We start from the raw sequence: 288,358 nt of genomic DNA on the forward strand, positions 1-288,358 counted from the left end.
ACTGAATAAAGTGATCATAGAGTAAAATACAACATAGAATCATCTAACAACACAGAACAAAATAGGACCTTAAAAATAATATAGTTTAGACTTCTGGCCAAGATGGAAGTCTAGACAGACATGCTGTGTCTCCCTGCACAACTAAGAAGGAATACAACTACCTCAAAATTAGAAACCACCAGAAGTTCCAGGAAATCAAGCTGCATGGAAGTCCAACACAGATATAAAAAAGTACTCATCCAGACAGGAGGGGTGGAGCCGGGGTGGAGAAGACACGGTGTGGTGGTGGCAGGCCGGCAGGCTGGCAGAAAGGGCAGTCACACCTTTCAAGAAGTTGAGAGGGACACCTGGTGAGCACTCCCAGCACCAGACCAGACCGCACAACTCATGGTCCCAGTGCCAGGGAAAATCAAGCCTCATTGCTTCTGACTGTGCAAACCAGCGGGGGTTGGGGCAGAGGAAGAAACTGCCAGTCTCTCAGCAGAGTCTGCTTATTTAAAGGGCCCCCACGGCCCTAGATCATCCACAGACCCACCCACTCTGGGAACAACAGCCAGGGCAACAGCTAGAGAGGCACCAGTCCCATACAGAAGTGGGAGAAGTGCCTGGAAAAGGGGCAAGTGCTGAGAAGACAGCATTGTTTCCTCTCAGACCCTCCCCGACACAAAGTACCAAAACGTGGTGAACCAGGTCGCCCTGTACTGACGAATACCTAAGGCTCTGCCCCTTACAACGTGACAGGTGCAACAGCTCTACCAAAGACACAGAGGCAAACAAACACAGGAGCCTGTCAAGATGAGAAGACAGAGAGATATGGCCCAAAAGGGGGAATGGGTCAAGGTTCCAGTGGGAGAACTAAGTGATGAGGAGATAGCCAACTTAATAGATTAGGAGATAGCCAACCTAACAGACTCAGAGTTCAAAACACTGGTGGTAAAGATGCTCACAGGCTTGACAGATATGCTTAAGTACGGCAAATGCATATGAAAAGAAGTGAAGCCTATGCTAAATTAATCGAAGGAAAATCCACACAAAACCAATGGTGAAGGGAAAGAAACCAGGGTTCAAATCAATGATTTGGAACATAAGGAAGAAAAAAACAGTCACCCAGTACAGAATGAGGAAACAAGAGTTGAAAAAATTGAGGAAAGGCTTAGAAACCTCTGGGATAACTTTAAATGTGCCAACATCCAAACCATAGGGATGCCAGAAGGAGAAGAGGAAGAGCAAAAAACTGAAAGCTTATGTGAGAAAATAATGAAGGAAAACTCCCCAAATTTTGCGAAGGAAATAGACATAGAAGTCCAGGAAGCACAGATCCCAAAAAGCTAAACCCAAGGAGGACGACACCAAGACACATCATAAAATTAAAATGCCAAAGGGAAAAAAGATAAAGAATCTTAAAAGCGGCAAGAGAAAAGCAGAGTTACCTACAAAGGGGTGCCTATAAGACTCTCAGCTGATTTCTCAAAAGAAACTTTGCAGGCAAGGGACTGGCAAGAAGTATTCAAGGTGATGAAAAGCAGGGACCCACAGCCAAGATTACTCTATCCAGCAAAGCTATCATTTAGAATGGAAGGGCAGATAAAGTGCTTCCCAGACTAGGTAAAGCTAAAGGAGTTCATCATCCCCAAGCTATTATTATATGAAATGTCAAAGGAATTTAAGAAAAAAGAAAAATTATGAACATTAAAATGACAACTAACTCAGAACTCTCAACAACTGAATCTAAAAAATAAAAACAAAATCCAATTAAGCAAACCAGAATAGGAACAGAATCATAGGTATGAGGATCACTTGGAGGGTTATCAGCTGGGAGGGGGAAAGGGGAGAAATGGGGAAATGGCGCAGGGATTAAGAAGCGTAATTGGTCGGTACAAAATTGACAGGGGGAACTTAAGAATAATACAAGAAAGGGTGAAGCCAAAGAACTCATATGCATGAACCATGGACATGAACTAAAGGGCATGGGGTTGCAGGAGGGAAGGGGGGGTACTGGGCAGAGGGGAACAAAGGGGAAAAATATTGAGACTATTTTAACAACATATCAATAAAATAATACTTCAAAAATAATAATCTAGTTCAGTCCTCACATTTTAGAGATGAGAAAACTAAGGCCTAGACTTGGCAAGGGACTTAACCCAGGTCAGTAGAGATAGGACAGTATTATACCATATGTTGACATATTTTTTCCATTTTAACATATGTGGGAGTTGGAAAAATAAGACACCTTTTACACATCTACAGAAATAAATCCTTTTATTTCATAACATTCCTTTTCTTTTTTAAGATGCATACAGTACTTGTAGCCCAAGAATTCTGAGAAAAGCTATAGAACACCTGGCACTATTTTTGAGAATTACACAACTGGGCAGCACAATAACACCTTTATAAATGTCAGGACATATAGAAATAAAATTAAGTGTTTGCACAAAAAATAGGGAAGTTACATTCAACACATTTTCTTAAATGTGCATTTAAAATATTTAAATATTTTCTAAAACTTTGGTCATCATGCTTTATTATAATTCGTTAAATTTCACAATTATGTAGATGATTAAACCTAAGTGGTTAGCAAATATATCACATTAACACAAAACAGCAAAAGCAAGCAAATACTGCACAATCATATTAGCAGACTGATCTGAGAAATACATACTTTTCACAAATAGCACACAAAACTTTGTGATAACATAGTTCAATGACTTTTCTTCCACTTCATAAAGTAAGGTTGAGTAATGAGACATAGAACATGATTACATAATAAAAAAGTATATTTTTAATTACATAGCTTATTGTACATTCAGGACAATAAATTGTGATTTCTATAGAAGAGTGCAAAAGAGCAAGATTTTTCTAAAAAATATTAAAATTGGATTCACTTCATGTGTCTCAGATTTCATGAGTATTAAGTTATATTAATTTAGGTTTTTGTGTGATGGGACAAGTGGTGGGGTTCATATAGAACAGATGTGTACTTGTAGGCTGCAAATAAAAATAGCCACTAACTTAACTTACTAAATGAGAAGTACAGGCACTGAAAATGTAACTTAAAAAGTTCCATTTGTCATCATGTAAACAGTTTTATCATATCATATTTCATGAAAGATTCATAATTCATTTCAAATTGTCATATTGAGTAATTCCTCTAAACTCTTTTTAATATGTGGTGGTTGAGATACAGCCTGATTTAACAGATTCTGGCCCATCTGTACAAAAAGTGCTTTTGATAATTTAGCTGTGGCTACCCGTATATTTCCTCCAGCTCCAGGCAGAGAGCCACTATTTGTCATGTTCCCTAAGAGATGCCATAAAACAACCAACACTTTCTGTTCTGTGGCATGGGGCTTTCTTTGATAGAGTTCCATAACAATATCTGAAAAACAAAAATAGGGCAAATTATGAGGTTTAAAAAAAACATAAATTCGGGTTTTGCTAATTTAAAAGCATGTAAAATATACACTAAACTTTTTTTCAAAGCCATTTTTCTAACATATTAGGCATCCTAAAAGAAGTAGGTCAGAAACATTCCTCCCAAAGTTTGGAATCTTTAAGTGTTACAATTCCATATATGATGATTAGTTTAGGCAAAAGTCGTACAATTCCAGATATGATGATTAGTTTAGGCAAAAGTCGTAAAGACGGTAACGAAACCCATAATTCATCTCAATATTTTCCAAATGTAATTAAAAATTTAAACTTTTTCGATCCATGGGCCTTTAATCAAACACATAATTTGAAATAGTTTTCTATGAACACCAATATTTGATTTTAATTATTTTTATGTATTCTGTTTATATCTTGTAATAGGAAGACTAAATAAACACTGGAAAAAATAGGATGAAATTATTTTAAAGAAAATTTTGAGAGTAAAAGTTTTAAAAGATCTTTTTGTGGATCATTATAAAATTTATTTCTACTTCACGGGTAATGACACTGAATTTGGTACCTATCCTAAAACTAAGACAAAATACCCATCAGGTATTTTTTTAACTAATAAAATATTTGCTTAAAAATAAAAATTTTAAAATATTTACCAGCAAGCTTTTCAGTCATATCCTGTTTTGCTTTTCCACTTAAAAACTGAGCTTTTGTGCAAAATGGCTGTAGAAGTAAGTAATTGTCTGAACAAAAAGAACATAGAGACATGTTTAAAGAGTTATGAGATTTCAGTCATTTTCAATTACACAGCATTGAAAGCAAAAGAATATATACAATTACCAATGTGTTAAAAAGATTTAAAACTCTGTTAATCACTATTTAAAATTCTCTATAAAACCTTAACAGAGTAATATTCTTAGAGCAAATGAGACATAAAAAATACATCACAAAATATTAAAGGAGCTATCATATGGGATACACACACACACAGTCTGTCAGGAAAAAGTTCAGCCATTGTTAATATAATGAGAATGGTTTGTGTGACAATGATGTAACTTGGTAGCCAAGGAGTGGACTGGAATGTGCATGTGTGAACAATGATGACTTCACTGTACTAGTCAGTGGAGGCAGTAGATGCCACTGAGTGAGCATGTGCACTGCGTGGCCTCGCATTCAAAATGAGTGAATCGTCGGCAGCCGTCCGTCTCGAGAGACGATGGTGTAGCTTCTCAAGAGTCTATCTGCACCGCCGAGAATGGCTGTGCAGTCCGACTCGGGAGTGACATCGTATCTGTCTCCTCCCGTGTTGAATCGACATCTTGCGATGACGCTGAAGCTACAGAGCCTGGGCAGGGTGATATGGAGGGTCTGCTGTTGCCCATGCAGCAGACCCCCCCTCTCTTCGCAGCTGAAGGGTCCAAGGGAAAGACGGAGTCAATACAGCTTGGCTTCAGGTGCGCCGCAGGAGTTGCCGGTGTTGACTACAACATCAAACCGCCTTAGGGACTCCGGCTCCGGATTTTCTGTCAGGGTTTACTCCCTTAGCCTTTCCCCTGAAGAGGTATGCCGCAAGGCAGCGGAGGTTTTTTGGAGTCAGAGTTTTCCTTCTCTCATATGCCCTGAGTGAATAGAGCAACAGATATGCATCAAATTTTGCCTTACACTTGAATATTCCTCTGTGGAAACTATTCAGATGATTCAGAAGGCAAGAGTTATCAGCAACTGGTGACTGGCAGCTTCATCACCATAATGTGCCTGCTCATGCATCATGTCTCATGCATTTTTTTTGGTGAAACATTAAATCACCCAGGTGACTCAGCCCCTCTACAGCCCAGATTTGGCACTCTGCGACTTCTGGCTTCACCCAAAATTAAACCACCTTTGAAAGGGAAGAGATTTCAGACGGTTGATGAGATTTAGGAAAATATGACGAGGCAGCTAATGGCAATTGAGAGAGCTATGTGAAGTACCAAAGTGACTACTGTGAAGGGGACTGAAGTGCCATTGTTCCATATACAATTTTTCTTGTATCTTCTTAAATAAATATCTCTATTTTTCATATTGCATGGCTGGACACCTCTGGACAGAACTCATACATAAAGAATTGTTTATCTCCTATGCATCTTATTCTAAATGATACTATACAGGTTTATAAAAAAACAAAAATGATTGCTATTGGGGGTTAGCTTTTATCTTTACTGATTTTTCCAAAGTTTTTATTTCAAAATAATTAGAGTCATAGGAAGTTGAAAAGAAGGTACAGAGAGGTCTTGGATGCTCTTCACTCAAAGGTAATATCTTACATAATTACATGAGTCCTCTGCTTTTTAAAAATTTAATCTTTATTGTACCATTTAGTCCTCTTATACTCCCTGCCCCCAGCATGGACATGTTGTCCTTGTCCATGAGTCCTTTTTACTTTTTCCTCAATCCCTCCACCCCTTCACTCCCCCCGCCCCCCAACAGCACTCATCTGGCTCTCTATAAGTCTGTTTCTATTTTGCTTGTTAGTTCAGTTTGTTCATTAGATTCCAAGATAAGTAAAATCACATGGTATTTGTCTTTCTCTCACTGGCTTATTTCATTTAGTATAATGTTCTCTAGGTCCATCCATGCTGTCACAAAGGGTAAAATTTTCTTCTTTATTACAGTTGAGTACTATTCCATTGTATAAATGTCCCATAGTTGATTTACCAACTCATCTACTGATGGACACTTGGGCTCCAAATCTTGGTGATTTTAAATAAACCTGCAATAAATATATAAATGTTTATGTTCTTTCGAATTAGTATTTTGGGTTCCTTTGGCTATAGTCTCAGAAGCGGGATCACTGGGTCAAAAGGCAGATCCATTTTGAATTTTTTTAGTATCTCGATACTGCTTTCCACAGTGGCTGCACAAGTCTGCATTCCCTCCAACAGTGTAAAAGGGTTCCCTTTCTCCACATCCTCTCCAGCACTTGTTTGTTGATTTATTGATAATAGCCATTCAGACAGATGTTGAGATGGTATCTCATTGTGATTTTAATTTGCTTCTCTGTGATGATTAGAAACACTGAGCATCTTTTCATATGTCTATTGGCTCTCTGTATGTCCTCATTAGAGAGGTGTCTATTCAGTTCCTTTTCCCATTTTTTAATTGGGTTCTTTGTTTTTTGTGTTGTTCTATAAATTCTTTATAAATTTTGGGTATTAACCCCTCATCAGATGTATTGGCGAATATATTCTCCCATTCTGTGGGTTGCCTTTTTATTTTGTTGATAATTTCCTTTGCTGTGCAAAAACTTTTTAGTTTGATGTAGTCCCATTTGTTTATTTTTTGTTTCCCTTCCTCGAACAGATACATGATAAAATATTGCTATGAGCAATAGCCAAAATTTTGCTGCCTATGCTTCCTACTAGGATTTTTATGATTTGGGGTCTAATATTTAAGTCTTTAATTCATTTTGAGTTTATTCTTGTGTTGGGTGTAAGAAGATGGTCTAGTTACATTTTTTCTGCACATATCTTTCCAATATTCAGTACACCATTTATTGAAAAAAATATCTTTAGCTCATTGTATGTGCTTGCTTCTTCTGTCTAATATTAATTAACTATAAAGGTATGGGTTTATTTCTGGGCTCTTTATTCTGTTCTGTTGATTGATGTGTCTGTTTTTATGCCAGTACCAGGCTGTTTTGATTACTATGGCCTTATGGTAGTTCCATATTAGGTAGTGTGATTCCTCCAACTTTGCTCTTTCTCAGGATCTCTGTTGCTATGTGGGGCCTTTTGTGGTTCCATATAAATCTTTGAAATATTTGTTTTAGTTCTGTGAAATACATCATTGGAATCTTGATAGAAATTACTCTGAATCTATAGATTGCTTTGGGTAGTATGAGTATTTCAATGATGTTAATTCTTCCTATCCATGAACACGGTATGTGCTTCCACTTATTTACATCTTCTTCAATTTCTTTCTTTAATGTCTTATAAATTTCTGAGTACAGGTATTTTACATTTTTGGTTAGGTTTAGCCCTAGGTCCTTTATTCTTTTTGTAGCAATTGTGAGTGGGATTATTTTCTTTTATTTTCCTTTCTGTTCATTATTAGCATATAAAAATGCAACTGATTCCTGGATATTAATTTTGTACTCTGCTTTGCTGAATTCATTGATCAGTTCTAGTAGTTTCTTGGTGGAATCTTTGGGGTTCTCTATGGACAGTAGCATGTCACCCGCAAAAAAAGACAGTTTTACTTCTTCCTTTCCATGTCCTTTGGATGTCCTTTATTTCTTCTTCTTCCCTTCTCTTGAATTTTATGAACTAGTTTGAGAAAGAGAGGTGTTAGTTACTCTGGGAATGTTTGGTAAAATTCACCTGTGAAGCCATCCAGTCCAGGGCTTTTGTTTGTTCGGAGTTTTTTGATTACTGATTCAATTTCATTAGGTGTAATCTTGTCTATTCAGATTTTCTGATTCTTCCTGATTTAGTTATGGAAGACAGTATATTTCTGGGAATTTATCCATTTCATCCAGATGTCTAGTTTGTTGGCATATAGTTGTTCTTATTTTCTTAAAATCCTTTATATTTCTTCGGTGTCAGTTGTTATTTCTCCTCTTTCATTTCTGATTTAATTTGGGTACTTGTTTTTTTTTTTCTTGATGTGTCTGGTTAAAGATTTGTCAATCTTGTTTATCTTTTCAAAGAACCAGCGCTTGGGTTCATTGACTGTATCTTTTTTTTTGACTCTTTCTTTTTTAAATTTATTTTTAGAGAGAGGGTAGTGAGAGAGGAGAGAAACACTGATGTACGAGAGAAACATGATTAATGGGCTGGCTCTTGCACGCCCCCTACCAGGAACCTCTACTGCAACCCAGGCATGTGCCCTGACAGGGAATTGAGCCAGCAAATTTACTGCCCACAGGCTGTGCTCAATCCACTGAGCTACATCTGCCAGGGCTAGACTCATTTCTTTTGTTTCTGCTTTGATCTTTATTATTTCCTTCCTTCTACTCCTGTTGGGCTTTGTTTGTTGTTCTTTTTCAAGTTCTTTTCAGTGTGAAGTTAGACTGTTCATTTGAGCTTTTTCTTATTTTTTGAGATAAGTCTGTAATGCTATGAATTTCCCTCTTGAGATTGCTTTCCCAGTGTCTCCCATATTTTGGATTGTTGTGTTCTCATTTTCATTTGTTTCAAGGTGTCCTTTGATTTCTTCCTTGATCTCATTGTTGACTCACTCATTATTTAATAACATTATTTACCTTCCATGTCTCTGTGTGTTTTTCAAGTTTTCTTGTGATTTATTCTAGTTTCATAGCATTGTGGTCAGAGAAGATGCCTGATAAGATTTCAAAATATATTGTGATTTGTTTTGTGTCCTAACATGTGGTGTATCCTAGAAAATGTTCCATTGGCACTTGAAAAGTATGTATATTCTGCTGCTTTTGGGTGATATGCTCTGAAGATATCAATTAAATCAATTTGATCTAGCATATCATTTAAGACCACTGTTTCCTTGTTGGTTTCCTCCCCCTCCTCTCTACTTCTTAAAGCATACCCTTTAACACTTGTATCAGTAATGGTTTGGTGTTAACAAACCGCTTTAGCTTTTTCTTGTCTGAGAAACTCCTTATTTCTCCTTTGATTTTAAAGGATAGCCTTGTGGGTAAAGTAGCCTTGGATGTAGGTCCTTTCTTCCCATCACCTTGAACATTTCACACCACTCCCTTCTAGCCTGAAATGTTTCTGTTAAGAAATTAGATGACAGTCTAACTGGTGCTCCCTTATAGGTTAATACCTGCTTTTCTCTTGTGTCTTTTGGGAATCTCATTTATCTCTAAGCCTTGTCATTTTAATTACGATGCACCTTCATGTAGGTCTTGAGTCCAACTTGTTTGGGGCTCTCTGAGCTTCCTGGAGTTGTGTGACTTTTTCCTTCACCAGATTAGGGAAGTTTTCACTCATTATTTTTTCAAACGTCCTTGATTCCTTGCTCGTTCTCTTCTCCTTCTGGTATTCCCATGATGCAGATGTTGTCATATTTCGTGTTGTTCAAAATGTTTCTTAAGCTCTCATTTTTTAAATTCTTTTTTCTTTTCGTTGCTCTGCCTGGGTGCTTTTTTTCTACCTTGTTTTCCAAATCACTGATCAACTGCTGCTTCATCTAACCTATTATTTATTCTTTCCAGTACATTATCTATTTCAGATACTGCATGCTTTATTTCTTTATTTCGTCCTTTTTTATGGTTTTTATGTCTTTTTTAATGTTGTTGAGTATCCTTATAATTATTACTCTAAACCTTCCAGCTAATAAATTGCTTGCCTCCCTTTCATCTAGTTCTTTGGGAGAATTCCCTTGTTCTTTCATTTGGGGTCTGTTTCTTTTTCTTCCCATTCTGGCTGCTTCTTTGTATTTTCCGCTTTAGTAGTTAAACTAATCAGTGTTATAGCCTTAAGCTGTAATCAGCAGCCCAGCTAAGTACCACAGGTTGGGGCAGAGTGCTCTGCCTGAGAACAATGGTTTCTGCAGTATGCAGAATGTCTCAGCACAGGGATCCTGGCAGTTGTTCCTTAAGTTCTCTGCCCAGAGACACCTACTCCAGACTCTCCTCAAGCTTGTCTAGTCCACTCTGCCATCCCTCTGCTGGAGTCCAGGGTAAGTGTCTGCAAATGAAATTTTGTGCTGGCCCTTTAAAAAGCTCCCTGAATCTCCAGCCATCTCTCCTTAGCACACAGAAACCCTGCTGCTTTTCACAGCTGGATGTTATATGGATTCCTTTCTGGTTCTGGCACTATAGGCTGGGGAGTCCAGCTTGGGGTTTAGACTCTACACTTCTCAGGGACAACCCCTCAGCCACTGAAATATCTCTCCGTAACTTCAGCTGTCACCCCTAGGAGCCCAGTCTGTCCTCTTGCGCCTTTTCTGCATTCCTTCCCAGTCTCATCGCAGTGAAGTGTTTTCTTCATTCTGACTGTGGTTATAAGGCTTCTCTCCAGCTTGTGTTCAGTTAGTTACTCAGGATGATTTCTTACAATTTAGTTTTGATTCCCAATTGGTCCTAGGAGGAGGTTAACATAGCTTCCACTTTCTTCTGCTATCTTGGATGTCCTGTTCCCCACTTTTTGTAAGTTTACTTTATGTCACCTTATTCTTATGAGACCTACATTAGCATCTGTTTTTGCTAACCAAAAGAAATTCCAAGGTAATTTCTGCTTTTACGAAAAAAGTGAAAATACAATTCAGCATCTGTATGCAGTGAGCCAACAGAGAGGCAATGTGCACCCCTTGCAGCACGGGTGGCACCACCAAGCTGCTTCCCCAGAAACTACAATCAGCACCTCAGCATCAAGCTGTGATAGCTTCGAAGTGTGTGAGCGTCTATGCTTTATCTTATTTTGTGAATCCATTACAAAAATGTCTCCTAAGGTAACTGCTTTTTCAATTTAGGCAATTTTGGATTTTGAAAGGTTACAGAGGAACAATTTACTTTTGGTTATTGGGGGATACCTGTATATCACAATATCAGAACAAGGACTCTGACAGTTATTGATACAATATGTGTATATAGTTCTACATCATTTTATCACATGTGTAGATTGGGGTAACCATCATTACAATTAAGATACAGAACTATTCGATCACTACAAAGATCTCCCTAATGCTACCTCTTTATAGTCCCATTCAGCCCCTCTTCTTTTTTTTTTTCTGGTGGGGATCAGTTGTCATGCCTATAGTTTCCATTGATCTAGAATTGTCACTAGTGACTTCTTTTTTAAGAGAGAGAGGAGAAGGAAGGGAGCAAGAGAGGGAGAGAAATAGCGATGTGGGAGAGCCATGCATCAGTCGGCTGCCTTTCTCACATCCCCAACTGGGGACCTGGTCCACAACCCAGGAATATGCCCTTTACTGGGAACTGAACAGGTGACCTTTTGGTTTGCGGGCTGGCACTCAATTCACTGAGTCACACCAGCCAGGAAAGTCCTCCTTCTTTAACTGTCCCTAAACCCTGACAACTTCGAATCCATTTCTATCTTTGTCATTTTGTTCTTTTTAGTAGGTTATACAAATGGAATCCTATACCATGTAGCCCTTTAGGACTAGATTTTTTCACTCAGCATAACGCCTTTGAGATCCATCCAAACTGTGCTGTGTTTAAACAGTCCATTCCTTTTTACCACTAAATAGTATTTTATGGTATGGATATATCACAGTTTGTATATGAATTACATATAGGTTGTTTCAGTTGGCTCTTACAGATAAAGCTGCGATGAACAATCATGTACAGGTTTTGGCATGGACTAAAGTTTTCATTTCTCTGAGATAAATGCCTAGTAATGTAATTGATGGGTTATATGATATGTGCATGTTTAGTTTTTTTAAGAAACAGCAAAACTATTTTCTAGAGTAGCCATAACATTTTTACATTCTTACAAGCAATATAAAAGACATTCAGTTTCCCTGCAACTTTGTAAGCATTTGGTGTTGCTACTATTTTTATTTCAGCTATTCTAATACTTGCTATAGATTAAATGTTTGTGCTCCACCACTCCAAATACATATTTTGAAATCCAATCCCCAGTGGGATGGTATTTAAACATAGGCCTTTGGGAGGTGATTGAAGTCATGAAAGTAGAACCCCCATAAACAGGATTAGTGTCCCTTTGCTTTGCCCCTCCCATCATGCCACGACATAGCCAGAGGATGATCATCTATGAAACCAGAAAGTGGGCTCTCACCACGCAGAGAATCTGCCAACACCTTGATCTTGGACTTCCCATCCTCCAGAACTGTGAGAAAGAAATGTTTGTTGTTCTGAAGCCACTGAATCTGTAATAGTTTGTTATAGCAGTTCTAGGACACTTGTATAGTGATCATTGTCTTAATTTGCATTCGCATTTCCCTAATGACTAGTGATGTTGAACATCTTTTCATGTATTTATTTACCATTCATATTATCTTCAGAAAAGTTTTTTCATGTCCATTGCCCATTTTCTAATTGGAATGCTTTTTATTTAAATGTTGAGTTTTGAGAAGTCTTCATATATTCTTGATATAAGTTCTTTGTCATATATGTAGTTTGCAAGTATTTTGTCTCAATTTATAGTTTGTTTTTATTCACTTAACAGGGTATTTTGCAGAGCAAATGTTTTTAATATTCATGAAGTCCAATTTATCAACTTTTATGGATCATGCTTTTAGTGTCATGCTACCGTTCTTCACAAAGCCCTAAGGTCCTGAGGATTTTCTCCTATATTATCTTCTGAAAGTTTTATAGCTAAGTGTTTAATTTAAATCTATGATCCATTTTGAGTTAATTTTGTATAAGATATGAGGCTGAAGTAGGAAAAAATATTGAGAAGTCAAAGGTAAGGGAAGAGAAAGTCAATTTAATGAAATAACATTTAATCATTAAAAGTAATTTAAAATATACTACATAAATGAAAAAACTTTATAGTAACATTAAATAATAAAAATTGGTTAGGATTTCAGCATCATAAAGGATATGTAGAATAAGAAAGTACAAAATTAAAGTCCAAATAACTGGAGTGCCAAAGTAAGATTTCTTACCTACATGCTGACTCAGTGCCTGAACGACACTTGTGGCAGCAGCATAGATGCCTGGATTTTTAGAATTCAGATTGTTATCTACTATTGCTGGGATTAGCATGTTGATTACAGGAGATAAGTTGTCTCTAAGCAAAGGAATCATTTTGTGCATTGTTTCCAGAGCCACCAAATTCACTTTGCTATTAGAATCATGAAGTCGAGATTTAAAAGCATCAAAAATCTGAAAGTAAAGTGGTAAATTATTTAAAGTGAAATAATGTTTATAGCTATATTTAAATTTCTTTTGGCATTTCATAGTATTTACCCTTTAGCATACTGTTTACACACATGCACACACATACCTTATTTAACTTAAATTTAGAAAATAGAAACTTAAAAAAAATATGAACGATAAATCTAAGTGTTGAATTTTCTTGTAGCAAAAAGAGAAAACCTCAAAAATCACCCCAAGACATCCTAATAAATTAAGGTTGAGAAATTTGACTCAGTAAGCAGATGACTCATTTACTATAGATGTGATAGAAATGATGTTTTCTGGAAGGTGAAGGTTAGTTTAGCTAACTCTAAGGGCTTAAGAGAAGTTTCTATTTTTATCTATTCATAGCAAGAGTAGACATGTAAGTTTTACTGTAGAGATTTCAGTTTATGTTTCCTATGAGAATTTTAGCTGCAATTTCAAAGTTAAATTTTATTATTACCTCTTAAACTCATTACTTTAACAATTATACCTTGTTCTTCAGAATTCTTAACTTTCATAAAGATATAATAAAGTGAATGCTAAGCAATTCTTAAGTCACATCAGGTGAGTGAAGAGCTCATCTGTGAGGCCGAGACTATTAATAATTCCTGATATATATAATAAATATATAAATTATATTTTTAATAATATGTAAAATTTTTCATGTTAAGAATAGTCTTCCTAAGAGATTTATTTTTACTCAATAGAACCCAAAAATGTAATTTTCTGGTGCCCAAGAAATAGTAATGTAGTACTTTTCTTCTAAAAATTAATGAGAAAACACCACTGGAATTAAAAGAGTAGTTATAGTATATTTATTAAGTTTAATGCACATAATAAAACTTAAAATGGAATTTAACTAATAAATTACTAGTAAAATTAACTGAACTCTAATTAAATATAAATAACTTATGCTTAAATACCACTAACATTTATTACTATCTCTCTATATTGTTTCTTGTTTTTCTACAGGTAGGTATATAAATTAGTATATTTAGATGTCTAGCTTTCATATGAAATTTTTGATATATACATTCTAAAGTAGTATCAAGTCTCTTAAATCCTCTCATTTTTAAAATAGTTATTGATTCACTCAACATGTATTTACTGAATGTAGGGATTCAAGAGCTTTCAAGGAGTTATCTAGTGGGAAGATTCACACAAATAAGCAGTTATTTTGTTACTTATTGGTCTCTATAGTTACTTTGACCTGTTCTAGAATGCTTTTAAAACAGCAAAACCTAAGTAACCTATTCTAAGTAACCTATTCTAGGTTATTTTAACATTTTAAAAAATATATAAAGTACTAAGATCTAGGGCAACGTTTTATACTAATAATCTTTCTTAGCCACAGATTGAAAATGAAAATTAATTTTGATGTGTTCTTACCTTCACAATGTTTCCAACAACAAGCTCTTGATTGTTTTCAGTATCTGATAAGAGCTGCCTAATCCCATTAATACGATCACGAAAGTCTTTTGCATTTAATAAACCTGTTATGACTTTGATATACTCAGCACGTTCTAAGGAATTGTGGGGAATTGATCTTCTGGAGACTTCACGAATTTCGGTTATCTCTCTAAAGAAAAAGAAAGGTAAACTTAATGTCATTATTAATTTCCTATAAGAAATACAAACATAATAAATAACTCTCATTATATATTTAGTTTCTTAAAATTCATAACATATTCTAACCGATAGGTCCTATATCTGTGTTGGGATCCCCAAGATCTCCCTTGGGTTTGGTGATTTGCTAGAAGGCATGGGGTTCACCAAGGAGTTATACTCAGAGCTAAGATTTATTACAGTAGAAGGATACAAAGCAAAATCAGCAAAGGGAGAAGGCACATGGGTCAGTATGGTGGAAGCCAGATGTAAGCTTGCTAGGGTCCTTTCCAAGTGGAGTCACACAGTACAGACTTAATTTCTCTAGCAACACATTGTGAAATGTCACCTACCTATGAAGCTTACTAGATGGTTAGTGTCCTGAGTTTCATTGGGAGTTGGTCATGGTTGGTCCTCTGTCTAGGACATACCAAAATTCCAACCTCCCAAAAGGAAATACGAACTTCAGTATAAACCATTTTGATTGCCCAAATAATTTAGGCCCCATATACTATGCTTATCTGTTAGGGAATGGTAAAAATTCTCTTGAAATCCTGGTTCATAGATGCCAGCCACAAGTTAACTTTGCAAGTAGGCCTTTTTAAGGAATGCAGTCTCAGGCCTTCTATGTTAACCTTTTACTATGAAATAGACATGTGAACATGCAAGGGAAATTTGAGGCCAGTAGGATTTACTATTTCAATGACTTAGTATTAGTTGCACAATGTTTTCCATTGCTATAAAGGGGTGACTCAATGTAGCAGGTGATAATACCTTCGAAACTATAGTCCTACAAATTGGTAGGTCTTAAACAAAATGGTAACAATGGCACGAGGGCCAAGATGGAGGTGTAGACAGACATGCTGCGTCTCCCCCCACAACTAAGAAGGAATACAACTACCTCAAAACTAGAAACAACCATAAGTTCAAGAAAATCAAACTGTATGGAAGTCCAACAAAGATATAAAGAAGAAATACTCATCCAGACAGGTAGGAGGCGGGGAGCCAGGGTGGAGAGGACGTGGGGTGGTGGTGGCAGCAGCGGCAGGCCAGCGGAAAGCACAGTTACATGTTTTAAAAAGTCAGGAGGGACACCTGGGGAGCATTCCCAGCACCAGGGAAAATCAAGCCTCATTCTTCTGACTGTGCAAACCAGTGGGGGTTGGGGTGCAGGCAGAAACTGCCAGTCTCTCAGCAGAGTCCACTGTTTTAAGGGACCCCATGGTCCTAGAACGTACGCAGACCCATCCACTCTGGGAATGATGGCCAGGGCAACAGCAAGAGAGGCACCAGTCCCATATAGAAGTGGAAGAAGTACCTGGAAAAGGGGCGAGTGCTTGGCAAGTGGCATTGTTCCCTCTCAGACTCCTCCCCCACATACGGCACCACAACGTGGTGAAACAAGTTGCCCTGTACTGATGAAACCTAAGGCTCCGCCCCTTACAACATAACAGGAGCAACAGTTCTACCTAAGACACAGAGGCAAACAAACACAGGAGACTGTTAAGATGAGGAGACAGAGAAGTATGACTCAAAAGAGAGAATGGATCAAGGTTCCAGTGGGAGAACTAAGCAACGAGGAGATAGCCAACCTAACAGATGAGGAGATAGACAAACTAACAGACACAGAATTCCAAACACTGGTGATAAAGATGCTCACAGGCTTGACAGATATGCTTAAGTATGGCAAATGCATAAGGGAAGAAGTGAAGGCTATGTTAAATGAATCAAAGGAAAATCCACAAAAAACCAATGGTGAAGGGAAGAAAACCGGGATTCAAATCAATGATTTGGAACATAAGGAAGAGAAAAACATTCAACCAGTACAGAATGAGGAAACAGGAATTGAAAAAAATGAGGACAGGCTTGGGAACCTCTGGGACAACTTTAAATGTGCCAACATCCGGATCATAGGGATGCCAGGAAAAGAGGAAGAGAAAGAAATTGAAAACTTACATGAAAAAATAATGAAGGAGAACTTCCCAAATTTTGCAAAGGAAATAGACAAACAAGTCCAGGAAGCACGCAGGGTCCTAGGTAAGCTGGGCCCAGAGAAGACTACACCAACACACATCATAATTAAAATGCCAAAGGTGAAAGATAAAGAGAGAATCCTAAAAGCAGTAAGAGAGAAGCAGAGAGTTAGTTGCCTACAAAGGGGTGCCTATAAGACTACCGGCTGATTTCTCAAAAGAAACTTTGCAGGCAAAAAGGAACTGGCAAGAAGTATTCAAGGGATGAAAAGCAAGGACCTACAAACCAAGATTACTCTATCCAGCAAAGCTATCATTTAGAATGGAAGAACAGATAAAGTGCTTTCCAGACAAGGTAAAGCTAAAAGAGTTAGTGATCACTAAGCCATTATTCTATGAAATGTCAAAGAGACTTACTTAAGAAAAAGAAGATAAAAACTATGAACACTAAAATGACAACAAACTTACAACTATCAACAACTGACTCTAAAAAGTAAAAACAAAATCCAACTAAGCAAACCAGAATAGGAACAGAATCACAGGTATGGGGATCATTTGGGGGGCTATCAGCTGGGAAGGGGGAGGATGAGAAATGGAGGAAGGGTGCAGGGATTAAGAAGTATAACTGGTTGATACAAAATAGACAGGGGGAAGTTAAGAATAATATAGGACAGGGTGAAGCCAAAGAACTTATATGCACGACACATGGACATTACCTAAATGGGGTGGGACTGCTGGAGGGAAGGTGGGTACTGGGCAGAGGGGAGCAAAGGGAAAAGAAATTGGGACTTGTAACAATGTAATCAATAAAATGTACTTAAAAAAAAAAGAGATAAGAAGTCCTAGTGAGGTATTTCCATTGGTTAGAGCATCATCCCAATATGCCAAGGTTGCAGGTTTGATCCCTGGGCAGGACACATACAACAATCCATAAATGAGTGAAAGAGTGGAATAACAAACCAGTACTTCTCTCGCTCTCTCCCTCTTCTCTATGTCTAAAATCAATAAATTTACAAAAATATTTTAAAAAATTAAAATAAAATAAAGACAAGAAATAACAAGTGTTGGCAAGAATGTGGTGAACCCTTCTGTACTCTTTGTAAGACTGTAATCTGATATAGTATGGAGGTTCCTTAAAAAGTTAAAAATAGCACTACCATATGATCCAGCAATTCCACTTCTGGTTTTATATCCAAAGGAAATAAAATCATTGTCTTGAAAGATATATGTAACACCAGGTTCACTGCAGCATTATGAACAATAGTCAAGGCACAGAAACAACCTGAGTGTTCATTCATGGATGAATGGATAAGGAAAATGGTATGTATACACACAATAAAATATTATTTAGCCATTAAAGGAAGAAAATCCTGCCATTTGGGACAACATGGCTAGACTTTGAGGGCATTATGTTAAGTGAAATAAGTCAGAGAGCTAAACATTGTATGATCACATTTCTATGTGGAATCTAAAAAAAAAAAAATCAACAACAAAAAACCAAACTCATTGATACAGAAACAGATTGGTAGTTGCTAGAAGTAGAGAGTGAGGGTAAAATGGGTGAGGGTTAGTTTCCAGTTATAAGTAAATTCTGGTGACTACAGTTAACAAAACAGGGCTGTATATTTGAAAGTTGCTAAGAGTGTAAACCTTAAAAGGTCTTATCATCAAAAAATTATGTAAGGTGATACATGTTAACTAAATTTACTGTGGTAATCATTTCACAAGATACAGATATATCAAATCATTATGTTGTATACCTTAAACTAACACAATGTTATATGTCAATTATAGCTCACTAAAATTGGGGAAAAGAATGAACGTCCCTAGCTGGTGTGGACTGAATGCCAGCCTGCGAACTAAAGGGTCGCCAGTTTGATTCCCAGTCAGGACACATGCCTGGGTTGCGGGCCAGGTCCCCAGTTGGGGGCATGCGAGAGGCAACCACACATTGCTGTTTCTCTCCTTCTCCTTCTCTCTCCCTTCCCCTCTCTCTAAAAGTAAATAAAATCTCAAAGAAAAAAAAAAAAGGAACGAATATAGTCATGGCACACTTATACAATACACTGACTACTCAAAGTAAATGTAACAATAATGTATTGTGGAGTATAATATATATAAAGTAAAATACATGACCAAAATAGAATAACAGATGAAAGGGATGCATGAAAATATACTATTGTGTAGTTCTTACATTATACCTAAATTTGTCTAATATTATTTGAAAGTACACTATTCAAAGATAAAGATACCTACTATAAAGTATGTATATTACAAAGCCTAGACCAACGACTTTATTTAAAAAAAGGATGAAGAGATAAATGGAATACAAAAAAAAACACATATTCACATATCAATCAAATCAAAAGAAGGCAGGAAAAGAGAAAAAAATAAAAAGTATAGTACTAATGAATAACAGTATCAAGATAATAGGCTTTCACCCAACTATACGAAAAATTAACATAAAATATAAATGGTCAAATACCCTAATTAAAAGAAAGAGACTGTTAAATCAAACAAAAAAGCAAGACAATCATATATTATCTACAAAAAAATCCACTTTAAAAATACATACTAGGACATGTAAAACCACAAGGCATGGTCAGACTTATTCTGACACTTGTAAAATGATAAAGAAAACTTTATTCAAGACTATTGCAACAGGACAGAAAAAGTGTGTTCAACTTTGAACACAGCAGAGACAAATGGGGATTTATAGCTAACATACATAGTGAAGGGGTCACTGAGTGGATACTAAGAGGAAACAACAAGGCAGGCCTGGTATTTATACATCAAAGGTGGAAGATGAGAACCTAGTCTGATAACAAGAAGGGAATGACTTAGCAGGATTCTTCACTAAGACTAGCTCAGGTAGGCCAAGAATAGTACCCATGGAGGAAGCCCAGTGCATAGATGGCTCAGAGAAACCTATCTCAAATTTGGTCAAAGACAGAGTCTGTCAAATGACATACCAGTTTATACCCACTTAGATAACAAGTGTTGATGCAGATGTGGACAAAATGGAACTCTCTCTCTTGTTGGTGGGATTGTAAAATGGTGCCATTTAGAAAACATACTGGCAGTTATTCAAAAGATTAAACACAGAGTAATCATGTGACCCACTAATTCCACTCCTGCATAACCAATAGAATTGGAAACATGTTCACAACAAAACCCAAAGATCCATCAACTGATGAATAAACAAATATCCATATGATAAAACATTATTTGGCTATAAAAAGGAATGGATGTACTGATACATGCTACAAACTTGGATGAAGTTTGAAAACATAATGCCAAGAAGTCATCATAGAAAACCTCTTATCACTTGGTTCCAAGTAAACAATTTCACAAATATGGTTGGAGATATCAGTACTCCTTTCTCAGCAATCAATAAAGAAAAGACAGAAAATCAGTAAGGATATAAAAGACCTTACCAACACAATCAATCAATTTAACCTGACATTTTATAAAACAGTACACCCAACAAGATTATAAATACACTTATTTCAAGTAGATATAAAAATATTCTCTAACTTCATGTTGGACCATAAAACAGTAATTTTAAAAGAACTGAAATCATATGGAGCATAATTAATGACACAACTATTCAAAATCATTAACAAAAAGGTATTTGAAAAATCTCCAAATATTTGGATATTAAATGTACCTCCAAAGAGCCCCCTATTAAAGAACAAGTCCCTCTATTAAAGAATAAACCATACAAGTAGTCTCCAGCATTATTCAATACCAGAAGAAACCACCATAACATTATCAGTAATAAGACAGAATAATAACATCCACCTCATGAACTGATGCACTAAGGGCACAACATAATTTTTGTGGTGTTCTTGTCAAAACTGCATGTCAACTAACTGTTAGAAAATATTAGATAAAACCCAAATTGAGAAACAGCTACAAAATAAGTAACTGACTAGTGAAGTGTAGAAAAAGCTTGGAACACAGTATACTCTTAATACGTGTTAAAAAAACAACAAAAAACAGCATGTTTTCTTGGGTATGAAAAAAGATTTTTGACCAAAATACCTAATCCAGGATCTTATGTAATTATATCTCAACGTGGAAAAATAGCAGATTCTGATTTAGTAGGCTTGTAGGGAGTAAAAGATTTTGCATTTCTAATTAAGTCCCTATGTGATGCCAATGCACAGGGTGCCTAATCTAGACTGTAGGGGGCTGAGTCACTTGGGTGATTTGATGTTTCACCAAAAAACTGCATGAGATGTGATGCATGTGTGGGCACATTGTCATGATGAAACTGCCAATCACCTGTTGCCCATAGCTGTGGTCTTCTGAATCCGAATAGTTTCCGCAGAGGAATGTTCAAACTTAATGAAAAATTTGATGTAGATTTGTTATTCTACTCAGTCCTTATGAATGTGATGGCCACATGGTACACACGCTCACTCAATGGTGCCTACCACCCCCACTGACTAGTACAGTGAAGTCATCATTGTTCACGCATGCACATTCCAGTCCTCTCCTTGGTTGCCAGGATACATCAATGTCATGCAAACCGTTCTTGCTATATAAACAATGTCTAGACGTTTGAGATCCATCACACAGTGTGTGTGTGTGTGTGATTTATCACATGGAATTGTCTTAAGAAATTGTAGGAGCTGGGCAAATAAATGCAAACTCTCTACAGCAGGATATCAGGAAGGGCAGTCTGGAACTCTCGGGCACCAGCTGAAAATGTAATCAACATCAGGAAAGTCCCCGTTCTACTCTTAGTGCCTTTCAACTGCTTGAATCAGATCCAATGGGATATTTAGAATAATCTCTTAGTCAACCGGTTATGATCATTAATCATTTGTACAAATGATTTCACACAACACCTAGGTTAGTGTTTAACTGAATAAGTAAGGACTGTGGTTTTCAAAGGTGACATATAAAACTACCCATCAACTTCCCTTTTCCAAAGTCTTATGATCCTCCCTGGAGTTTTGAACTTTTTGTATCACCTAAACTCTGGAAAAACACACCTTTACAGTGGAAGGTCCTTTTCACTTGATTCTCTTCACCCTATATTCTCAAATGGTCTTGCTCAGTAAAGGTGCAATCTCATGGTCCATTTTCTTTCAGCCCATTATTTCTTTTTTTCTAAAGCATATTTTATTAATTATGTTGTTATAATAGTCCTAGTTTCTTTTCCCTTTGCTCCTCTCTTCCCAGTACCCGCCTTCCCTCCAACAATCTTACCCCCCTTAGTTCATGTCCATTGGTCATGCATATTAGTTCTTTGGCTTCACTTTTTCCTACATTATTCTCAACTCCCCTCTGTCTATTCTGTACCAATGAATTACGCTTCTTAGTCCCTGTACCATTTTCCCATTTCGTCCCCTTACCGTTCGCAGATGATAACCCTTCAAATGATCCCCACACCTATGATTGTGTTCCTGTTCCGGTTGTTTGCTTAGTATGTTTTTGTTTTTATTTTTTAGATTCAGTTGTTGATAGTTGTGAGTTTGTTGTCATTTTAATGTTCATAGTGTTGATCTTCTTTTTCTTAAATAAGTCCCTTTAACATTTCATATAATAATGGCTTGGTGAAGATGAACTTTAGCTTTACTTTGTCTGGGAAACACTTTATCTGCCCTTCCATTCTAAATGATAGCTTTGCTGGATAGAGTAGTCTTGGTTGTAGGTCCTTGATTTTCATTACTTTGAATACTTGTTGGCAGTCCCTTCTTGCTCCTAAAGTTTCTTTTGAGAAATCAGCTGAGAGCCTTATAGGCACCCCTTTGTAGGCAACTCTCTGCTTTTCTCTTGCTGCTTTTAAAATTTTCTTTTTGTCTTTAACCTTTGGCATTTTAATTATGATGTGTTTTGGTGTGTTTAGCTTCTTTCGGACTCTCTGTGCTTCCTGGCCTTGTATGTCTATTTCATTTGCCAAATTTGGGGAGTTTTCCTTCATTATTTTCTCACATAAATTTTTGATTTCTTGGTCTTCCTCTTCTCCTTCTGGCACCTCTATGATTCAGATGTTGGCATGTTTAAAGTTGTCCCAAAGGTTCCTAAGCCTCTCCTCATCTTTTTCAATTCTTGTTTTCTCATTTTGTACTGGTTGACTGTTTTTTTCTTCCTTATATTCCAAATCATTGATTTGAACCCCAGTTTCCTTCTCTTCACCATTGATTTGTGTGGAATTTCCTTCATTTCATTTAGTATAGCCTTCACTTCTTCCCTTATACATTTGCCATACTTAAGCATATCTGTCAATTGTGAGCATCTTTATCACCAGTGTTTTGAACTCTTCATCTGTTAGGTTGGGTGTCTCCTCACCGCTTCGTTTTCCCACTGGAACCTTGATCCATTCCCTTTTTTGGGCCATACCTCTCTGTCTCCTCATCTTCACAGGCTCCTGTGTTTGTTTGCCTCTGTGTCTTAGGTTGAGCTGTCGCACCTGTTACATTGTAAGGGGGGGAGCCTTAGGTATTCATCTGTAAAGGGCCACCTGTTTCACCACGTCGCACTGTGTGAGGGAGGGGTCTGAGAGGGAATAATGCCGCTTGCTCAGTACTCACCCCTTTTCCAGGCACTTCTCCCACTTTTGTATGGGCCTGGAAACCCTCTAGCTGTTGCCCTAGCCGCCTCCGCTGTTCCCCGAGGGGATAGGTTCAGGACGTACTAGGGCTGTGGGTGCCCTTTAAACAAGTGGACTCTGCTGAAAAGCAGCAGTTTCTGTCTCTGCACCAACCCCCGCTGGTTTGCACAATGAGAAGCAATGAGTCTTTATTTAAGTCCCTGGTCCTGGATCTGTGAGCTGTGGGGTCTGTTCTGGTGCCGGGATTGCTCCCCATGTGTCCCTTTTTTTTTTAAAAATAAGAGTTCCTTCTTTTTTATGGCCCAGCAGTATCCCATTGTGTAAATGTACCACAGGCTTTTTTTTTCTTTTAAGAATACTATTTTTATTACTATTATTATTATTTTTCAGATTGCATTTATTTATTTTCAGAGCGAGGGAAAGGGAGAGAGAAAGAGGGGGAAACATCAATGTGTGGTTGCCTCTCATGTGCCCCCAACTGGAGACCTGGCATGCAACTCACATGTACCCTGACTGGGAATTGAACCAGTGACACTTGGTTCGCAGGCTGATGCTCAATCCACTGAGCCATAGCAACCAGGGCCCCTCCTGACTTTTTAAAATGTTTGACTGCGCTTCTGCTGGCCTGCTGCTGCCACCATTACTGCCACCACTGCTGCCATTACCACACTGTGTCTCCTCTGCCCTGGCTCCACCCTTCCTACCTGCCTGGATGAGTATTTCTTTTTTATATCTTTGTTTGTTGGACTTCCATGCTGCTCAATTTTCTGGAACTTCTGGTTGTCTCTAGTTTTGAGGTAGTTGTATTCCTTCTTAGTTGTGGGGGGAGATGCAGCGTGTCTGTCTAGGCCTCCATCTTGGCCGGAAGCCCTCCCGTAGTTTTCTGAGTACAGGTCTTTTACCGTTTTGGTTAAATTTATTGCTAAGTACTTTATTTTTCTTGTTGCTATAGTAAATGTGGTTTCCCCCCGCTAGCTTCTATTAGTGATATTTCATTGTTGATGTCCAAAAATGCCTTCGATTTCTGAATATTGATTTTGTATTACATTACTTTGCCAAATTCACTTATTAGGTTGAGTAGTGTTTGGTAGAGTCCATAGGGTTTTCTATGCACACTAATGTCATCTGCAAATAATGACAGTTTTACTTCCTCCTCCAGTTTGGTTATGTTTTATTTCTATTTCGTGTCTGATTGCTGTGGCTAGAACTTCCAATGGTTAAATGAAAGTGGTAAAATCGGAGACCCTTGTCTTGTTCCTGATCTTAGAAGGAAACCTTTTAGTTTTTGTCCACAGTATGATGTTGGCTGTAGGTTTGTCATATATGGCCTTTATTATGTTGAAGTATGCCCCTCTATTCCCACTTTGCTGAATGTTTTTATCATAAATGGGCACTGTACTTCATTAAATGCTTTTTCAGTTCCAATTGATATGCTCATGTCATTTATGTCTTTCATTTTGTTTACATGTTGTACTATGATTTATTATATTATGACTTCTTAATGTATTGCTGGATCCAGTTTGTCAATATTTTGTTAAGGATTTTAGCACCTATGTTCATCAGCGATACTGGCCTGTAGTTTTCTTTCTTTGTTGTGTCTTTATCTGGTTGTGAATTAGGATAATACTGGTATCGTAAAGTGAGTTTGGGAACCTTCCCTCCTCTTGAATTTTATGAAATAGTTTGAGATGGAGATTTGTCAGTTCTTCTTGGAATGTTTGATAAAATTTACCTGTGAAGCCATATAGTCCAGGGCATTTGTTTGTTGCAAGTTTTTTAAAATTACTATTTCAATTTCATTAGTTGTAATCTGTGTATTCAGTTTCTTTGACTTTTTGATTTTTTTTTTTTGAAAGACTGTGTATTTCTAGGAATTTATCCATTTTGTCCAGGCTGTCCTGTTTATTGGCATAATTGTCCATAATTATTTTCTTACAATTCTTTGTATTTCTTGGTATCAGTTGTTACTTCTCCTCTTTCATTTCTGATTTTGTTTATTTGGGTGCTTTCTTTCTTTTTCTTGATGAGTTGGTTAAAGGTTTGTCAATCTTGTTTATCTTTTCAGAGAACCAGCTTTTGGATTCACTGATCTTTTGTATCATTTTTTCAGACTCCATTTCTTTTCTTTCTGCTCTGATCTTTATTATTTCCTTCCTTCTACTCACTTGGGGCTTTGTTTGTTGTTCAAGTTCCATGTGCCCTTGAAAAGTATCTAAATTTTACTGCTTTGGGATGACTTGCTCTGAAGATATCAATTAAATCCATTTGATCTAGTGTGTCTTTTAGGGCCACTGTCTTCTTGTTGACTTTCTGCCTCGATGATCTGTCCATTGAAGTCAACAGGGTGTTAAAATCCCCAATTATGACTGTATTTCTGTCAATCTCTGCTTTTATGTCCATCAAGATTTGCTTTATATATTTAGGTACTCCTATGTTGGCTACATAAATGTTTACTATGGTTATATCGTCTTCCTGGATTGTTCCCTTTATCATTATATAGTGTCCTTCTTTGTCTCTTACTATAGCCTTGGTTTTAAAGTCTATTTTGTCAGATACAAGTACTGCTACCCCAGAATTTTTTTCTTTTCCATTTGCATGAAATATCTTTTCCATTCCTTTACTTTTAGTCTGCGTGTATCTTTTGATCTGAGATGGGTCTCTTGCAGGCAGCATATATATGGGTCTTGTTTTCTTATCCATTCAGCTACTTTATGTCTTTTGGTTGGAGCATTTAAGCCACTTACATTTAAGGTGTTTATTATTATATATGTATGTAGTGCCATTTTATTGTTAAGACTGTTTTCCTCTAATTTTTTTCTTCATCTTATTAAAGCAAACCCTTTAATATTTGCTGTAGTGCTGATTTGGTGTTAACAAACTCCTTTAGTTTTTTCTTGTTTGGGAAGCTCCTTATTTCTCTTTCAATTTTAAATTATAGCTTTGCTCCGTAAAGTAGCCTTGGTTGTAAGTCCTTTCTTTTCATCACCTTGGATATTTCACACCACTTCTTCTGGCCTGAAATGTTTCTGCTGAGTAATCAAATGCCAGTCTAATTGGTGCTCCTTTATAGGTAATTACCCGCTTTTATGTTGTAGCTTTTAGGGTTCTCTCTTTGTCTTTAAGCCTTGTCTTTTTAATTAAGATGTATCTTTGTTTAGGCCTCTTTGGGTCCAACTTGTTTGGGACTCTCTGAGCTTCCTGGACTTGGGTGATTTTTTCCTTCACCAGATTAGGGAAGTTTTTGCTCATTATTTTTTCAAATGGGTTCTTAATCCCTTGCTCACTCTCTTCACCTTCTGCTAGTTCCATGGTGCAGATGTTTCATTTCATGTTCTCTAAAATGTTTCTTTAGCTTTCCTCATTTTTTTTCTGTTCAAATTCCTTTTTTCTTTCTGCTGCTCTGCGTGTTTTTTTCTATCTTGTCTTCTAAAACACTGATTCTGTCCTCTTATTCATCTAACTGATTATTCATTCCTTCCAGTGTATTATTTACCTTAGATATTGCATTCTTTATTTCTGACGGTCCTTTCTTATTATTTCTATGTCTTTTTCCATCCTGGTTAGCATCCATATAATCATTACTCTAAACTCTCTAGGTGATAAATTGCTTGCCTCATTTCATCTAGTTCTTCTGGTGAATTCCCTTGTTCTTTCATTTGGGGTCTATATTTTTGTCTTCCCATTTTGGCTCTTCTCTGTATTTTTCACCTTAGGTGTTAAACCTATCAATCGCTAAACTGATCAACTGTTAATCTAATCAAGCTGTAATCAGCAGGAAGGCTTATGCACCACAAGGTCGGTTAAGTAATTCCACACTTTTCAGGGGGAAAACCCCAGCTGCTAAAATATCCCTCTGGAACTTCAGCTGTCACCCATTGGAGACCAGCCTGCCCACTTGCACCTCCTCCACACTGCCTAGCAGCCTTGTTGTGGTGAAGTGGTCTCTTCTGTCTATCCCTAGTTAAAAGGCTTCTATCCAGCTAGAGTTCAGTTGGTTATTCTGTATGATTTATCTACAATTTGTAATTCCAGATTGGTCCTGGGAGGAGGTTAGTGTAGCTTCCACTTACTTCTCTGCCATCTTGGACCTCCCACTTTATTACTGTTTCATATATGTAAAAGAAAGAAACTGTGAGTATATGTATAACTGCCTTATTAAATCTAATTACCTCACATCTTCTAAGTCCTTAAAAACTTTTTTAAAAGACTTTTTATTTATTTATTTTCAGAGAGGAAAAGCGAGGGAGAAAGAGAGGAAGAGAAACATTGATGTGTGAGAGAAGATCCATTAGTTACCTCTTGCACGCCCCCAACTGTGGACCTGGTCTACAACCCAGGCATGTGCCCTGACTGTGAATCAAACTGTCTGGCGACCTTTTGGTTCACAGGCCAGCACTCAATCCACTGTGCCACACCAGCAGGGTAATCCTTAACAACTTTTTTTTTTTTTTTTTTTGAGGGAGGTAAGGAAGGTATAATTATGCTCCCCCCCCGCCCCTGTTTTAAGTGAGAAACTTGAAGCTCTGAAATGAGGAACGATATTGAAGAAATTATTAATTCTAATAATGATTACAACAACAAAAATTCCCTCTTTCTATTGTGCAGTTACCAATGCCATAAGCTGTCTTGCTAATAGGGGACTCAAATGTTGGAAAAAGTTTAGTTTCAGGTAATAGCTAATAAGCTTAGTAATCAATGTATGTAAAAAGCTATTGTTTCAGGAACTGAAGGTATGACTCACCTTGACTCCAGGAGAGCATGAGCAGTTCCCCCTTTGTGCTTAGGAGGACTGCAAGCAATCAAGATGGTATCTGAACCATTATACTCCAGGGTGAGCGGACCACAGCCCAGGGTATAAATAAAGACCACCACCCAGGACACAGATGAAAAAATGCTGCAGCTTTTATCTGATTAACTTTTTGCCTGAAATTCAAATCCCTTACCTACACTTTTCTTCTCCTTACAATAAGGGTCCATTTATAATGGAAATTAAGACAGTCTGTTAGAGTATAACCCTGCTATCTTCTCAGACTGCCGACCATCCGAATGAAGTGCCCACAAAGATTCAGTCCCTGTCTCTGCTTATTCAGTCTGTTAGATGTTAGGTTTGTGCCCAGAAGAAGGGAGGAGTCAGGTGGACCAGTTCAAAGCCTTTATTGAAAGATGTCCAAGCAGGCGGGCTGAGTCCAAGCGGACAACAGCTATCCTTAACAACTTTTAAAGCTCCACTAAATTCGGCAAATACCTCTGGGACAGCTCATGGAAACCTGCAAATGAGACTATTATCACTAGGGAGTAATTTTTCTAATGATGTGGACTATAAATGATCCTACCTTTCGGCTGAATAGCAATCATCTCTAGAAACAGATGAAGCCCTTGTATTTCCAATAATGCCAGTATGAGATCGTCTTCCTTTTGCTGAAGGAGTATCTAGTGGTAAATCTCCCAAACCCTATAAATAAATACAAATAAGGGCAGTATAATGAGTCTTATAACTAGTAAATTGGAATAACTCTTAAAATGTAATTTTCACAGCCACCATTATTTTATCTTTTTTTATGTTTGAAACATTTTAATAATCTGGTATGCTTATGCTTTAGAAGTTATCAGATATATCAGATATATAAAATACATTGTAATTAGTAGTAAATTAACAAAATATGTAACCAATGAATAGGAAATGACTGTCTTGGCAAAGTGTTTAAAATTTTTAAAATTAACATGCTACATTTTATATGTAATCTTAATGCTAAAATCTATATAGAAAATATAACTACATTACATAAACAATGAATTCCTATGGAACATCTGTGTGAGAATAAACATTTTGATAAGAACTATTTAAAACGTCCCCCTCCCATGATACTTGTACTTGAAGTGATTCACAAATACAATATGCTTCATTTGAGTAAGATAAATTTTTTCATGGTTATTTTAATAAGTTCTATATGAATGAAACCAAAGTTTTTAACATCACTAGGCAGAAAATACATTCTAAAATGTATATTACCATATACCTTTAAAATATCCTTTCATAAATTAATCCTTTTCCCAAAGTTATCAGAGAAATAAAAATTACCATTGAAGAAATTTACAATATTAAACATAATTTTACAAAAAATAATTTGTAAATGTTATACTTTTCTACAAGACAGTTTCACATTTTATTCTACTCAGCCAATCATTTCACAGACATTTCTGAATCCCATTATCTACCAGGATAAATGGGGCCTCCCCTCAAGGAGCTCCCTATCAATACTCTGCAGTGTGGTAGGAGCTCTGATAGTGAAATGTACAAGGTAAATAAAACAGAAACCCAGCATGATAAGCATCACGATCCTCATTTTTTCAAAATAAAAATTCTGGGTAAAGAAATGAGATACTTGAAATTACATATAGTTGCTAATTCTCTGAGTTGATTCAAACCTGTCTTGTAAATTCAGTAAGTCACACTACATTCTACCAAGTATCAAGCTTCTGTTCAATAAATGTTTACTAACACTATGAATGTCTACTTAGCACTGCAATTGCTAAAATGTTACTGTAGATATATTCTAAATGACTGAACAGAGATAATTGAAGAAATAATTATTTTAACTTCCTTGGCAAATGACCTTTGCTTTGAAAGTTTTTTATGTAATAAACATTTTCCACATACCTTGTGTCGTAAGCTCTTAACAGATTCCTTAATATATGGCAAATCTTTAGATGGGACATACTTTTCCAGCATTTTATCAAAGTTAGGATGACACATCATGAGGAAAAGCATCTTTCGACCATAATACCTGTAGATATTTGAGAAATGTGTAAATAATTTTACATATCTTAACACACTCAATTTCTGTCCTTAGATATTTAGAGCCAACAGCTTTGATTCTATTTTTTCAGTCACTCTCCGGTCTATATCAAAGCTGGCCTTTGGCAGAACTATGAGTTAGGAGAAGTTTTATCTTTGTCCCTGGCTCCTTGACCAGTGACATTTTGTTGCTCATCTGCTTGTCATAAGTTTTGGCCTGAGTCAGCCTTCCCTGGGTTCTTTATTTCTGATTCTCTCTCTTTTTTCCTAGTCAGAGCTTACCTAGGTTCTAATATGTCAAAAACCTATTCTCTGCTACCTAAAACACACCCACTGTTAGTTGGTAAATTGTGGTTAGTATATTAATGAATGTGTAATGCTCTCCAAACTATGTTTTTTATGTTATATGAATTTTAAAATAATTCTCTTAGGATAGTACTTCAAGCGAAGATATCATTCTAATGGTAGAAAATCAAATACCATTGTTAGGGATAAAGAAGCCAGTGACTCTCAAACCAGTAGGAGATAATTAACAAATGAATCATGGGAAAGGGGTGAGGAAATGACACTCCACAGCTCCTCACACATATCTCTGGGATCAAAAGGAGGAAGACTGTCATCACCAAACACACTGAAATGGGAAGATGTAGCTAGATAACTTTGCAAATAAGCTGGAGATAGACCTATAACTAGAGTCGTCGTCGTCGGCAGCCATCCGTCTCGAGAGACGATGGCGTAGCTTCTTGAGAGTCTATCTGCACCGCCGAGAATGGCTGTGCAGTCCGACTCGGGAGTGACAATCCCTGCCGCACTTGTTACAGGTGAAGGCAGATGGCTGTTGTTGCTGCTGTTGACGCTGCTTCCGCCTCGATCTTTTCTGGACCGCCTCCTCGTTGCGCGCAGCCTCTGCATGTGACGTACCTTGCCTGACCGCGAGCCTCCAGGCTAGGCGGTCGTCTGCTTGAACTTCCCATGTGTTGAGATTGATGGAGCATTCTGTCATGTCCTTTTTGCAGATGTCTTTGAACCGCAGTTTTGGGCGCCCTGTCATCCTCTGGCCTTCTGCTAGCTCGCCGTAGAGGAGGTCTTTGGGAATACGGTTTGCATCCATTCTTTTGACATGGCCGAGCCACCTGAGGCGTCTCTCACTAAGAACTGCATGCAAACTGCTCATGTTGGCTCGCTTCAGCACCTCGGTGTTGGGGACCTTATCCTGCCAGGCGACATGCAGGACGCGTCGCAGGCACCTCATGTGGAAGCTGTTGAGTTTCCTTTCGTGCCTTGCGTAGGTGGTCCACGTCTCGCTGCCATAGAGGAGAGTGCTGAGTACGCAGGCTTGGTAGATGCGTGGTCTGGTTTTCTCAGTGAGGCTGGAATTGTTCCACGCTCGCCGGTTCAGTTTGGCCACAACTGTGGCTGCCCTGGCGATTCTCCGATTGACCTCCAAGTCGACTGACAGAGAGCTCGAGATGGTGGACCCGAGGTAAGTGAAGTCGCTGACAACCTCCAGGGTGTATCCGTCGATGGTGATGCATGGGGGAGTCCCCGTGCCTTGAGCCATAACGTTCGTCTTCGTCAGGCTGATGGCTAGTCCGAACTCCTTGCATGCGTGGGAAAGGCAAGTGACTAACTGCTGGAGTCCCTCTTCGGAGTGTGATGTCAAGGCTGCGTCGTTGGCGAAGAGCATCTCACGGATGAGCACCTCTTTGACTTTGGTCTTGGCTCGTAGACGGGCCAGGTTGTAGAGCTTGCCATCGGATCTGGTGTGAATGAAGACACCCTCGCTGCAGTCCTTAAAGGCGTATTGGAGGAGCATGGAGAAGAAGATTCCGAACAGCGTAGGCGCGAGGACGCAGCCCTGCTTTACTCCGCTGCTGACTGGGAAGGCCTCAGAGGTTGCGCCGTTGTAGGACACCGTGCTGTGCATGTTGTCGTGAAAGGACATGACCACAGCAAGCAGATGTGGTGGACAGCCAATCTTCTGTAGCAAGCTGAAGAGTCCGCTTCGACTGACCAGATCAAACGCCTTCGTGAGGTCGATAAAGGCGAGGTAGAGTGGTTTATGCTGCTCGTGACACTTCTCCTGCAGCTGGCGTAGGGAGAAGATCATGTCCACTGTTGATCGGCCAGCTCTGAAGCCACACTGGGACTCTGGGTAGACGCGGGAAGCAAGGGTCTGCAGGCGGGCAAGAGCGACCTGGGCGAATACTTTGCCGACGACGCTGAGGAGAGAGATGCCCCGGTAGTTGTTGCAGTCGCTGCGGTCTCCTTTGTTCTTGTACATGGTGATAATGTTGGCATCTCTCATATCCTGGGGGATGTAACCCTCCTTCCAGCAGAGACAGAGTAGATGGTGGAGCGGCTGTAGCAGGACTGGTTTCCCGCTCTTTAGGATTTCTGGAGGGATTCCGTCGCTTCCTGGTGCTTTCCCGCAAGCGAGGCGGTCGATGGCTTTGCCGAGCTCTGCCGCAGTAGGTGGGGTGTCTAGCTCCTCCATGACTGGTAGGTCTGGGATGGCGTTAAGAGCAGTGTCTGTTACGGTGTTCCTCGTTGCGTACAGCTCGAGGTAGTACTTGGTCCACCGCCGCATTTGCTGTTCCTGGTCAGTGATGACCTCACCTGTCTTGGACTTAAGGGGGGCGATCTTGGAGGGGATTGGGCCTGTTGGCTTCTTGATACCCTCATACATTCCTCGTGCGTTGCCTATATCGGCGGCTTCCTGGATGCTTCTGCACAGGTTTAGCCAATAGGTGTTGGCACAGTGGCGGGCGGTCTTCTGGACTTTGTTCCTGGCAGCCCGTAGAGCTTGAAGTGTACTGGGAGTGGGCGTGGCCTTGTAAGCCAGTAGGGCCTTCCTCTTAGCCTCGATCACGGGTTCCATTTCTTCCCAGTGAACCTCGTACCAGTCAGCGTTCTTCCGCTCTTTCTTCCCGTAAGCAATAATGGCAGAGTTGTATATGGCGTCGCGGAGACGTGACCAATTGGATTCAATAATGTCATCTGCTGCCATTCCCTCGCCGAGTGCATCTTCCATCCTGTTGATGAATTGCTGGGTCTTAACTGGGTTGCTGGCACAACTGGTGTTGATGCGTGGGCGACCCTTCATCTTGGAGTGGTGCAACCTCTTCGGCGTTATGCGCACCTTGCTTACCACGAGGGCATGGTCCGTGTCGCAGTCTGCACTGTGGTAGCTGCGGGTGAGGAGGGTGCTGCCAATATCCGTTCTTCTGGTGATGACGAGGTCAAGCTGGTGCCAGTGGCGGGAGCGGGGGTGCCTCCATGACACCTGGTGGATCTCTTTGCACTTGAAGAATGTGTTTGTCACGCACAGGTCATGGTGACACGAAAGCTCAAGCAGTCGCTGACCATTCTCATTGATCTTTCCTCTCCCAAAGTTTCCGAGGCAGGTGGGCCAGGCCATGTGGTCGGCTCCTACTCTTGCGTTGAAGTCTCCAAGGAGATAAAGAGCGTTACTTCTGGGGATCTTGGATAACGCTTCGTCCAGTGCATGGTAGAACTGTTCTTTCTCTTCGGTGGTGGCGCAGAGGGTTGGGGCATACGCGCTAAGAATGCTGACTGGGCCGAAAGTTGTTGACAATCGGAGGGTAAGTAATCTCTCTGTGCCTCCTGTGGGTGGCTCTATGGAGTTAACAAGCGTGTTCTTCACAGCGAACCCAACACCGTGCTGTCTTGGTTGGTCCGGAGACTTCCCTTGCCAGTGGAAGGTGTAGTTGGTTTCTCTGATAGTGCCGTTGTCGGCCAATCGGGTCTCCTGTAGAGCCGCAATGTCGATGTTTAGTCGTGCCAGTTCCCTGTGATGACGGCGGTTTTCCTGGCATCATTGATCCACGGAAAGTCTGCAGTAAGTCCGGGACACGTGGTCCTGATGTTCCAGCTAGCGAGGCGAAGAGCCGGAGGCTTCTTTCTTGTTTTTTGCTTGGAATTGCCTGGTGCGAGTGTTTTGTGGCCCACTTTTCGAGAGACACCTCTCTGATCCCCACGCACCCAGTGGGGCAGGCGAGCCATGGCGAGACGGCACCTAATTGGCTGGGGCCTGCCCAGCTTGAGGCGGGCGGTAGCTGTCCAGTGAGGTGCGATGACCTCTCCCACTGTCAGAGGAGACCCCTGGCGCTCGTTTCCTTCGCCAATCGGATGAGCTTATAACCGGTATCTGTCTCCTCCCGTGTTGAGTCGACATCTTGCGATGACGCTGGAGTGTCCTCTCCAGTGAAGCTACAAAGCCTGGGCAGGGTGATATGGAGGGCCAGCTGTTGCCCATGCAGCAGACCCCCCCTCTCTTCGCAGCTGAAGGATCCAAGGGGAAAGACAGAGTCAATACAGCTTGGCTTCAGGTGCGCCGCAGGAGTTGCCGGTGTTGACTATAACGTCAAACCGCCTTAGGGACTCCGGCTCCGGATTTTCTGTCGGGGTTTACTCCCTTAGCCTTTCCCCTGAAGAGGTATGCCGCAAGGCAGCGGAGGTTTTTTGGAATCAGAGTTTTCCTTCTCTGATGGATTTAACTGATATATATATATATATATCTATATATATATATATCTTTCCCTACCAAAGAAGCAAAATATATATTGTTTTCAAATGTACATGGGACATTATCAAAGACAGACCACAAGATAGGACACAAAACAAGCCTCAGCAAATTAAAGAAAATTAAAATCATATCAACCATCTTTTTAGACCACCATGACTTGAAACTAAAAATCAATATCAGAGAAAATAAATCAAAGATACCCAAACTCATGGAGGATTAATAACATGCTATTAAATAATGAATGGGTTAACAATGACATTACAGAAGGAATCAAGAAATTTCTAGAAACTAATGATAATGAACACACAACAGCCCAAAACCAATGGGACACAGCAAAAGCAGTCCTAAGAGGGAAGTTCATAGCAATACAGGCATATATGAAAAGGATAGAAGAATCTCAAATAAAAAATCTAACCCTACAGCTACAAGAACTAGAACAACAACAACAAACAAACCTAGGGCAAGTAGAAAAAAGGAAATCACCAAAATCAGAGCAGAATTAAATGACATAGAGACCAAGCAAATAATTCAAAATATCAATGAAAGTAGGAGCTGGTTCTTTGAAAAAATAAACAAAATTGAAAATCTGCTAGCCAGGCTCATCAAGAAAAAAAGAGAGGGAGATTCAAGATGGCGGAGGAGTAAGTGGAAGCTACACTAACCTCCTCCCAGGACCAGTCTGGATTTACAACTTAATTTTGGAGAAATCATCTGGAATAACCAACGGAACACTAGCTGGAAAGAAGTCTTATAACCACGGAGAGACAGAAAAGGCTGCTACATCACAACTTGACCGGTAGGGAGTGCGGAGACGCGGAAGGGCTGGCTGGGCTCACATGGGTGGCAGCTGAAGGGACTGAGAAACAGCTCAGCAGCCGGGGATTCCCCCTGAGAAGGGCAGGGTCTAAACCCCCAGCTGAACTTCCCAGCCTACAGCAACAGAGTGGAAAGTAAAATAGTATCAGCTGTGAAAAGTGAAAAGCCACAGGGTTCCTTGCTAGCCGGGGAGAAACAGCTGGAGAAAAAGAGCTCTTAAGTGGATCACATACGAAAATATTTTGGCCCCCACTTACCCTGGGCTCAAGCAGAGGGAAGGCAGAGAGGACTGGAGACACTTGGGGAGAGTTTGGCACGGTGGCTTTGAGGGGAGAACTGGAGGAGCAGCCGACTGGGTCCCAGTGCTGACTCATCCCCCTATAACTAGAGTACCCTTAGTTAATCACACCTTCAGTTAAGTAGTTAATTGTGTTAGATTATGAACCCGGATTAATCAGTAATGGAGAAATGGGGGAGAAGGAGAGAGGGGGAGCTAATTGCATTACAGAGGGGGAACTAACTGCATTAGTATAAAACCAGTTTACTTTGTTTACTTCGTGCGCATGCCCCCGGCAGGCTAGGCTGTGCGCCCGACTGTGCAGACTTGTGAATAAATGCCTCACTTTGCTGCTCAAGTTCTGTGTTCTAGTGTTTTATTGTAAGCGTTTCTCACAATTTGGGGGCTCATCTGGGATCCTCCGCCTGTGTGCGGGAAGAGGCTCTGAGCCGAGAGGGGGACACACGTCCTACCTGCTTTCCGGTGGTCTGCTCCACCCTTGCCCATTCGCCTCACAGGGTCTGGAAATAGCCCTGAGACTTCTTGTTGGGACAGCAGTAGACCAACACAGGGGGGAAACAAAAGCAAACACCGCGGTAACCAGGCAAACTTCCGCATGGCCCAAGGTAAAAAAATTGGGTTAATTACTGCCTCCAATATGGGGGGTTGAGCTCATGATGTCTCCGTATACAAGAAATCTCCAGTAAGGGGGATTGAGTTTATTGGATCTGTATACAAGAGTATGCAGGATGTGAGCAAGGAACTTCCAATATGGGGGGTTGAGCTCACAGGTTCGTGTGCAAGAAATCTCCAGTACGGGGGGTTTAGCACACAAGGTGTGGACAAGAAACCTCCAATGTGGGGGTTGAGCTCATGGCATTTCTGTATACAAGAAATCTTCAGTAAGGGGGGGGGGGTTGAGTATATGGGGTCTGTATACAAGAAACTTCCAGTATGGAGGGCTGAGCTCATCAGTTTGTGTTCAAGAAATCTCCAGTAAGGGGGGTTGAGGACACAACCAGATTCAGCCATAGCCACAGGAATCAACTGAGGATGGGAAATAAAAATTCTAAGCCTAAGGAAACTAAAGAATTAGGGAAAATGTTAGAGCATTGGAGAGAAGATCCCCGGACCCAGAATAAGGAAAAACAGAAAATGGTAAAATATTGCTATCTCCTTTGGCCAAAGGAACCCAATAAGAGACCATCTTTTCTGGCCCCAGTTTGGGTCTGATGAAACTTGGGTTTATCAAGCCCTGATCTTATATGTGAGTCATCAGGCATCAGCTTCTAAGGAAGAGAAGGAATATGCTCTCTGCTGGTCACAACCTACCGGCAGGTCTATAGGTCTCTTCCCTGTAAAACAAAAAGAAGATAAAGCCTGGGACCCTCTGTCTGTTTCCCGCTGCCTTACAGCCCTGGTCAGCTGGTGGCCAACTGGGCAGAGGCACCATGGACAGACAGCACAGAAGAGTCAGGCGAGGGACACCCAACAGGTGTCCAATCAGAAACTGTGCCCATGACACCCACAACACCAGCAGGAACTTACTCTAGATGAAGAAAAGAATTACAACAATGTAAACAAGACCTGAAGAACTTTCCCATTGCCTCAGAGAAGCTGATGTTTCCCCTTAGAGAGGTCCCCATGGGCCCAGAACAAATTGGGTATCTTAATGCTCCTTTAACAAGCACTGAAGTTAGAAACTTCAAGCATGAAATGAAGCGCTTGGTAGAGGACCCCTTTGGATTGGCAGAACAATTAGATCAGTTCATTGGACCCAGCATATACACATGGATGGAATTAATGTCTATACTTGACATCATCTTTAGTGGGGAAGAGATGGGAATGATCAGATGGGCTGCTATGAGGATATGGAAAAGGTAACATCCTCCCGTCATGGAATTGTCCTGGCAGAACGGAAGTTTCCCAATATCATCCTAGAATGGAATAACAGGCTGGAAGATAGGGCTCACATGAGAGACATTAGGAGCCTCATCATCAGGGAAAACAAGGAGTCTGTTCCTTAAGCACAGAATGTCTCCAAGGCATTCGAGATACAGCAAGAAAGAGATGAAAGTCCATCAGCATTCCTACAAAAGATCAGGGACCAAATGAAAAAGTATTCTGGTCTAAATCCAGAGAATGCTGTAGGGCAGGGACTGTTAAAATTTGTCAATGCTGTAACAGAAGCTGGCCAGATATCTGTAAGAAATTGCAGAAGGTAGATGAATGGGCCAGATAGAAAAATTGAAAAACTCCTCAGGAAAGCTCAGAAAGTGTACAGTAGAAGAGAGGAGAAGAAGCAGGAACTTCAAAAAGCTGCAGGATATCTCTGCAAATCTAGGAACTTTTAGCTGCCAGATACTGAGTTTGACTATAGTCCTTCACAGTGTGGAAAAGAACAAGGATTGGAAGCATGTTATGGTTAAATCTAAAGAAGTAAAGGGTATTTAGAAAGTTAGTAAATGTTTCAAAAGGTCTGTGGAAAGTGATAATGATAAAAAGGAAACAGTTATGGAAGTTTTAATCTGGGAAAAGGAAACCTCAGCTGCTTGTATTCTGATTTTATAAAAGCGTATTTTGGTCTGCTCTGTTGTGGAATTCTCTGTATCTGTTTTTGACCAATGAGACCTAGGAAAGGTCATCTGTAAACTGGTCGGCGAAAATTTCTTTCATCACCCAGGACCCAGGAAGGGTCATTCAAAGCTGATGAGTGCTCCAGCCTGGGCAAGTGAACATGTCTCTGCCAAGGGCACATCTCTCTAGAAGGCCAGTGGACATACTGGAGAGATAGGGCCTAGCTGTCTGTGTTTTGAATTATTGCTCAGTATATGCTCTGAAAGGAAAAACTGATGTTTCCCAGGGAAAGTTAAAACTTCACATGAAAGAAAGGGAACAAGGGAAAGTGTAAGGCATGAAAATGAAAAAGGTTTGTTAGAAGTTTATAAAGGTTTTAAAAAGAAATTGTATCATTTTAGTAATGGAAGGTACAATGCATGGAAATGCAATTCTGAAGAGCAAGGATTTTCTTTCATGCCTTTATATTTTCCCTCCTACCTGAACCCTTCAGTATTTGGCATTCTAAAGAAGTAAGAAATGACATAAGGTTCCTTTGCATAAAACTAATAAGACCAGTTGCTAACCCTCCCCTCTTCACTCCAACTCTATTAGGGATTTCTAGACCCAAGGGTAGGTAGGACAACAGCCATGTCCAGCTTGAAGCAGCTACAGGAGCACGAGATCTTTGCGCTTTGTTCTCTATAAGATTATAAAGGGTCTTAAGTCTGAGAGGGGGAATTGTTACAGAGTAAGGTCCCCCCAAAATTCCCCAGAGCCTGCAGTTGGAGCGTGGGGGAAGAGGACAGCTTTCAAAATGCCTTTGTATAGCTATGGCTGGTAGCTAGTATCTTAGTTATACAAATGGCTTTGGTTCTTCCAAGGTCCCAAGGAGATGGGAGGGACTTTGACTATAAAATGGTGATGAAAAAGAGGTCTACAGCCCCTGATGGATCATTTGATCCTCACATCTACATCGATGCCACTGGGGTCAAATGAGTTCCAGATGAGTTTAAGGCTAGTAATCAAATAGTGGTAGGGTTTGAGTCAATCCTCTTCTGGTGGTCAACAATTAATAAGAATGTTGATTGGATAAACTATATTTATTATAATCATCAGAGATTCATTAATTATACCAGGGATGTTATAGAAGAAATAGCTCAACAGACGCTACCAGTCGAATGACAGGGGAGAATAGGATAGCACTGGATATGATGCTAGCAGAAAAAGGAGGTGTATGTGTAATGCTCGGGGGACAGTGTTGCACTTTTATCCCCAATAATATAGCTCCTGATGGGACTATTACTAAGGCTCTACAAGGACTGGCCACCCTAGCAGCAAACTCAGGCATTGACAATCCTATAACAGGATGGTTAGAAAACTGGTTTGGCAATTGGAAAGGAATAATCATGTCAGCTCTTGTCTCCCCTCCCTCATTGTAGTAGCAGGCATCCTTACTGCTTTAGGCTGCTGTATTATTCCCTGCACCAGAGGTTTAGTTCAGAGATTAATTGAGACTGCACTAACTAAACAGATGCCAGTAACTTACCAACAGAATAAACTCTTCCTGGAGGCTGAAGAAAATCCTTGCTATGAGGCAGAGAATTGAGAAATCCTCATGAGGTTTAAAGAGACAAATTAGAGGTTTGAGTAGTCAATTTTCCAAAAGAGACAGGGGGAATTGTTAGGGATAAAGAAGCCAGTGACTCTCAAACCAGTAGGAGATAATTAACAGATGAATCATGGGAAATGGGCGAGGAAACGACATTCTGCAACTCCTCACACATATCTTTGGGATCAAAAGGAGGAAGACTGTCATCACCAAACACACTGAAATGGGAAGATGCAGCTAGATAACTGTGCAAATAAGTTGGAGATAGACTTATAACTAGATTACCCTTAGTTAATCACACCCTGAGTTAAGTAATCACATTAGATTGTGAACCCTGATTAACCAGTAATCGAGAAATGGGGGAGAAGGAGGAGGGGGAGCTAATTGCATTAGGGAGGGGGAGCCTAATCACATTATTATAAACCCCTTTACTTTGTCTACTTCGCATGCATGTCCCTGGCTGGCTGTGTACCTGACTGTGCAGACTTGTGAATAAACGCCTCGTTTTGCTGCTCAAGTCCTGTGTCCTGGTGTTTTATTGTTAGCGTTTCTCACACCACAAAAGTGATTTTAGAGATATTTTTGGATAGAGAGATCCTACAGTATCTCAAACAATATTATTATTATTTTTCTTCAAGGAGGCTTGGCCCTAAAACAAATCACAGCTATACTTTTGCTTATAACTTAGGATATGTATATGGCACTAGAAAAACCAGAGAAAGCAATGCTTTTGTGGGGAGAGGGGTATAGGATGATCTCAGTATCATATATATCAACAGATTCTCAAATATAATAAAATTACAGAAAACGTATAACAGAGAATAAAAATTACCATTTCCTCCCCACAACCAGAATAAAGTCTACCCCTTGATAGCAGCTCATAATCAATTATCTCAAAGACAATTCTAACTTCTAGCCCGCATTTTAAAAGAGTATAGGTCTACCAGAAGCCCTAATTTGGAAATGACTAAAACAAAAAAAAGTAGGCAAGCAATAGGGACACAAAATGTGAGCGATGTTAAAATTGGAAATTTGTAACCATTTTATAATTTTAATTTTTCAAATAAGAATGCAGTAAGTGACAAGTGGATAATAATTACTATGCCGCCCTGGCTGGTGTAGATCAGTGGATTGAGTGCTGGCCTGTGAACTAAAGGGTTGCCGGTTCTATTCCCATACCTGGGTTGCAGGCCAGGTCCCCAGTTGGGGCACAGACGAGAGGCAATCACACATTGATGATTATCCCCCTCTCTTTTCCCTTCCCTTCCCCTCTCTCTAAAATAAATAAAATCTTAAAGAAAAAATTACTATGCCATTAAGGAAAAGTGACTACACAACCATTATCTTTTATTCTTCCTAACTAGTCTCTTATGATCCAACCCTCCTAATTTGTTTTGAACATTACTGTGGCATGCAGAACTTCTGACAGGTTTTCTAAAATGCCCTGCTCTTGACTTCCGGCCAAGATGGAGGCTTAGACGGACACGCTAGGTCTCCCTCTACAACTAGAGAGGAATACAACTACTTCAAAACAAAGGATAACTAGAAATTCCAGAAAATAAAACTACACGGAAGCCCAACATATGAAGTTATAAAACAGCGGTGCCATTTGGGCAGGTAAGAGTTAAAGAGGGCAGTGCTGTTTGCGGTCGCACCAGGAGCGGTGGGCGGCGAGGAATCCCAGCTGCGGTCAAGCCCCTGGCAGTGCGCGACTCCGGCGCTGGGGAGAGCGGCCGCTGCATTGCCTTGAACAGTGAGGCCCAGGGGGGCGGGAGGACGGATCCCGGTCTCCTAGCTGAATAACTGTGTGAATCCATCTTGGACCCCCGCCCCCAAAGAAAGCACCACAGGGCTGCGAAATAGGTCGCAGACAGGCGCCGGTCGCTGATTTGTGACGCGTACGCAGGCACTGCCCCCTATAGCCAGCCCAAGAAAACAAAACGCATCTGTCAAAATGAGGCAGACAACTATAGAAATCCCGGTGACACAACTCACCAGGCAACAGATAGAGACCTGACAGATGAACAGATAAGAAACCTGTCAGAGGCTCAGTTCTGGGCCATTGTTATCAGGTGGCTTACAGAATTCACAAAAGAGCAGGAAAAAGATAAGAAAGAAGCGAAAAACATTCATAACGAAAGGAACAAAACCACATACGAGACAGATGGTGAGGAAAAAAAAATCCAGAGTTCATTTCAACAAACTGGAATATGGAGAAGGAACAAGCAGTCAACCAATGCAGCAAGAGGAAATGGGAAGCAACAATGAGAGGATCAGAAACCTCTGGGACAGCTATAAAAGGCCCAACATAAGAATCATTGGTTTGCCAGAGAGTGAGGAAGATGAACTAGAACTTGAAAAATTGAGTGAAAATATAATAAAGGAGAACTTCCCAGACTTGGGGAAGGGAATAGACTTGCAGGTCCAGGAAGCAAGGACAGTTCCCAAGAGACTGGACCCAGGGAGAACCACTCCAAGACACATTATAATCAAAATGTCAAAAATTAAAGATAAAGAGAGAATCTTAAAAGCAGCAAGAGAGAAGAAAAGAATTATGTACAAAGGGGTCCCAATTAGACTATCAGCTGACTTCTCAAGGGAGACCCTACAAGCAAGAAGGGACTGGCAAGAAATATTCAAAGTAATGAAAATCCAAAACCTACAACCACGAATACTCTATCCAGCGAAATTGTCATTCAGAATAGAAGGACAGAGAAAGTGTTTCCAGGACAAAATAAAACTGAAAGAGTTCATTAGATCCAAACCACTGTTATATGAAGATGTTAAAGGGACTGGTTTAAAAAACAGAAGCTAGGGAGATGAAACAAAGGCAAACTAAACAGGCAATGAGAGTGGAAAAGGAACTGTGGGTATGGGAAGCATATTGGGGGGAGGTCAACAGGGAGGGGGAGTGGGGAGAGGGAGGGAGATGATATAGGAATTGGGGATCATGGTAGGAGGGAATGGAATAGACGGAGAGAGGTTGGGAGGAACTGTATGCACAACTAATGGACATAATCTAAAAGGGGGGGACAACTGGAGGGAGGGGGGCCACCGGGTGGAGGGGAGCAGAGGGAAGGGAAATTGGCACAAATGTAATATTTTAATCAATAAAACACATTAAAAAAAATGCCCTGCTCTTTCAGAATTATGTTAACTAGTATAGTTAATTTTAAGATAGGGAGATTATCTAGATCTAACCACATGAGACTTAAAGTAGAGCACTTTCTGTGGCTCACAGCAGAAGTCAGAGATTCTAAGCATGAGGAGGATTCAGCATGCTGTTGGCTGCTTGAAGATATGGGAGGTTGCATGGAGCCTTAAGGAGCTGAGATAGTACCCTGACTGACAGCCAGCAAGGAAATGGGTAACTCAGTCCTATAACCACAAGGAACTAAATTTGGTAAAAAACCTGTAAGCAGGTTCTTCTATAGAGCCTCTAGGTAAGGGGTCCAGCATTGTGATCATCTTGATTTCCACCTTGTGAGACCCTAAATGGAAGCCAGTTGAGCCATGCTAGACTTCTAACTTAAAGAACAGTAAGCTAAAAAACTGTGTGGCCTTCCACCACTACATTTGTGGTAATTTGTTATGCAACAATAAAAAAATGAATATATTTACCTTCTATATTAGCTTTTGGTATAATGACTTCCATAAGATTAACTTCAATTACCTAAGGTAATGGGCATCTTTGTCTTAAAATGTTAAAAATGTGATATCCTTTTAACTTTAGTCTCGGAATTCAGGAGACTCCCTCTCCCCTTCTAATCTACATACATATATATCTGCCATAAATTTTTAGATTTTGTATGGGGCATTATCAATCACCCAGTCCAACCTTCCTAATTTTATAGACAAGGAAACAAAGGCTAACAAAGGATGAATAACTTGCTTAAGGGTAAAATGTGATTGGGGCTAAAAACTGACTAAGTCCAAAATTTCTATCACCATTACACCTATTGTACCATCCACACCTTAATTATTTTGTCATCTTTCTGTAACTGTTCTTAAGCTTCATAAAATGTTCTCACAGTACAGATAGAAATCAGAAATTTATGAAATTTTTCTGAGTGCAGATATCTCCTGTTTCAAGAGATGGTATGCTACCCATTTTTTCACATGCACATAATTTCCTTGATTTTATCTGACTGCTTAGAAAATATATCATTTTCCCTTAAATGTATTACCTTACATTTGGCCACAATGAAGTTGTTCTGCCATTACTCTGCCCATTCATACAGTCTTATGTCGTTTTCATGCAGTTCATCCCTGTGACATGGCATCTTACTACACAGAAGTATGCAGTACCATGTGTAAATTTGGAGAATTCACTGTGTACTCCCCCAAGATCATTTACAAATTGGTTAAATAAAACCATTCCCCCAGCACCAATCCCTGGGAATACCACCTGTCCATTTAGAAAAATGTTCATTCATGTTAAACTTCTGTTTCTTTACTTTAAGCCCTTATACTAAGAGATTCATTAAATATTAACAGCCATTCACCTGGTTTCTTGTGAGCTGTCCTGAGCAAACTTAGCAGCAGCTGGTAATATACGGTCAGCCATATCTTTTGTTCCAGATAAAATATGCTCTAGTTCCATAAATTCCAATGCATCTGACAGGTGCTGTGCCGTACATTTTCTTACTGCATTGTGTAAATGGCTACAAGGAAACATGATGAATTAAAACAAAGTTGATGTATGAACAATTTTCCAAAGATATACTTTTAAAGTTACATGATTAAGCTATTACTAACCTTCATCACCCTTGAAGGCAAAAATGACATATTATTTGTATTAGCTATCCCTCCCCAAAATGTTAAAAAACAAACAAAAAAAACCTAAATTGCTAACATTTAGTTCCACATCTACAAAGTAGATAACATTATTTAAAAAAAATTAATTAATTAATTAATTTTTAGAGAGAGGGGAAGGGAGGGAGAAAAAGAAGGAGAGAAACATCTGTTGCCTCATGTGCCCCTAACCGGGGACCTGGCCCACAACCCACGCATGTGCCCTCACTGGGAATCAAAGCGGCAACCCTCAGTTCACAGGCCAGCACTCAATCCACTGAGCCACACCAGCCAGGGCAGATAACATCATTAGAATGATATTATTATTCTCTGTATGTTCAGCACCAAATATAATGTTTATCACATACAAATTATTTAATAAATGTTTTTCAACTGAAATAATACTGAAATCTGCTTGTTTTCTTCTATACCTCCAATTACAAACAACTGCATTTTTAGTTTAAGGGCATATCAAGATTATTTTGAACATTACCTTTGTCCTCCATTGATAAGAGAAACAACTGCACGTGCAGGAGTTACATTACTGACCATAGCTTTCAATGCTTTGTCAACATCTTCTCTTATAAATGTATTTGATTCTCCTGCCTTATGCAATAAAACTTTCACTGTAGTGTCTAGTTCTTGATCCATACTCTTTTTCAGATAAGTGAAAAGATCACTTAAACAGACTACAGCAGCTCGAGAAACTCCAGACCGTAAATTTTTCACCTAAAAAAAATTTCCAAAATGTACATTTTGTTGATATTCTGAAAGAAAATCAGTAATAACGACTTTGAAACCAAATTTACTATTAAAGTAACGTATTTTAATATGTATTAATTTATGTCCTAAAAATCAACATTTAATACATTTTTTAAAATGTTGCAAAGTAAGGCATGAGTTACTTTAACTATATACAAACATATTCACATCATCTAGTACAGTTATTTTTAAAGATAAAATAAATGTGGCATATTTACTCTTTGTTATTCAAACAATCCTTAACTCAGCTGAAGATAAGTTTACCTCTTGAACTACTGCAAAATTTGTTTCATGCAACTTTGTGTTCAGTATTTCAGAGTGAAAAGCAGCTAAGCATCTAATAAAATTCAGTCCCTCAATTTTCTTCTCCCTATGGGAAAAAGAAACAAATGACAAAATCACTTATTAAAATAGGGCAGGATGTCTTCTTTTTTTTGTGTATGAAATAGTGCCAATGAGGATACCTTGCTTATTTTCCCTTATCATGTAGGAATCTCAAATACAAAATATGTAAAGTTGTGTTTGCTCTAATAGTTCTCTTTTATGATTCAAAAGATCTTCTAAGAGACAAAACCACTATTGACAAACTAAGCATGTGCTTTGTAAATAAAAGAAACTTTTTTTTTCCCTAGTGAAAGTGCCATATTCTTTCTAGAGAAGAGAAAGAAAAGAATGGCAAACAAAGGTGAAGGAAGCAGTAAAACAAAAATGGAAAAAGAAAAGTAACTACCCACCTGTTACCTCGTTGGTGAACATATAATTCAAGAACAGAAAACAATCAATAGGTGGTTCTGTAACTTCTATTTCTTTTGCATTATCTAACAACTTTCAACCTTTTCATTTTATGACACATATAAACTAATTGCTAAAATACTGCAGAACACCAAAAAATATATATTTTGCCTATCTGACAAAAAAAAAAAAAAGGATAGTTTTGATTCATTCACACCAGATGGCTATTGTTATTTTCTTATTTGACAATCTCAGGGAAAAGAGGTCAGTGCCCCTGAATAAATAGTCAGGTATTACATGTTTTAAAAATTCTTGTAGCTCACCAGTTGAAAATCTCTAATCTAAGATAATGAACCAGATAAAGGGTAGATGAATATTAACATCAACAGGGTAGATTCAACTGGAATTTAAATACAACATTTCAAATTTGATGGTTTTCATCTTGTTTGGTAAATGTGAGCTAAGGTGAGTTTCCTTAGTAATATTAATGATAGTTATTTTTTAAAGCATTTAAATTCTCTGATAAGTTATAGAAACACAGAAAAAACATCTAAAATTCAAAGGTGGTAACAGTAAACTTCTATAATAACTGCCTGGTTTGCCCTGGCCGGGGTGGCTCTTTTGGTTGGAGTATTGTCCCATGCACCAGAAAGTTGTGGGTTTGATCCCTGGCCAGGGCTCACACCTAGATTGTGTGTTTGATCCACATTTGGGGTACATATGGAAGGCAACTGATCAATGTTTCACACAGCAGAGATTCTATCACTTCCTCACTCTCTAAAATCAATAAACATATCTTTGGGTGAGGATTAAAAGAAATAATACCTGGTTCAAAATGTTCATTTATTGCATAAGCATTGAACAGTTTATAACTACAGTTCAGATGTAGGAACGACCCAAATTACATATAAAAGTAAATGGGAAGTGGAATCAAGAGAGGGAAGCAGGAAAAAAATTAAGAAATAGTGGCTAAAACTTCCAAATTTGATCAAAATTATAAATTCTCAAATCCAAGAACAAGCTCCAAACAGGATAGCCACAAAACACACAATATGGGATGAACATCATAATCAAAGTGCTAAAAAAAGACACACAGCATACAGAAGAAAAGATATTAATTGCAGAATACTTCAGATCAGAAATATGGAAGTAAGAAACTGAACAAATTTAAGTGCTGAAAACAAACAAACAGCAAAAAAATCAACCTAACAAATCTTCAATTATAGTTGGAGATTTCAAAAGCCCTTTCCTAGTAATTGACAAAACAAATAGAAAATCAGTAAGGATACAGAAAATTCAAACACTATCAACCAACTTGATCTACTTAACATTTCTAGAACACTACAACAAACAACAGAAGAACAAGATTCCTTCCCAGTTTATGTGAAACATTTATCCGAAAAAGATAAAACATCTCTGTACTCATGGATCTTAAGACGTGAAAAAATAAAATATAAGGTCAGGTAGCAATATGGGATATTAAAAGTAAAGCAGTGTAAGAGGATGGGGAAAAACACTATTTTAGTGAGGGTTATGAAAGAAGGCTTTTCTGAGGAGGTGATATTTGACAGGTATCTGAATGAAGTAAAAGAGAAAGCCACTGGAAAAGTGTTCAAAGAATGAAGTACAAAGGTAGAAATGAGTTTGGGTGTTCAGAAAACAGCCAGGTGGCTACAGTGATAAGTAATGCACAGCATGGTAGGAAATAAGGCTACAAGGGTCCAGAAATACATAATGAAGGACTCTGTAAGACAGAGTAAGCAGTTAAAAAATATATATATATTTAGTATTTTAGAGAGGCAATAGAGGGTTTTGCATGGGGAGTCCCATGGTCTGACTTATGTTTTAAAAGAATCACTTTGGCTGTTTTATGAGGTGAGCAAATAACAGATGAATGGAAACCAAGGATGATGCTACTAGAGCCTGGTGAGAGGTAGCTGTGGCTTAGAATAGAAGAATAGTAGAGCTCTGGCTGGTGTGGCTCAGTGGATTGAGCACCAGTCGGTAAACCAAAAGGTTGCCAGTTCGATTCCCTGTCAGGGCACATGCCTGGGTTGCAGGTCAGGTCCCCACTCGGGGTGTGCGAGAGGCAACGAATTGATGTTTCTCTCACACATTCATGTTTCTCTCCTCTTTTTCTCTCCTTTCCCCTTTCTCTGAAAATAAATAAAACCTAAAAAAAATTATTTTTAAAAAAAGAACAGTAGAGATTGCAGTAAGTGATTCGGTTTAGGATATGTTCTATAAATAAACTGACGAAATGTGAAGAAATGAGAAAAAGTTAACACAACATGAACAAATAAATGTCCATGGCAGGGACATTAACTAAGATGGTGAATAGTGAGGGAGAAGCAGATCTGGGAACAGAAAGGGAAATAAAAAATTCCCTTTTAAGGATATTTGTATCTATGTTCATGAGACATCTTGGGTATAATTTGGTGGTTTTCTTGTCTTTGTATGGTTTTGTTATCAGGGTAAAACTGGCCTCAAAGAATAAGATGAAAAGTACTTCAGCCTCTTCAATGTTCTAGAAATTTATGTCGAATTGATTTCATTCTTAAATGTTTGGAATAACTCATTTAGTGAAACCATCTGAGCCTGGAGTTTTCTTTGGGGAAAGTTTTGTTTTATTTTCTATTTAGAAAGAAAGGGGGAGAGAAAGGGAAAGAAAGCAACAACAGGAGAGAGAATCATTGACTGGTTGCTTCCTATATGTGCCCAGACCAGGGAGCACACGTGCCCCGTTCGTGCCCAGATTGGGGACCGAACCCGCAACTTAGGTATGTGTCCTGACTGGGAATCAAACCTGCAACCTTCCATTAAGGTATGATGCTCCAACCAATTGAGCCACACCAGCCAGAACCAGGTTATCTAATTTGTTTTTGAGTGAGTTTTGGTATTGGTGTATGTTAAGGAATTTGTCCATTTCATTAAATTGTCAAATTTATACGCATAAAGCTGTTTATCGCATTCCTTTATTATTTAATAGCTATATATATCAGTAGTGACATTCCTTCTTTTATTCCTGATGTGGTAATTTGTTTCTTATTTCTTTTCTCTTGATATGTCTGACTTGAGGTTTATCAATTTTATTGATCTTTTCCAAGAACACATTTTTTATTGATTTTGTTAAAATTATACCTTATTGATTATGCTATTACAGTTGTCTCAATTTTCCCCCTTTACCTTCTTCCATCCAGCACCCCCACTTCCTCAGGCAACAACCCCACCCTCCACTGTTCATCTCCATGGGTCATACGTATAAGTTCTTTGGCTACTCAGTTTCCTATACTGTATTTTATATTCCCATGGCTATTCTGTGACTACCTATTTATACTTAATGCTCTCCTCTCTTCACCCATTCCCATACACTACCTCCCATCTGGCAATCATCTGAACCCTCTCTATATCCATCATTCTGTCTGTGTTCTTCTTGTTTGCTTAGTTTGTTTTTTAGATTCAACTGTTGATAGGTATGTATTTATTGCCATTTTATTCATAGTTTTGATTTTCTTTCTTTTAAGTAAGTCCCTTTAACATTTCATATAATAATGCGTTGGTGGTGATGAACTCCTTTAGTTTTTTCTTGTCTGGGAAGTTCTTTAACTGTTCTTCAATTGTAAATGACAGCTTTGCTGGGTAGAGCAGTCTTGGCTCTAGGTGCCTGCTTTTCATGACTTTGAATATTTCTTGCCAGTCCCTTTTTACCTGCAAAGTTTCTTTTGAGAAATCAGTTGACAGTCCTATGGGAACTCCCCTATATGTAACCAACTGCTTTTCTCTTGCTGCTTTTATGATTCTCTCTTTATTTTTAACCTTTGGCTTTTTAATTATTATGTGTCTTAGAGTGAGCCTCTTTGCATCCATCTTTTTTGGGACTCTGTGTTGGTTGGACTTGCATGTCTACTTCCTTCACCAAATTAGGGAAATTTTCTTTCATTATTTTTTCAAATAGATTTCCAATTTCTTGCTCTCTCTCAGAAGTAGTTATGGCACCTCATGATGCAAATGTTGGACCTCTTGAAGTTGTCCAAGATGCTGCTTACACTATCTTCATTTTTTTCTGGATTCTTTTTTCTTCTTGTTCTGTGTGGTTGTTTTTTGTTTCCTTATTGATTTCTTGGTTTCCTCCACTCTACTGTTATTTCCCTGTAAATTGTTCATTTCAATTATTGTATCCTTTGTTTCTGACAGGATCTTTTTTATGCTGTTGAGGCTCTCACTAAGTTTCTTGATCATCCTTATAACCAGTGTTATAACTAGGAATCGAATTGGCGGACCCCCAGCTCGCAGGCCAGAGCCCAATCCACTGAGCCACACCAACCAAGGCAAAATATTTTTGAACTTTGTTTTGGATGTAGTTATGTGGAAAGTTTGCTCCTCTCAGGCCTTGCTTTTATGCTTTGTTAGGCCAGACCAATCTAGTCTGTAGCTTAGGGCTTATTCTTTCCATAGATGAGGCAAAACTCTTCTGAGTGTTCTACTCAAAGCCCTGTGAATTATGAAGTTTCCCACTTTGCTGGTGGGAACAGGACATATTCTTGGCCTAGTATATGCTCAAGGGAGTCTTCCTGATAACTTTGTTGAGTGGCTCTTGTTCTAGCTTCAGATAATTTACTCACGTGCATGCCCTGACCAGTACCCAGCTAAACATTTGAGAAGAATCCTGTGATGGTTTCTGGAGTTCTTTGTGGAGCTCTATCCTCTCTGACATACTGTCCTGCAAAATCTAGCTATCATGGCCTCCACAATCTCCCATCTCCATCTCCATATCTGCTGATATCTAGATGGCTTCTTCTTCCTTGAGCTGTGACCTGGGAACTCTCTGCAGGAAGTAAGCTAGGACATCAGTAGGGTTCACTTTGCTTATTTCCCATCGTTCAGGGATCACTATATTTCACTCACTGGTGAACAATATTTTGAAAACCATTGTTTCATATATTTTGCATGATTTCTTTAGTTCTTTCAGCTATGAAGGCAAATTAATGTCTGTTAATTCATCTTGGCAGGAAGTGGAAGTCTAAGAGTTCTATTCTGGACAAGTTAAATTTAAGATGTCTATTGGCATCTAAGTAGAAATGTCAAGGAGGCAGTTGAACTACAGGTTTACAGATCAAAAAATACCAGGGACCCAGAAAAAGAAAATACCAGAGACTCAGATACACATTTATGAGAAACCAGAGTATAGATGAATTTTAAAGCTATGAAATAGAGTGAAATCATTTAAGAAAAGGGTTGGCAAACTATGGTTCACGGACCAAATTTGGTTCCATAAGATTTTTTTTTAAATAAGTTTTTATAAGTACAGTATATTGGAACACAGCTGCGCCTATTTGTTTTTATAGTGTCTAAGGCTGCTTTTGCACTACAACAGCAAACCTGAGTAGTTGTGACAGAATCATCTGGCCTGCAGAGCTTAAAATATTTACTAGCTGGCTTTTTACAGAAAGATTGCCAGCTCTGATCTATGGAATGAATATAGACAGAGAAAAACAATGGACTGAAATCTGGAGCACCCCTCACTTCTGAAGTAAAACAAAGGTGAAAGAATCAGAAAGTACTGAAGCAGAAAATGAATCATGACTCTGATTTCCTAAGGCAAAATGAAAAAAAGTGTATTAAGAAGAAAGGAGTGACAACCATGTCAAGTGTAGTTTTAGTGAATTGTTAAGTCATACTGGGAAGACCTGAAAGCCAACTGAAGAAGATGAGAAGAGAACATGAGGTGAAAAACTAGAGACAATGAATGAGCCTTTTTAAGGGCTTTTGCTAAAAAAGGGGGAGGAAAGAAATGAGAAAAAGACGTGCAATGTAGGCAGATTTTTAAAAAATAAAAGCTATGATAATACATTCTATGTTATTGAATATGATCTAGTAAAGAAGCAAAACTGATGATAAGTTGTAGGATGGGGGTGGAAAGAGATGCTGAAGGAACAGAGGAGTAAATGGGACAAGGGCAGCTAATGGATGCCCCAGTTGAAGCGAGGGGGTTTATTTCCCTTGAGTTGGGCTGGGCTGGCTAGGTGGCTGCTGTAGCTGTATTAGGAGTGGATAAATATTTCCAGGATTGCTGGAGGGTATATTCAGAGAAATACTTGGAGAAATGGTGATATTGATATTACAATACCAAAATGTTTTTATAATCTATAATAAAGCTAAATGATGTCCTTATGGTATATACGTTATAAACTAGTTATAGTTGTACTGGTAGAACAAAGATCAGCTACATTAATGAGTTAAAAAAACATTCAAACTACCTAAAAATTAAAATAATTATTTCTAAGACTATTTTAATAGGAAATGTTTCAAGGCTTTTAATTAAAAATGTATAGAAAACTTTTGGAACTCAGCTTAGTTTTAAGTTAAGAATGGTAAGCTTACCAATCCTCATCAGCTAAAAGCTTTAGGGCTTCTATCAGTGCTATTTCTGGTTTGGAAAATGGTCGTAGTTCTGATGAATCCATTATTTCTGGACTATGAGTGACAGCAGGCATCCTTTCTTTATATTGTGGGATAGCTCCAGGAGATGCTTCACCTAAAAAAAACAAAACATTAAGTATCAGGGAACTGATACAAAGGGATACATATGGTATTCTGATTATACATCCTATAACTATTTCTTATAGGAACTAGTAGTATTAATTTAGTCTCCAACAAAAATGTAATATGAAAATACCAAAACTATTTAAAACTTTACTTTTTATATACAAAATTATTAAATGACATATAATATATGTTTTTTTCAGTTGAGTCATATAACAAAGCCTAGTTTTAAAAACTAAAAAGTATATGATCCCATTTTGTAAAAGTATGAATATATATTTGTTTACTATACAACTGATAACTCAGAATGAAGCTTCATTGCATCTGCCTATAAAATTCTAGTTGAATTCTAAAATATCAATTTTTGCTATTGGCATGGAACTAATAGTATATCATGAGTCCTAAGCCTACATGTAGTAATAAGTACAATGTTTTTCCCACAATTAACTATTTTCCAGACACAAGGCACAAAGCATTGCCTTAGACATTGGCGAAACGAATCATCATCCCTGAGTGCTCATGGTAATTAATGCCCTGAGGGTACTGCACAATGTAAGACGTGAAGTAGAGGTGGTGGAAAGGAAAAGATGAAAAAGTCCAAACAGAATGTGCAATGGCTTTTATAAAGGGGTAAAGATTTATTAGCTATTTTTCATATTTATATTACCCTTAAAAAGGTAATATTAGGCACTAGAAAATCACTATCAAAGAAGTATTTATCAATCATGCTATTTGTAAGAAAATGTTACATGAAGTACATGATACACAACTATAAGATATTTCACTTGATCTGTATGCTAACTATGTATTCAGAGGCATTTAAAATCCAAAGGCAACAAGGTATTCATGATATTTGTTTACTTTTACTAACTACTTGGTGCCAGATCTTATGATAACTGCTTTTACAAACTTTACTACATTCAATTTTCTCAGAACAGCTAAGGTAGATCCTCTCATTATCTCTATTTTGCAGCTGAGAAAATAACTGAGTTTTATAGAGGCTAAAAAATTCATTCAAGGTCTCATTGATAATGAGTGGCAAAGGCAGAATTTAGTTCTAGGTCCACTATTGCCTTTGATTTTTGTATAAAGAGGTCTAAGAAAAAATTCCTGCTTTCAAGCAATTTACCACATACCTGACAAAAGATATTCAAATAGATAAATATGGTATTTTGGATTACTATAGTGATAAATTAGTAACAGTTTTTGCTAGAGTAAATCATACATGAGGAAAATGATTTGACAAGGGATTTAATAAATAGACCTCATTTTATTTTTCTTTAAAAATTACTTTAATTTTTATTTATTTATTTTAGAGAGGGAGAAAAAGGGAGAGGAACATTGACTTTTGTTGTTTCACTTATTTATGCATTCATTGGTTGACCCTTGTATGTGCCCTGACCAGGGATCAAACCTGCAACCGTAGCATATAAGGAAGATGTTCTAACCAACTGAATTACCAGGCTAGGCAAAAAACAAACAAACAAACAAACAAAAAACCTTCAATTACAGTTTATACTCAATATTATTTTGTATAAAAATATGGAATGCTTCATGTATTTGTGTGTCATCCTTGCACAGGGGCCATGGTAACCTTCTCTGTGTTGTTCTAATTTTAGTATACATGCTGCTGAAGCACACACCCTCATCAGGCTTCATATATAAGACTGGTAGGTATAAAGAAAATCTTTCAGCTTTGGAAGTCCCAACCCAGAAAAAATAGCATACAAAATACCAGCCATTATTTATTAAGATTTGGCCTGGCATTGTGCTAAGTGCTTCACTTACATGATCTAACTTCATTCATTCAACAACCCTGATAGTTATATTATTCGTACATTATGAAGAAACTGATACTAAAGTTTTAAGGATTCCCTTTCTATATTACTCCACCTCAATTAGAGAATAAGTCATTATGGAGGAAATGTAGATAAACACCAAATTTTCAACCTTGCAGTTTTATCAGTATTCATTTTTCACCTGAAAAAAAATGAAACAAAGCTAAACAAAATTTTAGTCTGGCAAAGGAGGTGTACAGAATATCAATCTAAAGTAGTAATGATCAAGCTAAGTTTTTTTTTTTTTTTAACTTCCACCATAGACTGATATTTTTATAAAGTACAATAAAACTGTCATGGCAATGTCAAACTGTTAAAATAGTTTCTAAAAATCAGTTTTTGTACTTATCTTTTAGGATTATTCTTCTGTTCAAATAATACAAGGGTGACTTCAAGGAAGCACTCTCCCTATACTTCCTAGAAACAAAATCTTGTGAAGCTTCCATTACAGGCAAAAATCACAAAATTAGCTGATGTCTATAGCATAATGAATACCTAAAAATTTACGATTTGTTGCTATTTGAACTATTTGCTACTGCTAACTACTAGCTTAGGTAAGAAGTTTTGTGTGCTTTGCTCCCCATAGATTATGTGGCATTAATAAATAGTGAAATTATTTGAGAATGCTAATAGGCTTAAACTTCATGAACACCTACACTTAACTAGCTCTTAGAGCCATGTTTATCCATAACTTTATGGATAACATCTTTCATTAGGCATAATCTCAACAATGATTAGTTTTGAGGATACACACTTTTTTAAAACAAATTTTATCTTATATTTTTAATGGAGGTATAATTGACATAAAACATATTAAAGAGTACAACATAATGATTCAATATTTGCAGACACTGCAAAATAATCACCACAGTAAGTCTAGGGACCACTGTCACCATACGTACTTACAACTTTTTAAAAAAGATTTTATTTACTCTTGAAGGGAGGGAGGAGAGAGAGAGAAACATCAGTGTCGAAGAGATATATCAATTGGTTTCTTCTCGCATGCCCCCAACTGGGAACCTGGCCTGCAATCCAGTCATGTGCCCTGAGAGGGAATTGAACCGGTGACCTTTAGGTTCACAGGTTGGTGCTCAATCCAGTGAACCACACCAGCCAGGGCAAAATTTTTTTCTTATAATAAGTACTTTTAAGATTTACTCTCTTAGCAACTTTCAAATATACCATACGGTATTATTAACTATAGTCACCACTCTGCACATTACATCCCCATTAATTATTTAATTTACAACTGGAAATTTGTACCTTTTGACTCCTCTCACCTATTTCACCACCCCCACCACCCAGATCCTTTAGTAACTATTGATTTGTTCTTGAGGATATAGAATTTTTAAAAGTTTCCAAGACTTCTTCCATTGTAAAAGAAATACAAGCTAGGAAGAACCTCAGACATTTATCTAGTTCAAATCTCTTTTATATTTATCTTTGAGAAGGTTAAATATGTTGTACAAGGTTATATAGTCATACCCTAGTACGTATAGGTTTTAGAATTCAACTCTGTACTTATTGCATTTTTTAAATTTTTAATTTTTCTATTACAGTTGTCCCAATTTTCCCATGTTGCTCTCCCCTGCTCCCCAGCCCCCACTCCCACAGTCAATCCCCCCATGTTGTCCATGTCCATGTCCATGGGTCATTTATACCTGTTCCTCGACTAGACCCTTCCCCTTCTTTCCCCTTTTATCCCCCTCCCCCTCCCCTCTGGTTGGTCAGTCTGTTTCTTGTTTCCATGCCTCTGGTCTATTTTGCTCGTTTGTTTGTTTTGATGAGAAAAAAAATATTTCGGCACTTGGTGCTTGCTCGGGACTGGTTGCACTTGCTAGAACTTGTACAAGTCACAATGCCGCCCCACAAGAGAATAATATTCATTGTTTGGTGCTCATCACGAGTTCTGGAACAAATTAACAATGAGTACCAAGGTGCCACTGTATTTATATATATATTTTTTCCTATACTTCTTGGAGTTTTGGGTCGATACCTGACTTCAGACCCAATATAAATTTAAGAATATTTATTATAACTCACACAGTTTATTCCTCAGAAGCAATTAATAATAATAATAAACAAAAATAATAATCCTTAATGTTTGTTATAGTTCCCACAATTTTTCACTTCAGCCTTTAATTTACCTACTTGCTACTATACCTAAGACCTATTCAATATTTTATAAAACAATACAGGGAACATGGAGCATAATTTTGGCTTGTAAGTACTCAATGAGAGGCTGACTAAATGATAAAGACAATTTTTAAAAATCATGACCTAATATAAACCAGCTTCACAATTTCCATAACCTTACCTATAAAATGGGAGACCACTTCTCAATGAAACAGAAATATTTGTAGGGAATGTAGAAGAGATCTTTGAGATAATCTGAAGTTTGGAGATAATTTAAATATTTATAAGGGCAGAAAATGAGGCCTGTTTCCAGGTCACAAAGCTAATTAAAAGGCAGAACTGATATTTAAAAACAAGGTCTGTCTAATAACTCCTACTAGGTTAGTGCTCTCTCCATCACAAATTAACTGTACCAGATGTGGTCACTTCAGCTTAACAAGCATTTGTGACATTACGCTTTACATTTAAACAAGTGACTTACCTGAATCTGAAAGCACTGAAGATGGTGACCTTTTAAAACTGGCCCCTCCTTTCAATAGAGCGTTTAAAGTAATGTTTTCTAAAGAGGAACTCTCATTTTTTGATATTCCCACATCATCTCCAAAAATATTTAAGTCCAGAAAAGAGAAAAACAGTCAATCAACTGCCTCTTTATGAGAAATAATTAATATTTATTATAACAGAAGCTACTGGGTCTTGCAAATTTCAGCATTATAGTTCAACATATTCCACTAAAGCCATATATATCACTTTCAGCTAAATGACAGTACACAAGCTTTAAAGTGTTACTCGTTAAAAAAACACACCATGAGCTAAATTCCACTTACTTTCAGATACCATTTTCTCAGTTCCTGTATGTTTCATTTGTCCCCACGGATTCTGTTCTTTGTTTTCATAATCTTTAATGTCAAAAGCTTCTTTTTCCTCTCTTCTCTTCTGTTTCATCTTGTCAAAAGTAGATTTTGAAACAGAAATTTTGATCTGCGTGAAAAAGTTGAAATATCTGAAAGTATTCAGTGAGTTCAACACTTAAAATAACTACCTTCATCTCAGACAACTGTATATGGGGCATTAAATATCTATATACAAAATAAACTATACATTTCTTAGTTCTTATTTCAGGAATTCTAGAATGGAGTAGAATTATATAGTGCTAACATCCAACTAAATTTGTGCCTGAGGATATTAGTCTGCTACTCCTTGATTATATCCTAGAAAATTGTTATATCCATGCATGTACATATACAGTATAAAAAACACTAGATGCTTTATATCAGAACATAAATATATATGGTCGAAAGAAAAACAATTTATTATTTAAATGATTAAGCATAAGAATTTTCAATTATATTGTAATTTAAAAAAACTTTAATTGAACATTCTCACCAACTGGAATCTGATAGATACAAAATAATAATGTACTATAGGCTTAAAGTTACCACCCTAATAATTAAGCAAATAACCTTACATCTTTTTCATTCTCAACATCAAGATATGATGGAATACTTTGTTGGAAGGCTCTTCCATAAATCCCTGGTGGTGGTGCAATACTTTGTTTAACTGAAAATTTATCTCCATTTTCCACAGAAGATCTCACTGATTGGCTGCTGGTTGCTGCCACTGAATTTGGACTTCCAAATACACCTAAAATCAATGAACAATCAAATGGCCATTAAATATTTATGTGATGTCCCTCTGGATAACAAAGCTTAAGACAAGGCCCTTGCCACTCTGGCTAGTAGCCCAGTTGGTTACAGTGTCATCCCTGTATGTCAAGGTTGGGGATTCGATCCCCAGTCAGAGCACATACAAGGATCAACCAATGAATGCATTGGAACAACAAATCGATGTTTCTCTCTCTTTTCCTTCTTCTCACGCTCTCTAAAATTAATAAATAAAAAATTTGAAAAAAACACAAGGATCTTGCTTTCAAGAAATAAACAATATAGTTAATAAGAAAAAGACTAAATAATCATAACATATAAAAGCAAATACCTTAACAGAACAATAAGAGTATTATAAGACAATATCAAATGAGATAATGTAAGTGCTGAGTTCACAGGAAGAAAAGGTTGGTGTGCTGGGTGTTTAAGATGATTTCAAGGAACAAGGATTTGAGCTGGGATTAGAAAGCACAATGGATTTGGAGACAAGAAAGGAAGGAGGGAAGTACATCCTATGAAATAGGGATGCTTATAAGCAGACAGAGCTGAACAAGTATAAAGCACGTATGTGGAATGAAGAAATTAGTTTGGTTTGGCATAAGGTGAGTACAAAAACAACAGAAAGAAAGTTTGTAAGAGTAGGTTGGAAGCAATCTGAGGAGGGCCTTCAAATGACCTAATGAGACTCTATCAGGCAAAAAATTTAGGAAAGATTTCCATACATTTCATTCTATGTACCAAAAATAAGATATACACCCTCAATGCCTATCATCACATTCTAGTTCTTCAATTAAAAAAGAGACTATTTGGGATGTGGCAGGGGAATCCTTTCTCATTGTATATGGATGTCAAATTCTCATGCTTTACACTTCAAGTATCTTACAATTTTATTTGTCAATTAAACATCAATAAAGCTGAAAAACCCCACCTAATTTTAAAGGATATTTGCAAATATGTATTTCAAAGGTCCTCTAACCCCCCCTAAAATATATAACAGGTGTTAATTCTGATTTGGCTAGATACTATATAAGCAGTAATAAAATTATATTGTTATACTGAGTACTAAAAGCAGATAAATAAGAACTACCATTTCAATTTAAATATGGTAAAACTGCCTTAGCTATCCTAAGTGTCTTAGAAGTATCCAAATTGTAGTTATGTATATAAAACATCTCTTTGAAAACTACTGACATGAATTTACTGTAGATTCTCTAGAGAATAGAAATGCAAAGATAAGCATTCCCTTCTAATTCTTTCAATTTAATAACTTTTCAAAAAGGAAGTTCTATTCAGTACCAGAATCACACTTTTCTCTATTCTTTATTGATATATTTTGCTTATGTGTGAAGAACATAAAATACAATTAAAAAGCTAAGTAACTTTAAATACCTTTTCCAACAACTACTACTGAGTCTTCTGATAAGGTATTTGTGGATGTGAAGTCAGAACTGGAAATTTGTTGTAAATTTGATGATGATCCTGTAAATCCTAAAGAAAAAAAAACCCATATTTAAAAATACTTATATTACATAGTATTTTAGGATACCATAATATTTTAATTTTTATAATATGGTTTTTGAAAAGTGAAAATTTATTTCATACAAAGTATTTATTCACACATGTTCATTAATTCAATAAATATTTATCATTAGAATATCTAGTATAGACTAGGCACCAGAGTGAAAAGAAACCCTTCTTCCCGTAAGATGTTTTTATACACCAGAGTTAGCGGGAAAGATACACAAGAAACTAGGCAGAGCATGATGTCAAGTAACAAAAGGATAACCATGAAGCAAAGCCTCTGCCCCCTGGAAACAGATCAAGTCAATCTCACAGCAGTATGTACTTTCCAAGGTTAACTCCCATCTCAATTTGTGATTATTTATTTAATTATCCTCTCTCCTGCTAGATTTTAAGCTCTATGGAGAAAGAACCTATGTCTAGTTTTGATCATCATTCTTTTCCAGAGCCAATTATTACAGTGCTTGGCACATACCAAGTGTTCAATAAATCTATGTCAGATACATGTTACAAGGCAGAAAAAATGAAAAGCAAAATACAATAAATTTAGGGCCTGTGAAAGAAAATCAGTTAACCATGTTAAACTTAATTTAAAAACTGTTTTAAAAAATTAAGCAAATATCTGGTCAAGAGAGCAGCATAAACAGAGTATTTGAGTCCTTCCACAACCAAATCAAAATTACAACTAAAGTACAGAGCAATCATCATTCATAACCTCCAGAAATCTAGCGGAACTGAAGTCCTAAAACTAAGGATATAAAGAAGAAGTCACATCAAGACTGGGAGGAGTGGCAGAGACATGGAATGAGTTGATTGCACACTCACGTGTGGGAGATAAAAATTGAGAGGGATATCTCAACTTTGAAGGCAACTCCTGAGGAGGAGAGAGAGAACAAAATTTGAAAACCTACGGGAAAAAAATGACAGAAAACTTCCCTAACCTGGTGAAGGAAATAAGACATTCAAGTCCAGGAAGTGCAAAGAGTACCAAACAAGATGAACCCAAAGAGGCCACATGCAAGACACATCGTAATTAAAATGCCAAAAGTTAAAGATAGAGACAATCTTAAAAGTATCAAGAGAAAAGCAGTTAGTTACCTATAAGAAAGATCTCATAAGACTGTGAGCTGACTTCTTAACAGAAACTTTGCAGGTCAGAAGGTATTGGCACAAAATATTCAAAGTGATGAAAAACAAGGACTTACAACCAAGATTACTCTACCCAGCAAAGCTAGTATTTAGAATTGAAGAACATATAAAGAGCTTCCCAGTCTAGAAAATCTAAAGGAGTTCATTACCACCAAACCAGTATTATAAGAAATGTTAAACGGTCTTCTTTAACAAGAAAAAAAGATAAAAAATATGGATAATAAAATGACAATAAATATGTATATCTAGCAACAATTACATTAAATGCAAATGGATTAAATTCTATCAAAAGACATATATATGGAGGCTGAAGTGATAACAAGACCCTTACATACCCTGTCTATAAGAGACTCACTTCAGATAAAAAACACACATAAAGACTAAAAGTAAAGGCATGGAAAAAAGATATTTCATGAAAATGGAAACAAACAAACAAAAGCTGGGATCACAATACTTATATCAGACAAAACAGACTTTAAAACAAAGACTATATAACAAGAGACAAAGAAGAACCCAGCAATTCCAGTCCTGGGTATTTATCTGAAGAAACTCAAAACACTAAATCAAAAAAACATATACATTCATATGTTCATTGCAGCATTATTTACAATAGCCAAGATATGGAAGCAACCTAAGTGTCCATCAACAGATGAATGGGTAAAGAAGTGGTGGATATATACAATGGAATATGACCTAGCCATAAAAAAGAATGAAATATGCAACCTTATGGGTAGACCAAGGTATTGTGGTAAGTGCACTAAGTCCAACAAAGGAATACAATGTCATATGATTTCACTTACATATATAATCTAAAAAACAAAATAAATGAACAACCTGAACAGAAACAGACTTTAGATACAGATATTTTGACAGTTGCCAGATGGGAGGAGTTTTGGGAAGATGGTGAAAAAGGAGAAGGGATTTCGGAGTACAAGTTGGTAGTTACAGAAAAGTCATGGGGTTGTAAATACAGCACAGGGAATATAGTCAATGACACTGTATTAACTATATGTGGTGTCAGATGGGTACTAGAATTATTGGGGTGATCACTTAGTAAGTTATATAATGTCTAATTACTGGGCTGTACACCTGGAACTAACATAATAGTGTGTGTCAACTATAAGTAAAAAATAATAGATTATTTAAAGTGAAAAAAAAAGCAGAGTAGAACATGTACAGTATTTTTTCTTATTTGAAAACATTTTTATGTATACTCATATCTTTGTATGAACATGAAAAAAGGTAGGAATAATAATTATTTGCCAAACAGAAAAAAGTAATTAGGTAATAAGTAAAATTTGAGAGAAAAAATTAAGCAAATAAATTACTTTGCTAATTTGGTGAAGCTAATGACTTGTTTTGGTTATGTATGAACATGGCAGAGATTAAAGAAAGAAACCCATGTAGGTGATCATTTTTCATATTTTCCTTTTGATTATTTTGGAATAATCAAAATTAATGTTCATTGTTACAGCACATGACAAAAGAAACATCTAATAGCCCAAACAGGTTTTCAGTAACAAAGGGAAGAAAATTTCAATAAATGAAACAATTTACTCAACAATAGTCCACAACATACAATCTATATATAAACTACCAAGAGATGATTCAATAATTAGACAAACTGCATGAGAAAATGTATAAAAAACATGTTATCTTTATGTAATTTAACTTCATTCATCGAAGAGGCTGACATAACTAATAATTTTTAAAGTTACTTTTACTTTTTACACTATATTTTCTTCTCAACAAAGATGTATTAACAGAAATATTGCTCAAACTTCACTTCTAAAATATAAAGAAAAATATTTTACAAGATCCTTTACATATAAGCTATCTTTAAATAATTTGTTATTATTTCTGCCCAACTTATGCAAATAAAGGAGAAAATATTAACCCATGGAATCCAATTTGCTAACACTCTAAGCATCTATCATTAATCACTTTCTCAAGTCATTCGTTGGTTGTTATTATGTAGAAAATGGGCAGGTTCAAAGAGACAATCAGCAGAGAAGAATGGGAAAAGATGTGGTTCTGAGATCTAATCCTTCAGAAGTCTGAGTTTTCTTGCATATGAATTCACTCATATATGCAACACACTGCTATGTTTCTTTCAGGAGCTTTTTCATTCACTGTACCACTGCACTCATTATTTAAGCAGATTTGAGAATGCAATTTTTAAGTGATTGTGCCCAAAGTTGTACTATTAGTTTTGGTTGGCGGTTGCTCATCACCACTCCATTTCTTTAACAAGTAGCACAAAACACCTTTATATATAAAGCATAAGAGGGACATAAAGATAACAGTATTTTTATTTTTAAGTATCTTATCCTACTTCAGGCCAGGTAAGTGAAGAAAGCTTTCTAAAACAATGGCTTTTAACCCAGTATTCAAAAAGCACACATGATCTTGACACATTAAGATTGGGAAAAGGCATGGAGGTGGACTATATGTGGTAACTAAGAAAACTACTAGTATTAAAAATGCTAAAGCATAGGACATGAAAAGAGGTATAGTAGTAAGAAATAATCCCCCTCCTCAAAAAAAGTTAAGCAAAGGAAAGATTCTTAAGAAAAATTAAGGTATGGAGGAGGAAATTTATTCTGTTGGAACAAGGAACCACTAAAAATTTTGAATATGTAAGAGGATGTCTTTACTCAAGAAAGAGAATTCTGGAAGAGTGTGCAGGCTGCATTAAAAAGGATGAAAAATAAAAGGCATGTCTTATTAGAAAACTGTAATTATCAAGGAGTGCTAATGAAGGCACGAATTAAACTGAGACGCACTGGTAGGATGGGTGGCACTGAATAACCTTGCGGAGGGTAAGGAAAAGGCGACACTAAAGCTTTAAGTCTCCGTAACTGGGAAAATGCTGACGCTACTAACAGAAATGGACAACAAAGGAAGAGAAACAGGTCAGAAAGGAAGCTAAGTTTGGTTTTGAACGTTTATTCTTGTTGACTGGAGAGATCTTGTACATGTTTATTTTAGAATTGGAAGTGTGAGTATGAAGTAATTTTCTGGAGTTTGAAATAATTTTCTGGAGTAGAATTAACTGCTGGTCAAAAGATATACATATTTTTATGACTTTGCTCTCTAAGAAAAGGATACCACTAGGAGTGAATGAATATATTTAGCAATTACTTCAAAACAATTATCAATATAAAAAATTAAAAAATTTTATGTTAGGGTATGAGTTACCTTCAGAAGGAAAACTATATTTTTTATTTGATTTTCTTTACATAAGAAATAAAATATGTAGGTAAATATGAAAAAAACCTGTTATTCTTGTATAAAAACAATGAATAACTGATCTCTTCCACAAAGAACAGATATTGAATTACATTAGGATTAACTTTAAAGAAATTTATAAAAAAAATAACAAGGAAAGTTTCTAAACAAGTTCTCTCTTAACTCAATTTGAGTTATTTCCACAAAAAGTACACACATCCTAGAATGCCTGACTGCCTGCACACATACGACTTAAGATATCAAAAGTAACAAAAGTTGACCTTATTACAACCACCATTGTCATACAAAAACAAAAACCAAAAAGGACAGCTTCTTAACACTTACTAGATAATTACAATGCTTAAATATAGGTGATTTCTAAGTACTCTATTTAAATATTTATACCCTTCAAAATCACTTGCTCCTTACCCTAAGAAAAATTTCTAAAATGTAGCTGTAATACGATCTCTGAAAAAATGGATAGAGCAGTCACAGAAATGCTACTTGTTACTAAGTTAAAAAAAACAAAGAATGTAAATTATTAGGAATAACGAAGAACCCTCCTCAGGTTCTACTACAGAAAAATTATTATATATTCCTGTTTGCAGTTTTATTCTATGGTTACAACCTAAGTAGGCATTTAAGAGTCATTTACTCAGATGATTTCTCCACCTCATTTTAGTGGTAAAATGTCTTACGAAAAAAGTGTGTGTGTATGTATGTGTGTTCTCGGGACTGGGGACAGTGTCAGTAGGGATTCCCTAGTTTTAACCTGTTAGGCAGTTGTTTCCCTGCAATGGCTCCTCAGGCAAGCCCATAAGTCAATGGATGAACTGGTGTGTTCTCCTACTTAGAAAACTTATTTAAGCAACATATCAGCAGAAGGCTAAGAGAAAAAAAAAATCTCAAAATGGAGAAATTTAAGTTAATGTTTCCTTATTGGCATGCTCACGGAGGATTCTGACTTAGAAACATTCAATCTTAAAAATTAACTTGTGAAACTGGACTTCCGGCCAAGATGGAGGCTTAGACGGACACGCTAACTCTCCCCCTACAACTAGAGAGGAATACAACTACTTCAAAACAAAGGATAACTAGAAATTCCAGAAAATAAAACTACACGGAAGCCCAACATATGAAGTTATAAACCAGCGGTGCCATTCGGGCAGGTAAGAGTTAAAGAGGGCAAAGCTGTTTGCGGAGCGGCGGGGCGGCGAAAAATCCCAGCGGCAGTCAAGCCCCTGGCAGTGCGTGACCCCAGCGCTGGGGAGAGCGGCCACCGCATCGCCTTGAACAGTGAGGCCCAGGGGGGCGGGAGGACGGATCCCGGTCTCCTAGCTGAATAACTGTGTGAATCCATCTTGGACCCCCGCCCCCAAAGAAAGCACCACAGGGCTGCGAAATAGGTCGCAGACAGGCGCCGGTCGCTGACTTGTGACGCCAAACGGCGCCGGTCGCTGGGTCATTACGAGTACACAGGCACTGCCCCCGACAGCCGGCCCAAGAAAACAAAACGCATCTGTCGAAATGTGGCAGACAACTATAGAAATCCCGGTGACACAGCCCACCAGGCAGCAGATAGAGAACCTGACAGATGAACAGATAAGAAACCTGTCAGAGGCTCAGTTCTGGGCCATTGTTATCAGGTGGCTTACAGAATTCACAAAAGAGCAGGAAAAAGATAAGAAAGAAGCGAAAAACTTTCATAACGAAAGGAACAAAACCGCATACGAGACAGATGGTGAGGAAAAAAAATCCAGAGTTCATTTCAACAAACTGGAATATGGAGAAGGAACAAGCAGTCAACCAATGCAGCGAGAGGAAATGGGAAGCAACAATGAGAGGATCAGAAACCTCTGGGACAGCTATAAAAGGCCCAACATAAGAATCATTGGTTTGCCAGAGAGCGAGGAAGATGAACTAGAACTTGAAAAATTGAGTGAAAATATAATAAAGGAGAACTTCCCAGACTTGGGGAAGGGAATAGACTTGCAGGTCCAGGAAGCAAGGAGAGTTCCCAAGAGACTGGACCCAGGGAGAACCACTCCAAGACACATTATAATCAAAATGTCAAAAATTAAAGATAAAGAGAGAATCTTAAAAGCAGCAAGAGAGAAGAAAAGAATTATGTACAAAGGGGTCCCAATTAGACTATCAGCAGACTTCTCAAGGGAAACCCTACAGGCAAGAAGGGACTGGCAAGAAATATTCAAAGTAATGAAAATCCAAAACCTACAACCACGAATACTCTATCCAGCGAAATTGTCATTCAGAATAGAAGGACAGAGAAAGTGTTTCCAGGACAAAATAAAACTGAAAGAGTTCATTAGATCCAAACCACTGTTATATGAGATGTTAAAGGGACTGGTTTAAAAAACAGAAGCTAGGGAGATGAAACAAAGGCAAACTAAATAGGCAACGAGAGTGGAAAAGGAACTGTGGGTATGGGAAGCATATTGGGGGGAGGTCAACAGGGAGGGGGAATGGGGAAAGGGAGGGAGATGATATAGGAATTGGGGATCAAGGTAGGAGGGAACAGAATAGACGGAGAGAGGTTGGGAGGAACTGTATGCACAACTAATGGACATAATCTAAAAGGGGGGGACAACTGGAGGGAGGGGGGCCACCGGGTGGAGGGGAGCAGAGGGAAGGGAAATTGGCACAAATGTAATATTTTAATCAATAAAACACATTAAATCTGAAAAAAAAAAATTAACTTGTCATGAAATTTACTAACCTTTTGTATGCTTATGTCTTGGGTGTTCCTTATTTTGTATTTTTAAAACACTAGATGAAATGTCATGTGACCTATCATCTTCACAATCACCACATCCAAACCCATAGTGCATACGTTGACCAATTATGCTTACACTGGATGTTGTAATCCCTATAAAATAAAATACATAAAAATATTTATTTTAATGATTTACGTAGTATGACAGAGAGTTACATATGTCCCCCCTAACTCTATGTTGCCTTCTAGCTTTTTTAAAATGTCAGTAACACAGAGGTAGAAATTATAACATTACTGTAATTTTTAAAGTTTTATCTTCTTTTAAATTTTGTAATACTTTTTACTTACTACCAGATAAGAACATTTATTGTAAGCCATACTATAACATTTTATAAAACAGGCTTGAAAATACAATGAAATACAAAATTCAATGTTAAAGGGATAATCAAATATATATATTTTAAAATATGAAAAGCATTTAATGTTTAAATGACAGTTTAAACTTTACAGCAAAAAAGAAAAATAAATTATCTAGACCTGTTTAAACTGTGTCTTGAGAGATGCCTATATTCCTCATTTCTCTCTTTTTTACCACTCTTACGTATGGGTCTATAGATATACTGGTCTGGCTGGTGAGGCAGTACACTACATAATGACTAAGAGCTCAGAATCTAGAATCTTACTTCCTGGCTTTAAATCATAGCATTGCCATTTAAACCACTGACAGAACCTGGGCAACACACCTAACCCTATTTGTAAGATGGGGATAACAGCTGTACTTCTTCCAGAACTATTGTGAGGGTGAAATGAAGAAAACAGATGTAAAAGGCTTACCACAGTGTCTAGCATATTATAAAATGCCCAAATGTTACATTCCTAATTAAAAATATATCAAAACCATAACATAGGTCTCTTTTTAACAAATACCAAAAATTTAATCTATATGTTTGAATGTTTAAACTGACCACCCACCCTATACTAAGACTCTGTAGCAAGGAAAACCACAAAATCCTAGGCAATATATATTTCACTCACCATCCATTTTTTATATATAGCGCCTCTGTAAACCATAAGTAGTAATAATAAAATACAATGTATTTAGCCCGGGCTGGGTGGCTCAGTTGGTTGAAGCACTGTTCCATACACCAGAAGGTTGTGAGTCAGACTCCTGGTTGGGACACGTACAGGAGACAACCCAATCTATGTTTCTCTCTCACATCAATGTTTCTCTCTCTCTCTCTCTCTCTCTCTCTCTCTCTCTCTCTCTCTCTCTCTCTCAACAACAAGAACAAAACAATAAAAACATATCCTCGAGATTAACAACTAAAGGAGACAGACAAAGGCAGTAGATCCCTGGATGTCTCCAACAGGCTGCCTAGGCCCAGACTGGTACAGGATCTAACACCACCAGGGGCAGATCCAGAAAGTGCAGATCATTCTAAGAAGCACCAACAAACAACAGGAGTCACAAAAATGGGGAGACAGAGAAACAACCCCCCATCGAAAGGAAAGGTAGAATCCCCAGAAAGAGTGCTAAATGAAATAGAGGGGAGCAAACTATCAGATATGGAATTCAAAACATGGATTATGGAAAAGCTCAGTGAGCTCAGTGGAAACTACAAAGAACTCCAGGGAAACTACAAGGAACTCCAGAAGAACTACAAGGAACTTACTGAGAATTACACCAGCATGAAAAAGGACATAGAAGCTATCAATAAAAGCCAGGAGGAAATGAAGAATACAATCTCTGAACTGAAGAACACAGTAGAAGGAATTAAAAGCAGGCTAGAGGAAGTAGAAGATCGGATCAGCGAGCTGGAGGACAATGTAGAAAAAAACTCACAGACAGTGCAACAAAATGAAAAAAGACTGAACAAGAATGAACAGGTTCTAAGACAGCTGCAGGACAACATAAAACTTAATAATATCCGTACCATAGGAATTCCAGAAGAAGAAGAGCAAGGGATAGAAAACCTCTTTGAAAAACTAATGACAGAAAACTTCTTTAACATGAGGAGAGAAAGAGTCACGCAAGTCCAGGAAGCACAGAGGGTCAATGAAGATGAACCCCACACAGGCCCACTTCAAGGCACATCATAATTAAAATGGCAACATTGAAAGACAAAGAGAGAATCCTAAACGCAGCAAGAGAGAAACAACTACTAACATACAAGGGAGCTGTCATCAGATTTCTCAGTAGAAACACTACAAGCCAGAAGGGAATGGCAAAAAATATTCCAAGCAATAAAAAACAAAGGTCTACAACCAAGAATACTCTACCCAGCAAGGTTCTCATTCAAAATGGAAGGTGAAATAAGGAGTTTCCAAGACAAAAGAAGGCTAAAAGAATACATTTCCACCAAACCAGCATTGCAAGAGATGCTAAAGGGTCTGCTTTAAGAAGATGAAGAAACAGAGAGACAGAGAGGAACACGAGTACAAAGGGGGACAATGACAATGAATAAGTACTTATCGGTAAAAACCTTAAAATGTAAATAGATTAAATGCTCCAATCAAAAGACATAGGGTAGCTGAATGGATTAGAAAGAATGACCCACATATATGCTGTCTACAAGAGACCCACCTTAGAACAAAAGATCTACACAGACTGAAAGAGAAGGGATGGAAAAAAGTATTTCAAGCAAATGGACATGAAAAAAAAGCTGGGGTAGCAATACTTATATCAGACAAAACAGATTTCACAGCAAAGGCCATAAAAAGAGACAAAGAAGGACATTTCATAATACTTAAAGGAAAAATCCAACAAGAAGATATAACCCTTGTAAACATATATGCACCCAACTTAGGAGCATCCAAATATGTAAGGAAAATTTTGAAAGACTCCAGAAAAGATAAAGACAGCAATACACTCATAGTAGGGGACTTTAACGCCACATTGTCAACAATGGACAGCTTTTCGAAGCAAAGAAACACCAAAGATATTGAGGCAAAAAAACAACACTCTAGATCAAATGGACTTAGTCGATATATATAGAACTTTTCACCACAAAGAAGCAAAATATACATTCTTCTCAAGTGCACATGGAATATTTTCAAAGATAGACCACATGGTAGGACACAAAACAAGCCTCAACAAATTTAAGAAAATTGAAATTATATCAAGCATCTTCTCAGATCACAACAGCTTAAAACTGGAAATCAACCTCAAGGAAAAAACTCAAAAACATTCGAACTCTTTGAGAATGAATAACATAATATTAACTAATGAATGGGTTAACAATAATATCAAGGAAGATATCAAAAAGTTTCCGGAAACTAATGATAATGAACACACAACAACCTAAAACCTATGGGATACAGCGAAAGCAGTCCTGAGAGGAAAGTTCATAGCAATACAGGCCTACCTAAAAAAGCTAAAAGAATCTCTAATAAAAAATCTAACCCTACAGCTACAAGAACTAGAAGAAGAATAACAAGCAAAGCCCAGAGCAAATAGAAGGAAGGAAATCATCAAGATTAGAGCAGAATTAGTTCTTTTTCCCAGGCGGCCGCGAAGATGGAGGACATTCAGACGGAGCGGGCCTACCAAAAGCAGCCCACCATCTTTCAAAACAAGAAGAGGGTTCTGCTGGGAGAAACTGGTAAAGAGAAGTTGCCCCGATACTACAAGAACATTGGTCTGGGTTTCAAGACGCCCAAGGAGGCTATCGAGGGCACCTACATTGACAAGAAATGCCCCTTTACCGGTAATGTCTCCATCCAAGGGTACATCTTGTCTGGCGTGGTGACCAAGATGAAGATGCAGAGGACCATCGTTATCCGCCGAGACTACCTCCACTACATCCGAAAGTACAACCGCTTCGAGAAGCGTCACAAGAACATGTCAGTGCACCTGTCCCCTTGCTTCAGAGATGTCCAGATTGGCGACATTGTCACCGTGGGTGAGTGCCGGCCCCTGAGCAAGACGGTGCGCTTCAATGTACTCAAGGTCACCAAGGCTGCTGGCACCAAGAAGCAGTTCCAGAAGTTCTGAGACTGGATACCTGTTCACTCCCCCAAAGGAAATAAAGTTATTTTCTCAGTCAAAAAAAAAAAAAAGATTAGAACAGAATTAAATGACAGAGACTAAACTAACAATTCAAAGGATCAACAAAAGTGGGAGCTGATTCTTTGAAAAGATAAACAAAACTGACAAGCCTTTAACCAGGCTCATCAAGAAAAAAAGAGAGAGGACCCAAATAAGTAAAATCAGAAATGGAAGAGGAGAAATCACAACCGATACCACAGAAATACAAAGGATTGTAAGAAATTATTATGAACAACTGCATGGCAAGAAATTTGACAACCTAGAGGAAATGGACAAATTCCTGGAAACATATAATCGTCCAAAACTGAATCAAGAAGAAGCAGAAAGCCTGAATAGACCAATAACAACTAGTAAAATTAAAGCAGGAATCAAAACACTCCCTGCACACAAAAGTCCTGGACCGGATGGCTTCACAGGTGAATTCTACAAAACATTTAGGAAAGAACTAACTCCTATCCTCCTCAGAGTATTCCAAAAAATTCAAGAAGAGGGAAGACTCCCAAACTCGTTCTATGAAGCCAGTATTACCCTAATTCCAAAACCAGGTCAAGACACAACAAAGAAAAACTACAGGCCAATATCACTGATGAACATAGATGCTGGCAAATTGGATCCAGCCACACATTAGAAAGATCATACACCATGATCAAGTGGGATTCATCCTAGGGATGCAAGGATGGTTTAATATTTGCAAATCAATAAATGTAATACACCACATAAACAAAAAGAAAAAAAACCCTCGAGTGAGCGTTATATAAAAACAAAATACACAAAAATTAACCCAAATGGATTAGATGATAAGCTCCTTGACATAATAATCTCCTAGAGATAATTTTTTGGAATTGAAACCAGAAGTAAAGGCAACAAAAGCAAAAAATAAGTCAGTGGGATTACATCAAACCAAAAAGCTTCTGCTTAGTAAAGGAAACCATCAACAAAATGAAAAGGCAACTTACAGAGTAAAAGAAAATATTTGCAAATAATGTATTTGCTAAGGGGTCAATTTCCAAAATATATTTTAAAAACTCAGGCAACTCAATAGCAAAAAAAAAAAAACCATCCAATTTAAAAATGGGCAGAAGATCTGAATAGAAATTTTTCCAAAGAAGATATAAAGATGGCCAACAGGTACATGAAAAGATGCTCAGCATCACTAATCACTAAGTAAATGCAAATAAAAATCATGATATATCACCTCATACCTGTTAGAATGGCTATTATCTAAAAGACAAGAAATAACAAGTATTAGTAAAGATGTGGAGAAAAGGGAACACTTATGCACTGTTGGTGGGAATTAAATTAGTGCAGACAGTATGGAAAACAGTATGGAGTTCCCTCAAAAAATTAAATATAGAACTACCATGTGATCTAGTAACTTCAGTTTAGGGGATATATTCAAATAAAAAAAACCTCACTGTCTTGAAAAGATACCTGCACCTCCGTGTTCACTGCAGCATTTACAATAGCCAAGATATGAAAACAACTTAAGCCATCTATCTGTGGATGAACGGATTAAAAAATGTGATAGCCCTGGCTGGTATGGCTCAATGGATTGAGCGCTGGCCTGAGAACCAGAGAATAGCTGGTTCAATTCCCAGTTGGGGCACATGCCTGGGCTGCGGGCCAGGTCCCCAGTTGGGGGCAGGCGAGAGGCAACCATACACTGATGTTTCTCTCCCTTTCTCCTTCCCTTCCTCTCTCTCTAAAAATAAATAAATAAAATCCTAAGGATAAGTGAAGTAAGACAGACAAAGACAAATACCTTATGTTCTTCCTTATATGTGGAATCAAACAAAGGTTAAAGATACAGAAACCAGATTGGTAACTATAAAATTCTAACTCTGAAATGTATCCATTATCATTTTGACATCATTTATAATAAAAATCATACTTTCTATAAATCATATTTATAAAAGTCATACAATACCTATACTGGGGCTTTGTTCAGCTACCTGGAAGATTTTATTCTTTGCAGAAGAAAGCCTTGTTAGACAAGGTTTTGATCCAAATGTTGGAAATACATCTGACCTACAATTAAACAAAGTAATTTCAATAAACATTTAAGATCTTAAATCAAACATTTTTTTATTGGTATTCCTAGTTTACCTTTTGAACTTCCAACCTTTTAAACATATGGCCAATTCTTAATTATTCATGAGAAGACTGTCAAAGGAATTTAAAACTCTTCAACTTGTACCATAAAAAATCTTTTTTGGGGGGTCCAAAAAACAACTAATCCAAAGAAAGTTCATTCCAAACTAAACCAAATGATTCTAGTTGTCAAATAGACTACCTACCTTCATATATAATAATATAAAAATAGAGACTTAACTATATGGTAAATAAGAGATAAGCAACAAATGAGTTTAGTAAACACCACTTTCTTCTTGGACTACCATTTGCTGTATTGTTCTGACTTTATAAAGGCCTACAGGCCTTGTTTCACAAAGAAAGCAAACTGAAGAATGTTAAATCTTACTGTAGGGAAACTTTTAAATCAATTAAGTGTTGTAATGTCAACAGTCCAATGATAAGATATTATAAAGAAGAGTTGTTATGACAAAGTACAATTCTTCATAGTTGGACAGGCATATTTGTTAAATGGCCTAGTGAGAAATCAGTGTTAAACATTTTAGAAGAGTAATTTCTCTAGAACAGATTACTATAAATTTATATTTATACTCAGTATAATTCACTTGTATGAAAGAAAATATTTCAGTCCCTAGAAGGGTGGTTAGCAACAATTTTTTCTCCCCAAACCACTTAAGGATGAAAGCCCTGCACAAAGTAGTATAGTAGTGGCTTTTTTTGGCCATGATTCTAAAGGCAGAATGTGAACTCGTTAGGAATAATTGCTCTAAAGCTATTAAACTTAAATGTAGAAATACTAAATTCATTAAAGATAATTCAGTCTTTATATGAAGGTACACTGAACTCACTTCTCACAGAGTTCGATATCTGAAGAGAATAACTCTATGAGGCAACACAGGGAATACTGAATTCTCAATGTTATAGTATTAAATGAATTTCTCTTTACAACTGGGTACCAAATTACCTATAGGATCTTGCAACCCTAGTAGTATACAACATAAAATTTCATATTCTAGGAAGGTAAGGAGAGGACTTTAGGTCTAAAAGGTAAATATATATTTGAAATGTCTGGTAACAATAAAAAACTAATTACTATACCAGCTCACATATCCATTTCAAATATATTTTGTAAAAATATTGCATTAGTCTACCTAAGTAATTACAACAAAGGAATTTCCAGTAGGAAAAATATTCCAATTGCAAAATAAGCTGGTATTTGAATTAAAAATGAAAACGAAATCATAGAATGAGAAGAACTTACAACAGGAAACAAAATTTGGCTTAATTCTCTAAACTGCTGAAATAAAACACCCTTTTTCATTAAAGTTAACAGAACACCATCTCTACTTTGATTATGCAATTTCTATTTATTGTGGTTTTAGTTCACTTAAGTGAAAATAAATTTAATCTTAAATATTTTCTTCTAATAGCTGTATATAAACATGGTTCAGGATAAAATTAAAGGTAAATAAAATTAAAAAGGCTGACAAGAGCAAGTGTTAATAAGTATGTGAAACAATTAGAACTCTCACACATGGCTGCTGGGAATGTAAAATTGCACAAGCATTATAGAAAACTGTTTAACGCTTATTTTAAAGTTAAATGTACATCTACCCTATAACCAAGCAATTTCACTCTTAGGTTTTTGTCTAAAATAAAGAAGAAAAAGGATTCCCTAAAATCCTAAAACAGGGTCACAGATATCTCAGAAGCAAAGGTGGGATCACTGTTTAAGACTTAAGGAGTTCATTGAGCTAAAAAAAAAAAAATCTGTCAAATTGCTATGCTGAAAAACATTCTGTCAGGGTGGAGTCGCCAGCACTCTATTCCAACATTATTGCTTTAAGACGACTCCTAAGAGGGTTGCAAAAGCTATGGCATGAAGTCCCAAGTTTCTACAAAATAACAGAATGTAAGAAACAGCAGGGTAACAGCTAGGTAGGGTTTATCCATAAATTAGAGGAAACTGGTACATAGTTTTAAATGAAAGCAGTAACACCAGCTTTAGGTCAATTGCCAAAGAGTCAATGATCCAGAAAAGAGCTAAAAAAACAAGGAATACTGTGATCGACTTTAGATTGGCAAACAAGCAACTGAGGCATTGGGGAAGAGACTTCATACATACTCATTTAGGTGCTTTAGATTACAGTTGGGATTGTGTTCTCTCTCTCCACCCCCACCCCAAACCAAAGCCAAGTAAAGTAATATGTATAAACTTTTCCATTGACTTTTAAATGTATCTCAACATTTAAAAAATTAGAGAATTGTTATAAAGGTTTTTTTCAAATATGATATTAGAGTTTCAGACACAAATTACAGATTAGCCTTCATTTAACAAGTCAAAACATAAAATACATTATTCTCTTCCCCTGGGGAGTAGTAGACAGAGAAGAAGTCAATGATTCTTGGCTGTAAACTCCACTTTCACTGTAAGAGCTGATGTTTGGAGAGGAAGCCCGAGATGGAGAATCCACAGTCAAGTCGAGCTTAATTGCAGAATCAGGGCTTTCAAGATCAGAAGTACTGCCACTCAGTTTTGCTCTTTTCTTAGCTGCACTGTTACGAAGGGACCTAAGAGAACTCTGCATCTAAGAAAAAATAAAAATAATTAACTTTACAAAATAATTATATTAGTAAAAGTTATCCTTAGATTTTAAAATCCATTAACCAAATCTAGCTAGACATTTTTCTTCAATCCAGTACTAACCAAATGGATGTTGACATATCTGTACATAGCGTAAATAAAGATTTCATCACTTAGGTATTTATAAACAACCCACTAGGTTGTAAACCCCTGAAAAGGAAGGATCTCAGGCTATTACTCATCATGGTATTTTCAGCACTGGGCACAACTACTAATATATTGCAATAATTTAATTAATAAATGAATCATTGAATAGGATGGTAGATAGCAGAGTGAGTTAAAGTCACAGAGGTCCAGCTAAGCTTACGACACTTGTGTGCTCATCTGGCTATTTAGAGGTTCTATGAGATTAGCAAAAAGTAGTCCATTTTCAAAATTTTAAAGTTCACATCCACCTTGCCAGAGTTAAAGAGTTCAGAGAATAACAGATTATTTTATGTGACTCTGAAGCCAAGTAGTTCTAGAAATGCAGAGTAGAAATCATTATTTGAAACTAATACATTAAAGTTGGGAATAAAAATTTGAACAAATTAAGGAACACAAAAATATACATAAACTATGTTTTGTTTACATTTTGATTATAACAATTATAACAGTTGATTCAATAGTATGGCTAGTTCCCTAGTAAATCTTTGAAAGATTCAGTATCCAAAAAGAGTGGTATCCCCTTACATTTACTAATAATTATATTTTTAAAATTACCCTTTTGCCCTGGCTGGGTAGCACAGTTGGTTAGAGTGCCATTCCGATACGCCAAGGTTGCGGATTACATCCCCAGTCAGGGCACATAAAAGAATCAACCAATAAAACACTTTTTAAAACCTGACATCAGGCAAACTGAAATGATAAAAATGAAGCACCTATAAAAACAGTTCTCTGAATCCAAAGCAGTATAGCAGCCACATTATTTCTCTGGTATATTAATATGTACAGTTATCATACTTGCAATACATATAAACTACAAAAGTTTAAATGGAGTGACCTAGGATTCAAAGATGAGTATCCACTATCTTAATTTCATAAAGATAAATAAATCTGCACATATGTACAAGGGATAGGTTCAAGAATGGGGAGGGAGCTATGTTTCATTTATTTAAAAAATAGAAACAAATTGATACATTTTCATCTGGGAAGGGTTAGTGCAAGAATATATCACTATATCATTCTTACTTTTAAATAATTTTTATTATTGATTTTAGAGAGAGAGTGGAAGGGGAGGGGAGAAAAAGGGAGAGAGAGAGAGAGACATCAATTTGTTGCTCTATCCATCTATGAATTCATTGGTTACCTCTTGTCTGTTCCTTGACTGGAGATTGAACCTGCAACCTTGGCATATGTATTGGCATGGTGCTCGAACGAACTGAGCTACTTGGCCAAGGCACTTTTATATATATAAAGTATCTCATATATATGTATGAAATACTGGAAGAAAAATACATTAGAGTGTGTTAACAGTAAATTATTCTGGGAAGTGGGATTTGGTATGATGAATTTTCTTCCTAGTACTTCACTAAAGTTTCCATATTTTCTATAATAAATGTGAAACACTTTTATAAATAAGAAAACATGTACTGGGATTAAAAATTACTTGATTTTCCTTAAATAAAACTATTATATAACAGAAAATTACAAGCATTTGAAAATTATTAAAAAACAATATGTGGTTCCAACCTCTTCTTGATCCAAATCTTTATCCTTGATATTTAATTCTGAAAGATCAATTTTAAGACTGTCTTTTTCACTCTTCCAAATATCATCATGCTCTTTCTTTTTGGGTCCCATTGTGCTTAAACTGGCTTTATCAGGCAAAAGGCTGATTCCCCTTGGTATGGGAGGGACAGGCTTAGTCCCATTCAGGCCTCGACGGGAAGATGGTGATCTCACCAAGGCAGGTGTAAGCTGAACTGGAGGTTTTTCTTGAGAATTTTCTCCTGTATGAAAAATGTATATTTTACTTTTTTTCTTTTCTTTTTAATTTCAGAGAAGTGGAAGTTTTAATCACAAGTGTTTGGAATACACTGTTTTTAAATTAAAAAGCACATTATTTTTTATTAGAAGTATTTTACTACTTAAAATGAGATAAAAGTATCACTGTCCCCTAAACAAACATAACAAAACTGAGCCACAATTTATATAAATAAAAATATTAAATACCAAGTTAGATTTCTTTCTATATTCCTACACAACACCATGACTAATATTTGCATGGTAAAGTCCATAATAAGCTAGAAGAGCTGCTTTTCTTGCTTGATTTAATTATATAAGCAACATCTGAAGGACTACTATCTGCAAAGCAGTAACACTGGTCACTGGGGAGAACAAGTTGAATAATGTCTCATCTTTCAATACAGTATTTGATCTTGCAGGAAAGACAAATTCAGAAAGAAATTAATACAAGGGAATGAAGGTTCAGTGCTAACACAAAGTGATAAAACTGTATGATAAGTTAAAATGACCTTATGTGTATAAACTAGAACATTAGCACCATGGGGTAATTTAAAGGTGAAACACCTTACCTAAGACACCGAGGATAGAAAAACATGTGGAATATAGGGGCTGCCTTTAACAGATTTTTGAGACTGAATCTGTCTTGAATAAACTTATATGCTAATTTCGTGATTTTGGAGTGTGCTATGAAGAATATTTAGGTTAAAAACACTAGAAAACCTATCAAAATAATTTTAACATATACTAAATTTTCAATAAATGTTGAATGAATACTAGATATTATAGTAAATATATGAATGACATTTTATATTGGTAAAGCTAAATTCGTTAGTAGGTTCTCAGGCTGTTCATGTCCATGTCCATGTCCATGATAAAGCTTTATTATTTGCTTGGTTCTGAAAAATGATTCTGAAGTGGCAATCTAAGAAAAAGAATTGATGATTTCAACTGAATTTTATATTACACATTTGATCTAGTTAACATACTACTAAATATTTTCCCAAATACTTACTAATGCACAGAAATAAAATGCAATTTACAAGCTTTTAAAGATCTGGTAACCCTAACTTCAAAATAATAATTAAAACATAAAAATAAATTTGAAAAAAAGCATGAATTTTTACCATCATTTCTTCCCATGAGGCCAGATGATTTTTGGCTGACAACCTTTTTCTGAGGACTTAGCTTTGATAGTCCTTCAAAGCTTTTATGAGGCCAGGAATTTGAGAAATTAATAGAATTATCCTGAGACTTCTTTGGAGATACAGTACAAAATGTGTGTTTTGGGCTAGTTCGAGGTGATGAGAGAGGATACGATGGAAGGATGAAGGCTCCTGGACTTGGATTTGAACCAGAGTATGATGAAGTACGTTCTGTTTGACTACCAAATGTCTGTTGTGTTTTACTGCCAAAATTTAGGCTAGCATACACTGTATTAAAAAAAAGAGAGAGAGAGAATGTTATTCCCACTAAGCTGTACACCTGAAACCAATACAAAATAAAATTGAAAGAAAAATGAGAGAATGTTATCTATCTATATACAACTTCTAAGAGTTTTAATTTTTGCTTTTCACATTAAGGCTTTTATTCCAGCTGGCATTTATATTTTTATATGGTGTAAGGTAAAGATCTAATTTAACCTTTTTCTATATAGACAGTACAATTTTCCCAGGGCCACTTTTCTAGCCATCTATTCTTCTCCCTTCATCTATAAATCTCCTATTTATTATTTGGGTCTATTATTAGATGCTTCTTAGTGGTTCCATTATCTATTTATCTATGCCCGTTACAATGTTTTATTTATAATCACGCTGACAGGATAAGTTCCCTTCCATTTTGGTCTTCTTTAGAATTATCTAAGCCATTCTTGACCCTCCATTCTTTCATATGAATTTCAAGATCAACCTGTTAGGCTCCATGAAACACCCTGTTAAAATTTTGCTTGAAATGACATTGAATTTATGGATTAGTCTAGGAATAACTATCATTTTCCTGATATTGAGTTCCTATTTAAAAATATGGGATCTTTTATTTCTTTATTTATTTGATTTTTTATTACAGTTGTCCTGTTTCGCTCCCTATGTTCTCCCTTGCCTGTTCACCTCCCTGATCCTTTAATTTATTCAGATCTCTTTCCTGTCTCTCAAAAAAGTATTTTAGCTATCATAATAAAGGATATGCAAATCTTTGTTAGATTTCCAATATTTACAAATTTTGCTGATACTACAATTCCTTAAAAACTCCATCTTCTGAAAGTTGCTGATGCTCAGGAACTTTATTGAGCTTTGCATCCTAGTATTACACCAGGCAACCTTGCTGAATTATTTAATATTTTAATAATTTTCTGTATATCTATGTAGATAATCTAATCATGATAATAATAATAATAATGATGATGATGATGGTGGTGACTATGATAATCATAATTATGAGCTCTAATGTCTATTGAGCTCTTACTTTGTGCCAAGTGGTGTTCTAAGCACTTTATATGTATTAACTAATTTAATCCTTACAACAGTCTCGCAGGGGTAGCTATTATTTCTACTTTACAGATTTAAAAATAAAATACAAAGGAATACTAAGTAACTTACTAAAAGTCGCACATTAGGAAATTATAAAACTGAGCTATCAACCCAGGCATTTGGGATCCCAAGCATGTGCTCTTAACCACTACATCATACCATGTTTTATTTGTGAATAATGACAATTTTTGTTTCTTCCTCTTCAAATTTTATACTTTTAATTTTGAGCTAGGCACTCCTGAGATAGGCAATGCAATGACTCCTAAATTTTTACAACTGATTTTCCCTTAAAATCCAGACTCAACATCAAAATGCCACTTGAAATCTCTGCAGAGACAGATGTCCCAAGCATTACATATCAAAAACAAAACTCTTGATTTCCAAGGCAAATCTGTTCTTTTCCTCATCTTCCTCTTCTTGGTAAATGGCAGCTCTATTCTTCAAGTTGCTCTGGCTAACAGTGTTGGACTCATCCTTGACTCCTCTGTTCTCTCAAACTTCATATCTAATCTATTAACAAATCTTACTGGCTCTACATTAGCAATAAAAGGTGATCACTATATCTGGAAACTTAGATGAATACAGAATAAATGGCTTATTCATACTACATTATTACATATGTTAAATAAAGTCATTGACATTTCCAAACTTTACAGCCACGTTATATATTAGTATCCAAACACTTTTCAACACTTTCATTGCTTCCTCTCTAATACAAACCATTTACTCTCACCTTTATTATTGCTCTAACTTCCTAACTCGTCTCCTTTGCATCCACCCCTACTCCTGCAAGGCCTATTCTCCACATAGCAGCTCTGATCCTTTTAAAAGGCAGTCAGAACATGCTCTTTCTCTTCTCAAAAACCTCCAATGACTTCCCAACCCACTCAAAATAAAATCCCAAATTCTTACCATGCTCTACAAGGCCACCTGTCATCTTCTATAATTATTCTCCCCATCAATCATTTCACTGATTTCCCTTTTTTTTCTTCCAAAAAAAGCCAAATGTGGCCTTACTTCAGAGCATTTGTACTTTGTTGTTCTGTCTGGAATGTTCTTTTTCCACATACCCATGTGGTCCAATGCTTCACTTCACTCAGGTTTGTATAAATGTTCTCACTTCAGAGAAGTCTTCCTGTCACATTCTGTCCCCTCACACTGTCTTATTTTTCTTAAAATCACTGATTTCCATGCTTATTGCTCATTTATTATTTTCTATTCTATTAGATTTTGATCTTTAGATTCTTGAACAGTGCTGGTCTCAATAAATATTAGAGGAATTAATTGTAAATGCTCAACAGCAATGGTAACAGTGAACATTTGTTCCTTGTTCTTGACTTTAAAATGAATTCTGATATTTTACCACTAAATATATTTGCTATTGGTATTAACAGGTATCATTTAATAAGGTTAAGAAAGTTATTCTTACTTTGTTATAAATTTGTAATTATGCATGGGTGTTGAATTTTCATCAACTGCTTTTACTGTTATTAATACAATTATATGGTTTTTCTCCTGCTTTGATAAGGTTCAACTACAGGTTATCCTGGAAAACACCAACCTAGACATAATATGTAACATAAATATTTAAAAAACACATTGCTAGTCAATATGTAATTTGGTTTCCTAAAACTGTGTTTAGGACTTTGACTTTCATAAAAGTGAGATTGGACCACCATTTATATTTCTTTATTCACTGACCTTATCTCGTCATAATATTAAGATTATACTCATTTCATAAAATGGATTAGGGAGCCTTCTTTCTTTCTTGTTTTAGTTTGTACAAGATTTATCTCTGCCTTGAATGTTTGACAGAACACTAGGAAAACCATCTGGGCCTGGGATATTTTGTTTGCTTTTATGGGTAAAATTTTAAATCTAAAATTCCTTTAATGATTATAGGTCTGTTCAGTTTTTGTACTTCTAACTGAGATAACTTTGACAAGCTTACTGTGTTGTTCAAATATTCTGTATCATCTAATTCCAAGCTTCTTTATTTTAATGAGATTTTCCAGTAACATTTGTAATTCATTAATTTTATCCTTGTAATTTTGCCAAATTATACATATACACACATATATGTATACATATACACACACACTCAAATTTAAATCTTATCTTCCAGGTGAATTTTCTTTTTTTAATCATAATGATCCCTTTTAGCCCTAAAAGTGATTTTAGATTTAGTGTATTTTCCTTGATATCAATATTTTAATACCTGCTTTGAGTATTTATCTAGTATAGTACTTACCCCTTCTCATGGGGGACAGGTTCCAAGACCACTAATAAGATGGCTGAAACAACAGATCATATCAAATTCTATGTATACTATGTTTTCCCTACACATACATATCTGTGACAAAGTTTAACTTATAAATTAGGCATAATAAAAAGTTAATAATAACTAATAATAAAAAAGAGCATTAGGAGCGGTAATGTAGAACAATTATAACAATGTACTGTAATAAAAGTTATGTGAATTGAGCCCTGGCTGGGTAGCTCAGTTGGTTGGAGCTTCGACCCGTACATCAATAGGTTGCAAGTTTGATCCCCTGTGAGGGCACATACCTATGCTGCAGGTTCAACCCCTACTGGAGTCATATATGGGAGGTAAGTGACTGATGTTTCTCGCTCTCACTCTCTCCCCCTTCCTCTCTAAAATTAGTAAAGATCCTTGGGTGAGGATTAAGAAGAAAGTTCTTATTGTACCATACTCACCATTTAACTTAAAGGAAGTACTTGATGCCTTCTCTTTGGCATATCCATATGGCCAGCATCACTACTCCTGTGCTTTGGGACTACTACTAATATATGGGTTACTTGAACACAGCACTCCAATACCACAACAGTCAATCTGATAACCAAGACAACTATTAAGTGACTAATAGGTGGATGGTGTGTACAGAATGGATACATTGGACAAAGGAGTGATTCATGTCCTAAGAGGGACGAGTGAAGTAGCAATATTTCATCACGCTACTCAGAACAGCACGTATTTTAAAACTTATTGTTTAATTCTGGAATGTTTCCATTTAGTATTTCTGGACCTAGGTTAAGTGCAGAGTAACTGAAACCATACAAATCAAAACCGTGAATACAAGGGGACTACTGTATGTTTTCCCTGCTTTACATTCTCCTACTCAACTTTGATCTATTTCAGGTATGACTTAAATATGGCATTTAAAAATCTAATCTTCTCTATTATTTAAATGGTACAGTCTGTTCATTTAGTTACTTCTACAGGCTTATTTTGTGCATCCTATTTATTATTTTTTTAAGTATATTTTATTGATTATGTTACCGTTGTCCCAATTTTTTCCCTTTGCTCCCCTATGCCCAGTACCCTCCTTCATCCAGCAATCTCATCCTCCTTAGTTCATGTCCATGGGTTGTGCATATAAGTTCTTTGGCTTCAGCCTTTCCTATATTATTCTTAAAGTCCTCCTGTCTATTTTGTACCAAACAATTATGCTTCTTAATCCCTGCACCATTTCCCCATTTCTCCCCCTTCCCCCTCCCAGCTGATAACCCTCCACATGATCCCCATACCTCTGATTCTGTTCCTATTCTGGTTTGCTTAGTTGGATTTTGTTTTTTTTAGATTCAGTTGTTGATAGTTGTGAGTATATTGTAATTTTAGTGTTCATAGTTTTGATCTTCTTTTTCTTAAATAAGTCCCTTTAACATTTTAAATAATAATGGCTTGGTGATGATGAACTCCTTTAGCTTTAACTTGTCTGGGAAACACTTTATCTGTCCTTCCATTCTAAATGATAACTGTGCTGAATAGAATTAATCTTGGTTGTAGGTCCTTGCTTTTCATCACTTTGAATACTTCTTGCCAGTCCCTTCCGGCCTGCAAAGTTTCTTTTGAGAAATCAGCTGAGAGTCTTATAGGCACCCCTTTGTAGGTAATTCTCTTCTTTTCTCTTGCTGCTTTTAAGATTCTTTCTTTATCTTGAACCTTTGGCATTTTAATGATGATGTATCTTGGTGTGGTCCTCCTTGTGTCTAGCTTGTTTGGGACTCTCTGTGCTTCCTGGACTTGTATGTCTATTTCCTTTGCCAAATTTGGGAAGTTTTCCTTCATTATTTTTTCACATAAGCTTTCCATATCTTGCTCTTCCTCATCTCCTTCTGGCACCCCTATGATTCAGATGTTGGCACATTTAAAGTTGTCCCTGAGGTTCCCAAGCCTCCCCTCATTTTTTTCAATTCTTGTTTCCTCATTTTGTACTGGTTGACTATTTTTTTCTTCCTTATGTAACAAATCATTGATTTTAACCCCGGTTTCATTCCCTTCACCATTGGTTTTGTATAGAATTTCCTTCATTCATTTAGCATAGTATTCACTTCTCCCCTTATACGTTTGCCATACTTAAGCATATCTGTCAAGTTGTGAACATCTTTATCACCAGTGTTTTGAACTCTGCATCTGTTAGGTTGGGTGTCTCCTCATCACTTAGTTCTCCCACTAGAACCTTGATCCATTCCCTCTTTTGGGCCATACTTTTCTGTCTCCTCATCTTGACAGGCTCCTGTGTTTGTTTGCCTCTGTGCCTTAGGTAGAGCTGTCACACCTCTTACATTATAAGGGGCGGAGCCTTAGATATTCATCAATATGGGCGACCCATTTCACCACATTGTGGTGCTCTATGTGGGGGAGGGGTCAGAGAGGGAACAATGCTGCTTGTTCAGCACTTGTATCAGACTGGAGCCTCTCTAGCTGTTGCCTGGCTGTTGTTACCACAGTTGGGGGGGGGTAGTGTCTGCAGACATTCTAGGACCTTGGAGGCCCTTTAAACAAGTGGATTCTACTGAGAGACTGGCAGTTTCTTCTGCTGGTCCAACCCCTACTGGTTTGCACAGTCAGAAGCCATGAGGTTTTATTCTCCCCAACACTGGAACCATTAGCTGTGTGGGCTGATCTGTAGCTGAGAAAGCTCCCCAAGTGTCGCTCCCTACTTTTTAATATGCGTGACTGAGCTTTCCACCAGCCTGCCACTACTGCCGCTGCTGCTACCGCTCCACATCCTCTCTGCCCCGGCTCCACCCCTCCTACCTGTCTGGATGAGTAGTTCTTCTTTATATCTTTGTTTGTTGGACTTCCATGCAGCTTGGTTTTCTGGAACTTCTGGTTGTCTCTCCAGTTTTGAGGTAGTTATATTCCTTCTTAGTTGTTGAGGGAAATGCAGTGTGTCCATCTAGGCCTCTATCTTGGCCAGAAGTCCTGAGTTTTATGCTTTTTCTTTGATACTTTTTTCTTGCCTGTTATTGACCTTTTCTGTTTACTCGTCAGCTAATATAAAAGTCTACTTGTAACCCTGTAAGGGGGCTCCCTTAAATTTTCCTTCAATATTTTTTAAGACTTTCCATGACAAAAAACCTAGCTTATGTATACTAACAAAGTTCTTAAGAATATTTAAACAACTATATATATCATATATCATTTACTTTTAATTCATATCTGACATGGCTAGAACCTCTACTCATACCTAAATCTTAATTGGATGGAAAATGCGCTATATTGGTCACAAATTTAACTATCGAATGAAAACTTTTATTTCTTGATTTCAGCTATAGTGGTCTATTAAATTCTGATGCTTCAAGTGCCTCATCATATACTTCTTTTATTAAGAGATTTAAATATATTTCTTACCAACAAATCAAACATCAGATCTTTTTGTTCAAATAAATATAAACAATGATATGCAACAAAATGTTCCAACACTTCCCACATTTAGTGTGGCTCACTACATCATTTAAAATTGGGATAGGAAGGGCTTCCAGTCAAGATCAAGGCATAGGTAAATGCGACTCGTCTCCTTGCACAATCATGGCAAAATTACTATCAAACTATGGAACAACCATCACTCAGAACTGTCAGAAAATTGAGCTGTATGGAAGTCTGACAACTAAGGAATTAAAGAGACCACATTCACATCCAGAGGGGCAGAAGCGAAGATGGGAAACTGGCTGTTCCCAAACCCACAGGTGGTGGATATAGAATGGAGGAATATCTCGAGAAATATCCAGCCCTACACCAGACCACCCAGCCCAGGGTTCTAGTGCCAGAAAGGTAAGTCCCCATAACTTCTTGCTCTAAAAACCAGTGAGGCTTGGGTTGGCAGAAGAAACTGCAAGAATCACAGGCCTTTCCTCTTAAAGGGTCTCACACTGCACAGACTTACTCAGACTCCCTTGCTCTGGGCTCCAGCACTAGGGCAGCAGTCTGAAGAGCACTAGTGGCATAAGGGGACGAAATGATGTATCTGGCATCAGGGCATGAGCTGGGGGACAGCTTCCTCCCAGACAGAACTGAAGATAATGGCTATTATATCTTTTCTGAGCCCTCCCACACACTGAGCCACAGTGTGGTGGCACCATATCTGAATCTCCATCAACCTAGCTCAGGGTAAGCCCCACCCTGATGATTACCTCAGGGTCTGCCCCAACCAACTTACAGGCCCATCAAAGCTGGTAATAGTGGCTTTTCCATATAAAGGGATGGGCTAAGTACAGGCTTCAGGCTTTCCTAAATCTGCTCAAACAAGCAAGAGCTAAGTCCAGCTCCCCATACCTCTCACTGAGTGGGTCCAGGCCTGGCACTAGCAGCAGCCATCTGCATATTCCTTTATAGCTTACACCAAGGGGCCACAGATAAAACACAGGTAGAGGCTGACCTTGGCCTTCACCACCAGGGAAATCCCAGAGCCTGAGCACCCAGTGGACAGTTACAGACCACGTCAGACCACCCAACCACCTCCACAAGCCATGGAGGGAGGTGGTTGCTTGCCAGGGGTCACAGCCAGTCCTATCAGCTGTCTGTACTGCATAAATTCCTCCCATTGACCTGCTGAGTGAGTCCTTAGCCCACACGAGGGGTGCACCTCCCGTACACAGCTTGAGAGATAGGGGAGGTTATTCCACTATCTTTAAGGAAAAGAATATGAAAGCTATGAACATTATAATGGCAATGAATACATATCTATCAACAATTGAATCTAAAAAGCAAAATAAACAAACACACAGAATAGAAATGGAATCATAGATATGGAGAACACTGGGATGGTGGACAGTGGGAAGGGCAATCTGGGGGTATGGGAGAAAAGGTGAATGGATTAAGAAGTACAAATTTGTAGTTACACAATAGGCAGGGGGATGTTAAGAGCAAATATAGAAAACAGAGTTGCCACAGAACTTACATGCATTACCCATGGACATGAACAAAGGAAGGGGAATTGCTGGAGGGAGTGTGGAGTGTTGGGTAGAGGGGGGCAAAGAGGGAAAAACTGGGACAACTCAAATAGCATAATCAATAAGATAAAATAAAATTGGGACAGGAACTTCGAGATGATTTGGCATCTGGCATTCACACCTCAGGTCCTTCAGAAACACCATGAAGAATGTTAGCTGAGAAAGTGGTGATCCTGACAATTTTTGATGTATAACTTACTAGTAAGTTAAATCTTGACGTTAGAAGAACATAATATCTCTTTAGCAGCTACTCTAATAGTTATTCTGAGAGGTTATAGAAAATTAGGTGCATTATAAAGATCTGATAAACACCGAGAGTGAAGGTAGTCTTCAAAAGTATCATAACCATTCAGGGAAATCCTAAACAGGAACAGGCTAAACAGCATAGAGAATCCTCTTTGCTTCTACTAAGTATGAGTTCCAAAGTTATCTAGCCAAGATTTAGGAAATAACTCTATTAAGAGAGATGCACTATTTTATTGGGAACAGCACTACAGAGAAAAATTTTATGGAGTCCTGTGGCCTTTGGAGTGGGTGGAAGAAAAGGTAGCTAAATGTAAGTGCCATATTAACTAAGCCCTCTACTAATTTCAAATAAGCATTACTTTTTCAACAACAAATATAGACAGAAATACATCCCTATCATTAAAAAAAAAAATGTAATGAATATACAACAAAAATTAAAGTATCTCTAGAAATATTTGATTTGATCCTACCTCTAAATAATAATTAAGAAAGCTTTTAATTAGTATGGAAAACTTTATTTTTTCCTCCCTATGTGAGATGGTGGATTTTGAGCCTTCAGGGAGCAAGCTGGCCCCAGACTTTTCCGCATCCACATTTTTTTGCCTCCAGTTCTTACATGTCCAAGGACAGGGAACCACAGACACACCTTTATAGTAGGGTGGAAAACTAAAACCCCTTCAAGTCCAAAATCTGTATGACTAACAGCCTCAAACTTCCCTTTTGTTCTATAAGAGATCTGAAATGATAGCTAGTCAGGAAATTATGGTTCCTAACAGGGACATAGCAAATTCTAAATAGCCTTAAAATTTTAAACTGTGACTTCCAGCCAAGATGGAGGCCTAGACTGACACACTCCATCTCCCTCCATAACTAAGGACTACAACTACTGCAAAAACAGAAATAACCAGAAGTTCCAGAAAATAAAGCTACACGGAAGTCCAACCTATGAAGTTATAAACAAGTGGCGGTGCTCATCCGGATGGGTAGGAGGGGTGAAGCCAGGGAGGAGAGGTCAAGGTGTGCTGGTGGTGGCAGTTGCAGTGACGGGTGGCAGGACTGCAGTAAGCACAGACGCCCGTATTTAAGGGGAGGCGAGAAGCACCTGGGAGCACCCCTAGCTGCAGACCAAACTCGTCAGCTCGGGATTCTAGTACCAGGGAAGGCAGACCCCCACTGCCTTGGACTGTGAGGCCCAGAGGGCGTGGGGATGGAGGAGGAGGCTCCTGGTCTCTCAGCAGAGAGTGAATGGCAGGAATCCATCTTGGACCCCCACCCCCACACAAAGCGCCACAGTGTGGTGAGAAGGATCGCCCAGTAGTTATGAGTGCACGGGGCTCCACCCCTTATAGCACAGGAGGTGTGACAGCCCTGCCCAGGAAGCAAAAAAACTGCTAGGATGGCAGGGATAATAATAGAGATCCCAATCACGCAGCTGACCAGAAAGCAAATACATGAATTAACGGATGGACAGATAGATAACCTTTCTGAGGCTCAGTTCAGAGCTATAGTTATAAGACAGCTTACAGAAAGAAATAACAGTGGGACTTAATCAAGACAGGGAAGGAATGAAGGCTAGTCCTCCTGAAATGCACAAAAACACATATGAAACAAGTGGTGAGGGAAGGAAAACCAGGGATCAAATCAACAAATCGGAACATAGGGAAGGAACAAACAGTCAACCAGTGCAGAAAGAGGAAACAAAAAGTGAGGAAAATGAGGAGAAGCTCAGAAACCTCTGGGACAACTATAAGAGAACGAACATCTGAATTATAGGATTGCCAAAAGGTGAAGAAGAACTAAAAATTGAAAAATTATGCGAAAAAATAATGAAGCAGAACTTCCCTGGGTAATTAACTTGGAGAAGGAAATAGACTTACAGGTCCAGGAAGCACAGAGAGTTCCAAATAAACTGGACCCAGAAAGAACCACACCAAGACATATTATAATCAAAATGTCAAAAATTAAAGATAAAGAGAGAATCTTAAAAGCATCAAGAGAGAAGAAGAGAATTACGTAGAAAGGGGTCTCAATTAGACTATCAGCTGATTTCTCAAAGGAGACTCTGCAGACAAGAAGGGACTGGCAAGAAATATTCAAAGTAATGAAAATCAAGAACCTACAGCCACTATTACTCTACCCAGCGAAGCTCTCATTCAGGATAGAAGGGCAGAGAAAGTGCTTCCAGGACAAAGTAAAACTGAAGGAGGTCATTAGATCCAAAGCAGTGTTATGAGATGTTAAAGGGATTTGTATAGGAGGAGGATCAAAACTATGAATATTAAAATGAAAACTGTATCACAACAACTAGCAGCAGAAGCTAGGGAATTGAAACAAAGGCAAACTAAGTAGGCAACGAGAGTGGGAAAAGAATTATAGGCATGGGGAACATATAGAGGGGAGGTCAGTGGGGAGGGGGAAGGGGGGAAGGGAGGGAGATGATGCAGGAATTAAGAAGCATAGTAGGAGGGAGTGGAGTAGATAGGAAGATATTGAAAAGATCTATATGCACAACCAATGGGCATGGACTAAATGGGGGGTGGGGGGACAACTGAAGGGAGGGTGACTGGGTGGAGGGGAGCAGAGAGTAAAGAAATTGGGACAACTGTAACAGCATAATGAATAAAATATATTAAAATAAATAAAAATAAAAATTTTAAACTGTTATGGAACATAATTATCTTCTGCTAACACAATACTCCTCAATGGATAATATTACTTTCAATTACTTGGTATTAAAAATGCTCATCTTCACCATGAATAGAAATTCTGCAATTTTAATCAGCCATATCAAGATTATGAAATTATCATTTTAGGGTAATAGCTATAAAAAGTTATTAAAATTTTTACTAAAATATAACTTTTTTTGGATGAGTATATTTATACAAAATAATACAAGCAGATTTCGAAACCCCACTAATATTTATAAGTCATTTGTATATAAATAAATTCGGAGTGTACACCTTTATCTTGATGACTGTCAGTTGTACCCAGGTACTGTAAGTCAGAATCCACACTTCCAGTTTTACCACATATCTGTGAAAATCCAAGCTGTCCACATTTCCCAGAAAGATTTATCTGATGAGTCCCAGTGGTGCCTTTGGCAGGAGGAGAAAAACATAAAAATAAAAGTTAGCTTTATTTCACGAATACATCTAATTTCGTAAATGTTGGTAAGTCACTTGTGTGGGAATAAATTCAGAAGTATATGGACAGTGACCCAGGCAGGCAAGAAAAGGAAAAAGCTTTTGCTATTGGGAGATATGATTAGTGGCAGGGATTAAAGGACAGAAAATAGGTCAAAGTGCAGAGGAAAGCATAGTGAAAAAAGCAGAGAGAAAGGCAGTTTCTTCCTACACACTCCCTTCTCTTACCATGTAATATTCCTTCAGATCTGGCTTTCTTTCTTCCTAGTATTGCTAGTATATATTCTACCCAAAATTCTGCTGCAGAACTCTTCTACCTTCTTTCCTAACACAGCTTCCAGGCTTATCCAGGTGTATGAGATCTGTCCAGAAACTATCCAGCCATGAATATGAAAAAGAGACATTTATTGAGAAAGATATAAGAAACACTGTACATAGGACAATGACACCTCAGTCTCCTTCAAAGTAGGCACCTTGGGCACTCACACAGTTCTCCCAGTGTTTCTTCCACCGTTCAAAACACTCTGCAAAATCCTTTGTTGGAATCGCCATCTGTTGCCCCATCATATTTTCCTGAATCTCATTGAGGGTCTGAAATCTCTTCCCTTTCATAGGTGATTTTAGTTTTGGGAAAAGCCAGAAGTGGCAGGGTGCCAAATCTGGTTAATTGATAGGGGTCTGAATCAAGTCATTAGCAACTGTAGCACAATGTTCCTTCTGTTCTGGTAGTAGAAGCCTCAGAACAAATTTTGCCATAACATGTTTCATGCCAAGATCCTGTGTTAAAATTCTGGACACAGTAGTTTTTGGAATCTCCAGATCAGTTTCTAGTTCTCACACTGTCAGTCACTGATCTTTGTCGATTGCAGCCTGTACACATTTAACATTCTCGAGTGTTCTGCTTGTCGCTGGTCTTCCAGAACATGGATCACTTTTAACAGATTCTTGACCATCTTTGAAGTGTTTGTGCCATACTTTTATTTACACTGAACTCACTGCATCATTCACCAAAGCCTTCTGAATATCTGAATAGTTTTCGTGGAGGAATATTCAAACTTAATGCAAAATTTGATGCAGATTCATTGCTCTACTTGCTCAGTCATTTTGAATGCAACGGCCACACAGTGCACATGCTTGTTCAACAGCGTCTACCTTCCCCACTGACTAGTACAGTGAAGTTGTCATCGTTCATACATGGGCATCTCAGGACACTCTCTTTGGCTGCTAGGTTACATCGATGTCACACAAACTGTTCTCGTTATATTAATAATGGCTGGACTTTTTCCAGACAGACCTCATATTTCCCAGATTGCTTTCCCTCTCCTGTGACTAGTTGAGGTTAATCCTGGGCAGGGGAATAAGTCAGAATTAAAGAAGGTAATAATGATCTCTCTGGTATACTCATTTATTCATATATAAAATGAGCTGATCCCTTGCAGGTTTGAAACTATGATTTTTAAAATTCTCTTCTTATAATTTCAAGCCCCTTTATCCATTATGTACTGGACATAGTCTAAGTTAATTCTCACTTTCATGCTTTGGTTATTCTCCCTGACCTCACTGCCAATCACAAACCCTTCCCCTTTTTAAAGTCCAGCTCAAGTCCAGGCTCTTTCTTGGAGTTTTTGTAAATTACTTCAATACCTATGATCTTTTCCCTTCTTGAATCCTTATATAATTTGTATCATCCACTCAAGCATTAGGTTATATGTTGTCTTATCATCCAGTTATTTAAAATCTGTACTACTGGGTAAGAGCTTCTCAGTGGCTCAGAAACCATGAGCTTTATAAAAATCCAAAGTAACGACAGAAGCAGAACTGGGTATCTTCTTACATTTCTTTTTCTCTATGAAATTACACAATCATCACAACACTTCATTTTTATATGAAAATACTGTGGAATATTACTGCATAAAGACCTATAAGTTCTTCTGGAGTAAAAACGCTTTCTGAATATTCTATCCAAACCCACAGCTAACAGATTTTAGTAACTGATAACATTTGGATAATAAGTGAATGTTAACATCTATGACAAACTAATTTTTACCTTATAAACCACTTTCCCTTTCTAACTGGTTTGTTTTGTTAACACATGATCATTTTCCTAACCAGCTGGGTACTAAGTCTTGGTATCTTTTTCTAATCCCCTTCTCTATCTTCTATGTCCAGTCATCATATTTTCCTGATTACTCTTTTCTATTCCATTTGTAAACAACCTATCACTCTGGCTTTTTCCCTTAACAACATTAAAAAAAAAATGTCCATTAACTTCCTATAGCTTATAAGTATTTGCTAAAATCTTTGCCTAGCCACAGAGGTCCCCATATCCAAATTTATCTTTGACCATCTAAAATAAATCTTGCCTTTATACAGCTCCCAGAATATCCAAGCCCATTCCTAATTTAAGTCTTCGCTCTTTTCATACTTCCCACCTAACTACTTGTATCATATATATCCCAGAAAGATGTAATTCAAGCACTATCTCTTCTTCCATGCCTTCTCTATGACCCATGACAACGACAATGTCCTCTGAACTACCATACCATAACATTTACTTTCTGTAACACTTACTTGACAATTGAACATCTTTATAGTTGGTGTGGACAAAAAGCCTTATGGCACTCTTGACTTCCTCTCTCATACACCCATAGCTCCACACTCAATCCATCAACAAATCATATCAACTCTACCTTTGACATATAATCAGAATCTAATCACTTTCACTACATTCACTGCTATTCTGGTCAAAGCCTTCATCAACTCTAGCTTGGATTACTACAGCAGACTACCTGTTTTTGCCTTTGACCACCTGAAGTCTACTTCAAATGTAATGTCCAAAAAAAGCCTGCAAATCTAGGCAACTAATGTTACTTCTTTCCTCAAAATGTTCCTCACTCAGAGTAAAAGCCAAAGTTCATTGAATAGCCCACTAGGTCTTATAAATAAGAACCCCTAATATTTATTGAATTTCATTTTCTACTCGTCTTCCCTCTATTGATTTTATTCCAGACTCATCGTCCTCTTTAATCTTTCTTGAACATGTTCCATACTCTGCACTTATTCTTTCTTTCCCTGGAATTATTTGCTTTTCTCTCTCGTTATCTGTAGGGTTTGTTGCAAGTATTTCTTTCTGAATATGGCCTCTTCTTTCACCACAGTATTTAATATAGCCCGTTCCTCCATATTTCTCTTCTCTTATTTTTTTTTCATAGCATTTACCATCTAACTTAATATGTTTTGCATTTATTTAATGTTTGCTTCACCCCAAACAGAATGCAAGGTCTACTAGGCACAAAGTTTTCCCTCTTTGTTGACTGCTATATCCTCACTACTCAGAAAAGTACATGAAACATAGGAGATACTCAATAATACTGACTTACATTAATTAGGACGTCAAGAAGCCCCTCCAGGGTCTTATGAGACAATTTATGTCAGAGTGCCCATTCTTATCAGATCTTTAACAAATATTGATTCAATCTGAATTGTCTGCTAGACTGTAAGTTCTATGAGCCCTTGAATAAAGTACAGAATTTAGAAAAATCTTTCACTTAGTTCAACATGTCCATTACCTGCACCTATTACTTACCAGAAGCACATACAGGAAGTGAATCTGAGTTAAAATCCTGACTATTTTGAAATAAGTTTCTTGATACTCTTTTTCTGCTAAAACATAAATCATCATTGATTGGCATTCCTTGGGAAGACTTTAATTTTGAAGATGGGATGAAATCATATGCTGAAAACTATAGAAACATAGTAAGTTAGCAAATTTGTGTTAAGTCTGTAGTAAATGAGACAGAATAATTTAGACCCAATTACAAAATTCAGATTAAAAGAAAAAAATTAAATTTATCAAGTATACAATGACAAATATAAACATCCATATAGTATGGTACAATAACAGTATTTTTCATTCTATGATAGAAAACCACATTTTTTCCCCCTTTCTTATTACTTCTCCCCAAATCTTTTCTGTATCTTGCCCTCTTATAGTATACATCTGGCAGCTTAGAAAGAAAGAATAGTAATAACAAAAAGTGAAATGACAATTTGAATAGAGAAAATAATATTTTTGATTCAGCAGCATAGCCTGTCACACTATGCCACCTGTGTTTCAGCATTAGACAATAAATGACAAGTGGAGGTCACTCAACCAGCAACCATCCTACTCAACTATTATTACTGAGGCAAGTTTATTATTAATAATCTGCAGCCCAAATGTAAATGCACACATGATCACAGTTCCCTTAAAATAAAGGAGGGGGCAAAAGTAGGTTTACAGTTATAAGGATGTGAAACACAGAGTTTATTCCTTAAAACAAAATTATTTTATTGATTTTTATTTTAGAAGAGAAAGGAATGGGAAGGGAGGAGAGGAGAGATGGGGGTAAGAGATAGATATAGAGACAGAGATCGAGATAGATATCTCTCTCTCTCTCTCTATATATATATATAGAGAGAGAGAGAGAGAGAGATAGAGAGAGAAACATCAATATGTTGTTCCACTTACTTAGTATATTCATTGATTTTTATATATGCTCTGACCAGGGATCAAACCCGCAACTTTGGCATACTGGGACAGTGCTCTAACCAAGTGAGCTACCTGTCCAGGGCTACAGAGTTTTTATTCTTGTATCATTAATTAATTATTGTATTATTTTTGTACAAATGACTGTAAACCTACTTTTGCCCCACCATGTACTTTCTTATGATAGGTCTTTTAGTTAAAACAACATATATAACACTTTATGTATGTCTAATGCTTTATAGTTTCCAATTCTGATTTCACATACCTACTTTGATTCTTTTTAAAAAAAATAATTTGTTTGTTTATTTATTTATTTTTAGAGAGAGGGGAAAGGAGAAAGAGAGGGAGAGAAACATCACTGTGTGGTTGCCTCTCACTCATGTCCCCAACTGGGGACCTGACGTGCAATCTAGTCATGTGCCCTGACTGGGAATCTAACCAGCGACACTTGGCTCGCAGGCCGACGCTCAATCCACTGAGCCACAGCAGCCAGGGCTCCCACTTTGATTCTTAAGGTACAATAGTGCTAGGACACAATTTTGAAGTTCTACCTAATTATAGTTAAAGGACTAAATGAGAACATGAGTCAAGTGTTCAGAATTCTTCACCAATGAAAACTTTGATTGTTCTAGATGACTTCACATTCGACAAAGCTATAAAACATTTTAAAAACTGAATGAACAGACAAGAAATTATACTTACTACTGTCTAAGTATTTATTTGGAATTTACACACACAATCACAGCTAATCAAATCTAGACATGTGGTGAACTATAAGACTTCTCAGTGATGCCTCTTTGCAAACTTAGCCAATTATCAAATAGCATTAAAATATAATAAAGTTAAAGTGATGTCAATTTGAAAATTTTTTAGCTACTTGTCAATTAAGAGATTATAAACTACTAAATAAACCTTAGGGAACTTGTTACTCCTCATTTTGTGAAAAATTTTTTTGTGAAAAAGCTGTTAACTCCTTCAAAAATTAACCCAGAAAATACCAGTGAGAAAAAAAGAATACCTCAGATGAAAAGGCCTGACTTTACTTTCTCAAAATATAATATTATAATTTCTAAGACTGATTATATAGTAGTATTAAAAAGATACAATGGAATAAAAAGGAAACCAATTATAGTCAATTTCTGACTAGATACATTTAAAGACATGCCCAGTAAAAATAGTAATCCAGAAAAAATTCTCCATTATGGAATATATTTTACATCAGATTTTCTCAGTAATTATTTTCTGCTAGATAACAGAAAATATTTGTATGTATGCCAGATATACCAACTAGTAGTGGTGGTGGCAGCGATGGTGATAAAGGGGACAGTGGTAGGAGAGGAGAATGTGTGTGTAGGAGTGTGGAATTTTCAAGAACCTAGGAAAAGTCAGTCAGGGATTAAATTTTCCTATAGAAAATTCTGCAGCCCTGGCTGGTGTGGCTCAGTGGATTGAGAGCCGGTCTGTGAATCAAAAAGCTGACAGTTCGATTCCCAGTCAAAGCCAATGCCTGGGTTGCAGGCCAGGTCCCCAGGTGTGAGAGGATCGATATTTCACACGTTGAGATAGGCGTGAGAGGATCGATGTTTCTCTCACACACCAATGTCTCTCTCCCTCTTTCTCCTCTCTGTAAAAAGAAATAAATAAAATAAAATAAAATAAAAAAGAAAATTCTGCAAATATTTAAAAGCAGACTATAGAACATACCAATTATTCTTAACATGACACGCCCTTTTAGGTCTCTTAAAATTAGTCAAATGATTTTTCATCAGGATAAGCTTTGATGGAACTAAAGAATGAATAAAAGAGAATGAGAGTAAAAGAGAAAAGTACAGACACAGTTACAAGCTAAATTTATAAAATGTGAAGCAGTCTGTTTAGAGCACCTTAGGAACATGGCACTGAGTTTTTGGTCTTTGAAGTTAATATCTAAAATTTTAATTTGTTTAATTCCTTAGACTAATTGTAAATGAAAGCATTATAAAAGGCAAGTTTCACATTTAATATTAACAATGACTTGAATTCATAGTCTTATCTTTTTTTTTTTTTTTGCATTTGATTCCTTATATATTTTTCATAAAAAGATTCTTTGACCTACTACTGCATTTTATTTCAGTTTTGACAAAGGGTGTAAAAACACAAAAATAGTTTAATTCTCTTTTGGTATAGTAGCAAATTATTAGAAAAAGACCTTTTAATAGCTAATGCCCTCAGAAATTACCTATATTCCTGCATTTATTGAAGTTGTACTAAATGTAATCTTGATCTCCAGTTTTTGGAACCTTTCATCTTCTACCAGTTCTTTCTGGTTTTACCTTGACTCCAACCTTGCTCCTTAATGGTGGTCATTAAGTTTATTCCAATTATCCAAAGTCTCCTTCTGGAACATCTTTGTATGTTTTTCCAAATCACTTTCTATGTGCACTTTAAGAAAACATACTTGTGATACTATGTAGATAACATTTTATATGCCATTTTTGCACTTAACATTATAACAAAAGTATTTCCCATGTGGTCAAAATATCTCCTAAGTGCTATAAACTTCGATTACAAAAGTAGCAACTGCTTACCATTAAAAAAACAAAAACAATATAGAAGTGAGATATAAAATGAAATTCTTCTTTGGCACTCCTTCACTAGAATCATATAGATAAACTCTGTCAACTTGTCTCTTTCTATATGAAAACATTCTTCAATAAGCTATTTTAAAAATAAAAATAGATCACATAATACACTGGCACCTAGTAAGTCGTCGGCAGTCATCCGTCTCGAGAGACGATGGTGTAGCTTCTTAAGAGTCTATCTGCACCGCCGAGAATGGCTGTGCAGTCCGACTCGGGAGTGACACGGTATCTGTCTCCTCCCGTGTTGAATCGACATCTTGCGATGACGCTGGAGTGTCCTCTCCAGTGAAGCTGAAGCTACAGAGCCTGGGCAGGGTGATATGGAGGGTCTGCTGTTGCCCATGCAGCAGACCCCCCCTCTCTTCGCAGCTGAAGGGCCCAAGGGAAAGACGGAGTCAATACAGCTGGGCTTCAGGTGCGCCGCAGGAGTTGCCGGTGTTGACTACAACGTCAAACCGCCTTAGGGACTCCGGCTCCGGATTTTCTGTCGGGGTTTACTCCCCTAGCCTTTCCCCTGAAGAGGTATGCCGCAAGGCAGCGGAGGTTTTTTGGAGTCAAGAGTTTTCCTTCTCTGATGTGCCCTGACTGGAAGATCGAACCAGCGACACTTAGCTCGCAGGCTGACGCTCAATCCACTGAGCCAAACCAGCCAGGGTTTTACACCTAGTAAGTACTCCGCATATTATAGACACCCTTCCATGTTAATCCATACATATCTGCTTATTCTTTATGATGGCTGTCTAGTATTCTATACTATGGTTGGACTCATAGTTCTCTGCTGATGGACATTTTTTTGTCACAGCTTTTCACTATAACAATCCTGTAGTAAACATTGTTAGGCACATATCCTTGTGTATCATATTAGTATTTCTGTAGAACGAAATACTAAAAGTGAAATTGTTATGTCTAAATATATAAACTATTTCTAAAGGCCACATAATATTCTACTGATTAGATATGCCATTCTCCTATTATGGAACATTTATTTGGGTTACTTTTTTTTTTTTTTTTTATATTGATAAAAAAGAAATTTCAGTGAGGGAAATGGTACATACCTGGCTTTAGATAGTGCTGATAGAAGGAGACTGACAGACCTTAGAATGGTTGTCACATACATTACACAGCTAAAATATATTTTTAAAAAACTCAAATATTTTCTTTGCTATCCGTAGGTTTCCTACACAAGGGCAAAATACCCAGATTAAACTCTGTACCTGCCAGCTAACTAGTACCCATAAAGTTACAAATAAGACTTACTATGTCCAGTCTGCAATATATATTTTTTCTTCTCTAATTTCTGGTTTTTCCTTGATTTAGCCTATTCACTGGCTCTCTTACATGAAAGAAAACAAACTGCAAAATAACAAACCAAAAGTTTCACTAATACACTGTACTTCTGGGTCCTAACATGAGAACAAACACATGGCCTAAAAGTGTACCTTTTCTGAGACTTGGACCCTTTCCTGAACAATATGGCTCTTACGTAGTCAGTCTGATTCTGGGCAAAGCCTGCTCCTGGTTCTGATTTTGACTGAGTACATGGACAATAGTTTCCACTTAGATGGCAGCAGTGGTGGAAATGGGTTTTGATTTTATGGTCTACTTGGTGGACAGTACCCTGGTCAGGTGGCAGATAACAGGGAATCTGGAATCTTGTTTCCTTATTGGTGTGTCTTGTTTGTTTGTTTTTAAATGCACTGATATGAACTTCTTTATTCTAACAACCAGATAACTTCCTCCATTCAAAACTTAAGGTTTTTTTCATGTTTACTTATTATGGGCCCAATACCTGTCAATACCTACAAAAATCAAATTCCTATAACAAAGATAAAAAAAAAATCCTTAACATTCAAAGAAATCAATTACTACTTATTTGAAACAGCCTGACATCTACACTGATATTAGATATGCTTTCAGAATTGATCATGATTTTGACAAGCTTTAAAACTAAGGGTTTTTATTATTCAGAAACTTCAATGTTTTAAAAAGAAAATTAAAGACTAGTTATTGGAAAGAATCCAATATCCAAAGAAAAATCCCATTTTTTTAGGATTAAGTTCACACCAAATACATTAGTGCAACTTTATAATTTTAGTTTTTCTATTACTTAAAATTTGTCATACTGTATAATCTAAATCTTTCCCACATTCTTCATATATCCTGCCCTCTATTTTCCATTGTCAGCTTGTCTATTAGTTTACCAGAATATCGAAGCCAATATTAAGCCCTTCACTCAAAATGTGGTTCACAAGTCGGCAGCATCAGCAACACCTAGGAACTGATTAGATATGTAGTTTCAGACCTCTTTCCAGACAAACTGAATCAGAATTTGTATTTTAACAAGATTCTGAGACAAGTCATATGCACATTAAAGTTTAATAGGCACTGTTCTAGAACTCACATCTTTTTTTCTTTCAACTTAATACGCACACATACAGGCCCTTCTTGCGATCTCAAACATTTTCTGTATCTTAAGTCATCTTCTTGATGTTTTCCTTCAATTCCAGAGGACAAGACTTTCTCCTCTCTTTCAAAGCTATTAATTCTCTACATCTGTGTTCCTGACTCATTCAGTCTTTATTTAGGAACATTAATTCCTTGTCTTTTGCCTCAAATGTGATTTTCAAATACAGTCACGGGGAATAAACTGTACATATCTTGTATGTCTAACATCTACCACAGTGCAATATACAAAGCAGGCATGTTAAGTTTGTAAGTGTCTCCTTTCTTTGCCTCTTTCAAATCAGGTGTTTCCTATTTAAAGACAGTAAAAACCCATCCTGCTACATCCTGCTGTATCTTGCTTGTTCTTTCACTGCCAAACTCTTATTTTCTTTTAATAGATAACTTTTTGATATCAACTGTGGGGGCGGCACCACGGTTAGTAACGTTACAAAAACAAACAAAAACCCAGTCCCTACTACAACTTAACATCATTGAAGAGAAAAAAAGACATAGCTCACATGTACTAAATACCAAAGAGGGAAAAAATGCTGGGGAGTGCTTTAAAGAATGGTCCACAAGCTCATACTTGGCTTTGTACAGTGAATAATAACCAAAAAGATCTTGAATAAATACTTGCTGCCTGTATTTCCTTATCAACACACCTCCAAACTTTTAAATTTGATCTTTGTTTACAACATTCTTCTAAAACCACTCTTTTCCATGTTCCAACAGCCTTTCAATAACCAAATATTCTACCATGAAGCAAGTATGCTCCTTACTTTTCAGTCTAGGTTAATGATTACTATGATTCTTACTATGTTGTAGAGAAACCTGTTAGGAAAAATATAGCTCATTTGGTAGCCAGGTAGTTATTTCTGATGGCTTGACCTCCACTAAGCCATTAAAACACTCATAATAACATAGAGAGAAATGCAAAGTCAGAACATCACAGGAATTTGACTATCAGTCTATGATATGCCAGGACACAAAAGTAATAGAGTAAATGGTGGAAACAAAAAACAACATTAAGTCTAAATATTCAGAAGTAAGAAGAGTCAAACAGACCAAGCTATTGTACGATCTAATATTAAACAATCATTAAAGATTCTACTATAGTGACTTCTGGCCAAGACAGAGGCCCAGACAGACATGCTGTGTCTCCCTCCACACCTCAAAACTAGAGACAACCAGAAGTTCCAGAAAATCAAGCTGCACGGAAGTCCAACAAAGGAAGATATAAAAAAGAAATACTAATCCAGACAGGTAGGAGGGGCGGAGCTGGGGCAGAGAGGATGCAATGTGGTGGTGACAGCAGCAGTGGTGGCAAGAGGCAGGCAGGCAGAAAGCACGGTCACACATTTTATAAACTAGGTAGGAATACCTGGGGAGCACTACCAGCACCAGACCAGACTGCAGAGCTCATGGTTCCAGCACCAGGGAGAATAAAGCCTCATGGCTTCTGACTGTGCAAACAAGTAGGGGTTGGGGCAGAGGAAGGAACTGCCAGTCTCTTATCAGAGCCTGTTTGTTTAAAGGGCACCCATGGTCTAGAACACCCGCAGACCAACCCACTCTGGGAACAACGGCCAAGGCAACAGCTACAGAGGTGTCAGTCCCATACAGAAGTGGAAAAAGTGCCTGGAAAAGGGGCAAGCGCTGAGCAAGCAGCATTGTTCCCTCTTAGACCAGGACCTCCTCCACATGCACCGCCACAACATGGTGAAGCGGCTTGGCCTATAGATGAATACCTAAGGCTCTGTCCCTTACAACCTAAGAAATGTGATGGCTCTACCTAAGACACAGAGGCAAACAAACAAGGGAGCCTGTCAAGATAAGGAGAAAGAGAAGTATGGCCCCAAAGAGAAAACGGATCAAGGTTCCAGTGGGAGAACTAAGCGACGAGGAGATAGCCAACCTAACAGATGAAATAGCCAACCTAACAGACACAGAGTTTAAACCACTGGTGATAAAGATACTCACAGGCTTGACAGATATCTTTAAGTATGGCAAACTCATAATGGAAGAAGTGAAGGCTATGTTAAATGAAACGACAAGAAAATCCACACAAAACCAATGGTGAAGGGAAGAAAAACGGGGTTCAAATCAATGATCTGGAACATAAGGAAGAAAAAAAGTCAACCAGTACAGAATGAGGAAATAAGAATAGGAAAAAGTGAGAAGAGGCTTAGGAACCTCTGGGACAATTTTAAACGTGTCAACATCTGAATCATAGGGGTGCCAGAAGGAGAAGAGGAAGAGCAAGAAATTAAAAGCTTACGTGAAAAAATAATGAAGGAAAACTTCCCAAATTTGGCAAAAGAAATAGACATACAAGTCCAGGAAGCACAGAGAATCCCAAATAAGCGAGACTCAAAGAGGACCACACCAAGACACATCATCATTAAAATGCCAAAAGTTCAAGATAAAGAGAGAATCTTAAAAGCAGCAAGAGAAAAACAGAGTTACCTAAAAAGGGGTGCCTATAAGACTCTCAGCTGATTTCTCAAAAGAAACTTTGCAGGCAAGAAGGGACTGGCAAGAAGTATTCAAGTGATGAAAAGCAAGGATCTGTAACCAAGATTACTCTATCCAGCAAAGCTACCATTTAAAATGGAAGGGCAGATGAAGTGCTTCCCAGACAAGGTAAAGCTAAAGGTGTTCATCATCACCAAGCCATTACTATATGAAATGTTAAAGGGACTTATTTCAGAAAAAGAAGATCAACACTATGAATATTACAATGACAACAAACTCACAACTATCAACAACTGAATCTAAAAAATAAAAACAAAATCCAACTAAGCAAACCAGAATAGGAACAGAATCACAGGTATGGGGATCATATGGAGGGTTATCAGCTGGAAGGGGGAAGGGAAGAAATGGGGAAATGGTGCAGGGATTAAGAAGCATAATCGGTTGGTACAAAATAGATGGGGGGAAGTTAAGAATAATATAGGAAGGGGGGAAGTCAAAGAACTTATATGCTTGACCCATGACATGGACTAAGGGGGGTGGGATTGCTGGAGGGAAGGGGGATACTGGGCAGAGGGGATCAAAGGGAAAAAAATTAGGATTACTGTAACATCACAATCAATAAAATATCCTTAAAAAAAAGAAAGATAAAATAAAAAGATACTCGATGTTAAAGAAAAAAGTGTTCATTGTAAAGTAAATGCAAAAGGGAGAATTTTATGTATGAAAAATAGAATCTACACCTGTATACATAAATTAAAATGATACTTAAAAGTACAAGTTAGAAAACACTCACTGCAGAACTCTCTTACTAGTGGGATTGCTGAAAATTTAAATTTCTCCTTTGTTTTTATATTTTCCAAATTTTCTATAATAAACATGTAACTTTTTAAAAAGGTTTTATTAATTTATTTTTAGAGACAGGGAAGGGGCAGGAGAAAGAGAGGGAGAGAAATATCAATGTGTGGTTGCCTCTTGATCACCCCCAACCGGAGCCATGGCCCACAACCCAGGCATGTGCCCTGACTGGGAATCAAACCAGTGACCCTTTGGTTCACATGCCGCCCTCCACTCAACCCACTGAGCCACACCAGCCAGGGCAACATTTTTACAATCAGAAGATTAGAGGAAATTAAGAAAGATAAAATTAAAAGAAAAGTACCATAAAAATTATCTTAAAAGTGGCAGGCTGAATATATAAGCACAAAGTTATGATTTTCAGTTTTCATTCTCCCCAATCCCTCCTGCATTCAACAGTACCGATGTACTTTCTGAAACTGTACATTATTTCTAAAATCTTGTTCTTTCTTGGTTCTCTTCCAACTTTCAGGACATCTTTTTTCTTTGCCTTGTTTGGTTCTATATCATACTACTGTTCCTAACTGGGGTTGTATGCCAAGATTGAGTCTTAAGCACTCTGCTCTTGCCCATTCATTCTCAGTTCCAGCAATTACTTCTTAGTATGTGACTTCCAAGATTTACATCACTAATTCCTTATCTCTTGAATAGTAGTCTTTAATCTCAACTGGAATATTCTTCTTCCACCTAAAATTCATTTCTCCCCAAATTAACTTCCTATTTTTTGGACCTTCCTGTGTGTATTCCTGGATCTATTCTGCCTTTTATCACCTTATTCAAATTTTATATTTCCCCTCTTTCTTTCTCTCTCTCTTCAACACTTACTCATTGAATCCTTTAAAATATCTCTTACATCCATCACTTTCTTTCCAATTGTATTCCGATACCCTGCTAATCCTCATAAAAATCCACCCCTCACACCTAAGTAGTCCAATAAGTATAAGTCTAATTGATCTTCTACATCCCCAGTCTCTAGCGTCTCTGAAACACAAACACACACACAACTTTCATATTACTACTGTTGATTACTTTTCCTAAAACATTGCTTTAAAAACATCTAGATTAAAGGAAAAAACAAAAAACAAACAACTTAAACCATGCAGTCTTGAATCACTGTCAAATTAGAGGGTAAATTCTAATCTCCTATTTAGCCCCTGCCTCCCTCATGTAATCTTATTTCCTACCACTCACTACACTACAAAAATCATGCTTCCAAGCAAACTTGGCTATTTATCTTCAAAACGAGCTACAGAAGTGTGTATTAGGTTGGCCAAAATTGTTCATAGGGTTTTTTTTGTACGATAAAAGACACATTTTTCATTTTCATCAATAACTATTGATTTGGATATTTTAAGTATGTTGGCTATCTCCAGCGTGGTATAACATTGCTTACTCTCAATTATTGTCTCAATTTGATTGCTGTCAACTTCAACTGGTTTACCTGACCATGGAGCATCGTCCAACAAGAAATCTCTCGCATGAGACTTTGCAAACCACTTTTGACAAGTTCGATCAGTCACAGCACCTTCTCCATGTACTGTACAAATTTTTTCTTTGCGTTTCAGCTGCATTTTTACCTTTCTTGAAATAATAAAGCACAATATTCCAAAAATGTTGCTTATTTTCTTCCATCTTCAATATTAAAATAGCTACCCAACAATTCACCAATTTGGTAAGTTTTTTTTTTAATGCATGCTGATATGACAACTGTCACAATACAATCTAACAAGTGTTTTGAATGAAGTTAAAGACAACTAAGTGCTCCTAGAGCCTTCTTATGGAAAAAAACAAATGAACTTTTTGGCCAACCCAATAAATAAAACATTCTTGAGTTTTTCTGGAAGCTTTGCTATTCAATGTCACTAGCTAATGCTACATGTGGACAAGACAGGTTAACAGCAGACTGCAAATATTGAAGCAGAGCTGGGTAAGAGCCTATACAAATAAGACCAGGGGCCAAGATATTTTGGAAAAGGCAAACTATTGAGTAAAAAGATCAGTGGTTGTTAGGAGTTAAAAAGGGAATAAGGGAGGTGTAAATAGGCAGAACACAGAAGATTTGTATGGCAGTGAAACTAATCTCTATGATCCTACTGTACAATGGTAAATAATGAATATGGATATATTTATCTAAATCCCAAGAATGTTTACCACTGGAGTAAACCTAAAGTAAAGCAATGGACTTTGAGTAATAATGATGTGCAGGTTCATCAATTGTAACAAATGTACCACTGTGGTGTTAGATGTAGTGAGGAAGGTTGTACATGTGTGGGAGGCAGGGGTTATGGGAAATCTCTGTACTTCCTGTTTAACTTTACTGTGAACCTAAAACTGTTCTAAAATGTTTATTACACAAAACTGCACACATAAAAATAATTAAAAATGCAATCCCTGTCTTCTATTAATATAATTTCCAATGTAGTTCTTCTACCAACAATTTCTGGGCAAGAAAGTATAACTTAATTTCTTAGATAAGTTTTAATTTCACCAAAACCTTTCAAATGCAACATATGTCTACACTGGAATTTCAGAAAGGCAGTTATTTTTAGATTCTTGGTGCTTTGGCCAGGACCATAAATTTCTTAATACATTAACATTTCAGACTTGAAACATAACAAGCAGTGTTACAATCAATGCTTACAGAAAATAATTCACTCCCAGGTAATGTTTGCAATACACAAGAATAACGATATAACTAGATCATGTAAACTTGAAAACTATTTCAAAAAACTGAGAAATTCTGGAACTGGAAGGAATGAGAGAGAAAATTAGTTCACCTCAATTTCTTTAAGGTCAATCATAAAAAAGTACAAATTCCTTACCTGCAAAAATGATCTCCATACTCTGCCCCTGCTTATATTTCTAGTGTCTTCTGCTACTTCCCATCAAAATGCCTTATTTAGCTATGCAGGAAATCACCATTTCATAATCTGCCAAGTCCTGTCATAACTCGGTATCTGAACACATATTTCTTTGTTCTGAAACTCACCAGGACCCATGTACATTTAGAAACTCCTATTCATCTATCACACTTATGTGAATCATAATCACCCAGAAACAATTTAAGTTTGAACATAGAACTGTTAATGGTGGGATAATTCTAAGAAGAAAAAGAACTAAAAGAAATATTGAACTTTATTTAATAGGTAGTTAATTGTTGGGTTATGGGTGTAGTAATTATTTTTTGTGTATTGTAGGACACAGCACATGAGTAAGTATGACTGGGGTTGGGAACCAGAGTTTTATTGTGGACAATACAAATATGAACTAAAATTAAGTACTCACTGATCCTGCCAGGTGAACGGGCCTATCTACAATCGTAGGTAATAGCAATGAGTACATCTATACCAAGACTTTGGTTTTTAAATTCCATTCTTCACAAAAAAAGCAATTCTAGGGCTCTTGGAGGGAAAAAAATGATTGATTCTATGTCTGGAGCAAGAAAAGTACAAGGTAAGCTTGGGCATTATGTTATGTTTCAGTTAAGGAAGTGTTCAAAGAAAAGACAGGTCTAAAGACATAGGAGTCAGCCACTGGTCAAATCTTTGCGACAATTAGCATCAAAAGTAATATATATATGCAGATTTAAATAAGAACGCCAAGTAACAAATATAAGAGAAATATTATAATTTTTTTAAATTACCCTTTTTTTGTAGCCCCTAATGTAATAAATGATACAGGAAAGGATCATTAAAGAATGCTAAGAACAGTGAGTGAAAGGTTGTTAAGGTATTCATAGTGTCTCAAAATATCATCCTACAAATCATGTGTTAATTATAAAGAAAAAAATAAATCTCTACAATGGCCTGATCTGGCTATCACTATCTTAAGCAAGTGATAAAATTTAGTATCACCATTAGTGGGACAATTTAGTATTATATGTCGTTCGGTGTGATATAATGTTAAGTTCACAACAACTCTCCTATGCAGTATTTCTGCTAAAACTGTTCATGTTTAATGCAATCACAAGGAAACAATCATATAAATTACGAATTCAGGAAATTCTACAAAACACTACGCTAGGTTCTTTAAAAAAACTCAATGACATGAATAAACAAAGAAACAAACAGGTGGGCATGTTCTAGATAAGATATATAAACCACACGAAACTTGACTGGTTCCTGGTTAATAAAAGTAAAACGAATACTATAAAACACAGTTTGGGGACAACTATAAAAGTTTAAATACAGGTTTTATATTAGATATTAGTAAATACTATTGATATTATGAGGTGTGATAATGACATGACAGTTACAAAGGAGAATGTCATTCTTAGGAGATATATGCAGACATATTTAGGAATGAAATGTCAAGATATCTGCACTTACTTTCAAATGGTTTGACAAATATAGAGTACACATGGCAAGATGATAACTGGTGAATACAGATGAAGTATATGAATATTCATTGTAATATTAAGTTATCTGTAGATTCGAAAATTTCACAATTAAAACTTTGGGTGTCACATCTTGAATGGCTTTTTTTACTTTTCTAGTGGAATTATTTTCTCTGTTTTCAGTATTCCCACAAGACTTTTTATATTCCTATTTTAGCATTTAACTAATTTGTAACTGCCTGTTTACAGGTCTGACTCTGTGGAACCAGTCTCATTTTCATTCCCAGAACTTAGCTCTTTATCTGGTAACAACTCAGTAAGTAGTGTTTGTTGTATGAATGAGATAAGTGATATGCCAAAATGACAGGTCAAAACCGAAATCAGGTATTGTCTGTATACACTGTGCCTAGAACTTAATCAAATCCACCAAGCAGAAAACCTATTAAGCGTTTCTCTGTGATCTGTACCATTATAGATATCCACATCAGCAGTCCAAATGATTTAAAAACAAAGCATAACAATCCTAAAGCAGTCTCACCCTTAAATCATTACAAGCATATTTTCATTTTAAATTCTTTTAGTTTCAGCACAAGAAAATTAAGAGGCATACCTGTTCTATATCCTTGGAATTGGAGTTCTGGTTTTCTCCCATGACTCCCGGCTGCTCGTTTTCCCATGGTAATTTATTTTTCCCTTTTCCTGCACTTAAAACCCTTCGGGTACAGGCAGTTGGGCTGTAAGATCCATAAATGTGCATGCTATCCCTTGTGTGGTCACCACAGTGACAGTACGCACTCTGAGTTCTGTTACCAGCCAAAAGCCAGTCTGTATCTGCTCCATGTGCTAAATGGCTTGACCTACCCTGGGCAGATGATGGCATGAGTATAGCATACTCCACAAATCCCTGTTCTGTTAACCTTGGGAGGGTTTTCCTAGCCAATCTGGCCTGCACAGCATTCATCACTCCATCTCCATTATCCTGTAGTTCAACAGTATCCACAGCTTTGAAAAGGATACTGGTTTTACCTGAGCCCATTGATGATGCCAACACAGCAAAGGCTTCGAGAGCTGCTTGGCGAACCCTGCGTTTGCTATCTACAAGAGCTGGGGCAAGATCAAAAGACAGTTTGGGTAAGTCAAAATCCTCGCCGGGATAAGTCAAAAGGGAGCAAATGCAAATGTTCACCACCTCCTCCCTCACTCTGGAATGTTTATGTTTGAGATGTTCAAGGAGTAAACAAAGTACCTGTTGAGGACCTACTTCCTTCATTAGCTTGAGAAAGATTTTCATGTATTCTTGTTTGATCACCAACTTGTTGTCTGCCAGTACTTTGACAGAAGCTGCTATAACTGGTCCCAAGAAGTGCTGTATCTGCTCTCCAAGGCGAATAACCAGTAAATGCAGAACCTGAAGTGTGCCATGGACCACTCTGAAGTTAGAATCGTCTAACAAATTATACAGCAAGCTAATAAAACTGACAAGACTAGAATGAGGGGTAGAACCAGGGTTATATCGTCCCACCACCTGTTTTAGTTCCTCAACAGCCTGAGTCCGGTTCTTATAGTCTTCCTGATCTAACAATCTTGAATGCAGCTCCTGAGGAATAATCCCAAATTTAAGATTGCTGTTGGAAGTGGTCACTGCACAGGGAAGGGGATCTTCAGGAAATCCAGAGGCTTCAAGTTCCAAATAATAAGGAATCTGACTGCCAAAGTGGGACTCCAGGCGGCGATTGTAGTGTCTCCTCAGGGCAGACGGCAGGCGAGAGATATAGGATTGAAACTTCTCTTGGCCAAGTCGCTCCTCAATTTGTTGAAGTGCAGAGAAAGCTGTCTCAGATTCTTCTTCTATCTCCTGATCGCCAAGCTTTCGGGCCAAGGATATTATCACCTCGGTAAGATCTAGGCCGAGCAACAAGTCCTCAGTAGTAAGCAAGATAGGGAACAGCAGCGCCGTGGAAGCTCTAAGCCGGGCATCAGTACTTTCCAATCCTTGTTGTATAAGCGTTCTCAGCACCTGTCCAGCACTACGTTTCAGACATATGTGTAGGATCTGCAACGCATCTTTCCGCAGGGCTGGATTCTCTTCCCGTAAACAGACAACCAATTGAGGCAGAAGTGCTAAGCTAAAGGCCTCTTCCAGCTGGCCTGCTTCCCCTTGACCCCGAAGAATGTCCGATAGGAGTTGCAAGCAGAGTCGTTTCTCATCCCTACCTCCTTCCGCAAACACTCGACACAGGGCTCGATACAATGCTTCCTTCCGTCTGGGGAAGACAAGCCGACCACCCCGCCGTGGCAAAACAGCCTGCAAAGCCTGGAAGGCCTCAGAAGGATCCGGCGCGGTCCGGAGGAGCTGAAGGAGCCGACTTTCCTCTTCATCTCCCCCTGACAAACAACCTCCAGACCCAGTCCAACTACTTGAGATGGCTTCCGCAGGCATCAAGAGAGTCGAGGTCAGAGGCGAAGGTGTCGGGGGACAAGAACTGTGGTCTCCTGCAGCTCCCGGGTAGCAGTAATTTTTCTCGTCTCTCATGGTGCACCCCCCCTCGACTTACATCAGTCTCTGGGGCGGAAGGATGACTGCGGCTCTGGGGGCGATAGGAACATTGGGCTGGAAAAGGAAGCAGCAGGAGCAGTGCGGAGGGCGCAGCCGCCATGGAGGGTCCTTAGAAAGCGGAGGCTGGAGGAAACCATCGTCTTCGAAGCCCTTGATGCCTTCTCGTTCTGCTCCAAGCCCCAAGCTGCAGCGGAAAGAAACAGCTTCAGCCACCTACCAAACCACCCCCAACTACGGAAGCCTTAGGTAAAATGGCCCCCGCCTAAGGCCCAGACCCCACAGCTACCACCGGGCGTAACCAGGGGCGCCACGTGACCAAACCGATCGCTTCCATGGTGATGTATCCAGAGCGGACCTCTTGACCCGGAAATCAACCTGCCCTGGTGGCTGCTGGGTCATGTAGTTCACGTCAGGTGTTAAGCCTAAGCAGATGTGTTCTGGAAAAGGAAGTGAGAACATTGCGAACGTAGCAAATTTAGTTAAACTGTCTAAAGCGAGAAGGCGAGGAGGGTGTGAGTGTGGGAGGGGGCGGGAAAGAGGCATCAAGCGGAAGTGACGATTTCCTCGTTCAGGGCGGAAGTTCCCTGCCCCACCCGTAAGAATTGAGGTTTGACTAGAGGCAAACGAGGATCCGGCCTGGGTTCCAGTTGTCCACGGCTCCTCCTCCTCCTGTAGTTGCCGGCGCGATTCCTGGGACTCAGGTATTTTCCTTTTGCTGTCCACCTGCGGCGCAGGCATTGGCAGAATTTTGCCAGAGTGCCGCTGGTTCTGGAGAGAGGTAAAGAAATAAACGGGAGCAAACTGGGAGAGAGGAGACATCTTCTCGTGCAGGATTAGTTAGCGTTGTAAACGCATTGCTCTCTACAACCCCGAGGAAGTGCGATCCTTTCCTCCTACCGTCCGCTTCTGTCCGCTGGGACAGAGAAGATCCGCATCAAGGCCAAGCTCATAGCTTATGTACTTTTTTCAGATCCTGGTCTTTTGGGCCCTTACTCTCCCTGCCTGCCTCCCCCACCCCACTTTCCCTACTTTGCTTACCCTCGGCCGTGGAGGGTTCAAGGTTTTATGTCATGTTTCCTTATCACCACCACTTTAAGTTCTCTTTGAAAACATATTCTGGATATGTCTTATTTTTCCCCGCAAAGCTAACCACCTCTCCCTTATATGTTCTCAAAGTCTCCTGATGCAGTTCCTCTGTGGGACTCACCGCTCCACCCCTCCCGCTCCATCTGTCGCCCCAGCCTCCCTGCAGGATCCTCTGCGTCTCTGCAGCCTTTCAGTCTCCTGGAAACGGAGATTGCAACGAAAATTTCAGTTGGGGTAGAAGTTCTCGACATTACGGTCCTAGGACTTTTGCCCTGAAGATTTAAGGCTGATATTAGACATTCCTTTGTTTTAGGTAAAGTGTGAATTTGATGAGCATTTTCTCCTTGTAAGTGAAACACAATTAAGCGGTCACATTTGAAGAGATGGAGTGTCTGGTGTAAGGCTGAGTTCTTTGAAGCATGGAAGAGAATTTTTTGTGTTTGAAGGAACAGCACAATTACTTTTGAATCACCCAGTAAAAAAAGTCTGGGTTTTCATTCGAAGTCTCCCAATTTATGCATTTCAAATGCAAATGCTCCTACCCTGCTCTGTGCCACTTGGGATGTCTCTTAGATACATTTGAGTCGCATTTGCTAAACCACTTTATAAATAATGCCAAATAATTTAATTTTAGGAATAATATATGGATGTTGTCTTAAAGTAAAATCTGAATATCACAGATTTCTTTTTCCCTTCGGGACTAGAGTAAATATAAATAAAGTTTGTGTAAACCATGCATCCTAATTTTGGTTTTAAGTTCTAGGTTGTTCCTTTAAAATTATTCATTTTGGTGGTTAAATGAATCTGCCTAAATTTGGTTTAGCTATATTTCAGTACGACAAAGAAAAACAACCTTTTTTTTTTCTCTCTCATTTTTTTCTTGTAGGAGCAGGGTAAGGGCCTGGAGAGAAAACCAAGAGATGATTGTAGCAGTTGTCAGTGAGAAGGCATGTCTGGTTCTCCTATTTCCAATGTATAATTTCACTCATATATTCTCAGACTTCAGGAACCCAATCCAAACGAATCTAAATAAGAGAATGATTTACGCATTAGAACGTTCATATTAGAATGCCAGCTTATGTTGGAATAGAAGGTTACCCTTTCCAGTGATTAGAATTTTCAGTTGAAAATCCAGTACACTCTTTCCTATATCTGAGAACTTGGGAAAAGTGAGTAGCGGTTGTGTGGTAATCATGGAATCAAAGAAAAGGAACTTGGAAAGTCTTTAATGATAGACATCATCAAAGTTACGGTATAAGCTTAAGAATTAACCCTTATCCCTGTGGAGAATACTCCTCAAGGGGCTTGGGTACTTAAGCCAACCAGTTATCATGTCCTTTTCCTTGGAACAAAGCAAGATGAGTATTCATTTGACTTCTTTATTCAGGTCCTTGTAGATAGAGCACTGTGTTATATAATTAGATTGCAATTTATCTGTTACATTTAATTTCCTGGATGAAGACTTGGAAAATACATTAGCCTCCATGGTGGATATTTAGGAAATGACATCTTAACAGCATCACATATATTTATGTATATATTTTAAAGATTTTATTAATTTATTTTTAGAGAGAGGGGAAAGGAGGGAGGAGGAGGGAGAGAAACATCCGATGTGAGAGAGAAACAGTTATCAAGCCCCCCAACCCAGGGATGTGCCCTGATTCAAATCGAACTGACAGCCTTTCGCTTTACGGACCATGCTCAACAAACTGAGCCACAATGGACAGGGCAGCATCACATATCTTACTAATTATCTTTTAGGATTATTTTGTGGAAGATGAATCTCATCCATTTAATGTGTATTCTGTTTATTTCTATTATAAATATTTTTAAGTCTTATTTTTGAATTCTAGGAATTGTGTATTGACTAGGAAAGCCTTTTATATTGAACCATAGATAGAGATAAAATTAAAAAAATAAAGTCCAGAATAGGGGAATACACTGCTAGATGTATTAATAGTACACCCCTGAGAGTTGAAAGGAGTTAAGGATACATTGAAAATAGCAAATTCAGGTAAACAGGTTAAACGTCTATAATTTCAAAGAAGTTTAGTTGAAGAAATTACAGGAGTGTTTGTGATGAAGCTTAATTTTTTGAGCTGAATTTAAGCAAGGTGAACACAATAGCCCTAAAAACATCCTTTATTGCCTTCATCAGTGCTAAGATATTAGTTGGTTAGATGAACCACTATATGTAGTTTTTTCTGTATTCTTACTCAACTGTTGCAGGCTCCAGGAATATTGAAAATCAGTGCACATTCTATAAACTATTAAGAATTTTGTATAGGTTAAGAAGTTATTGTGAAGAAATACTATGCAAATGAGAGGTGCTGTTAATATTAACAGGTAATTATAATAATACTACCATTTATAAAGTATTTGCTATGTGCCATACACTGTCCTAGGTACTTAATGAATTTTTTTTTTAACTCCATGAGGCTTTTTAATGTTGACTTCTAATTTACAAAAGCACACTATCATACCAGAGGAATATACCACCAGATTTCAAATACCCACATGAAACAACTCTGTTACAAAGATTGTATTAAAGTATATAGCACTTTGAATGGCCACATATCCTTGAAGGCCATACCTGTGAACACAAATTAGTAAAAAAATAAATTCTCAAAGTGCTGCCAGGGTCTTCTCCCAAACTATTTCAAAGCACAAAATTCCTCCAGGTGGTTATTTACCATGAAAGTTGTGCTCAACATGACTGCATCCAAAGCCGTCCATGAAACTTCTTCCTTCACCAGGGCAGGGCAGAGAGGAGAATGAGAGTATTCAAATTACATAGTTCCCACACTGTAGTTTTCCCAACTTTACTATGAAAAATCTTCCAGCCGGTCATGTTGTGATGAAGTGGCCTTTTCTGTCTCTCTGTGGTTACAGGACTTCTCTCCAGCTGGTGTTCGGTTGGTTGTTCCAGATGATTTCTGGTACTTAATGAATTTTAATTCATTTAATTCTCACAAAAATTTTTGGGGTTACATTTTCTGCATTTGTACAATGGCACATTTTATGGATGTTTCAATCGGAAAGTAATTGAACACAGAAAGAAAAAATTTAAATTAGCTAATTTAGCTACATGCTTGGAGCTTTGGAAAAGTTTTGGTGGGGGAGTGTTGAAACTATAGGATAAAATTAGATTTTTCCATTATTGGTCATTCATATCTTTTATTATATTGATGTAATATTTGATTATATAGGTTTTAATCTTTTGGAGTTTCTGTTTTGAATCTTTCTTGTTTGCATCAAAACTTTAAGAAGGTTGAGAAATTATGAGCTTAAAAATCAAGAAATTACATATTAGCTTTTTTTTACACATGTGGGATTGAACAGGTGTTCTTGATATATATCAGTGATGTATTTTAAATAGGTTTATGTTCCAAAGCCATTGTACATTTTTGACTGAGTCAAAACTATAATTTTACACAATAATCCAATTTTTGTTATTTTTTTGAGCACTAATTTGTGTAAGTTAATGGGATTTTATATCCATTGCAACCAGTTTTTTAGTGGATGGATTAATTATGTAACTTAGTTTTCAGTAATGGCTTTGGGGACTTGCTTTCTTCTGTGTTATTCCTAAATATGTGATGTAATGATTTATGTTACAACAGACACTAATTTTACTTTTCTTTCCCCAGATATAGTGAAAGTCAATCTCAGTGAAAAGTAAAATACGTCAACTTGTATTATAGGCTCAGTGATAAAATTATATGCCATCATTAATTGAATTCTTCTGAGGGGAATTGAACTGTGTGAAATTTAAGAAAACAGCTGATATAAAATATTCTATTAAATTCATGAATTACACATTTTACAGAAAAGTACATGTATGCTTCAGTTTCTTTTTAAACAATCCTCATTTCCCTTCACCATTTATTTGCTCTCATTATAGCAGATAATTGCCTCCCAGCTGATTTCTGCACCACTGTTTTGTAGTTTAGGTGTCAGTTAAGTAGTTACTAAACACACAGCTTGACCTTTATTAGCTTTGTTTCAGAACTTAAAATTGTGAAGCTGCAGTAGACTCTGGAAAGCTTCATTTCATCTAACATTGTCTTTATGTTGTGAATATTTATGTAACAAGAATGTGATTAGAAGTGAATAACAATACTATTACCTTTTTAAAAACTTATCACACGAATGCCATTTATTCAATATTGACTAATCCAGTTACCTGGATTTAGAATTCACCTAAAATTTGTTTTATGGTACCAAAATTAAAAGCAAAATAAGGAAGGTAGAGATATGGAGGAAGAATTAGTCCTTCTATGATATAAATAACAAAAAGAAATGAATGTTTCTTCCATAAATCCCTCTTTATTTCATTTTGAATCCCTTATATATTTTGTATCTGATATACATAGTTTGTTTATATTTTATATATATATATACATATATATATGTGATTTGTTCTTTTTCAGTTTCTACTCTCTGTTTCTTTTTAGTTTCTTGTTTGAATTAAAATTTTAATAAGATTTAAAAATTGTGAGCTCGTAAGTGAGGCAGTATAATGTAGTATTTAAGACCATTCGAGACAGAGTACCAAGGTTTAAATCTTCCCTTGGGCTTAATTCGTGCCTGAGATTTCTTCATATGTAAAATGGTAATAATAACAATGCCTATTTCATGGTGTTACTCTGAGGATGAAAGCTTAGTACATATGACAATCAAAGGCAACATTTATAAATAGATTCAGTAAATATTTTAAGCAAGTTAGTGCTCAGCACTTAATTTTTAATGTATACAGAACATTGTTCTACAATTTAAAAAAATTACAGTCTCAGTAATGTCTCCTAATTGTGTGATCTTATTGACTCATTTGAACTCTCCGAACTTCAGATTCTTCATGTGTCCTTCTTATGCCAAATTTAGTGCCTTATAGGTAAAATTTCAAAAACATGCAAAGGGAGAATAAAATAATATGATGAACCCTAATGTGCCTGTCATCCAGCTTCAACAGTTGTCACCTCATGACATCATCTAGTTCCATCCACTCCTTCATTCTATCTTATTTGAAGCAAATTACTGAGATTATATTATTTTATCTGTAAATATTTCAGTATGGATTTGTGTGTATAAAAGATAAAAACTTAAAACTGTAACTCTAGCCCTGGCCAAATAGCTCAGTTGATTAGAGTGTTGTCCTGATATGCCAAGGTTGCAGTTCGATCCCCAATCAGGGCACATAAATATGAAAATCAACCAAATAATTTTTTAAAAATGTAACTATGAGATCACTGTTCAGCAACAAAATATAATAGTGATTACTTAAGATAATTAATAATCTAGCCAGTGTAAACATTTTTAGTTGTTCCCTGGTGTGTGTGTGTACATATGCATGTATGTCCATGTATTTGGCTAATACGTCTAAGTTTATTTTAATCTGTAGGTTTATTCTCTTCTTTTAGTTTATTATTGAAGCATCTAAATTATTCCATAAAATTTCTTAGGTTTTTTTTTTTGCTGAGTGCATCCTTCTGTTTTTTCTGTTCTTTGTATGTCATGTAAATTTCTAGTTGTATCTATATTGTTGATTACGTGTTTGATTTTGGTGTCCGGTAGAAAGGGGTGCAAGAATATTCATAGGTGGTATTATGGTCTTCCATCCGAAGGCCCCAATGTCTGGTTGTCTCTTTGTGATGTTAGCAGTACTTCATAATCAGTGCCTACCTCTACTAATTCATTGAGATTGCAAAATGGTAATATTCTATCATTTCTTCTTTATTTACTATCTGGAGTACTTTTATAAAGAGAAACCTCATTTATCTGGTAACCCAGTGGTATAGATAATATAGGAAACCCATGATAAATGCTTGGTTCTTTCCTTTTAGTTACTAGGTTTTTGATAATGAGATAATGAGTTGATTCATTAACATCCTTCAGCAGTGAATAAATACGACTTAAAAAAAAAACCTAATTTTATCATTATGAACTCATGGATTTAAGCATTATCTGATGTGTTTGTTCCATCTTTGCCTAGTGAGAGCTTGTTCACTTTGACTCTAAATTTTTTATGACCTTAGTCATTGATAGCTTTCTTGCTACCTAGTAAAGGTTCCAAATTTGTCTTGACATTTTTCTGCCCTAGATCTGAAATCAGCCATTCGTCCAAGGAGGTCTGTTCCCTTGGAGGGAAACTATATGTAGGGACCACATTTGGATGCTAGGAGTGCTCTTTGCTGCTGGGTTGGCGTAGTTTCTAGCCCTTTCAAGTAGATAGAGCTAGGTGATATAATTATTTTCCTTAAAATAATACTATGTACATTTTATACAGTTCTACATCTCTTACATGTATTTTATGTTGTATATGTAGATTATGTATTAGTATATATAATGTTGTTTCTATAATATTTAGTCTGCTAATTTTATTCAAAATCAGACTACAAAGTTTATATTTAATGTCTCAGTTTTGTATCTTTATCTCTTTTCTCCCATACTGAGAATCCCAGATCACAGTGACCCTGGGGGATGATAGAATTAGAGGTGTCTCATAATTATGGATTTGCATCAATGCACATGTAACAATTTCAGAACACAAATATCACTTTCACCAGTAATGTGATTACTGAAAATGGTGTAAGATTTGGGGGTTGGGGTGAATATCTTACTAGGAATGGTATATTAAGTTACTGTTTTAGAGTTATTTGAAATGGTATGATTAGGCCACTAACTAGATGAACATCGGGTTCCTTTGCTTCCTTTTATTTTCATATTTCTTGTGGATTGTGTTTTTAAGATTTAATGTTGCTTTATAATTATGCAAAATACTTTATTGTCTCCATGGTTAAATCTATAAAATGGGATATGTTCAAAGATGTCTAGCTTCTATATCCCCTTCATGCTGTTTCCTCCCTCCTATAGGTAACCTTTTAAAAATATATTATTTAACATTTCCTTTTTTTATAAAAGGATATGTATATTTGTAAACCACCCCTTCTTTCTTAGACCAATGATGACAGGCTATACACACATTTTTCTTCCTTGCTTGGATCGGGGCAGTTCCTCTAGAGTGGTATATATAGAGATATATCATTCCTTTTTATAGCCACATAGTACTTCTTTATTTGGATGTGCTTTTTTTTTTTTTTTCACCTGTTTTTTTGTTCGTGGACATTACAGTTGTTTTAAAATTCTTGGTCAGTTACCTCTTGGCGTCTTAATAGTATGAAATGAAAAAAGCATGAAGTATTATTCTCTTCCTCTTATAAACAGACCTGTAATTATTAGTTTTATGTAATTATTAGTTTTATATATTTGTCTTTATATATTTTTTGCCATTGTATTTTTGAGACAAATTCCTAGAAGTAGGATTTTGGGGTTAAAGGATAAATGCAAGTGTAATTTTGTTAGATTTGCCATTCCTACAGAAATGTGTGAGAGTGCTTTTTTGTCACAGCTTCACCAAGAGTAGTATATGGTCAAGAGGGAATTAACTCTGTAGCTTTAATTTACTTTATTTAAGTGAAGTTGAGCAATTTTCATATAGTTAAGAACCATTTGCATTTTTAAACCATTAGTTCATTTCTTCAGCTCATTTTTTTCTACAGGGGTAGAGTATTTTAGAAATTTTTATATTTCTGATACATGTTTACTGATACATGTTTTATGTTGCAAATGTTATTATCATTTATATTTTTCCTTTGTTTATGATATCTTCAGCTATTCAAAGTTTTTAAATGCAATCAGCTTGATCTGTCTTTCGCTTATTGCTTCTGGATTCTGTGTCATAGTTAGAAAACTTCCCTAATCTCAGATTATAGAGGAATTCACCCCCATTTTATTTTAATACTAGTATGATTTCATTTTTTACATTTATACCTATGATCCATTAGGAATTTACCCTGATGTGGAAGGGATCTAATTTTGTTTATTTTCATATGGCTATTCAGTTACCCCAACATGTTTATTTAAAAGTCCCTCTTTTCCTCCCTGATTTTAAGATGCTGCCTTGATCATAAACTAAATTGTATATGTTAAGTGATCTATTACTGTATTTTTTATTCTTCTCCATTGGTTTGTTTCTCCAAACCAAGCATTCTATTTAATCCACACAAATTTTGCAAATGAGAAAGTTCAAGTTTAGAATAAGTTATTTTCCCCAAAGTCATACAGCTATTAAGTAGTCAAATGTAGGCTTGAACTCAACAAATATAGGTGTAATTAATAATTTTAAAGAAGTTACTGTTATAGGTAACAATTTATAAACAGTTACATTTGTGCTGGAAATATTTTAACTGGTTCTCAAACATTAGCATGCATAAGAATTGCTTAGAGGTCATAAAACACAGATTGCTACCCTTTCCTCCCTACATATAGTTTCTCATTCCTTAGATAATGTGGTTGGGCTCAAGAATTTGGATTTCTGTCAGGTCCCAGGTGATGCTGAAGTTGCTGGTATAAGGGTTATATTTTGAGAGCTATTGTAAAAAGTTAAAAGTTCTGGCATTTCTCTTAAGTTGGATTTCTTTAGAGAGGAAAGGGGTCAAATTAAAAACCTTAAGAATGATGTTATAACAAACCTTCAGTGTAATTCATTTTAAGTTCCCGGTTTTTACCTGTCCTTTTAAAGTTTTTAGTTAGAATTGTTCTGGTTGTGTATTAAAAGTATAATCTCTTTACTTAAACTTTATTCTCAGTAGTTCTTGAAGGGAGTGAACATCATGTCATTCACATCCAGTACAATGATAGAAGTTATGTATGGCTGCTCTTTTACAAAGTCATTTTTACTGGTGCCCTTCTTTTGAGTGGTTTTTAAAACTAGGATCTTTTTTTGTTATTTTGGGGGTACGAGGAATAGGAACATGACATAAAAGAGAAATATTATAGAACATAGAAATGTAGGAAAACAGTGTCATCACTGCACACTGGTGACCTTGTGTATGTCCATATAGGCAAAAGCTTGGATGCGGGACCGTAGCCCATCTGTGTTTTGGAATACTTTTTGATTCTCTTGGAACTGGAGAGAGGATGGGAGGCCTATTAAAGTGCGGCTGCAAGGCTATCTCCCACTTGCCTCTTAGTCACCCCTGGGGGTCTGGCATGAGACAGTTTCTTTTCTCCTCCCAGATTGTGATGAGATCTGAGGCTTTTGTTTCCCACCCTGCAGAATATAAAACTGCTTAGCTGCAGTCTAGTTTGGGTTCTTTACAGTTAGCATTGCTGTCATCTAGCCCCTTTTGTTTGGCGTTGACCTGTTTGGTTTGTGGAAAAAGAATCCGGGGAGCTTAGTCTTTGGCTTACTCTTCTTTTCACTGTCTCTAAGTAATAAGCTGTCTAAATTTAAAAGTGGCTCATGGTGTCTTTAATTGGTCAAATTAGTCAGACTTGGCCTTGACCTGGTTATATTTGTTTGCTTGATAGTAATCTTGGTTCCTTTTTTTGTAAGCATGGAAGGTAATCACATGCGCTTAACTGACAAAAACATAGCCTTTTTAAGGATGACAGTGATAATCATAAATAGCATCTAACAGTTATTGAGTGTTTGTGTATACTGTTTTGTCTGTGTTTTACAGATGAGAAAACTGAGACTTTTAAGACCACTTTCCGAAGGTCACATAGCTATTAAATAGTCCAGACAGTATTGTAACCCTAGGAGTCTGATTCCAGAGCCCAGTTTCTTAAAATTAAAAAAACACATGTGTGTGTTTATGTGTTGTGTGTTCTTATATGTGTGTATGTATATTTAGAAATCAATATTTTATCATGCTCTCGTGTCACATGTTAGTGGCAATTTACCAGTCTCAAAATGGATACACAAAAATTAGTTTAATATAAGGATTTATCACAGTATGTTTCCTATTTATACTAAATATGAATCTAACCAATAACTCATTAACTTGATTTAAGAATCAACAATTCTGCAATACTTTGTGTGGCCTAGGATGTCAGTGGTACATACAGGGTGGATTTCTTTCCTAGTAGTGGGAGATGATACAACATAGAAAGCTAAATACCTTTTAAGCAGTCAACTTAAAAAATTTACTAGTGCCCTGGCCAGTGTGGCTTAGTTGTTTGGAGTGTTGTCCCATAACCCAAAGGTTGCAGGTTTGATTCCCCAGTCTGGGCACATGCAGCCCCTGGTCTGGAATGCAAACAGGGGGCAGCCAATCTGATGTTTCTCTTTTACATCGATGTTTCTCTCTCTAAAGGCAATGAAAAAAAAAAAAAAAGTCCTCCAATGGGGATTAAAAAGAAAGAAAGAAAAAGGGAAAAAATTTACTAGTAATAAGATAACATTGATAAATAAGATAATATTTATCAAGAGCTGACTAACTGATAGACATTATTCTAAGCACTTTATACAAGGTGGGGCAAAAGTAGGTTTACAGTTGTGAATAATTGTATTATTTTCCATACAAACAACTGTAAACCTACTTTTGCCCCATCCTGTATGCATAAATTTATCTAATCCTCAAAGCAACCCTATATTACTATATTATCATTAACTTTGTACCCCTTGATACCCTCAGTTTTCCTTTTTTTCAGACTCCGTGTCCTCAGTTTCATTATTTATAAGACATGATTTGAATTTCTTTTCTTCATCAGGTGTTATATTTGTGTAGCTCCCTGTTAAAGGATGATACCCCAAATCTGTACTCCAGATGTGGTCTGACATGTTCAGAGCAAGGTGAGAATGTCTCTTCTCTAGGTCTGCATATTATTGTTCAGTTAATACAGCTTAAACCTACATAAGCTTAGTGTTCTCAAGTAGTACCAAAATTAAAATCCCTAAGCTCCTTACACATATCCTATAGATGAGTGTTTTTTCTCTCTTATTTTCTACTTGGATAGCTGTTTTGGAATCCACTACAGAATCTTAGCATTTATTCCTCTTTAATTTCTTCTTGTTAGATGTCAGTTCTTTTGTATCCGTGTTTTGTTATCCAGTGTTTTTGCTGTCCTTTGCGGCTTTATGTCTTCTGCAAAATGAGGACAAATTTCTTTTTCCTTCTTTACAATTTCACGGATAGATTTGTTCTTACTATGGATCTTAGCAACCTCAGCATATGATTTTTTTTTTCCTTATTAAGTTGAGACTCTCACATTTTCACTTAAAGGAAGCACTTTAAGGCTTCTCTTTGGCATATCTGAATTGTCAGCATCACTACTCTTGCACTTTGGGGCCATTATTAAGTAAAATAAATGTTACTTGAACACAAGCACTGCAATACCATGACAACTTATTTTATCCTTGATACAGCTACTAAGTGATGAATGAGCAGTATTGTGATGTGGGTGTGCTGGACAAAGGGACGATTCACATCCCAGGTGGGCTGGAGAGGACTGGCGCAAGATTTTCTCACGCTACTCAGAACAGCAAGCAATTTAAAACTTACGAATTTTTTTTTTTCTGGAACTTTGTGCTTCATGTTTTCATACTATGTTAGACTGGGGGTAACTGAAACTATGAAAAGTGAAATTTCAGATAAAGGGTAACTATATACCCTGCCCCAACACATACATACTCTCCCTTATTATCATCATCCCTTAACAGATCAGTACATTTGTTATAAGTGATGAACCTACACTGTCACATCATTATCACCTAAAGTTCAGTATTTACCTTAGGGTAATATTTACTCTTGATATTGTATATTCTGTGCTTTGGTAAATGTATAATGACATGTTTCTACCATAGAAGTATCATAGAGTAATTTCACTGCCCTAAAAATCTTGTGTACTTTGACTGTTCATTTCTCCCTTCCCCAACCCCTAGCAACCATTGATCTTTTTACTGTCTCCATAGTTTTACCTTTTCCAGAATGTCATATAATTAGAATCATGCAGTATGTAGCCTTTCACATTGGCTTTTTTCACTTGGTAATGTGCATTTAAGTTTTCTGTATATCTTTTCATGGCTTGATACCTCATTTATTTTTAGTACTGAATAATATTTATTGTCTTTTTGTACCACAGTTTTTATCTGTTCACATGCTCAAGGACATATTGGTTGTTTCCATGTGTTGGCACTTATGAATAAAGCTACCGTAAACCACCATGTGCAGATTTTTGTGTGGACGTAAGTGTTCAGTTTATTAGAGTAAATACCAGAGAGGACAATTAATGCAGTATATGCTAAGAGTATGTTTAGTTTTATAAGAAACCATCGAAGTGTCTTCCAAAGCGACTTCCATTTTGCATTCCTAGCAGCTATGAGGAGAGTTCCTATTGTCCCACATGCTCTCCAATATTTGGTATTCTCAGTATTCTGGATTTTGACCATTCTAATAGGTGGTATCTCATTGTTTTAATATGCTATTCCTTAATGCCGTGATCTTGAACATCTTTTGATATGCTTACTTGCCATCTGTATATCTTCTCCGGTGATGTGGTCTTTTATCCATTTTTTAAATCAGGTTGTTCATGTTCTTATTGTTGCATTTTGAGAGTCTTTGTTTAAACAGTCCTTTATCAGATGTATCTTTTACAAATATTTTCTCCCATGGTGTGGCTTGTCTTCTCATTCTCTTGACATTGTCTTTCCCAGATTAGGAGTTCTTTTTAATGATATCCAGCTTATCATTTTTTTTTCTTTCATGGATTGTGCCTTTGATATCATATCTAAAAAGTTATTGCTATACCCAAGGTCATCTAGATTTTTCTCCTATGTTAATCTTCTAGGAGTTTATAGTTCTGCTTTTACATTTAGGTCGATGATCCATTTTGAGTTTTATGAAGGATGGCTATCCAAATTGTTCTGGCGTCATTTGTTGAAAGACTATCTTTTCTCTGTTGTATTGATATCACTGCTTTGTTAAAGATCAGTTGGTGTTTTCATGTAAGTCTTCTTCTAGGCTCTTCCTTCTGTTCCGTTGGTCTTTTTGTCTGTTTTTTCACCTGTAACACACTATCTTGATTAATAGCTTTATGATAATTTCTTAGTAGTGTTAGTCCTACAACTTTGTTATTCTTCATTATTGAATTAGCTAGTCTCGGTCTGTTGCCTTTTCATAAAACTTCAGAATCAGTTTACAATATCCACAAAATAACTTGATGCAATTTTGACGGGGATTACATCGAACCTATAGTTCAAGTTGGGAAGAACTGACATTTTTTAAAAAGCGACTTTACTTATTTTTAGAAAACGGGGAAGGGAGGGAGAAAGTGAGGGAGAGAAACATCGATGTGTGGTTGCCTCTTGTGTGCCCCCAATTGGGGACCTGGTCCGCAACCCAGGCATGTACCCTGACTGGAAATGGAACCGGAGACCCTTTGGTTTGCAGGCTGGTGCTAAATCCACTAAGCCACACCAGCCAGGGTGGGAAGAAATGATATCTTAATAATATTGTCTTCCTACCCATGAACATGGAATATCTCTCCACATTTATTTAGTTCTTTGATTTCTTTCATTAGAATTTTATAGTTCTTGTATAGATTTTGTGCATAAATTGTTAGATTTATACCTAAGTATTTCATTTTTGGGGTATTAGTGTAAATGGTAATGTGTTTTTACTTTCAAATTCTACTTGTCCATTGATGGTGTATAGGAAAGTGATCAACTTTGTATACTTGTATTTTGCAACCTTATCATAATTGCTTAGTAGTTCCAGAAGTTTTTCTGTTGATCGTTTTGGATTTTCTACATAGACAATCACATCATCTGCCAACAAAGACAGTTTTATTTTTTTCTTTCCAGTTAGTGTACTTTTTATTTTCCTTTAGTCTCATTGCATTAGCTAGCTCTCCTTATTTAATTCCTTTACTTATTTTCATTATCCGTTTGTGTTTCCCATTTATTCTTCACTTTTCAGTGTTAATAACTTTCTTCTTCTCAAATCAGACAAATGGGAATTGAGAGGGCTATATTTCACAAAAGCATACATAATTAATTAATTGCATGTAAAGGAATTGAGTTTTTAAATGCCTGTAGACTTCCAGGTGAAGTTAATTTTGTCTCAGCCTTTTGAGAATTTGAATTGGTTGAAAAGGAGATGAGAAAGGAGAAAGGTTATAGACAAAATCTGGCATATGGTAAGAAAATATTTGTGCAGCACTATGGTAATTGCTTGGTCTTTATTGGAATGAAAAGTCATTGTGGAAAGAAAGGGAATTAGTGAAAGTGGAGATCATGGGAAGAGGCACTTTAAATAAAATGAGATTTAAGTGCTGTATTTATAGCACCTCAAGCTATGTGGAACTTTATAAAACTATTTTCATGTAATGTTTTACAAATGAAAAAATTAAGACTTAGATTAAGAAATGTCGTTGTTGGCAGCCGTCCGTCTCGAGAGACGATGGTGTAGCTTCTTAAGAGTCTATCTGCACCGCCGAGAATGGCTGTGCAGTCTGACTCGGGAGTGACACGGTATCTGTCTCCTCCCGTGTTGAATCGACATCTTGTGATGACGCTGGAGTGTCCTCTCCAGTGAAGCTGAAGCTACAGAGCCTGGGCAGGGTGATATGGAGGGTCTGCTGTTGCCCATGCAGCAGACCCCCCCTCTCTTCGCAGCCGAAGGGTCCAAGGGAAAGACGGAGTCAATACAGCTTGGCTTCAGGTGCGCCGCAGGAGTTGCCGGTGTTGACTACAACGTCAAACCGCCTTAGGGACTCCGGCTCCGGATTTTCTGTCGGGGTTTACTCCCTTAGCCTTTCCCCTGAAGAGGTATGCCGCAAGGCAGCGGAGGTTTTTTGGAGTCAGAGTTTTCCTTCTCTGATTAAGAAATGTACCGATACCATATAAGAGTATGTGACCTAGTTAGGACTAAAATTCATTATCTACATTTCCAATGTCTCTGTTCCTCACTGATATTGTTACTCCTTGATTGCCTCACTAAAGTACCCCACACTTGTAACTCTTAACAGTTTATTGTGTTTTCATGTGCATTATCTGATTTGATTTTCTAAAGTCTTGTGAGATATGTAGTTTAGGTATTATTATAATCTCATTTTACAGATAAGGAAAATAATGATGAGAGAAGGCAAAGTTAACAATGTAAAGTAGCTAGGACTGCTTTCTTAATCCCATCACTTACTTTCTATATCTGCTTGCCTTTCCTATTCATTTTTCACTTTTCAGTCTAGATACTAACTTTTTCTATTAACCTAGGCTAAAAGAAGTTAAATGGGTTTAAAAGGTCAACATTATAATAAGTAAAAGAACAAACAGATCCAGATATAAACTCATGCCTTCTAGTTTCTGTCTTTTTATTAATATTCTATTCTGGAATTAAGTAGCTGTTGGAAGACCCAGTAGTTTCTTGAGACTTGTTCATACCGTGAATGAGAATTATTCTGATAAGACGTGTGTGGGATCATTTGGAAAGATCAGAAGTGGAAGTTTGTGATAGCAGCTGTAAGATGTCCATATTAACACAATTTGTTAACAGACATAAATTTCATTGAAAAGTGTGAAATGATGAAGTTCTAATGAAGATAAAAATTTCAGTATTTGTATAGTTCCGTTTAAAAATGCACAGGAATGAAGTGCTATATACTTTCTCACTCCTAACAATATTTATATTATTTAATAGTGTTGGGACTCTTCTAACTTATTAATAATACTTTAAAAATAGAAACTGAATCTTCTACAATTTCATTATCCCCATGACTTGTGTTTGAAGATGAGACAGGAAGGAAACAGTTTATGTTGTATAGATGTCTTATGTTTTATCTATTTTAAGCAGCTGCTATGATCCAGTTTAAAGTGTCTGTGTATTAATTTCTTATGGTTGACTTAAATTACTACAAACTCAGTTGCTTTAAAAACAAACAAACAACAACAAAAAAAAAAACACCGAAATTTATTCCCTCACAGTTCTAGAGACAAAATGTCTGAAAGTAGTATCACAGGGCTGAAATGAAGGTGTTGGCGGGGCTGTGCACCCTCTGAAATCTCTAGGGGAGAATCTGTTCCTTACTTCTTCCAGCTTCTGGTCGCTGCCAGATTATCAGGATTGAGGCTTCATCACTGTAATCTCTTGTCTCTGTGGCACATTACCTCCTTCTGTCTGTGCCAAATCTCCCTCTGCCCTCTTCTTATAAGGAACCTGTGATTATATTTAGGGCCCACCAGGATAATTTCCCCAACACAGCATCCTTAATCATATCTGCAAAGTTTTTTTTTTTTGGCCATATAAAGTAACATTCAAAGGTTCCCGGGATTTGAGGAACCATTTTTCAGCCTACCAGTCTTTATTGCCTCTCACTTTTCTTTCTCTTTTTTTTTTCTCATCTCTTTTCTCTTCTATTTTTATTCTTCTTCATCTTTCAGAAGCACATGGTGGCAAGTGAATTGGGTATGATCTGAAGTTATGATCAAGAGTTGAGCAGATATGGTCTAGATCAGTGAATGATCCTTATTGTCCTCAGTGTAGAACAACAGATTGTGTTCACATTAACTTTTTGTCACTGAATTAGTTGACAATAGTGGTACCTTTGTTAAATTTCACACCCTTTGTCAAAGTAATTATTGAATCTTTGGGTAAAGTATGTGAGCCAACATGCTATTTCCAGTTAAAGCATCTGTTGATTAGATTGGCAGGCGTTAATATTATTATTGCGAAAATAGCCAAATAACTAATAACAACGTTTCACAACCAAGCTTATTGAGGAAATGTTTTTTCACATTTGCATTTTGTTCCAGTGATAACTCAGATTTGAATTTAATGAAGATAAACAGAAGAGTTGGCAGACTTCTGATCCAGTAGTTCATTGTCAGGAGACCTTTGTGGTTTGGGGCATAACACATAACCTTTGGGCCTCTACAGTATTTCTTAGTATCTGTACTAAAGCAGTTGAATCATATGACTGGAAACATCTCTTTGAACTTTAAAAGCCTCTATCTGGTATTTAGCATAAGATATTTAAAAACCAACAAACAACAGATCTTATTTATTTTGTACTATTAGGAAAAGAAATCATATTGGCAAGATTATTTTGAATTAACTGTTCATGCTTTTTATTTTTCTTTAGATGGACCACACATCCCCGACCTACATGCTTGCTAACTTAACCCACTTGCATTCTGAACAACTTCTGCAGGGTCTGAATCTTCTTCGTCAACATCACGAACTCTGTGACATCATTCTTCGAATAGGTGATGTTAAAATCCATGCTCACAAAGTGGTACTTGCCAGCATCAGCCCATATTTCAAAGCTATGTTCACTGGAAACCTTTCTGAAAAAGAGAACAGTGAGGTTGAGTTTCAGTGCATTGATGAAACTGCGCTCCAGGCCATTGTGGAATATGCCTACACAGGGACTATTTTTATCTCTCAGGACACAGTTGAATCTCTCCTTCCAGCAGCAAACCTACTCCAGATAAAACTTGTCCTGAAAGAATGTTGTGCATTTCTTGAAAGCCAGCTTGATCCCGGTAACTGTATTGGAATTTCTCGTTTTGCAGAGACGTATGGTTGTCATGACCTATACTTGGCAGCCACTAAATACATATGTCAAAATTTTGAAGCTGTTTGCCAGACTGAAGAGTTTTTTGAACTTACACATGCTGATTTGGATGAAATTGTCTCCAATGATTGTTTGAATGTAGCTACGGAAGAGACTGTTTTTTATGCACTTGAGTCTTGGATCAATTATGACGTACAAGAACGCCAGAAATACTTAGCGCAGCTACTTAACAGTGTGCGATTACCGTTGCTGAGTGTTAAGTTTCTCACTAGACTGTACGAAGCAAATCATCTTATTCGTGATGATCGCACTTGCAAACATCTGTTGAATGAAGCCCTAAAGTACCACTTTATGCCTGAACATAGACTCTCTCACCAGACAGTCTTGATGACACGACCTCGCTGTGCTCCCAAAGTACTTTGTGCAGTCGGAGGGAAATCTGGACTGTTTGCCTGTTTGGACAGGTAAATAGAAGGATTGATGTTAAGATTTTATACTTTATAAATGTGCTTTCCATGTTTTTAGAATAGTTTAAATTTCTTATTTTTTATTTGCTTGTTTTTTCAAACATTTGTCTGATTGTTCTAATCACATTGTCATCCATTCTCTACAACACTGTCAATTATTTATACCACCACCACCCCTGCCCCAGTGCACAAACTTTACCTCTTCTGGTTTCTCACTAATTTTTCTTCTACTTCATGTCTTCTTTTTCTTTGTGAAACCATTTGTATCTTTATTTGAGTCAAACCAGGTCAGAGGGATTTATTATTGCTAGCTATATCAGAAAATGCTAAAGAGCAGAGCTGGGAATTGGATGAGGGAGTTTGGGGACAAGATTGGGTTTGAATGAATCCAGTTAATTAGAAGGACCACCAAAGAAATAAAAATTAGGAAACTGATAGAGATCCTGGACCTCGTGTGCGATTTATTTTCTATTTTTTAAAAAACATGCTTTATTGATTATGCTGTTATAGTTGTCCCAATTTCTTTTCCCTTTGTTCCCCTCCACCTAATATCCCCTTTCCCTCCAGTTGTCCCCCACCTTAGTCCATGCCCATTGGTTGTGCATATAGTTCTTCTCAACATCTTCCTGTCTACTCCACTCCCTCCTACTATGCTTCTTAATTCCTGCACCAGCTCCCTCCCATTCCTCCCTCTCCACTGACCTCCCCGCTGTATGTTCCCCATAACTTAAATTCTTTTTCCACTCTCGTTGCCTACTTAGTTTGCCTTTGTTTCGATTCCCTAGCTTCTGTTGTTGGTTGTTGTGATATAGTTTTCATTTTAATGTTCATAGTTTTGATCCTCCTCCTATACAAATCCCTTTAACATCTCATATAACAGTGGTTTGGATCTAATGACCTCCTTCAGTTTTACTTTGTCCTGGAAGCACTTTCTCTGCCCTTCTATCCTGAATGACAGCTTCGCTGGATAGAGTAATCGTGGTTGTAGGTTTTTGATTTTCATTACTTTGAATATTTCTTGCCAGTCCCTTCTTGCCTGCAGAGTCTCCTTTGAGAAATCAGCTGATAGTCTAATTGGGACCCCTTTGTACATAATTCTCTTCTTCTCTCTTGCTGCTTTTAAGATTCTCTCTTTATCCTTAATTTTTGACATTTTGATTATAATGTGTCTTGGTGTGGTTCTTCCTGGGTCCTGTTTATTTGGAACTCTTTGTGCTTCCTGGACCTGTAAGTCTATTTCCTTCCCCAAGTTAGGAAAATACTGCTTCATTATTTTTTCACATAATTTTTCGATTTCTAGTTCTTCTTCTTCACCTTCTGGCAACCCCTGTGATTTGGATGTTGGCCCGCTTATAGCTGTCCCATAGGTTTCTGAGCCTCTCTTCATTTTCCTCACTTTTTGTTTCCTCTTTCTAAACTGGTTGACTGTATGTTCCTTCCCTATGTTCCGATTTGTTGATTTGATCCCTGGTTTTCCTTCCCTCACTTGTTTCGTATGTGTTTTCGTTCATTTCAGCAGGACTAGCCTTCATTCCTCCCCGTCTTTTTTAAGATCCGCTTTTAGTTTTGTAAGCTGTCTTATAACTGTAGCTCTGAACTGAGCCTCAGAAAGGTTATCTATCTGCTGGTCCAATAAATCATATATTTGCTGTCTGGTCAGCTGTGTGATTGGGATCTCTATCATGATCTGTGTCATCCTGACAGTTTTTGTTTACCTTTCCTTCTTGGGCGGGGCTGTCACACCTCCTATGCTATAGGGGGCGGAGCCCCGTGCACTAGTCACTACCAGGCATCCCTTCTCACCACACTGTGGCACTTTGTGTGGGGGTGGGGGTCCAAGATGGATTCCTGGCGTTCACTCTCTGCTGAGAGACTGGGAGACCGGGAGCCTCCTCCTCTGTCCCCATGCCCTCTGGGCCTCACAGTCTGAGGCAGTGGGGGTCTGCCTTCCCCGACATTAGAATTGCGAGCTGACAGTTTGGTCTTTAGTCCGGGGTGCTCCCAGGTGCTTCTTGCCTCCCTTTAAATATGGTTGCCTCTGCTTACTGCAGTCCCACCACCTGTCACCACAGCTACCTCCACCAGCACAGCTTGACCTCTCTGCCCTGGCTTCGCCCCTCCTACCCATCCGGATGAGCACCACTTGTTTATGACTTCATACGTTGGACTTCCATGTAACTTTATTTTCTGGAACTTCTGGTTATTTCTGGTTTTGTGGTAGTTGTGTTCCTTCTTAGTTGTGGAGGGAGACGAAGTGTGTCAGTCTAGGCCTCCATCTTGGCCAGAAGTCTATATCTTCATTTTTACCAGATAATGTGATATTGTTTTCCATAGTAGTATTACCAGTTTACGCATTCGCTAACAGATTTGTTCAACATTCTTGCCAATAGTTGTTAGATATTATCTGACTTTAATTTTTTTCCCAGCCTGGAAAGTATGTCATGGTTTATTATAGTTTTAATTTCATGTCCCTGATAACCAGTGAAATTAAACTTTTGTATTTGTTTATGGACCATTTCACTTTTAACATTTAATGTTTTCTGCTTATTCTTTAGTGTGGAGATGTACTTTCCTCAGAATGACTCTTGGATTGGTTTGGCACCCTTAAACATTCCTCGCTATGAATTTGGAATATGCGTTTTAGACCAGAAAGTGTATGTAGTAGGTGGTATTGAAACTGATGTGCGTCCTGATTTTAGTATCAGAAATCATGAAAATTCAGTAGAATGCTGGAATCCTGATACAAATACCTGGACTTCTCTCGAGAGAATGAATGAGCACCGAAGTACCCTTGGAGTAGTAGTACTTGCAGGAGAACTTTATGCTTTAGGTGGTTATGATGGACAGTCTTACTTACAGTCTGTAGAGAAGTACATTCCCAAGTTAAGAAAATGGGAACCTGTGGCACCAATGACTACAACACGGAGCTGTTTTGCTGCAGCAGTGCTGGATGGAATGATATATGCCATTGGTGGGTATGGTCCCGCCCACATGAACAGGTATTTAACTTAAGCTGTAGAGTTTTAAAGTATTATTAACAGTGATCTCTAAATTAACTTCTCTTTTTAATTTTTAAAATATATAATATTAATAGACATTTTGGAAATTTGATCTGCTTCATGAGTGTAATTGTAATTGTTTTACATGAGGATTTAATACAAACCTAAGAATCAATGCCTCTTACTAAATTTTACTTTCGTTCAATCGATATAAATAAATAGATTTTAAAATTTAGAAATATGAAGTGAGACAACTTTTGATTTTGGGGCACGAGTGTGTATGCATGGCCTGTTATTGCATTACTTAGTAGAATAAAAACATGAAAAATGTAATTTTTCTATATGCGTACAGAGTATTATAATGCATCATATAAGCTTAGAGCCTTATTTAATATTTATTTCTGGATTCTTATTCTATAATCATATATGTTATATATCTGAATTATGCTAAATGCCAAATTTGAGATTTCTGTATTTTGTATTATTCTATCATAAATGAGAAATATCTGTCGGAAAAATAAAAGCATAAAGTGACTGCTTATATGGAAAATTAATTATAATTCTGAAGCTTTGTTGAAAATTGATATTCCAAACATTTAATCTCTAATACTAATTAGAGTGGTATATGCTTTATTTATTATGACCATTTTAATGAAAGAATATATTGTAGTTTGTTAACTGAGAAAGTAATGGCACAACAGCATCTCATCTATAAATTTTTATTTCTGTGTAAGCTAAAGTATTCCCTTTTTCTGTTGTTCCCTTAGTTAAAGGAAAAATATTTGGGTCCCAGGCATACATTTCTATTATTTGAAAAGTTGCTGACGGAAATTTCTAAGATGAAAGGTTAAGTATTTTAGTTTTGAGATAATGCTCTTGGAGTTTAGGTTTTTGCTACAGTTCATCAACTCTTCTTGTCCAGTGATGGTTTCTATCCTGATGTCCTTTTAGAAACAGTTTTAGTTTAGTCCATATTCTAGTCTAGTCTACAATTTAGTCTATTCGGAACTCCAGAATTATGTCACTGACTCTCAAATGCTTTAGGATTTTTGAGAGGTTGTGTTAAGACCAGAACAAGCTCAACAAGCTTACCTTCATGCCCTTTCAAAGCAAAGCATGGGCTAAAAGACCTCTGGAATTTTCTAGAGAAACTGGTTTTGGACATTCTGATTTGATCTGGATTTCCATAAAGCAGCTTGGAAATGCCAGGTGTTCTCTGGAATGTAGATTTGGCTTAAATCCTTGAATTCTCCTAAATCACTCTTGAGATTATTATGATTAGTTTGATTATTATGATTAGTTTGTGTTTTGAAGTCTGCAGTGTTTGCTTTGCAGGAAACCACAATGAATTCTTTTGTATGAAAAAAAATTTCTCTTCTTTCCTTCTCTGCTCTTTTCCTTAGCTGCATAGAAGACTCTAGTGTCCTTAGAATACATCTGTATTCAGTTGGTGATTTTCAAAGTCCTTTCACATGCATACTCACTTGACTTTATTCGTATTTGACTTTATTCGTATATGAATCCTTTGAGGTTGTGTTGTTGCCATTTTTGCAATTGAGACAAAATGACTTATCCAGGATTACACAGATCCGAAGTGGGTTCATTCAGCTCTAGATATGCCTCATTAGCACTTCAACCCAGGTTTCTTGATTCCAAAAGTTCTATAACCTTAATATACTTTGCTGCTTATACAATATATAATGGAATAGCATATGGCTACTTTTGTGCCTGGTACACAAGGTAAGCTTTTATCCCTGCAATCTCATCAGCAAAATCTAAACATTTGGGACAAACTACTCTGGTTTTATATGTCTATTTATTTAACTTTTAAAAGTTCAAATGGTGGGATTTAGTTTTGCTGTAGTGGGAAGAATGACACAAAGACTATGTGGAGTAATTCTTTCTTTTGTGAATATTTACAGTGTGGAGCATTACGATCCAAGTAAAGACTCCTGGGAGATGGTTGCATCTATGGCAGATAAGAGGATTCACTTTGGTGTGGGTGTCATGCTGGGCTTTATTTTTGTGGTAGGTGGACATAATGGTGTCTCACATTTGTCAAGCATTGAAAGATATGACCCTCATCAAAATCAGTGGACTCTGTGTAGACCAATGAAAGAACCCAGAACAGGTAATGATAACTTTCTAATTTCTAATGTATAGGACAATATTTTTATAGTGATGTTCTTGAAATGGTAGTTCCTTGGAATATAATAGTAAAGAGTATTACTTGTTCAGGAAAAAAAAAAAACTGAGGTAAACTTAAACTTGAGGCAATTAAATTAGACAAAACTGCATAGATTTCTTTACTGTGGTTTTACTATATGCCAGTGTGCATATTATCGTTTTGAGAAGTGCTGGTAATAGAATGTATCTTATAGAAGCTCTTTTTGTCCATATAACAAATGCCATCTTACTGCATGTTACACACACACACACACTCTTCAGATGTTCTGTTTTGTTGTTTATTGCACATCAGCAGTTTATATGTTGGATTTCAGGGTTCCTAGAGAAAAAAGAAATATATCAAGAACAAGAAATTATCTTTGAGCCCAACTGAAATAACATTATTTTAAGGGGGAAAATCTTAAGTTATTGATGGAATACTTTAGGAGTATTCTTTAAATTTGTGACTTTAGAAACTCATAAGATATATGCAAAGAAAACTGAAAGGACAAAATGGAATGAACTGTTTTAGTTGTTTACTATAATTAGTTTCTGTGGTGTCATTGACAGAGAAAGCCATAAAAAATTGAGGATGTAAAAAAATTTAGGCAGCTTTGTTTTTTTTAGAACTATGATATATAAAGTAGAATTTTTAAAGCATAAACTGTGTAACTCAGTAGATAGTTAAAATATTTCAGTATACAGGTTTCCCCTGCTACATGAAAATAGTGTTCCTACGAAACCTTTTACTAAGCTGAAATTGCTAAAACCTAGAGGCAGTTATCTTAGGATGCATTTTTTTAATGGATGCCCAAAAGTAAACTGAGATAAAGCAGAGGTGCTCACAGACACAGTTCAGAGCTCTGGCGGCTTGGTGCTGAGAGGCTGAGTGTGGTTCCGAGGGAAGGAGATTGGCAGTGCCACGCTCGTCACTTAGGGTGCAAGCTGCCTCTATACCTGTTGGCTGCAAAACAAATGCTGAATGCCAGTTTCACTTTTTGCCATTTTTTGTAAAAACAAAAATCTCCAGATTTCTTTTGATTGGTGAAGCAGGTACAGTTAACCCATGAACAACATTGGTTTGAACTACTCAAGTCCACTTATATATGGATTTTTTCTGATAAATAACTGTAAATATATTTTCTTTTTCTTAGAATTTTCTTAATTTTTTTTCCTCTAGCTCACTTCATTGTCAGAATATTGTATATAATACATGTAATTACAAAATATGGGTTAATCAACTGTACAAGCGTATATTATGGTAAAACGTTTAGTCAACAGTAGGCTATTAAGTTTTTGTAGTCAAAGCTCTGCTTGGATTTTCAACTGCAGGTGTTGGTGCCCCTAAACCCTGTATTGTTCAAGGGTCAACTGTAGTACTGTATGGTAGGTCTTTCATAAAGGCAAGATGGTGTAACGCGAATTTTTGAAAAGCGGGGGATACTTGTATTTGAAAACCTGATAAAAATTACTTTTTGAAAAATATATGTAGATATGAATTGAGAAGAAAGCTTATGGAAAAATACATACTGCGTTCTTTTTTTTCATGTTCATTCTCCATTAAAAAATTGCATTATAAACATTTTGATTCATAAATAGTCAAGGGGGGTGATGCATTTTACTGCATTCTTTGTTTTTTTTACGCAGCCAAGCCTTTATTAAGAACCTATTATGTGCGCAATCCTGTGCCAAATATTAAAGGAATATAAAGATGAATTTAAAAATGGTGCCAACTCTCAAGGAGTTTGTAATCTAACGATAGTAACAAATAGTTTAACACACACTGTAGAAAGGAGTTACTGCATTTTTAACACTAGTTTCCTATGGAAGAGGAGAGGGAGAGCAGGATTGGGGAGCGAAAGTGAAGGAAGACTTCAACTCCTACTTTACTTTTATATACAAGGGTATTATTGTATTGCTTGTATAATTAATAATAGATTGTTGAAATAAATGCATTCTAAGAAAACATTAAGATACAAATTCATTTATTTTTAGTGAGAAGTCTACTAGACAGTTAACATGTTTTTTCTCCATTTTTATTCACCTTTCCTAGGCGTTGGTGCTGCAGTAATTGATAACTACCTTTATGTAGTTGGTGGTCACTCAGGGTCTTCCTATCTGAACACCGTACAAAAATATGACCCTATCTCAGATACATGGCTGGATTCAGCTGGTATGATATACTGTCGCTGCAATTTTGGATTAACTGCACTTTGACAAGTGTGGATTCTTGGAAATAGTGAGGTGATGAACCTCGTGCCGCATGAAAGGATGCCCAGTTTTCTGAAACCCCAAAGCTGCATTGCTTTCTTTTTAACTTGAAATGACATGAAGACTCAAAGTTTTGTTGGGTACTTTGAACTGACAAGTAGCTTTGGTTGCTCTTGATTACACAGTAAATCAATAATCAAAAATAAGGAAACATCTTACCAATTGAATTGTGCACCACCACCCCCAAATACTGGGATAAAGTAATTTTATGTTCGTAAGTGTACATGTGGAGAAAAACTTGTTTTTTGGTTTTTATTTTTATTTTAGCTCTCTTCCTCCTTGATATGTACCATGATGTTTGGATGCTGGAGTGTAGTAAATGACTGGACAGAGTGCTGATACTGTCTGTTGGATATAGATTCATACGCTTCACATTTTAAATAAAGGGCTGCTTTTTTTTTTTGGTACTTTTAAGGGGTGTAAATTACATGCCATAGTGACTCACATGGACATTCTTCCTGCTAAATGGCTTTAGGGCTAGGGATGTAATAACTCTGCAAGACAAATATTTTACTATCATGATATTTGGGGGCCTATTTAAAGAAGTCATATTTACTGTTTATATCTTTTTTATATGGGCAAGTTAATGTTGGATGAATTTACTTACCCATCTATGCTATGCTAAGCATGGATAGAGTTAAGCATATCAGTTTAATTTTTTAGTAGTACAGCAAGCTGCCCAGTGTTGATGTAAATATTTGACAAATGTTAGTATCACCTCACCCTTAGTGCATATTAATTTTTTCATACATCCTTATAATAATTTCAGTTTTTTAAGACATTTGTTTGCTTTTTCAAAGTGTTCAGATATAAAAATGGTGCTATCTGTAGAAGCTATAACAAGGCTATAATGATGTTATTTTGGATGTTTAGTATGAGACATGCATGACATGTTTGGACAGTATTTTTTATTTTTACTGGCTTGATTTATTTGTATTTATTTAAAATGTTAGTGAGTATACTAATGTTAACATCAAAACATTATGTAAATGCCTATGTTATGCTTTCCATGGTTCCTGAATAGTGATTTAAAGAAAGATACATTTTGATCTTCTTCTACTAGATATTATATGCCCTTCTTCAAAACAGAAATATATGCATTAAATATAAAGCACTGGGCAGTTTTGCATTACTCCATGCATTTCTTAGGTAACGGAATATCTTAAAGTTATGGGGGGAAACTGGAACTTGGTGTTTACTTGAGTAATGGTTCTAAATTTGTTTCTACTTTGACTAAAGAAATGATCTTTTAAAGCAAAATTGTTTGCTATTGCCAGGTGACAGCTTATTTAAAAGAAGTGGTTGACTCATTTTAGCATGTTTTAGTAGATGTCTTTTAGTTTTGAACACATAATCTTGCATTTTATTAGAATGTCGGTACTTTTATTTTTGGTACTGTAGTCATTTTATTTTATTTTCCATGCATTTATTTTTACCTGTGTACCCTCTTTATAGTCTCTGCAAAACTAGTGTATATTTGTAAGAAAATTCATACTGCATTCTTAAGTGCCATAATGTTTTAACTATTGTTAAGAAGCCATTTGTAATTATAAAATGTAAGTTCACTTGTTAGTGTATATGTTATTTCTTGAAAACTGTAGCCGGGCCATTTGCTGTTTTCCTTGTTCTTCCATAACCTGCCAGTTGTAGATTTAAATATATACTACCAAACTATGTAAAAATCATCTTTAAACATAAGTAGTGTCATGCTTTATGAATATTTGCACAGATTATAAAACCTTGCAAGTGACTTTTAGTCTCTTCTAATTAAGAACTCAACAGCAGCTACTAATAAACTTGACAGGCTGAGTATTTTCTATGTTGCTTGTTTAAAAAAAGAATAATATAGAGCAATAACTTTTTAATTGATTCAAATAAACCTATTGAATAAAAACAAGGTGCACTATTGTGATTGGCCTAGACTTTATTTAAAGAAAAGCAATTTAAAACAGATCCTATCACATACTTAAATGTCCCAACTCAACTTTCTTTATATCAATAAAGTTGTCAAATCCATTGTTATTCTATTTTTAATCCTTTCTCCCCAGAAGGAAACTTGAAAGACTACAAAATTATTTTAATTGTAAACAGAGCTATGTTATACATTTTATTTTAATAATGTTTCACTCAATGTATCATTGCAACTATCAAATTAGTATAAAATATATAAATCATTTGGTAAATTAGATCACTGTTTTGGAAAAAAATCTGAATTTCATGTTGAAGAAGACTAAGTGTGAAACATTATGGGCAATAGTAGGATCCATGTACCAGAGAACAAGTTCTGGAAATCTGAAAAAGGAGGAGGAAAAAACCCCAAATTTAGAAATATTTATTTCAGGTTTGCTAAACCTACTGTACTGTTAACAACAAGAGGTATTAATGTGACCTGACAACTAATACCTTTACAACAGGGCCTTTCTGTACAGATTTGTGAGAAGTTTCATTGTGAATACTCTGCTGACAAATTGTGAACTTAAAGCCACATGTATCTTATGTTAAAAAGGATAAAGAACCCTGGCTGGTGTGGCTCAGTGGATTGAGTGCCAGCCTGTGAACCAAAGGGTCAGTGGTTCAGTTCCCAGTCACGGCACATGCCTGGGTTGCCGGCCAGGTCCCCAGTTGGGGGTGTGCGAGAGACAACCACACATTGATGTTTCTCTCCCTCTCTTTCTCCCTCCCTTCCCATCTCTAAAAATAAATGGAAAAACATTTTTTTAAAGGATAAAGATGTTTCATTATAAGTTCCCAGGGTTAAATATCAATATATTAGAAATCAAGGAGGGGACAGTTAAGATTGCCCCAAATTTTTTTTGAAAAAAGTGACAGTAATAAATTGTCTAATCAGTGGAAGATAATTGCCTTTTATAATTATTTTATGAAGACTTAATAATTTAGGAATGTTTGGCTAGTTAATATTTGTTGACTATAGTAATAGAACTTATGTGATTCTTAATGTAGCCCAAAGGATATTTATGTTTGCATTTGCTATTGCTAATATTGTTTTAGATATGAAGGAATATAAAATTATAGGGAGTGGTATCAAGTATTAGGAAAACATTTGGTTTGAAAATATTTTTGAAAACGACAAATATGGAGGATCTACTATAAGTATGAGATATTGTGATAGATGCTATAGAGGCTAGAAATGTAAATAAGATACAGTTTTTCACTCAAAGAATAAAATACGGCGAGGGAGACCTGTACCCAAAAAACTGTTACGGTTAAATGTGAATCTAATTATTATCTCCACCATCATAAAAAGTAATTAGAGACCCAATTTATGTATAAACATTTGTGTCCCTTAAATGCTCAATTAGGTTTTATTGGCATGAAAAAGTTATTTTTTTAAAAAAACCTGATGTCTGTAGAATTCCAAATTTCCTGGAATTTGATAATATATTTTCTAGTAGGATAACAAAATATAGAAGCTTTAAAAAAATACTATATTATCCAGGCTCTGGCTGACATTGAAGGAAATATATGTACATATAGCGCTCTGTTTTGTGTTTCGGTGTTGAATTTCTGGTATTGTCACCTAAGTGCTAATTTCCAGGAAAATCAGATTCTACAATAAATATACTGCTTAAAGTTTAATAAACTTGTGCTAACCTCTATAACCTCTGTAGTCTAAAAGTTAAGAAATTATAAGATGTCATAGGTCAAGTTAACATCCAGTTCTACCTTTTAACTCATTTTTCCTTTTGTAAAATGGCACTTTAAATTAGACATGTTTTAATTAGATATAATTATTCTGTGGCTGGATATATATTGGGTTTTCACTTCCAGTATTTGATTCAGTGTTGATATACATCTGGAAAGAGTGAGGAATAGAGTAAGTTTTAAATACTGTAGGTTTGCAAGTTTTCTCATTGTGTGAATATGGAATCAAAAGTCCAGTTTACATCTCTGCAGAGAAAAAAAATGTTATCCATATGTTTTTTATATTACATATATTTAACTAGAGATAATTTATTGTTGCTTTTGTCAATGTTATCATGTGTAGGTCCCATTTATTTTAAAGTACCAAGCAAAAAGTTCCAAGTTTGCCTTAAAATACAAATGAAATTAAAGAACTGGATGATAATGCCTATATTTTTGCCTTATGAATTGTGCTGTATCATAAACCAGAGATGGTTCTGATTTTAACAGGATTCTGAAATTTTGTAGATGTAGAGTACAAATATATGTACTCTCTTGCAAAGAATGTGATCTAGTTATGGATTATGTTAATATTTAAATGTTTCTGTATATGTATTTTACCTCTGAATATGTATCCTTTTAGCATCAGGGTTTCATTTTATTTTTGTTTACATAATAGAGCGGCATTTAACCTGTTGAAGGTTGTTTTTTTTTAAAGGTCTTTGTACTATTGTGGTAATGCTCTTTAGTAACTATGGTTAAATTTCATTTAATGTGAAATGTTTAGAATAAATTTGAAAAACATGACTTTGTATGTGTCAATTGTGAACTGACCTAAGCTAACTTAGTCATGCTCAGATCTGAGGTTCTTCTTGGTAGACAGGTAGTGGCCAGAAAAGTGGAAGTGGGTGTAGGATAGCCACACATCCACACTCTTATTAAAGAAACATTTCGCAGTCCAAACACAAGAGTTCAGTGGGTAACTTCAATGCAGTTGCAGCTTTCTATCCTTTAGATTCTCTAACCAGACTTACAGGGAAGTTTTACTTGAGGCAGACAAGGGTAACATTCCCAAGGATTTTCTTACCCTTTGGCCAGTATCAGGTAACCAGCAGCCCTCCTAAAGGGAAGGGCCATGAACAAGAAATTGAGCTCCAGGTGCCATCTTTAAGGATATTGTAAACTACAGGCTTGAATGGATTCATATGACCTGTCCATGCAAGGATTGGAAATGTCTCATATTTTTAGATAATCTTGAAAAGGGGCTTTTGCTTTAATTCAGAATATTAATTTTTCCCCCTTAGCCTGAAAATCTTGATTTCTATCAATATTCACATAATTACCTATTTGATTTATTTTAATCATACTTATAATTTTGAAGTAATATGATATAAATAACAATGAATGCAGTAAAGATGCCTTTGTAATTCTCTTTTGTTCTTAGAATATATTTCACAAGAATAAACAATAAAAACACTGGTTTTAGAGTCAAATGAAGTACTATTTTTATTTTTAAAGAATAATTGCTTTACATTTAATGTACACTTAGGTCATTTTAGTTAATGTTTTCATTTCTAGAGATATAGTTATATTTTTAAATTATATACAATATTTACCTGACTCCAAAGCTGAAACTATATGAGAAGATGGATTCACAAAAGTTTTGTCTGCATCTCCATCTCTTCCACTCTTTATTTTTAATTCCCCTGTAAGTAATCATATTTATTAGATATTGGTTCCATTGTTTCATTTTGAAAATATAAGTACACCCCCTTCCCCATTACCTTACAAAATAGGTACCATACCGTAAAACACTTTTCAACTTTCCCCACTTAATATATTCAGAGGATTATTCTGTATCAATATATGGAGTTAAATTCTTATTCTTGTCTGTAGTGACCCCGTTCCTTGATGTGTGGATATACCATAGGACTTTTAAGTAGTCCATTGGTGGGTATATAGGTAGTTTTTGGTCTTTTTATTTACAAATAATGCTGCTATGAATATCCTTGTGTGTGTGTGTCATTTTGTTCTGGATATAGATTTTAAGAAATGGAATTGCTAGGTGGAGGGGAGATGGTATGTAATTTGCTAGATCTTGCCTGTTTTAGTCAGTTCTGGCTGTTATAACAAAATCGCATAGTCTGGATGGCTTATAAACAACAGAAGTTTATTTCTCACTGTTTTGCTCCCTGGAAGTCCAGGATCAGGATGTCAACATGGTTGGGTTCTGGTGAGACATTCCTTACACTGCCCACTTCTCATTGTACTCTCAAATGGCAGAGTACAGAGGGGAAGAAAGCTCTCATGATTCTTATTATAAGGACTCATCGCATTCATGAGGGCTCTATCTTCATGGCCTAATTTAATCCTAATTACAACCAAAAGTCCCCACCTAATACCATCACAAGTAGGTGAGTAGGTTTCAATATATGAATGTTGGGGAGACATTCAGTCTGTAACATTGTCCAGTTTCCCCAAGTGGTTATACTATTTTCCATTCCCATCAACAGTAGACTACAGTACCTCATAGACTTTTAATTAGATCTTTTTGGCTCAAATTATGTCTAATATTAAAATATAAAGAATGAAAAGTTTCAGATCCAAGATGGTGGGGAGTAGGTGGATGTTATACTCACTTCCTCCTAGGACCAAACTGAAATTACAGCTAAAATATAAAGCAAGCGACCTGAATAACCAACTAAAGACCTTCTGAAGGGAAGTCTGATAACGAAGGATTTACAGAAGCCACAAGGAGACTGGTAGGAAGGGTAGAGACATGAAAAGGGCTGGCCTATAGCCACTGAGATTCTGAAGGGATATCTCAGCTGCAAAGATTCCCCCTGCGGAGCATGGGGTCTCAACTGCATGCCAGCCTCCCCAGTCCAGAGCACCAGAGCTGGGAAGAGGCAACCACATAACATCAGGCTGTGAAAAGCAGTGGGATTCTGTCATGGAGAGTTGGGAGTAAGCTAAACATAGATGCCCTCTTAAAGGGCCAGTGAAGAAAATATTCTCAATCACCCTGGGCCCCAGCAGAGGGAGGTCAGAGTGAACTAGAGTCATGTGAGGAAAGATGGGTTTACGGCTCTGGGTAGAAGGCTAAGGGAACAGACAGTGGGATCCCTGTGTTGAGTCATTCTCCTGCACCATCTTTCTTGGGTGGTGCACTCCCCTCCATACAGCATCAGCCTGGGGGAAAGCAATAGGCCCAGCATCAAGATTTCTCACTCCACCCTGTGGAGCTTGGGCCCTGCTAAGGAGTCAGCTGCCTGGGCTGGAATATAGAGGTATGGGCAGGCAAACTTTGGGTGCCAGTGATTGAGTTACACGGCTTTGGAGTGGGGGCCACCACCCCCCCTCGCTTTCTCATGAAATTGATTGGCATCTCTCCCAAATGGGAAATCTGCTAGCTCCAGTCTCCAGGCTCCTAGTGGCCCCACACTCTTGACTTCTGGTGGCTCTGCTGAGGTTAGGACACAATCCTGGACTGGTTGAGTCATGTGGCTCTGGGTTGGGGGCCACTGCCTTCAACTTCCTACAAGCTTCACCACCAACTCCCCCTCATGAGAGACCCTGGCTTCCCTGCCCCACTGAGATCAGGTCCCTGACAGAACCTGGGACAGTTGTGTGGCTCTAGGACAGGGGCTATTTTTCCCTTCCATGCTGGATGGATGCAGAGCCCTCCCTTCTTATGGCCAAATCTTGGTCTTTTGGGCCTGATACACTCTGCTGACCTCACCCTGTCAACCCCTTGAGACTCCACCCCACCAGAAACATGTGCAAGCACCCAGCAACTGGCAGCTAGACTTGGTATACTGTGGGACATTTGCTAAGTGGCCTCAGGCCTTGGAGCACCATGTTCATGTAATCAAAGAGACTGTGCCACTGTGTCCCACAAGACACCTGCTACATGAGGCCACCCTACCAAGACTGGGAGATCAACTTAATACATGGAAACAAACACAAAGAGGCAGCCAAAATGAGGAGACAAAGAAACATGCCCCAAATGAAAGAATAGGAGAAATATCCATAAAAAGAGCTAAATGAAATGAAAGTAAGTACATTATCAGATATAGTGTTTTAAAAAGTGGTTATAAGGATACTCAAAGAACTCAGTGAGAAATTCAACAAGTAGCAAGCATAAAAAAGGACACAGAAACCATAAAAAGGAACCAGTCATACAATAAAGATTGAATAAAATACAAAAACAATAAATATTTCTTAATAAAAAAGAACCAGTCAAGATGGAGGCCTAGACAGACACGCTGCATCTCCCTCCACAACTAAGAAAAAATGCAACTACATCAAAACTAGAGACAACCAGAAGTTCCAAAAAAATCAAGCTGCATGGAAGTGCAACAAACAAAGATATAAAGAAGAAATACTCATCCAGACAGGTAGGAGGGGCGGGCCCGGGCAGAGAGGACATGGTGTGGTGGCGGCAGCATCAGTAGGCTGGTGGAAAGCGCAGTCATACATTTTAAAAAGTCGAGAGGGACACCTGGGGAGCGTTCCCAGCTCCTGAGCAGACCTTGCAGCTGAAGGTCCCAGTGCCAGGGAAAATCAAGCCTCATTGCTTCTGACTGTGCAAACCAGTGGGGGTTGGGGCGGAGGAAGAAACTGCTGGTCTCTCAGCAGAGTTTGCTTGTTTAAAGGGCCCACATGGGCCCAGAATGTCCGCAGACCCACCCACTCTGGGAACGATGGCCAGGGCAGCAGCTAGAGAGGCGCTGGTCACATACAGAAGTGGGAGAAGTGCCTGGAAAAGGGGCGAGTGCTGAGCAAGAGGCATTGTTCCCTCTCAGACCCCTTCTGAGGTGGATGTGCCTCACACACCCTAGGCTTACTTGGAAGCTGCTCTGTCCAACAGAGTCTTCGTGACCATGGCAGAACAAACTCTTACCCACGACACTTCATTATGTCCGATGAACAAATGTTTACCGAGGACATTTCATTGTGTCTAGGGGAAGGAAGGTGGCTGCCTCTCTAGTGGAGAACAGCAATTAGATCTTCTTCCCTCACGCCTTTTATTGAGGAGGATACACATGAGAGATACAAGGTCAAGATTCATGAATCATCAATAGTTTGGAGGCATTAGGATTACAGTTGACAATAACAGATTACGTATACCAGTACAGAGGGCACAGTGACCAGTCTGTGTCAGGGTCTATCTAACATCTTGATGCCATACTGGCAGTATGTGCAAGGTTTCATACATTTCTTGCTAGAGATTGTTTATGTTATATTAAAAGATAAGCAGAGCAAGTTCTAAAGCACAATAAGCATTCTTTAAATCCAATTCCCATGGAAACCCTCTGAGTGGCTTTTGGTTATGTCTCCCACGCAGCCTTATTTTGAGACTTAAAGACAAGCATGGCCAGGATGCTGGCGGCAGTCATGCTCAGGCCGGGGCTACGATTCCCTAAACCACAAGAAGCAGTTCCCTACATCTCCCCTTTTTGTTTTTTGTGATTCCTATAGTAGATAGGCCTATGAAGCTTGCTACTTGCTTTTCTTTAATATGACTATGGGTAAACAACTTGCAGATACACTGAAGGACATACAGTAATGATTAATAAACATCCAGCTGCTTCCATTAACCAAATACATAAATTTAGACCTTGAAACCAATTTTTAGGGCTAAGCCATTGAAGGTTATTACTTAGGGTTTGAAACACTTTGTTTAGCAAGTTGTTTAATGTCTGTAAATTGCTGATGAAGTTCAAATTGCAGCCAATCAATTTGGCCTTTTAGGCTGGTGGGAAAGGTATTCCATAGATGATGCTATATTGTCAGCCCAAGAATGCTCACTAGAGTTCCATTTTAATGGGGTAACATATAGTCTTAAGAATCCAGGATTGCAGGCAAGCTGTTGTCAGGTGACCAGGGCATCCTGTCATTCCCCCAGTCACAGTACGGCTGATTTCATGGCTGAGAGTTGGGCTAGGATTTCCTGATTAATATGGGTTTGTAGCAGGACACCACAGGGACCAGTCTGTTGTTTAGTTAGCAGCTGTGTAGGGCCTTGAGTCTTCTAGGTCTTCAGTAAGATATGGTCCCCTGGTTGGAGTGGATTTAGGAGCTTGTCAGGCAGATAGATAAACCTGTAATTAGTGAACTTGTACAAAATAGTTAATTTACATAATAACTAACAAACCGAACTTTGAGTCTGTAAGACTGGAGATACCCAGTCGCAGGGCCTTTGCTGGAATGATAGTATTTTTGATGATGTTATAAACCTAGGACTTTTTGCATGTAAAGCAGAGACAAGCCTATTTCTGTAATTAAGGGGTTAAACAGTGGCAGCTATATCCTGGGAGGGAGTTGGGAGTGTAGAATGCCCCCCTGTTCCTGCTTTGAAGCTAGAGAAAGAGAAACAATTTTATTTTGGTGATTACTGCATCTAGAGACCTTGAAAGTTTTCACAGAGTCTAGAGAAGGCAGGGGAGATAGCAAGCTTGACACGGCTCATTCTTGGGGTTGCAGCTTTTAGGTTTAAAATTTACAATGTTTTAAAGACTTATATGCTTACTTTTCCTTTTTATTTTTTACTTTCACCTCTATTCTTGAGTTACCCACTCGAATGTCCTTTTTTTCCATGCCATACGCAATCTCCTTTCTTTATGCCTTCTTCTTCCTTCCTTTTTCCTCACTTTATTTTTTCTTTCCTTTCCCCTACACAATTCTTTTTCAACTTACACAGTCTATCTATGACTTACTTGGACTTTCTGCAACATACACAATTCTCTTGACTCAACATTCTACAAGAAATACAATACGTTTTTTAAAACTTAAGTCTAATTAGGTTGCTAAATTAGTTAGATTCTTTGGGAAGGACTCCATACTCCCCCCCCCCCTTTTTTTAAAAGAAATATACTAAATCAATTAGATACTTTTCCTTAGTTTGATATCCAGTTCCTTTTACCAGTTGCTGTAACAACTGAAAATAAAGCTCTTGTTTTTTAGATAACTCTGACCCCATTTTTTCATGGGAAGTGAGTCCCTTTTTGTTGGTTTTGAATTTTCCCTTTTTCTCCCTCTTGTTCAAAGTGGACCGGTAATTTTCCTGACTCTAAACTAGGGATTAATTAGTGTAGTGTGTCGAAGTGTGCTGTTTGTGAGGAGGGCTTCCAAGGGTGTCACACCTTGGTCATCCCAACCTCTCTTCCCTGTCTCGGTTTTTCTCCCAGTCGTCTAAAACAACTGGAAGGGCTCGGAGTGCTGAATGATCAGTTTTTATTTTGCATGTCTCTGGACGAGCCAAGAATTATATTTCTGTGAAGGGAATTTTCTATGAGGCCCCTACACATCTTGGGGATTGACCCCAGACACCTCTGCTAGGTCCCAACTCGCATAGGGACATCCGAGAATTCAGGCCAGAGGGAGGAAGTGCCTCTTATCTTCGGAGCTCGGTCATCGCCAGAGCCCTCATATAAATCCTATTTCTGGCCTAAAACTTTTCTTGTTCTGATAAAATCCTAATTGATGGGAAATGCCACGGGGCTGGGCAGTGAGTGCTTGTGACGGTGTTCCTGATGTTGCACGGACTTTGACTTGTGGCTGGCAGGTGCCTAGTGCTCTACCCTGGTCCGTGTACCAGCTTATCCTGTCACAGGAGACTTCTAAGCGGCAAGTGCCCTATTGGCTTTTAACTGCTCGACCCGTGCCTGCAATTTTGTGGCGATTTATTGAACGAGAGGAGCCAAATGGTCCTTTGAATGAGAGGAGAGAAAGGCAAAACCAAAAACCCCTGCCAGAGAGAGTGGAAGAAAGAGTGGTAGAAAGAAATCCTCCCTTCCTGAACTAAACCACACAGGCAGCCTTTTTCAGAAAGAGCCTGGGGGCTGCAGCCCTTACCGTGGGCGAGGTGCCAAAATTCCCAATCCGTGCAGTGTGGTTGTCCATGGTCTGGCTCTTGGCCCCACAGTGGTTCCAGGTGTCACTTCTCTTGAGTGTCTGCCCCTTGTCTGGGCGCCAGATATGGTGGAGGTGCCTCACACACCCTAGGTTCGGTTTGAAGTTGCTCTGTCCAGCAGAGGCTTCGTGACCATGGCGGAACAAACTTTTACCCAGGAAATTTCATTATGTCTGGGGGAAGGAAGGTGATTGCTATCTCTAGTGGAGAACAGCAAGCAGTTAGACCTTCCCTCATGCCTTTTATTGAGGAGGATACACATGAGAGATACAAGGTCAAGATTCATGAATCATCAATAACTTGGAGGCGTTAGGATTACAGCTGACAATAACAGATTACATGTACTAGTACAGAGGGTACAATGACTAGTCTGTGTCAGGCTCTATCAAACATCTTGACGCCATACTGGCAGTACGTGCAAGGTTTCATACATTTCTTGCTAGAGATTGTTTATGTTATATTAAAAGATAAGCAGAGCAAGTTCTAAAGCATAATAAGCATTCTTTAAATCCAATTCCTATGGAAACCCTCTGAGTGGCTTTCGGTTATGTCTCCCACGCAGCCTTATTTTGAGACTTAAAGACAAGCACAGCCGGGATGCCAGTGGCAGTTGTGCTCAGGCCGGGGCTACAATCCCCTAAACCACAAGGAGCGGTTCCCTACACCCTTCCTCACATACAGCGCCACAACGTGGTGAAACAAATCACCGTTTATTCATAAATACCTAAGGCTCTGCCCCTTACAACATAACAGGTGTGACAGCTCTACCTAGACACAGAGACAAACAAACAGAGGAGTCTGTCAAGGTGAGGAGACAGAGAAGTATGGCCCAAAAGGGGAAACAGATCAAGGTTCCAGTGGGAGAACTAAGCAACGAGGAGATAGCCAACCTAACAGATGAGGAGATAGCCAACCTAACAGATGCAGAATTCCAAACACTGGTGATAAAGATGCTCACAGGCTTGACAGATATGCTTGAGTACGGCAAACACATAGGGAAGAAATGAAGGCTATGCTCAGTGAAACAAAGAAAGGTCCACACAAAACCCATGGTGAAGGGAAGAAAACTGGTGTTCAAATCAATGATTTGGAACATAAGGAAGAAAAACAATCAGTACAGAATGAGGAAACAAGAACTGAAAAAAATGAGAAGAGGCTTGGGAACCTCTGGGACAACTTTAAATGTGCCAACATTTGAATTATAGGGGTGCCAGAAGGAGAAGAGAAAGAAGAAGAGCAAGAAATTGAAAGCTTATGTGAAAAAATAATGAAGAAAAACTTCCCAAATTTGGGGAATAGACATACAAGTCCAGGAAGCACAGAGAGCCCCAAACAAGCTAGACCCAATGAGGACCACACCAAAACACATCATAATTAAAATGCCAAAGGTTCAAATAAAGAGAGATTCTTAAATGGCAAGAGAAAAGCAGAGAGTCACCTACAAAGGGGTGCCTATAAGACTCTCAGCTGATTCCTCAAAAGAAACTTTGCAGGCACGAAAGGACTGGCAAGAAGTATTCAATGTGATGAAAAGCAAGGACCTACAACTAAGATTACTGTATCAAGCAAAGCTATCATTTAGAATGGAAGGGCAGATGAAGTGCTTCCCAGACAAGGTAAAGCTAAAAGAGTTCATCATCACGAAGCCATTATTATATGAAATGTTAAAGGGACTTACTTAAGAAAAAGAAGTTCAAAACTATGAATATGAAAATGACAACAGACTCACAACTATCAACAATGAATCTAAAAAATACAAACAAAATCCAACTAAGCAAACCAGAATAGGAACAGACTCATAGGTATGGGGATCATTTGGAGAGTTATCAGCTGTGAGGGGGGAGTGGGAGAAACGGAAATGGTGCAGGGATTAAGAACCATAATTGGCTGATACAAAATAGACAGGGGTAAGTTAAGAATAATATAGGAAAGGGTGAAGCCAAAGAATGTATATGCACGACCCATGGACATGAACTAAGGGGGGGGATTGCTGGGGTAAGGGCGGTACTGGGCAGAGGGGAGCAAAGGGGGGAAAATTGGGGCTACTGTAACCACATAATAAAATATACTTTAAAAAAAAGTCAAAAATGAAAAATACAATATCTGCAGTGAAGAATACCCTAGAAGGAATCAACAGGAGGTTGGATGAAGCAGAGGAACAAATCAACAATTTGGAAGGCAAGGTAGCAGAAAACACTGAACTGGAGCAGTAAAAAGGGAAAGAATTTTAAAAATGAGGATTGTTTAAGAAATCTTTGGGACAATATGAAGTGTAATAACATCTGCATCATAGGGGTACCAGAAGAAGAAATAGAGAAGGAATTGAGAACCTATTTGAAGAAATAATGACCAAAAATTTCTCTAACCAAGGGAAGGAAAAGGACACACAAGCCCAGGAAGTACAGAGACCCAAACAAGATACGCCCAAAGAGACCCAAACCAAGAGACCCAAACCAAAACACATAATAATTAAAATGGCAAAAGTTAAGGACAAAAGAATCTTAAAAACAGCAAGAGAAAAAGTTACCTACAAGGGAGAGCCCATAAAACTGTCATCTGGTTTCTCAATAGAAATATTTCAGGCCAGAAGAGATTGTCATGAAATATTCAAAATGATTAAATCAAGGACCTACAACCAAGACTACCATGTAAGGCTGTCATTTAAAACTAAAAGAGAAATAAATAGCTTCCTAGACAAGAAAAAGCTAAGGAAGTTCATTCCACCAAACAAAAATTACAAGAAGTATTAAAGGGTCAAAGAAGAAAGAAGAAGGAGGAGAGGGAGGAGAAGAAACAGTGATAAGGAATAAAATGGAAATAAATATGACCCTACCGATAATCACTTTAAATGTAAATGGCTTAAATTGCTGTCATTTTTCATGCTTATGTTACGCTCATTAAATTTTTTTGAACATCTTTATAACCATTACTTTGAACTCTGTATGATAATTTGCTTGCCTTAATTTCATTTATCTCTTTTTCTGGGGATTCCTCCTCTTCTTTCATTTGGAGGTTGTTTCTTTGTCTCCCAATTTTAGCTGCCTCTTGGTGTTTGTTTCTATGTATTAGATACATCTGCTTTTACCCCCTGTCTTCATAGTGTGGCTTATGTGGTAGGAGACCTGTGGGACCCAGTGGTGCAGTCTTCTTGATCTCCTGAGCTGGATGTTCTAGGATTGTCCTTTGTGTGGGTTATGTGGACTCTCTTATTTTATTTGGGTACTGACTTTTATGGCCTGTTCATTGGTGGGATTGTCCCTCTGGCTGGCTAACTGAGAGGCTGAAAACCCACCACACCTTTTATGCTGTTGTACAGGTGCTGACAAAACAAAGCAAAACAATACAAAAACAAAAACAAAACAAGCAATTCCCCCAACAACAGCAGCAAAAGCAATGACAAAAGAGCAAAAATTAATAAAAGTGGGAGGAAAAATGAAATAGTAGAAAAAGATGAAAAAAGGAAAAAGAATAAGAGAATACCAAAGAAAAGAAAACTGATTATGAGAGGGGGAAAAGAAGATAACTAACACGGGTAATGAATAGAAAGAGGAAAATAAGAAAAAAGGACAAAGAGAAAGATTAACAAAAATAAGAAAAGAAGAAGGAAAAAATTGAATAATAAAAGGTAAGCGTGAAATAAGATATGGAAGAAAAAATAAGAGTAACAAAAAATACAAGAAAAAGAAAAATAGAAAATTAAAAGGCTATGGAAAATAATAAAAATAATGAAAAAGAACAAAGTGGAATTTGTCTCAGCAGAGTTCAGTGCCTATCTGTAGGGTTCTCCTTTTAGATATGGCCAGAATGTTTTCCGGGGCTAGTATAAGCCAATGTCAGGTGCTGTTGACATCTAGCCCTTGGCAGCCTGTTCAAAGCTATAAGTGATCCAAAGTTTGTGGCCAATTCCTCTAGTCTTGGTTGCACCCAGAAAGGGGCAAGCTGTTGTACAAAGCTGGCTCTTATCAGCAGTGGGTCCAGGGGTGACTCAGCATACCTCTCAAGGCACCACAGGATCTGCCTCTGCCTGCTGGTCTGCTGTCAATATTAGAGTAGTCACAGACCCACCTGTTTCTGAGAGAGCTTTGGGTGGAACTGGGGGGATAGAACTCCTGGATCTCCCATGGGTGGAGCCTTTCAGACTTCAGGGAAGATGGTGAGTATGTTTCCCCACTCCCAAGCCACTAGTCTGAGTCTGTCCAGGATTATTTTCCTGAGCCCAGCAGGGTGGGGTCACTAGTGGGCTAGTGGGTGGGGCCTCCAGAGCAGAAATATTGGATCTGATGAAAACCAGGAGGGTGTTTCTATGGCTCTCCAGTGAGGGAGAAGTGCCAGTCTGGTTCCTGGAAAAGTGTATGGAATGGCTGTGCCCTAAAAGCAGTCTCTGAAGCCCCCTGAGTCTGCATATGTTGCTGTTTCCTCAGTGTGCAGGGTGGGATGAAAGAAATAAGAAGAAAAACAATAACAACAAAAAAACCCTAAGCAAAACGAAAGAAAAAAAAAAAAAAAGAAGATGCAGGGTGGGGTAAGTGGGATTCCAGATGGTGGGGCAAGTGGTATTCCACAGGGTAGAGTAATTGCTTTTCCCCTGGGAGGGACTTGCTCTTCTCAAGAAAAGATGGCTGCTGTGGGATCCAGGTATATCTTGGCACAGAAATCCCCACAGCTGCTCCCCCCACATCTCTCCCAGTGCCTCCCATTCCAGACTCTCCTCACACAACTCCAGTCTGTGCCAACCTCCCTTTGCTGGAGCTCAGTGTTAGTGGCTGCAAACACAAAACCTATGGTTTGTCCCCTTTAAGGAAAAAAAATATATTGACTTTGTTTCCAGCAGGCTTCATTGCTCCCCAGCTGACAAAAACCCCATGGTCTTTCACTGCTGGGTGCTATGTGGTCAGCTAGCTGATCCTGGCATCAGTGCTCTGTAATTGGGAACCCAGCCTGTGGTCCTCACTTCTCTCCTCACAAGGGGGAGGCTCCCGACCTGTGCCGCACCCTCAGCCAGTAGCCTGTGTGAACTGGGCTGTCCTCTTTCACATCCCTACCCTTCCTACTGGTTTCAAGGTGATTTTTGCCTATCCTGGTTAAGAGTCTTTTTTTCGGGTAGTCTTCGGTTTATTTTGGGTGATTGTTTCCCTCTTTAGTTTTTTTCCATTTTGGTTCTTGGTGAAGGTGTGTGAGACATTTTCCTACTTGACAGCCATCTCGAAATCTCTTGATCAGATGGATTTAATTGATATCTTCAGAGCATTTTATCCCAAAGCAGCAGAATATATAATCTTATCAAGTGCACATGGAACATTTTCTAGTATAGACCATATGTTAAGACACAAAACAAGTCTCGATAAACTTAAGAAGATTAAAAACATATCAAACATCTTCTCTGACCATAATGGTATGAACCTAGAAATCAATCGCAAAAAAACCCTGAAAAGCACACAAAAATATGGAGGCTAAATAACATGTTACTAAACAATGAATAGGTTAATAATGATATCAAGAAATAAATAAAAGATACCTTGAAACAAATGAAAATGAGAACACAGCAACCAAAATTTTTTGAACCTAGTCTTAGCAGTGTCCAAAATATTAAATAAACAATCTAATTTTACACTTAAAATAACTAGAAAAAGAACAACACAGTCAAAAGTGAGTAAAAGAAAGGGAATAATGAAGGTCAGAGCAGAAATAAATAAAACTGAGTTTAAGAGTGCCTGAGGGAGTGGGGGGCTGTATGGAGGAGGGCAAAGGGGGAAATATAGGGCCAACTGTAATAAAATAAACAATAAAATAAAATTAGAAAAATGATGCAAAACATTAATGAGACCAAGAGCTGGTTCTTTGAAAAGATAAACAAAATTGACAAACATTTATCTGGACTCATCAAGAAAAAAGAGAGACAACTCAAATAAATAAAATCATAATGAAAGATAAGAAGTAACAAATTCCTCCACAGAAATACAAATGATTGTAAGAAAACATTATGAACAACTATATTCCAACAAATTGGACAAGATGGATGAAATGAATAAATTCCTAGAAACATACAATCTTTGAAAACTAAATCACAAAGAATCAGAGAACTGAATAGGCAGATTACAACTAGTGAAAATGAAGCAGTAATTTCCAAACAAAGTCCTGGACTGGATGGCTTCAAAGGTGAATTTTACCAAAAATTGAAAGAACTTGCACCTATCCTCTCAAATTATTCCAAAAAATTCAAGAGAAGACACCCAAACTCATTTTACTAGGTCAGCATTATCCTAATTCCCAAACCAGATAGAGCCACTAAAGAGAAACAAAATTATAGGCCAATATCCCTGATAAATATAGATGATAAAATCCTCAACAGAAGATTAGCATATGGGATCCAGCAGTACATTAAAAAGGTCATACACCATGATCAAGTGAGATTTACTCCAGAGATGCAAGGTTGGTATAATATCTGCAAATCAATAAATGTGATATATCACATAAATAAAATGAGGCATAAAAATCACATGATGACTTCTGGCCAAGATGCAGGCCTAGACCGATGACACACTTGGTCTCCCTCCACAACTAAGAAGGACTACAACTACTGCAAAACCAGAAATAACCAGAAGATCCAGAAAATAAAGCTACATGGAAGTCCAACGTATGAAGTCATAAACAAGTGGTGCTCATCTGGATGTGTAGGAGGGGCAAACCCGCTGCTGAAAGATCGAGTTGTGCTGGAGGCGGCAGATACAGCAATGAGCAGCAGACTCAGTAAGCAGACACCTGTATTTGGGGGGAGAGAGAAGCACTTGGAAGCCAGCCCTGGCTGCAGACCAGACCCGTGGGATCATGAGTCCAAAGCCAGGGAAGGCAGACCCTCATTGTCTCAGACTGTGAGGCACGGAGGGCGTGGAGATGGAGGAAGAGGCTCCCGGTCTCTCAGTGGAGAGTAATAGCAGGAATCCATCTTGGACCCCCACCCCCACGCAAAGCACCACCGTGTGGTGAGAAAGGTCGCTGGGTTGTGACGAGTACATGGGGCTCCGACCAATACAGCGTAGGAGGTGTGACAGCGCCCCGCCCAAGAAGGAAAGATAAACAAAACTGTCAGAATGGCACAATTAATGATTGAAATACCAATGACGCAGCTAACAAAAAAGCAAATAAGGGACTTGACCAATGAACAAATAGAGAATCTTTCTGAGGCTCAGTTCAGAGCTATAGTCATAAGGCAGCTTACAGATCTAACAGCGCGACTTAATCAAGACAGGGAAGGAATGAAGGCTAGTCCTGCTGAAATGAACAAAAATACATACAAGTGGTAAGGAAGGGAAAGCCAGGGATCAAATCAACAAATCGGAACATAGGGAGGGAACAGTCAACCAGTGCAGAAAGAGGAAACAAAAAGTGAGGAATATGAGGAAAGGCTCAGAAACCTCTGGGACAGCTATAAGTGAATGAACATTCGAATTATAGAATTGCCAGAGGGTGAAGAAGAAGAACTAAAAATTGAAAAATTATGTGAAAAAATAATGAAGCAGAACTTCCCTAACTTGGGGAAGGAAATGAACTTACAGGCCCAGGAAGCACAGAGAGTTCCAGATAAACCGGACCCAGGGAGAACCACACCAAGACACATTATAATCAGAATGTCAAAAATTAAAGATAGAGAATCTTAAAAACATCAAGAGAGAAGAAAGGAATTATGTACAAAGAGGTCCCAGTTAGACTATCAGCTGATTTCTCAAAAAAGACTCTGCAGGCATGAAGGAACTGGCAAGAAATATTCAAAGTAATGAAAATCAGACACCTACAACCACGATTACTCTATCCAGCGAAGCTGTCATTCAGGATAGAAGGGCAGAGAAAGTGCTTCCAGGACAAAGTAAAACTGAAGGAGTTTGTTAGATCCAAACCACTGTTATATGGGATGCTGAAGGGACTGGTTTAGAAGAAGGAGGATCAAAATTTTGAACATTAAAATGAAAACGGTATCACAACAACCAACAACAGAAGCTAGGGAATCTAAACAAAGGCAAACTAAGTAGGCAATGAGAGGGAAAAAAGAATTATAGGTATGGGTAACATATTGGGGGGAGGTCAGTGGGGAGGTGGAAGGGGGAAAAGGGAGGGAGATGATGCAGGAATTAAGAAGCACAGTAGGAGGGAGTGGAGAAGACAAGAATATGTTAAGAAGAACTATATGCACAACCAATGGGCATGGACTAAAAGGGGGAGTACAACTGGAGGGAGGGGGGTCACAGGGTGGAGGGGAGCAGAGGGAAAAGAAATTGGGAAACTGTAACAGCATAATCAATAAAATAAAATAAAAAATTACATGATCATATCAACAGATGCAGAAAAAGCATTTGATAAAATCTAGTACCCATTTATAAGAACTCTTTGCTAAGTGGACATTGGGGGAAAATATCTCAACATAATAAAGGCCACAAATGACAAACTCAATGCAAATGTCATACTCAATGGGAAAAAACTAAAAGCATTTTTAAGATGAGAACAAGAAAGGAATGTGAACTTTCACCTCTCTTATTCCAGTACTGGAAATCCTAGCCACAGCAATCAGACAAGAAGAAGAAATAAAAGGCATCTAAATTGAAAAGGAGGAAGTAAAATTGTATTTATTCACAGATGACATGATCCTGTACATAGAGCACCTTAATGATTCCACCAAGAAACTACTGGAACTGATAAATGAATTCAGTAAAGTAGCAGGATACAAAATTAATATCCAGAAATCAGTTTTATTTATATAAACTAATAATGAACTTTCTGAAAGGGAAACGAAGAAAACAATCCCATTTACAGTTGCATCAAAAAAATAAAATATAACCCTGGCTGGTGTGGCTCAGTGGATTGAGCACCAGCCTGCAAAACAAAGGGTCACTGATTCAATTCCCAGTCAGGGCATATGCCTGGGTTGCTGGCCAGGTCCCTAGTTGGAGATGTGCAAAAGGCAACCACACATTGATGTTTCTCTCTCTTTCTTTCTCCCTCCGTTCCCCTCTATCTAAAAGTAAATAAAATATTTTTAAAAATATGATATCTAGGAACAAATTTAAACAAGGATGTAAAAGACCCATACTTGGAAAATTATAAGACATCAGAAAGAAAGAAACTGAAGAAGATACAAATAAATGGAAGCATATGCCATGTTCATGAATAGAAATAATTACCATCATTAAAATGTCCATACTAACCACAGCAATCTATGGATTCAATGCAATTCTTATCAAGATACTAAAGGTGTATTTCACAGAGCTAAAACAAATATTACAAAAATTTATATGGAAACACAATAGACCCAGAATAGCCACAGCAATCTTGAGAAAGAACAAAGTTGCAGGTGTCACACCACCTGATATCAAACTATACTACAAGGCTATAGTAATCAAAACAGCATGATTGTGGCATAAAAACAGACATATAGATCAATAGTGTGGACTAGAGATCCCAGAAACACCTTTTATAATCAATTAATATTTGAAAAATGAGGCAAGAACATACAATGGGGTAAAAATAATATGTTTGATAAATGCTGGGAAAGTTGGGCAGCTACATGGAAAAAGAAAGAAAGAAAAAAAAGAAACTAGACCACCTTACACCATATATATGAGAAAAATCAAAATGAATTAAAGATTCAATGTTCGACTCAAAACCATAAAAATCCAAGAAGAAAGACATAGGCAGTAAAATCTCAGACATTTCTCATAGCAATATTTTTTGCTATATCTCCTTGTGCAAGGAAAACAAAAGAAAAACTAAATTAATGGGACTACATCAAACTAAAAAGTTTTTGCACAACAAAGGAAAACACCAACAAAATGAAAAAAGGACCCACTGAATGGGAGAATATATTTGCCAATGATAAAAGGGGTTAGTATTCAAAATTTATAAAGAACTTTTACAATTCAACACCCAAAACAAACAAACAAACAAAACTACTGCAACAAACCCGAACGATCCAATTAAAAAATGGGCAAAGGACTTGAATAGACACTTTGCCAAAGAGGACAGACAGATGGCCAATAGACGTGAAAAAATGCTCAACGTCAATAATCATTAGAGATGCAAATTAAAACCACAATGAGAAATACCTCACACCTATCAAAATGGCCATCATCAATAAATCAACAAACAACAATGCTGGCGTGGATGTGGAGAAAAGGGAACGCGTTACTTAGTGCACTATTGGTGCGAATACAGATTGGTGCAGCCACTGTGGAAAGCAGAATGGAGTTATCTCAAACATTAAAACTGAAACTGCCTTTTAAACCATTGATTCCACTTCTGGGAATATATCTGAAGAAACTCTAAACCTAATATGAAAGAATATATGCACTCCTGTGTTCACTGTAGCATTATTTACCACAGCAAAGATCTGGAAACAGCCCAAGTGCCCTTCAGTAGATGAATGGATAAAAAAGCAGTGGTACATTTATACAATGGAATACTACCTGGCTGTGAAAAAGAAGAAAATGCTACCTTTTGCGACAATGTGGATGGACTTGGACGGTATTATGCCGAGTATAATAAGCCAGTCAGAGAAAGACAAGTACCATATGATTTCATTTATATGTGGAATCTAATAAAATAAACTAAGAAAATAGAAACAAACTCACAGAGACAGAGAGCAGACTGACAGCCATCAGAAGGGAGAGGAATTGGGTAGTTGAGTGAAAAAGGTGAAGTGATTTAGCAAAAAAAACAAACAACCTCATAGACACAGACCACTGTATGGTGATTACCAGAGGAAAAGGAGAGTAGGGGAAGGTAGAAGAGGTAAAGTGGGGATAAATAGTGATGGAAGGAGACTTGACTTTGGGTGGTGAACATATGATACAATATACAGAGGATGTATTATAGAATTGTACACCTGATATTTATATAATTTTATTAACCAATACCACCTCAGTTAATTCAATACAAAAAGAATGAAAAGTTTCTAGTTTTTGGTATACTTGAAAAACTTCTTTAAGTCATTTATTGAGTAAAGCAGGATCTAAATAAGGATGTATCAATCACTTTTGTCATCGTGATCAGAAAGAAAAGTCTTGGAAAGGATAGTTTTGTGTGTGCCCTTAGAAGTTAAGAGTTTAAATAGCAGTGGTTCTAGATTCTATTTGAGTAGGTGGTTTCCACTGTTCAGAGGACTATGTGTCAAAAAGTTTCAGAGCAAGATGTTAATAGATTTTGAATAAATGTTTTTTGAACAATATATGGTGGATAATTGATTTTGAGCAGGAACAAGATGGGATATTCTTTTTAAAAAAATGATTTTATATATTTATTTTTAGAGAGAGGGGAAGGGAGGGAGAAAGAGAGGGAGAGAAACATCAATGTGTGGTTGCCTCTCACACACCCCAAACTGGGGGCCTGGCTGGCAACTCAAGCTTGTGCCCTGACTGGGAATCCACTGAGCCACACCAGCCAGGGCAGGACATTTCATTATCATTTAGTATCTAGGGAAATTTAAGCTAGTCATATTTCTCCAACATTAACTTTTGCTTTGTTTGTGCATTTCAAGCTAATTCATGAATTTATCATTTTTCTGGTTTAATACCATAATTTGTTCTGTGAGCTTAACTGCCACAGAAATGCCAGCAATGGTTTCAGCCAACAAACTTAAAATACTTACACAGCACTTAGCTCATTTTCTACAGCAGCACTACTCACCTACTAATTTCATTTCTTAATAAAATATTGAAAGAGGAATCAACAATAACAGTAGCTAATATTTTCATGGTGCTTACTATGTGCCACACACTAAATTCTATACATAATTCACTTAATCCACACCACAACCTTATGAAATCTATTCTATTATCTCTATTTTACAGTAGAAATAGAACAGAGATGTTAAATAACAGGCTCAAAGCCACACAATCAGTGACTGAGTCAGAATTTGAACCCTCGGCAATCTGGTTAAGACTCCCCAGGTGTTTAACTGCTATGCCATACTCTTGCCTCTTCCTGACAGCATAAAAGTTGGTAGTGTAGGACTCACTGACAATGACAGAGATAATTCAGTGGTAGTGTGGTCACGTAACAAGATTTACCTTGAAAGTCTGCAGTTCCTTAATCTTTTTTCCTGAGTAAAAAAAGTCAGTCCTGAATCAGGTCTTCTGGCATTTCCATAAGCTCTCTAGGGACAGGAATTCCTCACTCTTTCAAAGAAGAAAGAAAGCATAGAAGAGTCCAGAAACCACAAGAGTTGGGGAAGCAGATGAAGAAACCCCAGTCAACTTACAAATATTTGAACTGGGGCGTTGTTGTCAGAGGGCATAGCTAACCTCATCAAAGACATCACCATTGAATGTTATCCCCAAGTTATGAGTGTGTATAGTGTCATAAAACAGAAGGAGAATGGGACTTGCCTCAAGTTATAAAGTACAGGTACCCCCCGTATAACACAGTACTTCTATAACATGGTTTCGCTCTAACATGGCTAGAGAATTGGGGAAAACTCCCATATAACACAAAATTAGGGAAATCCCCGCACAATACTGAATGTGATAAAAGCTTTTAAGAGCAGAAGATAACTCATTTAAAAATTTTCATTTGCGTGCGTATGTTGTATCAGTTCACTCTAAAAAGTGTTAATAAAGGCCTAGACTTAGACAGTTAGTCATATTTCTTAAATGAAGATTCTTGCACTGAAAAGAGCACAAAGTTTAAGAGAGAACTTCAAAAGTGCTTAGCACCATATAATGAAATTTATAAAGATCTCTCAGCTAAAAGCAAGCAATCTAAAATAACAGATTTTTTGCAAAAAGTAGAGCATAGAAATCAAGATAATGCCGAAGAAAGTTCAGAGGATGAGGCTATCTTGTAAAAAAGAAAATGCATTTGGTTAATGGAGCTTAGTAGTGATGAAGAAAACATTACTTAATTCTTATTAATATGTAATACTTTTGATGAAAATTGCTTTAATAAAGACATTTCTCTTCATTATAAAAATATAATAGTATGCTTTTTAAATTTTTGGAACTTAACCTCATTTTTTGTACTAGTTCTTTGTTTCGTATAACACGGATTCGCATAACAGGGCATTTGTTAGAAACCTAACAACCGTGTTACACAGGTGTTACCTGGAACTTAATACTTTTAAGGCCAGAAAGTTCCTTTACATTCCACACTGAGGAACTTCTGCCACCTACTGTTCATGTGGAAGACTACAAGAGTTGGAAATTCAGTCCTGACAAGTCCAGTCAAAATATTCACCAGGCATTTTTTAATTTTTTAAAAATGTTTCTTTATGAGAGAGAGAGAGAGAGGTTTGATCAATCAGCTGCCTCCCACACACACCTGACCCAGGACTGAACCTGCAACCCAGTCACTTGCCCTGACCACGGATGAACCCCGAACCCTCCAGTGTGCAGGAAGATGCCCCAACAAACCAAGCCACACTGGCCAGAGCTCACCAAGTATTTAAAGAGGACATCTCAATGGCCCTCTCACTTTCCTCTCAAATCTCCTCCCTCTTATTAGAAAGTATTTGAGATTATTAATTCTTGTGAATTACTTTAGCTACAACAGATTTCTAAATGTAATGACGTTTGAAAATTCTTTTATCTATAATTTTAGGGTTTCTAGCTTTCTAACAGAAATTAAAGGTCGTTAGGCTTTGTGGGTAGAGGTAGAGGCAATAGGACTTGACAATTAGCTTTGAAATCACAAACTGGACAGTCTTTCCTCCCCAAACCTACTGCATGAATGCTAGGCAGCAACTGTGCAAGGCTTATTTTAAAGAGCTCATAGCAGATGTGTGCTGATCTGCTCTTCCCCTGTACCCTCAAAGCTTCACGTGCTTACCTGGCCATAGTACTTGCCTCTGGACTGTCATCAGTTGGCTCATCTTTCCCCTTTTCTAGACGTGTATACCCTCAGGACAGAAATTGTATCTGGTTCAACTAGCAGGTAGTAGATAGTAGGTATGTATTAAGTGAACGTTGTGGAGAAAGTATATCTCATATTAATTTGTTCTAGCCTGTAGCCCCCCAAATCAAGCTTAGCTTGGTTGGGTAAAGATTTTTCCAGCCAGTCATTTCCTCCAAGCCTTAGCCTGGTGGCTACTTGACCTGAACACCGGTCAGCTCTTGTTTCCCGCCATCTTCTCTACTCCTTTCCTTTCCCTCTGCCCTAAAATTTCATATGTTGAATGTGCAGAGACGTCTACTTCCCTTCTCTTCTCTTCACAAACTCCCTCATATAGTTTTTCCTACTCTATCTTTAAAGCAAGCTAATCATGCTCAGTGTATTTTAATCTTCTATTACTTGTGTTAGGTTAACAGAGAGACAAAATCTATTTGGTTGTATCCTTTTGAGGACAATGTATACCACAGGGTCTTGCTTCCCAACTCTGGCACCTGGAATAGTAGTTTTGAGATATAGGTAGAACTTAAAGGAATGACATCTTTCATAAAATAATGAATTCTTGAAAGTTTGAGAAGATAAAAACTTCTGAAGGCAAGTGTCTAGGTATAAAGAAATGTCTGAACAGGTGGTCACAGCAATTTTCTTTAGTCTCACTTCCCTCTCCAAGTGTTTTCATGCTGATTATTTCTGTCGCCACTATGTCAAACCCCAGATTCCTATTTCAAAGCCCTGACTCATTGATTCTTGGTTCTCTTCAGTATGAGAGAGCCATGCTGGATGGAGAAATCATGGATGATTTTCTTCTTTATACTTTTTGTTTGGACGTACTGAGTTTTTACTGATTTATATGTTATTTTTATAATCATATTAAAAAATAAGTCTACGGAATTCAAAGGGAAAACAAGGAAGTGACAAAAATGAAGCTACACACAGATTTCTAACACTACCATAGTTAACTTGTCTACAAGCTCCTTTGCTCCCCAAGCTCCTTTTTCAGTCCATATATATTTAGGGCCCTGCCAGAGCAGCTCACTTTGTCATTTTCAAGATTCTCCTCTTGATAGCTTGCAGAAGACCTCATTGAAAAAACAATAGATGGACAATAGAACTGATTGCTCATTGAAAGTAGACATCAGCATACAAAGAAATTATCTAGCTACAGAGACTCCCCATTAACTTCTTAATTTCCCAGAGGTAGACTAAAAGATTATGTTTTCCCTGGGATCAAATTAAATTTGAAGTTAAAAGTTGTCCAGGTGACCAGATAGTGAAACCTGGGCCACCTGGGTGTGTTGGAAGCTGTTAGTAAGGAATCATTAAGATGAACTTCAAAAGCTATGTGAATTTAGAGTTTAATGCAGAATTTGATGCTGATTTCAAATGTTAGAGCATTGACAAAGGAAGATGAAAATATAGGGTGGAGCAAAAGTAGGTTTACAGTTGTTCTTGTATTATTTTCCATATGAATAACTGTAAACCCACTTTTGCCCACCTTGTATAAATATTTACTTTGGCTGTAGTTTGGTACTTATTGCAGTCATTTTTACGTGAACTGCTTACCCTTTCTTCTTATAGTGCATTACAATTATTTTCAAATAATTGACAATTCATTTAATTATAAAACTAAACTGTTGATATGCTATAACAAGATTGTTATAGCAATCTGCTTATATATAGCTTAGTTGTTTGCTCATACTCTAAGAATTAAATAGAATATAAAATTCACCCCAGAAGCATGTATAGCCTGCTTGTAGTCAGTAATCTTTAGTTTTTTTCCCTCTTTGATTGGATCAGATCCAGTGAGAAGGCCTCAGATATTAAATCGACTCTATTAATTAATAGTGAAAAGTCACCCTGAAGGAATAAATCTAAGATCACTTGCTAAGTTGCAAGTGATCTTAGGGAAAAGTTGTCTTTCGCTGAAGGATTGGAAATTCCTCCTTAAATTTGCTGTATTTATTTTTTATTGTCCTCTGAGGCCAGGGTTTTAATATCATTTTTGCTCTCCCCATAGGCCTAGTGGCATTTTGATTATTCCCTAATATCTTTGCACCCCCCCACTCTAATTTCTCTAACGGTGTTTAAGGTTATAAAGAATTTTCCAGACCCTCAACCATCACATTCTGCATATGACCTAGTTCATTGTTTTTTCACCCCTTTTCTATTATTTGGTTAGCAGGGGATAATTTCTTCTCTCTATCAACCAAACATTACCATAAAAATAAAGTACCTATTATCCTTAAACCCAACCATCTTGGGTCCAGAAGACATAAATTCCATTACATATTAAATCCATTATTGATCTGATCTATTGTCTAATTAAAAAAAAAATCTAAAAAGTTCATTAGTAAGAGAATTTAGGAGGCTTGCCTGTACATGAAAGAGGTAGAAACAAATATGTTTATTAGCATGTTCAAGGTAGTCAAGATTTTAACAAACATTTAAATCCTCACAACAACCCTGTGAGGTAGGTTAAGTCATTGTTTTGTGATAAATTAGTATCATTCCAATTAAAGTGCAATTCCTAAAAAAATAAATCTGTAGTAGGAATAATTTTGTTAATGATACCATTTATATATATGCTAGAATTTGTGTTTTTGTATACTTTGATTCATGCAATAGTGTCCCCAGAAACGTTTACTGTAAACCAAACCCCATTTAAATACATGCGGGGAACTATTTAAATAAGTCACTACTTTTTATCTCATGAAAAACAGGAATTTTTATAGTATTTGCTCAAAGTGAGGCATTCTCAGCAGAGTATCATTCAGATCTATCCATTCTTCAGTAAGTTCTCTCAATGTGGTACCATGCCAATATAAGACAATTTACTGAATTAAACATAGCAATTTGGTATATGGCAGTGACCTGGGTTATCATGTAGAAATCTCCAAATATATTGCGCTTAATCTCAACCCAAAACCTAAGGTGGACTGTTTAATGAAATGTAAACACTAAAAAAATTGTAGTAAATTTCAAAAAGTATTTTCCCTTAAGAATATTACTTAATTTTTCCCCTTTAAATTGCAAGACAGAGAGACCTTAGGGTCTTTGATGAGAAACACAATATTCTGATTATCTATACAATTCTAGTGATTTCTATTGCAAATCAAAGCTACCAATTTACAACTTATAAGGGAGCCACAGATGTTACTGGAAAATTTTTAGTTTTTTTCCTGTGCCAATGACTTACTTGAAAAATGTTTCCAAGCATCCATTTTCTCTTAACTATATATTTAAAGTACATTTCTACTGTTAATCCAACATTTGTAAACACTCAGTTGCCTAATTTTTATAGTTGTCTTACCTGCAAAATACATTTTTATTGGAGAACTTCCATTACATTTAACCATGAGATAAATGTTTAAATTAGTTATATAATTTATTTTTAACAATAACTGTAATTAGGCTTAGGAACTTAGTTAATACGTACTTAAGATCACTTGGCAGGTTTATAATACTTGAGCAAGTGGTTAAAGAAATTTGCCATTATAAATTATTCAAGCCCAGAAAAACATTCTCACCAAAAATGTAAAAAATTGCTTCAGGGAAATTAGGCAAAACAAAAGGTAAAAAGAGACTTAAGCCGTCTATAACTTGTACATTCAAATACATACTAGATCCAGTAGTGCACTTTGGATTATAGTGAGGTAGGGCAAAGAAATATGATCAGATACATTTTGAACTGTGAAATTTATATAAATGGAAACACTGACCTGTACCCAGGTTTTATTTTGATATCCCTCCTGTCTCCCAAAGTTGAGATTCAAATGACAAATCTTTTCTTAGATTCAAGGAGAAAATTGTAAAAAATCTTTGAGGTACATATAAATAAAAAATACAAAGATATATTTTATTTCAACATAAAATATGCTTGTATAAAAATAAACCTGGATATAGAAAAAAGAAATATAAACATTTTTTGCATAGATTCTCTATATAAAACATTTACCTGGGGCTAAACAATGGAATATACACCTCTGAAACTAGTATAGTTGAACTATTTCCTTGGATACCAAGTATATACAAAATAAAAGCCCTTCATCTTGGGGAGCTTGGGCAGGAGGGAAAACAATTAAATTTAGCATCAGTCTATATTTATTTCTCTGTTGCTCGAATATAAACCAGTGATGACAAGAGGAGAAACTCTGGGGGTTTATTTAACAAAATTAAATTCACATTTCTGAGGCCATCATAGTGCATCCAATGTCCATCAATCTGGAAAGCTGCAGAATAATGATGTTCCTCTTTGTTAAATAATGTGGCACCTTCCAACAAATACCTGTAAGTTCAATGACAATGTAGCAGAGAATTACAGTACTTTGTTCTTAAGATAAACATTCCTTAAATTTTAATTACAGAGTAAAAAATTGAGATTGTTTGCAGTCTATGCCCAGAAAAATATATCCATCTGGAAAGCTAATGTACTATAATTTGTAATTTGTAATAAAATGCTTAAGAGTTTTTTGAATTGATGTAATTTAAGAATTAAAAAATATATATCTTAATTCATAATCTGTACAGTTCTATTAAATAGAGAAAACATACCAAAAACTTTTAAAGCAAAAAGTTAAAAGAATGTTGTATGTCCTAATTTATATGCAGATATTTTTATCTATAATGATGACAGCAGCATTTTATTTTTAAATGATGACTTCATATTACATACTACTTTGACTTGAAATATAAGTAATAGCCAGTATTTATTGTTTACTATATGTAGGTACACTATCCTAAACACTTCTCAGGTGCTATCTCATTAAGTCCTCACAGTAATGGCACCAGACAGATACTGTCATTTCTGTTTTATAGATAAGAAAACTGATGAGTTAAACTGGTTAAGTTAATGGTCCAAGGTCACACAGCTTGTAAAAGGTGGCACTGGGTTTGAACCCAATTCTGTTTATTCCATAATCCAAGCACCTAACCACTATGCACAATGCCAGAGACTAACTCCCTGTACAGATTCTGATTTCATCTAGGATATATAAAGTTAAAGATAGTTAGGATCTCTTTTTTTTTTTTAATTTTTATTGTTTTTCAATGACAGTTGTCCCATTTTTCCCCCCTAACAGTTCTGATCTTTTTAATAGTATCACCTTAAGGGCTGGACAAAATCAGAATAGCAGAAAAACATAAAGTAAATTTATTTTTTCTAGTTTTCTGAAACAAAAAAACCACCTACTTGTGATCAGATAAATCCAAGTGATAGGGTACATATGCCAGATCTTCAGATTTCCAATGCTGCATATTTAAGACAACAAAAGGAGGTGCTCCGTGGCAGAAAACTCGTTGGGAAAATTCTCTTAGGCCACCACACCTAAAATCAAAAATAGGCATGAACTTGATTAAACTTGGAATAAAGCTGCCTTTTATCACTTGGGTTGTCTTTATTACTTTATGTCATAATAAGCATAATTATCTATTTTAGGTATGGGTAATGGTGTGGCTATATTACTACCTTATATGAGGTGGGCGAAATTAGGCTTTCAGTTTTGAATACGTGAAACACAGAATTTATTCTTGAATTATTTATTAATTATCATATTATTTATTTGTATTACAACTGGAAACCTACTTTTGCCTACCCTTGTATATCCGTTCTGAGAAACTTACAAGCTCTGAGATTCTATATACAAGAAATGATACTTTTAAAACTCCAAGAAAAGCTAGCTATTTTATCTAGGCTTATACAAGTGAGTAGCTTTTATTTATTTATTTTTTTGCTTTTTAAATTTTTTTGCTTTTATTTTTAGATAAACTTTTTTTTATATAAGATGGTTTCAAAGGGAAATAATGGCAGAGAGGGGAATAATATAATTCTTACAGGACTCTTTAGACTGGATAAAATTCCGTAATTGCTTCCTTTTGCCATGGGATAAAGCAAATTCTGTTTTCTTAGCAGTATCAGGTATGAAGCATGTGGATCAGAATACAACAAATACAGCTGTACAGTAAAATCTTGATTAACTGGAATGCTTGGCGTACAATATTTTGGTTAATAAACATTACTGACTAAACTAAGTTAACAGAAAAATAATTTTGTTTCAGTATTTGTTGCTAAAATACATTAATTTGCTTTCTGAACTTAAGTACAATTAACTGAATATATTTTATTCTTCTTTCGTAATTAGTTAGCTGTAAGATCATTCTTCTAAATATTAATTTTCATTATATAATACTATAGATATAGAAGTTAAGAGATTGGGATGAATATATTCTTTCTGTCCTTTTGGATTTCTTTCCTTTTTTTTACTTTGTTAAATTTTTTGGTTGTAATTTACCCCTTTCTCCTAAATGAGGACTGCAGGGGAAAATCCAGTTAACTGAGAGTCCCAATTAATTGGGTTCCGGTTAACAAAGGTTTCATTGTACCTATTCAGCAGTGGGGAAAAAAAGAAGGCATTTGCTTTGTATTTGTCAATTAACCGTAGTATTATATTCTGCTTGATAATGACAATGTAGTATAAGATAGTATAGGAAACTATATGGTGTTATAAGGTTTAAAAAATGTTAGACTTCCTTTAACATCAAAGCACCTATCAGTCCAGGTTTCTTTATAAACAACGCAGAATACTTTCATCTTAAATGGCTATCATATACTCACCCATGTTCTTCACACAGTTCAATCCTGGAACAGAATAACTCATCAACAGCCAGTCGTATCAAGTTTCCATGTGGAATTTCTTGGGGAGGACTACAACAATTGCAAAATGCATGTAAGAATTGCTTCAACATTTTACAGGTAGATACATTATTAGGATTACAAAATTTACAGGTCGATTCGTTATTAGAAAATCAAGTAAAAGTATAAGCTCTGTTATTTACCTCTGTGTTTCTTATAGATAGTAAAGAAACCAGTTAAATTTAATAAATGTCAATGCATAAAGCTTTCCAAGAAACATTAAATCTTTCTGTAAACTGAAATATGCAGTGGTTGTTACTTTAAATAATTTTCCAGTCCTAGCTGGTGTGTGGTTTAGTGGGTTGAGAGCCGGCCTGTAAACCGAAAGGTTGCCTGTTTGAATCCTGGTCAGGGCACATGCCTGGCTTGCAGGCCAGGTCCTTGGGTGGGGGGCCTGTGAGAGGCAGTCGATTGATGTTTATCTCCCTTTCTTCTTCTTTTCCCCTCTCTCTGAAAAATAAATAAAATCTTTAAAAAAATTTTTTTTTCTCCAGAGGAATCAATAGAAAGGATTCTAGTCTAGGGGGAAGAAAGTAGGACTCAGAATCAGGAAAGCAGCTGGTTACTAAAGTTGCTAGACTAAGCTGTAGCCACTGTTGGCGTCAGTTACCTGATTTGTTAAAAAATTTTTCCTACATATTTTGGAAGTTGTTTTAAATACAGGATTGAAAAATAGATAAGAAAGTTATTTCATTATAGTTCCAAAACATATGCAAATTAAAGTATTAGTTAAAAAAAAAGACAAATTTCTGAAGTGCTTTTTAATCCATTATGATTTAGAGTAACATTTTTTGCCTGATGAGATTTCAAAATCAATATCCTCATATCAGCAGTACAGGAAAATGGGAGGAGTTTATTTTTAAAAAAAGACATTAAATGCTAGACTTTAAAAAGAATAAAATATCTTCAGCTTTCCATGAGTATCATGATGTTATAATATTAGAGTAAATACGCTATAAAGAAATATGAATTTAATAAGTTAGAGTATGGGATATATATCCCCCAAAGAGAACAATCTATTAGGCTGTTTTTCTGGGCCATAGGGCCAAATACATTTTCTGACAACAATGTGTTTGGGTCTGTTTTTCTGTCTTACTCCAACCCCTTCACCTCCACTGGCAATTATCCCTTTTCACCGCTCAAGTCCCCATGGGGGTTTTAATGTTTCCCCACATTCCACTAGGGCTTGCCAGTTTGGCCTTCCTCTCTGTCACTCATCAGCTCGAAGGTCTGCCTTCTCTCTAAAAGTAAAAAATACTTAGCAGGCTATCCGCACCTTTCCTCGTCAGTGAAAATGCTTTTTTATAGCCACATTTTCGCCAGGTATTAAGATTCCAAGTTTGTGATTTCTGTCTATAATTACCATAAGCCCTGGCTAAAACATGGGGAGTACTTTCACTGTTCTTGTTCATGTAGAACTAGCTGACTCAATACAGATCTACTTAAGGGGGGAAACATTATGTTGGAAACAAATATTGGATAGTGGTTTTCAAGAGGCTACATTTGTGACACTGGAATAAATTATGTACATAGACACATTAGTAAATTCAAAGCAAGGGCAACATACTTTGCACTCTGAATAACTCATTATTTTGCAAGTGAAATAGTTTTCAGTTGGTTTTTTAAAGTTAATTCTAAGATGTTTGGATGTTTCAGTCATGAGAGCTACTGAAGAGTCTTGAATTTGTGTGGCTGATTTATGTGTAAGCAATTACACAGGGTTGTGCTTTAACTATATATAGATTTATATTTATAGCACTTACTTAAAAAAGTAAACTATTTCTGTTAAAACTGACAAAACAGACTTCAGAGAACATAAAACAGACTTTAGAGCAACTTACTTTATATTAATTGTGCGCTGCTGATCTTCCTGCACTCGGGTTGGACATCGCCAGTTGGAACAGTAACTCTCTTGTATGGTAGACATGAGATTTTCGAGATTTTTTGTAAAATTATCATGTTCATTCCCAAACAAATCAATTATTAATGAAGTTTTATGAACTTCAGATTTATATTGCTGTTTTTCCATCTTGTCCCAAATCCAAAGTAGCTTCACAGTTGTAAAACTATAGGTGTCCATTAAATAAAGAAAACAGTCCACAAACTCTCTACCTAAATGAAGAGAAAGTTCCCTGGGAAAATTTTCATTTTCATGAAGAATGACATATAATAACATTAAGAATCCATCTATGGTGCAGGTATTTTTTAGTCTTATTTCAACATAGAGTGGTGTACAGGATACTGCTTTGCGGCCAGCTTTGATAGTAAAAACACCTCCCCAAGGAAGAACAGGCCTCCAAAATGAGCGATCTTGGTTATAGTTATTTTTAATTGATGCTTTGATCTCTTCAAACAGTGTCTTCATCCTGTATTTTAAAAGTTAGAACATATATGTGACTACCTATCATATCTTTAAATGGAAATAAAGCTATTTAAAAATTTCAATTAAATTTGATTAAATGGCCTCCCAATATAACAAAAATATTGAAAACAATTCTAGCTATGAGTCATTTTGGGGGCAATATGCATTGTCTTTGGAAAGACCACTTAAGCTGCAACCTTTTTTTGAGGTAAAGAATAACCATTTGATAGGCCTTTCCATTATACTGAAGATTTTATCTGTGATATAGGAAAATCCTGTAATAAAAAAAATCTTAAATGAAAGTAAAGCTATTTAAAGATACAATCTAAATTCGGTTGTATACATTCCTAATCTAAATCTCCTTCACCCCATGAAATACAAGCTATGCTTCATTTTCTTGTTAATATGTGTAGTTTCACTTATAAAATGAATATATTGCAATGAAATCCTTATTTGGGCTACAGAATAATGATCAACTAGCTTTGAAAGATAACATATGGAGAGTAATTATGAGAACTTAACTGAATAGTAGCATATATAATATAAAAATCATTTCTATGAACACTGGGATTTTTACTTACAATTTAGGACCATGCTAGACATCCTACTGGGTTGGCCAAAAACAATTTGTTTTTTCCGTAAGCTGGCTCTAGTAGTGCTTAGTTGTCTTTAACTTCATTTGAAACAATTTTGTTAGATTGTATTGCGACAGCTGTCATATGAGCGTGCACTTAAAAAGAACTTATCAATATTGGTGAAGTTTTGTGTACCCATCTTAATATTGAAGATGGAAGAAAATAAACATTTTCAGAGTATTATGCTTTTTTATTTCAAGAAAGGTAAAAACAACTGAAATGCAAAAAAAAGGATTTGTGCAGTGTACAAAAAAGATGCTGTGACTGTTCGAATGTGTCAAAAGTGATTGGCAAAGTTTCATGCTGGAGATTTCTCGCTGGACGATGGTTGGGGAGACCAGCTGAAGTTGACTGCAATCAAATCAGGACATTAACTGAGAACAGTTATACCAGGCAGGATATAGCTGACATACTAAAAATATCCAAGTCAATAAAGTTATTGGTGAAAATGAAAAATGTGTCTTTTATTTTAAGGAAAAAACCGTAAGGACTTCTTGGCCAACCCAATACAATTTGAATTACAGAAGCCATGCTGTGAGATCTGATTCGGAACTTTGTAAGTATCCTGATTCCGTTCTCTGTATGTTTTGAGAATGAACTGATGTGTCCTTCCTATTTAAACTGGCACCTATCCTTCCCCCAATCTTAAGGATAGCTAAGTATTTTGTTTTTAAAGTCATTGACAGTATACTAATAAACATGTTCATGTCATATTAATGTGATATAAAGCAACATTTAAAAAAATTAAAGAGTGACGTTCTAATGAAATAATTGAAAAGTTGCTTTACTTGGGACAAAAAAAAAAGGTCGAAAAAAATCATAGTGTTTTCCAATATATTACTTTTATCGAAAAGTATGAGTATTTTTATGAAAAAAGGGAAGCAGCTGAGGAATAGGAAAGAGAAGTGAGTGATGAGGTCAGTGTCTTATTTTGACCTTCTTTTGAAGTGCCACACCTTCCCAAACATAACATGAATCCAACACTCAATATTGCAAACCTACATGTTTTATTTGAGCAAGAAATTTAGTTCAAACTAATTTTACAATACTAGCAGACTAAAAATTCAGTTTCATGATATATTAAACACATCAGCAGTATTTTTGGCTTGAGGAAAGATAAGCTACACGCTAAAATATTCAGCACTATATTTAGGCTGAAGTGTAGATGTTTATATATATTCATTAACAGGTTGGTTCTAGTTAACCAATTAGGAATAAGAGGGCGTGGCAAATTTGGAACCCAGGAAAACACACTTAGTTTCTTAAGAACTAACACATTTCCGGAGATTTGAAAGAAAATCATAAGGCACTCAATACTTTAAATATAATTTTCTTCATGGTTTGACTTATTTCTGTCGAATATAAAGAACTTTGCAGCAAGGTCATAAAATTAAGACCTTAAATTTCTAAATAATGCATTGAAAAGAAACCGTAAATCTCTAGTGTTTTATTTTCCTCCAAATTATCTTTTGAACATGACCGAATGAAAAGTAACTATAGCTCTATAAAGCAACAGTTACATTCTAAGAGAATTAAACTACAGTTTTATATGTATTGATGTAATGAAATTTCTTTAGTCTTTTCCTGGAAAGAAAAATAAAAGGGGGGTGGGTGTAGAGTTTTGGAGCAGCTAGAAGACACAATCTAGTGTTCGCACTAACGTGGTGATTTGTCCCAAAGAAACTACTGAAAATTACTTACAAAGATGGAGATGTGGCTGCAAAGAGCTTTAGTTAAACCTGTCTTGTTTTCGCCACACCTAAGATTGTTCGTTGGGCACTGGATGAGAAATCCTTGAGGAGTTATTCGGCTATCTTTTCCTGCCTCAAGAGGCCCTGCAGTTTGAATAAACCTGCTTAACTCCCGACCTCCTACTTCCTTGAAAAACACCACCCTTCTTTTTCTTTCCTTCCTTCTTTCCTTCCTTCCTTTTTTTTTTTTTTATCCCCGTCATTTCCAAGGTTGACAATTTGTACTCCACTTTGGTCATGAGGACCAGACCATTTGCCAAAGGCACTGGCTGCCCGACACCCTAAAGGCTGGGGGGTCCTAAAGGTCCCCTCTGGAATCAGCGTTCCGAAATAATCGGAAAAATGGCCACGCGCTCCCCCTTGAAGCAGCGCGGGACTTCCCGGCTGGGACCCGCTAGGCGCGCTGTGGGCACCCTACTGAGCCCCTCGGCACTCCAGCCACGCCCACCCTGCCCCCGGCCGCCACACCCTGGAAGGCCTGGCACCAAGCACTGGCTCCGCACCGCGGGCGGGTCCCCGAACCAGAAGCTGGTGTAGAAGGCTGGACGCCCCTGTTCGCGTCCGGGCAGGGGCCCCATTGAGTGCCTGGGACTGCGGGCAATGGGCTAGAAAACTGGGCCGCGGAATGCATTGCCACTCGCGGCAGCAGCCTCCGTCCACCAAGAAGCCGACTCTTCGTACCTCCTCGGGGACCGAAAACAGCCGGTGCAGTCGCACCCGTCGCCGCCGCCGCCGCTTGCTCATGGAGAGCCCGGGCTGCAGTCGCCGACACATCTACTAGAACCGCCGGCTGTCTCGGCCTCCGCCGGCATTAGTGCTGGGCTCCGGCACGGCCTCCATCGCACCCGCCGCGGCGGGAGCCACAGCAGCGGCGCCCAGATCCGATCCGACAGGACCCACGGAGCCAGGACCGCCGGACGCGTTGCTTCTTATTACGGAGGAAGATCCGGCCTGACCTCCGTCTCCCGCTTCCCAGCCCCCAGTTCCTAGCTCCCTGACGGCGCTGCTGCGCAGGCGCAAAGACGCCTTGGCGAAAGGCGTGTCTGTTGGGTGTGTACAGAGCATCCAGCTTCGCCCAATGGGAACCTACATCAGGTGCTAGAGGGCGGGGCCTCGCAGAGAGGGGCGGGGTTCCAGTGTTGGAGTCTGAGTCGGGCAGCCAAAGTGGGCAGGGTTTGCACGGAGGCGGAGCCTAGCTTGGCTCTTTGAGGTTTGTACCATTTTTGGACCTTACTTAATTTGAATTTGATTTTAGGTCTTGTATTCTTAAATTCTTAACTCAGAAAGGGCAAGCTTTGTTTTCTCAATAAGTTATAATTCTTTAAGTTTTTAAGTATCTATTTAGAAAAAAATGAATTAGTGTGTAAAATGCTTTCTGATGTAATTTATAATGGAAGTTAATACCGTTTAAAGAAATTGATAGCTCTAGCCCACTGTAGAGATGAAAATTTTTTGTTTTGGATATAATAAGGCCCCATACATTAAATGACAGCGGAAATTTAAGCTAGAGTTGCTTAAAGCTAGAACCTGTGGACTCAACCATAATTCTCGTTCAGTAGGTCCTAGTTCTTGTACCGTCCCTTACAGAGTCAAAGCTCACATGGTTCTGCTCCCGGAGAACACAGGCCACCCCGGAAAACTACCTCCACCCACAGTTAGAAATGGGATACTGTTGAGATTTTCCCCATCTAGTCGTTCAACAAATGTCTGAAAAGTGAAGCTCAACCTCTAGAGTACACAATTCGGAGAGCTCAACGTCAGCCCAGCACATCATTGTGGGACTTAGTCACAGCTGAGTCTGGCGGAGGTTGGATACCTTCTTGACTAATATGATGGTCAGCCAGGCTATGCACCTCATGGACCTCTCTCAAGGAGTCTAGTGATAGAGGGATGGAGGCTGGGAGAGAAGCTTCACATACTGAAGGTAATCACTTCTAGTGGAGATGGGAAAAAAATAGATGTCTTTCAGAGCAGAGCGGGGAGAAAGATGACTGCCTCCGCAAAAAGAATTAATAACTTTGTCATAGTCTACTCTTTTTAGTTTCCTGCTTTTTTATTATGGTATTTCACAGGAAACTGAGGCTCTGAGAGATTAAATAACTAGTGCGTTGTATTGGAATTCACATGCAAAAAAGTTCACTCTCAATATTAAAACTATTCTGCAAGTAGAAAGTCCTTTACAAATGTTTATAAATTGGGATTATATGTTTAACTGACAATCTCTCATAAGACCTGGAATTTATTTTATACTGATCGGGTCATTCTTTTTCTTAAAACAGACCCAATAGTGGTGATTGTCATATTTATAGAGAATAGCAGAGAGATGGCTCATTAAACTCAGCTGAGGCTTGGCTAGATGGAAGAGGCATGGGTTCCTTGCATACTTGGATAAGTCACAGAACTCACCGAGGCCTTTAATCCGGATTTTCATCCTGCTTCCTTTCTGCTCCTCTCAAACTCTGACAGCTGAGTTGCAAGGATTTTTTAGACAGCTTTACTGAGGTATAATGGACAGATATAAGGAGCATATTTAAAGTATAAACCATCACTACAATCAAGTGAATATATCCATCATCCTCAAGTTTTTTCATGTACCTTTTTAATTTTCCCTCCTATCACTCCTTGTCTCACACACCTAAGCAACCACTGATCTATTTTGTTATTTTAGATTCATTTGCATTTTCTAAGGTTTTACCTATACAGAACCAGACAGTATGTATTTTTTTGGGGGGGGGTCTGTTTTCTTTAATTCAATATCATTATCTTAACATTCATCTTTCTGTGTATCAATAGTTCATTCCTTTTTATTGCTGAGTGTATGCTACTATATGGATGTACTACAATTTACTCACTTACCTGTTGATGGACATTTGCGTTCAATCTAGTTTTGGGCTGTTACCAATGCCTATTATGAACATTGTGTACAACTCTTTATGTGGACATACAGGAGTGGGCAAAATTAAGTTTACAGTTGTTAGTATGGAAAAGACATGCAGGTTTTGATTATTACAATAGCTTTATTAACTCAAAAGAATGTCACAGTGCAACTGTAAACCTGCTTTTGTCCACCTCTGTATATTTCCTTTTTGTCTTGGGTAAAAATTTAGAAGTGGAATGGTTGGATCACATGTAAGAAACTGCTAAATTGTTTTCCAGAATAGTTGTGGTTGTACTATTTTATACAATATTCCCTTTCTTATCGCGGGTATTACATTCTAGACCCCTCTGTGATAGGTGAAAATCTGTGAAATAGGAACCTTACATTTATTTTAGTATTTATATATATTTAGTATTTATTTATTTATAATTTATATATATTTATATATATTATATATTTTTTAGTATTTATATATATTTTAAACCCTTCCCACACACTTATAAACCATTCCCAGTCCCTTATTAACCTTTCCCACTCCCTTATTAACCTTTTCCACACTTTTATAAACACTGCTTATGTTCTTAAATATATTCTAACTCCTAAACCTATGTAACCTTAACAACATACGTATATAGTACCACAAAATCCCGTGATATAGCGAATATTCCTCAATAAATAATTAAATATAATATTTTTAAAAACCCCACGATACAGTGAGGCTGCGATAAGTGAACTGCGATATAGAGAGGGACTACTGTATTCCCATTAGGAGTATATTCAGGTTCCATTTCCTCTGTTTCCTCACCAGCACTTGGTATTGTCAGTTATTTTTAATTTTAGCTGTTCTAATGAGTGTGTAGTCATATCTTGTTCTGGTTCAATTTGTATTTTCCTAGTGACTAATGAAGTCAAGCATCTTTTTATGTGCTTATTTGCCATCTGTATATCTTTTTTGGTGAGGTGTCTGTTCAGATTTTTGTTCCATTAAAAAAATTGGGTTGTTTGTTTTAGGTTATTAGAGCTCTTAATATTTTCTTGAAATAAATTCTTTATCAGGATATACTTTACAAAGGTTTTCTCACATTATGTGGCTTTTTTTTTTTTATTCTCCTAACAGTACATTTTGAAGAGCAGAAGTTTTAAATTTTAATAAAGTCCAAACTGTTTTTTATGGATTATGCTTTTTTTTCTTTTTTAAAAGATTTTATTTATTTATTTTTAGAGAGAGGGGAAGGGAGGGAGAAAGAGAGGAAGAGAAACATCAATGTGTGGTTGCCTCTCACATGCCCCCAACTAGGGACTTGGCCTGCAACCCAGGCATGTGCCCTGACTGGGAATCGAACCAGCGACCCTTTGGTTCACAGACCAGCACTCAATTCACTGAGCCACACCAGCCAGAGCTTATAGATTGTGCTTTTAATGTCATTTCTAAGAAATTTTGCCTACTCTAGACTCACAAGGACCTTTTCCTATGTTTTCTTAGAGTTTTCTAATTTAGGCTGTATATTGAGGTCTATGACATATTTTGAGTTAATTTTCATTTATGAGACATGGATCCATCCGTGTTCATATTTGTTACATATAGATACCCAAATGTTCAACAATATTTGTTGAAAGGCTGTTCTTTTCCACTGTGTTGCCTTTGTGCTTTTGTCAAAAATAAGTTGTGCAATATCATTTCATAAATATTTAATATTTATTCATTATCAAATGTGTGTCACATAGTGTGCTACCACTGGACATATATATCATAAGTGTTTTAAGTGTTCTTAAGTTGCAAAGACTAGAGACCAGATATTGCTAACTTAGAATAAAGTAGTTATTGGAACGATGTGAGGTATAAGAGTTAAAGAAAAAGCCAAAAATCTGGTCTCAGCTATCTTGATTGATCAGAAGTGGAGTAGTTCTCCAATGGACAATGAGACCCTATTAACGGAAGAAGAGGGAATGGTGCTGGGCAGATATCTCATGACAGTGCTTTCCAACATTGTTTTACATCCATAATCAGAACTGGGCAGTGTGAGAGGATAAACGGATGGAGATTAGGAGGTGTTTCTATAGGGTGTGGTAAAAAACTTGTTACATTTTCTTTATATTATGTAATTGTAAGAAAAGGGAAAAGTATTAGGGAGGTAGGAAAAATTGAATTTATATAAAATATACTTCAAAATTTAATGAGAAATTTGCGCTTGTTTCCATGATATACTTATTTCAAACCTCTATTCAAACCTAATATATATATATAATATATATATATATATATAGTGTATGTATCATAATAGTGCATGTCTCTTGATGAATTTTTACAAATGAGCACACTTGTTATGTGTTCCAGTTACATATACTTACCTAACAAATCACCCCTAAACTTAGTTGCTTAATATAACAACATTTATTTTGCTTATGAATTTGCAATTTGGTCAGGGTTTGGCTGGAATAATTTGAAGGCTGGGAGCTGGAATCATCTGAAGGCTCCTTTACTTAACATATTTGGCTGTTGATGCTACCTGTTGATTTGTTGACTGGTATCTTAGCTGTGTCTGTGACCAGAATACATCCATGTGATTCTTTGACTTTTCCATAGCATGGTGCCTGGGTGCCAAGGGTGAACATCCCAAGAAAGAGAGCCAGGTTGAAACTCGAGTGCCTTTTCTAACCTAGCATTGGAAGTCATGCAGTGTCAGTTCTAGTGCATTCTATATAGTGGAGGTGAGTCACTAAGGCTAGCCTGCGTTCAAGGGGAAGGAATTGTACTTCATTTTCTGATGGGAAGAGTGTAAGATGATCATCGGGTATGTTTTTAAACCACCACACTTATCCAACCAGCTTCCTCATCAAGAAGCAGAACATTATCAGTTCACCAACCTTACCTTCCTATCATTAGTTGCTGCCCCAGGGGTAACCACTATCTTGATTTCTGATAGCATAGATTAGTGTTGCCTATTTTTGTATTTTATGGAAATAGAGTCATACAATAGGTACCTTTTGTGTCTAGCTTTTTTCTCTCAGCATTGGTTGTGAGATTCATTCATGTTGTTCCATATAGATTGTTCTTAATACTGTTTAGCATCCTATTTTGTAAATAGCACATAATTTTTTGGTCCTATTTATTGTTGATATGTATTTGGGCAATTTCCAGTTTTTAGCTGGTATGAGAATTTCTGATTTGAAATTCTAGTACATGCCTTTTTTTTCTTATGTGTGTTGAGAATATGTGTAAGAGTGACATTACTGGGTTTAGAGTATGTATATGTTAAACTTTAGTAAATACTGCTAAATAATTTTCCAAACTCTGCCACCTTTAGTGAGTAATCATGAACATGATTCCTTAATATTAGGTTTTAAACTTGAAATGACTACACAAAATCCTCTTCAAGATGCATTAATAACGTACTCAGCTTTTGGATAGTTACCATTGACGGAGATGGCTGGGCTCAGCTGTCTGTTGACCAGAATGTGGCTCCTCTCCAGCATGGTGTCTTCTCACTTGGTGGCTCAGGTCTATAAAAGCAAGTGTGTCAGTGAATAAGGCAAATTCTGCATGACCTTTTAAGACCAAACTGCAGAAGTCTAGCCCAGTTTTAGTACACATATGTATGTGATGGCAAATACTAGAAGAAAATTCATCACTTTTCTTTAATTCACAGAACATCTTTTATCATCATTAATCAAAATTTAGATAATTTTATTTTTAAAAATTGTACTCTAAATCTAATAGCTCTTTTGCTGGCAAGTGTTAAGGTTGAAATTCCTTGTAATAATGAGAATGGGTTTACAATCAATTCAAATTTTTCACATCAAATACCTAATAATAATGCTTTTTCTTAAACACACAAAGATGTTGATCTATTTAGTTTTTTGTTTTTTTAAAGTATATTTTATTGATTATATTGTTACAATAGTTCCAATTTTTTTCCCCTTTGCTCCCCTCTGCCCAGCACCACCCCTCCCTCAGCAACACCCCCACCCCAAGTCTATGCCCATGGGTCATACATACAAGTTCTCTGGCTTCACCCTTTCATATATTCTTCTTCTTCTTCTTTTTTTAAAACAATTAATTAATTAATTGTTTTAACAATAAAAAATAATCCCTCCCTCTCAGACTTAAGACCCTTTATAATCTTATAAAGGACAATGGGCGAAGGTCTTGAGCTCCTCTAGTTGCTTCAGGATGGACATGGTCATCGTCCTACCTACCCTTGGGTCCAGAAATCCCTAATAAGAGTGGGGGTGTGGAGGAGAGGGTGGCCTTCCCACATGGGGACGGATCGTGCAGACTCCAGGTCAGTTGGCTGTCCCTGGACAACGGTGTGCTTGACTTAACAATCTATTTAGTTTTAATAAGTATTTTTAGAACTCAAATTCTTAGTAGCAAACTATTTTACTATCACTTGAATAATTGCTTTGGATCTATAAACTTTGTTGGTAGATGTTAAAAGACGTCCAGAGTGTACTTCAAGGGTTAATGGAGTGAGTTCCCTGGGGAAGAAAGAGTGCCTGAAAAGAGGAGAGGACATTGGTATATGAACTTGGAGACAGAAAACCTGTTTGAAGAAGACATCTTACAAATAAAAGCAGCTTACAGTGACCCCTAAGAGAGAGATCTGGGGGGAAAAATTCTGATTTTATTTTCTTCCCTGCTCTCATATTGTTATGTGTTATTAATACTTCTATCAATACTATTGTATTATTTGAAAGTGGCACCTTTAATATATCCTTTGCTTCATTGGTTGACAGTATTAACAGTTTCCATGCTGGTTGGTAAAATGAGTGATTCTGCAATTGCATAAGGATAGATCTATTTTATTAACTCCTGTCTTTTGTGTCGTGGTTGTCATATATTTTTAATGCTACACGGGAACTTAAGAAACTAAAAAAATTATCTTTTTTAGTTACCTACATGTTTACCATTTCTGGTACTCTTCATTCTTTTGTAAAGATCTAAGTTTCCATGTGGCATCATTTCACTTCAGGCTGAAGAGCTTCCCTTAGTGTTTTCTGTAGTGAAGATCTGCTTGTTGTTTTTTAAAATGGCTGTACATTTTTGACACTTTTTCCATTGAGTCATGGGTCTCTCTCTGCCTCCTCCTCTTGAATCTGGGTAGGCTAGCAATTTCATTGACCTACACTGTCCAGTAGAAATGAAACAGTATGACTTTGTTATGTGTTGTTAATACTTCTATCAATACTATTGTAGTATTTGAAAGTGGAACCTTTTCTATATCCTTTGCTTCATTGGTTAACAGTATTAACAGTTTCTATGCTGGTTGATAAAATGAGTGATTCTGCAACTGCATAAGGATAGGTCACAAAAGACCATGAAGACTGTGCTTTATTCATTAGAATACTTGCTCTTAGAGCTCTGAGCCACCATGTGAGAAGACTACCAGGCTGGAGAGGCCACATTCTTGTCAACAGAGCCAGGTGAGCCCAAAAGTCTAGTCAGTTCTGCTATGGTGTCAGATATATGAGAGATGCTGTCAGATATATGAGAGATGCTGTCATGAACTCACTAATCCCCTCCCATTCACAGGTGAATACCACTGAGTGGCTTTCTTTGATACCACAAGGAATGGAAAGATCGCCTAGCCAAAACCTACCTAAATTCCTGATTCTCTTAATTGTGAGATATAATAAAATCATTGATTTAAGCAATTATTTTTTGAAGTAGTTACAGAGCATTAGATAAGTGAAACAAAATTTGGGGTGCTATTGTAACAAGAACCTAAAATGTGGCATTGGTTTTGAGACAAGATGTCAGGCAAAAGTCAAAAGGACTTTGAGGACACTGTTAGTGGGGTCCTGACAGGCATGGAGGAGGGTGTCACTGAGGACTTAAAGGAAACTAAGGAAAATCTTATTGGAAGATAGAGGAAAGAGGATCTTGTGTCATGGCAGATTCTTTAGCAACTGTTATAACATGGAGACTTATAAAAAGTATTTAATGAACTGATGGATCTGGCTAAGGAGATTTTGAGGCAGAAGGTTGAAAGTGTCAACTGTTTTTTGTTTGATTTTTAACTATGTATCATAAGGTATGGACAGTCAAAGCTGTACTAGAGAAGGAACTTTAAAAGAGAATTTAGAGGAACTATGTAGGAACAAGATCTGAAAATGAAATTATTTTTCATCCTTAGTTTCTCACAGCAGAAGAAACTCAAAGTAAGGTAGAGTGGTGCTACAGGACAAAGATCAAATTCAAAGCCCAGTTAGAAAAGCACAGAGTTAAAGTAGAGGTGAAGCCAAGGTTGTGATTATAAAACTTTCTATTAAGAGTTCAGAAGCAGATAAAAGGGCTTGTAAGGTTCTCAAGGACTTAGAGTATAGACTCTCTCAAACACTACGGCTTCTAAAAATCTTGAGGACATTGTCCCACAGCAGCCTCACAGGGAGCCCAAGGTACAAAAGGGCTTATTTAGAGGGTATTTGTGGATGTGACTTTTATCTAATGGAACAGGTTATAAATTGATACACAAAAAAATCCACAAAGTTTGTATAGTTATTATATAAGCTTAAATTGAAAACAAAAAACCAAGCACCAGAGTTGTATGAAATGAAAAGAGACTTTTGTACCTTCAAACATCTATGGGCAGGAAGCAGGCTAAATAGGCAGGTTCAGTAATGGGATATTTCTAAGGAAAAAGAAGAATGACTTAGAGAACAAAAGCAAGATCTCAGAGGGAAGAGCGAAAAATCATGGAAAATCCTTCCCATGAAGGAGGATTCAGCCCTTGTCATGAACTGGTAGTATATACCTAGCTGAATTTTATAATTTCAATGATTTGTGACTTTCCATTTTCTTCCTTTATTAATTGGATATTTACTTATTGCAGTTACTCTGTGCTTGTCACACCACCATATTTTGTGTCTCTGTGGAACAGATAACTTGTCTTTTTAGTTTGCAGGTTTTCAGATCAAGATTTGAACTCCAGAAACTGCATGGGCCCTCCTCTGGACTTTGAACCTGAGCTTGGTGCAATAATGGGGTGAGATTTGGGGGGAGTCTTGGGAAGAGGTGAATATATATTGCATGAGGGAGGAATGAAACAATTTTTGGCCAAAGGGCAGACTGTGGCAGCTTAAAATCATTTCCTCAGATTCTTTGACATTCCTTCCATGTAGAGGTCTATGTTCTTTCCTCTTAAAATCATAAGATTGTGATTGCTTCAACTAATAGGATAAGGCAGGAGTAATGCTTTGTGATTTCTGGGTCTAGATCATAAATGACCTTGTAAATTCTATCTTATTTGCTAGAACTCTTGGCTACCCTAAGGCCCCGTACTAGTGAGGTCATGTCTGCCTATGTGCTAGATATGTGAGAGAAGCCATGTATATGGAGCCAGATATGTGACTGAATACTACCTAGTGAACTTGATTGATGCCACATGGGAAAGATCACCCAGTCATGTCCTGCATAAATCTCTTGGCTCACAATATTGTGAAATATTATAGAATGTTTGTTATTTCAAGCCACGGAGTTCCAGGGTGGTTTGTTACCTAGTCATATATAACTGGGATCTATGTTGATGATGATTTATCTGTGCTTTTGTATTTCTGAAAATATTTTCACTTTGCCTTCATTTTTAGTCATTATTTTTCTTAGATATACAATTCTTGATAGTCCTTCTTTCAGCAAGGAGAAATTACTGTTTTCTGACTTGCATTCCTTCTCTTGAGAAGCCAATGGTAATTCTTACTGACTCTAAATATGATGTGTCTCTTTTCTTCTCTATGCTAAAGATTTTCTCTTTGGTTTTTAAAAATTTGATTATCATGTGTCCTCCCCCCCCATCCCCCCATGATGCATTGCTTTATTGAGCTTCTTGGATCTATGGGTTTATATTTTCATCAAATTTGGAAAAACTGAACTCCCATTATTTTTTAAAAAATGTCTCTCTCCTCTCCAATTATACATATGGTAGCCACTTAATTTTATCTCATAATTTACTGAGTCTTTGTTCAGTTTTTAGCTGTTTTTCCTTTCTGTGTTCATTAAGGATCATTTCTATTTCCTGTCTCCATGTTTACTTGCTTTCTCTTCACTATAGTCTAATCTGCTCAGGAAGCCATTCAGTAAATTTTTCATTTCATTAGGAAAGACCAAATGTTAGGATACAAAATAAGTCTCAGTAAATTTAAGAAGATTGAAATCATATCAAGCATCTTCTCTGGCCATATTGGTATTACATTAGAAATCAATCACAAGAAAAAAAACCTGAAAAACACAGAAAGACATAAAGGCTAAATAACATGTTGCTAAAGAATGAATGGGTTAACAATGAGGTCGAGGAAGAAATCAAAAGATATGCTGAAACAAATGAATATGAGAACACAAGATCCCAAATCTATGGGGCAAGGCTGAAACAATCCTAAGAGAGAAATTTATAATATTATAGGCCTACCTCAAGAAACAAGAAAAATGTCAAATAAACAATCTAACCTTACACCTAAAGGAGGTAGAAAGAGAACAACAAACAAAACCTCAAGATTAGAGCAGAAATCAATGAAATAGAATTTTAAAAAATACAAAAGATCAATGAAACCAGGAATTGACATTTTGAAAAGACAAACAAGATTGGTAAACCTTTAACCAGACTCACAAAGAAAAAAAGGACCAAAATAAATAAAATCAGAAATGAGAGAGGAGACATAACAACTGACACCACAGAAATACAAAGGATTGTAAGAAAATTTTACAAACAACTATATGCCAACAAATTGGACAATCTGGAAGAAATGGATAAATTCTTATAAACATGTGATCTTTCAAAACTGAATCAAAATGAAACAGAAAACCTGAACAGATTCATTACAACTAATGAAATTGAAGTGGTAATCAAAAACTGCCAGGAAAAAAAGTTCTGGACTGGATGGTTTCACAGATTAATTTTACCTAACATTCAAAGAAGAACTAACACCTGTCCTTCTCAAACTATTCCAAAAATTCAAGAGGAGGGGAAAATCCCAAGCTCATTTTATGTGGCCAGCATTATTCTAGTTATAAAACCAGATAAAGACACTACAAAGAAAGAAAACTATAGGCCAATATCCCTGATAACCATAGATGCAAAAATCCTCAACAAAATATTAGCAGATCAGATCCAGCAGTACATTAAAAAGATCATACACCATAACTAAGTGGGATTTATTCCTGGAATGCAGGGTTAGTACAATATCTGCAAATCAATTAATGTGATAACACCACATTAACAAAATGAAGGGGAAATATAATTGTATCAATAGATGCAGAAAAACATTTGACAAAACTCAGCACCCATTTATGATAAGAACTCTCAGCAAATGGAGAACAGAGGGATCATATCTCAACATAATAAAGGACATATATGACCAACCCACAGTTCACATTATACTCAGCATTTCCCTAAAATCAGGAACAAGACAGGGATGTCCACTTTTATCACTCTTATTCAGCATAGTACTGGAAGTCCTAGCCACAGCAGTCAGGCAAGATGAGGAAATAAAACGCAATCAATTTGGAAAAGAAGAAGTAAAATTGTCATTATTTGCACATGACATGATACTGGATCTAGAGATCCCTAAAGATTCCACCAAAAAACTACTAGAACTGATAAGTAAATTCAGTAAAGTAGCAGGATACAGAATAAATATCCAGAAATTTAATACACCAATAATGAACTCTCAGAAGGGAAACTAAGAAAACAATCCCATTTGCAACTTCATAAAAACAAACAAACAACAAAAAACCTCTAAGAATAAATTTAACCAGGGATGTAAAAGACCTGTACTTGGAGAATTATAAGATACTGAAGAAAGAAATTGAAGAGACAGTTCTCTGGGTCAGATCTGTAACACATGCTACATGCCAGCAAGCAGATAGTGACTGACAAGCAGTACAAGGATATTATGGACTGCATTGTGTACATCCCCAAGGAGCAGAGCAGTGCTGTCCTCCTGGAGGGGCAACCTGGGAAACCTCATCCACTACCTTCCCATGCAAGCCCTTAACTTCACCTTCTAGGGTAAGTATTATACAAGTAGGTCTTCCTGGTGATGTGGACAAATACATGCAGTTCTGGAGGTATTTTGCTGGCAACCTGGCCTCAGGTGGTTGCCAGAGCCACCTTCCTCTGCTTTGTCTTCCTCCTTGATTTTGCCAGATCCCAGCTCGTGGCTGATGTAGGGAAATTGGGAAACGAGCTGGAATTCAAGAGCCTGGGAGACTGTCTGGTGAAGATCACCAAGTCTGATGGCATCTGGGGCCTGTACCAGGGTTTCAACATCTGATACAGGGCATTGCCAACTACCGGGCTTCCTACTTTAGAATGTACCATGTGGCCAAAGGCATGCTACCTGACCCCAAGAACACCCATATTGTGGTGAACAGGATGATCATCCAGACTATGAGGGCCTAGTGGGTCTCCTATCCCTTATACACTGTGCAGAGATGAATGATGATGCAGCTGGGCGCAAAAAAGCTGACATTATGTACAGGGTGACTGTGAACTGCTGGCAGATCTTCAAGGAGGAGGGGTCCAAGGCCTTCTTCAAAGGCACCTGGTCCAACATCTTCAGGGGCATGGGTGGCACCTTCGTGCTGGTCCTGTATGATGAGCTGAAGAAAGTCATCTAGGTGTGTCCCCCATCTAGACATGGGGACCAGGAGAGCCACATAGAATACTTCACTGTTAGAAACCATTGATTTTACAGAAATTCTAATGTTCTTGCTTAGCTCCATATCACCCTGCCCAGGCTCTGTAGCTTCAGCTTCACTGGAGAGGACACTCCAGCGTCATCGCAAGATGTCGATTCAACACGGGAGGAGACAGATACTATGTCACTCCCGAGTCGGACTGCACAGCCATTCTCGGCGGTGCAGATAGACTCTTAAGAAGCTACACCATCGTCTCTCGAGACGGACGGCTGCCAACGACAACAACGACATCATGTGTAGAGCACTAGGGAGGACTCTAGAACACTCATTGTGATCACAACAACTGGCACCCTGGTTCCATGCATTGATTGGGAGGAGGGAACCCTGACATCCTCCTGGGTCCTCAGGCAGGGCTGCTCTGCCACACAGGCCTAGAGTTCAGGTGTTCACAGGACCGGCTGTGTTTAGTGTTTAGTTAAAGGAAATCATGTCAGCCTTTTGTACTTAAGCACTATCCTCTTTGCAGAGCTGAATATTTGCTATTACTTCTATGTTGGGCATTCTGCTGCAAAAAATTAAAACCAGATACAGAGTAAAAGAAATTGAAGAAGATACAAATAAATAGAAGTGTACATCACGCTCATGGATAGGAAGGATTAACATTGTTAAAATATCCATACTATACAAAGCAATCTGTAGATTCAATACAATTCCTATAAAAATACCAATGATGTAATTCACAGAACTAGAACAAATAATCCAAAATTTATATGGAACCACAAAAGACCCAGAATAGCCACAGCAATCTTGAGAAAGAAGAACAAAGTTGGAGGTATCATGATACCTGATATCAAACTATAGTATGAAGCCATTGTGATAAAAACAGCATGGTACTGGCATAAAAACCCCACACCTATGTAGTCAATTAATATTTGAAAAATGAGGCAAGGACATACAGTGGATTAAAGACAGTCTATATTCAATAAATGGTTTTGGGAAAATTAGACAGATATATGCAAAAGAATGAAACTAGACCACCTTCTTACACCCTATTAAAAAAAAACTCAAAATGAATTAAAGACTTAAACCATAAAACTCTTAGAAGAAAACATAGGCAGTAAGATCTCTGACATTTCTCTTAGTAATATTTTTTCTGATATATTTCCTTAGACAAGGGAAACAAAAGAAAAATGAACAAATGGGACTACATCAAACTAAAAAGTTTTTGCACAGCAAAGGGAACCATCAGTAAAGTGAAAAGACAAATTCAAAATGAATGGGAGGACATAGTTGCCAATTAAACATCTAATAAGGGATGTTTGGAAACATCATATCCAAAATTTGTAAAGATCTCATAAAACTCAACACCAAAAAACCAAACAATGCAATTTTAAAAATGGGCTAAAGGCCTGAATAGACACTTCTCTGAAGAGGATATACAGAGGGCCCATAGATATATGGAAAGATGCTCAACATCACTAATCATCAGAGAACAAAAAGTTGAAACCACAATGAGATATTACCTCACACCCATCAGAATGGCTATCATCAATAATAAACAGCAGTGCTGGAAAAGATGTGGAGAAAAGTGAACCATTGTGTACTGTTGGTGGAAATGCAGATTGGTGCATTCACTGTGGAAGACAGTATAGAGGTTCCTCAATTAATTAAAAATGGAATGGCCTTATGACCCACTGCTTCCATTTATGGGAATATATCTGAAGATACCAGAAACACTAATTTGAAAAAATGTATGCACATCTATGTTCATTGCAGCACTGTTAACAATAGTCAAGGTATGGAAGCAACCCAAGTGCCATCAATAGCACAGCAGTGGTACACACACACACACACACACACACACACACACAATGGAATAGCACGCAGCCATAAAAATTAAATCTTACCATTTGTAACAGCACGGATGGACCTAGAGGGTATTATGCTAAGTGAAATAAGTCAGTCAGAGAAAGACAAATACCAATGACTTCATTTATATGTGGAATCTAAAGAACAATATAATGAATAAACAGAAAAGAAACGCAGTCATTGATACAGAGAACAGACTGTTGGTTTGCTAGAGGGGAGGAGGTTAGGGGATTGGGTGAAAAAGCTGAAGGGATTGAAAAGTACAGATTGGTAGTTACAAAATAGTCATGGGGTTGTAAAGTACAGCATAGGAAATGTAGTCAATGATATTATCATAACTATGTATGGTGCCAGTTGGGTACTGGAAATATCAGGAGGAATACTTTATAAAGTGTATATCTGAAACTAATACAAAATAATACTGTAATTGAAAAAATTAAAAATTAAAAAATGTAAATTTAAAAAATTTCAGATATTGTGTTTTTTAAGTTGTAGGATATCTTTGTTTCTTTTATATTTAACAATTTTCCCTTTTGAGATTGTTTCGGGGGGTCAATGGAGGGAGAGAAGGCCAGCAGCCAATGTTGAACAAGATGGTTTATTGAGTTATGCGACATGATGGGCTGAGGTCTTGGAGTCAGATGCTAGCAGCCAGGATCAGGGTACAGCAAGTTTTTTAAGGAATTCTGAGACTTGGAATATGTAAGCAGTACAGGATAGGCTAAGTTGTCCCCTTGCACAACCAGCAGGTCGGTGTTTGGACAGTTGCCATCTCCTGATAACCTCCTGAGTCAAGGGCAGCTAAGGGTGGGGGGAGGGAGGTGAGCTGCCTCATGGTGGGCTTTTGGATGGCTTCTGTTTAGAATGGTGGGCTTGTAGCTCACATTCCAGACTCTTTTGTTTTGTGTTTGCTTTTTGTTCTTTTTGTTTCCAGGGGTCAGGGGATGTGGTCTCCTTCTTTTATAGCTACTTCCTGCTGGGAAGGGGTGTAGAGCTGTCCCTAAACAGGGTCTTGAGGGAGGGGTTGATAATGGTGTGCCTTGAGTATCAGCATTGATTTCACCATTTGAGCCATTGCTGTGTTGAATGTCCTATGAACAAAGCTTACAAGTAGGCGTATTGAACATGGTCCAAGTAGCAAACACAGAATGAGAATTATTAGGAGTGTTATTAAGGGAATAAGGATATCCTGGAGTGGGTAAGAGAAACAGGAAAGGAAGGTCCCAAAGCAGGACTCGCTGTAGGCCCATTGAATGATGTGACTATGTGTTTTGAGTACTTTTAAGTCTTCTTCAACCTGGCCTGTGGTGTTAATGTCAAAACAACGTTTTGTTAAGTATGGTGCACGTACTGCCTGCCTCTGCTGTCAGAATGTCAAGTGCTCTCCTGTTCTGTAACACTACATCAGCCAGGCTTTTCAGGGACTGCTGTTGTTACTGAATAGCCTGCAATGTGGCATTTCAAGCCTATTGTAGACTTACAGATATATTTAAGACTGATCTTTCAAGGAGGGGAATAATGGCAAACGAGAATAGGCCTCTACAAATGCTATGACCTAAGCCTGGTTTTTCTTGAATGGGGTTGTCATATGCATGATACCCCATTCAGCTGTTCCAAGTCCTGTACTTGCCACTCTCTTAGTCTTGTGCAGTTACAGTAGATTGAAATTCCCAGGAAGGAGCCAAGGTTGGGTATTGCTTCCGAGGAGGCCATTTCCTTGGGCATGAATATTGTGGCCTCTGGAACAAGTGGAACTATAGTGCAAGTTCCTCTCCAAAACTAGGAAAGGACTAAATTGTCTGCGTTTCCATGCAAAAGTAAGTATCCAGTCCCCTTCAGTGTGAGCGCGCGTTGGGGACCCTTTTGTTACAATTGTGTGTGGACTGAGACTATTTTGGTGGCAGAAAATTTGCCGTAATAGAGGGGCATTTGGGAGTGGAGTATAATTTAAAGTATTGTAAGGGGTACTGGGTATGTGGCCAGGAAGGGAACTGGGTTGAGTCTCTAAGGTAGATTTTAATGGGATCATGGTGGCTGGTGACAACAGGGGAGTCTGTGTCCCAGATGACAGGGGAAACAGTTGGGAGAGTGGAGGAGGGTGTTAAGACATGGGTGTCCATCATTTGCAAGAGAGAGGAAGATTCCCTGCAGTTGCTGAGGGGAGTGTATAAAAGTCTGGCCTGTAGCTTGGCTAAAAGATCCCTCCCAAGAATGCGGGTAGGGAAATTAAGAAGGACTAAGAAGGAATGTGAAAAAGTGAATTCTTCCAGGGAACAGGCCAGGGAGGGAGTTACAACAGGACTTGAAACTATGCCATCAACCTGAACAATCGAGACAGAGGAACTGGCAAACTTTCTGAAATACCTGGGAAGAGCAGAATGAATGGTCCCGGTATTGATGAGGAAAGAGATTGTCTTACCTGCCACTGAAAGTTACTGGAGGTTCCATTGTCAGGATGGGCATGGGGGCCAAAACGGTTCCTGGGCAACCTCAGTCTTCTGCGGCCAAACCCAAGAGGTTGGGAAGTCGAAGCCTGGGACATTACCAGCCTGGGCAACTGGTGCACCCTTGCCTTGAAACCAGCATGGGGGCAGTCGGACTTCCAGTGTTCTTTCTGTTTGCACAGAGGACAGGGCTTGGTCGGTGGTCGTGGGCTTGGGCAGTGAGCTGCCCAGTGGCCAGCTTTGCCACACTTGAAGCAATCTCCACAGGGTGCCCAGGAGTCCGCCCCCACCCTTGATGAACTGTTCTTACGGGGCTCAGTCAGGGCTGGAACCAATATCTGAAGGGCCTTAACCTGAGACTGGACCTTTTCCTCATCTTGATTGTTGAAAACCACGAAGGCCAGATTTACTAGGTCAGCCTGTGTGGTCCGTGGACCTGCTTCCAGCTCCTTTAGCTCACTGTGAATGTCTGGAGCTTACTGGGAAATAAAATGCATATGGAGAAGAGCGCCCCTTGGCATATCAGGGTCTAAATTAGTGAATTGCTGGAGGGTCTCCTGTAACCTACTCCAGAAAGCAGCAAGGTTTTCGTTAGGTCCCTGCATAATTTCTTTGAGTTTGTCATAATTTACAGCTTTCTGGGCAGCAGCCTGCATTCCAGGAGGGAGGCAAGTTGCCATGTGGTTATGAGTGCAAATGCCCTGGGTCCCTCCCTGATATTTCCAATCTGGTTCATCTCAAGTAACTTCTGTGACCCCAACTGGGCTATTTTGGGGGTCCTGGTGATTAAGCATGTCAGCATGAGCCTGAGCGGCAGTCCAAACCCTCTCCCTCTCCTTAGTAGTCATGCAGGTAGAGAGGATAATATAAAGGTCTCTCCAGGTGAGGCTATAAGAGATAGTAATATATTGAAATTCCTTAATGAACTGAGTGGGATAGGAACAAAAGGAGCCAAGGCTTTGCTCAATCTGAGACATATCAGATAGAGAGAAGAGCATATGGACCTGGATGGGGTTGCCTCCAGCACATGCAACCTTGCGGAGGGGAAGGATGGTGTGTGGAGGAAGTTGCTAATGAGCCGCATATGGCAAAGCCTTGGCTGAGGGGGTAAAGTGTCAGAAGTAGAGTCTGGGTCTGGGTCTGGGTCAGAATTTGAGGGTGCAGGTGCCGTGGGTGCTTGTTGAGGCGGAGGATGTTGGTAGAGAGGAGGAACAGGGGGTGGGGCAGAAAGAAAATGGTCCTCTAGGGGATCAGGATCCGGGATGGAGTGGAGGGTGAAGGAGCAGAAACCCGGACTGAGGGGGAATGGAGAAGGGTTTGATGGGCGGAGCAGGATTCACAAAGGGAAGGACGCTGTGGACACTCGGAGAAGGCTTGCACATACGGGACTTCACTCCGTTTGCCGAGGTGGCAACAACTGTCTAAATCAGTTAAGATTGAAGGGTCCAGGGTCCCACTGAGGTGCCATACGGACTGATTATCAAGTTAGTACTGAGGCCAGGCTGTGTTGAAAAAAAAAAAGACAAGCCGCCACGGTCTCAGTAGGAGATCAATATCCCAAAGATGTTTTAGGAGACTCCCAACTGAGGAGTCTTAGGGAGACTTGGATTGGCCAGTACCCATGATTAAAGGGAGGAGGGTAAGGAGAATTCTTGAGAGCCCAGCGGCTCAAGACTCTAAGAGCAGCCCAGCGGCTTACCTCCAAGAGTCCGGGACCCGGACACCGGACCAGGATGTCCCCACCGCCCAATCAAGGGGCACTGAGAAGCGTTCAGAATGCCGTCTAAACAGAGAAAAGAGGAGAGAAGGGCATCCCCTTGTTTCACTCACTTCGTACAGAGGGTAGTCTCCACCTAGCGCTAGGACTTTCCAGGGGCGTCCCGGACACCTGAGGAACAGTACAAGGAGATACCCAGGAAAACAGAAGATTCCTTACCTGAATTTAGCCGGTGTGGATGGAAAAGCCAGGCAAAGGAAGGTCGGTCCTCAGTGACTTCTAGTCTCCAACTGGGTCCCTGAAAGTCCAGGTCCAAGAGGAAGGCAGCCTTGGCCCAGAGAGGCAGGATCTGGGGATTAGCGCAGGCATGCTACCACAGCCCTCTGCTTCCCAGGCTGCAAGCCTCTAGGTGCCGAGACCAGGCCTCCTGCTGGGTTTCGGCACCAAAATGTTGAACAAGATGGTTTATTGAGTATGCGACAGGGCAGGCTGGGGTCTTGGAGTCAGATGCCAGTAGCCAGGATCAGGGCGGAGCAAGTTTTTTAAGGAATTCTGAGACTTGTAATATGTAAGCAGTATAGGATAGGCTAAGTTGTTCCCTTGTGCAACCAGCAGGTTGGTGGTTGGATAGTTGCCATCTCCTGATAGCCTCCTGAGTCAAGGGCAGCTAGGGGCGGGGGAGGGAGGTGAGCTGCCTCATGGCGGGCTTTTGGATGGCTTCTGTTTAGAATGGCAGGCTTCTACCTCACCGAGATGTCCTATTTTCCTTTAATTCCTTTGATGTTTTCTTTTAAATCCTTTACCATATTTATAATAACTGCGATAAAATCCTTGTCTGCTAACTTCATCATTTCAGTCATTTCTAGGTCACTTTTTATTGACTGATTTATTTTCTTGGTTATAGGTTATATCTTCCTGCTTCTCTACATTCCTAGTAGCTTTTAACATATGCTTTACATAACAGATGTTATGTTTTTGTGTGTCTAAGTGTTTTTTAGTCTTTAATGGAGTGGTCTCTTTTGGCAGGCAGTTAATTTACTTACATATCAGTTTGATTTTTTAAAAGCGTTTTAAAAAAAGTTCAGCTTTGAGATAATTCTATATTCACGTGCAGTTGTAAGAAATAATACAGCGATCACGTGTACCCTTCACCTAGTTTCCCTCAATGGTAACTAACATCTTGCATGGGGTACAATATTACAAACCGAAAATTTACATTGTTACAACTCAGAAACATTGGTAAGATTTCACAGTTTTATGTGCATTGTGTGTGTGTGTGCACAGGCCTTTAGTGCCATGCAGTTTAATCACATGTAGATTTTGTGACCACCAACACAATCAAGATACACATGGTCCTACTGTAACCGGGCAGCCTGGGGTCCAGCTGCTTGCTACAATGTACACACATAACACGAAGATTTGTGGAGAAGAAAGTAGGTTTTTATTAAGAGGGCACCCAATTTGAGGGGACTGGAAGCATTCCTGCTCCAAGCTGACCTCATCCTTAGAGCATAGAAATTCCCTTGTTCCCAAAGGGATAGAAATCCAAAACCAAACCAGAAGTTCCTCATCATTCCTTATCTGTAGCCCAAGGTTGTTACTCCAATGGGTCTCTGCCTCTCCAGCTCCATGTTTTCTCTCTCTCTCTCTCTGGTGCACACTTGTGAGGTCAGTGGCCTGCAGCAGCTTTTCCCCCCTCTTTCTCAGCGTCTGTGGTACACTGCCAGATCATTCCAGATGGTCTTGCAAGGAAAGCTCCATCTGTAAGAGTCCTGGCGCCAGAGGCTGTTTGCGCCTCTGGGGCCAAGGAACAGTCCCAGCTCACACCTTCATCTGGTGCTTCCAGCCTAGGAGGGCGCTGCTCTCAGGGTGAGAGCCCAAGGGCTAGTGCCCATCAAGGCACACATCCAGTGCAGGACTATCCCCCTCGGAGCTGGCTTCTGACCATGCCAGGCATAAGCCCTGAGTGCTGCTGCCCCTGTGGGGCAAAGCAAAAGAGAATGCTTAGCAGCTGACACCTGCCACCACCAGGAGTCCTCCTGCTCATGCAGGGCAAGGAAAGACAGGGAGGCTTCTGTCCCACATTCTGTTTTAAAGCCCCCCCTCCCATAAAAAAAAACCCTCACGCTGTAGGAGTGTCCACTTTTTCAAGCGATGTGCGCAAACGTTGGCCATGTTTGCATTTGCCCCTCTTCTAGCCCTGTGATCCACAAGAGAGTTAAGTCTCCAACATGGGAAGGAGAAGCACTGGGTTCCAGTTTGGCCCAGTCTGGGATGGTCGGCCCCCACAGCTCATGCAGACACTGTGCAGCCAGAGCAGGAGCTCCTTTGATTGTTTACAGTAGCCTCAAGGTGTGGGAAGGCTATCAAGTCCTAGCTCCAGTTTCATTCCAGGGCTGCCTCTGCCGCTCCTCAAGCTGGCTGCAGCTGCTAAGTTGCTGTAGCCCTTACTGGTGCAATGCTTGCTGGTTTGTTTATGGTTGCCTCGGGCAGTCTCTCTTCTTTCGGAGAAGGCAGACTGCTTCAATCTGCCACCTTGGCAGCTGTTTCAATTCACCCTTCTGCAGAGAGGTGCTGGCTCTGGAAGATCGGGGATCCCCTGGTCTAGGGTCTCCCCCACCTCCCAGCGACTTGGGCAGACCCACCTTACACTACCACAAGAATCTCTTGTGATACCTTTTTATAGCCACAGTGGGTTGTTTGCTCAGCATATTTCTCTTGAGATTTATCCAAGATGTGTGTATCAATAGTTTATTTCTTTTTATTGCTAAGTAATATTCTATATTATGAATGTACCCCCGTTTTTTAAACTATTCATCTGTTGAAGGACACTTGAATTGTTTTCAGATTTTTGTAGTTATAAGTAAAGCTTTCAAGAACATTTGTGTTTAGGTTTTTGTGTGTACATAGTTTTCATTTCTCTATAATAAATGCTATCATTAATAAATCAACAAACAGTGCTGGTGAGGATGTGGAGGAAAGGGAACCCTGGTGCACTCTTGGTGGGAATGCAGACTGGTGCAGCCACTATGGAAAACAGTATGGAATTTCCTCAAAAAACTAAGAATGGAACTGCCTTTTGACCCAGTAGCCACTACTGGGAACACTGAGGTCTATCCAGCCACATAACATGGAAAACAGAGACATTTATTGAAGAAGATACAAGAAACATTATACATAGGACAATGATGCCTCAGTCACCTTCAAAGTAGGAGACCTCACACAGTTCTCCCAATTGCCATCAGTTGCCCCATCATATTTTCCTGAATCTCATTGATGGTCTGAAATCTCTTCTTTTCCAAATGTGATTTTAGTTTTGGAAAAGCCAGAAGTCACAGGGTGCCAAGTCTTGGCTGTAGGGGGGCTGAGTCAACTGGATGATTTGATGTTTCACCAAAAAACTCTTCAGGAGATGTGATGCACAAGCAAGTGTGTTGACCTGATGAAGCTGCCAATCACCTGTTGCCCATAGCTGCAGCCTTCTGAATCATCCACATAGTTTCTGTGGAGGAATGTTCAAGCTTAACACAAAATTTGATGCAGATTCATTGCTCTACTCAGTCATTTTGAATGCAACTGCCACACAGTACACATACTCACTCAATAGCATCTACTGCCCTCACTGACCAGTACAGTGAAGATGTCATTGTTCACACATGTGCATTCCAGTCCACCCTCTTTGGTTACCAGGTTACACTGATATCGTGCAAACTGTTCTCGTTATATTAACAATGGCTCAGCTTTTTCTAAACAGACCTCGTATATATATAAATTTACAACATTTGTGATTATAGAACTCCTCCCATCAATAATTTTTATCAGTAGAAGAAAAATCAATAAATTCTATAGAAATGTTTAAGAATATATTTCATGGATTTTTCTATTGGGAGAAACAGAGTTTAATGATGGGCAATGTAGGGAAACCACCCTGTTTCCTTTGCAGGATTTTTGGCTGTAAGTTCATGTTTGCAATTAAGGTAGCAGAAAGCCAGTTTATAATTTGGTGCCTGTCCTTTTGTAGATAGATCAGTTAAGGCTGTGTGCCTCTGAAGCCCTGGCTTGGTGGGAAACTCCCTGTCCAGCAGAGGTTTCAGGATCACAGATGAAAGAACAAATTTACCCAGGACATTGTCTTTTGTCTGGAGGGAGGAGAGGTGGCAAATCTCTCTAGTGGAGAAGAGTGTTGAACACTTTCTCCTGGCCCTTTTATTGAGGAGGGGATTCGGGAGATACAAGGTCAAAACTTATGAATCATCAATAAGCTTGGGTTACAGTTGACAGTTACTGATTACAGTAAAGAATGCAGTGACCATTCTGTGTCAGGGTCTGTTAAACATCCTGATGCCACACTGACATCAGGTGCAAGGCTTCACACATTTTTAGCTACACACTGTTTATAGTTAACTAAGAAATAAGGAAAACAAAGCAAGCTCTAAAGCACATTATGCATTCTTCAAATCCAATTCCCATGGGAACCAACTGAGTGGCCTTCGAGTCATGTCTGCTTCTACCTTCCCAGTTTTCCGGTCAAGTCTTATAGGCCTCTGGAGGAGGGGGGGTGGGAAGTTGGGGGGAGGGACCTAGCTTGTGGCTGGGCTACAATTCTTGGAACCACATAGGATGGTCCCCTACAATCAGTGGTTGTCTGTACTTGCTAGGCTTTCAGAATCATTTGTGGAATTAAAGAAATACAGGTATGTCATGGGGATGTAAAGCACAGCGTAAGGGATGTAATCAATAGTATTATAATAACTATGTTAGGTGCCAAGTGGATACTGGAAATATCAGAGGAGCACCTTGTAAATTATATAATTATCTAACCACCATGCTGAACACCTGAAACTAATATAGAATAATATTGGATGTTAACTGTAATTAAAAATAAAATTAAAAAAAAAGAAATGAAGATTATACACCTAAAGATTCTGAAATAGTAGGTTTGCATAGGGCCTAGAAATCTGTATTTTAAAAAAAGGCCTTTTGGATAACTTTGCTGTGTTTCTTGGTTTGAGAACCATACAAAGATGGAATATACATATTAATCAGCAGAAGAGTTAGCTTGAAACAAGCCTGCATTAGTTAGGACTCTCGGTTACAAGCAAATGTCAGAAGCCCAACAGGCTTGAGCAAAGTCGGATTTACTGGCTCATATAATGGGGAATTCAGAGTAGAACTGGCGAGAGTGGTCCGTGATGCTCTACAGGGGTTCAAATGATCTCATTAGCTACCACTTTCTCTCCTTTCTTCTCTCAGCTTTTCCAATAGCCCTTTCATGTGGTAGGAAAGGTGTCTTCTGACAGCTGTAAGTTTTCATTTTTATCGTTCATAATTCAAAAGTAAGAGACCTTCTGCTTCTGGTATTCTATCAAGTTGCATAGATGGACTCAGGGCCATGCTTGGTTAATGTACCTAGTCCTTTGACCACTGTGAAAAGGAGGATGGTCATGTGAATAGTGAGGGATCAGAAAGGGCCTTGTGATTACATTTCATCAGAACCATGTAGGATGGAGAAGGAGTATGTTTTCAGTGGAAAAAGGTGTATTGGGGAGATTTAAAAAAACAGAAATACTCTATTGAGTCCTACCTTTCTGAGTATGATGTAAAGACTTCTGGTAGTACAGTAATTTATTATGGGCATTAATCATTTAATCTTTAATTCTTTATCATTTAGTCTTTTAGCATGAAACATTTAATCAAATGATGCAAAGCTATCAAGGTCGCTGAATTTCAAGCAGAGAAATTTCTGTTGGAGTTATTGTACAAGCCAAGTATAGGTTATGCCTGTTACAATTTGGTAAATATATTTTCTCTTAACCCTAATTTTCATGGATGTGGTAGAAAACCTCCTAAATGGCTTCCAATGATCCCTACCTCTTGGTATTCACATCCTTGTGTAATCTCCTTCCCCTGGTATATGAACTGTACCTAATGATTTGCTTCTGATGAAAAGAATATGCAAAAATGCTTGGACCTCACTCCCAAGATCGGGTTATAAAGACTGTGACTTCTGTCCTATTGGCACTGTCTTGCCTTTTTGATTTGCTTATTTTGCCAAAGCAAGCTGCATATTGGAGAGGTCCAAGTAGCAGGGAACTGAGGACAGCCTCTCACCAACAGCCAGCAAGGAAATGAACCTTGCCAGTAACCACATGAGTGAGCTTGGAAGTGCATCCTTCCCGACTGAAGCCTTGAGATGACCACAGCCCCACATGGCATCTTGATTGCAGCCTGTGGGAGACCCTGAGCTTGAGGATCAGCTAAGTGGTGCCCAGTTTCCTGATCAATGGAACTGTGAGATCATAAACGTTGTTTTAAGCCATTAATTTTTGGATAATTTGTTTGCAATAATAGATAAAAATGCAATGTGAGACTTAAATAAAAATTTTAATATTCAATATACATACTTCAAGGATTATTGGGACATGGTTGAGGGCACTTGCTCTCTTAAATCTGGGTTCCAGTGATCTGGTGATGACTGCTGAATTGTTTCATCTTTCCCTGAATCTCCTTTGTTAGTTAGATCTGGATTTCTGTGTTTCCTTTGCCGACCCTCAATTCTTATTCACATTGCTGCCCATCTCACATGTTAATTCAGTCCAGGGCCAGGATGAGGGTGAGGCAAGTGAGAAGTTTAGGAACAAAATTTAAGGAGACCCTAGGCACCACATCTGGCTCACCATAGTTCTGGCTCTGATTCAGCCAATAGAGCTTGTTTTGTGTCTTGGTTCCTATTCTTATGAAGTTATCTGTTTGCCCTGATGGTGTCCTAATGCTCCAGGAGGAATTGAGCTTTGGTCCTATCCCCAAACCTAGATAGATACCTACCTAGTATGTATATGTCTTTGTGTGTGGCAAGAATGTATTTATGTGAAACTGTTTTCCTATACAATTCTGTTCATCCCTTTCTTAGTGTCCCATCTACAAAAGGGGGAGAAGTTGCTAATCTGGTTGGCCGGGGCCCAGAACATTCGCTGGGCCCTGCATTACTAGTAGGCAGGCTATTGTGCTTTAAATGTTCATACTTATAAGTAGTATCCTACTTTGTCTTTCTGAGCCTCATGTGGTAAGCACACCCAAGCAGGTCCTGTCTTGCTAGAACAGGCCAGGCATTTTTTTCTCCTTTTTTGCTTCTTGAATTGTGCTGAGCTCTTCAGACAAGATTATCTGTCTGTCTTTCATTTCCCGCATTTCAGTGTCTGCAGCTGGGTAGTTACATGATGGCAGAGTCTGTTTTCTCTTGAGTCCTGCCATTTTCAGTTTGGAGGAGGAGACAGGAAGGCCATTTAAGCCTTCAGGACTAAGTTACATTCTTCAACCCAGCTTCTGTGAGACCTCAACATTGGGAGTTATTGAGTGCTGGCTTGGCTATTAATAAAGTAGTGATTTCCCCACTGGTTACTTTTTTGTTTTTAATATTCTAATTATTTATTTTTAGAGAGAGGGGAAGAGAGGGAGAAAGGAAAGGGAGTGAAGAATTGATCTCAATCAGTTGCCTCTTGCATGTCCACAAGCAGGGACATGGCCCGCAACCCAGGCATGTGCCCTGACTGGGAATCGAACCAGTGACCTTTTGATCTGCGGGATGATGCCCAACCCACTGAGCCACACCAGTCAGTGCTGGTTATAGTTTCTTAACTATAGCTCTCATGGTTGGAAAATGTATAGGCAGAGAGGTGAGGATAGGGCAGGATCTGAGCTTAATACCAGCCTAATGTCACTGAAACCTCACCTTAAATTTCTAGATATTGCTGTTCCCTGTAGGGCTGAGTTTAGACAGAGAGCCTGGAATTTAGAGTCAAAGTGCTGTGTGGGAAGACTTTGGCTTTTGTGTAGTATACAGCAGCTGGCTTCAATTGTGGCAGCACTCAGCTGCAGCAGATGGTTTTGCTGGCATGGGTCCGTGGCTGGGGTTGGCAAGAAAGAGGGTTCATTTTGGGGTCAGAAACGGGTTTGACTGAGACCAAACCCTGAGTGAGCAGGAATCTGGTCTTGCTAAGGGGAGAGAAGTATTTTCTCAGGGCAAGGAGAGCCCCTTTAGGAGCTTGCAGACTTGCAGAGATAGTGTTACATGTTAGAGCAGAGTGGGTAGGGAGAGGGCAGACTCCCGCTGGAACCAGAGAAAACTAATGTCAGAATGACAGATCTTTGGTGCTCAGGCCTTATGAGAATGGGTTTTGTGATTAGGTAGCCCAAGCCCATTCTCCTCCTCACCTCATGTTTCTGGTTTTTCATGAAGGGCGAATTTTGTTCTCCAAGGAAGACCAGGTCCTTTTGCTATGGGAAACTAGACAGTAGCAAGGGATTATGATTTATTTGGGTTTTTAGTTTTTGATGTTTCCCTTGGAATAGTGAAGATTAACTAAAGCATTGGGAACTAAAAACCTAAGGAAAATCAGGTTTTGGTGAGAAGCCCTTGGCAGAGATTGTTGCTTTTCCTTGGACCTCAGGGAAAAAGAAGAAAATAGCAACTTCGCAAATTACCAACACCTTGAGTTTCTATATGCTTTGGCTTTAATTGAATTCAGTTGCCTTTAATTTTATAAACTGTAGTCTCCAAATGTTTAGTTAGCATGGACTCACCAGCATTCTGGCAAGACAGAAACATTTTCAGTTTTTTCTCTTGCTTCTTTGTTTTTTGTTTTTTTTTTGTTTTTTAATTTTTTTTTCAATTACAGTTGTCCCCTTTTCCCCCCACTTCTCTCCCCCACCCAACCCACCCCCTCTCCTGCAATCATATCCCTCCCCGTTGTCCATGTCCATGAGTCATTTATACACGTTCTTTGACTAAACCCTTCCCTTACTTATCCCCCTTCTCTCCCTCCCCCTGACTCCCTATTGACTACTATTCTGCTCTTTGTTTTTTGTCTATCCTTCTTTTCTCAGGTAATACCAATGGCCTTCATAGGTGACACCAATGTGGTTACTTTGCTTTGTCTGGGAAATGCCACCGGGGCAGTTATTTCATTTAGTTCTAAATTTTAAAACAGGGAACTGGCATTGATATTTATGTGTGTTTTACTGACATGTTGAGGGAGAGAAATTAGACACCTGAGGGTTGAGGATAGGATTAATTTAGTTTAAGTGGCACTGAAGAAATACCACTTATTCTAGGGGAAGGTCACTAGGCTGCAGCTGAAGCAGGCAGGCAGGCCTTTGAGGTTACCCTCCTGTGGACACTGAGCAGAATAAGAGATTGAAGGGGAGAACTGTGGATTCTAATTTCCTTGAGACTTTTATTTCTTTATATTTGGACTTTAATTTCTTCATGAGAATTTAACAACAAAAGATGGGAGTAAGGGGTATACAAATTTAGATCATTTTAACTCCCTGGTGAGTGAACCTGTTTGTTTTTTTTCCCATTGCTTTCAGAGAGAGAGGAAGGGGGAGAGAGAGAAAGAGAGAGAAACATTGATGTGGGAGTGCCAACAACTTAATTTAATTTTAATTTATTACTCATTGGATTAGAGCAAGACCACTAACAGTTCAGACCCCTCAGAGATGAGAATCTTTCTGGATCACCCTGCTAGACAAGAAAACTACACCCACCGAGTGCTGACTAAGAAATATCTGGAATGAGTGGTAGAAGACAGAAAAAATATCAGTATGGCCTAGTGATCCACTGCAATAGCAGGGACTAAAGCTTGTTTTTCTAACCCACTATAGTAAGTCTTACTTAGTTACTGAGGCCAGTCAACTCCTAAAGATTCAGGGAAAATGTGGACTTAATGTGAGGTACATGTGAATATAAGCTATGTGAGGGGTGGACAACAGTAAATGCCTCCACTGTGTATGCATCTCATCCTCAAAGTTCACCTCAGATTTCAGTCATAATGGTGGCAGACAGCTCACCTCTAGCCTTTTACCATTTCCAGCAAACATCACACTTCTTTTTTTTTTTTTAAGTATATTTTATTGGTTATGTTGTTAAAATTGTCCCAATTTCTTTTTCCTTTGCTCCCCTCTGCCCAGTATCCCCCTTTCCTCCAGCTATTCCACCCCCTTTAGTTCATGTCTATGGGTCATACATGAAAGTTTTTTGGCTTCATCCTCTCCTATATTATTTTTAACTACCCCCTGTCTATTTTGTTCCTGCCAATTATGCTTCTTAGACACTGCACCATTTTCCCCATTCTATGCCTCCCCCCTCCCAGCTGATAACCCTCCAAATTATCCCCATACCTATGATTCTGTTCCCATTCAGGTTGTTTGCTTAGTTTGTTTCTGTTTTTATTTTTTTAGGTTCTGTTGTTGATAGTTGTGAGACTGTTATCATTTTAATATTCTCAGTTTTGACTTTTTTTCTTAAGTCCTTTTAACGTTTCATATAATAATGGCTTGGTGATGATGAACTCCTTGTCTGGGAAGCACTTAATCTGCCCTTCCATTCTAAATGATAGCTTTACTGGATAGAGCAATCTTGGTTGTAGGTCCTTGCTTTTCATCACATTGAATACTTCTTGCCAGTCCCTTCTTGCCTGCAAAGTTTCTTTTGAGAAATCAGCTTATAGTCTTATAGGCACCCCTCTGTAGGCAACTCTCTTCTTTTCTCTTGTTGCTTTTAAGTTTCTCTCTTTATTTTTAACCATTGGCATTTTAATTATGATGTGTCTTGGTGTGTTCCTCTTTGGGTCTAGCTTGTTTGGGACTCTCTGTGCTTCCTGGACTTGAATGTCTATTTCCTTCACCAAATTTGGGAATTTTCCTTCATTGCTTTTTCATCTAAGTTTTCAATTTCTTGCTCTTCCTCTTCTCCTTCTGGCACTCCTATGATTCAGATGTTGGCACGTTTAAAGTTGTCCCAGAGGTTCCTAAGCCTCTCCTCATTTTTTTTACTCCTTGTTTCTTCATTCTGTACTGGTTGACTGTTTATTTCTTCTTCATGTCCTAAATCATTGATTTGAACCCTCGTTTCATTCCCTTTACCATTGGTTTCATGTGGATTTTCCTTTGTTTCACTTAGCATCACCTTCACTCTTCCCCTTATACATATGCTGTACTCAATCATGTCTGTCAAGGCTGTGAGCCTCTTTATCACTAGTGTTTTGAATTTTGCATCTGTTAGGTTGGCTATCTCCTTGTTGCTTACTTCTCCCACTGGAACGTTGATCCATTCCCTCTTTTGGGCCAGACTTCTCTGTCTCCTCAATGTGACAGGCTCCTGTGTTTGCCTCTGTGTCTTAGGAAGAGCTGCTGCACCTGTTATATTATAAGAGGCAGAGCTTAGGTACTCGTTAGCGTGAGGTGACCTGTATTGTTATGTTGTGGCACTGTATGTCAGGAGGGGTTTGTCTGGATGAGTATTTCTTCTTTATATCTTTGTTTGTTGGACTTCCATGCAGCTTGATTTTCTGGAACATCTGGTTGTTTTTATTTTTGAGGTACTTGTATTCCTTCTTAGTTGTGGAGGGAAATTCAATGTGTCTACCTATGCCTTCATCTTGGCTGGAAATTCTCCACCACACTTCTCTCTCCTGATTCAAAGAATCACTTCCAACAACTGTTATAGAAAAACAGTAAATAAATAAAAAATTATAAAACAAACAAAAACAAACAAACAAAAAAAGAAAGAATCACTTCCCAAATAAACTACCTCTGTACAACTCCTAGGCTTTGGCTATGCTTTCTGGGAAAAACTGCTCTTTTTTGGTATCAGTTGTTGCAGTTGCCCATTTGCTGTGTTAACTGGACATGAAAGCACTGAAAGATGCAAATGCACATCCCAGGTACCAATATAACTCTTCATGCCCCCATTACATAGAAGTACTCTTGGTTCCTCATGATAATCAAAGTTCACTACCCTTGCAACATGGTTACCTTTTTGTTGTTGTTGTTTGCTGGGCCACTGGCATAGGAATCCCAAAGTGATCATGTCTCCATTTATAGTTTCAGATTCAGTGCAGTCCTTGCCATGTCTCCTGGTGGAAATAAACCCTTCTGAGAACCGAGACCCAAGATCATACAGCCCAGGATGGTGGAAAGGGAAGCACACATTTTGTATGTGAAATCACTGGGAGTGAGTGAGAGATGGGCCAATACCACATCCACCTCTTGGTTCTGTACCCATATGTTTAGCTATTGGGTCATGAGCTTTATATCAGCCATTGGTTGAATTGTATGTACTGCATCCTGGAGCACAGTACCCCTATCTTGCAAGTATTCTGACCTTTAAAAGGATATTCCAACATTCTATTAGTCCAGTTACTTCTGCGTGAGTCAAAGCTCACCTAGGACTGTGCCCCAAAGTTGCTGCTGAAATCAGGAGTAGGCTGAAGGAATTTTAGACAGGATTCAGAAGCATCTGCTTTAGGGCAGAAATGTTAGTATTATTTAAAATGACCAGAGACGTTGTGAAGGCTGCCTTCATTTTTGCTGGGGGAAGGGAATTTATCCAGCTCCACATATATTATTTTTTAACTTTATTGAGGTATGATTGACAAATACAACTATATATATTTAAGGAATATAATGTGATGTTTATACACACACACACACACAAATGATTACCACAATCAAGCTAATTAACATACTGATTGCCTGACATACTTATCATTTGTGCGTGTGTATTTAGAACATTTAAGGTCTACTCTCTTAGCAAATTTCAAGTATACAATGCATTATTATTAATGAATAGTCACCATGCTGTATATTAGGTCTAAGAACTTATTCCTCTTATAACTGTAAGTTTGTACTCTAACCAACATCTGCTCATTGCCCCCACCCCCTATTTTTGGACCATATTTTGCTATCCTAGTCATTAAAGGTGCTTGCCTTCCCAGCAAACTTTTCTGTTATTTCTCCCTCCCTCAATTTTTTTACCCACTTATATATTGATCTTCACATTGCTTCAAGTTCTATTGTTAATTCACTCACTCTTATATTACAAGGTTCCTAAGAAAATGTATATCTTTTACTTCAAAACATCCTTTTATTTTTGATTGGGAAGCCATTTCTTTATTTTATTAAAAAATGTTTTAAGTATATTTTATTATGTTGTTACAGTAGTCCCAATCCCCCCCCCCTTTGCTCCCCTCTGCTCAGTACCCCCTTAGTTTATGTCCTTGGGTCGTGCATGTAAATTCTATGGCTTCACCCTTTCCTATATTATTCTTAAGTTCCTCCTATTTTGTACCAGCCAGTTATGCTTCTTAATCCCTGCTTCCCCATTTCTCCCCTTTCCCCCTCTCAGCTGATAACCCTCCAAATGATCCCCATACCTGTGATTCTGTTCCTATTCTGGGTTGCTTAGTTGGATTTTGTTTTTATTTTTTAGATTCAGTTGTTGATAGTTGTGAGTTTGTTGTCATTTTAGTGTTCATAGTTTTGACCTTTTTTTCTTAAGTAATTCCCTTTGACATTTCATATAATAATGGCTTGGTGATGATGAACTCCTTTAGCTTTACCTTTTCTGGGAAGCACTTCATCTGCCCTTCCATTCTAAATGATATCTTTGCTGGATAGAGTAATCTTAGTTGTAGGTTCTTGCTTTTCATTACATTGAATATTTCTTGCCAGTCTCTTCTTGCCTGCAAAGTTTCTTTTGAGAAATCAGCTGAGAGTCTTATAGGCACCCCTTTGTAGGTAACTCTCTGCTTTTCTCTTGCTGCTTTTAAGATTCTCTTTTTATCTTGAACCTCTGGCATTTTAAATATGACGTGTCTTGGTATGGTCCTTTTTGGGCCTAGCTTGTTTGGGACTCTCTGTGCTTCCTGGACTTGAATGCCTATTTCCTTTGCCAAATTTTGGAATTTTTCCTTTGTTATTTTTTCACATATGCTTTTGATTTCTTGCTCTTCCTCTTCTCCTTCTGGCACCCCTATGATTCGGATGTTGGTATATTTAAAGTTGTCCCAGAGGTTCCTAAGCCTCTTCCTCATTTTTTTCAAATCTTGTTTCCCCATTCTGTACTGGTCGATTGTTTTTTTTTCTTCCTTATTTGCCAAATCATTGATTTGAACCCCAGTTTCTTTCCCTTCACCATTGGTTTTGTGTGGATTTTCCTTTGTTTTATTTAGCATAGGCTTCTCTTCTTCCCTTATGTGTTTGCAATACTTAAGTATACCTGAGAAGCCTGTGAGCATCTTTATCACCAGTGTTTTAAACTCTGTGTCTGTTATGTTGGCTATCTCCTCGTCGCTTAGTTCTCCCACTGGAACCTTGACCTGTTCCCCCTTTTGGGCCATACTTCTCTGTCTCCTCAACTTGACAGGCTCTGGTGTTTGTTTGCATCTGCGTCTTAGGTACAGCTATCACTCTTGTTATGTTGTAAGGGGCGGAGCCTTATGTATTTGTCAGTACAGGGTGACCATTTCACCACGCTGTGGCTCTGTATGTAGGGAGGGGTCTGAGAGGGAACAATGCCGCTTGCTCAGCATTTGCCCCTTTTTCAGGCACTTCTCCCACTTCCGTATGGGACTGGTACCTCTCTAACTGTTGCCCTGGCTGTCGTTCCCAGAGTGGGTGGGTCTGAGGACGTTCTAGGACCGTGGGGGACCTTTAAAAAAGTGGACTCTACTGAGAGACTGGAAGTTTCTTCCTCTGCCCCAACCCCCTCTGCTTTGCACAGTCAGAAGCAATGAGGCTTTATTTTCCCTGTCACTGAAACCATGAGCTGTGTGGTCTGGTGTGGTGCCTGGAGCACTCCCCAGGTGTCCCTCCTGAGTTTTTAAAAATGTGTGATTGCACTTTCTGCCAGCCTGTTGCTGCTACTGCTGCTACTGCTGTTGCCACCATACAGTGTCCTTTTCATCCCAGCTCCGCCCCTCCTACCTGTCTGGATGAGTATTTCTTCTTTATATCTTTGTTTGTTGGACTTCAATGCAGCTCAATTTTGTGGAACTTCTGGTTGTCTCTAGTTTGAGGTAGTTGTAGGCCTTCTTATTTGTGGAGGGAGACGCAGTGTGTCTACCTACGCCTCCATCTTGGCCGGAAGTCGTATTTTTAAATGTTTTTATTGTTCTATTACTGTTGTCCCAATTTTCCCCCTGTTGTTCTCCAATGTCCTGCCCACCCCCCACTCCAACAGTCGATCTTCACCCTGTTGTCCATTTCCATGGGTCATTTATACCTGTTCCTTGAGGAGATCCTTCCTTTTCTTCCCCCCCTTATCCCCCTCCTCCTATCTCTCTTGTTGCTATCTGTCTGTTTCTTGTTTCCATGTCTCTGGTTCTATTTTGTTCTTTTGTTTGTTTTGTTCATTAGGTTCTTCTTATAGGTGAGGTCATGTGGTGTTTGTCTTTCATTGCTTGGCTTATTTCACTTAGCATAATACTGTCCAGTTCCATCCATGCTGTTGTGAAAGGTAGGAGTTTCGTCTTTCTTTCTGCTGCCTGGTATTCCATTGTGTAAATATACCATAGTTTTTTGATCCACGCATTCACTGATGGGCACTTAGGCTGTTTCCAGCATTTGGCTATTGTAAATAATGATACTATGAACATAAGGATGCATAGGTTCTTTTGAATTTGTGTTTCTGGATTCTTAGGGTATAATCCCAGCATTGGAATTGCTAGACCAAAAGGCAGTTCCATTTTTAGTTTTATGAGGAAATTCCATACTGTTTTTCACAGTGGCTGCACCAGTCTACATTCCCACCAACTGTGCACTAGGGTTCCCTTTTCTCCACATCCTCAACAGCACTTGTTGTGTGTTGATTTGTTAATGATGGCCATTCTGACCAGTGTGAGGTGGTATCTCATTTTTTTTTTACCATATGATTCCATTTATTTAAAACTCTAAAAAAAATACAAGGGGCACAAGAAAACATTATGGGGTGATATATATCTTCATCCTCTTGATCATGGTAGTGAATGTCAAAACTTGACAAATTGTATGCCATAAATTTGTAGAGCTGCCCTGGCTAGTATGGCTCAGTGGACTGTGCACCAGCCCGTGAACCAAAGGGTCGCCAGTTCAATTCCCAGTCAGGGCACACGCCCGGCTGTGGGCCAGGTCCCTGGCTGGGGGTGTGCAAGAGACAACCACACATCATTGCTTCTCTCTCCCTCCCTCTCCCTTCCCCCACTCTAAAAACAAATAAATAAATCTTTAAATTTGCAGAGCTTACTAAATGTCATTTTTAATTCAATAAAATTGTTTAAAACTGAAAAATAGAACAAAGAGAGGCATTTAAGTAGCTAAGTGGTTGTTTGTTTTGTGGTTTTTAAAGATTTTATTTATTTATTTATTTGATAGACAGGAAAGGAGAGAGAAAGAGAAGGAGAAAAACATCAATGAGCAAGAGATACATTGATTAGTTATCTCTTACACATCCCAACAGTGGACCTGGCCCGCAACCCAGGCATGTGCCCAGACCGGGAATCTAACCAGCAATCCCTGGTTCACAGGCCAGTGCTCAATCCACTGAGCCACGCCAGCCAGGGCTGTTTAGTAGTTTTTAGTTCAAGAAACAATGACAGAATCTTTACAGAAACTGTAGGCTGGAAAAGAATCTAGCCCTCCTTAAAGTTTAAGATTATTCTTGCTTCTCACTCATAGGATGGTTAGCTCTTCCTTTGAGAAGGAGAAAATTAAGGCAATGGTCTCAACTCCCACCTTTCTCAGATTGTTTATATCAATAATGATTGTAGAGGTTATATAATTACATATAAATCCCCCTTTATTAATTTTTATCTCTTTTAACAAGCATTTTCATTTTTTAAAATTATTTTATTGATTATGCTGTTACAGTTGTTCCAATTTCTTTTCCTTCTGCTCCCCTCCACCCTGTGACCTCCCCTCCCTCCAGTTGTCCCCCCCCCTTAGTCCATGCCCATTGGTTGTGCATATAGTTCTTCTCAACATCTTCCTGTCTTCTCCGCTCCCTCCTACTGTGTTTCTTAATTCCTGCATCATCTCCCTCCCTTTTCCCCCTTCCCCCTCCCCACTGACCTCCCCCCAATATGTTCCCCATACCTATAATTCTTTTCCCCTCTCGTTGCCTACTTTGTTTGCCTTTGTTTAGATTCCCTAGCTTCTGAGGTTGGTTGTTGTGATACAGTTTTCATTTTAATGTTCATAGTTTTGATCCTCCTTCTTCTAAACAAGTCCCTTTAACATCTCATATAACAATGGGTTGGATCTAACAAACTCCTTCAGTTTTACTTTGTCCTGGAAGCATTTTTTCTGCCCTTCTATCCTGAATGACAGCGTCACTGGATAGAGTAATTGTGATTGTAGGTTTTTGCATTTCATTACTTTGAATATTTCTTGCCAGTTTCTTCTTGCCTGCAGAGTCTCCTTTGAGAAATCAGCTGATAGTCTAACTGGGACCCCTTTGTACATAATTCTCTTCTTCTCTCTTGCTGCTTTTAAGATTCTCTCTTTATCCTTAATTTTTGACATTTTGATTATAATGTGTCTTGGTGTGGTTCTCCCTGGGTCCAGTGTTTTTGGAACTCTCTGTGCTTCCTGGGCCTGTAAGTTCATTTCCTTCCCCAAGTTAGGGAAGTTCTGCTTCATTATTTTTTTCACATAATTTTTCAATTTTTAGTTCTTCTTCTTCACCCTCTGGCAATTCTATAATTCGAATGTTCATTCACTTATAGCTGTCCCAGAGGTTTCTGAGCCTTTCCTCATATTCCTCACTTTTTGTTTCCTCTTTCTGCACTGGTTGACTGTTTGTTCCCTCCCTATGTTCCAATTTGTTGATTTGATCCCTGGCTTTCCTTTCCTCACCACTTGTATTGTATGTATTTTTGTTCATTTCAGCAGGACTAGCCTTCATTCCTTCCCTGTCTTGATTAAGTCCCGCTGTTAGATCTGTAAGCTGCCTTATGACTATAGCTCTGAACTGAGCCTCAGAAAGATTCTCTATTTGTTCATTGGTCAAGTCCCTTATTTGCTTGTTTGTTAGCTGTGTGACTGGTATTTCAATTATTAATTCTGCCATTCTGATCGTTTTATTTATCTTTCCTTCTTTGGTGGGGCACTGTCACACCTTTTACTCTGATCCCCATGTACTCATCACACCTGGGTGACCTTTCTCACCACACGATGGTGCTTTGCGTGGGGGCAGGGGTCCAACATGGATTCCTGCTATTACTCTCCGCTGAGAGACCGGGAGCCTCCCCCTCTGTCCCCACTCCCTCTGGGCCTCACAGTCCAAGACAATGGGGGTCTGCCTTCCCGGGCATTGGAATCGCGAGCCAATCGGTCTGGTCTGCAGTCAGGGCTGGCTCCCAGGCGCTTCTCTCCTTCCCCCAAATATGGGTGTCTGCTTACCAGCTCCTGCTGTTCGTTGCTACAGCTGCCACCTCCTGCACAGCTTGATCTTTCAGCCATGGCCTCTACCCATCTGGACGAGCACCACTTGTTTATGATTTCATATGTTGGACTTCCACGTAGCTTTATTTTCTGGAACTTCTGGTTATTTTTGGTTTTGCGGTAATTGTAGTCCTTCTTAGTTGTAGAGGGAGACAGAGTGTGTCGGTCTATCTCACTTGGTTTTAATTTGCATGTATCTTATGGCTAGTCATGTTGAGCATCCTTTCATATGTTCATCGACCCTGTGTATGTCGTCCTTGAAGAAGTATTTGTTCAGGTTTTTTGCCCATTTTGTAATTGGATTATTTGTCTTCCTGGTGTTGAGTCATATCAGTTCTTTATATATTTTGGAAATCAAACCCTTGTCTCAGGTATCATTGGCAGGTATGTTTTTCCATATGGTTGGTTCCTATTTCACTTTGCTGATGTTTTCTTTAGCTGTAAAGAAGCTTTTTAGTTTGATGTAGTCCCATTTGTTTATTTTTTTCTTTATTTTTCTTTCCCTAGGAGATATATCAGTGAAAATATTGTTGTGTGGTATTACTGAAATTTTACTGCCTATATTTTTCTCTAAGGCTTTTATGGTGTCATGGCTTATGAGAAGTAGGAACCTTACATTTACCTACACTCTTAAATCTGAGTAACTTTAACAACATACATATATAGTTCCGCAAAATCCGCGATATACCAAAAAATCCGCGATAAATAATTAAATATAATATTTTTAAAAATCCAACGATACAGTGAGGCTGTGATAAGTGAACCACAATATAGCAAGGGACTACTGTATTTTATCCATCTTGAGTATATTATGGTGTATGGTGTAAGTTAGTGGTTTAGTTTCATTTTTTTTGCAGGTACCTGTCCAGATCTCCCAAAACCATTTATAGAACAGGCAAATTTTACTCCATTTTATGCTCTTGCCCCCTTTGTCAAATATTAATTGCCCATAGAGGCATATGTTTATTTCTGGGCTCTCTATTCTGTTTCATTGATCTATGTGTCTGTTCTTATGCCAGTACCAGACTGTTTTGATTACACTGACTTTGTAATATAATTTGATACCAGGTATTGTGATTCCTCCTACTTTGTTCTTCTTTCTAAAGATTGCTGAGGCTATTCGGGTTTGATTATAGTTCCATATAAGTTTCTGAAATATTTGTTCTGAATCTGTGAAATATGTCATTGGTATTTTAATAGGGATTGCTTTGGGTAGTATGTATATTTTAATTATGTTAATTCTTCCAATTATTGAGCATGGTATATGCTTCATTTTATTTGTATCTTCCTTAATTTCATCAGTGTTCATAGTTTTCCAAGTATAGGTCTTTTACCTCCTTGGTTAAGTTTATTCCTAGGTACTTTATTTTTCTTGTTGCTATAGTAAATGGGATTTTCCCCCTAGGTTCTGTTTCTGATAGTTCATTGCTGGTATATAAAAATGCCTTTGATTTTTGATTATTGACTTTGTATTCTGCTATTTTGCCAAATTCACTTATTAAGTCGAGTAGTTTTCTGGTGGAGACTTCAGGGTTTTCTATATACACTATCATGTCATCTGCGAATAATGACAGTTTTACTTCCTTTCCTCTTTCCAAATGGGGTGCATTTGGATGATTTCTCTACAACTTAGTTGTAATTCCAGATTGATTTTTGGAAGAGTTTAGTGTATCTTCCACCTACTCCTCTCTCATCTTTGATCCCAGAAGTCATTTCTATTTCCTGTTGAGGCAGGAGGTTTTTGAAAAGATTACTCTAGAATTTTCCATATTTTCTGTTTTACTTAATTGTTTTTGCATTTGTTTTAGATTTACATTTTAATAGTTTTTACCATGGTGCATGGTATACATGTTGTTGCTATGCCTCCAGATGGCAGTGCAATACCACTGAAGAAGCTCATATGTTTTTCTGCTATACATGGTGTTCCTGCTTCTGTAAACATGACCATCTTTCTTGTGCCAATGAGAGTGTCTTCTCCTTTCTTTATTTCCTCTTTGACCCAATCCTGAAACATTTGATAACTAATTATATCTGTCATAAAAGTGAAATTTGCAAAACATCAAGTTAACTATAGGGTACTGGATTGGCTTTAGGGTGCCGCAAACTCATAGTACCCATTAAACTTGGCATTTTAATAATACAAAACTAAGGATAGCCTACAACATGAAGAAATCCTGGTCATATTGACACATTATTAAGGCATCTAATACAGAAATTGAGTGCTGTATAGCACTTCCAATTAGCATCACACATCTAAATATTCACAATCCATAGGTAGCATTTATTGTTATTTCTCAATTAACATAACTCATACTTACCATAGCCATTTCAGTGTTTTGCTCTTATGGGGAATTTAATTATAGAGGCAGGTTCAAGAAGGTTTAAGTCCATTTGCCATCCCCTTTCTCTGTCCTGCCATTTAAACCTCCAGACTTGTGCTTGTGACCATTTGTCTCTGTTGGTGAGTTTGATTCCCTTATGAGCTAGTTAACTTTGTTTCTTTCAATGTCTTCAGCCTGGACCCTTAACACTAGACAGCCTGTTTGAAAATGCATTACCCCGGCCTTGAGGGGGTTACAATGTGGGAAAATATATTCTCAGTGCAAATCCTTCATTACTGGCAAACAGTCAAGCCAGTCTCTTCAGTAAGGCTCTATTGCTATTATTAAGGTGATGGATGGGTTGAATGCTGGAAAGGTTATGGATTGTCACTTGAATCAGTGTACGTTCCTTTGCGTTCCCCCTGCCACCATTCCAGTTCAGGCAGGGATTATTGCCTATGCTTTCATGATATTTTTCTTCTTGCCTTAAGCCCTTCCTTTCACAGCTTGGTGTCTCTTTATAATTCACAATTCTTCAGTGACTCTCTACTACCAAATGAACAGTCCAAATTCCCTAGCTACCACTTGTGATGCAGCCCTAAGACATTGCCACAGTTTTCCTTCACAATATCGTGTTCCCCAGAAACCTAGACTACTCAGTATTACCTGAAGAAATGGTATGCGGTTCAGTGTCTGCCCTTTTGCTTAAGTAGTTTCTGTCTCTGGAATGCATATTCTCCCACCTCCATTTCACATTACTGAGGTCTTACCAATTCTTCTGAACCTGCTGAAATGTAACCTGTCCTGAAAAATGGTCCTCTATACTTCACACTGGAAGCAATTTTCTGTTTCTGTATCATCTATAACGCTTTGTTTTTGTCACTTTTATGGCATTTGTCATGCTTTTTATTACAATTATTTATTCACATGTCTTATCTTCCCTGTTGGATTGCAGGCTTTCTAAAGGACAAGGATTTTTATCATATTCATCTTTTTATTTCTCTTAATACCAAGGACATAATAGGCCAGCAAAACACTTTGAGACATAATGCTTATTAATGTGTACATAACATCCCACTTTTGTAAAAGTATATGTACATAACTGGTGAAATGACAGTTTTTCTGTTGTCACTAAATCCTCAAAGCTGAGGACACTGGACAAAAAATAGCACCACATTTTTAAAATAGGTGCCAGGTTATGTGCCAGAAGACTTGTTATGAGATATTGGACCAGACAGCCCGGTATCCATTGTCAGCAGCAGCCTGTTTAAGTAAAGCCTGGAAATTTATTAGGAGGATTCTTTGAAGGGAGCTAGTAGTATATGGGTTTTTTTTTTTTAAGTATATTTTATTGAGTATGTTGTTACAGTAGTTTCAATTATTTTCCCCTTTGCTCCCCTCTGCCCAGTACCCCTCTTCCCTCCAGGAATCCCACCTCCCTTAGTTCATGTCCATGGATCATGCATACAAGTTCTTTGGCTTCATCCTTTCCTGTATTATTCTATACTTCCCCTGTCTATTTTGTACCAATCAATTATGCTTCTTAATCCCTGAACCATATCCCCATTTATTCCTCTTCCCCCTCCTAGCTGACACCCCTCCAAATGATACCCATACCTATGATTCTGTTCCTATTCTGGTTTGCTTATTGGATTTTGCTTTTATTTTTTAGATTCAGTTGTTGATAGTTGTGAGTTTGTTGTCATTTTCGTGTTCATAGTTTTGATCTTCTTTTTCTTAAGTAAGTCCCTTTGACATTTCATACAATAATAGCTTGGTTATGATGAAATCCTTTAGCATCACCTTGTCTGGGAAGCACCTCATCTGCCCTTCCATTCTAAATGATAGCTTTGCTGGAGAGAGTAATCCTTTCATCACATTGAATACTGGTTGCCAATCCCTTACTACCTGCAAAGTGTCCTCTGAGAAATCAGCTGATAGTCTTATAGGCACTCCCCTGTAGGCAACTCTCCGCCTCTCTCTCGCTGCCCCTAGGACTCTCTCTTTATCTTTCACCTTTGGCATCTCATTCATGATGCGTCCTGGTGTGGTCCCCTCTGGGTCCAGCTCTGTGGGACCCTCTGTGCTTTCCAGACCTGTATGTCCATCTCCTTCACAAAATTTGGAAAGTTTTCCTCATTTTTTTCAATTCTTGCTTCCTCATTCTGCACTGGTTGACTGTATTTTTTTTTATTTATTTGATTTTGATTTGATTTGATTTCATTGATTTGAACCCCAGTTTTCTTCCCTTCGCCACTGGTTTTGTGTGGATTTTCCTTCCTGTGACTTAGCATAGCCTTCATGTCTTCTCTTATGCGTTTGCTATACTCAAGCATATCTGTCAAGCCTGTGAGCATCTTTATCACCAGTGTTTTGAATTCTGCATCTTTTAGGTTGTCTATCTTCTCATCTGTGAGGTTGTCTGTCTCCTCATCGCTTAGTTCTCCCACTGGATCCTTGATCCATTTCTCCTGTTGGGTCATACTTCTCTGTCTTCTCATTCTGAGAGGCTCCTGTGTTTGTTTGCCTCCACGTCCCAGGTAGAGCTGCCACTCTTACATTGTAAGGGGCAAAGCCTTAGGTATTCGTTAGTGCAGGGCATCCTTTTTCACCAGTTGTGGCGCTGTATGTGGGGGAGGGGTCCGAGAGGGAACAATGCCACCTGCCCAGCACTCACCCCTTTTCCAGGCACCTCTCCCACTTCCACACTGGACTGGTGCCTCTCTAGCTGCTCCCCCAGTCATTTTTCCCAGAGTGGGTGGGTCTGCAGACATTCTAGGACTGTGGGGGCCCTTTAAACAAGCAGACTCCTCTGAGAAACTGGCAGTTTCTGCCTCCACCCCAACCCCCTCTGGTTTGCACAGTCAGAGGCAATGAGGCTTGATTTTCCCCAGTGCCGGGACTGTGAGCTTCGAGGTCCGGTGAGGAGCTGGGAACGCTCCCCAGGTGTGCCTCCTGACTTTTTAAAACGTGTGTCCGCCCTTCCTACCTGTCTGGATGAATATTTCTTCTTTATATCTTTGTTTGCTGGACTTCCATGTAGTTTGATTTTCTGGAACTTCTGGTTGTTTCTAGTTTTGAGGTAGTTGTATTTTTTCTTAGTTGTGGAGGGAGACACATCGTGTCTGTCTACGCCTCCATCTTGGCTGGAAGTAGTATATGGGTCTTTGAGTCTTTGCCACAAGCCAAATGGAGAGAGCCATGAGAGGAACCCTCAATGAGGTCAAGGGGTATTTGTATGAAGGGGAGACTGCGTTTTGCTCTTTGCCTGGATGTCTGCTGAGTAGCACAAATGTATAGGTGAGGCACATGAGGGATTTTATGTATGAGAATTGGATACCTGTACCCAGAATTTTGGGGACTAATATAAGGAAGATTGAAACTGGTGACTGCCTCTCACTTGGTCACTCCTGACCTTGGGAGGCTGCCTGAGATACAGCAATAATGGAAATAGGTGGAGGCAAAGATTTGTGAGTTCTGTGAGCCATTTAGACACTGAGGATGGCCTTAATTGTCTTTATAGAGTGTCCCACCCAAGAGGTCTGCTTGCTTCAGGGAGGGGCTTCAGTAGAAAGAAGCTGTAGGTGAACCTCGAAAGGCGATACTAGGGGAGTGTTTGTGTCTTGGAGAGCATCACTGGTGTCTGGATTTACAGGTGGAGGTGCCCGTGGAGGTGCATAGGTGTCTCTAAATAAGGATGAAAATAATACTCTTTACCCCATGAGAGAGACCTAGAATTTGATTACCTGCCATTACAGTGGGTAATTGACACAGGGCATCCACTGAGTGAAAAAGCCGTTTCTTCTCATCCCTCTTGCTAGTTGAACTCAGCCTCCTGTCTGAGCCAGAAGGAGAAGGGAGGATGTAAAACAAGGAATGCGAAAGAACAAAAGTCTCCTTCCTCTGGCTCCTGGCCTCAGTAGGTCTCTAATCCTTGGGTCAGTTCTGAAGTGGGGGAGAGGATGAACTATTCTTATAGCTGGAAGTGACTTGCAAAGCAGTGGGATCCACTTATCAAGGGGAGAAGGTAGAGCTTACAGATGCAGCCTAAAGGAGGTTTCCTGTTTGTACACTACCAGATTTAATCTATTAAATAAAACATGCACATTTGTCTTTGTATATATCAACCTATCTATTGTGAGACTGCATTTAAATTTTTAATTTTTGTTTCTCTGAATTTTATAATAAAGAAAGTGTATTGTATAAAAATATTTAAAAATCTTATTTTTAATAGACAATTCAAAAAATAAAAGTTTTAAAAGAAAATAAATTACCTCAGTTTACCTATCCATATACAACTACTATTGATATTTTTAACTTATAGTTAGTTTCTACCCATATAGTTATTTTAAAAACACAGTTGGAAAATGGAGCCAACCATATGGGAAAACATTTGCCAACAATACCTTGGACAAGGGTTTGATCTCCAAAATATATAAAGAACTTATGACTCAACACCAGGAAGGCAGACAGTCCAATTAAAAAAATGGGCAAAGGACCTGAACAGACTCTTCTCCATGCAGGACATACAGAGGGTCCATAGGCATATGAAAGGATGCTCAACACCACTAGCCATCAGAGAGATGCAAATTAAAACCACAGTGAGGTACCACCATTAACAAATCAACAAACAACATGTGCTGGCGAGGATGTGGAGAAACAGGAACCCTAGTGCACTGTTGGTGGGAATGCAGACTGGTGCAGCCACTATGGAAAGCAGTATGGAATTTCCTCAAAAAACTAAAAATGAAACTGCCTTTGATTCAGCAATTCCACTGGTGGAATTATACTCACAGAATCTCGAAACACCAATTCAAAAGAACCTAAGCTCCCCTATGTTCATAGCAGCGCTATTTTCAATAGCCAAGTGCTGGAAACAGCCTAAGTGCCCATCAGTCGATAAGTAGATCAAAAAACTGTGGTAGATTTACACAATGGAATACTATGTAGCAGAAAGAAAGAAGGAACTCATACCTTTTTGACAACATGGATGGAACTTGAGAATATTATGCTTAGTGAAGTAAGCCAGGCAGAGAAAGACAAATACTGTATGATCTCGCCTAATACAGGAACCTAATGAACAAAACAAACAAATGAGCAAAATAGAACCAGAGACATGGCAACAAGGAACAGAATGATAGTGACCAGAGGGGAGAGGGGAGGGTGAGAAGCGGGGAAAGAAGGGGAAGGGTCTAGTCAAGGAAGAGGTATAAGTGATCCATAGACATGGACAACAGGGTGAGGACTGACTGTGGGAGAGGGAGGAGGTGGGTGAGACAGGGTAGAGCAATGAGGGAAAAATGGGACAACTATAATAGAACAAAAATTTAAGAAGGGGGAAAAATAAAGTGAATTAAGCCTGTTTAAAAATATATAAATAAAGCAAAATGTATGTACCTTTTTAAATTGAATCTTCTTAAACATAATAAGTTATGGGAATCAAACACAATTTTTGATTTCTACCCATAAGACTTTGTGTGTGTGTGTGTGTGGTGCCAATAAATCAGAGAATAAAACTTAAAGATATTCACATGGCTTCCCTTCTCTATTGTACTTAGTACCAATGCATTAGAAAGAATTTTCTGAAAAAGTGGGAAGGAAATGTCTATTATTAATAAGCTCTGTGAGATTGCAGAACTGTTTTAGTTCTGCAAAGTTTTTGTCTTTATTCTTTGTCTTTAAGTTTTAAAATAAAGAAAAAGCTATAGAACGTATTAATAAAAAAACACAATTATAGTAATAGTATTTATGTAATTTCATGTTCCACTTGTTTAATGTAGCACTCTCCCATGACTTTAAATATCTTGGAAAACATGCAAGACAACTTATGGAGGAAATAGAATGCATTTAACCTGTCCCTGTTTCCAGACGTTTTGTTCCAATTGTGATATTGTTATCTCCATATAATATATCTTTGTATGTTTTTGTGCTTCTCTAATGGTTTTCTTCAGTTAATCTTTTAACATAGTGTTTCCTTCCTTTCAAGGGACACTTGTTTTATGCCAGTTACTATGTATGAGGCTGGATTGTAACTGGTAGGAACAGGTGGCCCTGGCTCTAAAGAAGTCACTCTGTAATGGGGAGAGAGATACATAAGAGAATTTCATGTGTGATGATAGTGATGTGAATAAGACTTTATGGGAAAACAGAACAAGGATTCCTAACACAGCTTGGGAGGGTATGGAGAGCGGTGGGCAAGTGGTAAGGCAAAGGAAACGTGTGGTATAGAGGGTTGAGGGTTGGTGGAGAGCTTGTGAGCAAAGGCAGGGAGGTAAGAAACAACACTCTCTTGGGTTTAGGGATGGGAAAAAAAGATCATAAAAACCTCACAGTTAAATGGTAATTATAATAGACCTACTTTATAGGGTTGTTGTGAGGATTAAATATCATATGAATTGCCCATCAAGATGCCTGATACATAGTAAGCACTCAGTTTTAGCTAATGCTTTCATTGTCATTCACATTGTAATTGTCCCTACTTTATGTTTATATTAATGGACCCTTCAGCTGCGAAGAGAGGGGGGGTCTGCTGCATGGGCAACAGCAGACCCTCCATATTACCCTGCCCAGGCTCTGTAGCTTCAGCGTCATCGCAAGATGTCGATTCAACACAGGAGGAGACAGATACCATGTCACTCCTGAGTTGGACTGCACAGCCATTCTCGGCGGTGCAGATAGACTCTTAAGAGGCTACACCATCGTCTCTCGAGACGGACGGCTGCCAACGAATGGAATTAGGTCTAGCAAGGCCATATGGAAAGGCCCATTGTCACAGCAAAGCCAACACTTACTTCTATAGTTTTTCCTGTGTGCCAAGCACTGTTCCAAGGGCTTTACACATACTGAGAGTTTAAGTTGTTGGCCGGGCAGCAAGGTTCCAGAGGCTATGCCCCAAATAAGACATTGTAGTCTCTTGCCCCACATTTTTGCTGTGTCTTTTCAATCCTGGAGATAAAACTGTCCAATTTCCTCTTTCCAATGGAAGCTGATTTGAATTGAAACAGGTCTGCAGTCTGACTTTGGTAATAACTGACATGAATAAATTGAGACATTTGTTATTTCAAAGTTGGTAGCCAGGTCTCTGACTCAAGTCCACTGTGGTCTATCTCTGACTTTGTAAGTTTTTCTGGACCCTCGTTGAATACTTATTGCCTCTATTAACTCCTCCATGGTGATTAGCAATACAAGCCTTTAAAATAAAAGGCTTCTGTATCTGTTTCATACTGGGGATCTAGGCAGATAGGGTCATACTTTGCAGCTGAGCTTGAGATAGCATCAAAAAAAATTAGAGTAGATGGACCACATGTGGTGGGTAGAATATGGCCCCTGAAGAGAGATTTGAAAATGCTATGTTGCTGGCTTTGAAGATAGAGGATGGGGCCATCAGTCAAGAAATGCAGTTGGCAAAAGCTGGAAAAGGCAAAAAAAGAGATTCACCCATACTTCCAGAAGTACCACAGCCCTGCTGACACCTTGACCACTTAGCCCACTCAGTAAGACACATTTAGGACGTCTGATCTTCTGAACAGTAAGAGAATGCATTTGTGTTGTTTTACACCATGTAGTCTGTGGTAATTTGTTAGAACAGAAATAGGAAGCTAGTACAGTGAGTGAGAAGAGGATGTAACAGCAGCAGTTTGGGCTCAAGGCTGGTCACAAGCTTGGGATGGAGAGTGTTTCAGGGGTGTGACCAGGATGAGGGGTCTGTGCATTACAATCCTTCCCAGTTCCTGCCCCAACACTTTGCATTAGTGTTAGTGTCGGGTGTGTCAAAGACCTGATAGGCCTGACGATCTCTGAATTTGGCAGACACATTGGTGGTGAAAAAGATTTGAGTGGTACAATAGAACGTAAGAGAGAAAGAAGGTGGGTAAAAATTTTGTAAAGTAAAAAGTTTTTTTGATAAGGAAAACTATACTCTTGAATAGGCAGAGTTGGAAATTAATATATTATTATTGTATACCAGCTTATAGTTCAGGTAGCATTTTCATAGGTAACTTACCTCTTATTTTAAAACATTATTTCAGAACAACTGCTTTGGTAGAAATGGGCAAGAACTGTTATCTTTCTTTTAAGATTGAGACAGAAATATGTCATTGCTCAGAGTCATACAGCCAATAAATGACAGTCAGGATTTGAACTCGGTTCCTATGTCTTCCAAATACAAGTGCTTTTTTTCACTACTCCTTGCTGTCTCAGATGAACACTATAAAAATCACTAGTTCCTTGATAAATCACGAGTTTACCACTCCTAGAATGACGCTACCAAAGAGAGGAATTCTATTTTGTTATGTGCACAAACTAGAGACCATGTAGCATTTTCCATTTCCAACTTCTACCTATATTCCTCTATAGTTTGACCATTTTGTGACAGAATGTCATCTAGCAAATTAGAGATTTTTGTAATTTTATTATTGTTAAACAGTTCATAAAAGGAGGTACATCATATTACTGGTTGTCTTATCCAAAAATTGAAAGCTCTCTTCGCATTCTCACTATTTATTTTAGGAAATCAATGGTTTATACAACTAAATTTAATTCCAAAGATATTTGGAGATTTAGGAGAGATCTATTGGAATGGAGACAGAGACCCCAGCTACTGGCATTGAACTTGGAATACTTAAAAATAAACTCCAGGTCTCCTGATTCCCAGAATAGAGCTGTTTCTATGATGATACACTGATATTCTGGGTCAGTGTTGTATATGTGAGAGGCACATCTGTTCTAATGAGGGCAGCATGGTGACTTCTGAGCTTTTATAGTCACCCTCAGACAGTGTATGGCATAAAGATCCTTGGGACACCCCTAATTATTTAGAGGTAATGTGGTTTGCTGAAGGATCTCTGGATGATGAAATCTAGGCGTCTGGTCTTATTAGCTTCCTCACTTCACCAGCGCTCTTGCACTTGCTGTTCTCTCTGTCTGGAATGCTCTTCCCCAGGTATGTCTTGTCTCCTTGTTTCATTTACTTCTTAGAGAAACCACTCTTGACCTCTTTATCAAATGTGGCACTCCCCCTCTTCTTTCACTTCCTACACCCCATATTCTAGATTTCTTCCTAGTTTTTATCATCATCTGCCTTTACATTATTTCTTGTCTTCATGATGATATGACAAATGTAAGTTCCATGAGGGCAGGGACTTTGTGTTGAATAAGCCCAATTCTCATTTAGAACAGTGCCTGGTAAACAAGAACCAATAAACTTTTATTGAACGAAAAAAACAAACAAACCCTTCAGTAGGAATTGTGTATTTAGACTAGTGTTTCAAAGATGACTAGTGTAAATAATCATATTATCATAATTATAAAACATTATTTACATAATAAATATAATGTATGTATAATATTATAGCCTTTTTGCCAAAGATTTTCCCAATTTAAATACTTCCTTTGAAAGGCTAAATTTAAAACATGATATAAAGAATTGAATACATTAATTTTTTAAAAGGGAATTGATAAATCTCACTTTTGCAATAAGTTTTTCTTCTTTTTATTTTAGAGAGAGGGGAAGGGAGGGAGAAAGAGAGGGAGAGAAACATCGATGTGTGAGAGAAATGATGTATGGGGGAAACATGGATCAGCTGCCTCTCACACGCACCTAACTGGCTTGCAACCCAGGCATGTGCCCTGACTGGGAATCAGAACTTTCAGGTCACAGGCTGGGACTCAATCTACTGAGCCACAGCAACCAGGGCACAACATGAATTTTTAAAGACTCAAGTATTATTTAAAAAATCCCTTCATTACCACTGAAAATATTTGCATGTGACAGATAAAATAAAAGTGCAAGACTCCTTGTTAAGCTACTTGTTATCTTCTGAGGATTGCTTCTCTAATACTGGCTAGCTTCATGCATCTAGGTTTAATGTACAACCTAATATAAAACTGAACTCAAAGATATATCCTAGTGTTAAAATTTTAAATAGTTACTTTAGGCCAATTTGCCTGATCATTAGAATTATCTGGATCACTCATGAAAAATAAATCCTACCCCCCTCCCTAATCACTGGGTGGTCAGGTCTAGGAAACTGTATTTTTCACCTAGTGATGCCTTTTATCATTAGGCAATCTTGAGAAATTGCTTAATACCAATGATTCTTATATGAAGTACAATTGGGGAACTTATAAATGTGTGTTTTTGGATTCTTTCCCCAAGTACCCAGATTTTAGAAGATGTGAGTGGTCTATTAACCACCCCTGAGAAAACGACGGGCTCAGAAGGGTCAGTGTCAAGTATCTGGCTCAGCAGAATGGGGTCTATGTTTATCAGTGATTGACAGCTTCTCTAGCTTAGAAATCCTGGAGGGCAGGCAAGTGCTGAAAGGACAGAACAGGAAAGAGCCTTAAGTCAGCAATCGTGGAATATGGATCAATCATGTCACTAGCATAACTCTCAGAGCTTGAGAGCAAGGGTCTAACTTCAACATGAAGTCCACCTGAAGCAAGCTGCTGTTTTTATGGCTGTTGAGAAAGTAGACACTTGTGGGTCTGGATTTGTGGGGTGAGCAGCAGGATAATTTCAACTGGTTAGGAAATGAAATAACTATAATGGCAAGGAGGTGGTGATACTGGTTGAAGAAAGAGGCAGGAAGCTTTAGCTGCCAGTGTTTTCTAATAACTTAGGCTTTCTTAGGCCCCAAATGTCTTCCTTTAGATATCCTCAAAGAATGATCTTCAGATCACTTTCGTTTGTTATAAATGCAGGTTTCTGGGCTCCCCCTTAAATTTATAGATTAAAAATCTGTAGGAGTGATACCAGAAAATTGCAGAGTTAAAAAGTCCTTAGTCACTCATATATATACTGAAGCTTAAAAACCATGACCTTATCAGAGGTCCTGAAACAGAAGTATATCTAGATAGGCATTTTACCTGGTAAAACTGATGCAAGCCCACTGAGAAGGGAAATACATTAAATAGATTATCAGACATTCAGTGAATTAGCTCTCTGGAGGGAAAAGGAGTTGAGATAATAATTTGGGGATGGAGAAAGGGGAAGTAAATGAGAAGCAAAGGCAAAGAAACTTTCTGGGTTGGGTCTACCTGAGTTGGTTTTCCATTTATATGGGGGAGAGGCATTCAGAGGGATAGGAAAATTGGGGCCTTTGCATATGGGTTCCAACAGCACCTTCAATGCAGAAATATACTGGTGTGGCTGGGGCAGAGCAACAGGGTGTTTCTATTGTAAAATCAAGAGATGTTTTATGGGAGAGTATAAATGCTCTCCCTGAAAATGTAAGGCTATACTCCAGTGTTTCTTAGTCTCTTAATAACTGTTATAGTTCTATTATTGATTACTTTAAAGACCCTTGTAACTTATTTGCTTGCAAGCTGAAAGGGTGCTTTGGTTTTAGTGACTAGTTCTTTTAAAATAAATATTCTAGAAAAAAGAAAGGATTTCAGAATGCAATTCCCATAGTTCATGGGTATATGCTGTGGTAATACCCAATGATCCTCTTTTCTACTTCTACCCTTGTAAAACAATCATTGGATTTCAATTTGTCCTCTTGAAAACACCTAACATTCTGAGCAATGGCTGGTCCACTTCTCAGTGTAAATTATTAAACTGGCATTTTGGGTTAAGAGTAACACTGTTGTGAGTTTGACATCTAGTGGGCATGAGTGATCTTCTAGGGACTCATTACCTTTGGAAAACCTAATAAAATTGAATTTATTAACTTGTAAAACAAAGAATTAATTTCTTCTGATCTTACTAAGATGTAGATGTCCTGTGTCAGAACATCAACCTATCAGGTTAAGAAGACCAATGTATTAGTTATCTGTTGCTGCATAAAAAATAACTCCAATACTTTGGCTCTTTAAGCAATAAACATTTATTATTTATTGTGGGTCAGAAATTCAGTAGCAGCTTAGCTAGATGATTCTAGCTTAGAGTCTTCTATGAAGTTGCAGACTTTATGAGGGCTGGAGGATTGCATACGAAGTGTTTGGCTCATGTGGCTGGCAGGTTGGTCCTGGCTAATGGTGGTAGGCCTTAATGCTTCCTCTGTGAGACCTCCCAACAGGCTGCTCCAGTGTCTTCATGACATGGTGACTGGCATTCTGCATAGTTGGTAATCCAGGATACAACAAGGCTGAAGTGGCAATGTCTTTTATTTCTGCAGTTTTTGTCACTCAGGCTAGCCATAATTCAGTATGGGAGAAGAATACCTAAGGGCATGGGTATGAGAAGTACCAGGAGGTAATGATTATTGTGGGATTCTTGAAAAGCTGGCTATTGCAATATCAACACCACAGCATCACAGAAACCCTATGTATTACATTATATTTAAGTAATTTATGCTTCTTTAAATTAAAATATAATTTCTCAGTCTCCATCTTTTAAGTAAGAATATCATTTGTATATAGTTTCCCTTGGGAATGGAGACCAGATGAGCAGTTTTTGGTACAAGAAAAAATCATAATTTCTCTCTTATTTAAAAACATGTTATGACTATATACTACATCTAGATTTGGTTTAAAGTCTCTGGTTGTGTGTCTTTGCATCCTCCACTTTTCATTTTGTTCTTTGGCTAGCAGTGAGGCTCCATGGATTTAAATATCACAAGAATTATTTTTTAAGACTTCATGTAGAGCAATTTTCAAACCTATTAATACTACTTATATCGATGCAAGTCTTCTCAAGTTTTCAAGAAGAATGGTTATGTAGTGTTATTCCTACACTTTCATAAATGTATTATAGGAATTATCATTGAAGAATTTATTGTTTTTCTGACAGTAACATATTTGCTGCATCATTCTTAAGAGGAAATTTTCTTGACAGCAGTATTTGTGTTCTATGTCTAGAAATAGCTATAAAATATATTCATTTCTCTGAAAACCTCAAAGGAGAAGTTGCTGTGATAAAATTTTTGACACAAATATTTCACATTTCCAGCTTTGACAGCAGATCCACAATTCTACAGGGAAAAATTGAATATGTATATACATGTAAGAACAAAATACCTTGAACATATGAATGGTAACTTCTGTTTCAAGAAGAGAAGAGGAAGGATCTTTATCCTAATTCATATTTTCTAGCTTTGTAAACACTTGTAGATGTAGTAAAAAGATAACTCTCTCACTGGCCATTTACAGATAGCAAAGAATTATGATCCCTTAATTATTAGTCTCTATGCTTGCTGACTCGGACTTTGTAAATGCTCCTAGGAAAGGTGAGAGAGAGAAGGCTAAGAATGTGTTGGTGTGAATCTAGGAGAATAACCCCTTAAGCCAGAAGGTAAATTGTTGGATGCCCAAGGTCTTCTGGACAACAGTATGCTTATAAAATATTAGGCAAAAAGATGAATTGGGGAAAAAGTATTAGAAAAATTTGGATTACAGTTATATCAATATGATTTCCAACATGGGCCATCTAGTTGGTAATTATGACCTATATAAAAATTTAAATGAAATATTTCCATGTGACTTAATATATGGAATTGAGGTATATGTGGGATTTAGGAAAAGAGTTTGAGAGAAAGTTGAAGGTTCTTATTTGACATCTGAACCTGATGAACTTATATTTGATTTGAGTATCTCAAGTGGACCTGCTGAGCTGAGAGATCAAATCACAGGTTAGTGAAAAGAATGCGAGAAGTTTCTTTAAAAAGCTTTCTTAACTTCACATTTTTGGTGTGTGGGATATGTCTTAATCCAAATTTTGCTCCAAATAAATCTACCTGAGCAAGCGTTGAAGTTCAGATTCAGCTTCCAGACTGCTGTTTTTCCTGGGCCCTTTTCCAGCTGTAGTTTGCATGCAGAATGGAATGGTTGAGGAACAATATCTTTGGAGTCAGACTTATGTTTGAATCTGCTGTCTGTCACTCACTAGTTCTGTGGTCTTGAGAAAGCTTCTAAATCTCACCCACTCTAATTTTTTCAATTTATAAATTGGGGATAATAGTACCTACTCAGGGGTAGCTACATAATTTGTGGAGGCTCACAGCAAAAGGAAAATTCCAGTAAAAAAGTACTGTTAGAAGTACTGATATGCGAAGCTTTTTTCCTTTATAAATATTTTATTACTTAAAATGATGTGATCATTATGAGCATAGAAAAATTAAAAATTTAAACTATTACCATTCATTTTATCATTTATTTTTATATTGTATAATTCCAATATGTATTTACAATATATAGTTGTAAATGCATATATAAGGGCATTTAACTCATGTGGAATCAGCAGCATTTCATAGCTCACACATGCATATATATTTCATACTTACCAGAACAGTAGGGAAAAACTGCACAAAACTAACCTTTTATTTTATTTGTTTATATATGCACATTCTACCAATGCTGTCTACCTTCAGCTTACTGATAAGGAAGGAAGGACTGAAATGAACCCAACTGTGGCTCCTTATCTTTCCCTTTTTTTCCTATATTATTATTTTCAGCATTAGTGGGACAGGGAAGAGACATGATAAAGAAAGGATACAATAGGGTTCCTTGGCCCTTCATGTTTCATAGAGTACCATTACCTTCTTTTCTTTGTACTAAGCAAGTCCTGGTTCAAAAGGGTAAAGCATGGACTGTCTGATCTGTCAGTGATCCCACTTACTCAGTTACAGATATGTTGTATGGAACATGACCACAGAATTCTGGTAGACCCACTATGTTGTGGATTTTAGTGAGACCCAAATTAGCATGTTGCAGAAGCTATTTGGGTAACTTGGACAGAGTGGCAAGGTACAGCTGACACATGCATTTACCTACTCTGTTCTTATGCATGCTCCACTGTCCCATTGGACTTCACTTCTAAAATACGTGCTGAAAAAAACCTAAACAAAAAAACACATGATCAAAAATAAAATTATTAAAAATTTCAAGATGGGAGCAGCAGAGTTTTTAATTAATTAATTAACTTTTATTTTCACCTGAGGACATTTTTTCACTCCTTTTAAAGAGAGAGGAGGGTGGAGGGAGGGAGAGGGAAAGGAACATCAATGTGAGAGAAAAACATGGATCAGTTGCCTTCTGTATGTGCTCTGACTGGGGATCAAACCCACAGCCTAGGTATGTGCCCTGAGCGGGAATTGAACATGCAACATTTTGGTGTGTGGGATGATGCTCTATCCAACTGAGCCACCAGGTCAGGGCACAACAGCCTGGCTTTTAAACAAGTGCAGGGCCCTCTGAGAACAGGGCTCTACGTAATTGTGCTTGTCACATGCTCATGAAGCTGGCCCTATACCTGCTTTATAATGTTGTATGTCCCCTAACAGAGTACACAGTAGGTGCCCAATAAATGTCTTTTCATTTTCTTATAGAAAACATTAGAGTCATTCAGAATAGACATACATTCATATAAGCAGGATTCAGAACCTTGATGCCCAATGAGTGATAAAAACTACCCACATCTGACCTATTACATTTCCTGAGAGAAATAATTACAGCATATTTTTCAGGTTCTTTAGAAACCAGTTGAAGTCCTTATGCAGATTTGTCCTGATTCAGCCATCCTTTTTGGCTTGGTCAGTATATGAAATAAGGCTATAGCTATTTGCTGTGATTTGCCAGGCCTTATAAAGCTCTTCTCCCTTTCAAATCCCTCTCCATTATTCAATTGACATATTGTTTCCAAGTTCAACAGTAGAAATTCATTTCTTTGTGTTAAAGCACTGTTCTATTTTAAAACACTATAAGTAAAACTACTGTGTAACAGCATAAAGTGGTTTTGTTCAAATCATGTGAAATGTTTAGAAAAAGAAAAGGGCAAGTTTTCTGTGGGAAGCATTTTGGCTTTGACAGTCATATTTAGTCAGAATTTAGCAAAAGAAATAGATTCCTTTATGAAGGGCCGTGAAGGAATCAAGGGGTCCCTTATGTTCCTAGGGTATAGTAAGGCTTCCTTCAAAGGTCAACTTTGAAGAGTCATGACTCAGACCATAGGCTCTGTTGGAGGTAAATGCATAGTGCTAGGAAGAACTTACTAAGGCTTATCTCTGCTGTGTTAGTCAGGGGAGGGTTAGAATTATCGGATTTTCGTCAAGCCACTTATCTTACTAGAGACTGTTTGGCCTGGATGTTTGTTCTCCCGAGTATATTTGCCTCCCAAGTTTTCTAAGTAAATGCTCTTGTGTCTTCTCTCCACACTTGCAGGAATCTATCCCTAAATCTTTGTATCCTTTGGGCCTTCCCAATCAGGTATTATGGCTTAGCGGGCAGAGTACCTAAGCGACCTCAACGAGAAACTGTACTTATAAATTTAACCATCTTGTTTAGGAAAAACATCTGAAAATACAAATAAACTTGGGAAGGTCACAGATTAATGAAATAATCTGTGTTGTGTGTGTGTGTGTGTTTTGTTTTTGTTTTTGTTTTTTGGTGGGCCAGCCCCTACCTAAGTGTTTCACAATTGTTACCTCTTTTATTTCTCACTGTAACAATTTTAATTTTAATTAGTCTCTTCTTGTTTCCATTGCATAGATAAAAACCTGGTGTATGAGAGGTAATATTCATCATTATTACCTTCATGAAAATTGCTTTATTAGTGTATTATTCATTTTTTGCCACAATAATTCTGAGTAACAGACCATCTCAAAAACTCAGTGTCTTACAAAGACAAACATTTATATATTTTTGTTGATGCGGCTACGGGTTGTCTGTGGCTCTGCTGTGTTTGTCTGGAATCAGTCGCATTTACATCTGCTACCCAAATGTTCTCATTCTCCTAGGACCAGCAGCTGCCTCGGGGTGTTATTTCTCTCACGGCAAATCACAGGAGCACAAAAGCACAAGCCAAACTATGAGGTCATATATAAGGTCTCTATTTATGTCACATCCACTAACATTCATTGACCAAAGCAATGTCAGTATTGAAGGGGCAGGAAAGTATATTTTACCCACAGTGGGAGGGCACTGCAAAGTGACTTGGCAAAGGGTGTGGATGTATCATCTATTACAGGGGAACACTTGGGACCAATAATCCAATCACCTAGCTGGGAGTAGGGCATTGAGAAACTGCAAACACATTGGGTGGGTGCAAGGGAGATCAAGAGAGAAGGTGATGCATGGTGCACTGTGTGGCAGATCTGGCACAGAGCAGCAGGAGGGGTTTGGACCAGGTGGTGGGCATGCCAGAAAGGAAAGAAGCATCTTCTTATCTCCTTTTTCCATGCCCAAGGCAGATTATCTGCTTAGGAACTTATTTATGATTGTCCCCACAAATAAGAAGATCATTCAGAGAGAACAACAGCAGCACAAGACCCCAGGCTCCATTTTGAACCATTACACTATCCCAACCCAGAGGAGTACTAGGTTAGGGTTTGTGGTCACTGTTTATTCTCAGCAGATTTTTATCATGGTCTTTAAAATGCTGGCCTGAGTCTCCTTTATTGTGGTACAAATAATATTCTAAGTAACTTTTCTAAAAAATCCCACTGCTGATAGCAATGAGAATGCTTCCTAATTTAAGGGCTATATTTTGGATCAGAGTCTAAGCATTGATTCCTCTGGGGTTTTGACAAGACTGTTTCTGGGAAAGGGCTACCGTATTAGTATCCCAGCTGCCACAGACAATATGAAGTTATAGCAAAATTAATAGCATTTTTCAAACTGCTTTTAGTTTGTAGCTTGGGGAGATGTTCCAGCCTTTGCAAAGGGGGGAATGAGATTAGAAAGATGAGTCAGAGTCAGATGATAAAAGGCTTGAGAAGCCACGATAAAAAGTTTGCACTTTATGTTGGATTATTGAAGGAAGAAAAGAGGAGTAAATGAGATGCTAAGATTGGTTTTTTAAAGAAAGATGGCTCTGACACCATGGGAAAAATGGATTTGAGAGAAGATAATGGATAGGAGGTAGGGACTCCAATTTTAAATTTAATTAATGGTTTAAGCAAGAGATGGTGAGAGCAAGCACATTCTCTTTCTTGGGAGCACCCTGTTTTGGATATCCTTTTGAGACCAACTGTTCCTAGCATTCTCTAGTACCTTCAATTCTAAAACAACAAATTTCTGGAGGGCTTTAGTTGGAAGTACCATCTAATTTTCATATTGATTTTATTAAAAAAATTTTTTTCCTAAAATGCTTGGCAAAAAGTAGATGCTTATTGTCTGTTAAGTTAAAAAAAAAATAATTGAGTTCTACCAGCAAACTACTAGTTTTCTCTCTTTCTTTGGCTGTTTATGGAAAGAAAAAAGAAGTGTTACCTTATAGTATATCTACAAAGAAAGAAGCATCGTAAGATTCAAGTCTATAAAGGACAAAAACATGCCCTTGGTTTTGCTTGCTGTGAGTTTTAGCTTCTTGTCTATAAAGGCCATGCACCACCCTTACGTCAGAGAAGAGAGGAGTAATTTGCTGTCCAAAAGACAGATTTGCTGTTAGCTCATCAAGTACACCTGGAATCATTCATGGAGTTCTTCAGTTCAGGCTGAATCGATATATTCCACACCTACACAGGTTAGAATGTGGAAGAGAGTGAGTGTAGATTCTCTATTTATTTATTTATTTTTAGAGAGAGGGGAAGAGAGGGAGAAAGAGAAGGAGAGAAACATTGATGTGCGAGAGATACATTGATTGGTTGCCACTCTTGCGCCCTCAACTGGAGACCTGGCCCACAGCCCAGGCATGCACCCTGAACAGGAATTGAACGGGTGACTTTTCAGTTCACAGGCTGGCACTCAGTCCACTGAGCACACCAGCTAGGGTGTAGCTTCTCTGTTTAATGCAACTCGTACAGAGACATGGATACATCAAACAGACTGACAGCTGTCAGAGGGAAGAGGAGTTGGGGGGATAGATAAAAGAAGGTGAAGGGATTAAGCAAAAACATATATATATATAATATATATATATATCATCTATGTCTATATATCTATATCTATCTATCTATCATCAATCGTCTCTCTATCTATCGTTTAACATATAGATTCAGACAACAGTGTGGTGATAGCCAGAGGGAAAGGGAGGGTGGGGATAGATGGAGGTGGGCAAAAGGAATAAATGGGGACGTAAAGAGACTTTGCTTCGGGGTGATGGGAGCATAATGCAGTGTGCAGATGATGGTTTGTTGGGTTGTACAATTGTAACCTATATGGCTTTGTGAATCAACATCACCCAGATAAATTCAATTAAAAAATACCTAATGACTCATTCCATTCATTCATAATTTTTATTATTCCTAGAGCTGAACCTAAATGCCAACTAGTAGGGCTACATCTTTTCAATGTGCTTTCCACCATTCATCTCTGAGGCAAGGGTGACTATTTTGGGCTTATACACTTCATAGTTGCTGAAGACACAGCTCAGGGAGATAGGTCTCAGGCTGTCAGTCATACTACCTTACCTTTAAGGACTCAGCAACTTCAGCATCCCAAAGTGTTCCCACTTTACTCCTGAGTATGGTATAAATTGCCAGAAGGTAGAGCTGGTGCAAAAGAGCATATATCTCTATTGCCATATCCATATGATAATAAATTCTGTCATATTGATGAAGTAATAGCCTTGCATTTTCTTTTCCAAGGGGAGCCTGCACCATTAGTAACACTTTATTTTGTAACTGGATTTATATCAGGGGTGGGGATGGTGAAACAATCTATATCTAAGCAAAATTAAAAAGCAACCTCACCATCTAAGATACACACACACACACACACACACACACACACACACACACATATATTGCTTAGTTGGATTTTGTTATTTTTTAGATTCAGTTGTTGATAGTTGTGAGTTTGTTGTAATTTTAATGTTCATAATTTTGACCTTCTTTTTCTTAAGCAGATCTCTTTGACATTTCATATCATAATGGCTTGGTGTTGATGAACTCCTTTAGCTTTACCTTGTCTGGAAAGCACATTATCTGCCCTTCTATTCTAAATGATAGCTTTGCTGGATAGAATAATCTTGGTTGTAGGTTCTTGCTTTTCATCATCTTGAATATTTCTTGCTAGTCCCTTCTTGCCTACAAAGTTTCTTTTGAGAAATCAGCTGAGAGTCTTATAGGCACCCCTTTGTAGGTAACTCTCTGCTTTTCTCTTGCTGCTTTTAAGATTCTCTCTTTATCTTGAAACTTTTGCATTTTAATTATGATATGTCTTGGAGTGGTTCTTCTTGGGTCTAGCTTGTTTGGGACTCTCTGTGCTTCCTGGACTTGTATGTCTATTTCCTTCACCAAATTTGGGAAGTTTTCCTTCATTATTTTCTCACATAAGTTTTCAATTTCTTGCTCTTCCTTTTCTCCTTCTGGAACCCCTATGTTTCGGATATTGGCCTGTTTAAAGTTGTCCCAGAGGTTCCTAAGCCTCTTCCTCATTTTTTTAAATTCTTGTTTCCTCATTGATTTGAACCCTGGTTTCCTTCCCTTCACCATTGGTTTTGGGTGGATTTTCCTTCGTTTCATTTAGCATAGCCTTCACTTCTTCCCTCATGCTTTTGCCATACTTAAGCATATCTGCCAAGTCTGTGAGCATCTTTATCACCAGTGTTTTGAACTCTACATCTGTAGATTGGCTATCTCCTTGTTGCTTAGTTCTCCCACTGGAATGTTGATCCATTCCCTCTTTTGGGCCATGCTTTTCTGTCTCCTCAACTTGACAGGCTCCTGTGTTTGTTTGCCTCTGTGTCTTAGGTAGAGCTGTCACACCTCTTACATTGTAAGGGATGGAGCCTTAGATATTCATCAATATGGGCGACCCATTTCACCACGTTGTGGTGCTATATGTGGGGGAGGGGTCTGAGAGGGAACAATGCTGCTTGCTCAGCACTTGCTCAGCACTTGCTCCTTTTCCAGGAAATTCTCCTACTTCCATATGGGACGGCTGCCTCTCTACCTGTTGCCCTGGCCGTCATTCCCAGAATGGGTGGGTCTGTGGACTTTTTAGGACTGTAGGAGCCTTTTAAACATGTAGACTCTGTTGAGGGACTGGTAGTTTCTTCCTTCACCCCAAACCCCACTGGTTTGCATAGTCAGAAGCAATGAGGCTTTATTTTCCCCAGCTCTGGGACTGTGAGCTGCTTAGTCTGGTCTGGTGTTGGGATCACTCCCCAGGTGTCCCTCCTGACTTTTTAAAATGTGTGACTGCACTTTCCGAAGGCCTGCTGCTGCTGCCGCCGCCACCAGACTGCATCTTCTCTGCACCGGCTCCGTCCCTTCTACCTGTCTGGATGAGTACTTTTTCTTTATATCTTTGTTGGACTTCCATGCAGCTTGATTTTCTGGAACTTCTGGTTGTCTCTAGTTTTGAGGTAGTTGTATTCCTTCTTAATTTTGGAGGGAGATGCAGTGCATCTATCTAGGCCTCCATCTTCGCCGAAAGTCAAATAGATTTTAAGGAGTTTTTGAGTCTTGTTTTCTTGGCCAGTTTGGGAAATCATAGTCTTTGGTTTTAGAGTGCCTTCTTATGGTACTTTATTCATTCTTGCTTTCTTCACAGTTATGCCATGTTTATTATCCAGGGTCTTCAATGCTTCTACATACCAGTTTTCTAACAGATGATTCAAAAACTAACAGAGGTAAAATCATGCTGATAAACACTCAAACTGAAAATTAGGCCTCCACAAATTAAACATCAACATCCCAGAGACTCAGCAGCAATGGTAAAGATATGGACTATCTTGGTGATCTTTCCTGCAGTTTTGGCTAAGAGAGGATCAGAAGGAGATTCGAGTAAAAATAAATAAGTAAAACTCTCCACAGTCCTAGAAAAAGATGGACAATTCTGCAGCTATGGTAAGGTTAGAACTGGTTTAAACCTGTCATTTATTAATGACAATGATCACTAATGGGTAGGGTCTCACTCCAGTGAACACACTTTTAAGGCTGCAATCAAATTGCTGCTTTTGCAGTCAACATAAAACATGCTTTTAAGGTTGATGTCAACTTACTCTCACCTCTGTAATCAATAAACGTTTCCCAAGACTGCTTTGTAAGATCAGAACTTTGTTCTGCTCGACCAGCATAGCTCTTCATTACTTAAAATGAGCATTAATTTTATCACTGTGCTTTTGGTTTTAGATTTTAAATAGTGGTCTCTACCTTTGACAGGGGATATGAGACAAATACTGCTCATTTATTCATGGCGATAACTTCAGGCATTAAAAATAAAATACAAAGTTTGTTTTCCCCCCTTTCAGGATCATTTTCCACTCAGGATCTCTGAGGACAAAGGCAATGTCTAGACAGGATGTAGACCTTGCCAGCTGTGACAAAATTTGATTGTTCACTTCAAAAAAGGCTACCTAAGGTAAGTGGATGAAAGATGGAGATTTCTGTAACAGGGAACAGTTTATAGGACCTTAATGGTAGGTGCTTTGTGCCTTCCTACAACCTCAGGCAGGGAGAGGATAATATTCTATCTATCCTATCATGTCCTGAAATTAGGGTCCCAAAGAAATTCTGTTTTAGAATTAGAGGTTTTTAATACAGGTGCTGGTGGAAGCTTATTGTCTGGAGCTCTCTGAGAAGCAGGATATATAGGCATAACCAAATTCTGGAATTGAATGGAGCAGAAAACTGGCAGAGTACATGGCCTGTCAGAAGAAGACAAAGAGGCCCTAGATTCCTGTGGAGCTGAGCCTGTCATAGTTGATATTAAAACTTTTCCTGGAGGTCCAGAGCAGGTTAAAGAGAGAATCTGGGGCTGTAGACTAGACTCATGGAGAGGCTGTGGAGTAGCCAACTAGCTGTGAGCTGAGGTGCACAGTGCAGACTTTCTCCTGACACTAAGCAGTTGAGGAGATACTGCTGAGCTGGAAGCTCAGTGACCATCAAACCTCCCATACAGTGGAGCCAGCGGCTGGATTCCACCAGCACCAGAAGCCAGAGCAGTGGCGGCGCCGGCAGCCAGGGCCAGAAGAAACAGGACTGTGAGCCAGCTGTGCAGATTGTCTCTTATAAGTAGACTCTCCCTGTCTCTACTGACTTGCTGCCAGGCAGCAGTGAGCTGGTTCCTCTGGGAGTTTAGAGTAAAGAGGGTACAGAGGAAGAAAACTCAAAAACAAAACTTTGAGCTGCGAATGGTGACTGAGATAGTGCTTGAATTTTACTGAAAGGGAAGAAGTTTTAAACTAAAAGTGACTTAAAATTTATTGTATTTGACTGTGTTTATCAGAATGGAATAGACTAAATCGTCTTTTGAGGGGCTGACTGGGAGTTCAGAGCCAAGACAATTATATATAGTTGTATAATAAGGATAGCTTATGTTGGAGGTTACTATTTGTTAATGATTCTTTAATTCATATCATCTATAGCAGTGACATGGAGGCTCACTGTTCCACATCACCTGGCAGAGCTTTTTCTTCTGTATTTGCTCCTGTGCTGGAAGTTTTACCAGTTTAATAGAAGGGATATGGTGTGGTGCAGGGGATAGCTTCAGAGTGTTAACAGGCTTGAGCTCAGCGATGTTCAGGGCCAGCTGAGATATAAAGAATGAGGAGCTAGCCATGTGGAGAGTCATGTGAAGAGTGAAAGGAAGACCAAACAGGAGTTATACTTGAATCTCCCCTTCCTTTAATGTCCTTCAACCCATCTCCAAAAATATATCTGGAATCTGTCCACACCACCTGTAGCATATGCAAAGTTCCCGAGATAGAAGAGAGCTTGATGAGCTACAGGAGGAGTGACTGGAGGTTTCAGAACAACTGGAGGTTTCAGGACAGTGGTGAGACATTGGTGGAGATTTGATATTATAGAACATTGTGGAAAGGCTAAATAGTTTAGATTTTATTCCAAGTGAAATAGGAAGTTACAGAAGGGTTTTAGGAAAGGAAATGGCCTGGCTCAAAATATGGGTTAGGATTACTTTCGTGTCCATGTATCTAGTGGATTGGAGTAGAGCAATGGTGGAAGAGAGAGCAGGGAGGAGGTGGTTGTGATATTCTGGCAAGAGATAAAGATCAATGGCATGCCACTGGTGCAGAGGAACAAAAGAGATGTATGTAGATTCAAGAGATATTTTTGGAGATGGCTTGAGGGGCATAAGAGAAAGGGGGGGATTCAAAGATGATTTAGAATCAAGAAGGTAGGTGCCACCCTATCCAACTGATCAATGAGATGGAAAAGAGTCCCCTTTTGGATATGTTAAAATAGAAATGTTTGTAAGTCCTTCAAGTAAAGGTTTTATTTTTATTTTTTTTATAATTTCTTTTATTTTTTGGTTTTCCAATTACAGTTGTCCCATTTTCCCCCCAATGCTCCCCCCACCCAGCCCATCCCTTCTTCCACAATCATATCCCTCCCCGTTGTCCATGTCCATGAGTCATTTATACACGTTCCTCGACTAGACCCTTCCCTTACTTATCCCCCTTCTCTCCCACCCCCCTCCCCCCTACTGACTACTATTCTACTCTTTGTCCTATTTAGTTCGTTTGTTTGTGTTGTTCTTTAATTTCCTGTATTAGGTGATATCATAAGGTATTTTGCTTTCTTTGCCTGGCTTATTTCATTAAGTATAATTCTCTCTAATTCCATCCATGTTGTCGCAAATGGCAGGAGTTCCTTCTTTCTTTCTGCTACATAGTATTCCATTGTGTAAATGTACCACAGTTTTTTGATCCACTTATCTACAGATGGGCGCTTAGGCTGTTTCTAGTACTTAGCTATTGTAAACAGGGCTGCTATGAACATAGGGGTGCATAAGTTCTTTTGAATTAGGGTTTTAGGATTTTTCGGGTATAATCCTAGCAGTGGAATCGCTGGTTCAAAAGGCAGTTCCATTTTTCGTTTTTTGAGGTAATTCCATACTGTTTTCCATAGTGGCTGCACCAGTCTGCATTCCCACCAACAGTGCAGTAGGGTTCCCGTTTCTCCACATCCTCGCCAGCATTTGTTGTTTGTTGATTTGTTGATGATGGCCTAAATGGCTGTTGTCTGAGTCTGGGGCTCAGAGGAAAAAGTCTGAGCTAGAGGTGCAAATGTGGAAATCATTAGCATAAAAACAGCCTATATTTGTGTGAGAATTGCTGAGGTCACTTAGACAGTGAAGATGGAGGAGAGAGGAACACCCAGGAACCAACACTGGGGCACTGCAAAGTTTATAGGTAGAGGAAGAAGAACCAGGAAGTAGATGGATGAAAAATCACCTGTGAGAAAACCTAGAGTGGAGTCATGGAAACCAAGAAAAGAGAGGGATTGAGACTGGGAAATAATACTGGAAAGTTGAATTTGGCAGCCTTGGTTTTGGTATTTACATTTCAGTGATTGGTTAATTTTTTGCTTATATAGATTTAAAAACTGTTCCTGGTAAGGTAATCCAATAAGATATAGTCTCTTATGGTATCATTATCTAATAAAATAGAGAATTTTATATACTGTTATTATACATTAGGAATTATATTTTTAAGTGAGTGGCTTTATATTGTTTAGTGGATAATTCTTGGGAATCAGTTATTAACTAATTATAATACCTCCATAGGTAACCAAGGAGATTCCTGGAGTCAGCAAAGTATTTGTTTCAAAATTTAAAATTATTTTTGCATTTTTAAAAATTTATTTTCTCTATTTTTATTTTTTAATTACATTTGGCAAAATTATATTTCTTTCAGGTGTACAACGTAGTGATTAGACATTTATATACTTTGCAAAGTGCTTATCTCATTGAGTCTAGTATCCCCAATCTGATACATAGTTATAATATTCCTGTGCTGTGACTGTATAACTGGCAATCTGTACTTCTTTTTATTAAAAAAAAATTATTTTTTTCCTTTCTATTGAATTTATTGGGGTGACACTGGTTAACAAAATTATACAGGTTTCAGCTGTACAATTCTACAACATATCATCTATACACTGTATTGTGTGTTCACCAGGAGTTAATATCCAAAATTTATAATTTGTACTTCTTAATCCCCCACGTTTTTCACCTAGCCCTCTAATACCCTCTCCCATCTGGCAACCATCAATTTGTTTGTTTTTGTTTTGTTTGTTTATTTATTTTGTTTTTTAGATTCCACATAGAAGTGAAATAATATGGTATTTGTCTTTCTCTGTCTGACTTATTTCACTTAGCATAATACCTTCTAGGTTCATTCATGTCGTTTCAAATGTTAAGATTTCATTCTTCTTTATAGCTGAGTAATATTCCATTGTGTATATATATATATATATATATATATATATATATATATATATACCACATCTTTATCCATTCATCTATCAGTGGAAATTTAGGTTGATTCAGTATCTTGGCTATTGTAAATAATGCTGCAGTGAACATGTGTGTGCATATATCTTTTCAAATTAGTGGTTTGGGTTACTCATAAGTGGAATACTCAGAAGTGGAAATGGTGGGCCGTATGATAGTTCGATTTATAATTTTTTTGAGGAAATTTTGTACTGTTTTCCATACTGGCTGGATGAATGTATAATCTCACCAACAGTGAATTTTGAAAAATTGGGCCATTTAACATATACCTGATATACCACATGGCAACCCTGGATTTTATTTAAGTATAAAGTTAGACCTCTTCATGGGCTCAGTCTGCAATTAACAGTGTAAATTCATACATGAAGGATGAACTAGCACAAGTATATATTAATAAAACAGCATTTATGTTGTACGAGTACATTTCTGAAAGCAGTTTTGTTGGATTAAAATGAAAACAAAGCCTGAATTATATTTTGAAATCCATTAGGTGATGAAAGAGAATTGAATTGGAAGCAATTACCTGTCAGTTTTTTTTGGAGGTATGGCTGGAAGACTTCTTAGAGCCACACAATAGAAATTGTCTGGCATTTCTGTCTCATAGCTGAAGTGATAAGTGGGGACCATCTCTGGATGACCTAGGGCCTGTGTGGGTCTTATTCATTTCATATTAAGTAGATCATGTAACAAACACCCACCTCAAACAAAAGGGACGCCAGTGCCTGTATATCTATACTCACCTCTAATTCATGAACTCTTTAATTCCTGAACCCTTTGGTTCTAAATTTTTTTGGTTACTGCTATGATGAAAGTGTAATTGTAAAAATGTATTCTCTTTTTTTTGTGTGTGTGTGTATGCTCTTTCAGATTACAAATAAAGATTCCTTTTTCTTTTTCTTTACTGTCAGGAAAGCTTAAATGGTAACACTGATACATTCCATCATTTTAGATGTTAGCTACACTTGTGAATTTATAATAGCTAACACTTAAAAACTGAGTACAAAGGGAATCAACTGTATGGGAAAACATATTTGCCAATGATACCTTGGACAAGGGTTTGCTCTCCAAAATATATAAAGAACTTATATGACTCATCACCAGGAAGACAAACAATCTAATTAAAAAATGGGCAAAGGACCTGAACAGACCCTTCTCCAAGGAGGACATACAGAGGGCCCATAGGCATATTAAAAGATGCTCAACATCACTAGCCATCAGAGAGATCCAAATTAAAACCACAATGAGATACCACCTCACACTGGTCAGAATGGTCATCATTAACAAATCAACAAACAACTAGTGCAGTTGAGGATGTGGAGAAAAGGGAACCCTAGTGCACTGTTGGTGGGAGTGCAGACTGGCGCAGTCACTGTGGAAAAAGGTATGATATTTCCTCAAAAAACTAGAAATGGAACTGTCTTTTGATTCAGCGATCCCACTGCTGGGATTATACTCTAAGAATCCTGAAACAGAGAACTTCTGGCCTAGATGGAGGCATAGACAGACATGCTGTGTCTCCATCCACAACTAAGAAGGAATACAACTACCTCAAAACTAGAAACAACCAGAAGTTCCAGAAAACCAAACTGCATGGAAGTCCAGCAAACAAAGATATAAAGAAGAAATACTCATTCAGACCGGTAGGAGGGGCAGAGCCAGGGCGGAGAGGAGGCGGTGTGGTGGCAGCAGCAGCGGCAGGCTGGTGGAAAGCGCAGTCATACATTTAAAAAAGTCGGGAGGGACACCTGGGGAGTGCTCTCAGCAACAGACCAGACTGAGCAGCTTACGGTCACAGTGCCAGGGAAAATCAAGCTTCATTGCTTCTGAGTGAGCACACCAGTGAGGGCTGGGGTGGAGGCAGATAACTGCCTGTCTCTCAGCAGAGTCCGCTTGTTTAAAAAGCCCCCATGGTCCTAGAATGTCTGCAGACCCACCCACTTTGGGAATAATAGCCAAGGCAACAGCTAGAGAGGTGCCAGTCTCATACAAAAGTGGGAGAAGTGCCTGGAAAAGGGGTGAGTGCTGAGGAAGCGACATTATTCCCTCTAAGACCCCTCCCCACATACAGCACCACAACATGGTGAAATGGGTTGCCCTGTACTGACAAATCCCTAAGGCTCTGCCCCTTACAACATCACAAGTATGACATCTCTAAGACACAGAAGCAAACAAACACAGGAGCCTGTCAAGCTGAGGAGACAGAAAATAATGGTCCAAAAGGGGAAATGAATCAAGGTTCCAGTGGGAGAACTAAGTGATGAAGAGATAGCCAACCTAAAAAATGAGGAGATAGCCAACATAACAGATGAAGAGTTCAAAACACTGGTGATAAAGAGGCTTACAGACTTGACAGATATCCTTACGTATGGCAAATGCATAAGAAGTGAAAGCTATGCTAAATGAAATGAAGGAAAATCCACACAAAATCAGTGGTGAAGGGAAGGAAACTGGGGTTCAAATCAATGATTTGGAACATAAGGAAGAAAAAAACAGTCAACCAATACAGAATGAGGAAACAAGAATTGAAAAAAATGAGGAGAGGCTTCAGAACCTCTGGAACAACTTTAAACGTGCAAACATGTGAACCATAGGGGTGCAAAAAGGAGAAGAGGAAGAGCAAGAAATTGAAAACTTATGTGAGAAAATAGTGAAGGAAAACTCTCCAAATTAGGTGATGGAAATAGACATAGAAGTCCAGGAAGCACAGAGAGTCCCAAACAAGCTAGACCCAAAAAAGACCACACTAAGACACATCATAATTAAAATGCCAAAGGTTCAGGATAAAGAGAGAATCCTAAAAGCAGCAAGAGAAAAGCAGAGAGCTACCAACAAAAGGGTTCCTATAAGACTCTCAGCTGAATTCTCAAAAGAAACTTTGCTGGCAAGAAGGGACTAGCAAGAAGTATTCAATGTGATGAAAAGCAAGGGTTTACAAGCAAGGTTACTCTATTCAGCAAAGCTATCATTTAGAATGGAAGGGCAGATAAAGTACTTCCCAGACAAGGTAAAGCTTAAGGAACTCATTACCACCAAACTATTATTATATGAAGTGTCAAAGGGACTTACTTAAGAAAAGAAGATCATTCCTCCAAAGAAGCCCTTTTTTTCCCCCAATTGAGGACATTGAAAAATTAATACCTGCCTTTTGTCATCTAGTTGTTATGGATTGAATGATGCCTTCTAACCCTGTTGCCAAATCTGTTGCCCCCAGAATACAACAAGGATGCCAGACTGTTAAACCAAGCACACCATTGTCCGGAGATAGCCAACTGACCTGGAGTCTGCAAGAACCTTCCTCATATGGGAAGGCCACCCTCCCCCCCACACCACCACTCTTATTAGGGAATACTGGACCCAAGGGTAGATAGGACAACTACTCCCAGCTTGAAGCTGCTAGAAGAGCAGGAGACTGTCGCCCACTGTCCTCTATAAGATTATAAAGGGTCTAAAGTCTGAAGGGGGGGGACAATGTTACTTTTTTATTGTAATAAAAAGAAATCAATTAATGAATTAATTCTAAAATAATAATAATAATATAGGAAAGGAAGAAACTGGAGAGATTGCATGCATGACCCATGGGCATGGACTGGGGAAGGGAGGGATTGCTGGGGGAGGGGGGTGCTGGGCGGGGGGGAGCAAAGGGGAAAAAAATGGAACTATTGTGACAATATAATTTATAAAATGTAATAAAAAATCAAAATTATGAACATTAAAATGACAACAAACTCACAACTATCAATAACTGAATCTAAAAAATAAAAAGAAAACCCAACTTAGCAAACCAGAATATGATCAGAATCATAGGTATGGGGATCATTTGGAGGATTATCAGCTGGGAGGGGGAAGGAAGAGAATGGGGAAAAATGATTAAGTAGCATAATTGGTTGGTACAAAATAGACATAGGAATGTTATGAATAATATAGAAAAGGGTGAAGCCAAAGAACTTATATGCACACAACCCATGGACATGAACTAAGGGGGCTGGAATTGCTGGAGGGAAGGGGGGTACTGGGCAGAGGGGAGCAAAGGGGAAAAATTGTGATACTGTAACAACATAATCAATAAAATATACTTAAAAAAAAGAATTTTGAAACACCAATTCAAAAGAACCTATGCATCCCAATGCTTATAGCAGCATTATTTACAATAGTGAAGTGCTGGAAACAGCCTAAGTGCTCATCAGTAAATGAGTGGCTGAGAAAACTGTGGTACATTTACACAATGGAATACTACTCTTCATGACAGCATGGGTAGAACTGGAGAGTATTATGCTAAGTGAAATAAACCAGGCAGCGAAAGACAAATACCATATGATCTCATTTAATACAGGAACCTAATGAACAAAACAAAAAAATCAGCAAAATAGGACCAGCGGCATGGAAACAAGGAACAAACTGACAGTGACCAGAGGGGAGTTGGGTGGGGGATAATAGGGGAAAGAAGGGGAAGGGTCCAATCAAGTAATAAGTATAAGGAACTCATGGACCTGAACAACAGGATGGGGATTGACTGTGGGAACACAGGGGTGGGAGGTTTGTGGGGTGTGTGGTGGGGCAGGGGAGAGCAATGGAGGAAAATTTGGGACAACTATAATTGAACAACAATACAATTTAAAAAAAAAAACTGAGTGGAATACAGATCTACCTTGAACTGCTGACAATTACTTTAGACAGTTGTATTCAGTCTTGGTTTTGTTCTGAGTATTGATCAAGAGGAAAAGAAACAGACTCTATTTTGAGGAATTTTATGTTTGACCTAGAATTTTATATGCAGCCAATGTATTAATCAAGTGAAAACAGAATTGAGTCATTTTCAGTCTGAAGTACTCTAAATTTTGCCTCCTGTATTTTTTATCCTTGGGAGTTACAAGGATCGACTCCAGCAAAATGAGAATGCAAACTAAGAAAGAGGAAGCTATCAGGGTCTTAATATCACTGAAAACAGTGAAGGGAAATGCAAAATATGCCAACCACGCTGCAGACCCATAGAAGACAAGGGGAGGAAGATAACTACAGAGAGCTGCGGGGAGAAGTTTCTTGTTTTGTTTTTGGTAAGAAGGTGAAAAATAGATTAAAAGCTTGGATAACATGATATGAGGATAAAATAAAGGAAATTGGTGGAATGTAAAAAGAAGAAAATAAATATGTTTCAGAAACATTCTGTAATGAGTAGGGACATTGGTCCCATAAAAAAATAAAGGTAGTACTAGTTGATGACTGAAAAAAAGAGAAGACTGCTTCCTGGAACACACAGCTCTCTTAATTCAAGGTCATGTCTTAAAATGTCTAAAATTACACAAACATATACATACCTACATTTTAAAATTGTAATTGCTTATGTGGTTCTATAGTTGGATTGGTATAAATTATTCCAACTGCACCCTCTTCAGTCTTTCATTTAGCTTGCTTTGTGAATAAAGGACTGCTTTTGTAAGCAATAGAAACAAAAGGACTGACAGATGAATTGGTATCTGACCTTGTTGATTGGGCTTTGTGTGCTTCAGACAGGAAGAAAAAGAATTTATAAATTGCATCTTTGTTGTTAACCTGGAAACCTTGAGTTTGCAAAATGGGATATTTATATGAACAGAGAACGTGCTGGTAATTTGATTCCCTAATGTACAGTCTTTTACTGCAGAACTGACTAAGATGCAGAGCTGACCACTGTTTAGGTGCAGGGAAGGATCAGGGAATAGATAGAGTATGGACGTGTTTAGGACACCAGCAAAAACCATCTGCCTCCACTTCCAAACAGAGAACTCTGAACCTGAACTTTGCAAGTAGAATATGAGACAGAGGCTATTTTCATTTTAGTGTGTATGTGATTTTTGTGTTATTTTGAAAACTTATATATGAAATACAGACATACCTCGGCACTTGTCGGCTTCAGAACTTATCAAGCCCTGTACTTGTTGCATTTTGATGAGAAAAAAATGTTTCCATATTGGGTGCTTGCTCGGGACTCGTCGTACTTTGTAGAACTTGTATAAAGTTTGCCGCTGCTCTGCAAGAGAAAATGCTCCATCACTTGTTGCTTGCTTGGTACTTAGGAGTTTTGGTACTCCTCATGAGTTCTGGAATGAATTAACGATGAGTACTGAGGTACTGCTATACTTTATCTCTTCAGTGTTTAGTCCTCTATAGAGCCTAATCTGATTCTTGATTGGCAGAGGGTAGTCCTCCATGGTGATATTTGGAGGGATCTCAAGGGTATAATTTAGTCATTTCCTTTTAAATTTCTCTGTGACATAAAAGTGTAAAGAACTCTACAATTTATTTGCCTGAATTCTTGTGTGTGTTTTGGCAGTGTAAGGAACTTCTGATTTTCATGAGAGTAATAAATAGGTTAGGGGAAGAACTTCGTTTTCTGGGAGGCTGTAAGGGTTACATTCTTAATACCCTAGATTTAGTATTTATTTACTATATATAGAACACCTCTTTGGTATTTGGGATAAGTATGCTGGATTAAGTAGATACTTAGAAAGTCAAATTACTTAAATATACATTTATGTATGTGATTTCCAAGGTAATATGCAGTTATTGTAGAAATTTTGTGAATATGTAACAATATAAAGAAAACAAAACTTACTCATTATTCCATCATCCAGAGATAGCTGCTTTTAATTAATATCTGTGTGTGTAATTGGAATCATATTAGTAGCTACAGTATATGTATATCTAGAAGATGCTGTGGTTTGCTCCTTGGATTCCCCTTTTTATGACAAACATTTTAATAATGAAATAGTAAAACTTTTTGCTCTTTTGATTTCTTCTTTTACTTGTATTATAACTATATTTTAAACAAAATTAACCTTTCTGTATGACTATAGTGTCTAATATAGTACCAAGCATGATAAGGACTTCAAAAAATTGTGATGTATTTTTTAAAAGACTTTATTTATTTTTAGAGAGAGGGGAAGGTAGGGAGAAAGAGAGGGAGAGAAACATCAATGTGTGAGAGAAACATGGATTGGTTGCTCCTCAGATGCCCCCAGCCAGAGACCTGGCCAGCAACCAGGCAGGTGCCCCAGCTGGAATCAAATTGGCGACCCTTCGGGTGGCATGCTGGCTTAATCCACTGAGCCACAACAGCCAGGGTAAATTGTGATGTATTTATGGATGACATTTTTCCAAGTATAATCCTATTTTAGTTTTTAATGCTGCAGAGGTATTCACAGTTATATACAAGGGTGGGCAAAAGTAGGTTTAAGTTGTAATACAAATAAATAATATAATAATTTATAAATAATAGAGGAATAAACTGTTTCACCTACAACTGTAAACCTACTTTTGCCCACCCCTGTATACTTTCTTTACCATAAATTTTGTTGAGTAGCTCATTTGCTACCTGAGGGCTATCCCTGGTCAGTGTGCTTGCAGCTGGGAGTTTGGCGTGGCTAAATAATGCCTTCTCTTATTTATGGTTTGATTTTTTTTTGATAACTGGTCTAGGTTCAGGTATTGGTTTGCAGAATTAAATTTGCTTTCCCCTTTTATGATTCTGATCACTTGCAAATATAAATGATTCATTCATTGTCTTCTTTATTAAGTGCCTTCTCATCTTACCTGTGCAACTATAGATGGAAAAATGTCAAATGGTTCCATAAGTGCAGTTCACTTGAATTTTGGGTTAGGAGGGAAAACAGGGTCATTTTAGGCTACTATGACTAAAAATTAAAATGAGCAAAGTTCTGAGGAAAGAGAGCAAAAGAACAATAATATGTGCATTTGTGGTCTTATGAAATTGAAAAGGAATAACTGTCCCAGAAAACAATCCAATTAAATGGTGAGACATGAGATAAGCTCTTTAGAGGCTGACTGTTATTGCCATTCTAGACAATTCAATTTTAGTTAGGAATAAATGGCGAACCTGTTGGTTTTGTCACATAAAATACAAATGGGCAGACTATTCTTCTTCCAGGATGGGTTTCCAACCACAGTAAAACTTCTCAAGAGATACAATAAAAATTGGATATTAAAATTCATGCTCTCTTTGAGTGTGCATCTGTGTTCCAACAATTTAGCTCATCTCTATTAGAATGTAATAACTTGACTCAACAAGCCTGATGAATACATTATAAGTGCAATCACAGTGATAGAGACATGATTTTTTTGTGACGTAGATTTTTACTTTTTTAATTCTATAGTCTAAATGAAAGTAAGCTAATGAGAATACAATTTTAAGACATCTTTCTCTCAAAGATTTCTTTTCCATTTACCAATTATAATTTTTATTTAATTTCATATTGAGTATTTTCTTCCTTTAATTGACTAGTTTTCAAAGGTTTTCATACAATTTCTAAGAACCCCATGATATATTTTAATGATTGAAAATATAACAGAAGACGAGAAGAGCATACATAGCAACATTAGGAGTCCCTTCTGTCCTCCTCAGGTTTCACAAATTTCTCCCATTGCATTGCATGGAGAGGAAATTGTGGGCCCTCATTCATAGAACAGATTAGCTTCAGGACAATGTGGGTAATTCAAAGAGGCCTGAGGCTGCAAATAATCATTTAACTTGAAGACACATGTGGAAAGATATGACCATTCAGATTATTTTAAACACGGAAGCATAACTTTTTGTTTTTCTTCTCTTTATTCAGTGTACTAGATGGATAGGAAACAGGTATTTTCCTTTGGTTTGATGATTAAACCCTCCCTGCTCACGAGGACAGGAAAACTATTGTTTGGTGGCTAAATTGTATGTTCAACACTTATTCAACTGTTCTGTCAAGCATCTATAATATGTCATTATGTAAATGAATAAGAAGATGCATAAGGAGAAATATATAGGGAGAGCTATACAATTAGAAATACAAATATCTGATTTCAGAAAAGGGCTTTGAACAAAATAAAGCAAGTAAAGGAGGGAAGTTTGAGGAATTGAGGGCTCCTGGAGGAAGAGGAATGTTTTGTGTAATGACTTAGGCTCTAGGTTTAATGAGTCCATTCAGATGGCTATAACAAAAATACCATAAACTAGGTGGCTTATAAACAATAAACATTTATTTCTCATAATTTTGGAGGCCAGGAAGTCCAAGATCATGGCTCTGAAAGATTCAGCATCTGGTGAGAACCCATCTCTAGATGGCTGCCTTTCCCTGTAATCTCGCCTTAGAAATGGCTAGGGAACTCTGTGTCGTCTCTTTTATGAAAGCACTAATCCCGTTCACGAGAACTTCACCCTCATGACTTAATCACGTCCCAAAGGCCCCAACTTCTAATATTGCGAATTAGGTTTCAACATGTTAGTTTTAGGGGGACATGAGGGAAGACCACATACAAAAAAAAACCAGAATTATCCTCTGGAGGGTGAGCCAGGTATAGTACAGGCTTTTCCTGCTAGGTGAGTGTTCTAGGAACCCATGTTTATCAGTGTACCAGCTGATGGTGGTATGAGAGGCTGTGCTTGGCTTCAGTGAACTTTGTTTGAAGACTATAAAAAAAAAAAATTATTGCTCTTACATTACAGTTGTCTCAATGTTTCCCCTGTTGCCCTCCGCCCAGCTCATCCCCCACTTTCAATCATCACACTGTTGTTCATATCCCTGGGAAATTCATATATGTTCTTTGACTAGTTCCTTCCCTTTCTTTCACCATTTTCACCCTCCCCCCTCTCATCTGGTGGCTGTCAGTCTCGTCCATGTTTTCATGCATCTGGTTTTATTTTGCTCTTTAGTTTATTTTGTTCATTAGATTCCCCATATAGGTGAGATCATATTGTATTTGTCTTTCACTGACTGGCTTATTTCCCTTACCATAATATTCTCCATTTCCACCCATGCTGTTACAAAAGGTAGGAGTGCCTTCTTTCTTTCTGCTGCATAGTATTCCATTGTGTAAATGTACCACAGTTTTTGATCCACTCATCTACAGATGCGCACTTAGGCTGTTTCCAGCATGGCTATTATAAATAGTACTGCTTTGAACAGAGAGAGTGATTAAGTTCTTTTGGATTGGTGATTTGGGATTCTTAGGGTATATTCCCAGCAGTGGAATTGCTGGGTCAAAAGGCATTTCCATTTTTACCTTTATGAGGAAATTCCATACTGTCTTCCACAGTGGCTGCATCAGTCTGCATTCTCACCAAGAGTGCACTAGGAATCCCTTTTCTCCACATCCTCACCAGCACTTGTTTGTTGATTTATTAACAATCACCATTATGACAGGTGTGAGGTGATATTTCATTGTGGTTTTAATTTGGAACTCTCTGATAGCTAGTGATGTTGAGCATTCTTTCATATGTCTATGGGCCATGTGTATGTCCTCCTTGGAGAAATGTCTATTCGGGTCCTTTGCCCATTTTTAAATTGGATTGTTTGTCTTTCTGGTGTTGAATCATATGAGTTCTTTTTATATTTTTGAGATTAAATCCTTGCTCAATGTATCATTGGCAGATATGTTCTCCCATATGGTCTATTCCCTTTTAATTTTGATGATGGTGTCTTTAGCTCTGCACAAACTTTTAAATTTGATATAGTCCCATTTGTTTATTTTTTTTTCTTTATTTCCCTTGCCCTAGGAGGTATGTGGACAAAAATATTGTTACATAAGGTGTCTGAAATTTTAATGCTTATGCTTTCTGCTAGTGCTTTTATGGTATCACAACTTATATTTAAGTCCTTTCTGCATTTTGAGTTTTTTCTGGTGTATGGTGTAAGTTGTTGGTCTAGTTTCATTTTTTGCATGTACCAGTCCAGTTCTCCCAACACCATTTATTGAAGAGACTGTTACTCCATTGTATGCTCTTGCCCCCTTTGTCAAATATTAATTGACCATAGAAACATGGGTTTATTTCTGGGCTCTCTATTTTATTCCATTGATCTATGTGTCTGTTCTTATGCCAGTACCAGACTGTTTTTTATTACAGTGGTCTTGTAGTATAGTTCGATATCAGGTATTGTGATCCCTCCAACTTTGTTCTTTCTCAGGATTGCTGAGGCTATTTGGGGTCTTCTTTGGTTCCATATAAATTTTAAGAATATTTGTTCTAGATCTGTAAAATGTGCCATTGGTATTTTAATAGAAATTGCATTGACTCTGTAGATTGCTTTAAGTAGTATGCAAAATTCTAAGGATGTTAATTCTTCCAATCCCTGAACCTGATACATGCTTCCATTTATTTGTATCTTCCTCAGTTTCTTTCTTCAGTGTTTGTAGCTTTTTAAGTACAGTCTTTTACCCCCTTGGTTAAATTTATTCCTAGATACTTTACTTTTCTTGTTGCTAGAGTAAATGGGATTTTTTTCTTAGTTTCTCTTTCTAATATTTTATTGTGTACAGGAATGCCATTGGCTTCTGAATACTGACTTTGTATCCCACTACCTTGCCAGATTTACTTATTAGGTTCAGTAGTTCTTTGGCGGAGACTGTAGGGTTTTCTATGTACACAATCATGTTGTCTGCATATAATGACAGTTTTACTTCCTTCTTTCCAATTTGGATGCCTTTTATTTCTTCTTGTTGTCTAATCATTGTTGCTAGAACTTCCAGTACTATGTGGAATAAGAGTGGTGAAAGCAGGCATCATTGTCTTGTTCCTTAAGGGAAATGCTTTTAGTTTTTGCCTATTGAGTATGATGGTGGCTGTAGGTTTCTTGAATATGACCTTTATTATGTTGAGGTATTTTCCCTCTATTCTCACTTTGCTGAGTGTTTTTTATCATAAATTTGTGCTGGATTTGATCTAATGCTTTTTCCAGAATCTATTGATATTATTATGTGATTTTTGTCTTTTATTTTGTTTATGTGGTGTATCATGTTTATTGATTTGTGAATGCTACACCATCCTAGTATCCCTGGGACAAATCCCACTTGATTGAGGTATGATCTATTTAATGTATTGCTAGATCGGGATTGCCAATATTTTTTGAGGATTTTAGCATCTATGTTAATCAGAAATATTGACCTATAATTTTCTTTCCTTGTTGTGTCTTTACCTGGTTTTGGAATTAGGATAACACTGGCCTCATAAAAAGAGTTTGCGAGTCTTCTCTCCTCTCGAATTTTTCTGGAATATTTTGAGAAGGATAGGTGTTAGTTCTCCTTTGAATGTTTGGCAAAATTTGCCTCTGAAGTCATCTGGTTCAGGGACTTTGTGTGCTCAGTTTTTTTGATTATGCTTCAATTTTGCTAGTTGTTATCATCTGTTCAGGCTTTCTGCTTTTTCTTGATTCAGTTTTGGGAGATTGTATGTTTCCAGAAATTTGTCAGTTTCACCTAGGCTGCCCAGATTCTTGGCATATAATTGTTCATAATAACTTCTCACAAATCATTGTATTTCTGTGGTATCTGTCATTATTTCTCCTCTTTCATTTCTTGTATTATTTATTTGGTCCTCTCTCTATTTTTCTTGATGAGTCTGGTTAAAGGTTTGTCTATTTTGTTTACTTTTCAAAGAATCAGCTCCTGGATTCACTGATTCATTGGATTGTTTGTTTAGTCTCTGTCATTTAATTGTGCTCTGATCTTGACTATTTCCTTCCTTCTACTTATTCCAGGCTTTGTTTGTTGTTCTTCCTCTAGTTTTTTAGATATAGCATTAGGTTGTTTATTTGAGATTTTTCTATCTTCTTTAGGTAGGCCTGTATTGTTATGAATTTCCTTCTTCTTTCTTCTTCTTCTAGTCCCTTTAGTATCTCTTGCATGATGACTTGGTGGGGATGTGCTCTTTTAGCCGTCTTTTGTCTGTGAAGCTCTTTATTTCACCTTTCATTTTAAATGAGAGCCTTGCTGGATAGAGTAGTCTTGGTTGCAGGTCCCTGCTTTTCTTTGCTCGGAATATTACATGCCAGTCCCTTCTGGCCTGTAGTGTTTTTGTCAAAAATCAGCTGTTAGCCTTATTGGAGCTCCCTGATATGTTACTAGCCATTTCTCCCTTGCTGCCTTTAAGATTCTCTCATTGTCTTTAAATTTTGCCATTTTAATTTTCCCTGGCTGGTTTGGCTCAGTGGATTGAGCGTCGGCCTGCGAGCTAAGTGTCGCTGGTTCGATCTTCCAGTCAGGGCACATCAGAGAAGGAAAACTCTGACTCCAAAAAACCTCCGCTGCCTTGTGGCATACCTCTTCAGGGGAAAGGGTAAGGGAGTAAACCCCGACAGAAAATCCGGAGCCAGAGTCCCTAAGGCGGTTTGACGCTGTAGTCAACACCGGCAACTCCTGCGGCGCACCTGAAGCCAAGCTGTATTGACTCCGTCTTTCCCTTGGACCCTTCAGCTGCGAAGAGAGGGGGGGGTCTGCTGCATGGGCAACAGCAGACCCTCCATATCACCCTGCCCAGGCTCTGTAGCTTCAGCTTCACTGGAGAGGACACTCCAGCGTCATCGCAAGATGTCGATTCAACACGGGAGGAGACAGATACCGTGTCACTCCCGAGTCAGACTGCACAGCCATTCTCGGCGGTGCAGATAGACTCTTAAGAAGCTACACCATCGTCTCTCGAGACGGACGGCTGCCGACGACGAATTATGATGTGTCTTGAACTGGACCTCTTTGATTTCATAATTGTGACCCTCTGTGCTTCCTGGACCTGTGTGACTTTTCTCCTCACCAAGTGAGTGAATTTTTCTGTCATTATTTTTTCAAACAGGTTTTCTATACCTTGTTTCTTCTCTTCTCCTTCTGATATTCCTGTGATGCCAATGTTGTTATGTTTCATATTGTGCTGCAGCTCCCTTACACTATCCTCATCCTTTTTTTAAGCATATTTTATTGATTATACTGTTACAGAGGTTCCAATTTTTTTCCCCTTTGCTCCCCTCTGCCCAGTACCGCCCTTCCCTCCAGCAGTCCCTCCCCACTTAGTTCATGTCCATGGGTTGTGCATATAAGTTCTTTGGCTTCACCCTTTCCTATATTATTCTTAAATTCCCCCTGTCTATTTTGTACCAACTGATTATGCTTCTTAGTCCCTGCACCATTTCCCCATTTCTCCCCCTCCCTACTCCCAGCTGATAACCATCCAAATGATCCCCATATCTATGATTCTGTTCCTATTCTGGTTTGCTTAGTTGGATTTTGTTTTTATTTTTTAGATTCAGTTGTTTATAGTTGTGAGTTTGTTGTCATTTTAGTGTTCATAGTTTTGATCTTCTTTTCTTAAATAAGTTCCTTGAACATTTCATATAATAATGGCTTGGTGATGATGAACTCCTTTAGCATCACCTTGTCTGGGAAGCACTTCATCTGCCCTTCCATTCTAAATGATAGCTTTGCTGGATAAAGTAGTCCTGGTTGCAGGTTGGCTTTCATCACATTGAATACTGCTTGCCAGTCCCTTTCTGCCTGCAAAGTGTCCTCTGAGAAATCAGCTGATAGTCCAATAGGCATCCCCCTGTAGGCAACTCTCCACCTCTCTCTTGCTGCCCCTAGGACTCTGTCTTTATCTTTCACTTTTGGCATCTCATTCATGATGCATCCTGGTGTGGTCCCCTCTGGGTCTAGCTCACCCGGGGCCCTCCATGTCCATCTCCTTCACAAAATTTGGTAAGTTTTCCTATTTTTTTTTCAATTCTTGCTTCCTCATTCTGCACTGGTTGACTGCTATTTTCCAAGTCATTGATTTGAACCCCAGTTTCCTTCCCTTCACCAGTGGTTTTGTGTGGATTTTCCTTCATTTTACTTAGCATAGCCTTCACTTCTTCTCTTATGTGTTTGCCATACTCAAGCATATCTGTCAAGCCTGTGACCATCTTTATCACCAGTGTTTTGAATTCTGCATCTGTTAGGTTATCCATTTCCTCATCTGCTAAGTTGGCTATCTTCTTGTCGCTTAGTTCTCCCACTGGAACCTTGATCCATTCCCCCTTTTGGGCCATACTTCTCTGTCTCCTCACTGTGACAGGCTTCTGTGTTTGTTTGCCTCCATGTCCCAGGTAGAGCTGTTACTCCTGTTACGTTGCAAGGAGTGGAGCCTTAGGGATTCATCAGTACAGGGCGACCTGTTGTACCACATTTCGGTGCTGTATGTGGGGGAGGGGTCCGAGAGGGAACAATGCCGCCTGTCCAGCACTATGCCCTTTTCCAGGCACCTCTCCCACTTCCAAACTGGACTGGCACCCCTCTAGCTGCCACCCTGACTGTTGCTCCCAGAGTGGGTGGGTCTGTGCATGTTCTAGGACCATGGGGGCCCTTTAAATAAGCGGACTCTACTGAGACCAGCAGTTTCTGCCTCTACCCCAACCCCCACTGGTCTGCACAGTCAGAAGCAATGAGGCTTGATTTTCCCCAGTGCTGGGACCGTGGGCTTCGAGGTCCAGTGAGGAGCTGGGAACGCTCCCTGGGTGTCCCTCCTGACTTTTAAAAATGTGTGACTGCGCTTTCTGTCGGTCTGCCGCTGCTGCCACCGCTGCCACCGCTGCTGCTGCTATCACATCTCATCCTCTGTGCCCCGGCTCTACCCCTCCTACCTGTCTGGATGAGTATTTCTTCTTTATATCTTTGTTTGCTGGACTTCCATGCAGTTTGATTTTCTGGAACTTTTGGTAGTTTCTAGTTTTGATGTAGTTGTATTCCTTCTTAGTTGTGACATGAGACTCAGCGTGTCTGTCTATGCCTCCATCTTGGCTGGAAGTCCCTATCCTCATTCTTTTTGAGTCTTTTTAAATTTTGTTGCTCTGACTGTATATTTCTTTCTACATTGTCTTCCAGCCCACTGATTCAGTCCTCTGCTTCATCTAGCCTGCTTTTAATCCCCTCTACTGTGTCCTTCATTTCAGAAATTGTATTCTTCATTTCCCCCTGGTTCTTAATGGTTTTATGTCATTTTTCATGTTGCTGTAGTTCTCACAAAGTTCCTTGTAACTCTCATAAAGTTTCTTGTAGTTCTCACTGAGCTCCTTGAGCTTCCTTACAACCATGTCTGATAGACTGCTTGCCTCAAATTCATGTAGCATTCTTTCTGGGGATTTTTCCTTTCCTTTTGATTGGGGGTGATTTCTTTCTCTCCCTATTTTAGGTGACTTTGTTTATTTCTGTGTCTTAGATTGCTCTTCTTTGACTGCCTGTCATCATGGAGTGGCCTTCTGTTGTAGGAGTTCTGTAAGACTCAGTGGTGCAGTCTTTTCATTCTATGATCTGGATGTTCTAGGGATGCCCTTTATGCCATTTATGAGGAGTCTGTAGTCATACTTGCACTTTGATTATTGATGGCTCATTCATTCATGGGTACTCCCTTCTGGCTGGCTGACTGAGGGTCACAACTCCCACCATGTCTTGTATACTGTTGTACAGGTGCTAGCAGAACAAAACAAAACTACCCAGAAAACCAAACCCATGGCAGCAAAAATGCCCCCTCCCACCTCAGCAATATTAACAGCAACTGAACAAAGATTAATAAAGGTGGAAAGAGGTTAAGAATATTGTAAGTTAGGGAAAAAGGATATGAGATGACTAAAGGAGAGAAAAGTGATTTGGGAGGGATGAGGGACGAGAAATAGGAGTAGGGAATAGAAACAGGTGAAGAAAGGGAGAAAATAAAATTTAAAATGTAAGTAAAAAAGGAAAGGGTGATGGCAAAATGAGTAGAAAGGAGAAGAGTATAATATGAGGTTTGAAAGAAATAAAATGGTGAACAAACAGGAACAAAATTGAAGAAGAGCCACAACAGGGTAAATAACACAACAAATGAGCAAAGATTAATAAAGGTGGAAAGAAAGTAAGAAAATTATGAGAAAGAGAAAAGAGAATATGAGATGTCTGCAGTAAAGAAAGTAATTTTGAGAAGACAGAGGGAAGATAAATAATAAGAGTAAGGAATAGAATCCAGGCTAAGAGAGGAAAAAAGTAAAATTCCAAACTCAAATGAACAAGGGCAGTAGGAAGACGGAATGTAGTACAACAGAGGGAGAGTAACTTATGAAAAATAGTGAACAAATAGAAATAAAATTGAAGAAAAACAGCAATAACTGCTATAGGCACACCAAACAAGCAATGATTTTAAAGGCGGGAAGAAAATAAGATATTATAAGGAAGGGAAAAAGAACGTGATATGACTAAAGGAAAAAAATGATTTGGAGAGGAGAGAGGGAGGAGAAATAGTAAGGTTAAGTTAGGAATAGGACCAAGGCGTTGAAAGGAGGAAAATAAATTCAAAATGAAAATAAGAATGGCAGGAAGAAGGAAAAATGGAGTAAGATATGGGAAGCGTACAACGTGAAATTTGAAATAAAAGTAAAGTTAAAAATATAAAAATATAAGAAGAATAAAAAAGACAAAAAACAGCGAATTAATTGGAATACAATTGTAAAAAAAGAAGAAATGTTAAAAGGCTGTGCGAGAGAAAAAAATAATGCAAATTCTGGAGAAGAATGCAGTGGAATTTGTCTCAGCAGTTTGGTGTTTGCCTTCTTTCTTCTCCTTTGGATCTGCCTCTAGCATTTTATTAGCTCAAGGTCCAGGCGCAGGTCCTCCAACTTCTGGCAGCACCTCCTGTATCACTTTCACCTGCATTTAGAGGAGGCTTCTATTGTGATTGGGAAGGTGGGACCCCTGCGTCTCCCCTGGGAGGTACTGTTCAGTCTTCTGGGAAAATTGTGAGTGTGTTCCCCTGCCCCTGTCCCACCTGGCTTGGTCAGTCCCAGCTTATTTCCAATAATGTATAGTTTCTGATGAATTAGCTGTCCATTTTAAGGGAGGGGCCAATCTGTGTAAGAGGGTCAGCTCTTTCCTGCTTGGTGCTGATGGCAGGCCCTGTATAAGAGCCGAGCTTGGGTGCAGCCCTGATTCCCGCTTGCTGCACTTATTTCTGATCTCTCTGCCTTGCTGGCCTCAGTGAAATAGGGCCCTAGGAACCAGTGTATTTTGTCTCCCTGAGAGAAGTACAAAGTGTGTCTTTTTGGTGTTTCTCTTCCTGTCTTTCTCTTGCGGATATGCACCCTGCAGGAGGTTCTTGAGCCTGTCCTACCTGTTTTGCTGAGCTCCTGCAGGAGGTTGGGGCTGGGTAAATCCTTCCCAGAGGTATGAATTAAGCCAGGGATGGAGGCTCTGCCTGGCTTAAATAATGTCATGTGTCAACTCCTGCAAATCCAGTTCCCAGCCCACTGCCCTCACAGCAGACACAGTCCTGAACACTCTGCTTTGGGCAGCCTCCAGCCTGCTAGCCGCACAGGGCTGGGGCCCAGAAGTCCCTTTGCTGTGTAAATTTCTGATCTCTTTGCTCAGTTATATTCAGTGGGAGCAAACCACACTTTCAATTTTGTCCCTTTCCTGCAGGGCAGCTGTGCATGGGTTCCCTCCTGAGCATAGTTCAGCTTGCCTTTTAAAAAGTCTCTCTGGGCACACCCTCTGCAGTTCCAAGTCACTGTCTAGTTTCCCACCCACACCACGTCTCCAAAAAGCCAAATGCTTCTCTCACAGTCAAGGCTGGCAGCAGCCTGCCTTTCCCTGACCCAGGAGCAGATGGAGTCCCTCTCTCTCCCTGACATTCTCCCTGTTGGCATTTGGCACTGCAGCTATGGGTGTGCTGCTCGCTGTGTGTGTGTAGCCTGGATCTCCCTGACTTCATATCCTCCCAAGTCACTCCTGGCCTGGGTTTGGGGATTCTCTGCCTTGAGCAAAGAGGGAGCTGCAAAGCTGCAATTTCTGACTAGACTCTGTGGCTGCAGGAGCCATGCACTGCGTATTTCCCCTTTAACCTATAAAATCTCCTTACTGCCCATTGCGAAGTGTCTTCTGTATTCCTTGGCTTCCAAACTTCATATCAGCTAAGATTCTGTTGATTGTTCAGGTTATTGGTTGTGTCATTGGAGAAACCCTGGTTCTTCTCACAGATGCAGTAAAGAATTATAAATCAGCGAGCTTATTAGTGTGCATGCAAAATTTATTAGTGAGTGGGAGAGCAAAAACAAGGGTGGCCAAAGGCTGGGGTGGCAAGCTCGCCCTACGGTGGCCAGAGGCCCTGTGGCCAAAAGGCCAAGAAAATCAAGAGCCAAGAGAATGAGTCCTTTGTTCTGAGTACTTATACAGTTTGTGGGTTGGGGGTGAGGGAGTTACACATTGATTGACAGATAAAGGTGGTGCCAGTTTTCCAGGACTGGGACATGGATACCTAAAGATGCTAACGGGCTTCTTCCTTTAGGCACTATGGGCCCTTTCCCATCCTTTGGGCCTTGGGATGTAAACACAGTTTCAAAGGCCTTCCTTCCCAGATAGTGGAAAGGACACAGAATTCCAAGAACTTTCCTCTTCCCCTGCTAACATAGTGTTTCTTATGATGTTGGAATACCTGGCAATATTATGGGGCCAGGCCCAAGAATGCTGAATTAGGAGGTGAGACATGTCTCCCTTTGCTACTCATTTGACTGTAACAGTTGGAAGATCAGTTGAGGATCTGAGCTGGGGGCAAGAGCAAGTGGTAAAGGCTCTTTCAACGCGTTTGCCCATTTCCTGCCGGGTGACTTATGAGTGTCCCCTGGCTGGTTTGGCTCAGTGGATTGAGCGTCGGCCTGCGAGCTAAGTGTCGCTGGTTCGATCTTCCAGTCAGGGCACATCAGAGAAGGAAAACTCTGACTCCAAAAAACCTCTGCTGCCTTGCGGCATACCTCTTCAGGGGAAAGGCCAAGGGAGTAAACCCCGACAGAAAATCCGGAGCCGGAGTCCCTAAGGCGGTTTGACGCTGTAGTCAACACCGGCAACTCCTGTGGCGCACCTGAAGCCAAGCTGTATTGACTCCGTCTTTCCCTTGGACCCTTCAGCTGCGAAGAGAGGCGGGGTCTGCTGCATGGGCAACAGCAGACCCTCCATATCACCCTGCCCAGGCTCTGTAGCTTCAGCTTCACTGGAGAGGACACTCCAGCGTCATCACAAGATGTCGATTCAACACGGGAGGAGACAGATACCGTGTCACTCCCGAGTCAGACTGCACAGCCATTCTCGGCGGTGCAGATAGACTCTTAAGAAGCTACACCATCGTCTCTCGAGATGGACGGCTGCCGCCGCCGCCGACGACTTATGAGTGCACCTGCCCACACTGCGCTGAGTGTTCAGCAGTCTTTGACCACCAACAGCATGACCCCCATGCCCCACCTTCCCTGTTTACCTGATCTTGCCCCAAGAAACTTTTTTTTGTTTCCCCAGATGATAAAAGTCCTCAAAGGGAAACATTTTGCTGATGTGGAAGAGGTGAAACAAAAAAACGGCAGAAGCACCAAAGGCATCAAAATTGATGAGTTCAAAACTGTTTTGAGCAGTGGAAAAAAAAGGCTCAATAGGTTCATTGCATGAAATGGAGAGTATTTTGAAGGTGAATCAAGTTTGAACATATACGAATAAATACACAACTTTTTATAAATAAGTTCCAGGTTTTGGGGGGTCCCCCCTTGTATAAGCAGTCAGACCATAGCAGCCACCAAGGTGTTTATTAAAAAGTAGGAGTGACAGGGTTTGAAGGAAGAGGCAGGGTGTCCTAGAGAAGCTGGAGGGAGCACAGGGACACCATCTGAGACTAAAAGGGGAAGGAGCTCTGCGGGTACCACTTGTAAAGTATACTACCTTTGGCTGTATTCCCAAGATGGAGCCAGGCTACAGATCGCAGGTTGTGTGACTAGGGAGCACCACCACGTGCTGGGTTTCCAAGCTCAGAAGATTCTTGTGTCGCATTTGTGGAAGGAAGCAGTGAGGATTTGAAATAAACTATGATAACAGCTCACAGGCATGAGATGTTTGAGCAGATGACCAAATGGCCTTTTGTTTGCAATGGTGTTTGGTAAGATCATGGAAACTTGTTGGCTAAATCCTGGGAGTGTATGTGGGAGCACAAAGATGCATCCAGTTTTTTTGCTTGTCAAAAATTATATTGTTTTACAGTAAATGGAGGTGGTTTTTCTTTCACATGTGAGTTGTTGACTGAGATTAATATTGGCTATATTTAAATCACTTTTTCCAAGCTGCATTTCACCTCCTTCCACCCACTCCAGTCTCATCTTGCTCAAATGCTGAGCACATTTATTTGCCTCTTTCAAATATTTCAACCTGAACGTTATTTGAACAGTCTTGCTCTCTGGAGTTTTCCAAGGATTTGATCTTTTATGGCAATATTTCAGAAGCTTAAGAAAAGTTCACTGAGGGAAAAGTTAATTTTGTAGCTGAGCTTTATAATTGGTTTTATACGTTAAAGTGCTGGTTGTCTTTAGGAAACCAAAATTTGTCTTAATTTTTAAACAATATCTGTTCCCTTTGGATAAACTATGGAGAAATAGATTGCTTTTGATGTCTTTTTTTTTTTTTTAATTCGAGGAGGCCAAGGTATTTTGGCAGCTTTGAGATTTGAGAAAGTTCTAAAGGAAAATTCTTGTCTCCCCCTCAGAAAAATGATTGTGAAGAGCTTTCTGTGCTAACATTTACTATTTTACCAAAATGATCATGGGTTATGATTCATTGGATTCTAATGTTTACAAATCTGTGACTAAAAATACTGTGCAATAAAACAGGGTTGATATTTTACTGAATTTGTGACAATTTCTCTTCCTCCTCTTCCTTCCTCTTCCCTTGCAAGGAGATGCTAACTGAAAGGACAAACAAGCCTCCTCGCAGGCCCTCTTTACCAGAGCTAGCTATCGCTCTTTCCTTAAGTCTGTCAGGCATGATTAACTGTTGTTTCTCTAGCCTCTATTCTCAGGACTGGGAAAATAACTAAAAGCATCCCCCATGCAGGTGTTTTAAAACTTACACAAACAGAACATACCATACCAGAGCACTGAGACCCTCAACCCAAAGATAACAGCGAAACAGACTGAAGCCTGCAGCATCAGCCTGAAACCTCCTGATTTACAACAACTTGCCATGACTAACTACCCAGCTACAACCTTCTCCTCCTTCTTTGATCCAATAAAAACTCATAACCCCTATCCCTCAGGGCTGGTGCATTTCTCTGTACCTAGCCCTTTCCCTCTCTTGGGAAAGTAAAAACAAAACTTTGCTCTCTGCATTTTCTTCTCTTTGTGAATTCTTTCACAGCCTGCAACACCGACCACCCTAACACTAATGTGCTCATTTGTCAGAAATAGGGCTTGGAATAGACTCATATAATGCCATGTCCCCTTCTTATTCTAACTCTTACTATGTGGACCCAATAATGGATAGAGTCAGATACTCTACTTGGGAAAATCTTTCCTCCTTCTCTAACAACAGAACATCCTAAGTGAAACCCTTTCCAGCTTTCCCCACCTACGTTTCTCTTTAGTGTCTTCTCCATTCTCATGTACACTCTATGGTGGGATAAATTGCCAAATAACCTCTCTTCACCAATCTTTCTATCAAAGAGTGACTCTTAACTTGAAAGGCTACAACCTGAGCAGGGGCCATGACCTTGAAGACAGGCTGCAGCTGTGTGATTCTCTGCTTGGTCTCAGCCCGGTTGAACACAACCATAGTTTTTCCTGAATGAAATGAGTTGCCCTTTGTTTCTCCATGGCAAGCCAGAGCCCTACTATTGAAGAAATGTTCTTTTCTTTCTACATGGAGGCTTGTTATCTCCAGGGAAAGCATATGTGTCACTGAGACAAGTGCTTACTTAATTGGTCCCCTAGTTGGGGAATCAGCAGACTTGCCACTGTCAGAGGAGGGAAGCTGGAACCAGAATTAGGGGACACATGCTCACTCTGGTTAAAGACCTGAAGTAGGATAATATTACTGTTCACCACCTGATCTGTGGAAGAAATGAGAATGGGCTCTTTTATGTGTGATTCAAGGAGTGGGTGGGTAGAAACATCAGCCAGGGCCATAGAAGCACTATGAATGTTATGTAATAGGAAATTATTGTAGGCATTAGACATATATGATTGAGAAGCTGGGCAAGCAAAGATCTGAAAGGAGAGTTGCAGGATCAGAGAGAAATGACTCCCTGGTCCAATTGAGAAGCCAAGCATGTCCAGCCACCAAAGTGGGCTGTGAAAGGGAAGGTCTACAGTAAGGTCTTGCCTCCGGTGGACCTGCAGCCAAGTGTCTGGTGGGCCTGGAGTCAATGAGGTTGTATTTGGGAAGAAGAGTTGGACACAGAACAGAGGGGAATGATGATGAAATAGGACCTTCTCGTTATGTCTGCATCTGTCCAGCTCTATGTCTGTCGACAATGACCTTCAGAAAGTAACAGTCACTACTTTTCTTCTGCCTTTTAAACTTCATGCAAATTCTGTCCAACTTATCTGAGAACCACACAGGGAAGGGAATCTTGGGAAACATCTTTCCTTAGTTTAACAGTGCAAAGCCTCACAGCAGGGCTGTGAACCTGAGGGCAGTGGGCAAGATCAGAAACAGACACAGCTATGAGGTGGTTCCCCTCATTATTGAGGGATGAAAGCCAATGTCTTAAGATGCCTCATGTAGTAAATGGTGCGTAGAAAAGTCCTGATTATCCAGAATGTTAACTTAGTCCATCCCACATCATATTTCTCTTCTGACCTCCCCTCCAGTAAAGAACTTCATAGTAACATTGGTATTTAATAGAGTTAGCTTTCTGGATGCCAAAAAGGAAAAAGTGGCAAAGAAAGAAGAGCTGTATAGTATTAAGTAATAATGATTTGGATAATAGCAGAAATCCCAGTTAAGAGTAGCTTAAAACAACAGGAATTTATATTTTGCATATGGTAAGAAATCTGGATGCAGCTTGTCCTGAGCTGGAGCAGATGCTCAGTAACACCACATAGGACTCAGGTTTGTTCAATCTTTCTTCCTTCTGTTCCTAGAATGTTGGTTTTTTATGCCTATGCTTGTTGCCTTGTGGTCTCAAGATACCTACCTCAAGCTCACAACATTGCATCTACTTTAAGATAGGAAAAGGGAGAAAAAGTTCAAAAACTTCCTTCTATAATGTAAAAAGTCTTCCCAGAAGCTTACTCTCAGATTTCCCCAACTAACCTATTGGCCAGAGCAGTGTCACCTGATTACCTTCAGTTACAAAGGAGTTTGGAAAGACCATATCTGGCAAAGTGGAAAGGTGTTACCATGACTGCTTCTAATTGATCATGATTTAGCTCTTAGACCAGCAGGAGAAAGCCTGACTCCCCTGATACTTTACCTGGATACAGAATTGATGTTCTGGTTGCATAGAGGGAAGAAATGGTAGTGATCCGTGGGAAGATATCTAAAGAAGCCAAAGAACAGGGTCTGCAACTGGGTATTTTGCTGTTCCTCAAATGGTCCTGGGTCTCCAGAGAGAAGGGAGCATCTACCTGTTGAGTGGATTGTGGAGATCCTAGAGAAAAATTCACCTGCTGTGGAGAAAATAGGACCAAATATTCTGAACCCTGACAATTAACAAATGGTATCCTTTAAAGAGGAAGGGTGGGGAAGATGGGGTTGGCATCTGGATTTTATCTCTACTATAAGACTCCTGTGCTAGCCTATTAAAAATCTTCATAAGGGAGACATGTGATTAAGGAATGAGATGAGAAATACCATCAGAACTACAGCAGTGTAGAAGATAGTATATAAATTAGTGATCCCATTATTTTCTCCATAGATCTCTAAGAATGGGAGGCTCAGATCATGCCTTTGTTTCCTCTTTCCTACTCTCTTAATATGCTTTTCTTCATCCCTTCTCCCAGCTCCTGGTTGCTCTAGGCTGCTCAAAATTTCTAGGCAGTTCTAAATTCTCATTTCCTTTCTTGCTGCCTTCCAATCTGTCCTTCCTGTTCTAGCTGGAGTGATCTTGAAATTTAAAATTATACTATCCCCTGCTTAAAACACATCAGTAGTTTCTCAGGTTAAAGACCAAAACCTTCAACTCTTGGCCTGAAATCTATGTGCAATCTGGTTTCTTTTTCCCTCTTCTGCTTCATTTCATAGCATGCCGTTCCATCACTGCCTGTGTTTTGGCCACATTGCTGTCCCTTAGTTCCTGGAAAAAGCCCTGCTTCTCCCCACCACAGGGCCCTGTGCAAGCTCTCCCTCAGCCCAGAACACGCTGCTTCTCCCTTCAGACTTACTAACCTCTGCTCATTCTTCAGAGTTCATTCTTCTCTGACTCTCACTAAATCAAATGTTTTATTCTATGTGCTTATAGGTCTGTGAATCTTCCCTAATGGTTTTAAATCACAGTGTATTAGTTTTCTAGGGTTGCCATAACAAAACACCACAGACTGGCTGGCTTAAGCAACATAAATTAATTTTTCACAGTTCCAGAGCCTAGAAACCCAAGATCAAGGTGTTGGCAGATTGGGTTTCTCCTGTGGCCTTTCTTCTTGGCTTCACAGATAGCCTTCTTCTCACTGAATCCTCACACCATCTTTTCTCCATGTGTGTGTGTGCAGCCCTGGTGTCAGGGTCAACATTCCTCTTCTTATGAGGACATCAATCAGATTGGATTAGGGCCCTTCCTAAAGACCCCATTTTAACTTAATTACCCTTTTAACAGCCCTATCTTTAAATATAGTCACATTCTGAAGTACTAGGTACAGTAGTCCCTTTCTATATCACGGTTCACTTATCGCGGCCTCCCTGTATCGCGGGATTTAAAAAAATATATTTAATTATTTATCGCGGATTTTTTGCTACATTGTGGGATTTTGCGGTACTATATATGTATGTTGTTAAAGTTACGTAGGTTTAAAAGTGTAGAATAAATGCAAGGTTCCTACTTTGTGGGGGCGTCTAGAACATAATACCCGCGATAAATGAGGGGATACTATATGGCTTTGATATATAAATTTTGGGGGGACACATCAGCTCATGAGACAGTTGTATGTTTATATTCAGTTTGGCGATTATTATTGTCTTCTCCAGTAGCTTATGGCCTCAGTGAGGACAGGGATTTTGTCTGTATTGAGCCTTTGTACCCTAGTCTATTTGTTGAATAAATGGACAGTCATGAATTAGAAGAGCCTAGCAGAGTGTGAGACACAATATAATGGTCTACAAGTGGTAGATGCTATTAACTATGGTGATGATGAACAGTTGGTTCAGCTGACTCAGGGGATCACTCTTAGTTTTGTTCCTATAATCTAGTTGTTGCTCTTATTAGCAATTCCAATGAGCATTTTTGAGGCCCTGCTGCTGAATGAAATCTTCAGGCTTCCTTGTAAGGGTTTAACCAAGTGACTATAACACAAAGCAAAATGAAGCTAACACAGATTCAGTAAACATAGATCAATAGTGATGAGTCTCTTGCGATTAATCTAACTTTCTTGTAAAAAAAGATTCCCTTAAAGCCTTTTTAATGATTGTTAAACTCTTTCCTGAAATATTAATTTTCCCGCTCCTCTTTGTTAGAGAAAAATATAAATGAAAAATAAAAATCCTTGATTGGGTATGTTTTATTTAACACAATGGTTTCAATCCTCTAATCTTCATTATAAAATTGTGTAAAATGGAACTCATAAATTAATAAATACTATTCAAAGCTCATAAATGTATTTTGTGCCTGCTGTATTATGTTGGATTAATTTTATTACTCTGATAGACTTTTATATATGGGTATGCTTTAAAAGAAAAATGAACATATTAATATTTCAAATATATTTCTCTTTTTCAGAATTTTAAGGTAAACAAATTGATTAAAACAAGAGAATAAAGGTTGATGTGACGGGTAATGTCTATTTCACTTGTTCAAAACACTTTCTATGCAAGCAGAGGGTGAGGTATAGCCAACATAAAGAGCATATGAATAATCTACCTAGACTTTAACTCATTTCCCCCCAAATAATAGGGAAAGTCCTTGGACCAAGACCACAGTTTTACATTTGCTTTTTGCCAAAACATGTAATTCACAATTCTTATCACTAGATGTCAGTGTTGTTTCATTGCAAACTCAGAGGCTGAGGTAACCCAGGAGCCCAGGAGGATTTTATTTGACTGCTAATCAACACTCTGCACCCTGCTGACTTCTAAGGGCCATGGAAATTCTTTTAGCATCACAGAGACGAAAAAGACCTTACTTCCGCACAGGCTGCACAGAATGTACATTCTTTTATTAGGCTGATGAAGGATGAAGGGCAACAAGTTTCAAAGAGCCAAAGGCCATTTTTGCTTAAATAATAACAACGACCAAGAGGCATTGAATGCTTATTCTGTGTTAGGCATAGTGTTGAGCATTTTACACAGATCTTTTATTTAACATTTTCTTAGAACTGCAGGAGGAATTTCACTCTTATTATACTCAAATTTCACATGCGAAGAAATTGAGGCACAGGGAGTTTAAATAATTTTCTCAGAACCACAGAACCAGGAAATAGCAGAAAATGAATCCAAACACAGGGAGGCCTGTTGCTGAATGTATTTTAACTTTGTTGGTATACTATGTGGAATTGCCTTTAAATTAATCATAACCAAGATAAATCTTTGTGAAAAGTGTGCAAAATAGTCCTTTTGAAAGAAGCCAATTTAGGAACGACTAAATATAAATTGGGTGTTGTAACTTAGTATAGAACTTCCTAGACTATGAAATCCTCATTTCTGAAGTATTTTTAGAAAATGTAGCAACTTCTTTCCTTCTTTGAATGCCATCCAGTCACAAAGGGATGATGTTAATACAGCCCTGTGGGGAGGGTGTGTGCCGGCTGGAGGGTCTTGCACCAACAAATGTTGGTGGCTGCACCCCTGAGCCATATGTAATGATGGTGGGGCAAAGACGCATGAGTTATAATTGGTGCATCTTTGGTGGACTGGAGGCCAACATCGTGGAAACCTTTTGAATCAACCACAGGAAGATTCTAAGTAACTATGATTTTTACTAATCTAGCTAGCAGCTCAGACAATTAAGTAAAACATGGAACATTAAAAAAAGAGCCTACTAGGAGACAGTTGGTCAATATATATGAAAACATTAAAAAATACATCTCATTTAAGAAAATAATTCACTTCTAGGAATGTTTCCCAAGAAAATATTATTTTGGATAATCAAAGCATTATTATTATTTTTCTTTTCTTTTCTTTTTACTGCATTTTTCCATTACCATTTATTCCCCTCATACCCTCGTCCAGCTTCACCCACCCCCACAATTACCACACTGTTGTCCATGTCCATGAGTTCTTTCTTTTTCCTTTTTTTGCTCAATTCTTCCATCCCTCAAAGCATTATTTATATAACCTGAAAGAGAGATTAGTTACATACAATTAAGTTACTAAAATAAGTAGAAGAAACATCTGTTGCCTCCCATTGATGTTGCCTCTTGCACATCCCCAACCAGGGCCCTGCCCACAACCCAGGCATGTGCTCTAATCCAAAACACTAATTCGAAAGAACATAAGCACTCCTATGGTCATTGCAGCATTATTTACAATCACCAAGATATGGAAGCATATCTTGTCTCCCAAGTGTCCATTAGTAGATGAGTGGATAAAACAACTATGGTACATTACACAATGGAATACTACTCAGCCGTAAAAAAGAAAATCTTGCCCTTTGCGATAGTATGGATGGACCTGGAGAACGTTATGTAAAGTGAAATAGTTAGTCAGAGAAACACAAATACCAAATGATTTCACTCATATGTGGAATCTAATGAACAAACTGAACTAACAAGCAAAATAGAGACAAATCATAGATGGAGAGCAAGATGACAGCTATGGGGTAGGGGAGATTAGGGGGTGGAGGGATCAAGCAAAAAGGAAAAAGGACTCATGGACATGGATGACAGTGTTGTGATTGCAGGGGCTAAATGGTGTCACTTTTTTAAAGTGATGGGATAATAGATGACTTTAGTTTTCTCTTTAAATTTTTGTTTATTTTTTTCTTTTTAAAATCATAAGTAGTGTGTTAGTTATCAATTAGAAGAAAATATCACTATTTATTTATATTTTAGTAACTGGGTTCAAAGCTTAGGCTTGTTATTTAGAAATGCTGATTATTGCCATTTGTTTTCTAATGTGTGTGTGTGTGTGTGTGTGTGTGTATACGCACGCGCATGTGCACGCACATATGTGTACATGTGTGTGTGTGTATGTGTGTGTGAACAGGAGGACAGAAGGGAGCTCAAAGGAGTTACTCAGTTTTCTCTATCTCCAAAGGAAAAGTCAAATGATTAAGAAAAAAGATCTTGGGTGCTTGATTATGCAGCTTGATCAGTGAGGCTTTGGTCAAGTGTTTCTCAGAAAATTTACAATCTAGTGTTTCTAATAAGGGCCATCAAGCTTTGTGTAGGTCAACATATTTGAAGGCACTGTCCTTTGTGGTTGAAGGGCTTGTCCCATTTAGATCATACTTAGTCTGTTATCTTCTTAACATGAAAGCAAATTGACGTATGGGATACTTTAGTATTTGTTGCTGCTTTTAATTTGGATCCTTACCACCTTGATTGATCCTTTCAGATTGGTTGTTCCTTCTTTTAATGCGATGTTGCACAGTACAAAGATTTTGGTTTATTTTATGAATGTTGAACATTATCAAAATCACATTCTAATTAAACAGTGAATGCTCAATTAAACAATTCTGACATGGTCTCAAACCTTTGGTGATTTTACTTAGCAATTCTTTATAAACATATTCATCTGTCTTTAAAATAGCTTTCAAGTTTTGTGAAGTGAAGGCATTTACCATGAAATTATTGTTTTAAATTGGAATTATATCAATGTGTGCCTTTAGCATGCTGAATTTTATGAAGTGTCTGCATCAAGTGTCCTTTAGGTGGACATCTCCTCATTGATCACAGCTGAGCAGGAGCAGAGACGACTGGAACTATGGCTTAATAAATGGTAACTCTTGTTGTGATAAACCTGTGACCTTCTGGTCTCAACCTTGCAAAGGCTATTGGTGACAACTCTGGCTAAATTGATTAGTTACTCTCCTGAGGCTTGGAACTCTGGCTCTTAAACTTATATTGAGTTGAAAACTTTAAATGCCTTGTTTACAGTAGTCTTTCTTATTTTTATATTAATAAATAACCCACATTTTTTCTCCCTTGACTGCTTGCTTTGTTCTTCCTTAATGGGAGGACTTTCTGCTGAATATGTATGAGATTTTGGCCATTGGCATGTTTTGGTGCAGACTATGTTAATTAGGAATTACATGAATCTTCTTGTTGGAAATCAGGATTCAAAAGAGTTTTACTGCTGAGAAGAATCCGAAGTTCATGATGAAATGCATTGTGTAGCCAGTGTTGAATCTGGTTGAATCAAATTACACTGAATCATGGCTATAGCCTATAATACAGTACTGCTCAAACTGGCCTTAGCTTCCATTTTCTTCCATTAAAATACCATCCAAAATTGGAAGTACCACAGTGAAATGCATTTAAGGTAGCTGTTTTGATGGAAAATGGCACCTTTAGCTGCATCTTTTTTCTTTTTGTACTTGGCTTATAGGGCTCAGTAACCGAAGTCATTTTTTTCCTTTTTCCTTTCTTTCTTTCTTTTCTTTCTTTTTTCTTTTTTACTTAGTTGTGTTCATGCTCGGAAGCACAGGCTGCAAATGAAAAATCCATAGGGAAATAACCCAGACTATATAGATTTCCCTATGTTGTTTAGAATGGGAAATTGTGTTATTATATTTAAAAAGTCGATTTTTGCAATAATCCATTCAAGTTTAACCTCTTTTGCTAGGTACTGTAATGTTTAGGGGGAAAAAAGACAGGATGCTTATCTTGAAAATACAATTTTGAGTTTCACTTGATGTTGTATAAAGGAGAATAATGGTGGCCACTGAAATTTTAAAAAAGGTAACAAAGGTGACTGATTATATTTTAACAATAAGTGGAGATGATACACAGATTGCAATCTAAATTTTAAAATTAATTTATTTTAATAAGGCTAAATTTTATTTTGAAAAGCTATTTAACCTATTCTAGGAACCAGACGCTATTCTAAGCAGTTTAAGCCTCATAACACACTTTGAATATTGATACTATAATCATAATCAGCTACCTCATTTTACAGATTATACTGTTTTAGGAAAGAGAAATTCTGGCTCCAGAGAGTTTTCTAAATTGAAGCCAGGACACAGAAACACTGTCAAATAAAAACGCCGAAGCATTATAATTTTTAAATTTAAAATTTTGCATATTCAAAATCCCTCTTTTCCTGCATGGAGGAGTCAGTAATAGTGCATTTAGTCTCTGCTATTTTTGTTTTTCTTTGAATTATCAGTATGTGGTAAATAAAGCTCAAAACACTATTTCTCTTTTTCCTTTAGCTGAAAAGTTTGGCTTTAGGTGAAATAGACACTGCTATGCTGACCCTGGCTTTTAAAAGCTCTGTTGGATAAGCTATAAATGGTTTCTTAACATGCCCCTCACACCCCATATATCTTTGTTCACAAGGACTCTAGAATAACAAAATGTACATCCGAGGCTTTGCCATACACAATGAAAATAAAAAGAGAAGAGGGGAATTCACTTCTTTATCAGGGTGGCTTAAGCAAGGGAGAGGAAGAGATAAAAGGATGATCTTATTGGTCTTTGAAAGAATTGGGGTGCTTCTTTTTCTGGTCTCAAGGATTCAAGTTGTGAATGAAGACATCCAAATGTGAAGTAGTGTTGAAGGGATTCTTTTCTTGTATGTGCCCTTTGTCCTCCTAGCTCTTACTTCAGACAACCCCTTTCTTGTATTTCCTTTCAATTTTGTAAAGGAAAAAGGGAAACAAATTTCATCTCCTGAGATATTACCAAGGTGCAAAGGTAAGGAGAAGAGACAACCAGGAAAAAAAGGGGAACAAATGGATAAAGGAGAGTAATTAGTGTGTTTATCCTGGAAAATGTTTTGTCTCAGGTCCCAGTGGGATCAATTTTAGAGCTAGAGTTTCTAGTCTGTGTGTGGGAGAGGCATAAAACAACTTGCCTGAACACTTGCTTATGACTAAATTTCAGGTCTTCTCCATCTGGTACCAATTCCACATGAAGAATGTGAGCTTAGTCTTTATTGAAATCCTGCTGCAGTGTATCTCAGTGGCTTATTGGGCTACAGAGGAAAACAGAATTCCGAAAGACTGTAGATTTTAAGATATATCTTGGTACAAAAGACCCTTGACACACAAGTCCTGATTTCACAGATTCTATTAGTGAGAACCTTGGCAAAATTGATTAGATTACTTGTGTAAGGTCTAGGTCTATAACCCTGAGCTCAGGAGGAGCTGAAAACTTTTAATCCCTAGTTTCCAGATGTGCCTTTTAGCATCCACAGCAGCAATAAAAACAAACAAGCAACTGTAATATGTAGCATACTAAAAATAGAAATAAATCTCAGTGAAACATAGTTCTGTAGAGTGCTTCTTATTTGGCTTTATTCCCTCTGCTTCCTTTTCCTTTCCCACCCCCACCCCAAGTCCTGACTATAGTCAGATAAGACCAACCTAGTTAGGGCCTGGAATGGGTTTTTATTTTGGATTTTAATGAAGATAGAGAAGACTATGTTGAGAATTATAAAAACAATAACATGAGAAAAATATACATGCATTAGGTATGCATACATCTATACCCAAATCTTTTTCTTTTTAAGTATACTTTATTGATTATGCTGTTACAGTTGTCCTAATTTTTTCCCTTTGCTCCCCTCAACCCAGTACCCCTCTTCCCTCCAGCAGTCCCCCCACCTTAGTTCAAGTCCATGGGTCATGCATATAAGTTCTTTGGCTTCACCCTTTCCTATACTATTTTTAACATCCCCATCTATTTTGTACTTACCAATTATGCTTCTTAATCCTTGCACTAGTTCCTCATTTCTCCTCTTTCCCTCTCTTAGCTGATAACCCTCCAAATGATCCCCATACCTATGATTCTGTTCCTAGTCTAGTTGTTTGCTTAGTTTGTTTTTGTTTTTATTTTTTATATTCTGTTGATAGTTGTGAATTTATTGTCATTTTAATGTTCATAGTATTGATCTTCTTTTTCTTAAATAAGTTCCTTTAACATTTCATATAGTAATGGCTTAGTGATGACAAACTCCTTAAGCTTTACCTTGTCTGGGAAGCACTTTATCTACCCTTCCATTCTAAATGGTAGCTTTGCTGAATAGAGTGTTCTTTGTTGTAGGTCCTTGCTTTTCATCACTTTGGATACTTCTTGTCTGCAAAGTTTCTTTTGAGAAATCAGCTGACCATCTTATGCAAACTCCTTTGTAGATAAGCATCTGCTTTTCTCTTGCTACTTTTAAGATTTTTTCTCTTTAATCTTTGGCATTTCTATTCACACATAATTTTATCTCTTACATACTATCAAGTATATTTGGAAATATAGTACCATATAATAGGATAAAAAATGTGAAGTATTTAAGGATAAATACAACAAATACATATAAAACTTAGTCACTGAAAATTACAAGACTGCTGAGAAAAATTAAAGAAGGCCCAAGTAAATGGGAGAGATATACTTTGTTCCTGGGTCAGAAGATAGAATTTCTTAATTATTGATTAGAAGTTACCTTCTGTTGCTGCCACTTTGATGATGGACTATATCTGGGTCCCATGTCTTCCTTTGCTGTTGTTGTTTTATAAAAAATTCTTTAGTGGTTGCTTAAGAATGTCAAAAGTGCCATGGTTGTAAAACCCTTCTATGGAACCATGTAGTATAGACATACTGGAACCAGTATTACGGTATCTGGGAAGAAGGAACTGTATTTACTACTTATACATTGTAAGTCTCTTTGGATTTGTTGATATGGAAAAAAAATTTAAAGTGAGAAAGGTCACCCAGATCAACTGGTACAGTTATAGTCATATGTTTCAGACAGGATTTTACTGGTAAGAGCATAAGAATAAATTACTTGAATTGTAAATATTACTATTGAGTTTCTATAATTGTTGCTATGAGCTGCTTTTGTCTATTACTCTCAGGACGCTTTACCCGATAACCCAGTCACTCATGTTCCCAGTGAAGGTATTTGTGTTGGGTATTTTCTTCTTTAAACTTCTCTTCATAATGCCTTGCAAAACTTTGTGGATTTTTTTATTTCTCTTTATAAATTGAGTTAGAAAAAATGCTTACTTTTATGTTTTGGTTACTTAGAACTTACAATTTCTTTTCTCCCTTTTGTTACCTAATATATGTCTTTTAATTTCAAAAACCCTAGTGAAACTAGCTAAAATTCCTATAAATATTTTCTTCTCAATAAGGTAAAAAAAAAAGATATTTGAGAAATACATTTTAATATTTTTACGTGTCTGAAAATATTTCATCCTCATATTTAATACTTTTGTTTGCTATAGCTTTGTGGATTAAAAATGGATCTTCCTGGAAGAAATTGGTGGTTTTCAGATGGAAGGGGGATTGGGAGACTGTGTGAAAAGGTGAAGGGATTGGTGTTTACAGAATAGTCATGGGGATGTAAGCACAGAATAGGAAATAGAGTCATTAGTATTCTAATAATTATGTATGGTGTCAGATGGGTACTAGAATTATTGGGGGGATCACTTTGTAAATTATATAAATGTCTAACAACTATGTTGTAAACCTGAAACTAATATAAAATAATATTGAATGTCAACTGTCATTTTAAAAAGCGTACCTCCCTCAAAATAATGAAAATATTGGTTTCTTATATTCTACATTCCAGCATTGATGTTGAGACTTGCCATTGTTTCCTATGGCTTTTACATTGTGTGTGTGTTTATACATATACATTCTCTGGATTCTTTTATGATATTTCTCATCAGTGTTCTAAATTTCACAATGATGGGTCTGAATGTATGTGTGTTTTGTTCATAAAGAGCTGTATTATATGAAATAAGAGATCTTCTCATGGGCTTTGAAAGACATGGGGGTGAGTGAGTCTTTTACGCTCTACCTGGTTCGGCCAGTGATGTGAGATGGATGGATGAGGAGGTTTGGGTGCAATTAATTGTCTGATGTAGAATGCATAGAAGAAATAGGGATGTAGAATGAGACAATGGGATTGAGGTGGTTTGGGGATTTTACACACAAAAAAGGGGAAGATTTTATTTTAAAATACATTTGGGTTCTTTGATCACTTGTCTTATATAATGTGATGTCAGAGTAAAATTGGATGAGTATAAAAAGCTATTGTTTTTAGCTTAACTCAGTAGGCTTAGTTGGCCAAAGAAGGACTGTGTAATAGCCAAAGTCATTGTTTGATCAGGTCAGATTTGTACTGAGGAACGCTTTTCTTTTTTTTTTTTTTTAATGTGTTTTATTGATTATAATATTACATTTGTGCCAATTTCCCTTCCCTCTGCTCCCCTCCACCCGGTGGCCCCCCTCCCTCCAGTTGTCCCCCCCTTTTAGATCATGTCCATTAGTTGTGCATACAGTTCTTCTCAACCTCTCTCTGTCTATTCCATTCCCTCCTACCATGATCCATTTTTATTTTTCCAGAGGCCTTTCTTTCTTTCTTTTTCTTTTTATTTTTTTAGTATATTTTATTAATTACGTTGTTACAGTAGTTCCAGTTTTTCCCCCTTTGCTCCCCTCTGCCCAGTAACCCCCTTCCCTCCAACAATCCCACTCCCTCTTAGTTCATGTCCATGGGTCGTGCATAGAAGTTCTTTGGCTTCGCCCTTTCCTATATTATTCTTTTTTTTTTCAGATTTAATGTGTTTTATTGATTAAAATATTATATTTGTGCCAATTTCCCTTTCCTCTGCTCCCCTCCACCCGGTGGCCCCCCTCCCTCCAGTTGTCCCCCCCTTTTAGATTATGACCATTAGTTGTGCATACAGTTCCTCCCAACCTCTCTCCGTCTATTCCATTCCCTCCTACCTTGATCCCCAATTCCTATATCATCTCCCTCCCTTTCCCCATTCCCCCTCCCTGTTGACCTCCCCCCAATATGCTTCCCGTACCCACAGTTCCTTTTCCACTCTCGTTGCCTATTTAGTTTGCCTTTGTTTCATCTCCCTAGCTTCTGTTTTTTAAACCAGTCCCTTTAACATCTCATATAACAGTGGTTTGGATCTAATGAACTCTTTCAGTTTTATTTTGTCCTGGAAACACTTTCTCTGTCCTTCTATTCTGAATGACAATTTCGCTGGATAGAGTATTCGTGGTTGTAGGTTTTGGATTTTCATTACTTTGAATATTTCTTGCCAGTCCCTTCTTGCCTGTAGGGTTTCCCTTGAGAAGTCAGCTGATAGTCTAATTGGGACCCCTTTGTACATAATTCTTTTCTTCTCACTTGCTGCTTTTAAGATTCTCTCTTTATCTTTAATTTTTGACATTTTGATTATAATGTGTCTTGGAGTGGTTCTCCCTGGGTCCAGTCTCTTGGGAACTCTCCTTGCTTCCTGGACCTGCAAGTCTATTCCCTTCCCCAAGTCTGGGAAGTTCTCCTTTATTATATTTTCACTCAATTTTTCAAGTTCTAGTTCATCTTCCTCATTCTCTGGCAAACCAATGATTCTTATGTTGGGCCTTTTATAGCTGTCCCAGAGGTTTCTGATCCTCTCATCGTTGCTTCCCATTTCCTCTCCCTGCGTTGGTTGACTGCTTGTTCCTTCTCCATACTCCAGTTTGTTGAAATGAACTCTGGATTTTTTTTCCTCACCATCTGTCTCGTATGTGGTTTTGTTCCTTTCGTTATGAGTGTTTTTCGCTTCTTTCTCATCTTTTTCCAGATCTTTTGTGAATTCTGTAAGCCACCTGATAACAATGGCCCAGAACTGAGCATCTGACAGGTTTCTTATCTGTTCATCTGTCAGGTTCTCCATCTGTTGCCTGGTGAGCTGTGCCACTGGGATTTCTATAGTTGTCTGCCTCATTTTGACAGATGCGTTTTGTTTTCTTGGGCCGGCTGTAGGGGGCAGTGCCTGTGTACTCGTAATGACCCAGCGACCGGCCGCCATTCGGCAGCCTTTCTTGCTGTGCCGTGGTGCTTTGTCGTCACAATCCAGCGACCGGTGCCTGTCCTCGGTCTATTTCGCAGCCCTGTGGCGCTTTCTTTGGGGGCGGGGGTCCAAGGTGGATTCACACAGTTATTCCCTAGGAGACCGGGATCCGTCCTCCCGCCCCCCTGGGCCTCACTGTTCAAGGCGATGTGGTGGCTGCTTTCCCCAGCGTTGGGGTCGCGAGCTGCCGGGGGTTCGACTGCAGCCGGGGTTGTTCTCCCTGCCGCTGTCCCAGGTGCGACCGCAAACAGCACCGCCCCCTTTCGCTCCTACCTGCCCAAAGGGCGCCGCTGGTTTATAACTTCATATGTTGGGCTTCCGTGTAGTTTTATTTTCTGGAATTTCTAGTTATCCTTTGTTTTGAAGTAGTTGTATTCCTCTCTATTTGTAGAGGGAGACCTAGCGCGTCCGTCTAAGCCTCCATCTTGGCCGGAAGTTCAGGAACGCTTTTCTTATAGTTATAAGACTCATGTCTCATTGTGGCTTCTGATTCCACTGACATACCATTGTTCACAAGAGGGTGTGGATAGGTGCTACTATTATCAGGAGTGTGACTGAAGCTGATGTCTCATTGACAATGAGCCATGACACCACACTTGTATAGAAAAAAATCATTATTTGCTATTAGAATATTTTTCACACAGTAGTAATTAAAAGCATATTGGTTGACATACTTACTGACTTGTATTATATTTACATTGGTAGCTATTGATATTCCAAGTATTAAATTTAATTTTCCAATCAGCCTCATTTTTGAAAGGCATATAACAGTGAGGAATAAGTATGTTTTCCTTATGGATGAATACTGAGCAAAACAGAGCAAAACTCAATTCTATTTTATTATTTTTTTTCAGGTAATTTTTTCTTTATTTTCTTTTGCATTACATTTTGTATGATTTTTGGGACAAAGGGAGGGTATCCTGTATCTTAAAAAGTTGACGTGACAGAGAAAAACTGGGTCATTTTTGGATTCAGATGCCAAAAGTTAGTCAAAAACTAGTGTCAGATCTAACTCAACGAAAATTGTGTTTCCCAGTGTTATCACATACCAAGTGGTGTTCTGGGTGGAGGCAACCCACAATAGTGGTTAAGCACATAGACTTTAGTGTCAGACTGACATGGGTATTAATCCGTTCTCTGCCTGACTGAACAGCCTTGGCTAGGCTGTCAAATCGCCCTTAGTCTCTCTCTCTCTCTCTCTTTTTTAAAGCATATTTTATTGATTATATTGTTACAATAGTTCCAATTCTCCCCCTTTGCTCCCCTCTGCCCAGCATCCCTCATCCACCTCTGTTTTATTTTTCATTTGACTCTTTGGGTATTGAGGACTTTCCTTTAGTTTAAATTCTGTAGTCTTCAAAATTCTACACAAGCAATTTCTGTGTAACAAAGGATATCTGCATTATTATTTTGGTTCATTTTATGTATTTGAACATTAAAATGCAAGCTTATAGTTTTAATCTCCAGTTTTGTCTTACAAGTGGTTATTATACAAGTGTCATTTTTATATGTGTACTAGGCTTATACTGTCAGAAGTAGTTTAGGGATTATCAAAATGTAATTATCCCTAACTTTTTAATTTAAAGGGACAACTAATAAAACTAAATGAACTTAGATTACTAACAAGTTTCTGCCTATGAACAAACTGTGTATTCATATGCTACAGACTGGTGACCTAGTGCTATTTTGTGGCAAACTCCCTCTTCTCATATATGTATGGATATTATAACCTCTGAGCAAAAATAAGAGTCGTTGTAAGTGTAGATGTGAGTTTTAGATATGCTAATATCCATGCCCAGTGAGAATACTATCTGGTAGATGGGCATATGGGGCCCTTATGTGTGAGCTAAGTAGTAGTTGATGGGCTGTAAAGGGAAGAGGAAGCTTTGAGGAAAGCTAAAAGTTGAGAAAAACAAGAATGTTAAGGTCTACCAAAGCCATTTTGCAGAAAATATGAAAACTGAGAGAATGCTTTGGAGGCACTGTGTTCCTCCAGCATGTGCTGAGTCACTTTTGTCTGTGCCCACCTTATGCACTTTAATTAGAGCTAGGCAGAAGTCATATGCTAAACCATATATTAACCACAGGACTTGGATATCACATAGTCCTGGTTCTGCCACTTCTGAGCCATGAGATCTGAGGTTATTAACTGCCTAATCTGTAAAGTTGGCATAATAATACTCATCTCATAGGTTTGTTATAAGAGTTAAATGCAATGATGCATATAAAAAAACTTAATGAAATGCTATACAGGACTGACTCCATAAATGCAGGCCAGCCATTTAAAAAAATTGCACACATTTTTATTAAAGAAGAGAGTGAAAGAACATTTGGCATATAAGAGAGTTAAGAACTAAGAAGAGAGTGAAGCAGCAGATTTTGTCTTCCCTAGGCCTGCCTATCTGTATATACAAGGGTGGGCAAAAGCAGGTTTACATTGTGAATATGCAAAACAGAGTATATCCTTGTATTATTATTTATTAAGTATTGTATTATTTATTTGTATTACAACTGAAAACCTACTTTTTTCTGCCCCAGTGTATGTAGATAGAGGGTCTTATGAGGCTGTGATGCTGTTTACATTGGCAAAGCGAGATTAGTGGCTGAGCTATCATTCAGTAAAATTTATTTGGTAGTCACCTTATCTGAGTTGAGCCTTTTTTTTTTTTTTAATCAGTAACAGATTTCCTTGTCAATATTATCTGAAATATTGCCTACATTCTTCACTTTATTATTTCTTTGTAGATTCAATTAAAAATGCCCTGAAGCAACCTCATGCCATGCTAGAGGGTTGGCAGGAGCATAACTGGGCTGCTCAGGAGGGTGACTGTGATTGTATAAATTGAGACTAACAGAGTTGGGAAGTCAGTGGTCAATCCAGCTAAGATCAAGCAGACAGGTGCTTCTGAGTGAGGTCAGCCTTAGAGCAGAGGTGCCTTCTCTAGTTGTGGTTTCTGGAAAGACACTGCAAATCTCCTCTCCAGCAAGCAAAAAGTTAAAATAAAATAAAGGATGAGAATTTGTCTCTTACTTTAAATTGTTTGGGGATATATAATTTCACATTATAAGCCTTTGTCTCTTTCTCCTTTCTAAATCAAGAAGGGTGTGCTGGGTGATCTTAAGAATCCCTTTAAGATTCTAGTTGTGTGCATGCATATGTGTGTGTGTGTGTGTATGTGTGTGTGTAGGAAAGTGGGGACAGGGGAGTGGGAGAAATGTGGTCATTGAGAGTCTACTGTGGCTGTGAGGACAATAGAGTCTGTCTGTCTCCCTCACCCCGGATGCCCAGGCATGGGATGCTTAGAGATAATAATTAGATTTGCATGCACAGCACACTCACAGTTATATAAGCATTGATGTCATATTTTGGCTAGTAGCTGGCTTTGTCTATGCATAGTATATAAGAGGCGGAACCCCCACAGGAGTGAGGTGGCGAGCTACAGGAGCGTCGCACAGCAAGCAGCGAGGTTGCATGGCAAGTGGCAGGACAGCGGTTGGCAGCTGGCTGGTGGTTCAGTACACGCCCATAGCGGAGGGCAAGTGTGAATGCTGTAATATCTGCAATAAAAAATATGTCAGACATCCCAACTTTACCTCGCATATTCTTCTGATTGCTGGATAAGAAGAACCTGCCTTGGTTCCGTGACAGTGGCCAAGCCCTAGTACTAATACTCAGTGAATTATGGACATTATCACTTTAATTTTCTTAGCATACCAAACAAAAGGCACTATTTTCCCTTAGCATAGAGAAGGAAACTGGGATTTAGGGAGTTTAAATAGCTCTCAAACAACTAAGTATTAAGACTGGGTTGAATCACAGGTCTGACTCCAATTTTCAGATTCTGTATTTGAGTGATCTGGAAGCCAAGGGTTTTAGTTTTTAGGAGAGCCAACAGTTTCTCTGACTTGTGAAAATTAGTATTGGGTGAAGGAAAATCTGTCAGCAAAAGTAATAGAAATAGGCTTCATTTAAATATTAACTTTTTAAATATATATTTTTATTTTTTAATTATAGTTGATGTACAATATTATATTGGTTTCAGGTGTACAACATAGTGACTGGACATTTATATAACTTAGGAAGTGATTCCTCTGATAAATTTAGCACCATACATAGTTTTTATGATATTACTGATTATATATCCTATACTGTACTTTACATCCCGCCAAACTGTTTTTATAACTGATAATTTGTGCTTCTTAATTCTTCCCCTTTTCCACCTATCTCCTCAATACCCCTCCCATCTGGTGACCATCAAATTGTTCTCTGTATCTATGAGTTTGTTTCTGTTCTGTGTGTTCATTTGTTTTGCTTTTTATATTCTATATGTAAGCAGCATTTTTCTTTCCCTGACTTATTTAACTTAGCATAAGACCCTTTAGGTCCATTCATGTTATCTCAAATGAGAAGACTTCATTTTTTTTTATGGTCGAGTAATTTTCATCGTATATGTGTATTATATATTTTTATGCATTTGTGTATTGATGGATACTTAGGTTGCTTTCATATCTTGGCTATTGTAAATAATGCTACAGTGAACATAGGGGTTTTTATATGTCTTTTTGAATTAGTGTTTTGGATTTCTTTGGATAAATACCCAGATGTGGAATTGCTGGATCACATGGTAGTTCTAATTTTAATTTTTTGAGGAACATCTATACTGTTTCCTATAGTAGCTGCACCAATCTGCATTCCTACCAATAGAGCATGAGGGTTCCTTTCTCTTTATTTATCCTCACCAACGTTTGTTTGTTGACTTATTAATAATAGCCACTCTGACAGATATCTCATTATGGTTTTAATTTGCATTTCCCTGATGATTTTTGATGTTGAACATGTTTTCATATGTCTATTGGTCTTCTACAATCTTCTGTGGAGAAATGCTATTCAGGTCCTCTGCCCATTTTTAAATCAAATTGTTTGGTTTTTTGGTGTTAAGTTGTTTGAGTTTCTTATATATTCTAGAGAATTTTCTCCAAGATGTCCAAAGAACATTACACACATAAATAAACAAATCTTTAGCCCATCAGTTGGTGCTGGTAAGTCCACTTCTCTGTCAGTTGGTGTATTTTCTGTCTGTTAACAATCCTTTTTCTCCTCTCTGCCCTTTGCTCAAGTTGATCTTCCCTTTCTTTTTTTCCCTCAAATTATATTGTCTCTCTCTCTCTTTTAAAAAAGTATATTTTATTGATTATGTTGTTACAGAAGTCCCAATCTTTTTTCCCCTTTGCTTCCCTCTGCCCAGTACCCTCCTTCCCTCCAGCAATCCCACCTCCCTTAGTTCATGTCCATGGGTCATGCATATAAGTTCTTTGGCTTCACTCTTTCCTATATTATTCTTAACTTCCCCCTGTCTATTTTGTACCAACCAATTATGCTTCTTAATCCCTGCACCATTTCCCCTCTTTCCCCTCCCAGCTGATAAACCTCCAAATGATCCCTATACCTATGAGTCTGTTCCTATTCTGGTTTGCTTAGTTGGGTCTTGTTTTTATTTTTTAGATTCGGTTGTTGATAGTTGTGAGTCTGTTGTCATTTTAATGTTCATAGTTTGATCTTCATTTTCTTAAATAAGTTCCTTTAACATTTCATACAATAATGTCTTGGTGATAATGAACTCTTTTAGCTTTACCTTGTCTGGGAAGCGCTTCATCTGTCCTTCCATTCTAAATGATATCTTTGCTGGCTAGAGTAATCTTGATTGTAGGTCCTTGCTTTTCATCATTTTGAATACTCCTTGCCAGTTCCTTCTTGCTCGAGAAATTTATTTTGAGAAATCAGCTGGTAGTCTCATAGGCACTTCTTTGTAGGTAACTCTGCTTTTCTCTTGCAGCATTTAAGATTCTCTCTTTATCTTGAACCTTTGGCATTTTAATTATGATGTGTCTTGGGGTGGTCTTTTTTGGGTCTAGTTTGTTTGGGACTTTCTGTGCTTCCTGGACTTGTCTACTTCCTTCCTCAAATTTGGGAAGTTTTCCTTCATTATTTTTTTCACACAAGCTTTCAATTTCTTGCTCTTCCTCTTCTCCTTCTGGCACCCCTATGATTTGAATGTTGGCATGTTTAAAGTTGTCCCAGACGTTTCTTAGCCTCTCCTCATTTTTTTCAATTCTTGTTTCCTCATTCTGTACTGGTTGACTGTTTTTTTCTTCCTTATGTTCCAAATCATTGATCTGAATCCCAGTTTCCTTCGCTTCACCATTGGTTTTGTGTGGATTTTCCTTCATTTCACTTAGCATAGCCTTCACTTCTTCCCTTATGCATTTGCCATACTCAAGCATATCTGTCAAGCCTGTGAGTATCTTTATCACCAGTATTTTAAATTCTGCATTTGTTAGGTTGACTATCTCCTCATCACTTAGTTCTCCCACTGGAACCTTGATCCATTCCCTCTTTTGGGTCATACTTCTCTGTCTCCTCATCTTGACAGGCTCCTGTGTTTGTTTGCCTCTGTGTCTTAGATAGAGCTGTCACACCTGTGATGTTTTAAGGGGCCGAGCCTTAGGTATTCCTCAGTAAAGGGCAACCCATTTCACCACTTTGTGGGGGTGGGGTCTAAGAGGGAACAATGCTCCTTTCTCAGGACTTGCCCCTTTTCCAGGCACTTCTGCCACTTTTGTATGGGACTGGCACCTCTCTAGCTATTGCCCTGGCCATCGTTCCCAGAGTGGGTGGGTCTGTGGGTGTTTTAGAACTGTGGGGGCACTCTAAACAAGTAGACTCTGCTGAGAGACTGGCAGTTTTTTCTTCCGCCCCAACCCCCACTGGTTTGCACAGTCAGGATCAATGAGGCTTGGTATTCCCTGGCGCTGGGACCATGAGCTGCAGTCTGGTCAGGAGCTGGGAACGCTCCCCAGGTGTCCCTGCCTACTTCTAAAAATGTGTGTCTGCACTTTCTGCTGGCCTGCCACTGCCACTGCTGCCACCGCTGCCACCACTGCCCCCACTGCCGTCACTGCTGCCACCACACAGCATCCTCTTCACCCCGTATCCGCCCCTTTTACCTGTCTGGATGAGTATTTCTTCTCTCTCTCTCTCTTGTTTAATAATACCTCAAATCCTACTCTCATTTTTAACTATTTGCTAATATGTTTGGTTTAGAAGTTTTTCTTCTAAACTTATATGGAGTATCTTTCTACCAACTTGACTTATTTAACTATTGTTTAAAAGTTTATAGTGTTAGATATGTTTCCATGGATATATGCTTACATTAGCTATAATAGGGTCACTACTTTAGCTACCTCTTGTCTAGCAGTGCCTTACTTTATGAATAATTACATACTTGTAGAATAACAAATTCACATTTTGTAGATATAATTCACCTGAAGAAAATATAGTACTGAGAAATTAGGTTAAACAGCATAACACTTTGGTTAAAAGTCCAGTTTCTGGAGCCTATACTATAGAGTCTGATCCTGGCACCACTTACAAGTTGTGTGATGCTAGACAAGTTAATTAGCTCCATGTTCCTTAGTTTCCTCATTTGTAAGATGATAATGGCACTTGCTTCCTAGGGTTGGGTTGGAAGATCAGATGAATTAATCGTTTTAGAATATTCAGAATAGTATCTACTGTCTCCAGTATTGTACAGAGTATGCTATGATGATTTTTAAGACAAAAATCTATAAAAGAGACAGTTGTCATTATTTATTTATTGTGGACCAGTAAAGTAGGTTAAATTAAATGGTTTTACTACTAATTAAATTTCTAAAATATAATTGGATATGTTAATTGATAAGCATATTGAAGGGAAGATAAGTCGAAGTATACACACGTTTTTTGAAAATAAGCATGAACATGCTAAAATCTATTCTCTTATTTTCTAGAATTGTAAATTCACCAATGCTAGAAGTACTGGAAGGAGATGGCGGGATGCCTGTTCCTCCTTCTTTAGCTGTGAAAAGGTGATGATGGCCGCCTCAGGACACGTTCCAACTCCTATGCCAAGTAGGAGAGCTCTTTACAGATCTTTCTTTGATATCAACTTTCCCAAAAGTAGCTAAATTCTCCAGCTGGGTAGTTTGAAAGCAATCAAATTCTCTGTGGGAGAATAAGAGACTAACCCCAAGCACGTAGGCAGTGAAGATATATTCATTTTAGAGCAACAAGTTCAAAATTTTAATGCAGCAGATTTTAGTATCCTTATCTACATTTCAGCAGGGCAATTGGAATAATATAAAATCTATCAAAATAATATTTCCATTTTGATACGCATTATAAATACCATCTACTACTTCTGACCCCTAAGAATATAACCCTTTTAAGCGATACTCTTGAAGACATACTCCAAAATTGAGACAGGCGCTTAATTTTCTTCCCACAAGCAATACTCTTTCAGAAAATTACTTGTATTACAGGATAAAAATCTTCGAAAGGTTGAAATTAGTACTTAATGCACAACACATTTTTGAAAACCTGAGGTTTAAAAAGTGCAAGAAATATCTGAGTGCCATCACTTTTTAAAAATTGGTAGTGATATGAAAATATAGTTCCTTATTGTTATGTTTCAGGGGGTCAGCAGAAGTAGAGAAGGCCAGCAGCCAAATGCTGAACAAGATGGTTTATTGAGTATGCAAAATGATAAACTGGGGTTGGGGCAGATGCCAGCAGCTAGGGTCAGGACAGGGTGAGTTTTTAAGGAGTTCTGAGGCTTGGAATATGTAAGCAGTACAGGATAGGCTAAGTTGTCCCCTTGCACAGCCAGCAGGTTGGTGGTCAGACAGTTGCCATTTCCTGGTAGTTGCCTGAGTATAGGGCATCTACGGGTAGGGGGATTTGAAGGGAATTTCTGCAGATGGCTCAGATGGTGGAGTGGGAGATGATTCTGAGAACAGAGAAGTTGCCAAATTCCTGTCTGCAGGTGAGGATACCTTTGAAGGACAAAGGCAGTCACTGGCACCAGAGGCAGCAGATTTATTGGGGGATAGGCAGTTTCTGACACCAGCAGTCACTGTGTGGGCTTGCTAAATCCAGGCCTAGATTCCCAGAACCCAGGTCTTATGCATAAGACTTATGACCAGTTATTTAAAAGCAAAATTTCTTATGACATATCAATAATTCTGTCATTGTTATTATTTTATAAAATATAAGGACCCTCTTCTCCAATATCATGGAAACTATAAGGGTCAAATGTGAGTTTTTTATGTTGTAGATGAATGTTGAGCAAATGGATGTGGTGCTTGAGATGTGACACAGTCACATTATTCTAAAATTGGTGCTTTCCCCCTGGCCCACTGGTACTCTGAATGAGCAAAGTAGCACTCCAATCTCCCAACCTCTGCTTTTGCTCATCTCCCCTTCCCTCTCTGGCTTGGAATGTTCTTTTTCTAGACCAGCATAAAAGTTGTTTTCTTATTCCCTTCAGATCTTTACTAAATGTCATCTTGGAGCAGGATAGTAAGAAGTCAGGAAAATTTCTGGACAAGTCGAATGGGTAAACTGAGACAAGAAAATTAAATAAGGCCAAAAGAGTTTGAGCAATTTATAGCCAGCTGGTGAATTACAAGAACTTATCTCCCCTAACCAAAGACACTTGAGAGTGAATAGTTTACACCTCTTCTCCCTAACCAAAGAATACACAGCTTAAATCTTCCTGGTCTGGGAATTAGAGAACAGAGACCCTATTAATGTCATTTGTGCCTGCTAAACCCAAAGACAGATGAAGTCAGGAACAAATAACAAGCCCCACTAAAAGCCAGATAGAAGATAAAAGTAAAACAGATAGCAGACCGAAGAATATTACCCCCTACCCCGCCCCCACTGTGTGCTCATTTTGAAACATCAGCATATTAAAAATGCACCTGGAAAACTGCTGAATATTCTACTGAAACCCTGCCTGGAACCTCCCCTAAAATTCCTGCCTGCAAGAGAGAGAGAGAGATAAAAGCCTCAAAAGAAAGGACCCAGCACTTGCTAGTCACTGCCATTTCCTTTTCCTGCTTCTCTCTCCTACCTCTTTCCCCACAGGCATGCGTCTCCTGAACTCTAAGGCAATTGATAGCTTGCAGCTTGTCCCAGGCTGATCCCCTGAACCTGTCCCCAAAGCCCCCTTCTCTCTGACTTCCCAGTGAGCTAAGGCAGCCCAGCCTAAGCTCTCCTGTTACTTCTTCTATGCTAAGCCCTTCCTTGTTATACTCTCCCCAGCTTTAATAAATGTATCCTCATAGTCACCTGGACTCATGTTGTGAAGTCTTTCCTGCACACAATCAGAACCCACACACTACAACTGGCCCCAGGCAGATCCACTCAGGGCCAGGTCCTTGGCCAGTAAAAATCTCCTGAGGCTTCCTCATTATCCCATCTGAAATTGTACCTTTCCTTGACATCTCACACCCCTTCTCTCTCTTTTTCTTTCCAGACACTTACCATTGTCTAACTTGTTTATATCTGTCTGCCTCAGGCAAACTACAAAGCTCTTTACCAGCAGAAATCTTGACTCATTTATAGTCATATCTCCAGGGCCTAGAATAGTGTATGGCATGTAGTAGGCATTTAAAACATGTTCAGTTGAGGAGGAAATGAATCTACAATTTTTTATATGTGACTTGGCATTTATGAGTATGTCTGATGTCCTGGGAGTTTCAAACAAAATAATGAAGCCATGATATTAAGAACAAATATATAGAACAAATCATTATTTTTGTAGCATTCTACATATTTCAAAGACTATGCTGTTCATAATCTTTTTCTTCCTTAGTTATTATTTTTTTAACCAACTATTATTTTCAGAAACAGCTCTGTCAGATTATGCCTAATTCTTTTTCAGTCCTCTGTTGTGGAGGAATCTGCCTTTGTGGATGCTGATCTTTTTTTCATTGTCTTGCCTCTTTACTACATACTGTGATCTTCTTCTGAGACCCACTCTCTCAAAAGGTTTTTATATATAGACAAAATTGAATTTGTCTAATGACGTTTATAAAAAAGTATATTTTATTGATTATGTTGTTACAGTAGTCCCATTTTTTTCCCCTTTGCTTCCCTCTGCCCAGTACCCCTCTTCCCTCCAGCAGTCTCACCACCCTCAGTTCATGTCATGGGTCAAGCATATAAGTTCTTTGGCTTCACTCTTTCCTATATTATTCTTAACTCCCCCCTGTCTATTTTGTACCAACCAATTATGCTTCTTAATCCCTGCACAATTTTCACTTTTCTCCCTCCTCCCCCTCCCAGCTGATAATCCTCCAAATGATCCCCATACCTATGATTCTGTTCCTATTCTGGTTTGCTTAGTTGGATCTTGTTTTCATTTTTTAGATTCAGTTGTTGATAGTTGTGAGTTTGTTGTCATTTTTGTGTTCATAGTTTTGATCTTTGTTTTCTTAAAAAGTTTCTTTAACATTTTATATAATAATAGCTTGGTGATGATGAACTCTTTTAGCTTTACCTTGTCTGAGAAGCACTTTCTCTGTCCTTCCATTCTAAATGATACCTTTGCTGGCTAGAGTAATCTTGGTTGTAAGTCCTTGCTTTTTATCACATTGAATACTTCTTGCTAGTCA

At 38.2% G+C, this 288,358-nt stretch overlaps 3 protein-coding genes, 2 non-coding genes and 2 pseudogenes across 9 annotated transcripts; 3 read left to right on the plus strand and 4 right to left on the minus strand.

Annotated features, from left to right (window-relative positions):
- Positions 1-2,242: 2,242 nt before the first annotated feature.
- On the minus strand, positions 2,243-110,890 carry TOGARAM1 (TOG array regulator of axonemal microtubules 1). Of its 2 annotated transcripts, XM_090270106.1 has the most exons (22): positions 108,793-110,890; positions 94,509-94,665; positions 90,740-90,874; positions 78,879-79,184; positions 77,479-77,738; positions 75,519-75,751; positions 73,000-73,100; positions 67,028-67,177; positions 59,779-59,877; positions 58,194-58,369; positions 57,553-57,706; positions 57,207-57,341; positions 52,590-52,743; positions 45,741-45,846; positions 45,208-45,443; positions 44,426-44,584; positions 29,973-30,099; positions 28,648-28,766; positions 14,558-14,747; positions 12,931-13,150; positions 4,038-4,124; positions 2,243-3,376 (listed from the first exon to the last, which is right to left on the minus strand). In XM_090270106.1, exons 1-22 carry the CDS (start codon positions 110,713-110,715, stop codon positions 3,123-3,125), a joined length of 5,481 nt encoding a protein of 1,826 aa, XP_090126232.1. In that variant the 5' UTR covers positions 110,716-110,890; the 3' UTR covers positions 2,243-3,122. The 2 variants fall into 2 exon arrangements, with proteins under 2 accessions (XP_090126232.1, XP_090126231.1); XM_090270105.1 differs by lacking the exon at positions 57,207-57,341.
- On the minus strand, positions 54,288-54,390 carry LOC150015798 (U6 spliceosomal RNA). Its single transcript, XR_016510159.1, has one exon. It is a non-coding gene; the product is annotated as a U6 spliceosomal RNA (small nuclear RNA).
- LOC150015799 (small ribosomal subunit protein uS17 pseudogene) lies at positions 70,523-71,066 on the plus strand (annotated as a pseudogene).
- Positions 88,308-88,438, minus strand: LOC150015800 (small nucleolar RNA SNORA38). The gene has a single exon (XR_016510322.1). It is a non-coding gene; the product is annotated as a small nucleolar RNA SNORA38 (small nucleolar RNA).
- Positions 110,891-111,380: 490 nt separating the features above from the next.
- Positions 111,381-137,899, plus strand: KLHL28 (kelch like family member 28). Of its 2 annotated transcripts, none has more exons than XM_090270108.1 (5): positions 111,381-111,440; positions 128,749-129,647; positions 132,206-132,649; positions 134,572-134,780; positions 136,869-137,899. In XM_090270108.1, the coding sequence occupies exons 2-5, from the start codon at positions 128,749-128,751 to the stop codon at positions 137,030-137,032; spliced, it is 1,716 nt and encodes a 571-aa protein (XP_090126234.1). In that variant the 5' UTR covers positions 111,381-111,440; the 3' UTR covers positions 137,033-137,899. The 2 variants fall into 2 exon arrangements, with proteins under 2 accessions (XP_090126234.1, XP_090126233.1); XM_090270107.1 differs by lacking the exon at positions 111,381-111,440 and adding an exon at positions 122,400-122,464.
- On the minus strand, positions 134,969-174,942 carry DORIP1 (dopamine receptor interacting protein 1). 3 transcript variants are annotated; one of them, XM_090270110.1, is made up of 6 exons: positions 174,633-174,942; positions 171,045-171,569; positions 169,126-169,215; positions 167,704-167,838; positions 142,345-142,434; positions 134,969-135,155 (listed from the first exon to the last, which is right to left on the minus strand). In XM_090270110.1, exons 2-6 carry the CDS (start codon positions 171,566-171,568, stop codon positions 135,125-135,127), a joined length of 870 nt encoding a protein of 289 aa, XP_090126236.1. In that variant the 5' UTR covers position 171,569; positions 174,633-174,942; the 3' UTR covers positions 134,969-135,124. The 3 variants fall into 3 exon arrangements, with proteins under 3 accessions (XP_090126236.1, XP_090126237.1, XP_090126235.1); XM_090270111.1 differs by lacking the exon at positions 134,969-135,155 and adding an exon at positions 135,606-135,779; XM_090270109.1 differs by lacking the exons at positions 134,969-135,155; positions 142,345-142,434 and adding an exon at positions 166,599-166,800.
- An 11,721-nt stretch (positions 174,943-186,663) lies between these two features.
- On the plus strand, positions 186,664-187,441 carry LOC150015803 (ADP/ATP translocase 3 pseudogene; annotated as a pseudogene).
- Positions 187,442-288,358: the final 100,917 nt, after the last annotated feature.

Source organism: Furipterus horrens, unplaced genomic scaffold (assembly GCF_987537825.1).
Source record: "Furipterus horrens unplaced genomic scaffold, mFurHor1.1.pri manual_scaffold_3, whole genome shotgun sequence".
Lineage (NCBI taxonomy): Eukaryota > Metazoa > Chordata > Mammalia > Chiroptera > Furipteridae > Furipterus > Furipterus horrens.

Coding starts and splice junctions, on each gene's coding strand:
- DORIP1 (XM_090270109.1), bottom strand. CDS start 171,568: ATGAAGACACTGTTTGAAGAGATCAAAGCATCAATTAAAAATAACTAT. Junction 167,839..169,125: donor GAACTGTGTGAAGAACATGG/GTGAGTATATGA, acceptor TTTTGATTTTAG/GTGTGGTGGCCTAAGAGAAT. Junction 166,801..167,703: donor TTGGATTTATCTGATCACAA/GTAGGTGGTTTT, acceptor TTGAACTTACAG/GTATTTGTTGGAAGGTGCCA.
- TOGARAM1 (XM_090270106.1), bottom strand. CDS start 110,715: ATGAGAGACGAGAAAAATTACTGCTACCCGGGAGCTGCAGGAGACCAC. Junction 79,185..90,739: donor TGACAGTCATCAAGATAAAG/GTGTACACTCCG, acceptor TTTTTAATACAG/TGTATGCTAGCCTAAATTTT. Junction 57,342..57,552: donor TGAGAAAATGGTATCTGAAA/GTAAGTGGAATT, acceptor TCTCTTTTCTGG/ACTTAAATATTTTTGGAGAT.
- KLHL28 (XM_090270108.1), top strand. CDS start 128,749: ATGGACCACACATCCCCGACCTACATGCTTGCTAACTTAACCCACTTG. Junction 129,648..132,205: donor CTGTTTGCCTGTTTGGACAG/GTAAATAGAAGG, acceptor CTTATTCTTTAG/TGTGGAGATGTACTTTCCTC. Junction 134,781..136,868: donor AATGAAAGAACCCAGAACAG/GTAATGATAACT, acceptor CACCTTTCCTAG/GCGTTGGTGCTGCAGTAATT.